The 288358-nt window shown below is 36.7% G+C and overlaps 1 protein-coding gene across 1 annotated transcript; it reads left to right on the plus strand.

Moving 5' to 3' along the window:
• Positions 1 to 20456: 20456 nt before the first annotated feature.
• On the plus strand, positions 20457 to 135228 carry LOC131079542 (glycerol-3-phosphate dehydrogenase SDP6, mitochondrial). Its single transcript, XM_058017519.1, has 6 exons — positions 20457 to 21464; positions 60801 to 61274; positions 86795 to 87126; positions 132657 to 132817; positions 133521 to 133779; positions 134675 to 135228. The coding sequence occupies exons 1-6, from the start codon at positions 21116 to 21118 to the stop codon at positions 135002 to 135004; spliced, it is 1905 nt and encodes a 634-aa protein (XP_057873502.1). The 5' UTR covers positions 20457 to 21115; the 3' UTR covers positions 135005 to 135228.
• The last annotated feature ends 153130 nt before the right edge of the window (positions 135229 to 288358 follow it).

Consider the following 288358-nt stretch of genomic DNA (forward strand, 5'->3'; position numbering starts at 1 on the left):
ATGGCTTTTCCAACACTACCCCTTCAACCAAGAACTTTACAGATCCATCTGCATGAATATTCTTTGCACCTTCTAAGATACCATGATAATATATTTGGTATGCATATTTGGTTCTGGTATTATATATACAACCTTATTATGAGACATCATAGCCAACAAAGTGTAGTTGTTTTTATAAAAGAAAATGCCAAAGACAAGGTCCCAAACTCTTTAGGGGCCCTCTAAAATGAGATGCATCATGTCCCTAATTCCCATCTTGCAAACTGGTTGATGCAATTTGGCACATCACTGTGAATCACATGCTCTTACTGGAATAGATCTTGTGTCCAACTGACTATAATGATCCACTAGCTTGAGGAACCCACACTATTCTTTACTTTGAGCTCAACAAATACCAAATGGCTTGACTTGGACAAATTCTTCCATTCTTCCAATGCTTCTACAACTAAAAGAACAAGAAAATAACTTACTGACAATATCATCCAAAATCTACATATTACATCATTGTATTTACACCTTCTATTCACAGCCATTCTGTGAGGAAGTTATTAAAAATCATTTGCAAGCAAAAGATTATCGATATAGATATGAATGGCAGCATCGTGGATATACTCATTTTCATGGCTTCATTTGGTTTTTCGATGCCCCAAATATGGACACACTTGATTGGGACAACCCACATGAAATAGACAAAACCAGATGCTTTTTTGACAAATATGGTTATGCTTGGAACCCATGCACATACCTTGAAAGATACAATAGAACATGTCATTCTCCTACATATGATCCATGCCTCCTTTCAACCATTGAAATCCTCTCCATTAACCCTTTGTTATATTACCATGAGTTATTGAATACTATCCAAAGACATACAAAATGCACAGAACATGCATGCCTAAAAAAGAAGGGACAAAGCTTACAATGCCATTATAAAGCTCCAAGGGATAAACAATCAATTTCAAGCTTAACTATAGGCATTGAGCAAAATAAATGCTACAAACTAGCAAGGAATGATGACCGTCTAAATATACACAACCCTAAGATGCTTTCAATTTGGCGTGCCAATGTTGATTGCCAGCCAGTCACATCTAGAAAGGTTCTTTTGAATTATATTTCTAAATATGCATCAAAATCAGAAATATAATCTAAGACATATTCTAACATATTGAAAAGGCTTGCAAATATGGAAACATGTCAAGATAAAGTGTTGTTGACATATCAAAAATTTATGATGAATATAGTTTCTATCCGTGACATTGGTGCTCAGGAAACATGCCACATGTTGTAGAAATTGCCGCTTGTGACATGTAGCTCTCCTTTTATCTCCTTGAATGTAGGAAGGGAAATTTTACATCACCCGAAGAAAGACAAAACTGAAAGTAAGCTTATAACTACATACATCCACCACAATATGGAAAGACCTAATGACATGGAGTCTTTATGCCTCTTGAAATTAGCACGACTATACACATATGGTGGTTATCATAAAAAAGATAAATGGCAGCCAAGGAAAATGTCTGTAGTGGTAACTATTTTCCCAATTTTCCAGAATGCACCAACTGAAACAGATGAAAAATTTGAAATATTTTGTTGGTGTGAGTTGTTGTTGTACAAACCTTTTAAGAATATTCAACTTGATATAGGGCTTACAAAAGAAGTAAGAAATTGCAAATTACTAGCTCCTGGTAATTATTGTTCTTCAGATGTTGATAGGATCACCAACATACCTACTCCTGAAGAACAATTTGAAAGTGATGATGACAATACTAATTGTCAATTTCCATTAGATGAATATGAATGGAAAATATTGTCACAATTGGGTGCAAAACATAACTTTAAGATGGATGAGCTTTATTTACTGGGCATATGTGATTTTGATCTTGCTCATTCTTGGAATACACATAATGTGCCACCTGAACTGGACAATATCGTTGTCAATTTTATTTCAACCTGTAAATCACAACATAATAACATTCATCTCCAATATTCATCTATGGATACACCACCTTTTATCTATCTCTAATGCAACACCTTGCCCTTAACATCCTTAAGACCCACCACCAAAACCCATTCCCATAAGAGCCATTATGTATCATTGTCCAAGGCAAAACAGACACAGGCAAATTATGTTTAATAAATTCTATGCGGCAAGAATTACACATCTTAGTTCATTGAAACAAAACACCATTTCTTGCACTTGCACCCACTAATGTTGTTGCTTACAACATCCATGCTACAATAATTCATACTTACCTATGAATCCCTATGAAGGAAATTAATCCTTTAAAGGGACAATCATTAATGATTTTCCAAGAAGAGTTTAAACATATTAAATATATCTTGATAGATGAGATGAGTTTTGTGGGCCCAAAGCTATTGCTCAAGATTAATTCTTAGCTCCGACAGACATACCTAGATAAACATGAACAAATTTTTGGCAGTTCTTCTCTTATCCTCATTTGCAACCTTGGCCAACTTCCTCTAGTTATGGACAAACCTATATATGCATCACACTCTATATCTCTTTCTTTGTGGCACACTTTCACAACTGTTGTTACATTGGATACCATATTTCGTCAACAAGGTGACAACCCTACACAACAAAATTTCTACACTATCCTCAACAATATACGTAATGTTGAACCCTTTGAACATGATTGGAATGCACTCGTGAATCAAACAAATGCAATTTTGACCCCTCAAAAAGACAAAAGTTTGAAACAACCATCCATCTGTTTGCATTGAACAAGCTACCAATAATGCATAATAAAAAAATGTTGAAGCTAGTGAATGTACATATTGTCATTAGCATTGCTCAAATTTCTTGCCAAAGTTCAAGCCATTATGATGATGATGATTAGTTTCCCCTTGATCTCCTCTTATGAATTGGGCAACAAGTTATCCTAACATCAAATCTCTAGGTTCAAAGTGGCCTTGTGAATGGATCGCTCAAAAAAATCAAGTGTATTGTTTATAATGGTGATCTGAGGCCACCTAAACCACCAACCTATGTTATCATGCACTTCAACAATTATATTGGCCATGCATGTGACCTACATAACCCCCAAAACATCCCTTTCATGCCTATAAAATAGGGCAATCGCACATAGCTTCCACTGAAAATGGCATGGGCTATAACAATCCATAAATCACAGGGCCTCACATTGGCAACAAGTACAATTGATATTGGCAATCATGAAATCCAAGGTTTGACATTTACAATGATTTTCAAAGTTAAGGGCATTGATAGGTTGTGCATAGATCCACTATTCACTTTTGAAAGATATTATAGGATGCAAAACAATACTTTTACTATCCTTAGAAAGAAATAGGAAGCTCGGTTGCGGATGCTCTTGCCCACCATTGTCTAGGTGCATGCCTCTACTCTTCTAGCCTTCAAATGATCACTACTTTCATTGTATTTACTTACTATTGTGGTATTCACACAATTTGTCAGGCTCCTATGCTTTACAGTTCATTACCATCAACCTCTACTAGCAATTTTCCTCCTTTCATGTCCTAAAAAATAGGTTCGTTCCTTCCCTTTTCGTAATAATTGTCCTCAAATATGTCAATTTCATGCTCGATAATCTTTCCACCAAAAAAATTTATCTCATGTTTGTATATATATATATATTTGATGTCTTTCACAACTACAACAAATAGTTAATTATTATCTTCTATCAATCCACTCTAAAAAAAGTGGCTTGCTTCTAATTGTAGCTCTAGCAAATAACAAATTCCATCAGAATTACTCACCTTATTTGGATCCTAGGTGTTGTTTCCCAAGCATGTTCTTCGAATACCAGCTCGGTTGATGCTCTTTCTTTATGTATTCAATTCCAGATAATTTTTCTTTGTTATACACTAACTCCTTCTATTGGCAAATTTACCATTTTGTATCTATATTGCAGATCCAACTCTCCAAAAGACCACTTCAGGTAAGCATTGCCATAGAAAGTTCTTTTAATAGATCAATTCCTCTTTTCATTAAAATTTAATTATGCCCCAAGATATATATTTTCTCTATGGATACTCCATACAATCATATTCTAATTATAATTTTATATTGTGACACCTCTAGAATCACAACATCATCAATGATAGAATTTGGTGTGCTTGCCTCTATTCATAGTTGACCCATCACACTAGAAAATCCACTACATCGACAACATACAAAAAAGTTAAAAATTGCAATGTTGCACTGGTCATATTTACTGGACTTTGTGGACATTTCACACATATATCTATTGTAATTATTAATATTGTTTACCACCAACAATTTTTTTTGCACATTTCCATTGTTGTCATCTTTGGTTCTATTATTACGATCGAATCATTCTTGAATGATATAAAAAAAGCAAGTCAACTGTGCACCAATGCCACTTTGGTTAAAGTTTGTTCCTTCCAATTACATATAGCTTCTATGTACAATAATTAATTATTTTTTGGTCAATACTGATACTTGTTTTTTGCATGTTCTTTACTTGTCTCGATAAAAAAACAACATAATCTGCATACAATGGGATGACCATACCAATGCTAATTTTGCTTTGTTCTTCACAAACAAAGAAAATGTAACCCCTTGCCATGCTTCTTCACACACAAAGGTAAAAGCTTGTTTTTTAAAGCCAATGGTATTATTTTTTATTTTCAATTTTAAAATTTATATTCTTCTTCTAACCTATTTTTTTAGCACGTGTTCTATGCAGATGTTCATATCCTGCATATATTATAAACTAATGGATCAAGTATATAACAACATATTGCCTATAGCTAAGGTACAACCACCCCCGTTGATACACTCCTTGAGCATTGTTGCACACCAAATTGTCAACCATAACTTTTATTGCTATTTAAAAAAAAAAAAAAAAGATACAACTTGAACTCTATCATATTGAACTCCCGTCCACTTTTATAAGATCTACCTTACATAAAACTATAAGTTCATTCCCTAGTTGTTGTTTTTCAATTGCTAATATTCCATCTCCCAATATTTAGCACTTTCCACTATACAATGTAGTTTACATTCTCGAACAATAACAAATAATTTTTTTACTTTGTTCAGATGTTACTAGTTACAACTTGAATCTTGAATAGAACTACCAGCCTCTAAATGTGGTTGAATTGTTGTTGCTTTCCATAAGACATAGATCAACCAACATGAACCTCATACAAAGGTAAAATAGTTATTATATCTGCATAGCTTGTTCACATTCTTTTTTTATATGGTTTAAAATTTGACGGGTTCTTTGCTTTCAGGGCACTTGCCCACTACAACCATGCATTGCATTGTTTGAATCTCACATATACAACGTTTGCATTGTATGCTGCCTGCAACCAAGGTATGACAAATTTCAGTCATTACATTCTGCAGAGTCAATTCATTACTAACGTTCACGTATTTTTTATTTTATGTAACTTTTTTTCCAACTAACTGCTTATACAAGTTGTTAATATGTGGTCTTTTTCCTCTACTTTAATGATGTAGGAGTGCTTTTCCACACACTTTACACATCATCTTTCACAACCATTTCACAGTGACCCCACCTATTGTAAGTATTGTGTAATTTAACATTTCTGCAATGTTATTTTTTTTGCTATTACTAATCTACATATACCATCTACATTAATTTATTTTTCTCTTCATTATGTCCATGTGCGGGCAACCAACTGCTTTGGTATAACTACCAACTGTTATCACATTCATTATCTCTTGCACCTTTATTTCTATTTCTTTCAATGGTACACTCTAACTTCACCTCCTATGTTGTACTTAGCCTATTTTCCCTTCTATGTCATCAAAACCAATGCTTCCACTATATTCCTCCAATGGCAGACAACATCGATTTCATGTCTCTCCGAAATAACTCATACATTGCTTGTTTTGGATCACAACAATAAATTGTTTAAATCCAATGTAGCCTCCAGATATTGTGCAACCCTTTCAAATCATTGCATTGTACACATTCACTCACCATTCCAAATTATTCCTTCCCAACAATTTGTTTATACATACCATTTTTATTTCCTTTCCACTCACTGTCTTCTGCGGTTTGATTGTTGACATAGGCTTTTTCGCGAATTACACACAACATTACTTCTCAATCTTCCATGGATTTTCAGCCTTGCTGATGAAACACACAAAAAATTGTGACTTTCTTCGTTCATTAAGTTCTATACTTTTCATTTGTTGCATATTCTATTTCCTTTTATTTCTAACACTCTTTCTAATGTCCATATACATGAAATCAATTGTTGTCTTGTTCCAACCAAATGTTATGGTGATCCTGTTGGAATCCAAGAACACTAAGAAGGGGGGGGGGGTGTGAATCAATGTTATGCCGGAATGTTCAATTTTAACCTTATTATAACATGCATTCACCAACTAGTAAAATATAAAATTGAAAGCAACAAAGCAATCAATGAACCAATCACATAAATGAACACCATAACACACAGAGTTTTACATGGAAAACCACGGTGAGATTTGTGACCCACAATATCAATCCACTGGCCATATGAATAGATGTTACATAATATGGGGGCTTGCACATGCAGGAAGGCTTACCACCTAGAGCACACTGCTCAACACAAGGGAGTCTCACTGACTACAATCACTTTGAATAATGAAACTTACAACTAAACTCATTTAATGCATCTGTTATGCTTGATCAAGTTCTGGTTCAAGCTCTGACTGTTCCAATTTTGAAACCCTAAACCCTTACTGGAATAACCTTCACTCTGTGAGCGCATCCAAAATCATCTACAAATCATTACAAAATATTGATATCTTACACAAATGACCTCATTTACATGATCTTCGCATTACTGGTCTAATATAACAACATCATCTATCAAAATGATCTAATAACTTACCTATATACCCTTACAGTCCTTCATGACTCATGTCATCTTACATAGATAATATAAAATGATTATACATGTCGGCTCATTACATATATACATAAATAACAAAATGAATTTCTGATTGTTGGATCTCCCAATGATGTCGGCCTCCTATACCGGTACCCATAGAATCCTTCCTACCGGTGAAGATACCTGCCGGTGCCGGTGAAGTGTCTGTTGGTGAAATGTCTGTCGGGGAAGTACCAAACCAAAGAATGAAGCCAGAAACATGTTGCCATCAATGACAACATATAAAACTAATAAAATGAGTGTCAATTGCCAATAGATCCACATTTCTTCCACACTTGTTTCTTGCATACTTATTGTAATTACTCTTATTGGTAAGTTCTACTTTCTTAGAATTTGTAAAATCAAAGCTTTTGTTTTCCTCTTTCCAGACAAAATAAATACTTAAATTTTTCCTCTACATACACAGGCAGCAACAATTTTACACCTCTGCTAAAGAGACATTCATCGAGGGTAGCCTGAAGTTCGTTGCAATTGATGTTCTTCAAAACAAAATTCCCATGTCTTATGCAATCGAAAATGACTATAACAGACTATTTCAGTTATATAATTGTACATAAATTGAAAAATAACAGAAAAAACATAACTCTTTTCTAAAGATCTTTACATTTGAAATGTTATTTATGTATCAATTCTATAAATAGATTTCAAAATTCTCATTTTTCCACAAATTCCCTTTCCCTTTTTAGCTTTTTGTCTGTAAAAAAAATCATCCAACAATAATGAATATATATGGATCATTTTCCCATATTGTTGTTCCAATTTTTCTTTGTCATACATTAAATGTATTTTACTTGGACATTTCAAGAGCTGCACTATATACATAGCTTGTTCATATAATGAGCTGAACCATACACAATGTTGTTTCATAACCACAATTGACTGCTTCAATTGTATAAATCACATTTAATCAATTTGATTATACTTCTTTTAATTCACTTATAATTCACAAAAAAAATACTTTGAATGGTACATATTGATGTCTTTATACCATTTATTTAAAATTCAAACAAATTCATCTAACAATTCAAATATTCATTGTACACTCGATTTTCTAACAAACAACACAAATTATCATTCTCTTTACTCACATTATAAGTTCCACACAACTAACTCATACAAACAACACATATTATAATTGATTTCCACACATACAAATAACTCATATTTGTGTTTTATTTGCAAATCTTGCTAATTTTACTTGAAATAAAAATAAATCCAACTAAATAAATTGAAACCCTAAAGGTTCTTCTAATTCACTCCTGACATTGCCTTTGCAAGTGGCAAAATATCAAACATATATCCATGCCTTGTTCCAACAAGCATAACAAATCAAAGTTTGCATACATTCCCAAACCAAACACATCCTTCATTTACTATAACCTCATCATTCATGTGGCCATTTTTCTACGCTACACACATAACTAGCTTATTTTCCATGTCAGATCCTTGGAAACCCCAATAACAAGCAAAATTATGCCTCCTCCTTTTTTGGTTTATACCCTTCCTTCTGTTGGTTAACAGATTTGTCCCTTTCTTCATATTATAATGTTTGCTTTCTTTGAATAATCATATGACTCTTGTACACCCCTTTATGAAAGGAAACAAATAAACCAATAGTTGGATGAATCAATTAAAAATCAATCATCTGCATTAGAGGGTAGCTCCTCGTATGATTTGCAATGAATTTTGTGCAGAAAACTTTGAAATGAAGATACTTTTAACCAGAAAACGTGGAATGGCTTTAGCATTCATCTATCAACACAAATGAATGCTTTTAGAATAAAACGGGAAGAAGATTCTGAAGATCAAATAAGAGCTCACAGACTCTGATTTTCACACATGTTCACATAAATTCATAGCAAAAGCAAATGCATAGCAGTATTAACTCTGATCGATTCTCTCTCATGCCTCACAGGACAAGGGGAATCAACACAACTCAATCCACAATGAATTTACTTACAAATAATGGTAACAATGAATTCAGAAAACATAGGAATAACTGATAACAAAATGATATCCTGCACATTAGCTGATTTCTCAAGAAAGATAACCAATCCTTAAACACACAAATTCAAAGGCTGCACACCATAACATTTCATTACTAAACTAGTCGTTCCAGATTTAAGAAATTCACAGAAAAACAAATATTGTTTGTTCTTAGAAAAATCAAAAAAATTTCGGACCTTAACATAAACTAACTTCCTAGCTCAAATAGCCTCCAGGCTCATAGTTTGTTACATAATCATTAAAACTTTACTTTAACTAGAGGTTAAAGAAACTATTTGCTAAAAACAAGAGAAACTAAAATAATAGCCACAGAAAGGCTGACAGCTCATCCTCTAATTAATCATGACTCCACCATAGCAGGGGAAGCTACTGGTCTATCTTGCTTTGCCGCAGAACTGCTCACACCATGCCACTCTAAATGTGTCACCGAGAAGTTCAGGATGACCTGAAAGTAAGGGAGTCCAATGTGCTAGATTTGTTGCTTCCAAACCTCCTTGTCCATATTCACTTGTGTCACCCTTGTCTTGTGTGCTTCCAGATGATCGGAATAGACCGTGAGCATTGACTTAATCCTGGCTACTTTTGAGAAGTTCTCCATAGTCAAGGACTTTGTCTTTTGAATGAGTTGTATCCTTTCTTGGAAGATTTTTGTCATCTCTGTGGCAGATTCGATTGTCTAGGCATCATCTTTCATAAGCTAGATGTCAATGCATTTGAGATCCTTTTGCATTGTATCAATTAAATCTGTCAATCCTTTTAGCGGTTTAGTGGATTCTTCGTGGCCCTGTTTGATAATTTAATTACGCCACTCCACATTTTTCCTTGACACATATAATACATTATCATCCAGGATTTCCACAGGTTTTTCAGCCAAGAACTTCATCACTCCATATTTTTGTATATCATTCATCTATGCAAGAACTGCCACCCATTTGGCCCTTTCTTTCTCCCAAGCAATGACCTCTAATTCCAATTCTTTGCTCATAGTCACATCATCCTCATATACTTTCACCAAACTGAAAATATAGTCTGAACCTTGCTGAATTATAAGATCCAACCATTTATTGAACATCTTCGCAACCATTCTGTTTCTTTGGACTTGATCCAACATCTTTTGATTTGTTGGAGATTTGGGATCAAATGATACTGCCATCTGTGACAAGGGTTGAGGATTTGGATGATGAATGGCATTGACGTACTCAACCATTTGAGTGATGATTTGCTTCAACTCCCTTTTATCCTTCTCATCCTTCCATGTTCTAGAAATCATTCTCTTTGTGGAAGACTCCAAATGTTTAACATCAACGACTCACAAAGCAACCTCCAGATCAATCTTTTCAACTGTGAATTCATCCTTGGTAGCCTTGTCTGCATCTCTATCTAGAATAGGCTTGGCTATCTTGATCGTCCAATGACCTGTTGCTTGATCCACCTCAAGCATTGTCTGCGTCTTGAGTCTTTTCGGCTTAGATACCTTTCCAAGACACTTGTTGACCATGTCTTCAATATAAATTATAATTGGAACCACACTTCATTTCTTCCCAACAACAACTTCCAACCATCGTGGTGTGTTTGCAGGTTCTTTAGGTGGAGGAGTTGTCTGAGTATCAGGTGAATTGACAATAACCAGAGTATTCATGAGGTCCAATTCACTCTTTGTTTCTTTACCTATGTCCATTTCTTGCACTGCAGGCTCACCTAAATCTTGTTGATCCATTATTGCTTCTACCTCTTCACTAGGATCCAGGTCCACAACAATCTGGCTCAATGTTGGCTTTTTACACTTTTTTCTTGCTCCTTGACTGAGTTACTCGAACTGTTGTAGAACCTAATGGTGCCTTGTTTGATCTCCTAGGTTGGATTTTTTCAACACTTGGCTTTGAACCACCTGCAACATCAACAATTTCATTAGTGGAAGAAATAGGAAGTTGAGTCACAGTATGTGAATCAACTCTTAGTTCATGGGAGAATATGAGCGATCCTTTCTTAAATTTTTTGGTCTCTCAACCACTTCTCATTTCTCCTAACAACATTGAAAGTTTTAGCTTGAACAATATCATTTTCCTTTTTATTCTAATCAATCTAGGGATTGACTTTCCTTGAACTTACTTGTTGAATTCAGGATCCAAAATATCTTCCCCTATTTCCTCCTGAACTCTGAATACATTAATAGGAAGCTTCATGGTGACTATCTACTGCAAAGTAAATCTTGACCACAGTCTCCTTCTTACCTCATATCCATCACTGCAATTCTCCCAATAATCTTCCAACTGGGGCTCATGATGGAAATGGTCATCCACATTTAGATTTTCCATGATGTAACCTCTACTATCAAACCTACGTCTAGCAACATAGGGCTGCAAGTTCATTCTCTTAAATTCCAATTCCAAATTTAAAGCATTAGATACTAACTTATAGCTGTAGTATCCAATTTCAATAGGAAAGGCAACTCCAAATTCGCCTTTTGCCCCCAACCTTTTATCAATATGAGCTAGTTGCCTGCTCACCTCTATAAGTACTGTAGACACCTAAAAATGGTCAACGCTTGCGGAATCATACTTTAACATTTGCGCATTGCCTCATTTTAGGTTTTTGCGTCGCATTAACATTTCTCCTATGTTACGCACTTGGTCTTTATCATTTGTGAGCATCGAGTCCTTCTTCTACATTTTTCAGTTGTCTCGCTTTCGAATTAGGTCTTGTTGATAACCAATTTTCAGTCATGATTTTGGTCGATCCTTATCAACTTGTCAATCTTGTCATTTTGCAATCGATTTGTCATCGATCGTCGTCCTTCTCAATCATGTCAATTTGGATCAATTTGTCATTGTTCCTCGACGCATTTATCAATCAAATCATTTATCAATTCAGAATCATGATCAAATTGAATCGACGTCAATTATCCTTTGTCAAGACCTAATTGTCATTCTTGCATTTTTTAATTCATCTTCTAAGGTTTCATGATTTAATCATTTAACCTTGTTTGTCATTCCTCTCTCTAGGATTAATAAATTATTTATTTATCCTAGGTATTCTTGTCACAATTAAATGTTTGTTTAATTGGCTAATTAATTCCCTATTTATGAATTAATTAATAAATGAAAAATTATTAATTAATTCACTAAATTTCCTATTTTCTATTTTTCTAATTTTCCTAATTTCATCTATTTTTCTATTCCCTCCTATTTCATCTCCTAATTCCATGGGAATGACATTTCAATTTGTCATAATTTGTCATAATTGACAATCAATCAATTTTGACATAGAAGTTTGTCATAATTTGTCATAAATTATCAATCAACAAATTTTGCATAGAAAGTGCATAATTTGTCATAATGTGTCATAATTGACACAATTGATTTGCAATTTCCATTTGAATTGAATCATGCTAATCTTGTCTTTTCTCCAATTTCTCTATAAATTGGATGAATTTCTTCAATCAAACCCCTTGATTCTTGGCCCCTAATCAGATTATCGAATTTCTAATCAATCACATTTTGAGTACTCTTGATCAATAATCTTGTCTACTTGCTTTCAATTATGTGTGTGCACTTGTAGGTGAGATCCACAACCAAACTATTTGAAGAGGAAAGAAGAACAATGGAGCCACATGAAGGAAGCATTTGGATTTACCTCTGGTTTGCATAATCTTTTTGAATGTTTTATCTTTATGTCTCTATTGGATGCAATTAGGATAGGTCATTGCAATTGTGCTTTCGTGATTGAGCTAATGATTAGTATCTTTATCTTGTTTTGTGATGATTTCCTATTTCCTACCTCACAAGTACATAGCTATCGAAGGCATACCTTGGTAGCTTGAATGGTTCGCCCTAGAAACCACCTACCCGAAGATAGGTGAACCTGGGAAATTGAATGAAGAAGTTGTCGTATATACTTATTAACTCCATTGCTTCAACTGACATCCTCTTGTTCACATCACCCTGAAGTTCAAAAGCAAGTCTCCCTACGAAGACACCATTCCATCTGGGAATATGTTCTACATGTCTCTGCTGCTATAACAAAGGGTAGTAATCATACACCTTCATGCCATCCAGCCATGGTTTATTGAACAAACCAGGCCAATATCTGGTACAAGCTAGTATGTAGAAAAGATAAGAGGACGTATAAAAACTAGACATACCCACAAAGTTACTCAAACCTTCATGGAGTCTCTTTGCAATAACCTAGGCCCAATCAAGATATTTATCACCAGATAACAACACCTGAATGTAAAAATACATCCAATCTTCCCAGTAAAAGGAGTGTGAGTTCCCTTTTAGCCTATTTAGTAGTATAACAATGTCTCGCACTTCTGTGATGAAGTGCTCTCTAGTCAGGGGCTTTGGCAGTCGTGACCCTCCTTTTTGAACTCTTAGGAGCTAGTTTCTTGCAATTACACTCCTATACATACTCTTTTTTTCTGAGAAGAAGGCGTATGAGGTCCCAATAGACCAATCCTCATATGATTCCTTGTGTGGGATTCCCATCGTTGCCATTACTATTTCCCTATTGATACCAACTAGCAGCTCACCATTATTGGTTCTTATGCATCTATTCTCTGCATCATACCTATTCATGCAGGCTATCACCAAATCTGGACATAGTGCGGTAGGTGGAAATGCAGCGGCTTCAACGAGACCACTTCTCACTATTTTCTCTATCATTGAACCAGCTTGAGGGTTCTTGGTTCTTTCTAGGAAATCCTCTAGATTGGCGTGAGCCAAGGAAGTATCATCTAGCTCTTGTAATATGCTCACTAAACATGAAGTCTGACCAAGCTTCGATAATACTAGCCTCATACTGCTTATCTATACTTTTAATCAAGCAATTCTAAAACATGGTAGAATTCTACTCCAACAAGCTAATTATTTTCTTCCTATACTGATAAATCCTCAAAACTAAAGAAATACAACATAGGGGAATCGTCTAAACTTACCTGTTACCACCATGAATCTGGAAACCTTCTCAGGAAAGTAGAGTTGTATTTACCTTCGACGCCTCCAATTTGCTCAATTATAGCAGCTACAACCCTTACAAATTATGGAAATGAATTCATATATCCCCTTTAAACAGACGGGAAAATACTAAAAAAACCACACATGCTTCATAATGATTCACTTAAGTGTGTGAAGTAATAGTGAAATGACCGAAAATCCGACACCTTCTTAATTGCCCATCACTTCCGCACAAATAGTTAATGTTCTCAAGATTACTTTCCAAATTTAGAATTTTAAATAGTTAGATGTCGAGAATATTCCTTCTTGCCATGCCACTTTTAGTATTAACAAAGTCTTAGAATCAGCTTGAAGTGAACCTTATGAACCTTGAACCATCTTACAAAGAGTTCAAGGGTTCAAGTTCATCTGAGAATAACAACAATAAACTAGCGGCTCAAAATAATACCAGGAACGAGCAAGAACTTTGAACCTTTGAATCGTTGAACCGAAAAGACAATTGGTTCAATAGGTTCAAGTTCAAAGCCAACTTAAAACATATTGGCACCCTCTCGTTTAGCAACATTACATAGCCAAGACTCACAAAAAGATGTTTTGAACCTTGAACCAAAAAGGTTCACGGTTTCAAACTTCATAATGCATCACAATAATGTGCTTGCTTTAGTGGAGATAAAGGCCACTAAAGACATTTTCCTAAAATGCGCCTTGAACCTTGAACCTATTGAACTGTTTTTAAAAGTTCAACAACTTTGGTTCAAAACGAAAAGGTACAAAAGACCCGAAATAAATAAAGACACCATAAGGCAATCCGCAAGCTTGAACATTCTAAATGAAAAATTGTGGGGGGGGGATAACACCTTCAAATCACTTCGATTAAGTCCAACACTATAGCAAATCAAATATCACAAAATAACACTACAACAAATTTCCAACCAATTCACACTCCACACCAAATACTTTTCTCTAAACATAATGCAATATATAAAAAAACACAACCCAATCAACTTTGTCCCTCTTGACTATCTTCAAATTAAAGTTCCCTTAAAAACAAGCAAACCTTCACTATTTTCATAGGATTCTTCATCAACTTCCAATGCCTTTGAATAATTTCACCATCTACGAATACAACATTGTCCCACATTCTATCTTTACTTATCAACCTTTATTATTGCTTTTTTTATAACTTGCATATAGACATACAATTCTCCTACAAACCACACATTACAAAAAAAAACTACACCTCCTAGATATTGTGAAAAAAAAACTAGAAAAACACTAAATTGTTAAAGCCATTTAATATACCATTTTCAATACAACACAAAAAAAAACCAAAAAATGAATTTGCCCCCCCAAAAAAACAATATCCTGCCATACAGAGTTACCTTCACAAAAAAACATAGATAGGGAAGAGGAGCTATAACATGTGCACCCTAACTTCAGGGATCCATGTATGCCACATCGACCCAGAGACCAACTTTGACCACTGGCCATGTGGACTGTTGAGTTGGCTACCCCAAATCAAAATCTTACGTGTTGACTCGACATAATTCCATGTGTGCTATATTCATTCGTCGGAGTGGTCCAAATTATTCCACTTCAGTGCATCAACCAGAACATGGTTGGGCCCACACCGTTAACCATTTGATTTTTTTGTCAGTTTCGAACGGGGTTATTATGTGGCATTCACGTACATGCCCACCCAATCTACCAAATCCTCAGTCCAAAGTTATTGCTGCCACCTTCAAACTTTCCTTGCAGTGGCATTAACTACACATCACCTCACCTTTCATGCAGCTCGATCCTCCCATGTTTCAACCACAACAACATTCAATATGCTTGGCTCCAAGCATTTCGAGCGAGCCAAAGTTGGTATGTTTGTCGCGCTCTTTCTAGTCCTTGCTCTCATTCGCTCCACATCTTGCTCGTGATGGCATTGAACATATTCAAATGGCATCAGAACGTGCACACCTTCATGCAAGTACACGGAAGCCTTTCTCACTGCATTACCTAGTTTTCTTTTTCTTTTTTGGGGGTTTGGTTTTTGGTTCTTTTGCTTTCTACTTCCATTTTTTGTGGTGTTTGTAGGTATGGTGGGCGAGGACGATGGGATACCATCGACATGGGCCTCGAAGCCATCATCCCCATTCGACCTAGGTGAGGTTTTGTCCTACCAATTCCATTTTGTCTGTTTTTTTGTTTTCCTTTCCTCTTGTACGATTTTTTGACACCATTTTTATGTCCTCCATTCTTTCGTTTGTGTGTCCAACAAAGTTTGTGCAAGTCTTTGTGTTTATGAACACTAAATAATGTGTTCATGAACACAAATACATGTAAATAGGGAATCATAATCCTCTGTTCAAGCTCTACTGTAATTTTAATAGTGACTTCTCAATACAAATTGTTTTCATTTCGTGCATCACTGTTAATATTGGTGGCCTGTTTTTTATTTCGAGCATCACATTGCTAAAAAATGGTTATAAATTTCGATTTCAAGCATCACTGTTATTGGGTTTTAAATTTCACCATTAATGTTTGAGGGTTTGAATGGTTTTAAACCCTCTGAATGGTTGAGGGTTTCAGATTCACTCTGCATATGGTATAATTTTTTTTGTGGATGTGTATGGGTTTCATATTTTGATTTCTTGGTTTACATGTCGACCATCACATTGCTTTAAAGGTTTAAGGGTATTCAATCTCACTTGCATTGTTTGACGATTTAAAGGATTCAATGGTTTCAAACCCTTTCAATGTAACTAGTTGAGGGTTTCTTTTTCGCTCTACCTATAGCTTTTTTACACTGTTGATCTTTAATGGTTTCCACATCCACAATTTATCTGCACACATTGTTTAAATTGGACTGTTCATTTAGGGTTTTCTTGTTCCCATCCTCACATTTAAACATAAACCCCACTACTACTTTTGAGGTTTCAAATTCAATGTATTCTTGTTCCCATACTACTTTCAGGGTTTCAAATTCAATGTTTTTTGTAAATGTATAATGGTTCACAACATTTGCTTCATATTTTGGTTTCTTGATTTCCTTTTCGACTATCACAATGCTTTAATGGTTTAAGGGTATTCAATTTCACCTGCATATTTTGAGGGTTTAAAGGGTTCAATGGTTTCAAACCCTTTCAATGTAACTGGTTGAGGGTTTCTTTTTCACTCTTCCTATAGTTTTTTAACATTGTTCATGTTTAATGGTTTCCATATCCACAATATATCTGCACACATCATTTAAATTGGATTGTTCATTTAGGGCTTTCTTGTTCCCATCCTTGCATTTAAATATAAACCCCACCATGTAGAAGGCTTTCGAGGTTTCAAATGCAAAACATTTTGTAAATGTATAATGGTTCATAATTTCACCCTCCTATTCATACATTCTTCGTTTCCATTTCGAGCATCACATTGCATTTGTAAATTTATAATGGTATTCAATTTCGCTTGCATTGTTTGAGGGTTTAAAGGGTTTAATGGTTTTAAACCCTTTCAATGTAACTTGTTTAGATTCATTGTATGTACTTATTTGTTTCTATGCATAATTTTTATGTCATTATTACAAATGTAGGTGTGTTTTGAATCACGGTTTTATGCACAATTTTCAATTGAAGAGTTTCGGTGTATATACATGTAGGTGTATATATAATACTTGGTTTCATTGTTGAACTTGTTCCTTTCTTTAATGCTTGATTAGATTACAATATTGATTCGGTGTTTGATTACATGTTTCAAATTCCTTGGTGAATGCTTGAAGAATTAGTGTTAGAGGGATCGTGAATTTTAAATTTAAAGGCACTATACAAGTTTATGTGAATTTGTATATACAGATGTGTAAATAAGACATACATTTATGTAAATAAACATATATGTATAAATATATATACCCCAAATACAAATATGTATATACAATTAAATGTAAAGAGAAGTATGTACTTATGTATGCACATACATGTATGTAAATAAGCTCCTATATGTACACATGTTCATATATGTATATTCATACATGTGAGTACACACACACACACACACACACACACACACACACACACACACACACACACACACACACACACACACACACACACACACACACACACACACACACACACACACACACACACGTATGTATTCATACATGTGAGTATGTGTGTGTGTATTTTATATATGCATATAACATATATACACCCAATATTGATATGAGGTAGCCAACTTAGTTGTCTACCTGGCCAACGGTCAAATGTGGTAGCCACGTGGACCCCGAAGGTAGGGTGCGCACGTTCTGGCTCCTCTCCCCTACAGGAATGGAAAGTAGTGTTTTCACATGGGTATTAATTGTGTATGCATGAGAATTGCAAAGGGACACTATTAATTACTTCATTAATGACAAGATCGAGTGATGGAATAATAATCTAATAAATGATAAGTATTACAAAGTACTTTGTAGATTATAATGCGTATGACAATTAATATGCCATCCGGTAGTGGGATGAGGTGGCATTTGGAAAAATGAAATAGGAAGTGTGCATTGAGTTGGAAGAGATACGATATAATTTGGATGCTGCCATATGAGCAAAAGCAATAAAGTTTCCATTAAATAATTGTGTCGGTAGAGTTTAAAGGAGTGAAGAAGGCATTTCATGAATAGTTTTGGCAGGTTTCTTCTTCTATGTAGTGGACGGGTGGCTGTTGGGCAGTTGCAGAAAAAATGGAAGCCACATTCACCCTTTACACAATGAAGCAACCATTGGCTTTTGTGGGCAACATATCCGAGAAAAGGTTGAAATCCATATTCAAGTACAATGATGAGGAATTTGTGATTGCTTTGAAGATGTTTCTTGGGGATTTCTTCATGAAAACATGACACAGGTACCACACAAATGTGGATATCGTTAGCATGGTGTCTACATGGGCGCTGGAGATTGGGAAGAGCTTGGACAAGGTAGACTGGTTGATGAAGGCATGCATGGGGTAGGAATGGCTTGATGACCTATAGGGTTTGCTCCGCACGATAATCCTAGGTATTGGTTTTGATCTTTAGAATGGGGCCAATGACGATAGAGTTAGTACCATCTTCTCCTTTATTAGATGGAAAGTTGGGGAGGATCGACACGCACGGAGGGTGGAAGCAGCCCTGGGGTGGACATTATTGGAGTTGTTTCTGCTTGAGAAAGAGTCAGAGGGAAGTGCAGTTACGGAGGGAGGTGAAGAGCATAGCCCACCCAATCCAACAAACAACATGCGAGACTCCCGGGTGAAGAATAATTGAAGGTTTTATTGATGATTTTTTGGTAAGCTTTGTAATAGTTTTTGTTTTAAAACTAAATGTAACAATTCATACAAAATCAATATAGTCAATGGACAAAATGAGACAGTAAAGGACTGTGAACATGTAGGGTAACAAGAATAATACCCCTGTCTTTTTGTTCAAGCTCCTCTGCTCAGTGTGCCTGTTCGGTCCTCTTCGATGCTTGCCTTGTCTTTCTCTTGTTGTAATGTGCATTGTGTCTTTGTCTGTGACTGCAATGAGATGAGACCTTGTGTTTTTTATACAAACAATTTTTACTTTTCCCCTTTTTAATGTACTGTTTCGAATTTGAAATTTGAATGTCCACTGAATTTGCAAAGGCAATTCATTTAAGCCTGATTTGATTGATTTTCTATGGAATATGGTGGCCTTAAATGATTTTTGCCGTGGTTGCAGGTGGGAGTAGCCGTGACATGACCATTAAGTGCGCGATGAAGAGACCACAAGGTGATTGCTTGAGTTGGATAGATTGGATGGAGGGTTGGTGACTGTGTCAAGGTTGTCACGTTTCATGGCACACACGTGGACATAAACGTTTGTTTAGGTACTATTTGATGGGTCAGTTTTGGGTCCACATGTGCGCCAGTGGCAATATGAAGTTGTTATTTATGTTCATAATGTTAGCGTCGGAGTCTGTAAACCTGACATATTTTCCTTCTTAATGGTTTTATAAAGACACTTATTTTTTGTTATTTGGGGCCACTTTTTGGCACAGTGGCTTGTGGACATGGCCAGACTCGGTGACACATAATAAATCTATATTTAAATATAATGGATACGGTTTGTTACTAGTAATTGTTATGTTTGTATGTGGAAGTTTATTGATTCAATTATGTGTATATTTTCAAGTTGAGATGCGTATGTTTTGGTAGGTTAGGCGGTCAATTGTGGGACCTAGACAACACACAAACTATATCACGTTCTAGACCCCGCGCATATTCTGGCTCCTCTCCCCTATTTTCAAAAAACAAATAAAACACTGCTTATACAAATACAAAAAAAAATCCTCTTACACGACAACATGACCATACAACATCCTCACACATGTACACTAATAGCATTTTACATAGATGCTAACTAAAACTATCAAAACCAAAAAAAATAAAATTACTCCCACCTCATTTTATAACCTTGGCTATCGGCTTTTGTTGCATGCAAACTGCTACTATATATGGTGTTTAATTAAAATATAATATAAAAATGATCCAAAGAAACCCCGTAGCGTGCTGGCATTATAGTATGAGACGTGCTGCTTCCACTGTTCAGTGAAATTTGATGGTCGACCGGGAACCTCCTATTTGACGAATTTTTAAAAAAAATCGGCGATTCTTCTATCCTCAACTTTTGAATTTTTTAATCAGGCACCGCAAAAATTCTGCAGTTTTAGAAAACAAACAAAGTCGTACGACCATCAAATTTAATCCACAAATGCTGCACACACCATAACTCGTACGATAACGACTGACCTTTCGGAAACAAAGGCAAAGTTCTCCGCTAGCATCAGAGATCGGAAAATTCTGAGAGCATGACTCCTGTAAAATTTTCTTAATGGCTATTGCATCATTTGATTCTCATTTTCTTTTCGTGTTCAAACGGAATCTGATGGTATTCAGATAAACCCCGATGGTTCAGGGAAGAGAAGTTAATTATAGATTTATTAAGTCTACAATTTTGATGCACTAATTTATTCATTCTATTTTCAGAGATGGTTTAGAAAAAAAGCAAAACAATACCTGTTGTTTTAGTGCTGCTTTTGAGCTATTTATATACTGGCGAATGCCTTTTCTATCTTTAGAAAATCAAAGGGGGCCCATACAGGCTATTGGGATAGTCTGCTCATATCAGGGGACCGTCATTTGTAAAGAGGCTAGAAAACCCATTATTGTTTTGTCATAGTTTTCCAGCCATGCGTCGTTTCAGCCTGCGGCATGCCGTGGCCATTGCGGCAGCAGGATCAGTGGGCATTATAAGTGTTTACAGTGGTAGCGCATTGGGTAGGGAAAAAGATGGGCTGGAAGGTGTACAGAGGAGAATTCAGCTGAGCGAGGGGATTGTCCCTTGCAGAGAAGTGCAAGAATCTGCGCTAAAAGGAAGCAGTCCCAGCAGCCCTTTGGATGTTCTTGTGATTGGAGGGGGGGCAACTGGCTGTGGTGTGGCTTTGGATGCTGCAACTAGGGGTCTGCGTGTGGGACTCGTTGAAAGAGATGACTTTTCTTCTGGGACTTCGTCCCGCTCTACCAAGCTTGTTCATGGAGGTCAGCATCTTTCTCCTTTTCATTACATGTTTGAAATAAATTGGAAGCATATGCCTTTTCAATTGAAAAATTGAATTGGCATGCCATGTGGTTACAATTCTTTTCTGTAGTTTTTTATGGTGTGTGAGCCTCTTCAGGGAATTATAAAATTAATTTTTTTGCTTGTTGAGTATAAAATTTGGATGAATGTGCGTTTCAGGTATACATTTTGAATTGGTTTTGCCTGTTGATTATAAAATTTAGATGAGTTAAAAGGCGGTTTCTAAAATCTTGACTCAATATTGCCTTTTGAGATTAAAATTTAGGTCACTTCCATCCAAAGGAGAAACCAATTTGCCACTTGGTCTGTAAGGTTCCTCTCGGGGAAGCCCGAAAGGATAATTTCTGTTTATCTTATAATGTTCAAACTTTGTGTTCCTGGGTTTGTACCTCATGACGAAACTCAGTATTGAACTCCAACTTAATAGTCTGCTTACACTTGGAGAATGCGTTGTGGCAATTGTCTGTTTTTGTTACTTATATTAAGAGAAAGTCTGATAATTTTGATAATATTTATGAAGTTTCAAATCATTTGGGTCCAACTATCCAATGTTATGATTATTTTTTGTTTTTTTGTTATTTACGCGAAATTTATATAAGCAAACAAATCAATAATCTCATGGTGTAGAGTTGCCTGCATGCATTGACGTTGCCTTGTTTTTGGGATTAGTTGTCAAAATTAAGAAGGTGATGGAGGCAAATTCTCATGTTGTTTTTAGCTATTTTGTAGGGATTTTTTAAAAAAAATTTTGAGTCCCACACCTTGTACAATTGTGCGCTAAGGACCAACACATCCATTATAGGACTTACAATCCCATACATTATCCAATAAGTATCGACATTTTCACTATGGGACTAGAAACATAGGAATAGCATTCAACTGGACGTTTGTGTGCTTAGATGTCAGTTTGGGGATTCAAACCTGGGTCTCCACAATAGAATCCAATGGCTTAATCTTTTGAGTCCAACCCTTTTCACCATTTGCTAGAGACATTAAAACTTAGTTCTAATTAGTTTTAATTATTGTGGGCAAGTGTCTGGTTTGCCAAATTTTGCTAGGTTTTATTGCTTAGTTTTGGTGATCTTGCAAATTTTTTCCTTGGTAGAAATGGGTCAATGTCAGCTGGGATACATAACTGCCATAAAATGCAAAGATTGTTAGCTCTCATATGTAATGTACTGCATAAAGAAAAAAGAAGAAAGCTACTAACTGGCCGGGCCCCACGGTTCAAGGCTAGCAATATAGGAGGGACAAAAAGCATCTTGATTCCGGAGAGACTTGTCTTGGTGATCAAAGCCTAATACATATTAAACTGAATATTGAAGGTCTGATATTCTTTTGATGAGAATGAGGCTGCCGTTCAATTGCAATTTGTTGTTTTGTCACTTCTCACGAAGGAATTAATATATTTGATTGTGAACAAGGGAGTTAGTAGATTGTTCTTTAATGCTCCATGTCAGCTGATATTTTCAATCTGACTGTTTGTTTTCTTGGACGTGTGGTGTTGAGGTAGCAAGTGCTTTACTTTTCTAGTGATGACATGGAACAGGTGGTCTGATTCTTTTGCCAAGATAGTGCTACTGCTTTTAAGTTACTTTTAAAGTCAAGCCCCTGAAAGCAACTTGGTTGGTGACTTTCGAAGCTAGCTTATTTGCAAGATCTTTTCGATGTTTTGGGAATTTATTGCACACTTTTTTAAGATTCTTAGAAATTAGCCTTTTTTTATGTTGAGACCTCCCAAAGTCAGCTTCAACAAATTTCACTTGGTGGCTTCAGCTTTGGCTAGTTTAAAAATTGTCTTTTTGAAGCATTGGGATATTCTTATGTGACATTTGTTCAATTTTTGCCCATGATCGATAATTTTGGAATTTTGGCCCAAGAGCTATAGGTAGATCTGTGTGATTAGATCCCTTTTGAGTTAGATTTAGAATTTTCAATTCTTTCTTTAGGTGTTAGTAAAATTGCTCAAAAATAGTTAGTTAGTCTTCAATCTCTGAGATTTAGTGTATATTGATTCTTGTATATGCCTATCTGTAAGAACCTTAAAAGGCCCTCAACTGAGACAACTGACATTTAACTGAACCTGTTGCGTTTCAAGTGTGTTCTTTGCAAATTTGTAACAGCAAATATAATTTTGACAATCTTAAGCACAAAAAAACAACTATGGGTATTTGCTGGAAATCAATTTATTACTCAACAATACTGATCAAACCCTTATTACATCTGTTCATCATTTATTAATACTCAATACATAAACAAACAAAGCTAGAGAAGAACTGATAAATACCAGGACATTCTGTTAAAACCCTTATTTCCTTATTGCTGGTCATAGACAGATTTTTATGACAGCAAGCTATAATTTATTCCCAATTGACCCGAAACACTTGCATGTTAGCCCGATGGAGAGACATAGGCAAGGCGTCCCTTCTGCTATTTTTTTAATATTTTTCTGGTTCCTCCAATATGAAAATCGTAGCCCCTCTGGTGTTTGGTGCTACTTCCCAGGCAGCCGTACAGCCACTAATAGAAATCTCCCATGGATGCCTCTGTTTCCCTCTTGCTGCTGCAGCCTGATACTGGAGAAAAGACGGTGCCTCTCTGATTAATAAGCACAAACTTAGCTCCTGAATGAAACCAACTGGAAGAGCAAGATCAGCCGATATTTCACAACTTCTGATGCTGTTGCACAAGAATCCCACGTTTCTTGGTACCGATACCTCTGATCACTGCAAAAGATTTTTCTGCTGAAACCTGTTGACGTGTATTTTATACACAATCATACACAGAATAAAATACCTAAAGGCATCTTATCCTCTCTTGAGAAAATAGTCTCTAACTGCTGAAGATTCGCGTAAAGGATCAGTTAGGTAGACTCCAAGGTTCTTTTAGTGGGGTCTCCACGTGTGGACAAGCTTTTTTAGTGGTATGATGTGATTTGCTGTTTCCTCCAAGGGGTCTTACGCTTTCGAAGCTCGAAGATTTTACTAAACTAAAGGAACTTTCAAAAAAAAGCAAAAGAATAGGGTTTGAGAGGTCTAATCTAGCCTAACCCTATGAATGACTTAGCATGGACGAGATTTGGCAAGACTCAACCAACTTCAATTTTGCCATAAGATAACAACTCAATTGAAATTAGTGCGATCTTCTAAGGTAATATAATGGTATTCAATGCATCAAAGATCAAGGACACTACTACGAAGGTACATATCCAAGACACAATGATAATTGAAGATTAAGGACTCAAAGTGTTCTCCAGTCGACCACTCAAGGCGTTCCTACAATCAGCAAGAAGCTAGTGGTTTGGATTACGAATCCTACCAAATATCAAATCTCACACTTAGTCTTTCAAATTAACAAACTACTTCGATTGAGCACGATTCAAGTGTATCAAACAACCATGAAGATAACTCAAGAAATTTGCAACAAAACACCATAACTTCAATATTTTATTGATTTCCAAGTCATCATGTACAACAATTGCTTGAATTTCTCTCTTCAAGACTCAATCTTGCTACAAAATAAAGTTGCTTCTAACTCTAATCTCTCTTACATCAACTATTGACTATTATCTGACTATTACTCTATTATCTATTACCCAATGAAATGAAAAATGGGGGTATAAATAGCATCCCCAGTTACAATGAAAGGTCCAGATTGAAAATAAATCAACGGACAGGATCATGACACCTAAACCCTAATTAGGGTTTGTTACAAATGACCTCTTTTTTACTGAACAATATTAAATGCATAGCCAAATATTAAATTCGGCACAAAAACCTAGGAGGTATCAACCAATGAGAAATAAGATGTCATGTCATCTGTAAAAACCTTTCATCTAGAATCTTATTCCCTTTCCAATTCTCTTTCTTAGCATATGCAATGAATTTTGTCACGATTCCTTCGATTTCTGTGATTGGAATCTCGGGAAGATTCTTGATACTCTCTTCCAAGTGGATGACCTGATCGAATGCATCTAGAAGAGCTGCGTCCCAAGTAGATTCAAGTTCCTTCGTTCTATCAATCAGGAGCATGGTGGCAAACATCTGATCATACTGGTCATCTGTAACATCTGCGTCCTTGCGAAAGATGATCTTGATTCTATCCTCAAATTCTTGCATATCCACATCTGTCTCGACCTCGACCCTTCTGCCAAGAATGGTACGAAGTACCTCAAATACTCTGTCCTGGATCGGATTGATCACTTCCTCAACTTGACCACATCTAACACTGATGTCCTCGAAGAGAACACTCTTTATATGGAGTAAGGTTGACCACTAGAACAAACTGTGAGAATCACCTTCCAAGATCCTCTCCTGCGCTAAAATTCTTCTGGATGTATGTCTTATTACTTTCAAGACAGGGATGACAACGTCCTTGGTATGGGCAAATGCAGCTACTGTTGCCATCAATCTGTGGATAATCTCAAGAACTTGGATAGCCTGATGAATGATCTTCGTCATCCTTGTAACAAACTCTATGGCCACTGTATGAGATCTATCCATCCAACTACATGTACGCTGGACCAGGTTCCTGAATCTTTCTGCTTCATTGATCGATTGAAGGGGCAATGCCTGCACTGGTGATCTAACTGGATCCTGACGTCCTAAAGGTTCATTGATGTGACTGAAATATGTCCTCCATGCACCGACCTCTCTCTCAAGCTTTCTATTCTTTTCCACCTCTTCTCTAAGCTTGTCCTTCAATGCCTCAAATGTGTCGGTGGCATCCTCTAAAGTCTGCTCTGCTGTGGATGGTCCTAACTCAATAGTCTGTATATCATAATCCTCTGCTAGGATCTCACCCTCGTATTTATCTGCTGCCGGTGTAGCTATCTGCAGTTTTCTAGATCCAGTCTCATCTCGAATCATCTTGGACATCTTTGTAGCCTTCTTCTTCTCTGTTATCACATGTGAACGTCCAACAAGGCTCTCTAAATCAATTGCATTGTCCTCGTCCTCTACTACGATCACCTTGGTCAATCTTTCCTTCAACCAATCTGGAATATTCGATCTTGTCTCTTGAACTTGAATTTCTTTATGTACTATTTCTTCTTGTCTGGGAGGAGATGTTATTTCATTATCTTCTTCTAAATCATAGTCTTGGAGAGATCCATCTGATGAAACATGCTGTGCCTGTCCTTCCTCCTGCCTGTCATTCTGTACCATCGACTCCATGGACTCTTCCACTCAAATTGTTCTATCCTCTGGTCTGGAAGAAGTACCTGGTGTTTGATCTTTGTTGGCACCTTGCTTTTTCTTGGAAGGCTCTTTCTTTTCTGATCTTTCCTTTCTCTTCGAACCTCTCGAATGGAGATTGCCCTCACTGGCACATCGAAGGTTACCTTCACCTGAATTCCTAGGATTAGGATTGCCTTCACTCACGCTTGCTCCACCTTCGGCTGGTTTCTCTTCCAAAGTAAAAGACATAGCTATGCCTTGTTCTCTCAACTTCTGATGCTGAACGTCTACCCATCTGCGAGTACAAGACAAAACTGGTGCCATCAAATCATCTAAATCCACGGCCTCGGGCTCATTCCAATCCAACCTTATTGTTTTGCTTTCTCTATCATAGGAAGACTGGATATGCCTGCCATTGTCCTGAGCTTGGTCGGCCACTCTGTAAATCCTGCATTTCCTGATGAAATCCAAAGGTAATCTAGAATGTATCTTTCGTTTCACTTCGAGATCATCTAGGAGGTTCATCATAAAATCTTCAATTTGGTGCTCATGTTTAAATCTTCTACCGACTGTCTCCTCTAAATGTCCATGTGGATCAAAACTATTTCTCCAAGCAAAAGATGAAAAAGAATACAAGGCTAACTCCTTCTCTGCGTCATCCATGGCTAAGACATTAGGACATACCTCAACTGAATTACCCAAAATAATAGGTACCTGAACTCCATTCTGATGTCTGTGTCTGAATGCCTTCACATACGCTGCCAACTGCCTTGTTACCTCAAGTAACACAATTCTGTCTGTCGGATACCTCGGCAACATGTATGGAGGTAAAGGACATCCATGCACTCTAATGTAAGTGAACTTGGGAAACTGAATGAACCAAGCACCGTACCTCTTGATGAATTCCTGGGCATCCTGAGATAACCTGTTGTGAATCCCTTTTTGCAACGTCCTTGTGATGTTCATCGTGAAGGTATCATTAACTAACTTGTAGTTTTTCCCTGGCGGATGATGCAAGTAGGCATAGGAATCACAAGCTCTGACCTCGCCGGGTCCTCTTCCAATCATTCCTCTGTGAGGTAGTCCCGCGTACTCAACACTCCTGATCAAAGCATAGATGACGTATGAACTCATGTGGAAGGACTTAGTAGCCCTGAGTCTCCTCAACTGTACGTCTAAGCAATGGCTAATTATCCTAGCCCAATGTATCGTACCCTTTCCTTGAACAATCACCTGGATGAAGTAAAACATCCACTTCTCAAAATAGAAGGCATGAGGTGCTCCTGTAACTCTGTTGAGCATAGTAATCAAATCTCTGTACTCCTCCTGGAAATCAATCCTGTGTGGTGTGTTCGGTACCTTGCTTAGACGGGGACGACTCTTAAGTAGCCAGTTCTTATTGATTATGCTTAAGCAAGCATCTGGATCATCATCGTACACTGATCTGGCTCCTTCAATGCTCTTGTATATCATGTCCCTGTGCTCTGGAAGATGGAAAGCTTCACTTATAGCTTCCTCTGAAAGGTACGCCAAAGTGTTTCCCTCATTGGACACAATTGTCCTGGACTGTGGATTGTAGTGACGGGCACACTCGATCATCAACTCGTGGCACTGAATAGCTGGAGGAAAACCGGCCGCCTTAATGATGCCACTCTATTATTCTCCGGGCGACAGGTGATGGCTTGCCAATGTAGGGGACCTCTCGAAACTTCTTCGTGCTAAAGTTCCCCAAGTTTGTATCTCCAATGTTGCTCCACTTCGACACGATCTTGGTCTCCACCTCTTCGGTCTTCTGATCTTCTTTCATGAGAGCTGAGCGGCTGGTGGATGCTCCCGCCTTCGGGGTCGCCATACCTACACAACATTTCAATATAAGGACTAGATTTTGCAATGAATAACGTTGATTAGAGAGAGAATTTTTTTTTAGGAAACGTCATGATAAGTCTCTAGAGTTATCATTTCCTAAAAAGCAACGATTGAGCTTAGAAATTCAAAAATTCAAAATTCCAAAACTTAAAATATGACGATGAATGAATAAAACAATAAAATCAAATCGCCATACCTCAATAGAGAGCTAACTCTAGAATGCAAAAAGGAAAAGATCGCCTAGGCAAAATTGAGGTATAAATAATCTTCAATGTTATCTCCTCAAGAAAATCCACTTCGCCACCCTTGGATTAAACGCGATCCTCAATTGCACCTCTGACAATTCGCTCAAATGGACCTTCAAGTTCGCCCAAACAAATCTTCCAAGTCTCGCCCCTTTGACGTGGTCTTCGATCCTTGGCAAATTCGCTCCAATGAAGTCTTCAAGTATCGCACCACCCTTTGATAGACTAGCGCCACCTTTGGATTAAATTCGCACCACACATGAAATACTTCGCACTATCTTCGCTTCTCCTTAATTCGCATGAAGGATAAAAATAATGATATGACAATAATAGTTCTCACCCTCCATATATAGCGCTTGCATTGCATTCATCCCTTAGGCCGACTTGAGGATATAAAACAATTTTTTAATGATTTTAAATGAAATAACAAGGCCGACCTCCCTTAAATGAGCGCTCCATGCGATTTTTATTAATTAATTAATTAATTATTAAATGCCTTACGTTTTTTAATTTGCAAATTTCGATTCTAATAAAGGCAAAATAATTAATAAATGTTCAACGCCATATTAAATGCCAAATTAAATAGGATTTTCAATTTTTTATCGATTTTAGCATTTAAGGAAATTCGAATTGTCTATTTGGCGCCAAAATTATGAAAATGAAAGGGACGTACCTCATCGCCCTGGTCCCTTGGAGAGGGACAGGAGTGATCCATGATTTGGTCGTGATTTTTGCATTTTTTACGTTCAACTCCTTCATCTCCACGTTCAATATCGATCATTTTAATGGGTCCTCCGAATTAGATCATCTTGCATGCGTTCATGGGTGCCTTTTGGATGTTTATCGCCCTGGTCCCTTGGAGAGGGACAGGAGCGATCTCCATATTTTCACGTTCAATATGCATCTTTGATCTTCGATCTTTGTTGTAGAGTGAATAACATCCTTGCTCGTTCCTTCTAAGCTTGTTCCATTTGTTTTCATGACGTGTTTGGACGTTTAAAGGGATCATCGCCCTTGTCCCTTGGAGAGGGACAGGAGCGATCCATGTTTTCTCCTTGACCTTGGCAACTTCTAACTTCGATCCTTGTTGTGATGTCTTCCAAACGCCGTCCCTTGCCTTGCTTATCCTCGCCTTGCCTCGTTTTGAAGGAACATGAGTGCCTTTGATGAGATCGCCTTGGTCCTTGTCCAAAGGACAGGAGCGATGTGAGTCTTTTAGCCTAACTAGCAACGTTTGGACGTTCAAAACTCTTGCATATTATCTTCAAAGAACGCCTTGGACCTTGTATAACCTTGTGAAGTCTTAACTTAGTTTGAACTTGAAGCAAAATAAAGAGTCCAAAGCAAATCGCCCTGGTCCCTTGGAGAGGGACAGGAGCGATATGGTCTCCATGTTCAAAATGATGATCATTTTACGTTCAAAATCTCTATATACCATCTTCAAAAGGCACCATGGACCTTCTAAGACCCTGCAAAATCTTGTCCTTACGTAAAACTTGCATGAAGTGGCCAATATATCCAACATCGCCCTGGTCCCTTCCTGAGGGACAGGAGCGAAGTTCATCATTATGTGCTTGTTCTTGTTTTTACCAACTTGCAATCATCTTCATTACGTGAAATGATGTCCTTTCGACCCTCTTGGTTGCTCGAAACTTGCTTGCCTTTTGAAATTTACGCCATTATGTAGATATCGCTCTGGTCCCTTCCCAAGGGACAGGAGCGATCTGGGTCTTAGAGTGTAAATCTCTCCATTGTGATGACCCTTAAGTGCTTGTGCTCGATGAAGATGTCTGTGCTCGATGAAGATGTCTTGAAATGTCCTTGCCACCCTTTGTCTTGACTTAGATCGGTTTCAAACTTGAGTGAAAAGCAATATAACCATTGTATCGCCCTGGTCCCTTGGAGAGGGACAGGAGCGATCCTCCTTTTGTGGCTCTTATTTCACTTTGTCAGGTTCTAAATTTATATTCAACGGACTCGTCATGCTCTACTCCATTCGTCCATGCCTTAACATTGCTTGTAACTTAGCCAGAAAATCATTTATACCAAAAATCGCTCTGGTCCCTTCTTGAGGGACAGGAGCGAACTAGGCCTTTTGGGACCCCTGTGGACGTTTTAAAATCTTCAATTTGTATTCAATGAGTTCATCTCATGCTTTCTCTTGCTTTTGAACGTAAACTTGCCTTGGTTTTTGCCTGGATTTTGCCTAATGAAGGACATCGCTCTGGTCTTTGGGAGAGGGACGGGAGCTATAAGATACTTCGCCCTGGTCCCTTCCTGAGGGACAGGAGCGAACTTTGCATTGTGGACCATTCTCCTCCATTTTTGCATCTCAAATTATATTCATTTGGTAAAGCATCTCCCTTTGGACGTCTTCAAATCATCGAGTCGTCGAAATCTCGCAAGGACAAGGCAAAATTTGATTTGTAGCTCCGGTCCTTCACTGAGGGACAGGAGCGATTTTCCTCCTGGAGGCATTTCTGTGCTCATGAAAATCTTCAATTTATATTCAATGGAAAGATCTCGTTGTTCTCCATCACTTCCAACTCGAAACTTGTCTGGACCCTGCAGGAATAATGAGATATTTGAAAACGAGCTCCCGTCCTTCACTGAGGGACAAGAGCGATTTTGCTCCTACAGGCCAAAATAACATGATTTTTCACATTTAAACACTTCACAAGGCAAAAACAAATCATTTCCAATGCCCAGGATCAAAAATCAAAAAGGTCAAAATTTGGTCAAAATATTCAATCGGACAAAAATTCACATTTGGCTCTCAACACTTAGACAAATTTAAGCCCTGCATCAACATTCCAATTGAAAATTAGACCATTCTGGCGAATTCATTGCATTCAAAATTTGCATCCTAGAAAAGGAAGCTCAAAAGATCTCAAAACGACTGGATTTTGGCCTGAAAAGACAAAAATAAAAACCCTAAGGCTTGACCCTGAATCCAGACAACTAACTGACTAACAAAATCCTAAAAACAAAAGCAAAAACGAACGAAAACAAGCGAAAAGAGGGGGTCCCCATTTGCGATGGGGCGATGTGTGAAATGGTCACAACAAAACCCTTGGCCAAAACTCCTCTCAGAGCTCCAAATCAAATTATCAAAACTTAGCATAATGAAAAGAAGACCAAAAATCTTCTCTTATCTCCTCCTCTTAGGGTTTGGCGTGATTTTCAAGAAAGGTACGATTTTGGCATTAAATGAAATTCTTAACTTTTATTATTTATTTTTGACTATTGAAATATAAAATAAAATCACTTTCAATTTAATATAAAAGTTGGCCCCATTTGATGAGAAATAGACCCTCACTTAAGTTATAACTTAAAGTGACTTTTAAAACATTAAAAAATTAAAGTTCACCATTTAATATTTAATTAAAGTAATTAAATATTAATATCTCTCTAAGTATCCATCAGAATTGCCTGCCGTCAGAACTGGAGACTGCCAAACCATACTCTGCCCCTGCCCAACTCACTGGCTATAAATAGCAGGACTGCTAAAAATAGAAAGTATCTCAACTGGAGTCCTGGAGACCCCAAACGAAAGCCAGTCCTGGAGTGCTTACTTTGAAGATGAAGAACAAACTCCGAAGAACCCTCTAACCAACCTCATCAGCCTACGAGGGTCAGTGATAGGCTAATCTACTCAGTTGACAGATGTCAACTAGAAGGGGACATCACACTATCTATAATCCTTTTTGGAAATTGGCCATTGAATTTGGTGGATGGTGATGCTTGGGAAAAATTTCAAATTCGTATTTTCAGTCCTATTGGCTATATCAAGCATAAAATTGATGATCACATATTTCTTTAAGTTTTGAGTCTTAGTGCATTTACCTTTGTTCGACATCTACCAGGCTATCATTCAGCCCATTGGATTCTTCACCGTTCACCTTGTGATGTTGAGCTCTTGAAGTTGAGATCAACATGCAAATTGAAGACCACTTGAGACTTGTCATTCAACAATTGATGTATTCTTCTGTCACTGTGCTTGTTGGGAATGGTTACTTGTGAAAAATGGGGTATATATGACAAATCTATCAATCAACACCAGAATTACACTCATGCTGTTTAATTTAGGCAATCCTGTACTGAAGTCCATGGAGATTTTTTCCATTTCTGATGTGGAAGAGGATAATCATAAAGCTGCAATAGTCCAGACAAATTAACCATCTGAACTAAATTCTGTTGACAGAATAAGATTTCAGCTATAAACTTTTAGATATCTCCTTTTATTCCATCTCAAAGAAATCCTTGACACTTATTGACACTGTGGAAAGCATGGGAGATTTCTGTATGAGTTCTGATTTGTGATGCATTCATTTTCAACAAAGATTTGGTGTTTGAGCTGTAAAGTCTTACATAGCTATTGTTAGTTCTTGTACTATATGGAAGCACCTATATGTTTATATAAGGAAATAGTTTTCAATGTGCTTAGAAATGAGTTGTTTAAGTGCTTCTGAAATAGATGGAGATATTTGTACGCCAGAACTGAAGCAAAGTAAAAACTAAAAAGTAAAACAACACAAAATATAGTACTTAATAGTTAGCACAAGAGGTTTACCTTGGAGGACACAATAAAGGAAGAAACACCAAAAAGCTAAGGCAGTTTTCTTCTCTTGTCATCATATCTACTGCAAATATAAGCTTACTGCATTCAATAAACACCATCACAGCAATTTCCTAATAGCTACAATGCTTTGTGATACACACTTCTCTCTGCATTCAACTCCCTATGCACTAGGCAAATGAACTGACTCAGAAAGATTGCTACATAGTTGTTCTTTTTACAATAACCCTTGCAAGCATTTTTAATGCAATTAGAAAAAAGTTTAGAGTCAAAGAAGCAGCCCAAAGGTCAAGGATGGGAGAGACATCGTTTGAAATCATTACCCTACCTGTTTGCTTTTCCTTGGCAAAACCACCACACAAGACAAGGCTCAGTCACCGTGACACATGTAACTGCTGCCAGTTGCAATTGGTTGTTTCATAGCTGTTACAATTTTATGTAACAAACCCAACTGATCCATTAAATTAAAAAACCATATACTTTGTTTGAACTAGTAACTTGCATAGTTTCTTTTGTATCACTATAAGTAAAAGAGCAGTTTATTCTTTAACATAGAATTCATATGTCTTTGCAAGATAATTTCATTGACCATCTTTACTTATCAAATAAATAGAAGAAATATAATAGATCTCTTTTCAAGTATGAAAAACATGTTAACCTTTTGAGTAATACATCTTCACAATACTTAATTTCAATTACAATCAACTTCTTATATAGATGTGAGGTACAATGTATCAATAATAGTGCAAAATCAAGTGGAAACATAAATGTTGTCTTTGATAAACCAAGTCTCTGGCATCTCAACTGCAAGAGGGAGAGCATTATCTGAGTGCTTTTCCTCCAACCTCCAACCATAGACTGGCGCCCGCCCGCCCGCCCCCCCCAATATATATATATATATATATATTACGTAGAGAGAGAAAATATGTCAGTAACTAATAACAACCATATTAATATGTAAATAAATCACGACAACAATAGTATAAAGTATAAACTTCAATAAAGTAGTGTAACAACAATATAACAGTAGTCCTCCCTAAAAGCCTACAAAGAGAATCCTCTGGGCGATACCGCAATGCACCAAGGTCTTATGGTCCTCATTTATGACCATTTAAAGGCCAATCAAATTAACCGGATGCAACTCTTTGTGGACTCTGAGGAAGATATGTCTGATTCTGCTTTTTCGGAGGAGGAGGAATCCGACAATGACTCCCCGTCTGATAATGAGGATAGCTCTGATGACTTAGAGTATGAGAGTAGTAAGAAGAGGAAATCAAGACCCTCATCTTCTAAGGGCAAAAACTTCAAAGCAAACCCTTGATCAGCATCTCTTCGGAAGAAGAGGATTCAGATTATTCTGAGGAGAAGAAGAACCCTAAGGGGTCGCTGAAGAAGAAAAGTAAAAACCAAGCCCAGACCCGAAAGAAGCATAAGAAAAAAGAGGAGACTGGCAAGGAACCGGAAGCTGACAAGCAAGCTAGGACCCTGGAAGCCGAGCACAGCTTGGACAAGGAGACAATGGAAGAGACTTTCAGGGCTGCCGACACAATCTCCGCCCTCCATATCCCTAAAGATGAACAGGTAACCCTTGGAAAAGTGACTCCCTCTTCTGGCCCTCCTCCCGAGGCCTTGAATGGTTTTATGAAAACGATTGAATGGCTCATTGATGGTTCCAAGAAAGCTGTGGATGAGTATAAAAAACTATGCAACAGAGTCCTGATTCTGGAGACCATTAATATTGGAGAGGGGAATACAATGGTTGACTATATTGAGGACTTGAAAAACACTATTGCTAAAGTGGAAGACATCAGAGATGCTTTTAACCCCAGGTTTGAGAAGATTGAAAAGGAGATGCTGGACAGAAAAAGCCTTGCGGAAACTAGTGAAAAAACACTCTCGGATACAGTCACCAAAGTGGAAAAAATTGAGGAGTGCCTTAAGAATATTGCGGAGCAGAGCCTTAGTATTCTGAAAATCTCGGCCAATAATACTCATACCCTCATCAGTAAGCTTGACGACGACAAGGAAATCCAGGAAATTGATCTGGACGCTGAAGGAACAGGGGAAGCTCAAGTCCCCAGAACCCGCACCAGAGGCAAGAGGAAGGAAAAGAAAGTGAATAAGGATCTGGAAGAGCTGAAAGCTGTTGGGGCGACCTATGATGAGCTAGTGATAAAGGCAGAGGATCTGCTAAAGAAAATTGCTATGTAGTGTCTCCTCGGTTTCTTTGCTGTGTTTTGTTGTTTTGCTGTTCTTTTTGTTCTCTGGTCTTTTGGCCAGTTGCTTTGTATGCGGACTTTAATTCCTTTTGCTGTTCTTTTTCTTTCTATGATGTAATGGTTTCGGGTCCTTAAAACCTGTTTTTTATTCAATCAGAACAATATAACAGTAGTATAAACAACAATAAAATTAATCATGAGATTCATGATAGCATATTAAATTATTAAAGCATTTTGTTGTTCAAATTCTAAAATTAAAGTTAAAGTAACTCAAAGTCTCAAACTTCAAAATACAATAATCTATACCTCATTCAGGCTATCAGTATTGCAGAAACTATTTGTGTCACTATCACTCTTTGATCGAAATAGAATATCCAATAGAAGCTCAACCATTGTATGTTGTTCCTCCTCCTTGTCAACATCTCAATGTGCTGTTGGAGCTTGTTGATACTTAGGAATCTACTAATCCTAAATTCTTAAGGCAGTATGAACTGCAACTAGTTTTTTTGCTTGTTTAGAGGTAAGCTTGTTTCTCCCAATTGAGTGGATGAAGCCATAGGTCGACCATTTCCTCTCTGCAACAGAGGAACTTGCAATTTGTGAGAGTAAATGAATAACAAGTTGTTTCAATTCTAGTGTGTCCTTCCCATGAAATTTCCACCCTCCAATGGATTTTTTTGTGCAGTAGTGGTGCAGGAGCACCTAGGCTACAAGAGGTAAAAGGTTCTATTATGAACAATGTCATTGATATTTGAGCTTTTAAGTCATTTGAATTTATTTCAATGTATTTTGAATCAATATGTAAGGCTACATGAGCCACTTGTATGAGGTTGTTCAAAATGTCTATTAAAGTCCTAATAGGGTCACTTGGGTCAACATTGGTCTATATGGTCAAATTGTGCCAAATAACCCATGGGAGGGTAAATATGATGTAATATGTTCTGTTTAGTCCCTTGTGAAGTGTCAAGAATGTGTATGCAAAGGTTTGAGGTCATTTGGGTTAAAATGCAAAAATTGTCAAAAAGTTGCAAAGAGCAACATTGCAAAAAGTTGCAAAAATTGATGTAAAAGGTTTCCATTTGGTCCTAAAGGGGTAGTTAATCAGTTATAGGGGGAAAGATATTATATATTTCATGTAATGGTCGAATTTGAGTCATGGTGGCAGGTTTGGAGGAAGGGTTTGTAAGGAGAGCAATTATTTGCCTTTAATTGTCACCGAGTCTGCAGGTTGAAGGTGACAGTCATGGCGTTTGGCACCAATTTGAAAGTAATTTCTCAGGGATGGATGAAATGGTGTGCAAGGGAGGAAGTATACACCATAGAGATCAAATATTTGTAATAGTTCTGGAAGAAGTAATGAAGATGTATTATGTTTTGTGTAACCCTCTATCTGTTGTTATGTTGACAGTCACATTACATTGCTGCTTTATGCATATTTTACTTGAAAAATGGATTGGATATTCCCTCTAATAGATTGAAGTGTGTAGAGTAGTGAGTTAGCAAACCTCTGGAACAAATTTGAACATCATCCGTTGAGTATGGTAAAAGATTCACTTGGTTTTATAAAATCTGTTTTAAAACTCTCATTAATGGAGTCTCTGGTAAAGTTTTAATTATATCTCACGTTTCAACCAATGGAAATTTATGTTTCTTGGCTCATTATAAAGTATATTGAGAGAACTTTAACATGAATTTTGTTTGGGATTGAATGGTTTGGTATTCTATGAGAAATTTGATGCCGTAGTAGGCTAATCAATGAAATTTTCTGAGTTGTTTATGACAATAAAAATGGGTCTTGGTACGGGGGGCATAACTTTGAAATTAACCGTTGGATTAGGCTAGATTTTGGATATGTTTTTGTAAACCTAGTTATCTACATCTCCACCGGAGAGATTGAAAAGATAATGTCTTCTCGGAAAGTTATTAGTAACAAAGTTCTGTACTATCAAAAGTTGCAGTTTTGACTGTTTAAACTTAATGAAGGACAGTTTGTTGAATGATTCTTGATGTTTGTGAAAGAATTGTTGATGGACAGCATGGTGACCTCTTGAAGTGTGTGAAAGTAATGGTGAATGATGGCTATTGTAGGCCAATAGGCTTTGAGGCCTAATTCTAGTATTAAACATTGATCTACAAACATGACCTTGAATCAGGAGAATGAGATAGTGCTATGAAGCAAGTTGTTGACTGTATATATGTGTAATGCTTTGATAATAATATTGTTTTGGACTGTAGAATGATGATTATGATCAGATTATGCCTCTAATACAAGTGAAGATGTTGTGTTGAGATTGGAACTCCATGGTTGATTTGGGGTTCTTGAAGGGTTTCCATGATGCTCTGCATCAAATAGTAGCCCTATCTGTCCTAGCCTTTGGCTTGCTGAATGTATGACCCCAAAGATTGAAAAGTTGAAGCCACTGCTCTCAAAGTATGGTTGTCTCCTTGGTGATATACATTTTACAAAGGGCTTCCATAAGCCCCTCCATTACTTCATCATCCTCAAAAGGAACCATTCGGCTAGGTCTAGGTGTATACCACTTCAGATTAAGAGCATAGGCAGCCTTATGAAGAGGAGTGTTCATTGTGTTCCACCTCTTTGTGACAATAGCCCTAATATGCTCCTCATAGAATTGCAATCCAGGATCCTTGTCATGTATTGCTTGCTTCTTTTCATCAAGCATGCTATCAAAAGTCTCATAAATCTCTCCAAGGCTAGGAGTTTTTGTATCCTGTGATGTCCCCTTTTTGTTGACATCAGATATTCAATGGGATTAGCCTATTACTGACCCTCGTAGGCTAATAAGATTGAATAGAGGTTCCTTTGAGGGATGCAGCTTCTCCAGTGGTCAGAGTTTTGTAGGTTTGGCTTTCGTTCGGCTTCATTTGGACTCTGTATGCATTACTTACTATTTATAGTAAGTCAGAGATGTTAAAGATGGACCCCTGCTATTTTTAGTAAAGGGGTATGGTCATATGCAGCTTCATTATGTCAGCGCCCAGTTTAGACGACGTTCAAAAAGGAAGAGTAATAATGGAGATATTAATGTTTATTTAGTTTAAATAAACATTAATGGTTCCGAGCTTATATTATTAAGTTATAATATAAACTTAATATTATAACTTAAGTGAGGGTCGAGATATCATAAGTTGAGACCATTGGAATTAATTAATTAGACTCTCAAATCAAGGTAATTATTAAATGATAAAGTGCATCTAATTTTATTATCATTTAATATCATTTAATGAGCAAAGGAGAAATCGAACTTGTGAGGGAAATATATATATTGTCTTGAAGAACTCAAACCTCATTGTGAATTATGCATTTTGATACTTGAAGAATTTTGGAGAGGAAGAAGCCAAGGGTTTCGAATTTCCACACCATTGGAGAACGTGATACTCTTCAATGTTGCAGCTGCTGTGAAGTGGTGAAATAGCCACTGAATTGTGGCATTCGGGAGAGCTTCATCCAGGAGTTTTATTTGTGCTTAAAGTTGGAGAATTTTATCAAGAGTTTGAAGGGGTTTAAAGATTGATCAATTAGAGACTTGTGGCTTCTACTTGGCAGCCATTAAAGAGCAGATTGCAGGCTTTATCAGCTGCTACAGTACCCGTGAATAGTGATACTATAGTACCCATGAATAGTAAATTGCTACAGTACTAATGCATTTTAGAAGAGTTAATCTACAGAAATTCAAAGGTGTTTGAAGAGCGATTTTCAGATTGTTGGAGGCTACATTTATTGTTGTTAGTACCACTCATTGGCACGTGGGAATTATATGTATGTATGACAAGTGTTTGACAATATTCCTTGAGCATTTAAATCAGAATTTCATTTGAGATATCTTCAATAGTGAGAGAGGTAGAGATAATGAGATATAGATAGATAGGGGAAGGGGAGATAGGGGATAGATATAAAGGGCGCAATAATGAGAGAGAAAGGTGATAGAGACAAGTTATAGAGAGAGGTACAAAGAGAGGCAAAAAGGTGGAAAGGGGAGATATAGTGAAATAGAGACAAGGGGGGAGAGATAATGAGTGTTTGTATATGAGTGAGAGAGAGAGGTAGATAATAATAATAAATAGAGAGGGAGGGAGAGTGAGAGAGAAATAGAGAGAGGAGAGAGAAGTGGAGAGATATAAAAAGAGATTCGTGATACAGATAGTGGGAGAGAGGAAGAGATAGGGATAGAAAGAGGGAGAGAGGGATAGAAAGAAGGAGAGGTAGAGATAGATATAACTTGGGAAAGATAGAGGGGGTGAGAGAGATAAATATATATAGGGAGAGATGGAAGGGAGAGGAAAAAATAGAGATAAAAATAAGGAGAGAATGAGAGGGAAATGAAGAGATAGAAAGATGAAGACATAGGAGTGATATATATATATATAGAGAGAGAGACATATATATGTAGCTGTAAGAGAGTAGGAGAGGTGGAGGTAGAGATGGAGTGAATAAGAGAGAAAGATAGATAATGAGATATAGATAGAGGGAGAGGGAGAGATGGGAAGATAAAGATGAAGGGGGCAAGAGTGAGAGATAAAGGAGGTCATAGAGTCAACTGATAGAGATAGAGGGAAAATAGATAAAGAGATAGATATAGAGATAGGGAGGCAAAAATATGAGCGTGTGTGTGAGAAAGAGAGAGATATAGAGATAGGGAGGCAAAAATATGAGCGTGTGTGTGAGAAAGAGAGAGATATAGAGATAAAGATAGGGATGGAGAGGGATACAGAGATAGAGATATAAATAGATAGACAGGGAGGGAGATGCAGGGAGAGAAATAGAGAGGATAGAGAAGTAGAGAGACATGGAAAAAGATAGTGATAGGGAGAGAGAAAGAGTGGAAATATAAAGGGGGAGAATGCAAAGAGCCATAAAGAGGGGGAAATCTAGAGATAAAACCATATAACAAATATGCTATATATTATATTTAATAATTTTTAGTGTAGAGTATAATATACAGTAATATATAACTATAATATTAATTTTAAAAATAGATCTTACATTATACAAAATACAATATATGATACTATTTCTCTCTTTATCTGTCCATCTATATTTTTTTGTCTATCTCTACTTCTCATCTATTTGCCTCTATATCTCTATCTCTCCATATTTATTCTTCCACCTCTCTCTCTCTCTCTATGTCTCATATTTGTTCAACCTTAATATATTATTAAATATTGTATATAACTGTAAATATAATTATATTATATATAATTAAATTGTACTATCTAAAAATCTCTTAAATAGTCATTATAATAGTTTTATATTTGTATTTAATATACACATGTAATTATATTATATGTAAATTATATGTTATCTTTTAATTATAGATTGTGTTATATTTATATTTTATTATTTGTAATATAAATATGAAAATAAATTAACTATTATATTATTTTGTAATTAAATTTAAATTATGTAAATGCATATCCAAATTTTTTCTCATTAAATATTCTAATATTTATTTTATTTATATTAATTTTATATTTATTATAACATTTAATTAATTAATTTATAAAATCACTAAAAATATAAATTAAAAACTATAAAGTTTTATTTCTTTACAATTATATTTATATTCTTTACGTAAATGCTTCAATACAAATGAAATTATTGGCAGTAATTGGTTTGGAAAGAAAAAGTAATAAAAATATAATGGGACTAATTTGAGCTGACAGAGACTGCAAAGAGCGGACAGTCATGGATGGACATGGGCATCGGATATGTCTGCAAACTTGTCAGAAAAATTACTTTCAGCAATCTGAATTTGCATGTTGTATTTGCAAGTACAGCCAGGCGAGAGGGAAAAAATATCAACGGACGAAACAACTTGAATCGTCTTGCATAGGCTTTTGTGAGGTTTGAACCATTGATTTTGCAGATCAGGTCGTCCCTTTCAAAGAAGAGACGCCTTTGGCGAATAACTGCCAACCAATAGAAATGATTTCAATCTCCACAAATATGAAATATGCAATTTATTTAAAAATTAAACTGCAAATTGTAGTAGCACGGGCCAACACATGATGGTACTTCTGATGATGAAAAATACCAAATTTTCAGAAAATATTGCAGGAAATCACCTAATTTTTTGAAGAGAATATGCTCAATTGATGTTGCCAATATGCTATAGCCGAGGGGATTTTTTTTTGCTGCATCCATGTGATTCGTATAGTATGGACAGGTAGGGAATCTCCGCATGGCAAGGAAAAACCTTGGAGGCTTCCAGGAAAAAGATGTCGAATTTTGATGATTTGGCAATCGTTTCTATTTTTTTTTGGGCCTGTTGGATGCAATGGCGGGGTTGGATTTGGCTGAATTTGCTCCAAAATATCAGCTACCTCCAAGAATTGGCAACTAGCCCAACTTCAAAACCTCACAACTTTGGAAAAAATGGTTGGATTTAGACAAAACAAAATCCAATGCTGAGCTCATAACCTCTCCAATACTAGCCAAACAAGCTGCAATGAAATATTTCTCATCCAGCAATAGCTTAACTCTCCAATACGAGAAGGGTTTTACAAGGCCACAACTCTGATACCATGTTGAAATGCTAATGAACTCATCTTGAAGCTACAAACTTCAAGGATCTATGAAGAAAGATACCTTCTACAAGAGAGTGTTGCAACAAGAGCTTGCTTGAATATTGAAAAATGATCAATTGATATGAAAATGGTAATGAGTTATGTTACAATGTGCAAGCACCTTGAATATATAGGCAAGGTGTGATGAGGTATAATAACTACCCTTGTTTCAAACATTAAATGCTCAACACAAAATGATAAATGCCCAAAGTGAATATTAAATATCTAAATGACTAAAAGTAAATAAGGAGACATGGCCCCATTAAAATTAGCTTCTAGAAATGACAGCTAGGATATAAAAAAAATAACTTAACACCTAAGTAAACTTAATATGTGAATAGGTTCCCACTAATAACTAGATAGGAGATAACCTCATTCACACTAACAATGTGATGTTTACAAACAAACATTTTATGTCTCTATCTTTAGCTACTCTTACCTTTACTCATCTTTTTTGCCAATGTCTTTCAAAGCATTATTCAAAGCATGTACACAACATGTAGTCCAAAAAAATGTGTCTGTTGAAGACTTGGAGGAGATGATTACTAGCTCTCACATGGTGAAGAGTTGGATTAGTAATGCCTTCACCAAGGCAAATGAATTTGTGGGATAGTTAGCACAAATTTGAGAGAGTTTCAGCTATCCTTGATGGCATCCAGGCACTTGTTGCTTCCTATGATTTCTTTAGTCACACCAAAGAGTTAACCATTCCGAGGCTACAAGTATTGATGAATATCCCTAGGCAAACTTTGGCAAATGCTGGAGTGGTGAAGGAGGGGCAGATATGTGACTTCCACAGATGGTATTGCACACATAGAATGAGGAGAGTGATGGAAATATTGTCATTGATGTCAAAGATGCAAGAAGACACATTAGTCATGTCAAATGTGATGGTTAAAGAATTGGATAGCTGTGATTTATATGAAGACATCCACATGAAACCATTGAAGATGATCAGAATTGAAGATATCTCCATGATCAGATTAATTGAAGACATCTTCATGATCAGATTTATGATCAGAATTGAAGATGAACTCCATATACAAGATGGTAAAGATAAATAAGAGCAAGATCAATTATTGAAGGCACATAGACATTGATACAGATGCTGAAAGTAATGAATAGAAGAATGCTAGATGTTAATGTTGCCAATATGATGCACACTATAGATAGAGGCATGTGAATGGTGTAAGCTGTAATGTTGTGTTTGAGTATAAGAAGCGATTCTACTGTTCTTGCTGTTAGATCAAGTGGCTTACCTAAATGAGTGTGATTCAATGAAAGGATAAATCAGCGATCCCTGTACGTAGAATGTCGCAGAAATAAATGACAAAGCAAAAATATGATGTAGGGTATATCCATGTGGTAAACTTAGTAATATTGCTTCGAATATAATGAAGACTTCAGCACAAATATATGAGACCATATTATATTGAGACAACACACAAGATATCATTGTGAGAATCTCGTGAGCTCTTGAAAGTTGATAGAGGACATGGAGAGGCTAACACAAATATATTAATACAAGAAGTGGTAAAGATTATTAGAACGACAATGAAGAAAAAGAAATAATATAAAATTATTAATCGCCAAATTAAGAAAATAAAGACTATCGATTTAGAGGATCGACTATTCTAAAAGTAGGTGACTAAACTAAATATTCCATGGGCAATTTAAATGTTCGAAGGTTTGGAGCAAATTGAAGCTAATGTTCTTGGAGACATGGTGCCGTCTTTCCTTGCAGGTGTGAGCTTTTTCATTGCAACATAAGGATTGATGTGTAATGTAAAAACTTCATTTTTGGTCGCAGGTCACTAATGAATACAGAGGAAAATTCGATTGAAGCGACTGAACCATAATATGGTGCGTTCTGTTTGGAACAAAAGTTAAAACCAGAAGGTGCACAATTTTCTAATGATATTTCCTTGAATCGTGAATTGAACCCAACGAAACCAAGAATAGCCGCATACTATATTTGAAGGCCATATACATTATAAGGAGTCAAGAAATTATTTGGGCTCGATTTAATTGAAGGAGAAGTCTTGAAAATGACATTAATTACTGAAGCTACTACAAGTGGTTTTGAATGAATGTGATGACCCTAAGGTTCGATGTCCTTTGAACACGACAATTCTTACGATCGGGTGAGTTGGACGTGGAAATTCTAAGTCGTGGATTAAGGAGTGATCAATATGTTGACTGATGAAGACAAAAATCAAATGTTGAATGATATGGTAACCAAAAGTGAATTCTCCCAACACCATAATTCTCCCACCATAAATCTACAAAAAACATTTAGAAATATTAGAATTGAGAAAAAAAATGTAACAATCAAGTTTGTAGTTTTTTTCTTGCAGTATTGAACTAAATTTTTTACCTGGTTGTTGTTTTCCTCTCCTATCAATTGCTAGTTGTGAAGAGAAGAGTCTTCCCTTTGTAGTCTTGTAGATCTTGAACAATGAACATTTTCAAATTCATAAATAGATAGTCAAAGTGTCAAACTCAAATTCAATAATGAACATTTCCAAATTCATAAATAAAGATATAGCAAATGTCAAATCTCACCTCCAACTCATCAAGAACCTTGTCTCTCAACTCCGGATCAGGTGGCATCTTATCAATGCATGCAATAACACTTGCCATGACCTCCTCATCAACCCTAAATGAATTAGAGAAGCAGAATTCGGGTTCAAGAAGTAGGCAAAGGCATGTATCGGTTGGTGGAGTTGGTTTGTCCACCTACGATCAATGATGCGCCAAAGGATTTCACATTTTCTTGTATTTCCACAATAGTAATGTGAAATGGCCTCTTTGGCCCTATCGATGGCCTCATAAATGAAACCCATTGGCATGCCCTCTCCATCCACCATATGAAGAACCCTTACCAAAGGTTCTATCACCTAAAAAAAAGAAAACAAATTTTAAACTCGTACAAAATTAACCCCTAAAAAGTAAAATCAGCAAATAGGTTATCTTGTATAAAGTTTACAACTTTACGTTTGTGTTTGTTACTTACCGCACTCAACTCCTCTCCACTTTTGTTGAACCCTTCACCAAAAACAATGCTTACAGTCTTCTTTACTTCAGGTCTTTTGGAGTATGCAAGCTCCAACCAAGCATCAAACACAAACATCTGCTTAAGATGACGAATGGCACCAAGAATGCTCTGCAAAGTGTGATGAAGTGGCTAGCAAATCGTGTCACTCCAAGTCGCACAAGCTCCTTGCCATTTGTGTGTTTTCTCATCAAAGCAAGGACCCAAGTATGGTTGTAGATGAATTTGGTGACACATACTTGCATCTTCAACCACCTTTTTCACCCATCCAATCTTCCCAATGCCAAATGAGCGAAAAAAGTAAAAAAAAAAAACACTTAAACCTTGGCTCGGCATGTTTACTGGGTCGCGCAAGTCCGAGTGAAAGACTCGCGAGTCCTACCAAAAAACTCATGCGAGATCTTTGGGAAGGACTTGCCAAGACTCGGCTTGCGAGTCCTTGGCGAGTCGACTTGGCCCGCCAATGGACTCGCGAGTCTGTGGCAAGTCCACGAGCTTTAAAACTATGGTTGGAATTCTAAATTCAGGGAACATTTTAAAAATTATAAAATCTGTTAAAATTCGTGGCTAGATTTGTACGAAAAAGGGCATTTGTTTTTAATGAACATATATTTTTGAAAAGCATTTTTACTAGGTTTTTCAAGCTCAGTATTTTTCTCGCTCACATTTGGGGCACAACACATTTCTTCAAGGTGTGACAGGGCTAGAGGAGTTGCTTTGCGTGTGGTAGTTGATTTACAAGTTGCTTGAAGTTGCTATGACCCTCCACAAGTAGGCCATTGATAATACATCTAGTAGGCTTGCTTGAAGTCATGATGGCTCTCAAAGCTTGCTCGAAGTCCTCTTTCTTTCTTTGTAATATTTCTCCAACCGTCGTGCCCCTGAATTGATAATCCATAATCGGAAATTACATTTCCATAATTAGCAGATCCAAACGATGAAATTGTCTTACAAAGTAAGACTTCACAATTTCATGGAGATAGTCGTTTGATTAACAACAATTGGACTTCAATGAATTAGAGGCAATAGGACTTTTTGTTTGATCGATTTAAGGCTCTAAGATCGAACTATTTGACTAGCCCTCTTACCATCTAACACTAGCGGGTCTCTCTATAATAATGATTAGTTAGAAGAAGAAATAAAGTATTAAAGGTAATGCAGTTTGCAAGGAAGAGACGTCATGGTTTGCAAGGAAGAGACACCACCACTCCGGTAGCCATGTGTTGATGAAGGGTCATCACTCCCCAACCGATGGAGAGATATAAGAAGAGCCTGCCCAGAATTTAAAGGATCATTGAAGCATCTAACTTGATATTGGATAATGCATAAAACACTCTGCAAATTGATTGAACATTATAGTTTAGGTATGAGTCTCATATGCATAATATAGTCAATACTATACTGATATACATGAACCTCTGCATGCTAATGATTACAATGCCCTGCTGTTATGATTATATATTGTAAGAACCTCAAAAGGCCCTCAACTGAGACAACTAACGTTTTGCTGAACCTGTTGCGTTTCAAGTGTGTTCTTTGCAAATAATGAGATCAAATAGAATTTTGACAATCTTAAGCACAAAAAGCAACTAATGGTATTTGCTGGAAATCAATTTATATTCAACAACACTGATCAAACCCTCATTACATCCGTTCATCATTTATTTAAGTACTCAAATAAAAATAACAAGAAGCTAGAGAAGAACTGATAAATACCAGTATATTCTGTTAAAACCCTTATTTTCCTATTGCTGGTCATGCACAGATTTTATGACAGCAAGCTGCAATTTGTTTTAAACTGACCCGAAATACTCGCATGTTAGCCCGATGGAAAGACATTGGCAAGGTGTCCCTTCTGGCATTTGTTTCAGAATTTTTGGACTCCTCAGCAAAAATCGTACCCTTTCAAGGAAGAAAGGTACGGCAGATCAGCAAGCTGTACGTGCACAAAACCCCCATCTGTCACACACTTATTCCTGCCTCTGTTCTGACTCTGCGGCTGCAACCAATCTTTTGGATAAAAATTAATAAACCCCTTTCCAATCTGTCCAATCTTGGTTTCTGGATAAAACCAACTGAAAGAGCAAGATAAGCTGATATTTCACAACCTCTGATGCTGTTGCACAAGAATCCCACGTTTTCCTGTATCGATACCTCTGATCACTGCAGAAGAATCTTCTGTTGAAACCCTAGGCCAAAACTCCTCTCAGAGCTCCAAACAAAAATATCAAAACTTAGCATAATGAAAGAAGACCTAAAATCTTCTTTAATCATCTCCATTTTAGGGTTGGCGCGATTCCCAAGAAAGGTGCGATTTGGCCTTTAATAATGTTTTAACTTTTATTATTTATTTTTGACTATTGAAGTGTCAAAAAAATAAATCTTTTTTCCATTTAATATAAAACTGGCCCCATCTGATGAGAAATAGACCCTCACTTAAGTTATAACTTAAAGTGACTTTTAAAACATTAAAACATTAAAGTTCGCCATTTAATATTTAATTAAAATAATTAAATATTAATATCTCTCTAAGTATTCATCAGAAATGCTTGCCGTTTGAACTGGAGACTGCTAAACCATAATTTGTCCTTGCCCAACCTACTGGCTATAAATAGTAGGACTGCTAAAAATAGAAAGTATCTCAAACGGAGTCCTGGAGACCTCAAACGAAAACCAGACTTGGAGTGCTCGCTCTGAAGATGGTGAATCAAACTCTGGAGGACCCTCTACCCAACCTCATCAGCCTATGAGGGTCAGTGATAGGCTAATCTACTCAGTTGACAGATGTCAACTAGAAGGGGACATCACATATATTATATCTGATTCATGATTTTTCTGCAGTTTACTGATTATATGTAGAATGTCTGAATAATACCGGATCCTTCTTATGTTCTAAATGTTTCCAACCATGGTAGAGTGAATAAGGTTTGCAAGAGGGATACGATGATTGGGCACTCTCCTAGGTACGTCACCTCAAGGTGGGGACTAGATAGTCCCATAAGGCCAAGGGGGTACAAAGGGTACTGCCTTTGGGCTTAGGAGAGACGGGTTTCTGGGGCACCTTGTTGTAACCTCATCCCCCTATCATGGTGAATCAACACAAGAAGCCCAATCATAGGGAGAGGGAAATGGTTGGCAAGATGAGAGGGAACGGAAAGTGGACACTTCATTGGGTAGACCACCTCATATGGATGGCATGGGCCACATGAGGCCAAGAGGGATGGTATACCCGCTCTTGGGTGTAGGGTAGACGATCCGAGACACCCCATCGAAGTCACTTTCTCCCATGCTCTCATATGGCAGAGCCTTCCATATATATTTAAATGCTTTATGATTGAATTGATAATTTTGCCATGAATTTAATATGCTTAACTATGATAATCTATTTATTGAAATTATTGTTGTAAATGGTTTCTAATCTGTTTGCAGGGTTTCAATCAGGTGAAAGCTATTTTCTAAAAGCTTATTTATTTGGAAATTGAGATATAGGACAAATTTTGGGCATTCCCAATGATATTACACCAACCATCCTACCATTGTCCACAACAAGTTTAGCTTTTATTTTTATTTTAAGCTCTTTTTAAAAATAAAATGTAATCTTTATATTTTGTGTTTTGATTTGTGTTTTAATTTTATTTTTTATTCAATATTAATATTTTAAAATAAAATATTTAAATTAGATTTTTAATTAGAATAAAAAAAAGAAATGGCGAACTCCTTTGCTTTGAAGCCTTTGCAACACTTCCCTAACTCTTCCACATAATGCTCCTACTTTTCCTTTCTTGCTAGGTCGAACGGAGTTGTATGCCACAATGGACACAACTACACAAAGACTTTTCGCAGGTGGCATTGGATGGGCATCACTATTTGGACAAGTTTCAGTTTTAGTGACAAATCATGCACTTGTTGCTATCTTTGATGCATAGGGTTCCATGAGTTGTATGGGCACATTGGATCTGCTTGTAGGCAAGAATAGGCTCTCACTCCCTTCTTTCTCTGGCCTTGCACCTTATCCTACTCATGGATCGATTCCAAATCTTGGTGGCCCAATTTCATTTCGTCGATTTGAAGTAATTCTGGAGGTGCATTTGGGTGGGGGTATTTTTGTCAGGGAAGAATATCTCAAGAATCATGCCCTCATATGCAGATTCACTAAAATTTGGCCAAAATTAAGCAATATGCATGCATGGCTTTCAAAATTCTAGAAGGAGGGTTTGGAGCAAGAAGTCTACATTTACCCTTGTGCTAAGGGTTTTTTAATCCTTGAATTCGATTCACAAAGAAGGTATTGGATATGGGGCCATGGTTTCTCAATGGAGACTTTTGTTGCTCGAAACCTTGGTTCCCATCTTTTGATCCTTGTTTTGAGCCCTTTTAAACAGCCTATCTTTGGGTTCGGCTTCCATATATGTTGTTGCAGTTTTAGGAGCTAGAGAGCCTTCTTGCTATTGGTAATAGTAGCTTGGGTAAGTATATTTTCTTTGTAGACGAAACAATCAATTATGCAAGCTAAACTTGTTTCCGTTTATACATTGAAATGAACCTTTCCAATGGTCTTCCTGTTGAGTTAGATTTGAAAGTCAAGAATGAAATTTGGATGTAGCTTGTAGAATATGAGGATCCCTTTCAGATGCATGAAATGTTTCTCTGTTGATCACACTAACACTACTATGCAATGTAATAAGCCAACTTATGGATGGAGTGAATTGGCCTCAAGAGATAGACCTACTTAGTGGTTTGGGGTGTGTTGTGACCCTTTTCACACATTGCCCCATTGCAAATGGGGACCCCTGTTTTTTGCTTTTTAGGGTTTTGCCTTGGCGTCGCAACTGGTAATCACCCATCTTTTTGCAATAAGGAGTTAGATATTTTGAGAGTCATCCCGGGTCAAATGGAGGAAGCATGCTCAGAATTGTGTTTAGACATCGACAAGGTGCTCAGAAGGCCCGAAGGATGAAGATTGCAATTGCTTAGGGTCAATTCTGACACCTTCCTATTTTTAAGGAATTCTGCTTTTTTGATTTTTGGCACTTTGGGACCAATCTGAGAAGCAACTTTTTTGGCATGCTTTTTGCTTTTTTCTGCTTTTTTGAAAGTAGACCTAGTATTGGGTCCCACAGGTCATGGGGTCGTTGTTCATGTCTTCAAAATAAAAAAATTGTATCTCCAAGTCTAAAAAGCAGGGTAAAATCTCCAGGCTAGAGTTTTGTTCCAGATATTTCAGATAGGTGGCATGGTAGATCAAACATCAACATGGCAAATCAAACTTGCAGATGGGGATGGGAGCAAGTTTGGAGTATGGCAGATCAACTGCCAAGTCCGCCCAAGGGGAGATGTCCGATCAACTGCCTAGTTCGCCCAAGGGGAGCTGTCCGATCAACTGCCAAGTCCGCCTTGGACTGGCAGATCAACTGCCAAGTCCACCTTGGATTGTCTGATCAACTCCAAAGTCTGCCCAAGGGGAGATGTCCAATCAACTGCCAAGTCTGCCTTGGACTGTCCGAAGAGCCTGCCAAAATTCTCGCCCAAGGTTTGGACATGTCTAATTAGCTGTGAAGTTCGCCCAGCCAAGTTGCACACCGTCCGACACAAGTTGAAGTCCGCAAAAAAAAAAAAAAATTCAGAAAATTGTCTAAGTGTTGATACCTTGGGGAGAAAAAAATCAGAAAATTGGCTAAGTGTTGATACCTTGGAGAATAAAATTTCAAAATTTGAAGTGTCAAGGAAATTCCCTAAGCAAGAAGCAAATCCGCCCAAGGAAGATGAAGGAAAATTTGGCTAAAGTGTTGGTGGATTGAAAGAAAAGTTGAAAATGTCTAATCAATGATGAATTTCGCTCAAGAAATGGCCAATCCAAAGTCCGCCCAGCTATGTAAGAAAGTGGCAAGGCATCTGCAAAGTCCACCCCAAGCTTGGCAAAGCTATGATAAAGTCCGCTAAGGAAAGAGTCAAGAAAAATGTCCAAACACTTGTCAAGTCCGCCCCACCCAAGGAGAGAGAGTAAGGTTGGATGGCGAGACAAGCCTAAAGTCCGCCTAGCTAAGGAAGGTGTCCAAATATTCATGAGGTTCGCCTATGGTTGGAAGGCTATGAAGTTTGGCATAGACACAAAGATGATCAAGTTCGCCAAAGAGAAGGAAAAGATGGCTTGAAGAGGTTAAAATCTGCCCAGCACCTAGAGAAGTTGGCCAATCAACCTACACAAGACTAGACATCTACAAAGTTCGCCTAGGGGAAATTGAAGGTAGCAAGGTAAAATAGCACAAAGTTAGTATGTCAAAACATGTGCAAAGTCCGCCATGACTAGAAAATGATGGCAAGATAACCAATTCGGCCTTGCAAGAGACCAAATTCGCCATGAAAGAAGAAAATGGCTAGAGGAACAGACAAATTGGACAAGAAACATGAGATCCACCATTGAAAGATCAATCAAGATTGAAAGGGTTGGAAAATAAAGCTCGACACCTAAAATATATTTTCCAACACTTAGAATTATTTTCAAAGGGAAAATAAATTCAACACTAAGAGAAATTTTCAAAAAAATTCAACACTTGAAAATTTTTGAACACATGAATTTCTAAAGGCTCTTTGCCAACTCATTCACCTACCCAAGGAAGGAAAGGAATTTCCAAAGTCCAACCCAAGTGTTGGAATTTGCCAAGAGAAAAAAATAAATGGCTAACAAAAGAATCAAATTTTGATTGTGTTGGAAAGAAAACAGGAAGAAAGAAGAAGAATAAAGAGGAAAAGTAAAGAGGAAATGAATAAAATCCTTGCCCGAGGGTGGAGTTTGTCCTACTTAGCACAAGCCAAATTAAGAATTGAGGGCAAATCCACAGGCAAAGTTTGTTCGAGCATAGAGATGGGCAAAATCTTGGCTAGGTGTTGGAGGGTTCGCATGAAGGTGTCACAAAATGAAAATGAATAGCCAAAATTTGGCTAAGTATGGGAAATACTTCACAGAGAAAGTTCCAATTTCCTCCATTGTGGCATAGGCACAGGGGAATTCTTCTCCAAATTCAGGGCACATGAAAGAATTTCAAGACATCAAGAAAGGAAAGTCTTCAAACTTGGCAAAAATATAGAAAGAAATTCCAGACTTCTTGGAGGATTTCATTTACAATCCCAGACCTATTGAAGCAATCAGGGCAACTTCTTGAAGGATTTCATCTCCTGAAGAATTAAATACAAGCTCTCAATCAGAATCAGATAGTGGCAAGAAGAGTATTTGAAACAAATTTCCATACTTAGACAATTCTTGGACACAAATTGGAGAATTCAGGAAGGACATTCAACAATTAGATTGTTCCAAGTCAACATGTCCAGGTTCAATGAATCAGACTTATCCAGAAGCTTCTAGAAGGCATATTTCACAATGCAGCAACCTTCTATTTTATTATTGCTTTATATTTAGCAAGAAGGACAAGTGTCCTCAAATGTAATTTGCTCATTGGTCGAGAGCTAGTTAGTTGTAACAAACCCTAAGTAGGGTTTTATTTTGTAATCTCAACCGTTGATTCAAAATCAATCCTGGCCATTGAATTGTAACTGAAGAGCCTATAAATTGAGCTTGCTCCTCATTTGTAAATCATGGGAGCATGTTGCAAAACATGTTAAGATAAGCAAATTGTTTTTTATGACTGCTAAAGTAATAAGTGATGCATTGTTCAAATTGATGGTGATTTCTTCTATTATTTTGGAGTCTACATGGTTCTTATCCCTCATCATAGTTTAGATTTTATTTCATGTATGTTAGACAAATGCAAGATCTGATAAGTATTGATTTATGGTGAATCTTCCGCTCATACTTTTGATGAACAAATGATTTTTGTTCATTATGTAAAGTTAGTTTGAGGTTACTTTTTGGATGCTCAACTTCTGTTTGGATGAATATTGTTCTATTCGATGGTAGTTATTCATGACGTGAAAATCATAAGCACATCCCTTGAAGATTGCACCCACTTTGTGTAGTTGTCCTAGCGTGGCGAAGCAAAGCGTAGTTATTGGTTTCACCGAGTCAATACCGTCTCTTGAATTCTTAGAAATAGATTAAAACTTCTAAACCCTTATCTCCTTTTTAGGTTTCATTAAGTCCATGATCCAAGTCCCCAATGATAGAGCTTCATTGTGAATTGAACAAGCAAAGCGTTAGTCCCCCTTGTATTTCAGCATACATAACCAAGGAAGCTATCCAACATAAAGTCGCCTGTTCGCACATATAAGCCTTGGAGTCGCCGTGTGGTCTTTCTTTGCAATCTTGGCACACGCAGTGATTTTGTTCAAGAGAGGGTAGAGTGGCCTTCACATTTTATTCCAATGTTCGGTGAATGATAAAACGTACACCAACAGGGTGGAGCCCCATCATTACACCTTTGAACCTAAGGCACAAATTGATATTCCAACACCCAATGACATTCCTAAGGCTACAACAAAATCAGATCCCCCTCCCTTCTCTTCGACAGTCTTGCACGAGTTGCCTTCAAGAAAATCTCATGCTAAAGGTATTAATGGGGATGGTGCAGTGGATTCTTCAAATTCGCTTGAGAAAGACAATTCAACAACTATTCCCCTTATTGAACTTTTAACAACATTCCTTGAGCATGCTGTTTTTCTTGGGAGCTTGGGGAATGATGGTTTGAGGCCATGTACTATCTCTATAGGGTTTTTTAAATGATTCACAACCAGCTTAAACTCGAAGAACTAGCAATCACTCTCAAAGAAAGTCAATTTGAGATTGTGAACAAATCTCAAAGGGTACCTGAGAAATTATGTTGTAGACTAGAAAATCTCTGAGTCGAAAGGGTTTCCTTTGATGTTGATTTGGTAAACATCATATATGTATGGGATATCAGAATTTAAGGTCTTATTTAGTTATGATCCTCCCTTGTTGATTGATTGATCTATTGAAGACACACATATGCAAGCAGACTGTGTTTTTTTTGCCAATGTGAAGCAATTAAAGGAGAACTTGAAGGTTCCCAATATAGCATAAAATCTCTTCAAGACTACAGTGAAATGAGAGAGTTTTAGGTAGATGATTGAGTTTTCTGGAAGTTATAACCATGGAAATTGTAGTCTCTTAAAAGAAATGGAATAGGGAAACTTGGTTCTCACTACAGTGGGCCATACAAGATTTTGGCATGCATGGGAAAGGTTGCGTACTGTTGAGCTTCCAGCAGGAACTTGAATGCATAATTTTTTTTGTTGATGTGTTTTTTAGGCACATGCGAACACAAAATAAAATTCCATAAGTATCTTATCCTCTCGTGAACAAAATCTCTTGGATGCTGAAGATTAGCTTAAGGATCATTCGAGACGACTCCAAGGTTCATGAATGTAGGGTCACTACGTGTGGATAAGCTCTGTGGTTTGATGTGATTATGTTGGAATCACAAGGGGACTTACATTTGAATGCCTAAATGTTTGATTTGCTGGAACTTAGATCCTATCTACTCAATTGGAAGATAAAAATGAGCAAAAAGGTAGGGTTTGAGAGAGTCTATGCTAGGACCTAGAAAGTAAGAAGATGAACGAATGAATTTATGGAATCCTACTGGGCAAGGTCTCACCATCAAATAGAACAATTTGACACAAGCTCAGTGCAATCTTCTAAGGATGTTTCAAAGATATTCAAACCAATACCACCAAACATTGACCACCATTCAAGTTAATGCATAAGCAATGAGTTTAGGACGATTTGAGTCTAGGCTCATGTTATTCCAGTTGACCACGCAAAGCACACCTACAGTCAACAAGAGGCTAGTGGTATGGACTAACGGATTCCACGTAAATGCATTCAACAAATTTTTCCATTCAATCTAATTTATTTATCATCTAACATGAGGATCCAACAAGAAACCATGCACATTGTAAAGAAACAACCCACTTCACCATGACTTCAATGAAAATAGAGTTCATTTGGCAACAATTTCTGCCTTCTCTTCCTACTTTACTTTAACTTCTATTCTACTCTCTTAAGACTATCTACTGACTATTAACTACTGCTATTAGCTATTTGCTGACTATTAACCTTTACAAATGAAGAGCTTGAGCCTTTTATAGTGCTCTCAATACAATTTAATGGCTCAGATCAATTTAAGATCAATGGCCAAGATTTTACAATGGAAACCCTAATTGAGGTTTGTTGCAACAAACTTAGTTCGGCCAATAAAATAATTACAGCACTTTGGCATGACCAATAGATGATAAGGGTAGGTGCCTCAAAGTTTGCGCCATCACTGGTGAGTCAGGTACATTGCATCTAGACATGCTGATGTGGAACCCTTGGATTGGTGAAGTAGTGATTGGGATGATGACTAGGATTCCACCTCAACTTGCACTTGTAGGTTTGGAAGATTTGATATTCGACATTACAAGATTGCTCGAAGTAGTGGTGATGGGATATATTGAGGGAGCTGAGTCCTCCTTCCATCCTTGCTTGCTTGCCATGGAGTGATTGTATGACTTCTCCCTAAGATCCTTACTCCAATCTTCTTCATGCCTCCAGGGTGTGGTGAGAATCTTTGATATCTTGAGATCTTCTCCCCTTGATGTTCTTGTATTTGCATGGTGAAGCTCTTTTGAAGGCATCTTCCTTATATCTTGTCCTTGGTGTTGACACTTTCTCCTTGAGGTCTTTACTCCAATCTTCCTCTAATCTGATCTCTTAGATTTCATACCTTGCTTCTTGCAAAACAAACAAATGGGCATCAATCTCACATGATATATAACCTTTACACATTCCCACTTTGACTTAATTCTTATTCTACATTTGCAGGTCTGATATGTGCTTTTTGATAACTGAATTCACTGTCTAAGAGGTAAACTTAATGTCTAAGGGTGAATATAGGCTGTCTAATGATGAAATCTGTCTTCCTTGATCATCAGGTCTGCACCTTCAAAGTCTAATTTCGCCCTTGTATTGGAGCAATTCACTTATATTTTAATGAAATTTGCAATGTGCTGAAAAAATCTGATGTCTAGTTGGAGAAATTCTGTGTCTTGCTGGAGTGATTCGGTGATCTGCTGCTTATAGAGAGGGATTTAACTTGATGTTAAAATGATCTTTCAACCTCTCATATATATGCGACCTAGGGTAGAGGTGTGTCTTTTGGGATGCAAGGCCGACTTGATGTGGTGTAAACAAAACGTAAATTATCCTTCTTGGTGCTGGCCGACTTGGTAAATCATTGTTTTCCCTCCTTAGCAATTTGAAATTTTGAATTTGTGTAGGTGCCAAAATACTTGCCTTGTTGAATTTTGCTTCGGATCGCATGCAAGGTACACGCACTTCACTCTATGTCCTTGCTAGGGACTGGACCTATAACATAGATTTCGCTCTTTGACCTTTGAGAGAACAAGGCATAAATGAAATTTTCGCTCTCTGTCCTTCCCAAGGACAAGACCTATATGTCAAATTTGATTGCTTACCTTTGTAATGCATGTTCTTATCAATTCATTTCATGTTATTTGAGTGATTAAGGTCAAGATAAGCAGCTCGCTCTATGTCCTTTCCAAGGACAGGCCCTATAATGATAAAATTCGTTCCATGACGGGCCTAAGGACAAGACATATAACACATTTCACTTTGTGTCCTTGATGAGGACAAGACCTATAACAAAATTTCGCTTTGCGTGGTCAACTGGAATAACATGAGCTTAACCTCGAATCGTCCTACACTCATTGCTTATGCATTAACTTGAATGGTGATCAATGTTTGGTGGTATTGGTTCGAATATCTTTGAAACGTCCTTAGAAGATTGCACTGAGCTTATGTCAAATTGTTCTATTTGATGGTGAGACCTTGCCCAGTAGGATTCCATAAAGTCATTCATTCATCTTCTTACATTCTAGGTCCTAGCATAGACTCTCTCAAACCCCCTCTTTTGCTCTTCCAATTGAGTAGATAGGGTCTAAGTTCCAACAAATCAAACATTCAGGCATTCGAATGTAAGTCCCCTTGTGATTCCAGCATAATCACATCAAACCACATAGCTTATCCACACGTAGTGACCCTACATTAATGAACCTTGGAGTCGTCTCGAATGATCCTTAAGCTAATCTTCAGCATCCGAGAGATTTTGTTCAAGAGAGGATAATATACTTATGGTATTTTATTCTGTGTTCACATGTGCCTAAAAAATACATCAACATAATTAATCATTAATTCCAAGCCTTAAATTGGAGCAAAATACATTCAACAAATTCCTCCACTCAAGTCAAGTCTAGGAGTCTTGTATTTAGGAGTCTAGGAGCTCTAATTAACTAAGAGTAATTGATTTCATTGAAGTTATGGTGAATTTGATTTGTTACTTCAACAACTCGCATGGTCTTTGCTTCTCAATTTGCTTTCATATAATTAGATTGAGTGGAGGAATTTGTTGAATGTATTTATGTGGAATCCGCCTAATCCATACCACTAGCCTCTTGTTGACTGTAGGTGTGCTTTGCGTGGTCAACTGAAATAACATGAGCTTAACCTCGAATTGTCCTACACTCATTGCTTATGCATTAACTTGAATGGTGATCAATGTTTGGTGGTATTGGTTCAAATATCTTTGAAACGTCCTTGGAAGATTGCATTGAGCTTGTTTCAAATTGTTCTATTTGATGGTGAGACCTTGCCCAATAGGATTCCATAAAGTCATTCATTCATCTTCTTACATTCTAGGTCCTACCATAGACTCTCTCAAACCCTACCTCTTTTGCTATTTTTTATCTTCCAATTGAGTAGATAGGATCTAAGTTCCAGCAAATCAAACATTCAGGCATTCGAATGGAAGTCCCCTTGTGATTCCGGTATAATCACATCAACCAACAGAGTTTATCCGCACGTAGTGAACCTACATACATGAACCTTGGAGTCGTCTTGATTGATCTTTAAGCTAATCTTCAGCATCCGAGAGATTTTGTTCAAGAGAGGATAAGATACTTATGGTATCTTATTTTGTGTTCGCATGTGCCTAAAAAAGTTAAAAACATATCAACACTTTCCATGTCTCACACTTAAAGAAGATAAAGGGCAAAATGTCAAAATCTTTTTGACACTTTGCCTTCATATTTTGATAAGAAACATGTTGTTTTGATTCCATAGTATCTTTTGGCAACTTGAGAAAAGAAACTAAGGACTGAGGTAAAATTAGAATGACTCATTCGATGGAATGTTTATTGTTGAAGGATGTCACAGGTGAGGGGCCCCCAGAAATACTCTACGAATCACTTGAGGGGAAAGCAATTTACGCAGGATTCTGTAACAACACAATGATAATAAGCATTCATACCTTGTTGTTGCAATGAAACTAATTGAATGGGTCCACTTACAAATCTATTCAATTCGTTTTTTTGGATAAGTGGTCCATCTTTATTGGTCCATTTGGATTTTGGTTCATCAGATGTGTACTTTTTGTAAGAAAACTAATTATCTCACATGCAAGAGGATAAAATACTAAAGTGGGAACTAAAATATGACATGTTTTGGAAAGGAAGAAGCATGTGTACACAATTCTGAAGATTGTGTTTGGCTAATTAGCACCCATATTGCTGGAGTCTGAGTTGGCATCTACACCCTTGTAAAAACAAATTCCTTTCTCTTCTATTTTATTTTCTTATATTTCATGTACTGTTGCAACCAATGTTTTAAGTGCTTTTTTCAAGGTTTTGTTTGAATTTTTGTTTTTCTGTAGTTTCATATTATAGTTTCCATTTGTTTCATACTTCACTTATATAAAATAAACTTTAGTCATTAATTCAGATCAGACTTTATAGCTCTGCATTCCTAGATTTCTACAGTTGCATTAGATTTCCTGTGAGTTTCAGGTTTCTGTTTCATTCTAGTTTCCAATTTTGTAAGGTTTGGAGCTCAAGCAGGTTTTTAAGTTGGGTTTGTAACATCATCTCAGAGATAAGTTTGATAACATTAACTGCAAAGTTGGCATAGCTTGATAATGTTTATAGAGAAATTTGTCATCTTACCTCAATTCCAATTTGGATGAATATCTTCTCCATAATGTCCACATTTCACTAGGAAAAGTGGCACACGAAGTTCCTTTTATTTCATATAGGCAACAAGGACAAAAAAAAGTAAGAAAATCATGCATCGATGAACCTTTGCAACTTTACCTTTTTGATTATATAATAAATAACTCATGTTTGCATATAAACTGCAGAAGTGTTTTTTCATCATCAATTATTTGGGTGATATAATCTATTTTTCTGATGTTTTCTGGTACATTGTTCAATGCATGCACATAAAACAGGTACAAAATGCACATATTTTCTTTATATCTTCTGCTTGCAACTCTGCTAAGCAGGGCCACTGTGTAATAAATTGTGCAATTTTAGATGCTCATATCTCCTCAGTGGTTTTAGACTCTCAAGTATCTAATTCTTTGTTAAGAGGATCTTTTGTTACTGTATACACTCAAGTGCCCTTAAGAAATGTGGGATTACTGTTGAAAAATAACATGATGTTCGCCAACGAAGGGCTTTCCTAAGCCATCCATAATGGTAGAACACTAAAATTAGATATGCCAATAAAGAAGATTTTGAATGGTTTTTTTGTGAGTGTTACAGTGCTAGATTTGAATTCATAACAAGGATCTCACATCAAAATCATTTTTCGAATTATCTCTCTTGTTATTTGGGAAGTTGGATCTTCCAACCGAAGCATGTGGAGGAGCAAGTTTACCTTCATCTCTGCTTGTTATCTCTTAGCTAGCAACATTTTTGCTTCATCACCATTGCAAGGATCCACTCCTTTGCCTTGTTTTTTGTCAGATTAAACTTTTTGTAAATTCCCTTTCAAATACATCACATAGTTAGCAAGGAATTTCATTTGTCTTGGATATTTTTCACAACTTTGTCCATTAATTATCTCCATGGTGTACATGGAGAGTGAAGGGTATAGGAGTAACATAGTTTTAAGAAGATGAAACCCTTAGATATCTGAAGAATTCAGGCCATGTATTCCTGACATTTTGGTGTATGGGATGACATCCCTCAATGTAGTCTTTCTCTTTTAAAGCATGGGAAACAAGTGGAGGATTTGCAGCACTAACAACTGCCCTTCCCCTTGAAATGCTTGCCTTGGCAAACAATAGCTCCATCTTAAAAATATTGTGCAATTCTTGAGGCCATTTTAAATTTCAAACATGTCAATGAGCTTTCATGTGCCATCTCTGGGTAAAAGTTTACAGGCACATGCTTTGTACTAAATGCGCTCATTGGAGCATTACATTGAATACGCCGAATTTGCGAAAAGGGGACTTATTTGATTTGTAAAACTAATCTGACTAGGGTTGAAGGGAACTTGTCTTATTTGTTTAACTTATGAAACAAGCAATGGATATTGTATTTATAGTTAGCCTGCAAGGATAGCAATTGTTTGCATCAAAGCAATCCAATGACACATATGGAATGTGGTAAAGTACAAAGTTGATAATTTTGAATTTCCAAATTAGATTTGTGATAATGGGATTTTAGTTTTAATTGATTATCTTTTGTTTCTGTTTTAGTTCCTATGAATGCATAGGTTAGATTAATAGACTATTTTTATGTTTGTTCAAACAGGTGTCCGTTACTTGGAAAAGGCAGTATTTAACTTTGATTATGGACAGTTAAAGTTGGTCTTTCATGCTCTTGAGGAGCGGGATCGAATTATCAAGAATGCACCACATCTTTGCAATGCTTTGCCAACTATGACTCCTTGTTATAATTGGTTTGAAGTCTTATATTTTTGGGCTGGACTAAAGCTGTACGACATAGTTGCAGGAACACGAATGCTGCATGTGTCACGTTACTGTTCAGCACAGGAGTCAGTTGAACTCTTTCCAACTCTTGCAAAAAGGGGACATGATAAAAGTTTGAAGGGAACAGTAGTTTACTATGATGGGCAAATGAATGATGCACGCCTTAATGTTGGCTTGGCTTGTACAGCTGCATTAGCAGGTGCAGCAGTGCTTAATCATGCAGAAGCCATAGCACTTCACAAGGATGAACTTACTGACAAAATCATAGGTGCACGTGTTCGGAATAGTTTGACAGGTAATGTATGGCTTTACTTTAGTAGTATTACTATTCATAGCATCTCATGTGAATTTCTATAGATGGTACCTAGATTGCAAATGAAGTTTAACAATAACTCTATTGATTTTTCATAATTAGTATCAATCAGTAGAGGAATTCCATAATCTTTTGTTGCAGAAATATTCCTCAAATGTTTTTGGGTTGTAGAGAAAAAATGAAAACATGACTACTGACAAGTCATTGTTTGCAAGATGCATGTTAGTTTACAATAATATAAACAGGAAAACAAAGATCCTTGCTTTTGATGCACCTATCAGCCTTTGTTGCTCAACTTCCCAAATTTTCATTCTCATGATTATTTCATCTTTTTCTTAATGTTCTTGAAAAGACAAAGATTTGCGTTCATGGTCCACCATATATATACCTCATATTGCATTCTTAATCAATGAATTATTTGAGTTATTGTTTAGAGACATCTCTTTCAGACATAATTGCATATATCGAAGTTTTGAACAAATCTATTATTTGTGATTGAATGGATGCACAATGGTATAGTCAAAAACTTATATTTTGTTTTCAAAAGTAACCCATTTTACAATATTGCTGTGGTTTGAATCTTCCAAACGGTCACATGACTTATATTATTTGTTAACTTTGCCATCCCTTTATAACTGTTTTTATTGTCAGGGATTTTCTTCCTAATAAATGGAAATGACAACTCAAATTTTTTCATATACACAGCCTGTGCTTGGGAATAGCTTCTATGACTTTTTCAAGATTTTCAAATGATTGGTGCTTTTTGAGCTTTTCAAACTTGTCTTTTCTTGGGTTGGCCTTTTTCAGTTAAACTTATAAGTTATATTCTAAAATATTAATAAGTCAATGTAACTACTTGGAGATTCACTCATTCCAGCAAAACATTGACGAATTTAGGATCAAAGGTTGTCCCATGATATTCACTTATTTCCTCTCGCTACCATGCCACATCCCCCATTCTGAAAAATATTCAAAGATATGAGCTTGTTGTGATGAATTGATCTATCTGGTGTGGGGAAATAAAAGAGAGGTTGGAACATTCTCTTTTGTTTCATTTTTGCCGCTGAAAGCATTTGGAATGGCTCTCTTTTTACTTTTTATGCTTTGGTTCTAATTTTTGTTGTTTCATTTTGTCTTCCTATGGATATAGAACCTAAACGGTCATTGTACAGCCTTTCAATCTTGTAATTATTTTATGCTTTACTTTTACCTCTTTTATATATACCTGTTGACGTGTCTGAAATTGCATTGCTGCAAACTCCATACGGCCAACGCAGAATAGAATAGCCAACTGATTATCCTACTCTCTCTTGAGATAAGGAAGTCTCTAATGCTGTTTTCTAAGTTTGATCAAAGGAGAAAACCTCAAGGTTTCTTTTGTCAGGTCTTGACTGCGGGATCTCTCAGTGGCTTGATGTGTTTATGCTGGAAACACAAGGGGACTTACGATTTGCAACAAGCTAGTCTGCCGTGATTCTCGAATTACGCAATAAAGAGCAAAAGGAAAGGGTTAGGAGATCTAAAACTAACAACACAGGTATGCGGGTAGACGGATTCAACATAACCAATTCCTGCTTGGCCAAAATAGCTCACAACCTTGCAGGAACGGTGCAATCTTCAAAGGGACTTGGAAGATTTTCAGACTGGAGACGCACAGCTAAGCACCCAATTCTGGCACAGCTTAGACGGACATCTGCAATTGAACTAAGCACAATCGAAGGCTCAGGTTAACCACACAAAAGGACACACAATCAGTATATCCTCAGTGGTATGAGCCTGAATCTATCAAATACCTGCACACCCAAAACAGAAAGATCTATCTAAAATACTGAAAGAAACCATGCAAACAGGATGAAAACAAGACAATTAACACCAAATCAATGTCTATATATTGATTTCATCTGCCTATTACAACAATTTCTACAGCATCTCTATGCTACTGCTAAGATCTAACCTATTCTAACTCTAAAATCTAACTATCTAACCATCTAACCCCTTTACAAAAGAAAGGCCCCTGCCTTTTATAGATTTTACAATAATGAATCAAAGGCTAGGATGGACTGCATCCAAGGGCCCTGATCTGCCTTTCAGAAGCTAGCAGCATTAACCCATGCCGAATTAATTCTCAGTTATCCAACCAGCAACTATCTCAACTACCTGCCACCATTTGGCTTTAATTCAGGTCTATCCAATCTTCTTGGTGGTTAGGAATAGTTATCCACAAAAATATTTTGCACGGGACCCATAGGCAGTTTACAATAAAGCCTTTTCAGTTTTAAAACTGAATTTCTGGACTTAAATCCAACTGTGTGCTTTTTCTTGAGAAGGCATAAACTTTGCAGCATTCAGTGTTCTTTGGTCTTTGGTCCCGATGGTGGACTTCATCTTTGTTCAGCGGCACGGTTACCAATGTTTGGTTGCTCTCGCGCTCCTGCAGCATGTTCCCACATCTTTTCTTTTTCGAGTCTTCAGCGCTTGGCCTTGAATTGTGATCCTTCCTTGATTTGCGTTTGAGGCCTTCTCCTGGTTCTTCGATGACGTCCTGCGATCAATCAACCAATTTCACTTCATTAAATTAATTTGAAAAATTAATTAATTAATTTAACAAATATTAAATTTAATTACGACGTCTGGCTTGAGAAGCTCTTTGTGAGATGTATCTTGAAAATGCTTCTCCTTTCTGTTCGAATGTGAAATCTGATCCTTGGTCTTGATGTTTGGGCGATTTACTTCTGCATGATTTTACCTTTGGAGTCTTGGGTGTTTTGAATGGGTTTATGGCGCGATTCTGGAGGTTTGAAGAACCTCTGCAAATTTTAAAATCCTCTAACTCATGCTTTTCTGGTGAATTTCGGAGCATTGGCACTATTCTGCAATTTTCAAAAACTTCGGACCCTTTGCCACTCTCTGCAAACTCTAAGAATTTCGGACCTTTCAAGCGTTTTTGGCAAACTGGGAGTTTTTCGGAGCTAAACACGTTTTGGCAAATTTGATATATATTTTGAAATTTCGGAGCTATTTCACCCTTTGCAAATTGCGGAGTGTTTTGAATGAATTTAAACGCTTTATCATTTTCGGACCTTCTGGCCCGTTTTGCAAATTTCGGAGCATTTAGCCTTTTTTACAAGTCAGAAAAGTTTTCGGACCTAAATGCCCTTCGTAAAACTTCGGATCTATAAATGCGTTTGGTAATTTCGCGATTTTAACCTTCTGGAGCTTTCAGCGTTTTGAAGCATATTTTGCGAACTTAAACAAACTTCGGAGCTCCCAGCGTTTTTTTGTAACCTGTAGAATTTTCGGACCTAAAGCTCGATTTTGCAAAATCGATACACTTTAAAATTTCGGAGCTAGGGTCCGAATTTAAAGGTTTAAGGCGAATTTCGGACCATTGGGGTCTTTTGCAAATTTATAACAAACTTTCAAATTTCGGAGCTAGGGTCCGAAATTGGGCGTTTAAGTGAAATTCGGACCTAAAAGCACTTTTGGCAAGTTAAGTGAATTTCGGACCTCCAGCCAGTTTTGTCAACTTTTTCACTTTTTGCCCTAGGGTCCGAAATTGGACAACTTAAGTGATTTTCGGACCTCTGGGGGCTTTTTGCAAACTTTTTGAAATCTTTAAATTTCGGCCCCAGGGTCCGAAATTGGGTGTCTTAAGTGAAATTCGGACCTCTGGGGCATTTTTGCAACTTTTGAACTTTTTCAAATTTTCGCCCCAGGGTCCGAAATTGGGCAAATTAAGCGTTTTTAAACGTTTTTCTCAAGAAGTGCGAGCTTGGGCACTTGGGCAAGTTTGTCAAGATCTCCCCGGAGGATCATTTTATGGAATATAACATTTAAGTATAAGAAAGAAGAAGGACTTATACTTTAAGTTATATTCCATATATACTTTCAAGATGTTTGAGAGTGGTTTCAGACCTCCAGGAGTTATATTGCAAATTCTAGTTTTTGGAGGATTCCTCAGTTTTCCAGACTTAGTCAAATTTCAGGATCAGGAAATTCCAGACTTAGCCAAATTTCAGGGTCAGGAAATTCTAGACTTAGCCAAATTTCAGGGCATTTGAAGATTAAGATGACATTCTAGACTTCATCACTCACCAACTTGATCCTTCATATCCCATTCCTCTTCCGCAAAGACAGAAAGGCACAAAACCGGGGGGTCCCTGTCCAAGACGGGGATGGGTGTGCGATTCGCACAACAATACCATAACAGGAAATGATTTTGATTTGGTATTAGCAGCATAGGGAATATGGTACAAAATGGCAATTTTCTTGATGTGAATATACATAGATTTGCAATGAATTACATTGGAATCTCCATAGAAATTGGGTTTTATTTTTTCATACAAAATAGTATTGTTAATGTTGTTGCATTTGTTCTTTTAATGTATAGGCAAATTGTGATTTGTAGAACTGTTCATTCTTATATAAATTGCAGTTAACAACTAAATTTCCATCACTGTGTTTATGTCAAGAGTCTTTAGTTTTTGCAGGATAACCAAATAAAAATAATGTATATGAATCCGCAATGTGATAGCATTTTTTGAAAACATGATTCTTATAGTACATCATAGTTAGAAAGAGAGAATTTTAATGTCCTCACATGACTGAAGTAGATCAATGTGACTTGAAATAATAATTATTAAAATAGAGGAAGTACTCAGAAAGAGGGCCCTAATTTATGAAATAAATTAAACAATGAGAGCTAAAGCAAAGAAATAAAATAAGACTGTTAAACAAAAAATAATTAAACCTCGTACCATAAGATCTAAGCACAAGTACAAATAGCCATTTGACAGAAGGTCACCTCAATGAAGCATAAAGCTTATGATGATCAAAATGGGAGACTGTGAATGCAAAGTGGTGCTATAACAATGTTTGCAGCAAGGCCTAGGCCAGAAGAGCTAAGAGCATCAATGTTGACGACCACTGTGGAAGGATCAATGCAAGATCTGACAGAGAACAATAGCTTTAAGCTGGTATCTTCTTGCAACAAGATGCCCAATCGGGACTTTTAATCTGAAGCGTCTTCTCAATCTTTCAATTCCAAATTTCCTTTCCTCTTTTGGATCGTTGCTGTCTTCAACATATAGAGTTGTACTTTGCTATAGTTTGCTTTGAAGTTGAGTAACATCAATCCCCATTTTAACTGCTTAATGATAGCAACCACCTAGACTGCAAATGTGACAGGATATTTGTCCATTTGGAATCTGAATTGCAAATAAGGCCAGTTGGGGGACTTGGCGTGTCATCTCCTCTGGTCCCTTTGACTCCAGGAGTAATTGAGTAGGATGTCCGAAGAAAGTTACTCTGAACTTTCTCATCTACACACATGAGTTTCATGGGCCTCTGCCCATCTTCTGAATAACTCTGCTTGGACATGCCTCTATTTTTGGTGTTTTTGTTTCTTGTTTCAGGTTCAATCATCTACTGTACCAATTTTTGTAATATTTACTTCCATTTATGCACTAGGATCTTTTTCTTGGTGTCATTGCCTTAGGGTTTTTCATCTGTAACTTTGTCTAGTATTCGAAGGCCCTTGTCTTCTGATTATTGGCTTTGACTCACTGCCCAGTTTGTATTCTGCTGGTCCATGCCCTGGTCATACCCTTGACCATAGTTCAAAAACTTGGACTTGGGTAAAACTCAGCATCCCAAAAACTTGACTCAGACTTGAACTTGACAAAGCTTGACATTTAAGATAGATTCTATAAAATACCTTGAGAAGTGCAGTGAATGAATTAAGAAAAATTGTACTGTCTATTTTGATTATCAATCTTTGTTAAATCAATTTGTCTCCAACTTTTTCTGTTCTCTCCTAGTAGTAGCCAGCCTCTGAAGCTAAATCTAAATCCTTTTTAGGAGGGAATGATTCATCGTGTCATCTCATATTACTTTGCTACTGCTTGTCTCTCCATTTTGGCAAGATCTTTGTCATTGAACATGACTTCCTTGCCCTTGGTAATCAAATCTCAAAGATAGATTAATGTCTATTCAGCAAGATCTTTGTCATTAAACATGATATTCTTACCCTAATAAGGATCAATATCATTGAAGTCAATGGAATCATGAAACTTCTTCCCCTTTACTTTTTTGGTGTAGAGATAAAGGTTGTATTTGACAAAGAGAAGGTCATTGAGGCACTCTTGAGTCAACATGTCCCCCATCTTCATCTGAAAGCATTCACAGGCTCTAATTGCACTCACACTCATAAGTGCCATAAGGATAGCATAAAACACAGATGCTAGCCTTTGGAGATTACATGTTCAAGCAACATAATATTCCTGTCACAAGTTTATAAAAAGAAATTAGTAATATTATAAGTATTAAGTTAAATTTGGAAATATCAAAGCTAAATTTGCATTTTATCAAATAACTTAAATAAGTGTATAAATGACTTGATTCATTTTACCTTGCTGTTGGATTGTTCCCTTTAGAATGCATAGGGTTGAAGAAAACCCTCCCTTCACAGCTTTCTAGACCTATAAATTGTCAAGAATGTATCTCTAATGGTTTTGTTGGGTGTCATCCTCTTTGTGCATGCGGTGAGATCTGCTGTAATCTTCTAATTGGCCTTAAAGGAATTGGAGAAGAAAAAAATTGGTTTAAGTAGTATCCAATGGCATGTATTGGCTGGTGTAGTTGGTTGGTCAATTTGTGATCAATTATTCTCCAAATAATTTCACATTTCTCTTATTTCCACCATAATAATATGATAGGGTTTCATTAGCATCCTTCATGACCTCATAGAGATACTCCATTAACATTTTATCCCCATTACAAATATATAACCTTGATGAAGTTCTGTAACCAAAAAATTTGAAATTTTTTTTATTAGAAAGTAAATAGAATTGAAAAAATCAACAAATCAAGAATTCATGATCATAAGTTTTTAAGTTACTTAAAGTATCTCTTTTGTGATTTTTGTCAAACACATTATCAAAGACTGTCCTAACAACCCTCTCTCCTACACCCCTAGTGCAATATTGAGACTCCAATCCTTGATGGTTCACAACCATCTACTTGAGAGAAGGTAGTATATGTGATAAAGCTTGTGGCAAACTGTGCGATCCCTAATCACACAGACTTCTTTCTTTTGGCATGCTTTCTTGTGAAGATAAGCACCTGATTGTGGTTGTAAATAAATTTTGTGATTTTCTTGCATCTTCAATTATATTTTTGTTCCATCCAATCCTCCCATTGTCCTCAAGCATTATATCAATGCACTAAGAAGCACAAGGGCTCTAAATTATGGTAGGGTGCCTCTCTTGTGAGGTCTCCCTATAGCCACATATGTGCCTGTGTTGTTAGTGAGAACTTGAAAGACTTTCTTCACCCCCACCTCTTGCCTTCAACAAATTGAGCAAAGTCTTTGCATTCTTGAATTTGTGGGAGGCATCTATGGACTAAAAGAACACCAATGTGCCAATGGAAAAGCCACTTTCAAGCTATTGAAAGTCTTAATTCTGCTCTCTGTCCACCTATAAAGGATCAAATGCTGCCGCCATTGAAATATTCTCTTTGTGTCTTCTACTATTAAATATGTATTTTTGATGGCTTCCTATAGCAATAGGCCATTGAAATTGTGTAGAGTTTTTGTCATAAACCATGCATTGGTAACAGTCAATGCATTGGGTTGCTTGCCATATTGAATGCTATATTATTAAACTTGCCTATCTATTCAACTTGCAAGTTCTCTCGGAGATTTAGAACTATGCTCTTGGTAACAAGGCCTCTGGTTTTGATGTACTCGTTTCTTCAACTATTATTAATTTTAATGGTGAAAAATATTAGGGTTTCCACAATTAGATGTATGAAAACTGCTAATATTTAGACTTAGGGATCATTACATTGAAGAGGGGTAAACCCAATAGATCTAGCCACAAATTAACAAGGATAGGGCTGAGAATTGTATCGGGTTTACTAGATTTGGATTGATTGCGCTCTTTGAAGTTGAATTGCAAAATGCTGAAATTAGGGTAAATGTGCTGGAATTAAAGTAAAAACACATGAATAACGAGCTATAATCGTCGGATCGAGCCACAAACGTGGATTTGAGGAATGCAAGTCTATTTGGATTTATTCCTAGAAGGAGCTCCTAAAATGTCAGGACCGGTGTGCCTGTCGCACCGGTCCTCTGCACTTTTCTAAAGAGGAATCTGTTAGTCACTGTAAATAAAGCCAATTCTAAAGTTTGCAGCTCCGTACCTGTTCCTGCGCACACTAGAGAGGGGAAATAGGTTGGGGTTTGCCTTAGGTCAAACCCAGGTTTTGGAATTAACCATGAAATAGAAATAAAATGTAATTGAATTGTAATAATGGAAATGTTCTCCTTTTGAGGGAGATGCTGAATAATGACTGAAACACTAATGATATACCTCTTAATGGAGTTTTGTTTGTCTCCACAAGGAATTAGGGTTTCATGAAGTCTTCATATACATAGAACATGGATGTCAACTCCAAAGCTTGAATCTTGACCTTACCTCTGCTCCAATGCTTGAAAGAAGACTGATTACTTGCTCACTTGAATTTGAATGAATGCTTGATTGCTTGATCGAACTCCTAGATTATGTGATTCTTCTAAAATGAGAGGGGTAGACCTCCTTTTATATCTGTTTGTCAAAAAACAACTTAATTTTCCGACATGAGCTAACATGGGATCTAGGTCGCAACTAAATTGATGTGACCGCTAAGGGGCCCAAAAATAGGTCTTGATTGAGAGGACTAGAGCGCCAACGCCCTGGTCTTGACTAATCAGGAACCAAGAAACAAGGGGGAAATGAAGTGCAAGGTGAAAATAATGAAGAATTTGCATGGTGTGAGCAGAATCAAGGCCCCAATCAGGCCTCAAGACACAAACGCCAAGGTGAGGGCCCAAATGAGGACAAAATTGTAAGGGAGTACAATTTAGGATGCTACATATATATATATGTATTTGCTGTTTCAACTATACAAAAATATATGATGAAGATACAATTCAGGTTGATAAGATTCAATAAGAGCACTAAAGCACCTAGTCTTAACTTTCTTTAGATTCAACTATCTTTTCATGCTTTAACATGATGAAGATACTATCTAATGTAATCCGTATCAATATAAGCTTTATAGAGTTGTCTAGGTTTTGGAATTTTTTTTTTCCTTACATAACTGCTTTATCTACAGTAATTTTGATTTTATTCAATGTCTATTTTTGTATTATTTTTGCTATGCTTAATATAATTGTTGTGAATGATTCCTAGGACCTCACAAGAAAAAAGTTTTTATTAGTTTAAATTTTATTCAAAAGTTATAAAACATATCTTCCCACCATGGGCAGGAGATCATGAACATTGACATGAGCATACACATATTGAGCATAGGTTGTCTTTTGATACTATCTACTAAATATCTATGGCACTTTATTCACTCTTAGTCTTGATTGATAATGTTTTATATAACAAGCCGCTTGTCATTTAATAGAGGTGGTCTATATATATGGCTATATTTATATTTCCCCTTAAGGCCTTTCTTACCATAAAAGGACTGATGCCACAACATTAAGGAAAATAATCTTATACATAGGGGACCATAGGTAACTTAGGTCTACCATCAGGGTAATTTGTGCAGAAATTAGTAAGCTTTCATGTGGCCTTTGTCTTCTGAACACTGTGTACATACAAATCTGGCCTTCGTTAAGATGAAGGCTAGTTTGGTAGCATACACATTACATTAACCTAGTCATTGATCCATGAATTAGGATGGATGTTCCATGCACATAGCCATCAACTAATGGATTCTTTGTCAACTCTCGAACACTCCAAAAACATTATTGTTGTTGGGTTAATTAGTAGTTGTTAGTTGTTGTCGAGGGGTCGACGGTTAGCCGATGGTTGCCAACTGTTGGCACTCGTAGCCGGTTGACACCCTTACATATGTCTATGTACTTATCTTCGGGCTATGTTATGTGGGACGAGAAATGCTGTTTTGGAGATATACTGTAATTCTGTTATCAATGAATATATTTGTGAGTTCTCTATACATTGTGCATATATGTACTGTTACATTTTACTTGCATTCTGTTATTTTCTGAACATGTACCCCAAGGGGCAAACATTTGGCAATTCGTCTTTGATTACCAACAATGCACAATTACAGTTTCCTTTTCAGCTGACGCATTCACTTGGGTGTTTGACATTCTGGGACAGGGCCGTGTTGATGTGTTTTTTATGCACATGCGAACACAGAATAAAATACCTAAAGGTACCTTATCCTCTCTTGAACAAAGTTTCTTGACTGCCGAAGATTTTGCCGAAGGATCAATCGAGGCAACTCTAAGGTTCTTGTATGTAGGTTCTCTACATGTGGATAAGCTTCTTGTGGTATGATGTGATTTTGCTGGAATCACAAGGGGACTTACGTTTGACTGCCTAAACGTCTGATTTGCTTTGGATATTGCTGGAACGTGAGATTTTACTGGCCGTTGATTTTGAAAAAAAAGGAAAAAGGAGAAAGGTTGAAACGAGATCTATTTCTAATACTAAGAATGTAAGAGCAATGAATGACCTTTGATGAAATTCTAACTAAGTCTTGCTTTGACATCCTAGGACCATCTCCACAAGGTTAGTGCAATCTTCTGAGGAAAGCTTTATGATGTTCAGATCACCACTACAAGCATGGACACCATCAGGTTGATACATATCAATGAAGAAGCGATAATTGAAGTTAAGCTTAAGCTGAATGATTCCAGTTGACTACGCAAGGCAAGTCTGCAATCAACAAACTGCTAGTAGTATGGATATACATATTTCACCATCGATCATACACATTTCTTCCACTCATCTAATAACATGAAATCAAATTTGAGAAGTATAGAGACCATGCAAATTGTTGAATCGACCCATAGAATTCATCATTTCTTCAATGAAGTTAACAAGTCCTTTACAACATCTTGGCAACAACCTTTGTCTTCTCTTTCTACTCTACTCTAACTATTTCCTATTCTCTGACTATTCACTATTATCTATTCTTTATCAACCAACTATTAACCTTTACAAATGAGGAGCCAAGCCTTATATAGAGAAACCCTTTACAAATAGATGACTCTGATTGATTTAGAATCAATGGCTAGGATTACAAGATAGAAACCCTAATTAGGGTTTGTTACAACAAACTTCCTTAGCCAATTAGAAAATTACACTCCAGGAGTGAGGACCAATAGGAAGCAGGGGTAGGTGCCTCGAAGTTTGTGCCATCCCCGATGAGTCAGATACATTGAATCTGGACACGCTGAGGTGGACCAATCCGACTGGAGGAATGATGACTGGGATGCCACCTTGTTTGACACTTGTAACTTGGTTGATGTTCAATTTGATGAGGTTGAGAAGCTAACTTTGATTAACTCTTCTGAGACTATCTACTTCTTTAACGGACCCTTGCACTGACCTTATTTGATTCTCCTTTGTCTTTGACGTGATGGGTGGGTGGTGTACCTTTCCTTGAAATGCTGGCAACACCTTTCATCGTCATCTTGTGGTTCCTTAGTGTGGCAAAGTGAAGGTTCTGGAGGTAGCTGGCAATTCCTTGGAACACCTTGAGTCTTCCCTTTTGCCTGTGGAATGTCCTTGACGATGATGGACTGGAAGTGGTCGTCCTTGATGATGCTGGACTGAAAGAGGTCATCCTTGATGATGCTGGACTGGAAGAGGTCGTCCTTGCCCTGGTTTTCTCCATCTACAAAATAAACCAAAAGGTGATTAAGTACATATGACATGTTCATTTCAACAAAGCATTTTCCACCTTAAATCATCAACAAGAAGACTTCAAAATAAAGTTCGCTCAAAATCCTTCCCAGGGACAGGCCCTATAAGAATTTCGCCCTGGACCCTTTGGAAGGGTCAGGAGCAAAATTTGCTATTTTGCCCAATTTAGACCTCTTTTCAACATTATCTCACAATTAGCTCTTCGCCTGGCCCAAACAAGGTGAAAAATAGGAGTTTCAAAAGATTTCGCCCTGGATCCTCTGGAAGGGTCAGGAGCAGATTTTGCATTCCAGGATAATTCTATCACTTGTTTACTCCAAAATTCCTCCCAAGGCAAACATATGATAGCTTTCCTTCCTCCAAAGCCTAGGGATCCATGCTTTGACCTTTATCATGAGCAAGTTAGGTGAAATTGAGAATTTCGCCTTGGACCCTTTGGAAGGGTCAGGAGCGAAATTCACTCTTTAGCTCAAAATCCTTACCTCTTGGACTCAAAACCTATTGAAACACATGCCTATGGCCATCTTCAAGTCCAATTCGCCTTGATCACCGTCCTAGCCTATCACAAACTTGAAGGAAAAATGACATTTTGAGAATTTCGCTCTGGACCCTTTGGAAGGGTCATGAGCGAATTTCTTGATCTTGGACAAAACACTCACTTCTTTCACTCACAACCCCCCCAAGGCATGCTTGAGGCAATCTTTTAAGCCTAGTCACCCTCACTAGTGATTTGACCTTACACAATTTTGAAGGAAAAATGAGATTTTGTGAATTTCGTCCTGGACCCTTTGGAAGGGTCAGGAGCAAAATTCAAGTTTTAGGCTTGATCTTACTCTTCCTTTACCTCAATTCACTTTACAAGGCAAGAATACTTCACTCCACCTTCAACCATGCCATAGGCATTAAAGTTTTAGCTTCACTCATGGAGGAAAAGGGTGGTTTGAAGAATTTCGCTCTGGACCCTTTGGAAGGGTCAGGAGTGAATTTATTCCTCTAGCCCAAAACCATCATTTTTGGAGACAACAATCCATTCAAGGGCAATCTCAAGGGCTTCTACCACCTTTGTCTAGGCCTAGCTTGGCACAAATATCAAAGGAATAGGTGGATTTTAGAATTTTGCTTAATTCCTTCAAATTTGATTATCACTGGCAAGTCAAAGTCACACCTAAGGACACGCCCAATCCTAATTCACCTTGAACCACCCTAGACTTGGCATAAAATTGAGGGAAAATAGAGGTTTGGAGAATTTCGCTCTGGACCCTTTGGAAGGGTCAGGAGCGAAAATCTCATTCTAGGCTTGATATTTCATCTTTTATTGCTTTCCATCATTCCTCAAGGCAAGAACATGTCTATCCTTCTTCCAACATGCCTTGGACACTAAGAACTTGGCCTAACAAGGAAGACAATGAGGTCCATGAAGATTTTTGCTCTAGACCCTTTGGAAGGGTTAGGAGCGAAAATCATGTTTTAGGCTTGATTCTTCATTTCTCCAACTCCAAACCACCTCAAGAGGCAAAGACATGCTATGTCACTTCCATCCACGCCATAAAAAGACCAAGGACTTGACCTCCAAGGAAAAATAGGTGTTTCTAAGAATTTCACTCTAGACCCTTTGGAAGGGTCAGGAGCGAAATTCTTGTTTTTGGACAAAATCTCCACATTTTGATGCTTCCATTCACTTCCTAAGGCAAGAACATGTCAAAACACATCCAAACATGCCTTAAAAAACTAAGAACTTTGTCTGGACAAAGAAGAAATTGAGGATTATTAGGATTTTCGCTCTGGACCCTTTGGAAGGGTCAGGAGCGAAATCCTCATTCTTGGCTAGTTTCTCACTTCTTTCATCCCATTCTCCTTCAAACCTGATCAATTCAACTTCCCCCCATCACAAACAAGACAATCCACCATCCAACTAGCACCAGACAAGGTTAAACTAGGTCTTAAGGCCAAAAAGAATGCTAAATGGAGGATTTTGCTTTGGACCCTTTGGAAGGGTCAGGAGCAAAATTCTTCTCCCAGGTTATTTTCATCATTTCAAAGCCTTAAATCTCCTCTCCAAGGCAAACATGCATCCAAGGCCTCCAAACCATGTCTTAGAAGTCACAAATTTGGTCATGCTAAAGAGCAAAATAGAGGAAATATGAATTTCGCTTTGGACCCTTTGGAAGGGTCAGGAGCGAAATTCTCATTTTAGGCTCATTTCTTGATTCCCTTCTCCTTTCCTTGGCTTGGACATAACTTGTTAGGCCTCCTTTGATCTCTATCAAGCTCACCTTGGCATCCATTTGGAGACTTTGTGAAGAAAAATATGGTTTATATGAATTTCGCTCTGGACCCTTTGGAAGGGTCAGGAGCGAAATTCACCTTAGGCTATGATCCTGACTTCATTTTTTCACATTTCTTCATTCAAACAAGTGTTTTTACCTTCATTCAAGCCTAGGAATGGGTTAGCTCATAGTTTGGGTCAAGGTGGAGTGTCTTGTAGAGGAATTCGCTCTGGACCCTTTGGAAGGGTCAGGAGCGAAACTCCTATTTAAGGCTCAATTCACCTCCAAACTGACTTGACTTTGTCTTAGACTTGATCCTAGATCCATTTCCTTCTATATCCTTGCAAATTTGCTCGATCATTCAATGATTTAGGTGAAGAATTTAGGTCCTTTGTGGAATTTCGCTCTAGACCCTTTAGAAGGGTCAGGAGCGAAATTCGCTTTGGACCCTTTGGAAGGGTTAGGGGCGAAATTTGACATTTTGGCCTCTCCGTCAGGATTAAATTATGGAATATAACATTTAAGTATAAGTCTTTCTTATACTTTAAGTTATATTCCATATATACTGTCAGGATGTTTGAGAGTGGTTTTGGACCTCCAGGAGTTATAATGCAAAATCTAGTTTTTGGAGGATTCTTCAATTTTCCAGACTTAGTCAAATTTCAGGATCAGGAAGACATTCCAGACTTAGCCAAATTTCAGGGCATTTGAAGATTAGGATGACATTCCAGACTTCATCACTCACCAACTTGACCTAGCTTAGATCTTCAAGGATGATACTCACTCACCAAGCAAGACACAATTAGCAACAAGAGCAAAACCAGGCCCTAAGGAAGACTCTCAAAGAAACCCTAATTCTGGGGCCCCGTGGACTCACCCTGGCTCAAGCAGAGCCTGCTCTCTTAATAATCCCTCTGGCAACACTCAGCATGCAAAGGCTAACAGACAAAACCCTAAAAGACCTAGAAAAACAAACCCCAGAAAGCAAAATAGTAGGGGTCCCCATTTGCAATGGGGCGATGTGTGAATACGTCACAACAGGCCGGAAGATTGATAAATCAGCCACGAAGATGACTGCCGAGCAGAAGCAGAAAGTCCTGCGTTTGGTCTGTCGAGGTAATTTGACACCTGTCGAGTGGAAGATGGTGAACACACCCAAGGGTTGTAGTCTGAAGAAATCATTTATTGTACCAGGGGAGTGGCAGTGTTTGCTCGACATCATGAAGAGTTGACTGATAGGGGCTAGCCGAGCTTCGGATACCGTAGTGCTGCTGCTTGCTTTGATGAATGGCTAACGCAACGACACAATGTACAATTGGGCGTCCGTGCTATTAGAACTGATTCATGAGTTCATGTCATTACGACATAAAACCTTTTACATGCCCTACCATGCTATTGGGCTTTTCTTGGATGTTGTATGAACATAGGTGCCTCTCGACCAGTATGAGTTGCAGCCACAGAGTCGTGTGGACCCTTCCCGACTGCCCATATTCTACTAGAAACACTTGGACACTTTTACAGGTGGCGGTGATGCTCAGTCCATTAAGAAGCATAGGCGTCAGGTAGTTGCATCAAAGAGTGAGACAAAGACAATTGAGGAGGCCGACAACAGTGGAGAGGAGTCGGGGGATACTTCTTCGAGGGTTAGCAGAGGAAGCTATACAATCCACATGGTGAGATGAGGGGAGGCGAGTAGCGGTACTGTGGGAGATGCATTGGACAACGAGGAGGGAGCCGTGGGTATTGCAGGACTTGCACCATCAGGTGGTGTCACACTCTTGGGTGAACTTGTACCGCATGTTGTCTTTGCTCTAGCCTTGTTACAGGTCTAGGGTGGATTGGCTCCACTTACTACTTTAGGTGTTGGTGAGCCGAGGTGAGGTGAGTAGCGATACTGTGGGATGATGCATTGGGCAACGAGGAGGGAGCCGAGGGTATTGCAAGAGTTGCACCATCAGGTGGTGTCACACTCTCGGGTGAATTTGTACCACGCATTGTCTTTGCTCCAACCTTGCTACAGGTCTAGGGTGGATTGCCTCCACTTACTACTTCAGGTGTGACTGTTGGAGCCATACTTGTGCCAGGGTTTGGGTAGTTGCGGACACCACTCACCCTAACACCTAGTGTGGAGACAGTAGTTGAGGCCATGGGGTAGTCAGCAGGCACACAGGAGATGCCTAGGGAGAAGGCAGTTGAGTCAGAGACCCCAGATGCGAATGTGGATGTGTGGCTGAACCGCTATCTGGTGACTATCATGGCACCCCTTGGACCTCCGCCTCTTTCACCACAGTAGCAACAGGTGTTGCCACAACATGATATTATGGATTTGGACGAGGGGAGTACCCACTAGAAGGAATTGGAGTTGGACCCTCCGCATGACATGGCTGTATTGGGAGGGGAGTCCAGGGCTCCTGGGCGTAGTCAGCAGGTAGTGTTCGAGATTCACGATGAGTTGGGTGCTCTCGAGAAGTTTCTAGTGGATATGGAGCCGGGTGCGTGGAGGATGGTAGCCTCGGTACAGGAACTAGCCCTCGGGCTGACGGATCAGGTGGTGGAGCACTCGCTCTTGTTGGCTATAGGGGGATGCGCTGAGGAGTTTGTGTGATGTTTTGACTCCCCGGGATGGCTTGCTACGAAGACGCCTGCCATGTTGGAGGAATGGAGGTGTCAGGAGCTAGTTGGGGAGAGTAGGACACTCCATGCTCAGGAGGGTTGAGCATGCATTCTGGGATGGGTACTATGAGACAGGCCCGACATGCAGTAGCAGGGGTTGAGGCCGAGCGGGTGGCAGCTATTACAACTCAGGAGGAGTTAGCCACTCGACTCCAAATGGTAGAGGATGAGCTAGTTCAACAGAGGACTCAGATGATAACCTTAGAAGAGCAGTTGGACCACGAGAAGGTTGAGCGGGTAGCAGTGGAGACTCGCCTTACTGCAGCCTTGGAGGAGATAGATGAGAAGCACAAGGAGGTTATGGAGGTAGTATTTATGGTGAAAACCGCTAGGGAAAGACAACTGTTAGCCGAGAGGGATCTATAGCAACGGACTGAGAAAGTCCACCAGTTGAGGGAGCAGCTTGCGACATCTACTCCACCTGCGCCTTCCTCCTCAGGGACGCTCTCTCAGCCCCCAACTCCTTGATTTATTTTGTATAGTTGTATTCCCCATTTTGTTGTGTCGTCCGGAGACGATTTTCTTTTTTTTAGGGGGTGATGTTGTCGGGTTAATTAGTAGTTGGTAGTTGTTATCGAGGGGTCGGTGTTTAGCTGACGGTTGGCACTCTTAGTTGGTCGATACCCTTATATATGTCTATGTACTTATCTTCGGGTTATGTTATGCGAGACGGGAATTGCTGTATTGGAGATATACTGTAATTCTGTGATCAATGAATATATCTGTGTGTTCTCTATACATTGTGCATATGTGTACTGTTACGTTTTACTTGCATTCTGTCATGTTCTGAACATGTACCCCAAGGGGCAAACAATTATAACTACCTCTAATGGGCATTTCTTACAGCTAGAAATGTTCATACAAATTGCTAAGCTTGGAAGAAACTCATGAAGTGGTCAAGCATGCAAAAAGTCACACACACAAGTCACAAGAAGATTGCAACATAATGTTTTACCCTGGATAAACCCTACAATGTGGGCAAACACTAGCAAGAGCAAGCATTGCTTCACATTCCGCTATCAAAACCATGCTACATAGGCATTACAATGCCTCCAAGAATTTTACAGAACTCTATGGTGGTAAGTTGCTAGCTCCAAATACCTGGAACTATGTCTACACCTCCAAAAACCCCACTTTGTCACTTTCTTTCACCAAGATGAACATGGAATGAAGGATCCAACAAGAGTTGACATGTCTAACCCTTCTTATAGTCTTCACATGCTTTCCTATAATCTCCCCCACATTAAAAATGGAACAAGTGTCCAAAAGGCAAGCTCAAATGATGAAAACCTTTCTCATTCTATGTCCTGTTTGTGCAGTGGCAAAATTGCCACTCCTACTAGGAAGAAATTTCGTTTTTTCTTTGGTCATGACTAAATCGCCACTGTAGAGGTGAAATTTCTGTAGCAGATGATGCTATTGCTGCCTGTTGAAATCGGTGAATTCACCAAACTAGGTTCATTATGAGGTCTGCAACTTATTTTTGAAGGTTATCTAAGATATCTTGGACCACCCCTCTCATTTTTATGACTTCATCATAGTTCCCTATGCTTTGTAATACCATTCAATTGGACAAATCACATTTCTAAGGCATTTCAGGTTTCTTCTTGATTTAGGGAGCCTGTTTACAACTTCTGTGATCCAATTTAAAGATTGGTCATACCATCAAAACCCCCTATAAGTTTAAAATGATTAGGAAATATGGATGAGATGCTAACGTATTTAAATTGAGCACAAGAACAAAACTTTCTCTTACCAAACATATTGCAAGACATAAACATGCAATTTATAGTAAAAAATGAGTTTATAGACCAAAGAAAGAGAAAATTTGTTTGGAAAAAAATGTTTGTTTTACAGAGATTAAGTTCTATAAAGTGTAAACATATCTCAAGATGGGAAATATACATAAAGTAGGATAGGCTTGGAGAATAAATCCTCCATACGATGGGAGCAACTTTAAGGAGCTTTGAATATTCTTATCTGAAGCACACTTGTCCTTAGTTTTGAATTTTATGTAAACTGTGTCTGTGAGAAAGCAGGATGAAATAAATTTCTATATGATCTTGAGACAATTTTCTGGTGACTAGATCTGAAAGATCCTGTTCTAGATCTGATCTGCTTATTATGAATTGTTTGGCTTGCTGATTGGTTTAAGAGTTTGTTTGCAAGTGGTTTTGTTTTTGATTTTCCAATACCAAGAAAGGAATGATGTTCGCTGTGAAACTTAAGCAAATAGAATGGAATTTGGACCCAAATAAACAATGAAATAGATAACTGATATAAATTCAGGGTTCTGATTTATTACTTACAACATTTATTTACTTTCAATTAATGAATTCGCTTCAGCAAACTATTAAGGAAACATAGCTGGGAATTGGTGCTGTTCAAATGAAGTTATATTGATGAAGGCAAATGCCGAATACAATAGAAAATGCTCCAGACTGCTACAGGATTATTGACTTGTGATGATGACCACAAATCAATTATTATGAATGCTGTAGACTCTTATTATAACACAGCGATGACTGCACCAGCTGGGTGGTCTTATTTAATGAAAGAATATGAAGACTATCAAGGATCGATGCTTCTCAGTCTGAACCAAACTGTGAGGACTGCAGATCTGTTGTATAACCCTAGTCGATCCCTAACCAAAGAGCTGCCATAATACCAAATTCGCTGTCCCAGTCATAGACCAAGTTGGCGATTATTTCTGTAAGTAGTTCTGAATTCGATTTCCTCAAACCCTTCATCTTCAAGCTTAGAAAATCGCTGGAACCAATTAAAATATTTGCTGAGTTCGAAAATATTAATAATTATGAATCATATGATTCCCAGGTGGCGTCCATATGGGTGAATAATTTTGACTTTACTCCAACAAACCCTAGGCGCCCAAGTCAACAACAAATCTGGAAAATAACAGGCTGAAGAATAACTCCAATTATGCACAAATGAGAACCGAGTGGAGATTCTCCTCAATAATGAATTGGGTTTCCATCCAATTCATAAACGTCCAAGGGATTTTGTCCTCAGAAGGATGTCTGGCATTTTGCAGGAAGAATTAGCTCTCCAAAATCCACCGTACAAGAATGAGCAAATAATAAATGATTGAATGATTAAATAATGGCTGCCTCCAATGTTCTTTATTCTCTCAAATCCCTAATTTGATTTTAGGGTTGCAAGACTTTATTTAAATAAAGTTTATTAAACTTTATTTCATCCTCTTATTAACTTTATTTCATTCCCTTATGTCTCGCTCAAAATGTATGATCCCCTTAGACGCCCTTTATTAAAAGAATTAAGTTGTTTTTAAAAACAACTTAACTCATGTCTCCTAGGCATCATGGCACAAGTGGGGCCCCTTAATTTTAATTTATTATAATATAAAGTGACTTAATTAAATCACTTTAATTTTTATTTAAATCAAACTTTAGACAATAATTTATTTAATCCAGTTTTATTCATAAATCTATCACCTGGACTCTAAACTGAAAACTGTAAACTGTTGATGCCCTCGCCATCCTGGTGATATCTAAAAATTGCAGGTGAACTAGCAATGTCCTAGAAAATAGGGATTCTCCTAAAAGTTAGGAGATTGTCTCCAATCAATTGAAAATGCACGTAAGGGCTCCTGCTCCGCTCCGCTCCCTAGTCCTCCGGGTGCTCAACCAATCAATTGGCAGTCCTCCCTAAAATATATGAGCCCTCCTAAAAATATAGGAGATGGTCTCAAATCATTTAGAATGGTCCATAGACACCCCAAAACCAACTCTCAGTCATTCCCTAAAAATAGGGATCACCCTAAAAAATAGGAACTGCCTTTGAACATCCAAAATTGCTTATAAAGCCCCTGCACAACTCCACAAGCCTCTGAATGGGTTCCCTCTTCGCTCCACTGGCCTATGGAAACCTGACAATAGGCCAATCCCTACTCAATTGCCTGTCACCTAGGAAGTGGACATTACAATCGTCCCTTCCCAAGATTGCTTGCCCTCAAGTGATCACCAAGCAACTTGCTACTCCACTCGTATACATTCTTCTCTTGGAAGAAATAATGATCTTATGCATGATTCTCATTGTTTCCTTGCATTATCTAGCTGTTTGCATAGTTCCTTGACTTCTTGTAGGTGTTTTCTTGTTTTGGCAGCCAGCATCTTTGCCTTCTTAGCTCTTTGTAACCATCCATCACACATTCTTTGTGTCTTCTTTACAAAATCAAAACATTTGTGGCTTGTATCCACAACATAATCTTCATGTTTGACTCCAAAATCTGGAGTGCCATGGTGTGAATTTTCTTCATGTGTAGGGATTTTGTCATCATTGGAATCAACTATCACACTAGAAGATGCATTGTGATCACCTAAAGAATCCATACCATCATTATCCATGCCAATCTCATTCCCTACATCAAGGGAAGCCATGCTTATCTCCCCTATAGAATCCTCTTGTGAATCTTCTCGCAAAGATGATGAAGCCTCATGTGAGTCACTTCCCAATGCTATCATTTTGTCTTCATGAACCGGATTTGCATGTTTATCAAATTCTTCATGTAGATTTTTGCACACTCCATTTGAATAATCTTTCCTCTTACACTGCTGATTTGAACTTATAGATACCAAATCATCATCATCCTCTTCAGGTACACCCATAAATTGTGTGAAGGAAAAGAGGTCACGTATCTTCTTAGGCAGGGAGCAATACTTATGGTAGCTGCTCATAATTGCATCATTTGTTGCCATGGCATGAGGTCTCTTAATTGTCCTTGTAGATGGAGATGAACCATTAGTGTGCATAATTTTCCTTGAAAAGGAATCTTCAACATGCTGCAATTTGCGAATGATCTTGTGTTGTGTTTGTTCAAATTCCTTCCATGCTTGTTTATTGCTAAACAACCCCGCCATGATGAGCTATCACGCTGTCCCAACTGGAAACCAATCCACTAAAGTATACACAACTTGATTTAACTCAACAGGCTGGCAGAATCCAAGCTCTGATACCACTGAAAGATCCCGTTCTAGTTCTGATTTGCTTATTATGAATTGTTTGGCTTGCTGATTGGTTTAAGAGTTTGTTTGCTAGTGGTTTTGTTTTGGATTTTCCAATACCAAGAAAGGAATGATGTTCACTGTGAAACTCATGCAAATAGAATGGAATTTGGACCCAAATAAACAATGATATAGATAACTGATATAAATTCAGGGTCCTAATTTATTACTGACAGCATTTATTTAATTTCAATGAATGAATTTGCTTCAGCAAATTACTAAGGAAACATACCCGGGAATTGGTGCTGTTCAAATGAAGTTTTATTGATGAAGGCAAATGCCAAATACAATAGAAAATACTCAAAGTTACCCCGAGTTTCCGGGACGGGGACGGTAGGGGACGGCAAATTTTTTTGCCAAATTTGGGGACGGCGGGGGACGGCAAAGGGGACGGCTATATAGGAAAATTTCAAAATTCTAAATGTTCATATGAAAACATGGATAAAGCATGCATACATACATTATATTCATATGAAAACAATAAAACATGGATATAGCATGTGTATGATACTATGAAAAGTTGAAAACATTTTAGAACGTAAATTCTGAACATACAACATTGTTAATACTCAATAGACAATATGCAATTATGCATTCATAAATCAGAATTTCAATTCATTCACATTGTCAATATGCATATCAATAGACTCGGAGGTTAAATTTTCCCTACTTCTATCGACGCAGTTTCCCCCCATATTTTTCAACGGGGGTTTGGGAGCAGCGCCCCCAAGGTGGGGTCAAGGGGCAGCGCCCCTTGCGCACTCCCTGTCGCGATACAGGGCGGGGTTGAGGGGCAGCGCCCCGTGAGGCCAAAAAAACTTATTATTTAATAAAGGCGTTGGGTGTTATTTTTCTATTGACTCGCCGAGTTTGGAGATTTTCTAATCTCTGTGTCAAAATGCCCAAAGGCTACACTGCTGCCATATAGTTTCATTGTCAAAATTATGAATTAAATTAATAAATTTAAAATTTAATTAATGTTATCTTTTAATTTTTTTAATTTTTAATAATAATTTAAATTAATAAGGGGCCTCTATTAGAAAATTTAAATAAAAAATTGAAAATACAACTTTTTAAATTTTTTAAATATTTTTTAAGGGCCTTAGAATGGGGGACGTCTGGCCATCCCCGGGACGAATTGGGGATGTCCCAGCCGTCCCCAGCCGTCCTGGGACGTATGGACGTCCCCCCGAGCTAGGGCAGGCGTCCCCCCGTTTCGGGGACGTCCCCTCAAAAAACAGGGCAATTTGGGGAAGGGGGGAAACGTCCCCTGGCTGTCCCCAAGTCCCCGAAACGTCCCCGGGACGGGGACGGGGGTTTTCAGGTCGGGGACGCGTCCCTGGGTAACTCTGAAAATACTCCAAACTGCTACAGGATTATTGACTTGTGATGATGACCACAAATCATTTATTATGAATGCTGTAAACTCTCTTATTATAACACAGTGATAACTGCACCAGCTGGGCAGTCTTATTTAATGAAAGAATATGAAGACTATCAAGGATCGATGCATCTCAGTCTGTTCCAAACTGTGAGGACTGCAGATCTGCTGTATAACCCTAGTCAATCCCTAGCCAAAGAGCTGCCATGATGCCAAATTCGCTATCCCAGTCATAGACCAAGTTGGCGATTATTTCTGTAAGTAGTTCTGAATTTGATTTCCTAAAACCTTTCGCCTTCAAGCTTAGAAAATCGCTGGAACAAATTAAAATTTTTGCTGAGTCTGAAAAGATTAATATTTATGAATCATATGATTCCCAAGTTGCTTCCATATGGGTGAATAATTCTGACTTTGCTCTAACAAACCCTAGGCACCCAATTCAACAACAAATCTGGAAAATAACAGGCTGAAGAATAACTCCAATGATGCACAAATGAGAACCCAGTGCAGATTCTCCTCAATAATGAATTGGGTTTCCGTCCAATTCATAAACCTCCAAGGGAATTGGTCCTCAGAAGGATGCCTGGCATGGTGCAGGAAGAATTGGCTCTCCAAAATCCACCGTACAAGAATGGGCAAATAATAAATGATTGAATGATTAAATAATGGCTGCCTCCAATGTTCTTTATTCTCTCAAATCCCTAATTTGATTTTAGGGTTCAAAGACTTTATTTAAATAAAGTTTAATAGTTTATCAAACTTTATTTCTTCCTCTTATTAATTTTATTTCATTCCCTTATGTCTCCCTCAAAATGTATGATCCCCTTAGACTCCCTTTATTAAAAGAATTAATTTTTTCTTAAAAACAACTTAACTCATGTCTCCTAGGCATTATGGCACAAGGGGGCCCCTTTTATTATAATATAAAGTGACTTAATTAAATCACTTCAATTTTTATTTAAATCAAACTTTAGACATAATTTATTTAATCCAGATTTATTCATAAATCTATCACCTGACTCCAAACTGAAAACTGTTGATGCCCTCGCCATCTTGGTGATATCTAAAAATAGAAGGTGATCTGACAGTGTCCTCCTGGAAAATAGGGATTCTCCTAAAAGTTAGGAGATTGTCTCCAATCAATTGAAAATGCACGTAAGGGCTCCTGCTCCGCTCCCCAGTGCTCCGAGTGGTCAACCAGTCAAAAAATAGGAGCTCTCCCAAAAAAAAGGAGATGATCTCAAATGATTCAGAATGGTCCATAGACACCTCAGAACCAACTCTCATTCATTCCCTAAAAAATAGAGACCCCCTAAAAAATAGGAACTGCCTTTGAACATCCAAAATGGCTTATAAAGTCCCTGCGTAACTCCACAAGCTTCAAAATGGGTTCCCTCTTCGCTCCACTGGCCTATGAAAACCTGACGATAGGCCAATCCTTGCTCAACTGCTTGTCACCTAGGAAGAGGACATTACAACATCATCTTCTAATTATATATCATCCTTAGTATAACACTATAACCATATGTACACTGTAGAGAGTGAAGCCTGGAGAATTGGAAATTGGTTAGACTGGAGGGCTATAACTGGCCATTCAAAATATTTAAATAAAAATTAAGTAGAGTTTTTATGTAGATAAAGTGGGAAAAGATTTAAGTACTCATTTTCCTGCATTGAATTGGCACCCTGCATCTGTCTGTGCTAATTCAAACTAGTATGCCATTTTTTGGAAAAACCTTGTCAAATCTGGTCAATCTCAGAGAAAACTGGGAAAACCTGCAGGTTATTTAATAACCTTCTTTTAAAACATGGGTTATTTAAAAACTTGCAGGTTATTCATACCTTTTTTAAGAAACCCTCAGAATTTTGCTTATAAAATCCTATTTTTCCATTTTTGACTATTTAAGTGTTTTAAATGTGCTGTGTCAATGCCATGTAAATGTAATATCACTACTACTATAGTTGATCGAGGAGGTCCTCAAAGCAGAGTTTTTAATCTCTTTTGCTTGGAATTCTTTCTTTGATTCAAACTTTCTCCATGTGTTTTTTATAAATTGATAAATTAATAGCAGCCCCTCTCGGGACTTCAATTTTTACAGGAGGCTAGTTTTTGACATTTTTCTATTAACATTAAGCTTATTGTGTTGTTAACCAATGTTTGTTAAGGAAAGAAAAATAACATTTTTCAATAAGAAATGCATCAAGAAATGAGAATTCTTTTTATATATTGGTAATTATTAATAGGAACAGCAAGAGGCTGGGCTTATTCTCAGCAGATGTCCAATGCTTGCTCTCATAGTCTGGCATTGTGACATATTGTTTTGACTTTTTATGCATGTATAGCATGTACACTGATAGGTCACTAAGTACTCTTTGTTATTGATGTAATTGTTTGCAACTGCAGGCAAGGAATTTGATATTTATGCAAAAGTGGTAGTGAATGCTGCTGGACCTTTTTGTGATGAAGTGCGAATGATGGCTGACAAAGATGCACAAAAAATGATTTGTCCCAGCAGTGGTGTGCACATTGTTCTTCCTGATTATTATTCTCCAGAGGGCATGGGTTTGATTGTACCAAAAACAAAGGATGGGAGAGTGGTTTTCATGCTACCTTGGCTTGGAAGGACAATTGCAGGAACTACAGATTCCAATACTACTTTGACGATGCTACCAGAACCCCATGAAGAAGAGATTCAATTCATTTTAGATGCCATCAGTGATTACTTAAATGTTAAGGTGCTGTACAAACATCTCAGTTGTCATTTTAAAAATATCATGGTCATATTTATTTAATGATAGACTTCTTAGAAGATGAAAAATATAGAAGTTTTGAAGCTAAATCTAATGTAAAATTGACCAAGGAAATCCAGAAGAGGCTTTTTAGAATATCGGTGAATATTTTCATCACAATGACTGCTATTATAGGCAAACAAACTATTAAGGATATTGGATACAGAATATTGAAAGCATCCTTATAAACCTCAACTGTGTTGATGATAGGCTTTATCTCAAATCTTGCTAGTGCTTCACTTGTTAGATGATATTTCCTTGATCATCAGTTGTTTTTAATTTTGTTGGCCTTATTTCCAATCTCTTTGATCCTTTGCTCACTTAATGTTATTTATTTGATCATCAGTTGCTTTTAATTTAGTTGCTTCTCATGCATTTGATTACTTTTGGCAACAAATAGAATGAAGTTGCTTTATCATTAATTTCATCAATAGATTTATTGAATATATGGAGGCTGGCTAGGGAATGCATTGGATTTAGGCTCAAAACTTTCAGACAAAATATGTTACTTAAGTGAGCCAAAACATCTGGCTGTCCTAACATAGACATTATTGGTAAGATTTTGCTGCGCATTACAGCTTATTTGCATAACGGAAATATCCTCGAAAGATACATTATGATATTATGGTATGTCTTAATATGATAAAAAATTACCCATTTATATAATGTAATCAATGCATAAGATAGACCCCAAATTGTAAATGATGTTCAATTTACATTCAATATGCAAGTTTATATTCTAATTTAATATTTATTTTTTCTATCACTGAATTGTTGTATAAATCTGATTGTCTTCTTTTATGTGGCAGGAGAGGAGGAGCATTTATTAATTTCAATGTCCATTCTCACACATTTCATTTGGTATATGTAGTGGGCTGGGTACAGTCAAGCGACGCCTTGACCGGCCATGTCTTTTGGACATGGCCGATCAAGACATCACTTGATTGTGCCCCCTCACAATAATAATGCATGGCATATTGTTTACCAACCGGTGCATATATTGAAACACCCGATAATTATCGGTGGTGCATAGTTATCTTACCACCCGATATAATTATTGGTGGAGCATGGTTTATATTAACACCCGATATAATTATCGGTGGCGCATGGTAATATTAGCATTATCTTTCACATCCGATATAATCGGTGTATGCCAAGCGGTGTATCCTTAACATCCGATATAATTGGTGTGAACATAGACTAATCTAAACGGTAGTTTAACCGATAATCGTTAAGTCTTATTTGCAAGAATTAACTCGATTTGTCAATCGGTGAATATGAATAGATTAACGAATTTGGATACTAGGATTAATATAAAGGGAATCTTTATCAATTGAATAATCGATATGATAAATGATTGAGTGAGAGACTTCATTTATCTCTCATTCAATCATTTATCTTACCAAAGCTATCTATACATTAACACAAATGACCTAATGATTTGAAAATAAGGGAAAAGATTCAATATTTTATTAATTGAAAAATACATTATCTGCTTGGGCTTATGGTTTTTGATTCCCAAGTTAGAGATTGCTCCATGGGAGTCCAATAGAGAAAGTGAGAAAACATGCAAGTATGTAATGTGACTGTTGTCATTTTTTGACACCCTTGGTCCATTAGTGAGAATCGATCAGAGAAATGTTCCATGGGCCAGCACTGCCCAGTTGATCAAGGAGAAAAGCAGTGAAATCATGGTTTGAAGTGTTGCCTTGTCGGAAGTTCCTTGGCCCTCTCTTTCTCTTCTCTGGAACTCCAGAACCCCGAGGTTCCGAATTTCTTTGCCTTAGCCTCTTTCTTTCTTGCTTCAGAACTCCGGAACTCCAAGTTTTTGAAGTTCCCTTCCTTCCCTTAGCTTTTCTTCTGTTCTACTCCCCCGAAACTCTGGAACCCCCAAGTTCCCAAGTTCCTACCCCGGAACTCCGGAACCCCCAGGTTCCGAAGTTCCTTGTCCAACTACGGTGACCCTGGTCTCTGAAATTCCCCAACTACGGTGACCCCGGTCTCCGAAGTTCCCCAACTTTGGAACCCCCAGGTTCCGAAGTTCCTTGTCCAACTACGGTGACCCCGGTCTCCGAAGTTCCCCAACTACGGTGACCCCGGTCTTCGAAGTTTTCCAAACTACTTCCGACTTGCAACACTTCCGGATGGCGTGATCGACACTAAAAGCTTTAAATGCTTCGACAGTTTTGGTGACTTATGCACTTTTTTTGTGAAGCCACAAGGGTGCATTTAATGTTTTTGGCAGGATTTCCATCAAGGGAGGTACAGGGCCATGCTGGGTGACTTATGTCATGCCTAACTTTGGAAGGTTAGTCAATCTATCTTCCTCAGAATTGTCTTTGGAGGTAAGGCTAGGTTGCTTGCATGTACAAGTCAAGTGCATGCACTTCCCTGCACCTCCAGACTGACATGCAGCGGTCATGATCACCACTGTAACCCATTTTTCTATATAAGGCTGTTAAGCCTCATTGTAAGGGTTCTCTCCCTATTTGCTTGGAGTTTTCTTATGCTCTCCTCTTCTCTTGAAGACTTGTAATCTTTGCATTTCTGCAACTGTAAGATTGGCGTTTGGCCTTATGATTAATTGAAGAACACTATTCTTGCCTTCTTTCAACCTATATATGTTGTGTATGCTTTCTTACCTTCATCATAGGTGTATGTTGTGGCTCTTTCTCTTCATATATGCTGTGTTAACTGGTTTTTTAAGTGTGACTCGTGGGAATTCTTCTCCCCTCTTGGCATTCAGTGGAGTCTAACCTTCATCTATGCATTGGGGTTACTCATATAACTGAAAGTTGTGCATCTTTAGGGTGTTTCAGTTAATTACTTGTGTCATTTCGGTAGGGAGAGGAACTATCTCTTCTTGGTGCATCACCTCCCTTTGTTTTCAAGCAATTTCTCTCTTCTCTTTTCCTTTGCAAGTTGTTAGGGTAGGCTTAGGAATTAGCTTTGAAGTGTTGAGTTGGTTCAACACCTGCACCTAGATAGAGAAGGAAGCCGGCCTTCTTCGGAGATTCAACCCCCTTGCGCAAGGTCCCACACTTCGGGGTTGTTTCCATGTTTCACAAGGTTGCTGAGTTGATAGCTCGGCAAGGGTGCAAGCTTTTGTGATAACAGTGACCTTCTACATAGTTGCTTCAGGAAGACTTGTTAGCCTATTTCATTCCCGTAGGTTATAGTTGAGACTTGTTAACCTATTTCATCCATCAAAAGTAATATTATTTGATTAATTTAATAAAGTTTATAAAATGAGATTTTAAGTGATGCACAATGTCACTTTATAATGTCCCTAAGCCCAAATTTAAATTGACAGATTTTAATTAAAAAGGGAGGGAAAACCTGAAAAGTGTCTAGAAGCTTCTTCGGCAGTTATAAAAGAGCAGCTTGGTCTTCATTTGAGATATGCTTGGTGTTGATGTGTGTTTTATGGCACCTCGAACACAGGATAAAGTATTGAATACTCCATCCTCTCTTAAACAAAGACCTCTCTAGTGCTGAGTGCTAGGATTACTTGAGATAACTCCAAGGTTAATAATGTTAGGTCTTGACGTGTGGATAGCTTCAATGGTTGATGTGTTTGCTGCTCTTCCAAGTGGACTTACGCAATTGTTCTTCTAGGAGATGATATTCTTGATCACAAGGAATGCTATTCTTACGAATGATAATGCAATGTAGTTCTTTTTCTACTATCACTAATGATTGCTTGATGAAAAAATGTAAAAAAGGTTGAGGGTTTAGGAATGCTAGACTAACACTAGGAATGCAAGAATAATGGATGATTTTAAGTTAAACTCAACTAATCTTTCCTTTGACATGCGAAGAACAACTCCACAAAGCTGGTGCGATCTTCTAATGATAGCTAATGGTATTCAAATCACTACCACGGACATAGACACCATCAATACAATGCATATCGATGAAGAAGTAGCAATTGAAGTTAAGCTTGACTGAAATGAGTTCAGTTGACTACGCAAGATACTTCACAATCAATGAAATACTAGTAGTGTGAACGTAGGAGTTTCATCTTCAATCATGGACATAAGTCTTTCATTCATCTAAATACTTAAGCAAATTTGACTCTTATTTTTTTTTTTAGTTTTAAGTTCTCTCTTAAAAGGATGAAGAAACAAGCAAATGCTCCAAACACAATAAGTCACCAACACTTCAATGCCTTTATTATTCCTGGTAGCATCAAAGCAACAATTCTTCAAATTCTTCTAATCAACCCTTTACAAATGAAATGAGTGGAGCTTATATAGTGCTCTCAAATACAATGAATGGCCAAGATTGAATCAAAATCAAGGGCTAAGATCATGCCACTTAAACCCTAATTAGGGTTTTAAAAATCAGCCAATGGGAATATGACATCCATTTGGCACAAACTTCGAGGTAAAATCCTCCAATGAGAAAAATAGACGCCACATGGGATCATAACAAACTTTCTTCTAGAAGCTTGTTCCCCTTATCTCTTTCCTTCGATGCAAATTCAACAAATCTGGACACTATGCATGGAATCTCGCTTATTGGAGCATTAGGCATGACTTTCAATTGATGTTCCATGAAGCTCACTTCGTTTAAGGCAGTAACAAAATTCTTCTCCCATTTCTGTCCGAAATCTTTAGTTTTACCAGCAAGTTGCATGAATGATTGTATTTCCTCCAACTGTCTCTTTGAAGGTGATCCGGCTTGTTGGTGTTGGGAATAAGCCACACCCTGACCGACAATGGACTGGTCTAAGAGGGGCCAGTGGCTCAGTAGTAGAGCACTCTAACAGCGATGGAAGGTCCTAGGTTCGAGTCCTAGCTGGTCCATGTCTCAACATGGTATCAGAGCCAGGTCCAGGCTAGGAGCCCCAAGCACACGAGAGGTGTGGCTTAAGGGGGGGTGTTGGTGTTGGAAATAAGCCACACCCGGACTGATGATGGACTGGTCCAAGAGGGGCCAGTAGCTCAGTGGTAGAGCACTCCAGCAGCGATGGAAGGTCCTAGGTTCGAGTCCTAGCTAGTCCATGTCTCAACACGGCTGTCCCAAAGAAAATGAACCTTACTCTCTCTACTAGTTGATCAACATCTATATGGATTCCTTCATTCATCTCCTTTCCATGTATGATTTCAGTCACTGCCATGATTTTATCGTGTGTCACACTTGTTGCATTTTCCACTTGAGTGCAACCACTGCTGATATCTTCAAACATGATCTTCCTCATTCAGAGCAAGTTATACCAATGCTGGAAGTCATATTATTGCTCTTCTTCAACACTCCTTCGTTCACCAAAGTCTTCTTGGGTAAGCTCATCAATGCTTGCAATCTCGGGATAGTGTAATCTTTGGTGAAAGTGAAAACATCATAAGCAGCCTTGAGGACGGGAGTCCTATCAAGTACGCCTGAAATTTAATCAAATATTCTCACTAGCTCTTTCACAAAAGCATTTACTTTGGTGAAGGACTTATTTATCCAATTCTTCATCACATGAGTTGAAATCCTCATTTCTTCTAAATTATCAACTGAGTCTGGAGGGAGCAGTGGTGGAGGCATGTTTGAAGGATCATTTTGCCTTATCGGTTCTCTGACTTGCTGCATATAGTTTCTCAATGCATTCATCTCCCTCTCAAGCTTCTTGTTTTTCTCTACCTCAACCTTCAACATATCATGAATTGTCTTCACTATGTCATTCAAATCTTCTATTGCCTGCTCAGTGGTGGGAGGACCTAAGTCAATTTTCTCCAAGTCATACTCATTTGCTGTGATCTCATTTTCGGGCTTGTCTACTCTTGGAGTGGCAATTTGTATAACTCGAGATTCCATATTATCTTTTGTAATTTTGGACAACTTGGTGGCTTTCTTCTATTCAACCATTTCTCCAGCTCTATTTAGGAAGTTGTCTAAATCATCTATAGGCTCCTCTTCTACTACAATTACTTCCTTTGCTAATCTTTCCCTAAGCCAAGCTAGGATAGCAGATTCATTCCTCTCCCACTTGCACCTCCTTGAGCTGTTGATCTTCTTGGGGTGGAGAAGTTACCTCATCATCTTCTTTCTTTATTTCTACATATTCATCATCGACTGCTTTGTTGCTAGCTTGTTCTTGTGCTACTGAATTGTTTGGTACTTGGGGTTGCTTCCCTTTATCTACCGTCTCACATCTATTATCTTGAATTGTAGACTCCATGGATTCATTCACACCTTGATCTATGCTTCTTCCCTTGGGTGCTTGACTTTCTTTGGTGGTTGTCTAGTTCATTTCAACTTCATGTATAGATTAGGCATTAGTAGAAGGACAACTTGAACTTGATTTATGCCTTTTGTGTCTTGATTCTTCTTTGTGACTTCCTTTCCTCTTTGAGCCTTTGGAGTGAGTTGACTGGGTGGCACTTTCACTTATGCTCATACTTTTTGTATCTTCACCGGATTAGTTTGAATCTCCCATCAAATCAAATGTCAACTGTGCATTTTGGCTCTTCAACTTTCGAGTTTGAATGTCTACCCATCGTCATGTGTAGGCCAAGATTGGCTTCATCAAGTCTCTCAAATCAGTGATCTCAACATCAATACAATTGAATTCTACTTTTTTCGTCTTCCTCTCGTTCATAAGTAGGCTGGAGGCGCTTTCCACTATCTTGTGCTTGATCTAGAATGTTGAAAACTCCACACATCCTGACGATGTCAATTGGTAGCCTAGAACAAATCTTCTTTCTTATCTCTAAATCATCTTGGGCATTCATCCAATAATCCTCCAATTGTAGCTTATGCTTGTGCTTTTTCCCATTAGCTCTTCTCATGTTGCCATAAGGATTAAAGTTTTCTCTAGAAGAATATGGAATAAGGGAATAAGATCTCAACTCTTCTTCCGACTTCTCAACTACCTGTAGGGATGGACACACTTCTATTGATTCTCCAATTGAGATGGGGAAAGCAATCCTCGTCTTGTGTTTGTTTTTCTGGACCTTGTCATAGGTGATCAACTATCTCACTCTAGCAGTATCATCTTGTTGGTAGGGTAGCATGGTAGCATCTATGGTGGACAAGAGCATCCTTGAACTCTTATATAGGTGAACTTGGGGAATTGGATAAATCAAGCACTGTATTTCTTTACTAACTCCTTTGTCTGCGGGGATAATCTTTGATGAACGTCTCCTTGCAGTGTTCTTGTCAAGTGCATGGTGAAAGCATTGTTCACCCTCTTGAAATGTGTTTGCCAGGGTAATGCAGCTGTGTGTAGGATTCACATGCTCTCATCTCTCCAGCTCCAGTTCCATCTGGGCCTCTATACTTCAATCTTGCATATTCATGGGCTTTGGCAAGTGAATATATAATGTATGAACTCATGTAGAATGTTGTAGCATGCTCAAGCCTCTTCAACTTTAGATCAAGGTTGTTACTTATGATTCTTGCCCAATTGATCTTTTCTCCACCGGTTGACACTACTTCCATGAAGTAGAACATCCAATTCTCTAACTGAGATGCTTGAGAACTTCCCATAACTCAGTTGAGCAAAGTGATCAAATCACCAAACTCTTCCTGAAAATCAATTTTGTGAAGCTTGTTGGGTATCTTGGATATGCCGGCTCTGCTTTTCAACATACAATACTTGTTGATTATGCCAAGGCATTTTGCAGGATCATCTTCAAAGATTGCTTGTTCTCCTTTCTTGCTCTTGTAGACCATGCCTTTATGATTGGGTATTGTTATGACATTTTCACACATCGCCCCATTGCAAATGGGGACCCCTGCTTTTTGCTTTTTAGGGTTTGTTTTCTAGGTTTTTTAGGGTTTTGTCCGTTAGCCTTTGCATTTTGAGTGTCGCCAAGGGGATCACATGGATAGCAAGTCTTGCTTGAGTGATGTCCCGATCTTGAAATTTTGGCTAAGTCTGGAATGTCCTGATCTTGAAATTTTGGCTAAGTCTGGAATGTCCTGATCCTGAAATTTGACTAAGTCTGGAAACTGAAAAAACTCCAAAAACTAGATTTTGCAATACAACTCCTGGAGGTCTGAAACCACTCTCAAACACCCTGAAAGTATATATGGAATATAACTTAAAATATAAGCTATCTTTCTTCTTTCTTATACTTAAATGTTATATTCCATAAAAATTATCCTGATAGAGAGTTCAAAAGTCAAATTTCGCTCCTGTCCTTCACTGAGGATCCAGAGCGAGTTTTGCTCCTGTCCCTCTCCAAGGGTCCAAGGCAAAAGCGCTCCTGTCCCTCACCAAGGGTCCAGGGCGAAAAGGCTTATTTGAGTCATTCCTAACCTTGTTTGGTTAAATTGAGACATCAAAGGCATGGTGGAGGACGAAATGAACGTGATAGAGCATCCAGACTTGATCAAAGACGATGAAATGATGGAGTTTTTGCCTAGAAGGTCAAAAGCGCTCCTGTCCCTCACTGAAGGACCAGAGCGATTTTCTTTATATGCACAATTTTAGACCTTTCTTAGACATTAACTCTTATTCATAGCGTCAAGTAAGATGAAATCTTCCCTAGCAAAGGAATTTCGAGGTGAAAGGTGAGGCAATTTGATCATGGTGACAAAAAGCGCTCCTGTCCCTCATTGAAGGACCGGAGCTTGAATTTCAAATTTGCACTATTTTTGCAAGATTAAAGTGATTTTACGATTTGAAGAGGTCAAGGGAAACATGATTTATCCATTGAATATAATTTAAGTGGTCCACAAAGGAGGAAATGAACCCAAATGACAAAAAGCGCTCCTGTCCCTCACTGAAGGACCATGGCGTTTTTTCAAGTTTCTCTTCTTTGTTTGAGATTTTATGGCAAAACTTGACTTGGATGGGAAGGACGAATGATGTTTTATGCCTTAGACGCGATTAAGGGTTTAAAAGACAAGGAAATATGCCGTGAAGTAAAAGGTGCTCCTGTCCCTCTCCAAGGGTCCAGAGCGATTTTCTAAAAAGTGTAAATTTCTTGCAAAGACAAGGCAAGTGTTGTGATTGAAATGAATGGAAGAAGACATGATTAGCCCATTGAAGATAATTTGGAAGGTTAGCAAAGGACAGACAAACTTGAATTTACAAAAAGCGCTCCTGTCCCTCTCCAAGGGACTAGGGCGAAAAACATATTATCTAGCTCTTCTCTCCAAATTGGGACAAATCCGGGCCAAGGCAAGTTTGAAATGATGTTTAAAAAGCTTCGAGTAGAAATTGAGATGCAAGAGTTGCAAATTTTGATGACAATTGGCAAAAGCGCTCCTGTCCCTCTCCAAGGGACCAGGGCGAAATTTCCAAATGTGCCCATTTACCTTACATTTTGAGATAATATTTTTTGTTTTCAAAACTCCAAAGAGAGTGGAGAATGATGTTCTACGCCTTGAGGATCATTTGAAGTTGAAGGGATTAAGAATTTGTGCAAAAAACCCAAAAGCGCTCCTGTCCCTCACTGAAGGACCAGGGCGATTTTTACAAAACCAATAACCTCCCTCCAAAATTATGCCAAGGCAAGGTTGTGCAAGATGGAAAAAGGTCTTCTAAAGCATGGTGAACAAAGATTTGCCTTCAAAACTTGATGATTCTAGGCCAAATGCAAAAGTCGCTCCTATCCTTCACTGAAGGACCAGGGTGAAATCTTTAAAACACCTATTTTGCCTTGCAAAAAGAAAAGTAAACGTGTATGGAATGGATGAAAGAGATCATTACTTACCCCACAATGGGAGTTGGCAATTAAAGGTGAAGGGTTGAGACCAAAAGTGAAAAAGCGCTCCTGTCCCTCTCCAAGGGACCAGGGTGAAGTTAGTGGCATTCATTATTTTTTACCATATTTGAGCGCTAATATCCTCCAAATCGCATTAGATGCCAAATTGCTAACTTCGAAATACTTGAAAAAATTAAATTAAATTGGCATTTAATAAATTAATTTTGGGCCTCAAAAAATCGAATTTCTATTATAAAGGCATTTAAAATTAATTTTTGTGAAATTAAAAATTAAAAGTTGAGTGCACAAGGCATTATTTTGCCTTTATTTGACAAGTTGGCCTACTCCTTTTGAGGTTTTATTTATTATTTCACCTTTTATTTGCTAGGTCGGCCTCATGGGTAAGTGGAAGGTGAGCGCTCTATAAGAGAGGAGTGTTGTGGACAAATGCAAATCATTCATTCATTGTTTTAAAAAGCAAATTGGAGAGGTGAATTTCTTGCTAGATTGGAGGATAATTTCCAGCTCTTTTGAAGGCCAAAGGAGGCGTACTTTATCCAAGGGAGGGCTATAAATCTTGCCCAACAAAATCCGGTCCTCTTCCTTCATTTTTCAAGGTTTTGTACTTAAATACTCAAAGGAAGGTATGAAGAATTACTTTTTTGAAATTCTTATTCAAGACTTATTGTGATCCCATTGCAATTTTGTAAAGTCTAAGTCTTGAAGATCCAAATTCCATTCATTATTAATTTGAAAATGTGTAATTCTTGATTTAGCATGACTTTTTTTTCAAATTAATATCTTAAAGTTTTACCTTTGAAGGGTCTTAAAATTCATGCATTAAGGTTTGATGCTCAAAAGACTAATTTTAATATTTTGTGTAGGCAACAAATGGAGATCTCGGAGTTGGAAAATCAAGCCAGATCAAGCAAGGAGAAGGGCAACTTCCTCCAGTCTAACATCAACAAGGGCGACCTCTTCCAATCCAGCATTCCAAGGCAAGGTACATCATCATCCTGCACATCAGAGACAAAAGAAGTCAGAGCAAAGGGTTCGTTGAAGAAGCAGATAGTTCTAGATGAATTAATTAAAGCTAGCTTCTCAACAACATCAAGTTGAATATCTACCAAGATACAAGTGTCAGACGAGGTGGCATACTAGTCATCACTTCTCCAGTCGATGTGGTTCACCTCAGCACGTCCAGATTCAATGTACCTAACTCATGGAAGGTGGCACAAACTTCGATGTACCTACCCCAGCTATCCATTGGTTAAATTTTCTAGAGAGGACATGTGTCCAATTAATACAATTTTATCATTGGTCAAGCATTAAATGTTATGTAATGGTTGTAACAAACCCTAATTAGGGTTTTCATTGTAAAATCTTGGCTATTGATCTCGAATTGATCTAAGCCATCGAATTGTATTGAGGGCACTATATAAGCCCCGGCTCTTCATTTGTGAAGGATAATAGAAAGCAGTTAGAAAGGAGTTAGTGAATAGAGAGTAGTTAGAAGGTGATTAGAATAGCAATTAGAGTAGAGTAGAGAGAGAAGGCAAAGATTGTTGCCAAGATGTTGTTGTAAAAGACTTGTAACTTCATTGAAGAAATGGTGAAATTTATGGGTCGATTCGACAATTTGCATGGTCTCTATACTTCTCATATTTGATTTCATGTTATTAGATGAGTGGAAGAAATGTGCTTGATTGATGGTGAAATTCGTATATCCATACTACTAGTAGTTTGTTGATTGCAGACTTGCCTTGCGTAGTCAACTGGAATCATTTAGCTTAAGCTTAACTTCAATTGTCGCTTCTTCATTGATATGCATCAGCCTGATGGTGTCTATGCCTGCAGTGATGATTTGAACATCATAAAGCTTTCCTTTGAAGATCGCACTAACCTTGTGGAGATGGTCCTGGGATGTCAAAACAAGACTTAGAATTTCATCTAAGATCATTCATTGCTCGTACATTCTTAGTATTAGGATTAGATCCTTTCCTCGCCCTCATCTTTTTTCCTTTTTTCAAATCTAAGGTAGTAAAATCCTGTGTTCCAGTAATATTCAAAGCAAATCAGAAGTTCAGTCATCAAGTGTAAGTCCCCTTGTGATTCCAGCAAATCACATCATACCACAGAGAGCTTATCCACACGTAGAGATCCTACATCGAAGAACCTTGAAGTCATCCTGATTGATCCTTTTTGCTATATCTTCAGCATTCAGAGACTTTACTCAAGAGAGGATAAGGTACCCTTGGGTATTTTATTCTGTGTTTGATAGTGTACAAAATACACCTCAACAGGTATGTCGAAGGCTTTGTTGATGGCTGTCTCGGATAAGTAGGCATGTACTTTGCCATCAGGTGCTACTATCTTTATTGTGGTGGCATCATAGTGTCTAGCACACTCAACTATCGACTCATTGCATTGGATAGCTGGAAGGAAGCTTGTTGCTTGCACTATCCTGCTCTTGATCATCTTCTTCGAAAATCCGGAAGGCTTGCTTGTGTAAAGGGGACCTTGGAATTTCTTCATGTTGATCCAGCCTAGGTTGGTGTCTTCTACATTGTTCCACAATGATGTGATCTTTGATTCGGGCATCACTCCTTCCGAGTCCTCCTTGATGAGGGTTTGTCTTGGAACTGCTCTTGCCTTTGGGGCTGCCATGCTCTACCTGCAAGAATTGTCTAAGTTAGGGTTATTAATATGATATCAATGTTTACAAGGGTGAAATTAGCCAACTAGTTTAGCAAATTACTTCCTTTAAGGCTGATAATTCATAAAAATCCTCTCAAATTGCTAAAATCCTAGTCTTTCATCCTATAACCCTAGCTATTAAAATCAGACTATACTTGATCATAATCATCAAATCATTATGAATTTTCCATTAAGGCATGTAAATAATCAAGTGAAGGGGTTTCAAAACATAATGCAAAAGAGTTTTCATAATCGAAACTTTTCAAAACCCTAGCCCATAGCTATATCAGCAACAAATTTAGGTCCTGTCCTTGATAAAAATGACCGCAAAACTCAATGCAGACCTGCAGATGGATATTTATCTCACTGGTAATCACTAATCAGCCCTTAATTTGGCAAAATTATCCTTATTTTCTGCAAATTGACTATGGGTCTGCTGTTCTGATTTGTGAATTCGCTGAATCTTGCTTGTTTTGTTTTGTCAAATTGCTGATTTTGAAGGGGAAATTTGCTGTGCAAATGATGGTTGATCAATGCAATGATCAACCCATCCTTTATATCTATTTGAAAGGATGCATCCTTTGATCCAACTAGGCCAACTTGTTTTACTTATTTAATTTTTTGTTATTTCATTTTCCAATGCATAAGAAGGCCGACTTTGTTTTTTCTCTTAATATTTTGAATTGAAACATTTACCTTTAATTAGGCTCCCCCTTCTCACATTTAGCGCTCAAACTCACGTCTTATCCTTTTCGTGGATTTGGAGGTGAACTAGCTATACATAGGGAGATGACGATTTTTACCTCCAAGTGGAAGTTTGTGGATCTTGGGGGTCACAAGAAGTGATCATAGGGAGGTCGTGATTTTTACCTCCAAGTGGAAGTTCGTCGATTTGGAGGTGAACTTGAAGTTCGCGTATCTTGGGTGGGACTGGAAGTGCTCTTAGGTGATTGGACTTTTCATCCTTCACTGGCAATCTTATAAAGAGGGTCGAGCTTTTGGATAGGCACTGGCAGTGCTTTGTTCGTGTTTATAGTCCTTGAATGGAAGTGAAGGCTTCCAACCTTTGTTGTCTACATCCTTTCAACATCTTTGATTCCTTATTTTATGATTATTTGAAATTGCTCTCTTTCACACATTAGGCTAGACTTTTCAAGGCCAACTGGAAGTGCTATTGCCATGGTTGGGGATTTGGTGTGATTGGGGATTTGGGGGTGCATTGACAGTGATTGTGGTTTTCACTCCTCATTGGAAGTCTCCTCTGAAAGTTGTGGATTTTGCCTTGAACTGGAAATGATATGATGCAATTAGTTTGGGCTTTTTGACTCCAACTGACAGGGTTTATGAGCTGATCGGGGATTTTGGGATCAAGTGGAAGTGACACTAAAGTGTGAGTGCAACTTGCTTACTTAGCATCATGCTTCCGCTTATCCTCTGCAACTTCATCCATCTCAAACATGATAAACTCTAAGGCATTGACTTCAAGAACTGATGATCTTAGCAAATATATGAGTCTTTCAACCTGATTGGACTTTGGACCAGCAACTAGAAAGCACACCAAGCCAGTCGGAGATTTGGCCACCAACTGGCAGTGGTCATAGAGGCAGGTTGGAGATCTAGGTGTCATTGGAAGTGATAGTGAAGCTGGTTGGAGTTTTGAAGGGTCACTAGAAGTGACTTCATCCCTTCCATTTTGTTGTTTCATTGATTTGCGTCATTCATCTCCAGGACTTGACAAGGTTCATTTATCATTGTTTCATGTCCTGACTACCTCTCCTTGAGCATTCCACTTCGTTTGACAACTGTTGTACTTAGACTCAAAATTCTATCTCTGATTTTGAAGGCATATAATGCTGATGATCAAATGAAATGATCATCACAAATCGTTCATTGCTAAGGCCTTGAGAGATAACTGACTCGACTCTACTTGAACTAAAGAATCAGACTGCTACCAAACCTATCTCAGACCTAAGACTGCAAGCAAAAGAGGGGATCTCCATTTCTGATGGGGTGATGTGTGAAATGGTCATAACACTTGGTTATTTTTCTTATTCTGATTTGGAGAGCTTCTTGGAGCTCGTAACCCTAGGATGAAAACCCTAAGGGATAGCTGGTTTTGATAGTGAAACTATTTGCCCTAGCCAGATTTGGAGATATCATTTAGGTATTTCATCATATGCATAATTGGATTCAGGCAAATTTGTGAAGTCTCTTTAGAGACAAATTTCCAGTGGTTCAATTTATATTGTAGCCTTATTTCATGGATGCCTTGCTTGGAGCTTTATGTGGTGATTAAAATATTAAAATCATGAGCTTATTTTTGATGTGGCGGTTTCAGTTTGCTAGCTGCACTATTTCTTTGGGTTGGCACGAGTATCATTGGGCTTGGTGCAACTTATAGCTTGGTGTATTCCTTTTTGTTGTGTGCAAGTCTCTCTTGAGACATATCCCATAATATCGGCAGAGAATATCTTAAGAGTGGCGAATACCTTGTGTTGGATGCGATTCCTGAATTTGCAGCAGGTCTATTTCTTTCGAGGCATAGGTTTAAAGCAAAGAAACGAGTCTCGGACTCGGCAAGGCCGAATCGGACTTGGAGTTAGACTCGGCTTCAAACTCGGTTGGACTCGGGAAAGTGAAAAACTCAAGAAATTTAGAGATTTTTAAAGATTTAAAACTTGTTTCAGGGACCCTTTATTGAATACACCTTAACGACACAATAACATCATCAAACTTGGCTCATTTGATTACATACACAAGTATACATCAATCACATAAGCATAAATGCAAATTGTAGCTGAAGGAAATAACAAACATAGATATATAAATATTGTCAAATGTATACAATATTACAAAACTCATGGAATAAAAAATGCATGTCATCATATGATCATCATCAAATGTTTCATACAAATACCAAAGGTAAATACAACTACAAGCCTATGGCTCAGAGGAGCTAGCATGGCTGCACCCTCCGGCTCCGACCCCCTGCGAAGGTGTCTAAGGTAGGTCCTGGATGATTCGACAGCCATAGTCGCTCCCCGAGACACCATGCCATGCTCACCAACATCAGGAACATCCGTGTCACTATCTGCCTCTGAATCTCCTATCTGTGCTTGTGCTCTTTGCTCCTCCTCTGCCATGGCTATAGTCTTAGGCTCTATATCTACCTGGTCGATCCAATCATTGTCAAACTCGGAGGTTAAATTTTCCCTACTTCTATCAACACAGTTTCCCCCCATATTTTTCGACGGGGGTTTGGGGGCAGCGCCCCTTGCGCGCTCCCTGTCGCGATACAGGGCGGGGTCGAGGCCTTGGGTGTTATTTTTCTATTTGCTGACATGTTGTAACTCTAATTTTTCTCATTCTCAAGCGGAGGTTGTAGTGAACAAAGACGGGACCATTCATTGTAAAAAGTTTTTTTAAAATGTTTTTTTTTGTCATTTTACGTAACCCAGCTAGTAGCCGAGTTTCAGGCATTGGACTCGCCGAACTCGCCAGCTCGGCGAGTCTAGCGAGTTTGCTCGCCAGACTCGGACGAGTCCGAGTCCCAGAGACTCGGCAAGCATGTCTCGGACTCGGACTCGCAGAGTCTGGCGATTTTCTGGCGATTTTCGTTTCTCTGGTTTAAAGTAATGCGTGGGGACTTATTTCTTCTTGGTGCAGCCTCTTTTCCTTGTAGCAAGCTGCTGATATTGAAATGTAGGAGTCTCTTTGGATTGTGAATATCTTATGGTTATTGTTGTGCCTTGTGCCTTCAAACGCAGGCACACTTTCACTCCTTTCTGCTATCAATTTTAATCTGATTTTCTTCATATATTTGTTGTAAATACAAAAGGTCAGGGTGATTTCATTTCTATGGTGTTGTGCTTGGTATTGATTAAATTGCAAAACAATCATATGTACTGTTTTATTGTTTAAATGAATGAAATGATAAGGCAATACTGATGGTAAATGCATCCAGTTGGTAAACATGATACACCTGCAAATTTGAAAACCAAATAAACTTAAACAACAATATTGAACTGATTTACAAGCAACAAAACAGTAGTTTGTGGGCAAAATTCAGGGTAATCATAGAAGGGCTTTTTACAATGGTATCATAGCTGGTTTTCCTACCAGCTTGTGTCTATGAGTGAAAGTGAACGGAGATATTATAGCAGAGAACCAAGGAGACCATAGTGGCAGCCCTCTCAAGTTCTTGAAGGTGAAACTGCTTCTGACATACTTGGGTCGCATTAAGCTACTTATCTGATTTATATGCAACAAGTACAATGAGTTGGAGAATGGAGAATATTTCATAATGGTGGGATAAATAGAAATTGATTATTAAAACAAAATAAGGAAATAGGATATTTGCTCTTGGTGTTTTTGGAATCTAAGACTAAAAATGGGTTGAATAGACCTAGGAGAAGCTTTCTAGTGAATCTGGGCATTGTTAGGTGACTTTTCTAGAACTTGACAAATGTAGTTGTGTATTAGGTGCACTGTAGTGGTGTAGTATTAGCGTAGCAACAATGTAATATGGGTAACAAAAATTGCAGGAGGCTCAACCTATATGCTTTGAAATGAGTGCTCCTTGGTTTGGTCGGGAATCCCTTGCTATAGTAGAATTCTTGTAGAATGGAGGATCCTTCTCCATGCTTGTCAAGTCCTTGTTCCCACATGGTTCTTTGTTGGCATTGGAAGGTGGATTGGTTATGGAAAAGCTTGGATTTAATGGTAATCGAGGCCCTAAATGTGGGAAGATTTTCTCAAATCACTTATGCCTGTTAAGTTTTATGATCAGATTAGATAGGCAACAAATCAAACACAATTGCACCAATATTATCCTGGGAAAACCTTCCTCTTGAAGGTGAAAAACCCAGCAATAATGTTCCTTATTGTATTTATCAATATAGTAGATGCCTTTACAATAAATTGGCTTCACTCTTGAAGCTATATAGGAATGATAACAATCCACAATACAGAATCTACGATCTGCGTAAGACTCGGTCTTCCTTGGTGAATTCACTAACTGCTGTAGATGAATATCAATGGATGGCAGAATGAATGATGTGAACTGCTGTAGAATGTATGCACTCCGATCTGCAAGAGAAGGAACACGATCTGCTGAAGATAGAGGAAAGTCGGACTGCTGTAATGTTGATTCGATTGCCTTGGAAGAGAAGGGGAACACAAATATACCCACGTATTGGTGATGCCAAACAACACGATCCTTCAAGAGTCGGCTTCTAGTTAACAATTATGCCTCTTCATTAGTGATCGGATATATCTTAACCAACACGTCTTTTTGTTAGAGAAAGATTACATTATAATTACACGTCTTCCAAGGTGGTTGATCCAACGGTTTCAATATGAAAATCGGACACATATAAATCGAACATATTTAAATGTGTAAGGCTGAAAAGGCCCTTCACACATTTTGATGGTATAGTCGGCCCTGTAGAATCCGATCGAAGCTATCCATCAACACTCCCTCTTAGCTAGGGAGGAATCCTTCTCGATATCTGAGTCACATAGTGACATCCACCATGGCTACTTCCAGAGGGTGAATAAGCACAAATGCCAAGGAAAGTTGTTGGGCCATATTGTTTGTAAAGCTGGATTAAAAATTGACCCGGATAAGGTACGGGTAATTGTGGAGATGGAGTCGTCCATTGATGTAATGGGAGTAAAGTCCTTCTTGGGACATATAGGATACTACAGGAAGTTCATTAAGAACTTTGCTCAACTTTCATTCCCATTGGACAAACTGACACGGAAGGGCGAACCATACATATGGGGACCGACATAGGGGGAAGCATTTGAGGAACTCAAGAGGAGACTAGTGGTCGCACCCATTCTGGCCTGTCGAAACTGGGATCAAGAATTCCACGTACACGTGGATGCCTCGAACTATGCCATTGGGGCTATGCTAGCATAGGAAGGGGGACATGGGCTGGACCATCCCATCTATTTTGCGAGTCGCTTGTTGTCGAAAGCTAAGAAGGATTATAGTACTGTCGAGAGAGAAGCCATCGGAATGGTCTATGCCGTACAAAAATTTCGGCACTACTTGCTGGCAACACCTTTCACTTTCTATGTGGATCACTAGGCATTGATGTACCTAGTTAATAAACCCATCATCCAAGGCAGAATAAGCAAATGGCTACTACTCCTTCAAGAGTTTACATTCACAATAATTGTACGGCCAGGCAAGAGCCATGTGATCGCTGATTAGTTGTCCCGGATTAAGTCAGGAGAGCCGCCGGAGGGAGTCAATGATGACTTTCCTGACGAACATCTGTTCCAAATTGCGGCACTACCTTCGTGGTATGCAAACATTGGGGAATACTTGTCCACCTCTCGGTTCCCAGCCGAGATGTTATCGAGTGAGAGAAGGAAGTTGGTCTTGAGAAGCAGGACATTCTAGCTAATTAATGGGTTGCTGTACAAAATGGGACCCGACCAAATCCTCAGAAGGTGTGTGATGGAAGAAGAGATTCTAGGAGTGCTCCGGGAAGCACATGAAGGGCCCGCAGGAGGCCACATGGGTCCAGACACCATCGCATGCAAAGTATTGCTAGCCTGACTATGGTGGCCCACCTTGTATAATGATGCACGGGAATGGGTGGTGGGCTGTGATACTTGCTAGAGGGCTGGAAAACCATTGAAGTAGGACTTTATGCCCCTCAATCCATCCCATGCCCAGGAGTTGTTTGAACACTGGGGTTTGGATTTCATTGGACCCTTGAAGGCCAGCAAAACACGGAGATGTCATTACATTGTGGTGGCGACAAAATACCTTACCAAGTGGGTTGAGGCACGAGCACTGCTGGATAACTCAACTTTGAGTATAGCCAAGTTCATTTATGAGTAGATCATCACAAGGTACAACATCCCAATCCAACTGATGAGTGATCGTGGTGGGCACTTTGTGAACCATGTAGTCAAGCTGCTTACGATGGAATTCAAGATTTTTCATTCCTTGTCAAGCTCGTACTACTCGAGGGCCAATGGGAAGGCCGAGGCCACTAATAAAATAATGGTGTCTGTGATCTATAAGTCCTGCGGAGTTGAACAGGAAGATTTGGAAGAGAAGTTGCCATCCGTACTATGGGCATATAGGACCACCTACAAAGTCACGACAAGCCAGACACCTTTTCAGTTAATGTACGACCAAGAGGCCATTGTCCCAACAAAGTTCATGGTCTTGATTCTAAGGATCGCAATTGAGAACTGGCTAGGAGATATGGAGAGCTTGCGGGAGTGACTGTACGCATTGGGCAAGTTTGACGAACAAAGGATGATGGCCCAATGGGCCATCGAAGCCGCTCAAAAGCGATGAAAATTTTGGCATGATAAGCACATCCGACGCATGGAGTTCCGTCCAGGTCAGTGGGTGCTGAAGTATAATGGGCAGAATGAGATCAAACTTGGAAAGTTCAAGGTCAGATGTCTGGGGCCATATAAAATCTGTGAAGTAGCTGAGAATGGAGCAATTAAGTTGTCCACATTGGACGACCAACCAATGAAGGAGACAGTAAATGGGTCGAAATTAAAAGTCTACCACCGCAGGCAGCAGCGGAAAGGACCTAGTTTGCCCAGAGGTGCAGGACAATTCAAGAAGGTAATCATTTTTTTTTTAGTCCAAAAAAAAACAAAACAAAAAAAAAACCTAAATTAAATTAAATTAAAAAAAACAGAAAAAAAGATAGAAAACGCACCATACGGTCAAGTATTGCAACCATACTAATGAAAGGACAGAAACCGTACGGTCAACCCATCCAAGCAGAGAAGGATAAAATCTGTACAAGAGTGCAATCACAAATCCGTGCAAACCGTACAGTGGTGGCAAGTCGAGGCATATATTCTGTACGACCATGTTGAAGTGACCGAAGGTTAATCCGTACGGACAACGGTGATGGTGAAAGTTGATCCATACGGTGACAGGATCACAATCCATATGGACGAAGGGGTACGACGAAAACCATACGAAGCAACAGTTTATCGAGCTGTACATCGCGTTAGTGGTGCATTGAAGAATTTTGTACATGCGAACAACAATTCCATAGGCAAGTGTAAAATTCGTACATGCACAGGTGATCAGAAGAAGGCGTATGGTCAAAGTGGAGAAGGAAATACGTACGGTCACATAGACAGGGAAATTGGTACGGTCAAGGGGAACACAAGAAATCCGTACAGTAGTTGGAGGAGAGGAGTCCGTACAATCATTCAAAATCCATACATTGCCAGGAGGTTTCGTACGGTTGCCGGAAACAAAATTCCGTACGGTAGGATTGTGAGCATTTTTTAGTACATTTTGAAGGGTACAATCCGTACACCAGCGAATCATAAAGCAAGTAGACCGTACATAGTGCGTGGGAGGTTGTATGATGTGCAATACAGAGTAGAGAGCAGCAGAGATAAATTGCCGTACAAGGTAGGAAATAATGGTATTTGAAAATATTTAAGTGTTGGTCTTGGCAGTTAAAACAAATTGATGGAATTAGGAAAACCAAGATTGGGGAAGCTGGACTAGCGAAAACTGTTGCAGCAGTTAGACCAACCGTCTAAGTCAAGGAAAATGGCAGAAGAAAGCACGACAGGCAGGGACAAGGGCAAGCGAGTATTTGTAGTTTGGAGTGAAAATTGCAGGATCAACAGATACAGGAAAGGGCAAAAAGAAGCCAATGCCAGTAAAAATCACACCTGACAATGTTACATTTGAAGGATTAAGTGGAAGTGTATGCAAAACTTGGTGGGTGGAGACCCCAAATAGTAATGTGATTAAGGAATCTCTTAGGAAAGCACGGGTACATTGGGCAATTTAAATGCCCATCTTTGTGATTAGGGATTTCGAATCATGTCTGTGAATGATGGTAGCCACATATGATAGCGCGATGAGGGCATCGACATTCTCTTACCAGCAAAGCATTGTGATCGTCTCATTTGCACCCGACGATTTTGCGAGGGTCTTTGGCATACCAGATGAGAGAAAGAAAGTGGACAAGAATGCCACTAACATGTCGCCAGAAAGGAAGGAACAACTTCTACAACTGATGTGTCGAAGTGATCTTTCAGACCAGGAATGGGTAGCGATTAAGGCACCAAAGGGGAGAGGATTAAAAAAATCATATGTGCCAGGTGAATGGCAGTGTTTGCTAGATGTTATGAAAAGAAGACTTACTGGAGCCAGTAGGGCATCAGACACAGCGGTACCCATGATTGCACTTATGAATGGAATGAGGAATGGGATGGCGTACAACTGGGCTGCAGTCTTGTCTGACAGAATTCATGAATTTTTGATCCTGTGACACAATGCTTTTTACACGCCGTTTCACGCCATAGGGTTGTTCCTCGACGCTGTACACACACAGGTATCACCGAAGAAGCATGTTTGGAAACCTCATATAAATCTTCCAAGTTTTTGAACATATCTCTCGCAGTTGTCATCTTGGAGATGAGATGCACCAAGTGATCCCTCACGAAGTTGATTAATATCTTCTTTGCTTTGATGTTAGTTTTCTTGAACTGAAGCTTCTCCTCATGATCTTTAGGTTCGGATAAATCCTTTTCCTCCACGAATTGAAGATCATTTTCTTCAAGTGCAATGAGCGCTCTAAACTTCCATGAGGTGAAGTTAGATTCGCCTTTAAGCCTATCTTCGGCTTTAAGACTGTTCACCATTTTCGAGACTTAGAGATACTACTCGACGGAGAGAGAGAGGACAGAATACTTAGAAGTTGTAGAGAATCTGATCACGATCTTCTTTCACCGGGGCTCTAATACCATGTTAAGTTTTATGATCAGATTAGATAGGCAATGAATCAAACACAAATGCATCGATATTATCTTGGGAAAACCTTCCTCTTGAAGGTGAAAAACCCAGCAATAATGTTCCTTAGTGTATTTATCAATATAATAGATGTCTTTACAATAAATTGGCTTCACTCTTGAAGCTATATAGGAATGATAACAATCCACAACACAGAATCTACGATCTGCTGTAAGACTCGGTCTTCCTTGGTGAATTCACTAGCTGCTGTAGATGAATATCAATGGACAGCAGAATGGATGATGTGAACTGCTGTAGAATGTATGCACTCCGATCTGCAAGAGAAGGAACACGATCTGCTGAAGATAGAGGAAAGTTGGACTGCTGTAATGTTGATTCGATTGCCTTGGAAGAGAAGGGGAACACAAACTATATACCCACGTATTGGTGATGCCAAACAACACGATCCTTCAAGAGTCAACTTCTAGTTAACAATTATGCCTCTTCATTAGTGATCGAATATATCTTAACCAACACGTCTTTTTGTTAGAGAAAGATTACATTATAATTACACGTCTTCCAAGGTGGTTGATCCAACGGTTTCAATATGAAAATCGGACACATATAAATCGAACATATTGAAATGTGGAAGGCCAAAAAGGCCCTTCACACATTTTGATGGTATAGCTGGCCCTGTACGATCCGACCGAAGCTATCCATCTCAACAATGCCCTCCTCAACCATTAGATTGATAGATTGTTCTTTAGAATGGATAGAGCTTTGGTTCGGATGTTTTTTGGCATTCTTTAAATATTGGCATGGTTTGTCGATAGTTATCCAACAAGTGAAAATAAAAGGAAATGTGGATGTGAGTGCCCTTTCCAAAGGGTTGTTTCTCTTTTCATTTTCCTTGAAACATTATTGTACTAGGATCTTGGTTAGAGATCCTTGGTTTATGGGGAAAACTAACCTTTCATTTTGCATGTGGAAACTATGCTTTGATTTGGATGTTGACCTATGCTCTTTGGCCTCCGCTTGGACGCTCCTCCATGATCTGCCTTTGGAGTATTGGGATGAGGAACATATTGCAGGCATAGCTAAATTGTTTGGGCAGTTTCTATCTTTGACACCACCAATTATAGAATTAGATTGGTTTTTACTTGGTGTTGCATGAATGTTGCTATAGATATGATGCTCCCTATTTCCATCACATTGGAACCAAAGGTGGGTTGCTAGAATTAATGTATATAGTATGAAAACTCTTCTCTTTTGTTAGAAATTATCAACGTTTAGGCACATGATAAACTCGTACCCATTTGTGGTGAAAGAGAAAAATAACAATATTTATCCAGAGCATTAGTTGAAGGGAATAGGTTCTTAATATAGAGATTGAGGACTCTTTTAAAGGATTGGATAAGATTTTTATTAATTTCTCTTTAGTTGATGAAAGACTAGTAGCAGGTTAAATTGTTCCCCAATTGGAGGACCACACAGATCCCAAGGTTGGTTTGTGGGGGAAAAAGTCATTCATGCCCCTTCCAAATGGGAATGGGGACTCTTTGACCTGTGTTGTGGATAGGGCTATTCCGTTGCTCCTTATAGTTGTTGAGGTCGCGGAAAGTTGTGATTTGTAGAACATGGAGACTAATAGGATGAATAAGGTTTGATTTTGAATCGAGCTCTTTCTGTAATTTCCCTTGTTGAAATGTTGTCATTGATGTCATAATGATTTGATTACGGCAAGGTTTGATGTCAGAGATGATTGAAGACAAGATTATGCTAAGCTAATTTTATTGGTGCCCAAGACAAAAGTTATAAAGGCCAATCATGTTAGAAGAATTCATACAAGGTGGTCGGCTTTCTCAAGATTACACAGCAATTTAAAGTTACAAGCAATGTAATGTAATTGAATGCAGCGATCTCCTTATTAATATAATATACAGCGATCAAAAGAAAATCATATAAGACAAAGTCATAGAAGCCAAGGTTAAAAGCACATGGGAATAAGACAAAATAAGAATGAGACAAAAAGAAAAAGGAATCTTTATTCTTTAAAAGGTACATCTGATTATGAACAAAGTGATGAGTAAAGAAGGTGCAACTCATTATAAGAAAGGACAATGATTCATTATGAGAAGGCAGCGATATTTATTAATAATAAACTAAGACAAAATACAAGGTAGTGTATGATTAAAAGCTGGGATCAAAACAAAGGTAGCGATTCATTTTAGGCAGCAATCATTATGTTATGAATTAAAATCATTGTGTTATGCTTATATTTTAAAAGGCGTCGATCATGTTTTTAGAAGCAGCAATTAAGATTAATGAGTAAAAGGGTATATGGCAGAATTTGAGGATAAATAAAAGTGTTCAAAGGCAGGGATCAGCATTATAGATTGGTAACAAAAAGTCATGTTCTTATAAAAGGTTCTCTCTTTCAAAGAGGTGCCTCTCTTCATTGAGGCATAAGGATATATAAAAGAAATAAGAATATATATATATATATATATATATATATGCACACACACACCAGATTTAGAGAGGACTATAAATGAGAAAATTATTTTTGAATTGGCGAGAAGATTATGAGGATTTTGTAGCAGATTTTAGAAAGGACATTGTGATCAGTTTTGTGGTAGTTTGATGATCAACATATAGCAGAATTTATTGGTAAAGTTGGTGCTTCATATTGGTGAGGTTGGTGCTTCATATTGGTGAAGTTGGTGCTTCATATTGATGAGGTTGGTGCCTCATATTGGTGAAGTTGGTGCTTCATATTGATGAGGTTGTTGCCGGAGTTTCTTAGGGTTGGTGCCTGCAAACTAGAGAAATTGGAGTTTCTTAGGGGTTTGTGCCTCTAGTAGGTTGGTTTCTACAAAGTCTGTATAAATAAGATTAATATAAGCAATATTTTGCAATGGTTTTCTCCCTCTAGGGTTTCCATGTAAATCTTTTGTTCTTTTGTGTTCATACTTGCTAGATCTTCAATGTGTGGTTGATTAATCTTTATAAAATATTTCTATTGTATCTAATCAAGTTCTAAAAAGTAAGATTTGTTGATATACTGATTCCCCCCCCCTTTAGTATATTTTTGTGCTCTTCATCCCCTATGCCTAAAGGTAAAGAGAAAGGTTGTCAAAACACTAAAGGAGAAAATAATTGACATTGATACATGTTTGATAGGTAACAAAACCCAAGTCTCATGTTTAAAATTTGCAATTTAAATGAGATTTGTGTTGAGTATATCTAAGGAGTGTGCTACTAGACTTGCTATTATTGGAGTCACTCCATAGTTTGAAAACACAGAATCGGAATTGACTCGATAGCCCAAAATTTTTACCCAGATTCGGGACTCACCCAAAAACTTGGCTCAAACTAAGCAAAGAAAAACCTCACAACTATACAAAAAAAAAGAAATTTATGCATTTAGACAACATAAAAGTCTAATTTGACTATCAATTTGTCATAATTCAGACATTACACATGTTAGATGATCCTCAAATTCTCAAAATTTGAAATTGCAGTCACAATGTTTGTTATATTCAAGCAGTATAAGAGTCTAAGCCCAAGACTCGGGTGTCTTGAGGCAAGACTCAACCGAATGCTCTCCAAGACTCAACCAAACTTGGTGTGGGAGTCTGGTCAACTTGGCTTTGCCAGGTCAAAGACTTGGGAATTTGGTGAGTTCTATAGAGTACCCGCAGAGTCTTCAAACTATGGGTGCCTCCTTTTGGTCATTTGCCTACACAAATTGCTTTGCATCGTAGATTAACTATTCAATAAATAATTGCGAATTTTTTTTGATCCCCAATTTTTTCTAACTTTAACTTGAGTTTGCAAAAAATTGAGATTTTAGGGAGTTTTACACTTTGACTTGGGTGAGTACTTGTGATTCCAAGTGGAAAACTTGTGCCATGCAAAGAGGCACTAAAAAAATGCAAAAAAACATGTAGGAGAAACACAATTTGGGTGTTGCAAATACACATTTTTTGGCCCTTTTAAGTTTGCCCAAAAGAAAGATCACACTAACATTTGAGCATTCTTGAGCAAATTGGAGTTTATAGTGGATTTGAAGAGGAATTCATACTAGTTATTAGATGGCTATTGTATTTTAATGATCATGGGATTTTGTACTCTATTTTTATTCAAATCTGATCGAAAACACTTTCTTAACATCCTATGGTCTCATTTGCTACATTTTGTAACTATATTTTGCATAAAATTAATATTTTTGAAGAAACTTAGGTACTTTCTTTTTGTTGCCGAATTTATGCCAAATCAATTTTTTTTGGTTTGTAAAATTTGAGTATGTGAAATATATGCTTTGTACAATCAGTTAAAAAGACATTAAAAGAAGGTACATAAATTTGCAACTTTTAGTCCATGGCAAGATTATGATTCTAACGCTAAAGATGAATTGTAGAATTAAAGACCTTGAAATTGACTATTATTGTTGAGACATGGACCAACTAGGAATCGAACCTAAGACCTTTCATACGTTGCTGGAGTGCTCTACCACTGAGCTACTGGCCCCTCTTGGACCAGTCCATCGTTGGTTTGGGTGTGGCTTATTCCCAACACCAACACCCCTCCTTAAGCCACACCTCTCGTGTGCTTGGGGCTCCTAGCCTGGACCTGGCGCTGATACTATGTTGAAACATGGACCAGCTAGGACTCGAACCTAGGACCTTCCATATGCTGCTGGAGTGCTCTCCCACTGAGCTACTGGCCCCTCTTGGACCAATCCATCGTCGGTCCGGGTGTGGCTTATTTCCAACACCAACAATTATGATCTATGGAAAGGTCTATGACATTAAATAAAAGTGAGCAAATATTGTGGTAATTCAATTTTCTTCCAAATATGGTAATAAATAAATGTTTAAAAAGTTTAACATTGGGAAAGTTTATATGCTACTATTTACATGGTGTTTTTCAATGTAAAATCTATCTTAATTTAGCCACACACACACGCACATGTATATATATACATGTATATACTCACACACACACACACACACACACACACACATATATCAAAGAAATGGGACTCGGACTCGGGAGCCAAAACTCGGCTAGACTCGGCAAAGTGAAAAACTCAAGAAATCTAGAGATTTTTAAAGATTTAAAACTTTTTTCATGCCCTTTATTAAATACACCTTAAAGACACAATAATCTCATCAAATAGAAGCTAATTTGATTACATACACAAGTATACATCAATCACATAAGCATAAACGCAAATTGTAGCTGAAGGAAATAACATAGATATATAAATATTGTCAAACGTATACAATATTACAAAACGCATGGAATAAAAAATCCATGTCATCATATGATCAAATGAGATGCAAACTCTTCCTTTCCAACTCTTGATGTACCAAATGAAAGTATATGTTGTTATATGGAATTGGAGCCTAATCAAAGTCAGAGGTTAAAATTTCCCTACTTTTATCGACGCAATTTCCCCCCGAAGTTTACGATGGGGGTTTGGGGGCTGCGCCCTGTTGTGACGTTTTCACACATCGCTCCATTGCAAATGGGGACCCCCACTTTTTGCTTTCTGGGGTTAGCCCTTTTGGTTTTGTTGTTGGTCGTTTTAGTGTCTTAGCCTTTGCATTGAAGGGATTGAGTCAGGTGGATCTCCTCAAGAGGCCAGGTAGGGGTTATTTAGATCATTCCTAGGGTGTTTTTTGTGTACTATTCGGTCGCACTTCAAGTTGCTAAATCAAACCTTGGTTGAATGCATAATGTCCTCCTAGGTCCCATCCCTTACATCAAGGACATAGCGAATTCGCCTTAAGGAGTCTGGAATGTCATCTTGATCCTCAAGTGTCCTGAAATTTGGCTAAGTCTGGAATGTCATCCTGATCTTGAAATTTGATTAAGTTTGGAAAATTGAAGAATCCTCCAAAAATTAGATTTTGCATTATAACTTCTGGAGGTCCGAAACCACTCTCAAACATCCTGACAATATATATGGAATATAACTTATACTTGAATGTCCTCACTTTTTGCTTTCTGGGGTTAGCCCTTTTGGTTTTGTTGTTGGTCGTTTTAGTGTCTTAGCCTTTGCATTGAAGGGATTGAGTCAGGTGGATCTCCTCAAGAGGCCAGGTCAATTGAGTGATTAGGGGTTATTTAGATCATTCCTAGGGTGTTTTTTGTGTACTATCCGGTCGCACTTCAAGTTGCTAAATCAAACCTTGGTTGAATGCATGATGTCCTCCTAGGTCCCATCCCTTACATCAAGGACAGAGTGAATTCACCTTAAGGAGTCTGGAATGTCATCCTGATCCTCAAATGTCCTAAAATTTGGCTAAGTCTGGAATGTCATCCTGATCCTCAAATGTCCTGAAATTTGGCTAAGTCTGGAATGTCATCCTGATCCTGAAATTTGACTGTCTGGAAAATTGAAGAATCCTCCAAAAATTAGATTTTGCATTGTAACTCCTGGAGGTCCGAAACCACTCTCAAACATCCTGACAATATATATGGAATATAACTTATACTTGAATGTTATATTCCATATATGAATCCTGACAGAGAGACTAACATGTCAATTTTCGCTCCTGACCCTTCCAAAGGGTTCACAACGAATTTCCTTATATCTCCCTTCTTGGTCCTAATTTGCCTCATAAAACTTATCCCCATGGCATGGTTGAGAGAGTATTGATGTGTGAAACAAAGTGAAGTGATGAAAAGTGAAGGATTTGAGCATAATTGCAAATTTCGCTCCTGACCATTCCAAAGGGTCCAGAGCGAAATTTTCCTAAGCTCTTGACCCTTCCAAAGGGCCCAAAGCGAAATTCCCCAAAAGACCTATTTCTTCACTAAGGACATCAAACAATGGACATACATGGCAAGGAAAGGATTCAAAAGACAAGTCTAAAGCAAAGATGAGTGAAAAAGGATGAGAATTGAGCCTAATTGAGCAAATTCGCTCCTGACCCTTCCAAAGGGTCCAGAGCGAATTTCTTCATAAAACATTATATCTTGCTCAAACCTACAAACTAACTCATTCCCAAGCAATTTTGAAGGCAAAAGACTTGTTTTTGATGATTAGAGGATGAGAAATGGAGTTTTGTGAAGGAAGATCAAGCAAAATGTAAATTTCGCTCCTGACCCTTCCAAAGGGTCCAGAGCGAAATTCCTAGCAAGACTCTCTATTTTGCCTAATGCACTAGAAGGACCTTGTTTTAAGCTAAATAGATGGCGAATTGACTTGATTATGGTAAGAGGAGATTTGATAAGTCAAGTTTGAGGTGAGTTGAGAGGAAAAAAAGTGTGAATTGAGCCTAAAGACAAATTTCGCTCCTGACCCTTCTAAAGGGTCCAGAGCGAAATTTCTTAAACACCTATTTTCTCCTTATTTGAGGTCAAAAGACAAAATTCGCTCCTGACCCTTCCAAAGGGTACAGAGTGAAATTTTTTCCAAGCTCTTGACACTTCCAAAGGGTCCAGAGCGAATTCCTTAGGACTCCTTATGTCATCTAATGCACCCAAAAAGATCTTGTTTTATGCCAAATTGAGGGCAAATTCATTTGATGATGATAGAGGAAGATTTGAAAAGAAGAAGAATGGTGTCAAAATACAAATTTCGCTCCTGACCCTTCCAAAGGGTCCAGAGCGAAATTTTTTCCGAGCTCCTGACCCTTCCAAAGGGTCCAGAGCGAAATTTCCTAAAAAACTATATTTTGCTCCTTGTTGAGATCAAGATCTTGATTCCTAAGGCATTGTAGGCATTGTTGGGAGAGAATTGTTAAGTCTTGCCTTGAGAAGTGATTTGGAGCAAAGTAAATGGTAGAATTGAGGCTAAATCACAAATTTCGCTCTTGACCCTTCCAAAGGGTCCAGAGCAAATTTTCTTGAAACCTCTTTTGCTCCCAATTTTGTGTCAAGCCTAGCGTTGATTGAGGTGGATTGAACGTAGAAACATCCTTAGGCATGCATTTGAGTGAGTTGTGGTAACAAAATGTGAAGAATTTATCCAAAAATGCAAAATTCACTCTTGACCCTTCCTGAGGGTCCAGAGCGAATTTCATTATAGGTCCTGTCCTTGGCCAAGGTCCAAAGCAAAATCCTTCCTTTAGGACTTTTTGGGGGTCAAATCAATGATGTCTTCAGGAGAGAGGGATTGAAAGGTCAAGTCTAAGACAAGGCTAAGTGAAAAGGAGTATGAATTGAGCTTAGAGGATCAAATTCGCTCCTGACCCTTCCAAAGGTACAGGAGCGAATTCTTTCAAAATCTACATCTCACCTCTAGTTTGGGTAGAATCCTTGGTTCAAGAACTTTGCATAAGGAAGAATGACCTCATCCAAGCCTTAAGGACCTATAATCATGGTTTGAGCTAGTAGAAATGAGTAAACTTGATGAATTTGAACACAAATGTCATATTCGCTCTTGACCCTCTCTAAGGCACATAAGCAAATTTCTTCTAAAAAGTGTCTTTTCCTCCTAGCTTCAAGGGAAATTGATTCAAATGCCGCCTTATTGATGATTTAAGGTAAGAAATGCCATGTCAGGATAAATATATTATGTATACTCAATCATCTTTTTGTTTGTTTTGCAGATCAACAAAATCAAGATGGAGGAAGATCAGGCTAGGACAAGGAGGACCTATTCAAGTTCCATCATCATCAAGGACACTCTAAACGTGCGAGGGAAGACTCAAGGTGCTTCCAAGTTGGAGGACTTCAAGTGTTCAAAGAGTTGCACGTAATAGACCAAGATATCCTCAAGGACCTCATTCTACCACATGGAGAAGACACAGGATGTCAAAAGAAGGATCTTATAAAAGAAGGATCTTACAAACACTTCAAGACAAAGTGAGCTATTAAAGAAGGTGACTTGACCATGACTTCCTATCACCATAATGCAAAATCAAGAAGGAGGCTTCATCAAATACATGAGTCAAGGAGAGGTGCATCATTCATCAAGTACATCAAGGACATAGGAGGATCAACCAAGGTCAGTGCAAGGGTACGTTGAAGAAGCAGATAGTTTCAGAAGAGTTAATCAAAGTTAGCTTCTTAGCATCACCAAATTGAGTATCAAAAGAGATATGAGCAGGTACCAGACAAGGTGGCGTCCCAGTCACTATTTCTTCAGTCAGATAGCTCCACCTCAGCATGTCCAGATTCAATGTACCTGACTCACCAGTGATGACACAAACTTCGAGGCACCTACCCCTGACATCTATTGGTCCATTCTCATGAAATGTAATTTTATCATTGGCTAAAGGAGTTTGTTATAACAAACCCTAATTAGGGTTTTCATCCTGAAATCCTAGCCATTCATTGTAAATCAATCAGAGCCATTGAAGTGTAAAGAGCTCTCTATATAAAGCTCTGGCTCTTCATTTGTAAAAGGTTAATAGTTAGCTAATAGAGAATAGTGAATAGTTAGAAATTAGTCAATAGTGAATAGTCAGTAAAATAGAATAGCAACTAGAGTAGAATAGGAGAAAAAGGCAAGAAATTGTTGCCTAAATTGTAAATGAACTCCATTTTCATTGAAGTTATGGTGAAATGTGTCATTTCTTTGCAATATGCATGGTCTCTTGTTGAATCTTCATTTTAGATGATGGTTAATTAGATTGAATGAAAGAAGTTACAGAATGCACTTGCGTGGAATCTGCCTAGTCCAAACCACTAGCCTCTTGCTGATTGTAAGTGCGCCCTGTGTGGTCAACTGGCAAAGAATGAGCTTAATCTCAAGTCGTTACGTGTCTATTGTTCATGCATTAACTTGAATGATGATCAGTGTTTGACAATAATGATTTGAACATATTCGAAGCATCCCTTAGAAGATCGCACTGAGCTGGTGTTGAATCGTTTCGTTTGATGGTGAGGCCTAGCCCAGTAGGAGTCCAATTCATCCATCTTCTCGCATGCTAGATCTTAGAGTAGACTTTATGAGCTCTGTACCTTTTTCTATTTCTTTATTCTTTCAGCCATTAGATAAGATTTAAGTTCCAGCAAATCAGACGCTCAGGCATTCAAGTGTAAGTCCCCTCGTGATTCCAGCATAATCACATCAGACCAAATTGAGCTTATCCACACGGAGAGACCCTACATATAAGAACCTTGGAGTTATTTCGATTGATCCTTAGGCAAATCTTCAGCATTCAGATAACTTTGTTCAAGAGAGGATAAGATACCTTGGTATTTTATTCTGTGTTCGCATGTGCATGAAAAACACATCAACACGCCCCCAAGTTGGGGTCAAGGGGCAACGTCCCTTGCGAGGTCGAGGGGCAGCGCCCCGCGAGGCCAAAAGACTTTTATTATTTTGTACAGGCGACGGGTGTTATTTTTCTATTGTTTCTCCTCACAACTCACCTTTCTCCTCCTATTTTGCCAAATGAATAAATGAAGTTCACTTTTAGGCTCAAAGCATAATATAAACCAAAAAAATCAATTCAAAACATATGAGAAGTAGTGTTTTTTTTTTAACTTAAAGTTACATGCCACTGACCGATTTTGGGAGTTGGGACTCGCCAAACTCAGCGATTTTGGGCGATTTTTTGACCCAAACTCGTCCGAGTCCGAGTCCAAGCCCACTGGACTCATCGAGCATGACTTGACTCAAAATCGCCCAAACTCGACGATTTTGGGCGATTCCTGTTTCTCTGATATATATACATATATGTATACATTGACCTATATATACATGTATATATACACATGTATATTATATATATACATGTATATAATATATATATATACACACACACACATTGCCGCCCCTTGGCATACCCAAAAAATGGCCCCTAGATTGTTATCCCAAAATGTGTCCCTTGTTGACTTGCACTCTGTGTCTCCGAAATGCCACTTAACATAGATACTAACTTTTCCAATTGGACATTAAAATACCCTACTTTTTTAGAGGAATGACCATTAAAAAAATATTAAGAATTAGGCATGAATGGGAGTGAACTTATACTTTTTCAAATACGGGTCATAGGCATTACTGTCCTCGTGAGTGCTAGTGACCTTGAGAGTTCTACACATGAAAGCTTATGGAGTGTCTAGGCATGGTTTCTTATGGTCTATGGAGTATGCAGAATCTTTCTATGATCATCAAGATGGCTAAGAACATGTATGGAATTAAAATATACTAGGGAAATAAGCACTAAAATGAGCGCAAAAACATAAGTTGGAGATAGCAAATAAAGCAATTTCCAACTTTACAAAATGAGACCTTGGAACATTACCATTGATTTGATAATGTCTAAGGTGGCTTTGATGGGGTCAATTTTACAAAAGCAAATATTATGGCTCTTTGTTCTCCAAATGGAAGTTATTATACTTGGCTTTCTTTTTGATCTCACAAGCTCTGTATTTCCTAAAGGAATTGAAGCACTCATGGTTCTTTCTTTCCATAAGGAGAGATATCTTGGAGTTAGAAAAGAAAAACATATTTTTTTCATGTATAAATCTTCACCATATGACCATTTTGCAAAGGACAAGTTGAATGTTTATGCCCTACAATTAACTTTTTCTTCATTAGGGTTTGGAAGCATGAGTAAGGATGTTTCTAGAGAAGATTTTGATTGAGTTGATTGTGGGAGGTGCTTCAATTGATTTTTTTGTGAATGGATACTTTTGGTACCCTCAACGTGCCCTTAACCTAAATAATATTGAGCTAGGTGTTATAAATAAGGAGCAAACAACTAGGGCTATCGGCCTTTGGATCTTTCCTTGACTCAATTTTAGTAATCTAAACTTTTGACACCATCTTTTTATTTTTAACAATTTATGACTGCTATATTCAGTTGTGGTCATAAAATTGATCAAGCAATTTATATCTATGATGATTTCTCATTTTAATATTTTATGTTATAAAATTTGAGTCATTACTTATTAGCTATGTTCAATGGAGTCTTGGAGCAAGGGGATGTGCAGATGGGGATAGGGGACCAATGGCCTAGATTTGGGGATGGCAACAAGATGGTAGTGGGTGGGGATAGAGTTCTCAAAAGGGTCAAGGGTTAGTGCCCCTTGCAGGTGTTTGGGGTTGGAACCCCTAGCAAGGTCAGTGCCCCCAACAAAGTTGAGGGGCAATGCCATTGACGTGATTTTATCACTATTTTGCAAAACCAAGTCCTTACTATTTCCAATCAAATCTTCATCCTCAGAAAATTAATAGTCAAGCTAAAGAGTCTAACCAATGTAAACGATGAGGGCTACATAGTTTTTTAGCGTTCCACGAAGAATTGACACTTTCGTTTCCTCTTGATCTTGCTTTCACTCTTCCTAATGCTTGCTCTTAACACACATACATATACCCATATAAGGCATGCTTGTCGAGTACTTGCTGGGTCAAACACGTGACGAGTTTTTGAAACATTTACTTGCCAAGACTCTCACTGATTTTTTGGCGAGTATTTGTTAGATACTTGGTGAGACTGTGGCAAAAACTCACTTGCACCAGTTAAAAAGGCCCACGGGGGAACGAACCCATTTCCTCACACCCTCTCAATGTTGGGTGTGTCAAATTTAATGATCAGATTATAAAATTCAGATGTAAGATAATTCAGACACAATTGCTCAGCATATACCTTGGGAAAACCTTCCAACTTGAAGGTGAAAAACCCAACAACAAATGTCTTTTATTATATTAGACAAGATAGCAAGATGTCTTTACAAAATCGCTTCACACTTTGAAGCTATATGATTAAATCGATTCACCCTAGATTGCAGTGTATGCAATTCAAACTGCTGTAGGTTATGTGAACTGCCAAAGTATGGTATATAATCTCCAGTCTGACTTATATATATGTTCGATCTACTGATATGTGAATACGATCTGCTGAAGGAGGAATATTATCTGCTGAAGGAATGAATCGGTCTGCTGAAGGATGTCTGACTGTTGAAGGATGTCTGACTGTTGAAGGATGTCGATCTGCTGTATGTATATTGGTTTGATGCCAAGAGAGGAAGGTTTGTTCTTCCTTTATATCTATCGGAGGTGCCCCTCACCAAGGAACGACACAGTCCCAAAACAATTCAATCTAAACCAAGGGGTGGCGGACTTCCAAGTCTACTCCAATAATTAAATGATTATTAACATAAGCAAATCGAATTTGCTTAGTCGACATTTTAATTTTATCTTTTATATTTAATAAATTGGTATATATAAATGTCTAAGGCTGATAGGCCAATTAAACATTTATGTAGTCTATGTCGGCCTGAAGGAATCCGACCATAGCTATATTATCATTAACACTCCCTCTTAGCTAGGGAGGAATCCTTCTTGATCTCTGTAGTGATATCCACCATGGCTACTCCCAGAGTGTGGGTCCATCATGGCTACTCCAATGAATGGAAATGCAAATGAACACAAGTGCTCATCGCGAAGTTACTCAATGTGATGTCGTCATCTCATCATGACATTCACCATGGCTACTGCTAGAGGGTGAATAAACACAAGTGGTAAGTCATGGAGTCTCTCAACATGACATCCACCATGGCTACTCCCAAAGGGTGGAACAAGGGCTTTCACCTCAAAGTTCTCTCTCACAGAGAAGGATGCATTAACAAGGGCTTGCACCTCAAACTTCTCTCTCACAAAGAAGAATGCATTATAGTACATCTCAAGAAATTACTGATGTTGAGACTACCTCTCAGCTAGGGCTTCATTCTCTACAACTCCAAGCTTGTCTCGAAAATGCACAAACTTCACTCTGGCAAGAGGCTTGGTGAGAATATCGCCCGTCTGATTATTAGTGCTAATGTACCTCAACTGAATAGCATTTCTTTGCACCATATCTCTAATATAGTGATATTTGATCTCCACATGCTTGGTTTTGTCATGAAACATAGGATTGACAGAAAGCTTTACACAACCTTGGTTATCACAATGAATAACTGTAGGCTCCAACGATTGTCCAAACAATCCTGCAAGGAGCTTTTGAAGCCATAGCTTCGTGAGCTGCCACACATGCTGCAATGTATTTCTGCCTTTGCGGTGCTCAATGCCACTGAAGATTGCTTCCTGCTACACCAAGAAATCGTGGTAGATCCCAAACCTGAAGTAACAACTAGAGGTGCTCTTCCGATCAGTAACACTCCTTGCCCAATTAGAATCAAATTAGCCTTGTAGATTTAGGTCCACACTAGAAGAGTATTTCAAGCCATATCCAATTGTGCCACGCAAGTTTTTCAAGATATGCTTGGCTTCAACTAGATGTATCTGTCTTGGTTCACACATGAACTGACTAAGTGCACTCATTGCATAGCAAATATCCGGTCTAGTGTTAACTAGATACATCAAGGATCCAATCAACTGTCTATACATAGTAGGATCCACAAGATCTGAACTAGCCGCAGATTCACTCAACTTCTTCAAGTTAGTTTCCATAAGTGTAGACATAGACTTGCAATCTAACATTCCAAATCTCTTCAAGATGTCAATGGTGTATTTTCCTTGACTCAAGATGATTTTATTAGGCCTTTGCCATACTTCCAAACCTAGAAAGAAATGCATGAGTCCTATTGAAATGTAGCTAGTTCGTATCCCTTGATTGGGCTGACCTAGCTTGGTAAATGTTTAATGGGCCTACTTATGTGATTATATTATGTAGCTTGTGAATGTTAAAGGGCATGCCCTATTTGGGCACTCAACTTGTGTAACTTGTAATTTGGTCTGGCCCTAAATGGGCATTGTAACTTGTGATTCATGCTGGGCCCTAAATGGGTGATATAATTTATAATATGTAAAATGTAACTTGTTGATGTGATAGGGCTGACCCTATAATATGTAACTTGTAATTATTATGGGTCAGGCCCTAGTTTGGGCGCCAACTTTAGATGCCTTATAAATTTATTGTAAAGGCCGGCCTAAGTAAAATAAGATGTAAAAGCTCATATATATTCAAGGCAATGCAAGCATCAATATAACATATTCACACTTAGCGAATTACCTCTGCAAGGTTAGCGAACTTCTATTGTATGTGATCTGCAATTTCCTTCAGCAAATCTGGAGCTGCACTCTAGGGCAATGAATGCTTATCTGAAGTAGTGAATACAATGCGAAAATCATCAAGGCAATGAACTAAAGTAGATTCATCCCTCTACCTTATGCAAATTGTCTACAACAGCGAATTTCATCGAATTGTGCTTATGAGTCAGCGATTTGTCTACTAGGTTGGGTGAAGATCTTCTGGGCTGCCGAATTTGCCTTAGGTCTGCTGGAGCATGTCAAGGCTGCCCAAAGGCTGTCTAAGTTTGACAGCGATCTGCACATCACCTTGACTTCTAGATTAAGATAAGTTTTGCTATAGTTGATTTATGCCTTAGAAGGGTAAACTTGTAAGCTGCTTAATCAAATCAGATCTGAGATCTTTGTTGCTAGGTTTTTCCTCCAAGAGAGAGGTTTTCCCAGGGTATCATTGTGTTTTGTGTGCATTTGTGTTTTCTTGTTCTTTACTGTCAATTTGATTGGTAAGTTTAACATAAAACTAACACTAGGTCCTTCATCTCAAATTCTGAAGTCAACTCCTTGCATCTAAAGATGAGATGTTCTTCCGTGGTAAGAAATAAGTCATCAACATATAGGACCAAGATTAAAACTTCACCATTGAATATCTTGAAGTAAAGATTCAGATCAACATCATTCTTATAGAAACCCAAACTCACCAAGTATCTGTCAATTCTTTCATACCATGCATGAGGAGCTTGCTTAAGACCATATAATGCTTTCTTCAATTTGCATATATGAGACTCTTTCCCATGAATCGTGAAGCCTTCAGGTTGCTCAATGTAGACCTCTTCTTCAATTACACCATTGAGAAAACTTGTATTCACATCCATTTGATGTAGCTTCCATCCCTTAGTTGCTGCAATAGCAATGATGGTCCTGATGGAAGTATACCAAGCAACTGGAGCAAATGTTTCTTCATAGTCTATTCCTTCTTTCTGAGAGAAACCACGTGCCACAAATCTAGCCTTGTACTTCTCAATGCTTCCATTAGCTACATGCTTAATCTTGAATAGCCACTTGGAAGATACAACTGACTTTCCTTTAGGTCTAGGTATAATATCCCAAACATCATTCTTAAGAATTGATTGATATTCTTCATCCATAGCATCTTTCCATACTTGTTGATTTGAGGCTTCCTCAACACTGGAAGGTTCAGTCTCAATAATATTACACATCAATGCAACATAGCTAGAGAATTTTTGTAGTCTTTTACTTTCTCTGAATGTGTCTCTAGGAGTTGCCAATTTATCTGCCTCCTACATAGTGTTCCTTGCCCACGGAGGTCTCTTTCGATTCACAATAATATCTCTAGGCCCATCAGTAGGATCCAAAGGCTCAACTGGATCATCATTTACTTCAGGTTCTGAAGACTCCCTCTGAATCTCAGCAGTATGATCAACGCCCACGTTTTGAGGAGTCTCTTGATCTTCATCATCTATCTCCATGCATGAACCTTTAGATTTTCTGAATGCAACATACATTGGACAACCAAAGATCCTCAAGCGACTGACATCAGGCTTAATCCCTGAAAAGGCTTCTTTTGGAGTCATATTTTGCAATATCCAATGAGGACATCCATTCTAAACATACACTATTGTTCTAGAAGCTTCTGCCCAAAGAAAGGTTTGAAGGTTTTGATCATGGATCATGGCTTTTGCAACTTCAACAATGGATCTTTTCTTTCTTTCTGCAACCCCATTTTGCTGTGGGTTGTAAGGGACACAAAACTCCCTCTTGATATCTACCTCAATACATAAATCACGAAAGCTACCAGAGGTGTATTCACCTCCATTATCAGACCTTAAAACTTTAATTCTCTTTCCAGATAAGTTTTCTACTTGAGCCATAAACTCTTTAAATCTACCTAGGACTTCATCAGACTCTTTAGACCTTAAGAAATAAATCCAAGTCTTCCTAGAGTATTCATCTATGAAAGCTACATAATACAAAAATCCACTTAGGGATGCCATTGACATTGGACCACATAAATCAGAATGTACAAGATCTAAAATTTCTTGACCTACTTTCACTATTATGAAATGGACTCTTAGTGTTTTTACCCATAGCACAACCTTTACAAGTACCATCATGTATATGACTAAGTTTAGGAATACCTTTAACCATCTTCTCTAATGATGGAAGAGCCCTGAAATGTAGATGCCCAAGTCTTCTATGCCATAGTTCGCTGGAATTTGAAGAGTCATGTAGAAGAGCTTGAACTGGACGAGTGGAAAACTTGTACAAACTCTCATGTCGATTCTCGATCACACGAGCAATCTTGACGCTGGAGTTCTTTGACCATGCAAGAACTCTCCCTTCTGAAAATGCTACTTGATATCTCTTGTCCTCTAGGCTGAAATAGATACAAGATTCCTCTTGATTCCTGGCACGAATAAAACATCACTTAGATGAAGCGAAATTCCAGATTCTAGGTTGAGTGATGTAGCACCAAATCCTTTCACTGAATAGCGCATATCATCTCCAATGATCACTTGAAGATTAGACTCCTTTTCCACCAAATCCAAAAGATGTTCTCGATAGCTTGTGATGTGTCGGGAAGCTCCACTATCAATTAGCTAGGTGTCACTATCCGTGGGAACATTATTTGATAAGGTAGATATGAAGAGGAATCCATTAGAGTTGTCTTCTGCTTCCTTTTGAGTTGAGACTTCATTAATGTTTGCCACTTGTTGCTTAGGCCTTGTCAAACAATCTCTTGCATAGTGACCAAACTTGTCACATCTAAAGCACTGAATGTGGGAGAGATCTTTCTTCTTTTTATTTGAATTAGGTGCAAAGTCTGACCTTTGATCTCTATTTCTCTTGAAGTTGCCTTTCTTCCAATTTCTTCCTTTCTTCTTAGTAGATTGGGTGGCAAGGACATGCGTGTCTTCATTTTGAGAACTTTTGACAATTCCCCTTGTAGCCAACCTAGATTCTTCTTGGATGCAATCAACATGAAGATGATCAAACTTAGGAAATTTGGATCTCCCACTTATACTTTGAATAAATGGCTCCCAAGAATGAGGAAAGCCATTCAATGCTAACCTGACAAGATCTTTATCCACAACTTCATCTTCAATGGCGCTTAGTTGATCCCTCAGCTCTGAGATCTTCATGAAAAATGATATGACTGATTCTCCTTTTGCCATCTTGACTTGATGAAGTTGTTGCCTCAGTGCAAGAGCCCTACTTGTGTTATTGATCTCATATAGACCTTCCAAGGTTTTGAACATGTCTCTTGCATTTGTCATTTTCGAAATGAGAGGCACTAAGTTATCCTTCACGGAGTCAATCGAGATCTTTTTCGCTTTGACGACATTCTTCTTGAATTGAAGTTTCTCCTCTTGATCTTCTGGCTCAGGTAAGTCTTTTCCCTCCACAAATTGAAGATCATTTTCTTCAAGTGCAACAAGAATTCTAAACTTCCACGAAGTGAAGTTTGAAGCACCTGCAAGTCTATCTTCGACCTTAAGACCGTACACCATTTTCGAGGCTTTGATATTGCTTCTTGAAGGTGAAAGATGAAACATAACTTTGCTGTTTAAGGAAATCTGATCACGATCCTCTCAAACCCGTTCTGATACCATGTTAAATTTAATAATCAGATTATAAAATTCAGATGTAAGATTATTCAAACACAATTGCTTAGCATATACAATTGCTTAGCATATACCCAACAACAGATGTTTTTTATTATATTAGACAAAATTGCAAGATGTCTTTACAAAATCGCTTCACACTTTGAAACTATATGATTAAATCGATTCACCCTAGATTGCAGTGTATGCAGTTCGAACTGCTGTAGATTATCTGAACATATTTGAATATGATCTGCTGAAGGAGGAATATTGTCTGCTGAAGGAATGAATTGGTCTACTGAAAGATTTTTGACTGCTGAAGGATGTCGATCTGCTGTATGTATGTTGGTTCGATGCCAAGAGAGGAAGGTTTGTTCTTCCTTTATATCTATCGGAGGTGCCCCTTCACCAAGGGACGACACACTCCCAAAACAATGTGATCTAAACCAAGGGGTGGCTAATTTCCAAGTCGGCCCCAATAATTAAATGATTATTAACATAAGCAAATCGAATTTTCTTAGTTGGCATTTTAATTGTATCTTTTATATTTAATAAATCGGTATATATAAATGTCTAAGGCCGATAGGCCAATTAGACATTTATGTAGTCTATGTCGGCCTGAAGGAATCCGACTATAGCTATATTATCATTAATAGAGTGTTCCTTGCATCTAACACCTTGTGCAACTTGTCATCATTTCCCCTCAAACCCATTTGGGTCTCCACTTCCAAACCCCCACTGGTTATTGGGATCTTTTGTCATAGAAGCAATTTGGTTCCAATGAGGGGGTTTGGGAGTGGGGACCAAAATCGAGAACTTAGACAACTAATTTTATCACTACTATAATATCATTGATCAATGATGAAGTATCATACTATCAGTATCAAAGATTCAAATGTGATTACTAGAACCTCTCCCCAAATTTTCACTAGAATAGAGAAGAGGAAGATGTAAAATGTGTTAATATGCAATTTATGGATTATGATGAATCATGATGACATTCAAAGGCAATCATCATAAATTCATAATATTTGTCAACTAACTATTATATCAGGATTCCGCATGAGGATGCGATTTTGTACTCAATTTGCATTCAAATCAATCAAATTTAATAGAAAACACTTTTGTACTCATTAGATACATCTTGTCATTGAATTTTTCAAAAAAAAAGTTTTTCTAATGATATTTAAGCAATTGTTTAAGTTGCCCAGTTTTTGCCGAGTAGAGTTTTTTGGGTCTGGAAAGTTTTTGCCGACTCTGAGTTTTCCAACTATGCATCTACCTACTCAAATGCATATTATATGCCCTAGTAAAATGTATTTTTCTATGTTTGTTACTGAATAGAAAATTAATACGTATTTTTACCATAGTAATAGACTCAATCTAAATGTTAAGCATGTGATATTATTCTCTGAAAAAACAGTTTTTTTTTTTAATTTAATTGTTGCCAACAGAAGGCAACATGCTCTTTCCCTTTTTAATTAATGTTTATCAACATTCTAGTGAATTCACTATCCAAATTGAGAATGTATCTGTGTAATTCTGTAACACAGCAATTGGTTGTGATTCTTAAACCAAAAGGTGTTAAGGCTTTGTTGTTGTGTGATAATCGATACTGCATTCATGGTAAAATGGTTTCGGTAAAGCGGGAAGATGAACTAGCTAAGATTGCACATCCTTAGGTTTCTCATTCTTCTAGTCATCCCCTTTTAAATTCAATTCTATTTTGACGAGTTAAACATCAGTAAGGAACCTTTAACTGCGTAACTAAATAGTAAATACACAAAACAATGCCTTGCCCCAAAGTAAATGCAAGGCTAGAAAGTAGTACCATTGTACCAGCTTAAACAAATTATTTTAACCCGTTAAGTGAGATACATATGTCTATCTATGAGGCAAGGGAAGGGGCAAATGTGGCTGCTAACCTGCCATACCCTTCCCTATTCTATACAAAAATAAAAGCTAACATGATTTGAAAATTAATTAAACATAGGGCCAAGGTCCTGATTGCTGCATCAATTTGTACTTGTGTTTGATTTCTCCTTGCTTGAGACCATCTGGGGGAGCTTGGTCTTCCAAAGGTACTTCTGCCATTACTGTTTTCAGGTTGCTGACAACAGCTACTGCCACCTCATAAGGTTTCTGATCAGCATGCAGCCTCTCACAAATATCCTTTGGCATCTCACTCTCAGCCATAGTCTCATAGGTAACTGAATTTTGGGCTTTCCACATATCCAAATGTATTTTTAATTTATTAGCCCAGTCTTCATAGATTGGATTTTTTGTGCAAAGCTAGGTTATTGGTAGAAACAAATTATGTGAGCCACCTTAGTGTTTTCAATCATGTCGTTGATCTACTAGATTCTCTCATGGCCTGCCATATTGCATCTACTATGCTATTTTCTCCCAAGTGAGCTGTCAGGCTTTGTTTAAACAGATTCAAATTTTCCCAGTTGATTACTTTCTCATTCTTGTATCTTCAACAAGAGAAAACTTTTATCTCCAAAGTTTATGTGTAGTAACTCTGCCAGGTTCGTCCATCATGGGACCACCGTCAAGCTGCCAAAGCTTGAAGCCCTCAGCAAAGCCAACATATGATCTGTTAACATCCTGCACATCATAAACATTATATTTATCATCTTGTTCTCCCACAATAGCTTCTAGGAACCTCCTGGATTTGACCTGTTTGGAAGATGGGGGACCCTTTCTGCAATCTTGTTTTGTCTTACTGCTGACTAGCCATCATTAGAGCTGCACAAAGATGAGATGAATGTATTAGTAAGGGTATGAACAGTCCATCCAACACCCCTTTTCCATTTTAGAAATAGCACAATCAGTCCAACACAAGATAAAAATGAGGGAAGCAAGTAGTCTATAGGATGCCAAATCCTGCATTCTCCTCATTACCATCCATTCATTACAAAGTTATCATTCAAAAGGAAAATGATTTTCAGGGGTTTGTAGTAAACCAAAGTGGTGGCTATACACAGTTTATTGCCTTTAGAAAATACTGGGCGCCGAGAAAACTTCAATATTCCTCCCTTATCTAACTTTTTTCATACCTGGGCTTGACTTTTAGGTGCAAGTTAAATGTTTTTAGATTTTGGATTAAAAAACTAGAGGGAGAAACCTGCTTCGTTTCCTTTTCACATTGTACACTAGTTCTGCATTCCACAAGTCTCACCAAAGCCTTTTACAAAGGATATTTTTCTTTGTGTGAAGAAGAGGATATCTTCCTTTTGCCCAAAACACAATTCCCTTTTTTCAAAACTCACAGAAAGTGTCCAACTAGAGAAAACAAAAAAATAAAAAAATAAAATTCTTTCACAAGATTATTATTGTCACAAAACTTCATTTCTAAATTGCCGAGTGACACAAAATGCCAAAAAAAAAAGACAGTTTAGTCAAAGCAAAGTGCCAGATTACACAGGTGCAGAAGCAAGGTCTAACCCAGATGGCTAGCAGGAAGGAAGATGAGTGGTTGGAAGTGTTGGAATTGTTTGCCGTTGCACCAAAAGCTCGAACTATCAATGCCTAATGCAAATGCCAGATTTAACCCAACCCACAGGAGGCAGTTAAGCCATTTCATGAGTCTCCAAGGAGGTGCTGACCACCAAGTCAACAATCTCCCCCTCAGCACCGACTGAGCCTTCAGCACCCACTGAAGGGAGTCTTGAATCCGTGAACCAAGGCTCTGATACCAATTGTTGGAATCGTTTGCCGTTGTGCCAAAAGCTGGAACTATCAACGCTCGATACAAATGCCAAATTTAACCCAACCCACGGGAGGTGGTTAAGCCATGTCACGAGTCTCCAAGGAGGTGCTGACCACCAAGTCAACAGAAAGAACATACCTTAGAAGAATTTGCTGGCTAGCTATATGAATTCACTAAGCTGCCATCATTCAAATGAAGGTTCTGCAAGGAAAAGACCCATTAAAAGTTTGTCATTTGGGAATGTAAGCCAGTTTTCTCAAGGGTATTTAAAAATTTAATTGCCTTTTACTTGCAATGTGCAACCCACTTTAATCGTTATGGAGAGATGATAAGTGCTTCAAATCTTTGCTTGCCAAATACATAATGATTGGCTCCCCTAAAAGGAATAAGAATAATTAATCTGCTTCCTTTATAGTTTATGCTGAGGTTTGCAATATAATCAGCCATTTCTTTCTCAATCCTCTTAATATAATTGTTAACTTTTCCTGCTAATTCTGAGAACAATCTCTTACTGTCAGCAATAAGCTTTTCGAGTTACTAGTCTTTACTTTTGGATTTTTCCATGGCATTGATCATGATCTCCAAGTCTCCACAAACTGACATTTCCTCCAACTTTATCTTGCACAATCTGAAGGCATTTTCTTAAAGCCTTAGCCTTGGCCATGCTATTAGTTACAATCCCATCAGCTTCATGATAATTGAGAATAATCTTGCCTCTCTGATTCCTCCCTATGCTTTCTGCACCAGCCAAATTGGGATTGCTTATAGCAGTCCCATTAAAATTTATTTTGAGAGTTGCACTTTGCTGTGGGGACCAAATTTCCAGTTTCATTATGTCAATTTTTTTCCAAATACCCTTATCATGAATTTTAGATTCAATATCGTTGATCATATTAATGTGATAATATTTGATGCGGAGGCCTTGATCAAGCCTAGGATGTCATACACATTTCTGATTGTAATCTAGGCCTTACTAATTATGCATGACAACAAGTATATATTTTAGATTTAGTGGACTCCCACATAATTTTATTCTTGAACCTTTGTAGATTGTGGAATATAAATAATTTGATCTAGTGATTTTCTTCAGGTACGCCGCTCAGATGTGCTCTCTGCTTGGAGTGGGATTCGTCCATTAGCAACAGATCCCTCAGCTAATGATACTGCCAGCATTTCTAGAGATCATGTAGTGTCCACAGATATTGACGGTCTGGTAACTATTACTGGTGGGAAGTGGACCACATATAGAAGGTAATATTCTAACTGTTAGCTCAAAGGATATTGTTGTGTATGGAGCAGTACAGTTATAACTTTGTTTATAAGTTTGCAGTACTTCATGCTTGGGAAATTTATAATCATTTATTTCAGAGCAAAACAAAACAACTGAAAGGTATACCTGATGTAATTTTAGTTGCTTCTTGTTTTAGTATATTCTTATTGATGTAACAGATTTTTCTTTTCAAGGCTAATGGTAACAGCCTATGAGGGCCATAGGTAGTCAACAGTGGCTTGAAGGATATGCATACTGCAGTTGTCTAAGCGATGGGCAAGTTTACTATGGACAAGTCTGCCTAAGTGCCACTTACTTATCTATCCATGAATCCTATATGCTGAAGGCAGTTAGAAGTTTTAACTTTGTTGGGAAGAACAAGACACTCACTAAAACTTAACTCTGTAGGCTACAGTCTTTCTCAATTAAGTTGTGATAGAATCTCTGAAGAAATGTAGGATCCTGGGGAAGGATTTTTGATGAATAGTTTTTGATTGCTAATGCTCAAAATTATATTTGAGTTCTATTTATCTGGTTGCTGGCTTTTTTAACTGGGGATTTTAGATTAAGAATCTTCTCTTTCCACTGATTTCTTTGTCATTCATATAATGGATAGAAGTAATTACATGATCATCTGGTTTTTGCTGATACCACAAGGCTAATTCAATCAAATCTTCGTTACAGCATGGCAGAGGATGCAGTTAATGCAGCTATCAAAGCTGGCAAATTGAAGCCGTCAAATAACTGTCTGACAGCCTATCTTCATGTTATTGGAGGAGAAAATTGGGACCCGGCATCATTTACCAAACTTGCACAACAGTATGTTCGTATGAAAAAGACATATTCAGGGAAGGTAGTTCCTGGTGCAATGGACACTGCTGTTGCAAAGCATTTGGCACATGCATATGGTAGCATGGCAGAAAGAGTTGCCTTAATAGCACAGGTTTTCAATCACCCCATTATCCATCTTTCCTTTTATTATAAGACATAGATTTGTTGGATATGGAATGTCTTTTTCCAGTGTATTTTCATATTCATTTCAAGGCAGACTATATTGCCTGTTTTGTGTGTCAACTAGTTTTTGGCTTCTATAAAGTTGTTATGATATAAAAAAAACAAATGCAGTTATAACTTTTAGTTCAAACAAGCAAGGCCACACACGTTTTACTGTCTTCCTACACATTCTGTGTCCATCATTAATTAAGTTGCACTTCCAACATGTTGGTATTACTTCAATTCTCTAATTTAGTGATCAAATTCACTAAGTTTAAGAAAGCACAAATCAAGGGATATAGAGATAACTGCCGTGATCAGCTTTTTTCTCTAATATTCTGATGTAAAGCTTAGCATCATGATGTAAATATAATCAATATTTAATAGTGAATATCAAAAGGATCTGAAGAGAAGCAATTTGGTTTCCTCACATGGTTCTCATTTGTTAAAATTTCCTGAGTTTCTATCAAATGGCCAGATTACCATGAGGTCGAAATCTTCTGTTGCTACTATGTCACATTTAGTTCCAAAAATATCTCTAGATTAATATTGAAATATTCGATAAGGTCAAAAGCTTTGCTTGTGGAAGTCAGCACTATCACGTCTTTTATTAAGGAGAATATATAAAATAAAAAAACATCAATTGTTTTTCTTTATGCATATTCGTATATCAAATTTGAACCTAAGCTAATTTGACCTTTGATCAAGAAATGCTGAGGCATGCTTTAATTGATAAGAAGAAAGAATTATTGACTTGGTTGTGAAATTTGAATGTGCTTTGTTTATGATCATCTTATAAGAATTTGGCTTTCTTTCTGAATTGAAATTCTGCTTGTGGATTGTAGAATGAAAATCTTGGCAAAAGGCTAGCACATGGATATTCGTTTTTGGAGGCAGAGGTTGCTTACTGTGCACGTAACGAGTACTGTGAGACAGCAGTTGATTTCATTGCCAGGCGATCAAGGCTTGCCTTTCTTGACACAGATGCAGCTAGAAAATCCTTGCCTCGTGTTATAGAGGTACTTGCTGCAGAACATGGCTGGGACAAAGCAAGGAAGAAAGCAGAGATGACAAATGCGATAGCCTTCTTAGAAACATTCAAATCTTCTCAAAATGCACAATTTGATGATGGCAAACACACCTCAAATAAGTCATTCTTCTTCCTAAAGACATGATTGCGTTCCTCGTGTACATAGCAATATTGCTTGCTGTACTTGAGGAAATGTACCCTCTTTCAGCATTGCATGTCATTTGTTCAAAAATAAAATTTGATAGCCTTGCCTCCATGTTTGTTGTTCTCATGGAAAATTTCACTTGTTCAAAGCAGGTTTTTTCGCTAGATTGAATATATAATGAACGCAATAATAATTGAATTTGGAAATTATATATCATTTTTTTATTTGTGCCAGAAATTATGCTAAAATTTTATTGTCAAGGGTACAATTTCTTCTAGGCTGTTAAATAAATGTGGCAATATTTTGTGTTTATTAAAACTTGTAACAAAGTAGAGTGTGAAGGTGCACATGCTTTGAAGTTATTTAAATCAATGCTTTATAAGTAAATAATAACCAGAAGTGATCTGCCGGCAATATTATACCAAGATAATTTTAGATTATCTCATAATTCACAACTGTTTGCATATAACTCCGTTTAATAACACTTTTGGATTTTATATTCATGATAATTTTTCCATATACAAACAGTAGTTTGTAAGAGACGGATTCCTTTGTAATTAGACTTGGAAGGTCTTCTTTGAGACTGTTGAGGATGCATGTTGAGATGGGTGCAGTCTGCAAGGCTATATCTTTTTGAAAGCCACAATAAATTTTAAAATAAAAAAATTGTCAAATCTTTATTATAAAAATCATTACTACCACTCACTATTGAAATTTACCTAGCTTGGGCTTAACATAGGTTTGGATGTCAAATTGAATATGTTGGTATTGAGATCAATTTTGAGTAGGTTAATAATTATAATATACTTATTGTGGTGAAGCGGGTCAGGGATTTGAAACATAAAAGTTAGCTTTTGCATTGTGGAATCACTACAAGATGTCCATTTGAAGTAGCAGCTACCAGAAGTTAGAGAGGACGTATATTGTAAATTGTGTTTTGTTAGGATTTACTGAAGTATAAAATGATTAATTAATCAACTGTAAGTTGTAACTATTTGCCTTTATCATGGCATTTGTGAGTCCCAATGAAAGCAGACTATCTGTCACGGCTTTTCAACATGGTAAGTTGACAGTTCGTCATTTGCTATAAATACATAGATCTGATCATCGTGTGAATTTTGCCTCTATGGGTATGTGTTGACTAGGAGCTTATATAAATTCAATTACAATATCTTCCAATATTACTTTCAAAGATTGCATTTGATTTGTGTTGAAACCATGTTAAACAAACTTATGTAAGAGACATTTCTACAGTACTTAGGATGCCATGAAGCAAAATATGATAAACCATGTTGCTTATTAGAAAAATCTACTGTTGCATAGTATTAAATATAAAAATAATTAATAATATTATGAAGAGAGTTGTTTTTCAATGTATTACAATATGTTTTTATCTTTATGTAACTAGAAAATCGGGAAAACATCAAAGCAATATAAATTAGCCAACCACGAAAGCTAAATTACAATGAAAAATATCCTAATACATTCAATAAAGGAAATGAAGATAAGATTCAAAAGAAATGCAAACCAAAATGTTGGATTCTCCTTCAGTACTCCTCCATTGTTCTTCTTTCTCCTTCAAATTTGATGTTTGTGGATCTCACCTACAAAGTGTTAGTTATAAACAAGTAGAGAAAAGATAATTGAATGAAACCAAAACAGACATAAGCACATAACAATACATAACATGATAGGTTAACGCGGTTCACCAATAAATGGCCACATCCACTAGAAAGCAAGGAACACGTATATTAATCAATATCTCCAATACTACATCATACATGACTGCACATACAAACATTTATAGAATCATATTTAGTTGTGGAACGAAAAGTTGGGAGAAGGCAAAAGGTCATCTGACCGTTGGGCTTCACATCCCAACAATCTCCCCCGTGAAGGCCAACCGGTACAACCATGCACAAAAATCATCCCTTGCTCTCTATTTCGATTTTTATAGAACTAGGCCCATAGAAGATTTTAACTTGGCTAAACTTTGCACATGAAAACTTTAAATGAGCCTTCTCCAACTCAAACCAGAGTCAAAAACATTTTCCGACACAAATTCACCTATTATGCCAAAATTAGAAACATCAATGTATAATATGAAACCTTCATCTAGAAATGAATCTTTTAATAAATTTTGAACTTCTGAATCACAAACCTTATAATCTAGGTCTCTAGTCTCTTCACACATTTCCTTAATAAGTGCATCCTGGCGGTTAATGATAGCAACAAGAACCCTCCTTGCCTTCACAGGTGTAGCCAATTATGGGAAAAAGTTGTTTAACGATCTTCCCAGCACCATCATTGCCGCAAACATGTTCTTCTTATTCCCCTCAACCTTTGCAAGGATTTCAAGAAAGTACCACACGCATTGCCCATCATCTTTTTTGTCGTTGTGTCCATGGCCATCATCCACCTGCAGTGCACTGTCCTTGTCGTGCAACCTCACAAGGGTGGGAAGGAAATCGGCTGGGGAGAAACAATTCTCACCCTGCATCATCATGCATAGTCGCACTAAATGAGTGTGACTGCGGAGGGCATTCAACAATCCCGTCGAACTCCCACTATTTTGAGCTTTAGCCTCCTCCGTCATCTCTTCATTGTTTCTCAAAACCCAAAAATGGTACCTCATGGCTTGATTATGATAACTCAATGATGAACAGATAGTACCAAACTGGTACTGAGAGGGGGGGGAGGGTGAATTAGTACAGACAAAAACACAATCCTAAACCGGTTTGTCAGCAGACACAGTGCTTTGGCAGACAAACAGTAACACCAGTCTTAAACAAAGTACAACCTGCAAAACCCCGAATAACTAAGACAAGCATAAACCGGTTGACACTTATCTTTTCATAGAATCTAATGCTTTATTTCCATTTCACCCTAGTGCATGAACATGTAATCTAACATCAAAGATATATAAACAACTAGATCAACATGATTTACCTTCAGACACAAATCACTTAAATCATCACATGAATAACATCACACATGACACATAGATTTTTTCACGTGGAAACCCAACTGGGAAAAACCACGGTGGGGATAAATACCAACAAGCTGTTTTTGAATTCTTTAGTAGTCCGCTTTGTTAGGAGCCTTGTCTGGTTAGAGACTGATACAATAGGTTCTGTTAGAAACCGATCCTATTAGGGATCACCCGGTTAAGGGATGGCTAGAATACCCTGTTAAGGGTTAAACCCCGTTAAAGGTTACCTTGTTAGAGGATTTCAAGAACTTAACGGTTTTGAGTCACCCTATTAAAGGATTTACAGTAAGCCGATTAAAGCTACCCTGTTAAGGGAATTCCCAACTGTTGAAGTGGTTAGAGATCAACAGGTATTACAATGATATGGTAACAACACTCAATGCTAATGCAGATCCACTTAAGCTCCTCTTCACCTTCTGCACTTACACTCTGCAGGTATCACTTCTCTCCTTTGGTCTGGCAAGAATCACGTATCTCTTCACTTGGATACACACACACACACAACTTTTGCCAACAAACTCAGAAAGAAACACAACATCGACCTTATAGGAAACAGATAGGTCAGTAGCATAAACCCTAAACCCTAACCTTGTTAGGTTAAGCAATTCAAACGGTTCAATCCTGACCATTGAGCATATTGCATTAAATGCAACAGTCTTGAACCGATCTCAAGACGTTCTCCATCGTTCGTTTTCCACTGCTTTCATGGCGGTTGATAACCCATCATGCATTTTCACCGTTTATAGACTTTGCACATTCTTGAGATAGATAGGAACAATCTCCTTCACGTGCACAAGGTTGATGTGACAACACGATCTGTTCTTCATTATACTGCTAACTCATCACACAAAGTCGCCGATTGAGTCACACAGGATTGAAGCACTTCAACCGGAAACCTTGAAGTGAAGACTACCAATCGATAGTCATACAAAGCTTCCATGTACCGGTTCCCATAACCACATGCCGGTTCACCTTGAACAAACACACCGCTTCACTTTGACACATATACCGGTTCACAATGTTATACCGGCTCTCACATATATCGGCTCTTGGTATCATAACGGTTCTCTCTTCTTCAACATATTGACATCAATAGCATATTGACATCAATGACAACATACAATGTCATCATGTCCTCATACCGGTTCACACAATGCCAACAATCTCCCCCTTTGGCATTGATGGCAATATACAAAGATCTCTCTCCGCTTCACATCTTCTCCCCCAATTTTTGTAGATATCTTCTCTGCTTCACTTCTTCTCCCCCTTTGACAACAATGCCAAAGTGGAGGCACAAACTTCCTTGTTCCATTATGCTGCTCCCCCTGAGGAGTAGCATCTTTCAACACATCAATCCTGAATTTTTTTTTTGACTATGCAATACCTGATTGATGTAGAGCATATACCTTTAGTTCACCTCATGAAGGGGCAACACTCCTAATTCACCTCTTAAGTAGATAAATGTAGCCTTTGGGAGAGGCTTGGTGAATATGTCTGCTAACTGCTCCTTACTAGAAACATATTCCAGTGCAATCTCTTTGTTCTGAACCTTTTCCCTCAAGAAATGATACTTAAGCTCAAAGTGCTTGGTTCTAGAATGTAAAACCGGATTCTTGGAGATGTTGATTGCTCTAGTATTGTCACAAAATATACTTACCAGTTCAGATACAGGAACTTTGAAGCCATTTAATACATGCTTCATCCAAATTGTCTGAGTGCAGTTCATGAAAGCTGCAACATACTCTGCTTCCGTTGTAGACTGAGAGATACAACTCTGCTTCTTACTCATCCATGAGACCAGTCTACCACTGAGAAAGAAAGCACCACCGGTTGTGCTCTTTCGGTCGTCCACATTACCTGCCTAATCAGCATCTGTGAATACTTTCAAGTTGAAATCCTTGCTATATGGATAACACAATCCATAATCAATAGTTCCCTTTAGATACCTAAGAATCCGCTTGACTGCAACCAAGTGGGATTCTCTTGGACTTTTCTAGAACCTTGTAGTAATTCCAACTGCATGTGCAATATTTGGTCTGCTATGCACTACATAATGCAACTTACCAATCATTGATCGGTATTCCTTCTCATTAACCAATGCTAAGTCATCTTCTTTGGATAGTTTACAACCGGTCACCATTGGTGTACTAACCGGTTTGCTATCTTCCATGCCAAAGGTCTTCAACACCTCTTTGACATACTTGGACTGAGTAATAAAGATTCCATCTTTCATCTACTGAATCTGTAGTCCAATGAAGAACTTAATCTCCCCTATGAGTGACATCTCAAACTTTTTCTTCATCTCATCTGCAAACTCATGATTCAACTTGTCATCTCCACCAAAGATAATGTCATCAACAAATACCTCACAGATCAAGATCTGATCTCCTTCAGATTTCAAGTAGATATTGCTATCTTCGCTTGTTCTCTCAAATCCAATCTTCACAAGATGGGAGTGCAGGCGTTCATACCATGCTATAGGTGCCTGCTTTAGACCATATAAGGCTTTATGTAGCCTACACACCATGTCACTGTCTTCAGATAGGGCAAACCCATCTGGTTGCTCTATATACACCTCCTCTTCAAGTACACCATTTAGGAATGCAGATTTTACATCCATTTGATATACTTTGAATCTTTTAAAAGCTGCATATGCAAGAAACATACAAACTCCTTCCAATCTGGCTATAGGAGCAAAGGTTTCTCCATAGTCTTCTCCTTCTTCTTGGGCATATCCTTTACACACTAGCCCGACTTTGTTTATAATCACTGTGCCATCCTCATTCAGCTTATTTCTGAAAACCCATTTGGTACCTATGACATTTTTATGCTCCGGTCTGGGTACCAAAGACCATGTACCATTTCTCTCTATCTGGTCAAGTTCCTCTTCCATTGCCTTGATCTAGTCTTCGTCTTTATGTTCCTCTTTGAATGATTTAGGCTCAAATTCAGAGATCATACATGAGTTTTCTCTGACCTTTCTTCTTGTAAGGATTCCTGCATCCTTATCTCCTATGATCTGCTTAGGATCATGATTCAACTTGACATACCGAGGAATGGTCTTAACAGATTCCTCTTGCTTTTCTTCTTCATCCTCATCTCCATCAGTATCATCATCTACATCTACTGGTGTAGGAACACTGTTACTGGTACTTGGTTGACTGGCAACTGGTTCCCAGAAGGTTACAACCGGTTCATTTACCGCTTGCTTACTGCTGATTTCCTCAATTTTCTCATAGTTTTCATCAACTCTAACATTGATGCTTTCCATAATTCTCCGAGTCCTATTATTGAAGCACTTGAGAGCTTTGCTCTTGGTGGAATACCCTAGGAATATTCCCTCATCACATTTTGCATCAAATTTGCTCTGATGTTTTCTCCTCTTGATGTAACATTTGCTACCAAACACTCTAAAATAGCTAACCACAGGTGTCTTACCGGTCCAATATTCATAAAGAGTTTTATCCTTACCTTTCTTGATGAGTACCCGGTTCATTGTGTAGACTGTAGTGCTCACCGCTTCTCTCCAAAAGGTGTGAGCAACCTTTCCTTGAATCAACATTGTTCTTGCTGTTTCAACCATAGTCTGGTTATTCCTCTCTACTAGTCCATTCTGCTGTGGAGTCCAAGGGGTAGACAGTTGCCTCTTGATGCCATGTTCTTCACAGTACTTGTTGAATTCACCGGAAGTGAATTCCCCTCCTTGATCAGTTCTAAGACACTTGATCCTTTTGCCGCTTTCCTTCTCCACTAATGCTCTGAAAGCTTTGAACTTTCCAAAAGCTTTAGACTTATCCTTCAAGAATGTGACCCACATCATTCTCGAGTAGTCATCAACGAGAATCATGAAATACCTATCACCTTGCACACTCCTAGTTTTCATAGGAGCACACAAATCAATATGCACAAGATCAAGTAAATTGTCAGCAGTGAAAGGTTTACCTTTAAAGGTTGAGGAAGACATTTTCTCCAGTTGACACTCTCTGCACAAGGTATTTTCCGGTTTGCTCAGCACCGACAACCCTCTAACTGCCTTGATCTTACTGGCCTTCACAATGTTATCAAAGTTTACATGGCAGAGTCTCCTATGCCATATCCAACTGTCATCAAACTTGGCCATAAGACATGTACTGATATTTGCATTTAGCTGAAACAGGTTACCTTTGGTCTGCATGCCAATGGCCACCAATTTACCATTCTTTCCTTTGATTCTACATACTCCATTCTTGAATTCTAGAGTGAGACCACTATTATTCAGTTGGGCAACACTCAGAAGGTTGTGTCTGAGACCATCAACCCAATACACATTGTCAACACTACTCTTTCCATTCAGAGAGATGGACCCTCTGCCTTTGACCATACATGGTGCATCATTACCAAAGCTCACCACACCACCATCATACTCTTCCAAGGATAGAAACTTGCTCCAGTCACCAGTCATATGGTGAGAACAACCACTATCAATAATCCACTCATTGGAATTATCAAAGCGGGAGATAAGAGCCTTCTTGTCTGACACATCTTCCTTTACAACAACAAACACAATATCTTCATTTTCTTCATCTTCTGATTCCTCATCCGTGACACCTTCATCAACTGCCACAAAACAGTTTCTCCAGTTTCCTTATTTGAATTTCTTGAACCTTTCCGGTTTGTCCTTGTTGTCACCATTAGGACAATTTACATCAATATGTCCTATCCGGTTACAAGAAAAGCATTTCAAAGGGAGCTTACCTCGGTATTTATCGGTTCCTTTAGGAAGTTTCCTGGCGAGAAGAGCTTCAAATTCCATCAGAATCTCCTCATCATCCATTTCTCTGCTCTGTCTTGGTTCACCGCTGGTGCTTGCTTCTTTTCCTTTTCTGGATGGTACAACAAAAGCTTTAAAAGTTGATTCAGTCTTTTGAACATTGCCATCAAAACTATTTAGCTCATAGGCTGTCAACTTTGCAATAATGGAGTCTAGGGATATCTTAGTCTTGTCTATTGATCTCAACTCCTGAATAGCAGCAACCCTTATTGCATAGACTGGTAATAAGGATCTCAGAACTTTGCTTACCACAGTGGAATCTTCCATTTTACCACCTGCACTCTTGATATCTCCGACAACAGTTTTGATTCTTATTCCATACTGTTGAATGGTCTCACCTTCAACCATCCGCATGTCTTCAAACTTCCCTCTAAGACTTTCTTCCTTAGCTTGTTTTACATGCTCATCACCGCCATAGATATTTTCAAGAGTATTCCATACTTCTTTGGGATTTACTTTATCTTGGACATCAATAAACTCAATGTCAGATAAACTACTAATTAGGGCTTCCATGACTTGCCCATTCTCCTACATCTCTCTCTTTTGGTCATCGGTGAGAGTACCGGTAGGGGCAATATAAACATTCTCAACATAGCTCCAGTGTTGAGCACCCATGCTTCTAATGTATATCCTCATTTTGTCTTTCCATATACTGAAATTATCTCTGTTGAACTTTGGACCTTCCCTCTTCATCATTAGACTGGGATCTTTTCCTCAAGCGGTTAAGCTTATAACATAGAGGACCTGGAGGACGCTCTTATACCAATTGATAACTCAATGATGAACAGATAGTACCAAACCGGTACTGAGAGGGGGGGGGTGAATCAGTACAGACAAAAACACAATCCTAAACCAGTTTGTCAACAGACACAGTGCTTTGGCAGACAAACAGTAACACCCGTCTTAAACAGAGTACAACCGACAAAACCTCGAATAACTAAGACACGCATAAACCGGTTGACACTTATCTTTTCATACAATCTAATGCTTTATTTCCATTTCACCCTAGTGCATGAACAAGTAATCTAATGTCAAAGATATATAAACAACCAGATCAACATGATTTACCTTCACACACAAATCACTTAAATCATCACATGAATAACATCACACATGGCACACAGATTTTTTCACGTGGAAACTCAATTGGGGAAAACCACGGTGGGGATGAATACCCACAAGATGTTTTTGAACTCTTTAGTAGTCCGCTTTGTTAGGAGCCTTGTCCAGTTAGAGATTGATACAGTAGGTTCTGTTAGAAACCGATCCTATTAGGGATCACCCGGTTAAGGGATGTCTAGAATACCTTGTTAAGGGTTAAACCCTGTTAAAGGTTACCTTGCTAGAGGATTTCAAGAACTCAATGGTTTTGAGTCACCCTGTTAAAAGATTTACAGTAAGCCAGTTAAAGCTACCCTGTTAAGGGATTTCCCAACTATTGAAGTGGTTAGAGATCAATAGGTATTACAATGATATGGTAACAACACTCAATGCCAATGCAGATCTGCTTAAGCTCCTCTTCACCTTCTGCACTTACATTCTACAGGTATCACTTCTCTCCTTTGGTGTGGCAAGAATCACATATCTCTTCACTTGGATACACACACACACAACTTTTGCCAACAAACTCAGAAAGAAACACAACATCGACCTTATAGGAAACAGATAGGTCGGTAGCATAAACCCTAAACCCTAACCTTGTTAGGTTAAGCAATTCAAACGGTTCAATCCTGACCATTGAGCATATTGCATTAAATGCAACAGTCTTGAACCAATCTCAAAACGTTCTCCATCGTTCGTTTTCCACCGCTTTCATGGCGGTTGATAACCCATCATGCATTTTCACCGTTTACAGACTTTCACATTTCTGAGGTAGATAGGAACAATATCCTTCATGCAAGATCCTTCACGTGCATAAGGCTGACGTGGCAACACAATCTGTTCTTCGTTATACTGCTAACTCATCACACAAAGTCACCGATTGAGTCACACAGGCTTGAAGCACTTCAACCGGAAACCATGAAGTTAAGACTACCAACCGGTAGTCATACAAAGCTTCCATGTACCGGTTCCCATAACCACATGCCCGTTCACCTTGAACAAACACACTGCTTCACTTTGGCACATATACCGGTTCACAATGTTATACTGGTTCTCACATATACCGGTTCTTGGTATCATACTGGTTCTCTCTTCTTCAGCATATTGACATCAATGACAACATACAATGTCATCATGTCCTCATAACGGTTCACATAATGCCAACAGATCAAACGTTTGAAATTGTTCGCTATTAGAAAAATTTCCAATAGCAATAGGCGAGGAAGTTGAGAGGTCATCATTCCTCTGAAGCGACCCCCTCTCACATGAGCTATACTTTGGACTGCTCTCCCACTATAGCTTTTCTTTCTACTTAATTTCTTCTGCTAACTCCATCTTCATTGTGTCTTTTTCCTTTGACATGCAAGACTCTATTCGGGAGAAACTGCCAATCCCGTCAGGACGAAGCTCAAAAATGCCCACTGGAATGTCCAGTCGATATCCTTTGAACGAAATGCCCTCCAGACTAGGCACAACTAGGTTCTGCAAAAATGGTGTCTTTTCCATGCCCAACCTGCCAAACTCTGCAGTAGTTCCAAACAACAACGGATTGGTTTTAGCCTCCAAAATCGTGGGCTTTGACTGCATACAGGATGCCACTGCCAAGGGAGATGTACTCCTCCCTAAAACTGAAACATTTATACTTGTTGACACTACACTCAACCTCTTCCCATAAGATAAAATTCCACTCGACTACAGTCCTAATCTGGGCAAACATGGCATCGATTTGGGGTGAAGGGTCGCAGGGTTTTCATTCAACGTCTTTTGTTCCCAATCTACAATGGCCTTGGTTACGATTTCACCAAACACCATGTCTTGGCTGTCAAAAATAGACGACTCTTCTTCCTTGTCTTCACTAGAAGAAACATACTCCCACGGTTCTACCTCTTCCTTCTCATTATGCTTCTCTTGCATGAAAGGTTGCTTCCTTAGAGCATCTTCATTATTCAGGGGAATAGGGTCATCATAACCCTCCAAACTTTTGTTTCCCTCGTTCATATGTTCACCATAGCTATTCACTCTCATCACATAGGCAACAACATCCCTAGCAACAACCATAACTGCCCAATGACCATTAATTGTAGCACCATCTTGGTACTCGTCCTCCTCTTCATTTGAATGATCTATTATTTTCTTATAATTCCAACAATTCTTTTTGATGTGGCCTCTCTTGCCACAATACCAACAACTACCATGTCTAGGCTGGTAGTTTGACCTTCTTTGTGACTTCTCATGATCTCTTTTGTTCATCCCTCTTTCTTCATCATCATATTCCTGGATCTTGTCCACAAACTTGACATCTTTTTCTTCATCTTTCCAGCCATCCCACCAATGTACATGGTGAATTATTTTAACTTTCTCTTGCACAACTTCACTCCCTTTCTAGTCTAAATTACTGAGAAATTCTTTGATGACAAAATTAGCTTCATCCATCTCTGCTCAAACCAACCACTGCTATGATACCAATTGTTAGTTATAAACAACCAGAGAAAAGGTAATTGAATGAAACCAAAACAGACATAAGCACATAACAATGCATAACACGATAGGTTAACGTGGTTAACCAATAAATGGCTACATCCACTAGAAAGAAAGGAAAACATATATTAATCAATATCTCCAATACTACATCATACATGATCACACATACATGCATTTATAGAATCATATTTAGTTGTGGAACGAAAAGTTGGGAGAAGGCAAAAGGTCATTTGACTGTTGGGCTTCACATCCCAACACAAAGCAAGTGTGTTTCAAGCAAAATGATAGCAAGATTTATTTAAACAACGTAAGGATACTAGAAGTGTGGTTGTTGAAAATGAGCAAAAGACACAATTTATAGAAAAAATGAGATTGATTGGATGACTAAGATTGAAAATATTTTTTTGGTTAGATGGACAAGCTTGATTGAGTGCACAACAAAGATGCCATTCGAGGAAGGATGGAGATAGAAGAAAGCAAATGGGAAGATATTATGAGAATACATATAAAATATTTAATTATCTTCTCATAAATACCAAATTAGCAAGTTGAAAATATCAGAAAGATTTTAATAATTAAAATTTATTAAATATCTTCATTCGAAAAGATAATTAGAAGAATTGAAATAAAATAAAATATCCTCTCACAAAAGCATATTTTTGAAGATGCATATCTCATTTTTGAATTTAAAAATTAAGATTAATGAGATTTTGTCAAAAAGATTGATTTTTGAAAATCAAGGAAAGATATTAGTTTCCAAATTTGAAAATTAGGAGGATTTTATGAAAAGATTTAATAATTAAAAATTATTAAATATCTCTACATAAGAGGATAAAATGAAAGAACAAAAAAATAAGAAAAGAGGAAATATCATGAGAGGATAAATAGAGATAATTAATATTAATTACCTCCTCACAAAAAGTAGTTAAAGATAAATTAATTAATAAAATTAATTAATTTTTTTTTTAATTTTGGAGGAAGATAAATGTGATAAATTAATAAAAATGATTTATTAATTTATTGCTCATATTTGTGAATTAGTTAATTAAATAAAATGAATTTATTTAATTAATGGACAAAGGGAACAAATAAATAAATTATTAAATTTATGACTTAGAAGAATTGTTAGTAAAAGGGGATTTAATTAATTAATTAATTAAACCTAAGAGGCACTATGCACATGACATGTTAAAAAAAATAGGAGACACAAGTGTTGATCATTTTCTAGTGTCTACACTTTAAAACCTCTCCATCATAATTTTCGAGCAACCAATTCAAAGGAATGTAATTAATTATTTTATAATAAAAACAAACAACTCACTAAGGTGACTTTATTAAGGTAAACCTTAGTATTCCAACACCTTCTCTAAGGTGCACATTCCCCGCAAAAAATATGTTGACACAAATAAATACATATATTTTAGAAGTTTTTAATTCAAAAAAAACATTTTGAATGAAATAGAACTACATGCCTTGTGAACCCTGGAAAAGTATAGCTACCAAACTGAATTCTTGAGTTCTTGGATCACCATCTCCTAGAACTCTGAAATTATAGATCTCCCAAATTATTGGATAACAATGTTAGAATATTTAATCTTTACTTAGCTTAGGTTTATTTGTATTTAGTTTAGGATATTCCTTTGGAATTCCTACATGTAATTTGTCCTCTAGTACATGGGTGAGGACAAGTCATTTCTTTTATTTTCCTTTATTAAGGAATATTAGATTTCCTCCATAAGAGGATGTGGACACATGGCACACACATTTTATGAATGGTGGCATTCATAGATTTGGGAGTTACTTTGTAACTCCTCTCCTCATCTCTATTTAAGAGATGTCTCCTCTCTCATTTCTTCTTAATGACAATATTGTAAAGAGCTTCTTGCTCTCTCTCTCTCTCTCATTTTAGGCATTGCCTCATTCATAATATCACAAGGGGTTTTTCTTTGCTTTTCCCCTTTCAAAAGTTCTTGTGCCTCCTTCTTCACATTTGGGTGATGCTCTAAGGTTTTTTCTTTTCTCTTGGTAACAATTACTTCATCATAAACTTTCTTGGATTTTATTTTCCTTTCCTTGCTCCTGTATTTCCTTTCATGGTATCAGAGCAGGTTTCTAATCCTTGTTTTAAGTTGACATTGATGAAGGTTACCATTCTGTGGAGTTCACCTTGTTGGAGACATTCTTGAGAGGAGAAGAAGTTCTTTTTCTAATATTTTCTATTGTGCAGGTTTTGGTTTCAGATTTTAACTTTTTTTTCAAACTTGTTAACAAGTTTGCCTGCAGGTTTAATCTTCTATTCTAGTTTTTTTTTTATTAAAAAAAAGGGCTTTGGAAGGCTTGCCGCCAAAGTTTCTGGTTTTTTTTAAGTGTGCATAGTTTGGAAGGTTTACCGCCAAACTCAGTCTCCTTAATCTATTTGGTCGGCTTGCTGCCAAATCTGATTTATTATTACATTGCATTAGTTCGCATAATTTGTTTCTTTGAGAGGAAAAATTTAAGTTTTTAATAGTTGTTCTTATCAGAATAACCATCATCTTTAGCTTTGATATCTGTGTATTCTTATATCTCTATTATATTTTGCCTCTTTTGTTTATATTTCAAATCTAATCTGTAACTTTCTGTTTATATTTTTTTAGAGATACTTTATCTAAAACTTCTACGTCTCTTCACCAAAAGGATAAACTTTATCCCGTGGCTGTGAATAATATCTTCTGCCCTTTAAATCTCCGCTCCATTTATAACCCAGTATAAATTATCGATTTGGTGTGGTGGTGTCTCTTATTCAGCTGCTTTGAATCGATTGGTTTTGGCTTTGGGCGAAAGTTTGGTTAGAGGTCTTGTTCGTCTTCTTTACAGCAAGAGTTCTGAGGAAATTTGTTTTTATCTATTGGAAGATTTGAAGTTTCGAGAAAAAAAAAAACCACTAGCATTTCCTCCATTAAACTGAGCTTTCGCTCAATTGGGACATCCATAGTTTTAATTTTTGACTCAAACTTTATACTACTCTTTATTTCAACTGAAGTAATGGTACCTCAAACATAAAATATTTCTGATACACTCAAGTCATACACCATTCAATACATATATTATTTCTTAGCATTCTTATTCCCAACATCTTTCGCTCCAACTTCTGCCGCTGCCTTTTTTGCAGTTTTTTCTTGAAGCGCTTTAGCATCTCTTTCCCTACGCTGCTCAGGTGTGAGGCCATCATCCTTATTCTTCCTAGCTTTGGCACCCCGGGCAGCAGCTCTCTCTCTGTCACAGTCTCTTTGGTTTCCTCGAGTCATGGTGAAGAAAGATTGAAATCTGGCTTCTGGATATCCTGAGGTGTTATTGTCCACTAGCCCAAAAGGGCTTTCTTGTCTGCCCTCAATCTATTCTGTTTTTCAACTCCAAATGCGTGAAAACGTTCAGATTGTTAGCTTCCAGATTGTTAGTTTTAAGCTGCGTTATTGTATGAGGTGAAAACGTTCAACTTCCAACCTGCGTTAAGGTGCTCAAAGCTTGCAATCTGTTATTTTCTGTAAACCAACCTAGATTAGATTCTTCAGTTACACCCATTGAGTTTCTGCTCCTTTCTGTCACCTGTGTAGTAACGTCTCTGTTCTCTTCTACCGAATTCAAAATCAGACTGTAGAACACAGTGCATAACTGTTTCTTTCCTTTTCATTATCATTCATAGGAATCTTAAAACGTTTTTTTATCAAGATTTGTCTATATTATAACATTTAAATAGTAGTAAAGTTTATAAAGTTTTAATATATATGACAAATTTAAAAGTTTTTTTTAAAACTTATTTTATTTAAATAAAGTTTATCCTTTCTTTAAATTCTTTTGTATTTTAGTTTATTTTCAATAAAATTTAAAATAAAGTTTAGTTTAATATTAAATTTTATTAAACTTTTGTTATTTCTTTAAAAAAAAGTTTTTTATTTAAATAGTTTTATTTTGTTATCATTACGATTTAAAGTTTTTTATATAAAGTTTGCTTAAATAAATTTAATTTTACTATTAAGGATTTGAAAATAATACTTTTTGTTAAATAGTTTTTTAAATTGTTATTTTTTAAAAACAAAAAAATTATTATTGAATTTTAGTTCAATTTTTTAATCAAGGAGGTTAAATTTTTTTTTTTTTCATTTTTATCCAAGAGGGCATTTTTTTTCCAATATTAAGCATAATTTGTTCATTATTTTGCTATCATGTCTACATTAATTCCGGAAATTAAATTAAATAGTTCCAATTATCATTTATGGAAAACACATATCTCGTTTATTTTTCGTTTCAAACACCTTTTGGATGTTGCGACTGATAAAACCTTTGAACCCGCTACAACTGCTCCTCAAGCCGACCTAGATAGATGGAAGGCTCAAAATGAGGAAGCACTTGGTTTAATTGGTATTTCAATGGTTCCTGATTTGTATGTTTTAATTGGAAATTGTACAAAAGCGCATGAAGCTTGGGAAATTTTAAAAACAACTTATGATAGCTCAAATGAATCCCAAAAAATTCAACTTCAAGATCAACTTGAAGATCTAAGGTATATGGATTTTAAAACTATGGATGAATTCTTATTAAAGTTTGATTCTGTTAATAGTCAATTAACTGGTTTAGGAGTTACTCTAGCTGATTTACGTTTAATTCATCTTATTCTTAAAAAATGTCTTCCTCGCCAATTTCAACAATTTATTACAAATATTCATGCTCAACTTGCTATTCCTAGCTTAGCTACTCAATTAACATGTGATATTTTTCGTAATTTATTGCGTCAAGAGGAAGCTAAATTAATTCAATTTGGTACTCTTAAAAGTAGTGAACATGCTTTTATGTCTAAAAATCAAAATCATAATAATACTTTTAGATCCAATAATAATAAACATAATCATAATCATAATAATAATCATAATAATAATCACAAATCTTCTAATTATCAATCTCATTCTAAATCCTATCATAACAATTCTCATAATAATACGTACAATAATCAAAGGAATAATTCTCAAACAAGACCCCATTGCACATATTGTGGGAAAGATGGACATATTACTAATAATTGTTTTAAGAAACAAAATGGTAAAAAGCCCATGAATCAAAATAATCAAAATAATCAACATAAACCTCATTATAAGAAAGGTAATAATAATGGTAATTCATCTCGTCACGCATTTACATGTACTTATAATGTTTCTCAACCACTTGAGTGGATTATTGATTCTGGTGCATCTCAACATGTTACTTCTCATAAAGAATGTTTTGAATCTTTGCATCCCGATACTTCTAATATTCCTGTTCAATTAGCTAATAATCATAGTTGTAAAGTTGAAGCTATTGGTGATGTGAATGTTCCTAATGGGAAATTACATGATGTTCTTTATGTTCTTGAATTAAAATCAAATTTGATTTCAGTTCCTAAACTTTGTCAAGATTATAAGATTAACTTTTATAGGGGCATATGTTATATCATTGATCCAAACACTAATCATGTTATTGCTACTGCTAAAATGGATAGTGATAACTTATTCAAGTTCTATGAATTTGCTCCTCCAAAGTATTCTTTGCTTACTACTGTTGATTTTACTATATGGCATGAAAGACTTGGCCATCTCAATTCTGATTATATTTCATTGATGCAAAAAGCAAATATGGTTGATGGATTGCCTAGTATTGTTCCTTCTCAAATTGTTTGCAATGGTTGCATGAGTGGTAAGATGCATAGGGAACCCTTTCCTCATGGTCAATCTTGGAGGGCATACACTAAATTGCATCTAGTTCATAGTGATCTCTTGGGTCCCATGGAGAATCCCTCCATCCAAGGTTCAAGGTATGCACTTACCTTTGTTGATGATTTTTCAAGGAGAACATGGATATATTTCCTTCATAGTAAGGATCAAGTGCTTGATGTGTTTATTGAATTTCATATGTTTGTAGAAAGGCAATCTGGTTCTAAAATTAAGATTCTTCGTACTAACAATGGAAGAGAATATGTCAATAATGCATTTAATGCTTATTTGAAATCTTTTGGAATTAAACATGAGCTTACCATTCCTTATACACCACAACAAAATGGTGTGGCAGAACGGAAGCATAGGACAATTGTTGAAATGGCTAGATGTTTATTGCATGCTAAAAATATGGATTACAAGTTTTGGGCTGAAGCTATGGCTTGTGCAACATATTTAATTAATAGAACACCTACCAAAGCCTTAAAGGATAAAACTCCTGAAGAAGCTTGGTCTGGTAGAAAGCCTAATTTGCAGAATTTAAGAATTTTTGGTTCCATAGCTTATGTTCACGAACCTAAGGAGAAAAGAAAAAAATTAGATGCTAAATCTTCTCCTTTTATTTTTGTTGGTTATGATGAAAATACTAAAGGTTATAGAGTTTACAATCCTATTACTAACAAGGTAAAAGTTGCAAGAGATGTTTGTATTGCAGAAAAAGGCATTCATGATTGTTCTAAAGTGGAGGATGATGAACTTGGTCAAACCAAAGTTGTGCTTGTGGAGGACCAACCTCCTTCTCTTAACCCTACTCCTAATGCATCTCTTTCTATTCCTTCTAGTGATAGTGATGATGATAATAATAACTCTACTCCTCATGACTCTTCTTCTAGTGATGAATCCATTACTTCTAAAAGAAGACCTAAATGGTTTAAATCTTTAATTCAAGATAGTGATGAATACTTAGCTAGAATGGATAAACTTCAAGCTAGGAGAGTTAATTATTGTAATTATGCTTTAATGACTACTATTATGAATTCTAATGATCCTAAAACATTTGATCAAGCTAAAAATCAACCGCATTGGCAAAAAGCAATGAAGGAAGAATATGATACTTTTACTTCTAACCAAACTTGGGATTTAGTTCCCTTGCCTCATGGTAAAAATCTTGTTTCTTGCAAGTGGCTTTATAAAACTAAATTGAATGCTAATAATCAAGTTAGTAAATTTAAAGCTAGATTAGTTGCTAGAGGTTTTTCTCAAATTGAAGGCTTAGATTATACAGAAACTTTTGCTCCTGTTGCTAAAATGCCTACAATTAAACTTGTGCTTGCTTTAGCTTCTAGAATGAATTGGCCTATTCACCAAATGGATGTTAAAAGTGCTTTTCTTAATGGTGATTTACATGAGGAAATTTATATGTCTCAACCTCCTGGTTTTATTAAAGAAGGTAATGCACACTTAGTTTGTAAATTAAAGAAATCAATTTATGGATTAAAGCAATCTCCTAGGGAGTGGTATTCAAAGATTAATGAATTCTTTCTTTCTCAAGGCTTTATTAGAAGTAAAAATGATCCTAACTTGTATATTAAACATAGTGAAGATGATATTATAATTATTATCTTGTATGTAGATGATTTGATTCTTACTTCAAGTTCCAATACTTTGATTTCTGATATTAAGTTTCAACTTAATCAAAAATTTCAAATGACTGATCTAGGTCTTCTACATTATTTCTTAGGAATGCAAATTTGGCAAACCTCTAAAGGAATTTTCTTATCTCAAAGTAAATATGCTCAAGATCTCATAGATAAGTTTAAAATGAATGATGCTCATCATGTTTCAATTCCTATTGAATTAGGCACTAAGTTAATGCTTGATATGCAAACTCCTCTTGTTGATCCTACTTTGTATAGACAATTAGTTGGAAGTTTAAATTATTTAACTCTTACTAGGCCAGATATTGCTTATAGTGTTGGTTTGGTTTCAAGATTCATGTCTAAACCTCAACAAACACACTTTAAAGTTGCTAAAAGAATTTTAAGATTTATTAAAGGGACTATTAATGTAGGTTTGTTTTATGATACAAATTCTGATTTTACTTTAAAAGGTTTTACTGATTCCGATCTAGGTGGAGATCCCAATGATGGGAAATCTACTTGTGGTTATTGTTTTTTTGTTGGTTCAGGAGCAATTTCTTGGAATAGTAAAAAGCAACAATCTACCTCTCTTGGATCCACTGAAGCTGAGTACAAAGGATGCACTAATGCTTCCAAAGAAGTCTTGTGGCTTAGAAGACTACTTGAAGATTTGGGTCTACCTCAACACGAACCAACTCCATTGTATTGTGACAACCAAAGTGCCATTGCCTTGGCTAAAAATCCATTTTTCCATGCAAGGACAAAACACATTGCTCTCCAACACCACTTTATTAGAGAACAAATTGAAGACAAGCAAGTTTCACTCCTCTATTGCAAGGGGGAAGACCAAGTTGCAGATATTTTGACCAAGCCACTTTGTAAAGAAAAGTTCCAATTTCATTGTAAAAATCTTGGATTACAACCCATTGAAGGGTTTGATGTAAGCTCCCCAAGTAAAGCTTAAGGGGGGGTGTTAGAATATTTAATCTTTAGTTAGCTTAGGTTTATTTGTATTTAGTTTAGGATATTCCTTTGGAATTCCTACATGTAATTTGTCCTCTAGTACATGTGTGAGGACAAGTCATTTCTTTTATTTTCCTTTATTAAGGAATATTAGATTTCCTCCATAAGAGGATGTGGACACATGGCACACACATTTTATGAATGGTGGCATTCATAGATTTGGGAGTTACTTTGTAACTCCTCTCCTCATCTCTATTTAAGAGATGTCTCCTCTCTCATTTCTTCTTAATGACAATATTGTAAAGAGCTTCTTGCTCTCTCTCTCTCTCTCATTTTAGGCATTGCCTCATTCATAATATCACAAGGGGTTTTTCTTTTCTTTTCCCCTTTCAAAAGTTCTTGTGCCTCCTTCTTCACATTTGGGTGATGCTCCAAGGTTTTTGCTTTTCTCTTGGTAACAATTACTTCATCATAAACTTTCTTGGATTTTATTTTCCTTTCCTTGCTCCTGTATTGTTCTATCAAGTTATCTCATGACCCTCAGATGGGTATAATCCTCCATATTTACAACTTCATATTGAGTTCATCAAAACCTTTACCTGTCTTTGAAAAACAAACTTCACAATGTATGCATTATTCAATTGTGTTAGCATATAAAATGAAAAGCAAAAATAATATATGCTTCTCATAGAAAAGACCATCTCTAAGTGAGAAGTTGAATTGAAATAATGAAAAACCTCTGACCTTTAGTGCCACTAGCCTCTAATACGGTCCTATTACACTTTTTATCCATTCATTGTCTTAAATGAGTCTTTCAAGGCTATTAGCTTCTAATACGATTGTATTACACTCTTTATCCATTAGTTGTCTTAAATGAGTCTTTGGAGGCCTTGTCAGGTGTAGCAAAGATAGCCTTGAAAGTCCAACCATAAAATAACATGATAAAAACTCATTTCAATAGAAAATGCATCCATATATAAAACTTTCTTATAACTACAATTTTAAAATAAACTCTTTCTCTCCAACCTTACTACACACCCTCAAGTAACATTAATAATCTTCATACTTCAACCAAAACATTAATAATCTTAATACTTTCTTAAAAATAAATTTTAATTTTTTAAATAATTTTTTATGTTATATTTTCAAAAAATACTTCATACAAATACTGACCTTAAATAAATAAATAAAAAAAAATAAAAATAAAATTTTGGTTTCCATTTTATTAAAAAAATGCTCAAACCATATTGTGTACCAACAACTTTAGAATGAACAAAATATAGATTTTGATATTGGTTTTCTTTTCTTTGGCTGCATTTGATTCCAAAGATTGCTATGGAAGTTTTTTTCAAAAAATAATTTAAGAAATCTAATATCAACCTTATCACCCCAAAACAACAACAAAAAGACAATTTTAAAAATAATTTATAAAACACAGGGTTCACCCCATAGTGCAATGGTTAAGTTGATGGTGTCAACAAGGCTCAAACCCTTGTTGGGCCATTGTGATTGTGGGCTTGTGCCCTCATTGATCTAATGTGCTTTCAAGTTTGACCCATAGCATTGATGCTTCTGGTGTTCATGCTAGGTGACTTAGGAGACATTCATGCATGTGTTCCTTACCTTTGTTGTTTGGTTTCTCACGGGATTTATGTCTTTACTCGTCTATCGTGCTCATGGGTTTGGACTATTTTGCATTCATGCTGAGGATGAGGTCCCTCAATTGTGACCTCACTTGGTCTGGACAAGGCTAAAAATCCTAGAATAAAACCCAAAATTCCGTTCTCACCATTTTGTGCTCCCTAATTTAAAATATCGAAAACTTAATATTATTCTGTCTAAGAAATAAGTCCCTCATGCAGTGTAGTCTTCCCTCAAATTTTTCTTGCAAATTGTTCCTTTTGACCAGAAAACAACATTACAATATTTATTTGTTTAATAGTAGATGGTTCATTGCAACAACACATAAGAAAGCAATGCAAGAAGAACAATCAAAATTCTCATGTTTATTCCTCTTGTGCTATGATACCATATCGATAAAATCAACATTAGTAGAATATTAAATAAAAAATAATAATATTAAGAGAGTTGATTCTCAATGTATTACAATATGGCTTTTATAAAGCCTCTCCATCATAACTTTGAACAACCAACTTGCAAAGAATGTACCTAATTATTTTATAATAAAACTAAACAAGTTAATAAGGTATATTTATTAAGATAAACCTTAATATTCCAACATTGGTAACACTCAAAAAATACATATTTATCTATTTGTCAATTTGGACAACAATGGCTACTAGATGAAATCTCTTAAATAATATTTAGTCATTACAAGGACCTCGATAAATTGCCAGTTTTATTCCAACAACTATATATAAACAATTGAGATATAAGGACAACCTTATGTGTAGTGTTAGGAATAAGGTGTCTCAACCTTTGATTTCTTCACATTGATTATTTAATTATTAGTTGATAATGTGTCTATGTTATTAAATTAGATATGCACTTAATGATGCCATTTGTGAGAGTGATACTTTATTTTCTTATTGTAGCATTGTGAATTGTATACCTTTAATTAGGATGTCCACTTCCATGATTTTCCAACACTCACTTTAGTATGCCATTTTATTATGCATTACAAGATCCTCATATGCATTTAATTAGTAATTAATTCAAGAATATGGGTCATATCTCAATTTAAATCTCATCACTCTTATTTGGGCCCTTAATTTTAGGTGTGCTCTTTATCTTTCATCATTTTAATTAATTTTAAGTCCTAACCTATTTAAAATTTCAAAATAAAATTACCCCCACATAAATATCACAAATTTTCATGAAACTTTTTTTTTTGGAAATAAGATCCCATACTCTTGGGATCCTAAAAAATTGGGCCTGTTTTGTCAAGACAGGGTCATTCAAGGCAACATTGTTTGATGCTTTTTGGCTAAGATTTTGGGAGATTAAAGAGTCGGTCTACCCTTTCCAAAACTATCCCTAATGTGAAAAAATAATATTTCTAAGCTGGCCATTTATCAAACAAAAGTTAGGGTCTCATATCTAAGTAAGTTTCCTTCCTCGTTTGTGATATCAATCAATGTAGCATCAATTGAAGGTGTAATGTCATGATATCCTCATGAAGTGAAGATTCGACCTTATGTGAAGTACCAGACTTACAAATTCAAGAAGAAATCAACAAGCATTAAGTCTACTACATTCAAATTCATTCATCATGACGGAAGCTTCAATAGATGTTGGAGGGTGATAGGGAATCACCAACTGATGATTGACATGTACCTCTCCCTAAAGGGTTACTTAAGATTTCATGTTGTTGTCATATTTCTATAATTAAGCTTCACATTCGAGACTTATCATTTCAACTTATGCGTTTCATGCATTTTTAATTTAGTTACAATTTACATTTCAATCATATCATTTAGGGTTTTTCTCTAACACATTTGAGTAGGACTCATTTACATTTTATGCACTTTAGCTCATAGCAATCTTAGATACAATTAAGATTCAAGAGCACACACATAATTCCAATTCTAATATCGACTATTTGTGGAGGTGAAATCACCAAAATAAGGGTTTAACTAAGGCAAAACCCTAGATAGCCACAACCATACCCTCTTTAATCTCATAGGTGCAACTACAAATTTTCAACGAAGATGAAAAGATCAAAAGACACTAAGGACACAAAGACAAGTCATCACTACAAATTTGAGTAGGAAAACCCTAGACAAGGGTGTGTGGGGTGATTCTATCCAGGACAAGGGTGTTCTAGGCGTCATTGTCCTCACAAAACTTCAGATTTGCCAGATTCATAGTGTAGGGTTTCAGAAGTTCAGATCCAGATTTCATGAGAAGACAAAGTTATTATAGATGACCTTGTCCAATCAACTTCTGATTAGATTCTAGTTATAGTTACACCCCTAAATTTCCTTTCCATTATTGTGCATGCTCTGAAGATTATGTTCCTATATCAAATGATTTTAGAAGTTCTAGTGTTCATTCATAATTGCTTAGATTATAGTCACTTTGCATTTAAAAGTCAAATCAAGTCAACTTTGAAAGAAGCAAAGAATAGGAACCCTAAGGTATTGCTTGACCCTCTTTAGCAAGAGTTGGTCAAGCATATTTCCACCTTTTGTAGTTCCATATTCCAATGTTTAGGTGAATGAGGATTTTAGGGCTTCATCTTTCTCTCTCTCTCTCTCTCTCATCCTTTTTCACCACCAAACATTTTGGTGAACATGACATTCTTGATTTGTATGTTCATTTTCATTTCATTTCAAAACATTAAAAAAGAAAAGAAAATAATCTTCTTTTCCTTGCATTGTTATGATTGCCTTATGAGTGTTTAGATTACATTTACATGCTTTGTTACATCAAATTGCTTCATTTCATTGCAATAGTTAGATCAAATATTTATTTTCATTAATTAGAAAACACAAACAAAAATAAATCCCTCCCTTAGAGAAAGTGATTCAACCATGTTGGATCTCTTTCTACAAGACTTTCATGCCTTCGATGAGCCCTTTAGTAGTGCTAACTTTGATATGTTGGATGAAGCCCTTGATGGCTTCATTTCTGTTAGGTCTTCCTCTACGATTTTTAAACTATCCTTTTGTCAAAAATTGATAAACATGATACACATGAATGGTTATAAACTTGAACTTGAACATCCTAAGATTGTTGTGCATCTTTGTTTAGACATTCCTCAAACTCCTAACAAACTAGTGATCACTGTTAAAGACGCTAGTAGTCCAAAGAGTCCTTTCAATTATGCAAAAACAAATCAATCAAGAAAGTTATACAACATAGTTTCTCACAAATATAACACAAGAAACAATAGACAATCTACTCCAGTTATTTCTTGTTCTCTTCCTACTTCTCAATTAGTGCTTCCTCTTGCACCTCGTCTTCCTCAACATGTTGGAAAGGAATATGATCTTGTAGAACAACTTCTTTCTACTCTTGCCAAGATAACTCTTTGGAAACTAATCCGAACTTCATCTACATACCATGGAATGTTCCAAGAAAATTTAAAGAAGATTGACATCCAATATTTTGCAAGATCCAAAGATATGACTTCTTTGTTAGAATGTACGCATGCAACTAAAGTTAATATCGTCTCCTTTCAAAATGAGTTGCCTCTTGTAAAAGTCCATAATCAATATGTTCATCTTATGATTGTTGTCCTTATTAATGGTAATGTTATAAGGCGAACTTTAGTGGACAATGGATTTGGTCTTAATGTTTGTAGCATTGATTTATTGCGTAGAATCAAAATTGATTCTTCTCTTATTCAACCCAATTCTCTTTCTATTTGTGGCAAATTTGTTTACAAGCTGAATTTGGTTCTCAACCTCCTTTAAATTCTTCAATCCCTTCTTCAATTCAAATAGAAACACCATCTCCTCCTAAAGTATCCCTTCTCTCGAATAGGTTCTTTTAGAAGATGATTGGGGGTCATTAGATTTTACACCTTCCTTTGTAGGAGAATATAAAATCCCTTGAATAGAACCTAAGACCAAGGAGGATGACATGGTGCAAGCCACAAAAGACTTTCACCGACTTCATACCAATTTTGTGTCTACTTCAAAAAATTATTACACTTCTTCAACCACTCCTAATTCATCAAATTATGAAATTGAGACACAAGAGGCTCCAACATCTCTTTCAGAAATGTAATCTATTTACAGTTGTGGTTTCCACATCTTAGCTAAGAGTGGATATAGAGGAAATGGTTGCGATGCAAACGAACAAGGAATCAAATTTCCTATGGAAAATCATACACAAGAGACCACATTTGGACTTGGATATAATCCTTAAAATCCCACCAAAGCATCCCATAGATCATCTCTCAATGTGAATGTTTTGGATTAAGGAAAAACCAAGTTTTGAAGGGGCCCTGAAATCCTTAACAAAGAAGATTCTAAAAGGTTTATAATAAAAAATTTAAACAAAAATCCAAGGCGAAACATGCTAAAAAAGATGGAACAATACATATGGCAGCCAAAGAACCAACAAAAACCCAGACAGGTAACAATCCAAACATCCACGAATAGGGACCCTCAAGATTTTTCTTTAGTATTGCCCTTGTGGGAACGAAGAGTCATGTCAAAAGAGGGCATAGACTTCTTAGATTTCTTTCCCTTAACAGTAATCCAACCCTCTTCCACCTTAGCAGCCTCATCAAACCAATCTGACGAACCCAACACTGATCCATCAAGATTCTGAGAAAGAGCACCAGCAACACCCTCCTCAGAAGCACAGTAAGTCCCAACAAGCAAAGCATCAACTCGAACAATTCCAGAATTAGCAACCACATCACAATCAATCTCTCAATGTGAATGTTATCGTTTCATCTTGCAATCTCTTCCTCTTATGAATCCTCATTCAATTGATGTTGATTTTGATTCTAGTACACTTTCATTTGACCTTAGCTGAGTTCTTAGGGGTTTATGACAATCTTCCTCGATATCATCATAATTGTGGATTTCCCTATTATTTAAATGTTAAAGCTTACTTTGGGAAAAATACTGAATTACCAAATGATATCGTAGAGATGACTCAATAATTCTCTCAACTAATGGGTATTCCTCAACAAAATAACCTCCTTGTAGGAGACACCATTGATGTCAAAATGGACCCTTATAATGATGAAAAAGTTATTAAAATTGGAACAATGCCTAAAAGGTAATGAACGATATGATCCTTTTTCTCTCTTACATGAATTTCATAAACTCTTTTCTTGGACTTATTTAGACATGATTGACATTGATCCTAAGATTGTGACCCATAACATTGTCTTGCTTCCTGATGCTAAGCCTGTTAAGCAAAATATTAGTAAGATGGATCCTTAGATAGATTTGCTTGCTAAAACTGAAATTGAAAAACTCTTAGAAGATAGGTTTATTCATCCTATTGATTATTATCCTTGGATTTCAAACATTGTTTCCATTGCTAAACCTAATAATAAGATCAAAATATGTATCAATTTTTGATATCTCAACAAAGCTTCTTTGAAAGATGATTTTCCCCTTTTGAATATGGATATGATAGTGGATTCTACAGTTGGTAATTCTTTATTATTTTTATGGATGGATTTTTGAGATATAACCAAATATTTATCAATCCTCAAGGTCAATATAAAATAGCCCCCACAACACCTTGGGGTACATTTTGTTGGGTTGTCATGATTTTTGGATTAAAGAATGTTGGTGAAACTTATCAATGTGCTATGACTCTTATCTTTCACGGTTACATGCATACAACCTTGGAGGATTATGTCGATGATATCTTAGCCAAATATATTTCATGCCAAAATCATGTCAAAATCTTTCGTCAAATGTTTGAATGTATTTGCAAATATAACATGTACTTGAATCCACAAAAATGTGTTCTTGGTGTGTGGAAAAATTAATACATTCATTTTTTTGCATCATGGCATAGAGGTGGATACAAAGAAAATAGATGCTATTTTCAACATGTCACCTCCCTAAAATATTTCTCAACTTCATAGATTACAAGGAAAAGTTCAAGATATTTATTGATTTGTTTCACAACTTGTGGATCATACTCTTCCTTTCACCCAATTTCTCAAAAAGGATAATGCTTGTTAAGTGGAATGGGGATTGTCAAAAAGCTTTTGATGACTTGATATGTTACCTAGCTAATTTTCATGTCTTACAACTTGCTATACCTAATTGTCCTTTTCTTCTTTACACTGTTGCTTCTTGTAAGACTCTTGCAATGTTATTGGTACAACATGATAATGATGGTAAAGAGCATCTTGTGTACTATATAAGTCATACTTTACTCGATTATAAAGTTTATTATACTGTAATAGGAAAACAATGTCTTTTTCTTGTTTTTGTAACTCAGAAGTTAAGACATTATCTCCTCAATGCTGAAACACATGTTATCATTAAGTTTGATATGTTGAAGCATCTCTTCTCTAAAATCGATCTTTCAAGATGCTTAACAAAATGGGGTATTTTATTTATTGGATTTGATCTTAAATTTGTCTCTCAAAAACAAATTAAAGGCCAAGATTTAACTGATCATCTTGTTGATGCTCCTTCCCCTTTCACTTATCCTAATCAAGATTCATTTCCTAATGAGCTTGTCCTTCCTTTGGATGTGGACAATACTTGGGATTTATTCTTTGATGGACTAGATGCCGAACTAGCTTCGATGCTAGTGTGATATTAGTACCTCATTCAAGAAAGCCTATTCCTCTATCTTATCATCTTAATTTCTTATGCACCAATAAAATTGCTAAGTATGAAGCCCTTATCATCAGATTGAAAGCAACTTTATCCTTTCAAATTCAACACTTGTGTATCTTTGGTGATTCACAATTGATCATAAGACATGTTATGGGAACATATAATTCTAAACAAGCTAAACTCTCCCAATACTGTGACTTAGTCTTATAAATGTTAAATAAATTTTCTTCCTACACCAAAGATCCTATCCGATGAAAGATAATCAACATGCAAATGCAATGACAAGTGCTGCTTCCCTTATATCCCTCAGTGACCCTTTTGTGGATTACAAATTTATTATTCATAATCTTACCTCTCTTTTATTTTTTTATAATTCTAGTGAGATTTATTGTTGTTAAACATGGATTCCGATGAGTGGTACTCCCATATTACTGAGTATTTGTGTGATGGTACTTTTATTGATCCCACAAGTAAGAATACTAGAACTTGAATATGTAAACTTGTAGTATGATACAACATTCTCTCCAATGTACTTTATAGGTGAGGCTATAATGGTCTCCTTCAATCTCTCAACAAATCAGAGATCCCTATTGCCCTAGAGGAAGCTCATTCAAGTGCTTGTGGGGGTCATTTTGGTGGTAAATCTCTAGTCAAAAAGTTGTTTTGAATGGGATATATTGGAAAATCATGGAGAAAGAATCCTTTGCTTTTGTCAAAAACTATCAACTTAGCGCCAACAACAATAATAATTTGATTCATGCTCCCGCCCACAAACATAGAGCCCAAGTTGATCCTTGGCCATTTTCATTATATGTGGTTTGGATATTAGTGGAAATATTTCACCTCCTTCTCAAGGACATACTTTCATAATCACAACTAGAAATTACTTTATGAAATGGGTTGAAGTCATTCCTCTTCGGTCTACAACTGCTTAAGTAATTTGTTAGATCATATTATATAATATCATTTCTTGATTTGGTATACCTTCCACTTTGATTTTTGATAATGACACCTCATTTTAGAACAAATATGTGATGAAGTTTCTTTAAAAATACGAGATCGAGGTTCGATTTTGTACTCCATACTATCCTCAATACAATGGTCAAGATAAAGATTCTAATGAGATAATTGAGCAAAGCCTTCATAAAACTGTTAACAAAAATGTCAAGCATTGACACACCTAGTTAACTTATGCTTTATGGGATTATTGAACTAGTGTCCTTACAGCTGTGGGAACCACTCCTTATAATCTTGATTAAAATGTTGATGTGATTATGCCTTTAGAGTTAGAGATTCCTTCATTTCAGATTTCTCTTAAGAGTATGCTTGATGAGAATTATTATAGAGAACAACATCTTCAACAACTTTAAATGCTTGATGAATAGTGTATAAATGCTCTCAAACACATTTGAGCTTATCAAAAGACTTTGCAACAAAGCTATAATGATAAGTTCATTGAACACTCTTTCTCGATTGGTGACTTGGTGTTCTATGAGAACCAATGCAACATAAATTCTTTACCAGGCAAAAAAGGAAAGTTCAATCTAAATTGGCTTGGACCATACATCATCACTGAGGTCTATGGATTAGGTGCTTACAAGATAGTATATGTGGAAGGTACGCCTCTCAAGGATGCCATTAATGCTATGCACCTCTATAGATATTAATCTTAATTTGTTCCCTTCTTTCTTTCATATTGAAGGGCATGATAGCATTTTTTTTCACTAAAGTATGTTATATTAGATAGTTTGATTGTCTTTCTATTTAGTGTATATTGCTTCGTTCTTGAAATTTTTTTCTTAGTTTGTCTTGATTTTTTTTTTTTTTTTTTTTTGTAATTTCTTATTCATAGGAAATTACATTTCTTAATGTTAGCATAGTAATTCAATATCTTGTGTGCCTATGTTAGTTAGTTCATGATGTTTTTAGTTAGACAACATTTTTAGCTAGATCATATAAATGTGTGGCTTAACATAAGTACACTACATCATCAATTATTGCATTTAGTTAAACACTTATTAAGTAGTTTAACTAAATCACACATGTATCAATTTAAAAATTGTACCATGAATTGAAACAATCTACATTGGTTGTTCAATTAATCACACACACATTAATCAATACATACATGTACATCATCATATTTGTTACTTTTGATCAAGGAAATATAATTAAAGGACAAATATGAGAAACATCACACACACACACACATATTTATATATATCACCATTAAGATAGAATGTGGTGTCCAATCATATACATCTCATCATGGATGATGGCTATTAGAGCCCTCAAGTCCTGGTCATGGTGGTGACATAGAGGATCATTTATGAGATGTCATGAATTGAGAGTGAGATATTGAAGCACTCCTCCGCTCCATACCCTCGACAACTCCTCTATGTATCAATGCCTCTGATCTAGCCTCAACAAGCTCTTTTAGTAGATGCTCCTCCTCCCAACAAATATCTATCTATACTCTTATGAAACTAAAGATATTTGCATGCCTCCCCACACTCTATTGAGACCTAGGAATGGTATATGATGATTGAGGGATGTGCATATATATGACCACATCTAAGCGAACAATTTCCAAAAAATCATGCCATCCTCGTGTACCTACTACAAAAGAGTAGATAAATCAATATTATCAACATCATCATGTATGTTGAAACCAATTATCTAACATAACCAAATATCATAAATAAATCACATCTCCTTACCTAAATCTTCCTCTTGCCACTCGAGGTCAATTGTAGTAGGAGTATGGAATATTGTGGTTTGCATTGTGCTTAGGGGCATAGGTATACTAATCTCTCCTTTCTCATAAGACTAGGTATCTTGACATGGATGACAAGTCATGATGCTCTACGTTCTCAAGAGGTAGGTCTCTGTAGTGGAACATCATCCTTCTCCATATCCTCTACTCCCTTCCTTCTATCCTCTGCATGTGGTGGGTCAAGATTTGATATCTCAAAATCCTTATGATTCGAGCCATAGTCCTCTCCTTGATCCTGCTCATCATCTCCATCAAGATCATTTTCTCTTTCCACCTCATGTTGTCTCTCTACCTCATCCACATATACTGCTATAACCCACAACCTTGGGTCTCCCATAGGATGAACCTTAGGAAAGACGAGAACACTTGTAGCCTCCTAGTACCTGGTGTATGCTTGCTGAACACATCATCAATTTTATATGGATCTTGTACATCATATCTATCATCCTCCCCTAAATTGATAATCTCCACATCTAGTGCTATCGATCTAGGCTATGCTCTAGGTATCATAGCAGTTCGAGATGATTGAAGGCATACTGGTACTCTAGTGGGAACACCCTGTATTTGGACACATTGTTGTATCACTCAATAATAGTAGAATGACATTGTGGTGTGTCTATGGTGACCCTCCAAAACATGGTCTTGCGACATCGTCCTCAACTATCTATGTTGGTTTGTCCACTACATCATATGCCTATAAGGCGTCAAAGTGATATCTTTGGATTTTAGATCAAGTACAACTCTCCAATATAGTAAATCCCCTCTCTACCAAGGTATCCCACAAGGGTATGCATTTTCCCGTGGCTCGTCAAAGGTGAGATCCATAGGAAATTTCATTGGTCTAGTACATACTATGAGTTTAGGCGTCCAAACATGAAGGAGAGTGCATGCCATCAAACTCTTCACCTCACAATACACATATTTACTTATCTCATGATAAAGATGTGCTAACATACTCTATCCCCGATAATAAATAGTCCTTCTCTCCTCCATCTCTCAGATAGTATGAATAAGGCCTATTGGAAGGTTAGTGCCTCATCCATTAGGTGCAAAAAACAAGATCTATGGTAGTGATTATTATCCTCCAGAGTAGAGGAATGTCTCTGGTAGTATGCATAAACCATCATATGAAATATGATCTCTAGAATCCCTAGGTGTGGTGTGCCCAATACAGTACATCTGATCCTCCATCATCATAGCATGAGAGAATCACACATTCAGTCTCACGGTCTGACCTCATATAGGAAGCCACATAATGTGATACACATAATCTAGTGTGAGGATCATATCTCCCATTGAAAGATGGAATGTAGATGTATCTATGTCCCATCACTCCATCAAAACCATCAACATTGTATCTTTTTTACTACATGGTAGGCATACAATATACCCAGAATAGTCCTACATCCTGTAGTAGTCTCACTTACTCCCTCTCGATCTCTCCAACATAACTTCAAAGATACATATAAATAGGGCCACCTATATTCTCTCGCATAAAAGGAAGTGCCTACACACACAATAATCAACAATTTTAATTAGGATCTCTTTTGATTATCATGACCATAATTAATGTGTGCCTCATGGTTCCCATCTTGGGACCATGGAGCCCATATGGGACCATGGAGCCCATATGGGACCATGGAGCCCTTATGGGACCGTGTTGCCCATGTGGGACCATGTTGCCCATGTGGGAACATGACATCTAGTCTAGGTGGGTCCATGTGATAGCCTAGGGTTAAGTGTAAAAGCCAAATCTTGAAATCAACAAAACCACATGCAGGGAAAACTTAGATGTCCTACCTTGTGTGTTTGGATTACCATCCTCGACTACTTGCCTTAGGAATTCCATCCTTGAGGGTTGATATGTGCATCATCTCAATATATTGAACCTGGTAGATCACTCTACATAAAGACAATAAGCTAAATAAGACAAATGAATAGTGGATTTTTCACTATTTAAAGGTAAGTTTCTTTCATAAACCCTAATTTTTCTTAGTTCACTAATTAATTCATATCTTCAGCTAGATGACTTCTATTTGTGTGTCGTCTATTACGTTGGAATTGTGATTCAATATTATATCTTTCCAATGATTAATAGGTCATTTTAGATTCCCTTAGAACCTCATTAAAATAATTTTGGATTCATTTAGAATCTTATTGAAAACATTTTTCATCACCCTTCATTCACAATTCGAAGTGGTAAACATGGTATCCTATTTCTACATCCCTATTAACAATAATAAATAGGGGACATATAGCTACCCTCAGATTTCATTTCTCTTAGTAATAATTCTAGGTGATTTTGTTTTTGACTATCAAAATGCACTTGCTAATGTTGAATTGCAGGTATTGCTACATTAGGGGATTCGTTTAACACCTTTAGGAATATCCTTTTTTGTGAATGTTTACTAATATATACTTTATCTTTCATATGCAGGCAATGCCAAATGACCATTGAAGTGGGGGTGAATGTGGTGTCATAAATTGTACACCTTTAATTAGGGTGTCCAATTCTAATCTTTTCTAGCACTCACTTTAGTATTTCTCATTTTATTATGCGTTATAGGACCCTTCTATGCATTTAATTAATAATTGATTCAAGAATATTAGTCCCATCTTAACTTAAATCTCATCACACTCTTATTTGGGCCCTTAATTTTAGGTTTATCCTTTATCTTTCATCATTTTAATTAATTTTAAGTCCTACCCTATTTCAAATTTTAAAATAACATTTCCCCCACTCAAATATCATAATTTTTCATGAAACTTTCCTTTTTGGAAATACGATCCTATAATATCATGATCATAAAAGTTTGGTCCTATTTTTTTGGGACAGGGTAGTTCGAGGCAACATTGTCTGATGCTTTTCGGGATTAAAGAGTTGGTTTTACCCTTTCCAAAACTATCCCCAATGTGAAAAAATAATATTTCTAACTTAACCATTTATCAAATAAAAGTTAGGGGACCTCATACATTAGTAAGTTTCCTTCCTCATTTGTGATATCAATCAATCTAGCATCAATTGAAGGTGCACTGCCATGATATCCTCATGAAGTGAAGATTCAACCTTATGAGAAGTATCAAACCTGCATATACAAGAAGAAATTAGCAAGCATCAAGTCTACATTCAAATTCATTAATCATGATGGAAGCTTTAACAAATGTTGGAGGATGATAGGGAATTACCAACTGATGATTGGATTGTACCTCTCCCTAAGGGGTTGGGTATGATTTCATACTATTTTCATATTTATATAATTAAGCTTTAAATTTGAGACATTATTTCAAGTTATGTGATTCATGCATTCTTTATTTAGTTACAATTTACATTTCAATCTTATCATTTAGGGTTTTTCTCTAACACATTTGAGTAGCACTGTAGTTTACATTTTATGCACTTTAGATCATAGAAATCTTAGACATTTAAGATTCAAGAGCACACACATTATTCCAATTCAATATTGATTATTTGTGGAGGTGAAAATTACCAAAATACAGGTTTAATTAAGGAAAAACCCTAGATAGACACAACCATACCCTCTTTTATCTTGCAGGTGCAACTACAGATTTTCAATAGATATTGAAAGATCACAAGACACTTAGGACACAAAGACAAGTCATCACTCTAAATTTATGTAGGAAAACCCTAGACAAGGGTGTATGGGACATTTTTGTCCAAGACAAGGGCATTCTAGGTGCCACTGTCCTCGTAGAACAACTTGTTGGATTCTTATTGGATAACATATATGACTTGTCCATTGATTATCATATTATGATTAATATTAGGTATTAATCATAGAGAAGTAGGTGTTTCTAATTGAGGATGTTGCAGTCATTTCATATGTTATATTTACTTACAATTAACATTGCCCAATTGATAGGCACTGATCAAATTCCTTGTGCTATTAACCTTGACATCTCTTTAAAAAATAAAAAAAATAATCTTTTCTTGTTTGTTTTTATTTTAAGTTTTTAGGTTTAGTATTAGGACTATTATTTCTAACGGTTTTTTAGAGTTTACTAGTCAGGGATATAGCCATACCCATTCAAATCATATAGTCTCTGATTATCTAAAAAATTGGGAACACAACTATTGCAGTACTTAAACAAAATGAACTATAATTAAATGGTATTGTTATGATGTTCACCCACGTAGGTATTTTGTTGGAGTTTCAAACTAATGTGCCCAAGTATCCTCTATGAGTTACCAAATTCAATCTACAAGGACTTGGATCAGAGGCCAACTAATAGGATGATGATTAGGGATAAGGAGCTAACCATAATCCTCTACACTTTAGGCTCTATGAAACCTAGGTGGGTGAACCTTAGAACAATACCTTTTAATTCTAGCTCATTTTATTTAGGTATTGCAACAAATATGTTCCCAATTATTTGGATAATTAGAGAGTATATGATTTAAATGGGTATGGTTGTATCTCTGACTAGTAAACTTTGAAAAACTTGAGAACATATAGCTCTAATACTAAAACTGAAAACTCAAAATAAAAACAAACAAGAAAAGATAATTTATTTGATTTTTTAAAGAGATGTCATGGTTAATAACACAAGGAACTTGATCTAGTGCCTATCCATTGGGCAAGATTAACTATAAGTATAATATAACATACGAAACAACTACATCATCCTCAATTAGAAATGCCTTCTTCTCTATGATTAGTACCTAATATTAATCATAATATGATAATGAATCAACAAGTCATACTTGCTATCCAATACAAATCCAACAAAATCTCTATATCTGATTTAAGCATATTAATCTTCTACTTTAGAAGAAGCAGAAATCAAACACACATCAATGACACAATCTAGAGACAATAAAAATACGCTCGATCATTGATTTCATAAGATTTTAGAACACAAATATTGGAGAAAAGTTAAGAATCTTTAAAATTGATTCCCAGATGTTTCTAAAAAATTATACAAGCTTCATATACCAACTATATTCATAGAGAAAAACTATAGAAGCACATAAAGACAGAGCAAGTCACTATTTTACAGGCCTATGGAAAAAATATACATCACAACTTTGGTGAAGTTCTTTGAAATAACTATGAGACTCAAGACTTTAAAAATTCCAAGAGAGTCAAATAAGTCCTTGATTATCTTTTTATAAGATTATTGATCATGCAACAAGCTTCGTTCCTTTTATAAAATCTTTATGACAATAGGTAACCACTTGACACAGAAGAAGACAATTTTGTTTTTAAGTTGCTGACAAAAGACATACATTCCTTTTATCATCCGTAGGTGGTAGTTGTTGTAGATGATATAGAGTCCTCCTTTCTTCATGCAAGCCCACTTATCAAGCTAGAAGATTCAATAACCCTGCAGACCTATTAAAGTCACCATGATAGAGAGCATCTTACTGCACCTTTTAAGAGATATACATTTATTGCTCAAATATTCTAAGCAAAATATTTCTTACAAGATTGCAAAGTGATCGCCTAACAAGATTAAATCTATTTCTTATCTTCACTTCACTAAAGAGATGAGAAAATACAAAATTTCAAAACTAGTTGGAAACTAACGACTAGTTTTTGGTTGAAAAATTAAAAAATTTAAAACAATAAAAATAGAGAGAGCAAGAAAACTAGAAAACTCCCAATCTATTTTTCTTGATTTTCTGGAGTAGTGTGAGATGTCCCTCATAATCTTCATAATCAAGGATAGTCCTTGCAACCTCCACCCTTGTCATCCCATGTTCCAACTTTGACAATGAGTCTAATAGGTGCCAAGCTTCTTCATGATCTGTGTAGCATCTGCAAAAATGTCCACCAACATAGGTTCCAACACTATTTTAATACCAGCCTTCCGATTTGAGTTTTATCTTAATAACTTCCTTCGTTTTGAATCCCCTACTTCATTGTCAAACAGAGAGGGCATGTGGCAAGTCACCAAACACTGAAAAGTTGAGAGTTCAGACTTGATATTCCTTGTATATGTTTGATGATTAATGAAGACATGAATCAACATTTTAAACTTACTCCTCATGCTAGATACTAACTCATATAAACATAGAGGCACTGACTTGACAAAACTAATCTCAAGGGCACTGATCATTTTCTGTAGGAATGAGAGAGAACAATCAATGAATCTCTACCATTTCAAATGGGATTGGTAGAACTCCAACAACTCCTTATGTTCATCCCAGACAACATCAACATGATCCATAACAACATCAAAATTTGATTCTAATAAAGCTTCTGGCATATTTGTAATTTCCTTCTCTGTTCTTGCTGTATCAAATCTTATTGATCAATCTCATTTTTCCTTCTTGAGATTTCAATTCTATCTAGGGCTTGATCATCCCTTATTCCCATGGTGTTTTTAGAAGAGAGTTGTTGTAAAGCTGGAGACTGATAGGTTGGTCTTGAATATAGTCATTATTTAAATTATGTCATTATTTCTAACTTTATGAAGATATATTATTATGTCATAAAGTCATTCTTTTATTTTTTTTATACCTTGTTTGAATTTCTAATGTTTTGAAGATAATTATTATGTTGTGACTCATATTGTTTCCCAATTTTGAATAATGCGAGGATTAAATTATAATAATGTAATGTTAAATACTATTACTTTTAACTTGAATAGACACTAACAAACAAAATAATTCTTTATTGAAAATGAATAACGAAGAATAGTACAACCATTTATTGTATTACTAATGAATTACAATGTTACATGGTACACCCCTTTTTAAAGATGTGTAGAGAATGCAAGGTCATGCATAGATGATATATCACTTTTACATTTGACATAATTAATACCAATTTGGTAGTGGTATTATAAATTTTGTTTCTTTTTGTTACAAAGGTGATGAAGCATTGCAATAGAGATTTTGAGTTGTAGCAATATCTTGGTCCTTGTAGATGTGGGTAGAAGAGTTAGTTTAGATCCACCAATTTCATCATCAACACACACATACCAGCTTGAGGTCCTGACAGTGAAGCTAGGAGCTTGTAGGGATCCATAGACAACTCAAAATATACCATCTAGAGGTATTAAAAAGTATTTTTAGTGATAGAAAAATTGTTGCCATTACCTTTATGTAGGACCAAGTCACCGAGAAAGAAAATGATGACATTGATTATCCATAGTTATTATTCAAGGGCCATGACATAACACATTCCCACTAGAATTGATCACTAATGACAACATGCTTTGGTTGTCATTAGTGACTGATTGGTATAGGTGATGTTGAGTTTTCTGTACAATTGTGCTTAGAGATTTTCTCCACATATCTTTTATGTTGTACATTTATTCATGAAATTTGGATATGTTGTTAAGATATGTTTAGAGATTATATATTATAGTTTTGGTACCCCATATTTTTGTGACAAGAAATTTGTGTTTACCAACAGTATGTTTGACAGTGTTTGGCAATGTTTCTGAATGAAATGCATGCTCCACATTTCTTTGTATTATGGTTTATAGTGTTGTGGTTTTGAAGTTAAGTTAATAATGTCCTTAGCTTAATTATATTTAGTTGGCACATGTTAATGGGATTCAAAAGCATGGTTTCAAGTTCTATTGTGTTTACTCTAGGTTTTGCCGACCTCAAGTGTTTATACTTCATATTGTTGCTCCAATGATTATGGATTTTTGTATAATGTGTTTGATGATTATTTTGGTTCTAGTTAAGATATTTTGTGGTCCACTTTACATTATTTTCCACTACTATAATGTTTGGTTCTGACCTAATTTTAATTGTGTTCAGTTAAGTTGCTTAGCCGGCCTTGGGAGACTTTGCATATGTGAGGATGATATGTAATGGCACTATGTGGTTATTGTGTATGGGTGTGTGTGTGTGTGAAATAAAGTTAAATGTGATGAAGGTGTGTGAAAGGGGATCCATCTTATTGACTATTTAATGATTGATGTTGATTTGGTGTGAAGTGTTGAGTCATGTGAGCTTTCATGTGCTAGCTATTAGAAGCAGTGAACAAAAGGTATCTATAAATATTATAATTGTAGAAGTGCATTGGTGGTGGACTATTTCACTTTTATTCTTCTTCATTATAGTAGTGAGCCCTCCAACAGTGAGCCTCTCTTTTTTTTCTCTCGGGCAATGAGCCTTTCTTTGTAAAAATCACCTTAACTGGTGTCACCCTAACATGTGTTCATATATTAAGAATAGATTCTTCATGGTTTTTCCCCTAATAGGGTTTTCCATGTAAAATTTGGTGTCTCATTGTGTATGGTGTGCTTTGGTATTTTATTTTCATATCTTTATGTGGATTATGTGTTAAATTTAGGTTGTTGCAGATCTAGTTTAAGAAATAGATTTAAATTTTTTCATACAACTGATTCACCCCCCCTCTTAGTTGTCTTGTGTGTTAGAATATTCAACAATTGGTATCAGAGGTTTGGCACGGGGTCTTCACTGGATAGGCAATATTATATCATGTGCATTCATATTGGGGGATTTAATATCCCAAAAATGAGGGTGCAATATATTGCCTATCGGTGAAAATAGGGGGGATTTAAATTCTGGCTATGAAAAAATACAATATTTGGTGAAAATAGGGGTGCTTTTAATTTGGGTTGTGTATTGGGAGTGGGTGACAAAAATGGAGTTTAGGTCATATTTTTTGAAAATAGGGGGATTCTTTAGTATTGCATGAACACACGTGCTATAACCCAACTTCACTAAGTGAAGCCCCCATGAGCTTTGGTTAATTGGAGAAGAGCTTAACTACTTGAGGAGATCTTGATGGCATACAAATTGACAATCCTTATGTTTGATGGATCTGACTATGCTTTTTGGAAAGTTAAGATGCAAGGTTACCTAATTTCTCTTGGCTATGAACTATGATAGTCTGTTATAAAGAATTACACTAAATCGCAGACTTGGGTGAACACTCTGGATGAGATCAAGTATTTTGAAGACAATGAAAAGGCAAGGTTTTCTATCTTTAGTGCTCTTTCTAAGACTAAATTGACAATGTTGTATCTTTGGAATCTGCTTATGAAGTTTGGGATAAAGGATGAATAGAACAATTCAAGAAGCTACTAGAACAATGCTGAATGAATCAAATTTACTAGAAATCTACTGGGAAGCTGCAATACACACTACAATATACACTCTTAACAAAGTATAGATTAGAAGGAATCATGGGAAGACATCTTATGAACCTTGGTATGGAAGTACACCGTCTGTGAAATATTTCAGTGTATTTGGAAGTAAATGCTATATTAGGAGAGATGAAGAAATTTAGGGACGTTTGACACAAGAGCTAATGAAGGTATTTTTCTTGGATACTCTACTAAAATTAAAGCTTATAGATGTTATAACAAAAGATTGAGAAGAATTATTAAAAGCACAAATGTGAAGGTTGATGAAGACACTTCAAATAATATAGTCGTAGAAAAGGGATATGAATTTGATGATTCTGCCGGAAAAACAAATGAATAAAAGGCTGAAGAAATAAAGGTATATGATGATAAGGAAGATGCTCCAAAAATTGCTCCTAATACTTTGAGATATGTGTAGAAGAATCATTTAGAGAAATAAATTATTGGAGACAAGAATAGATGTTTTATCACAAGAAGTAAAGGTATTGAAGAACATGTGAAATTATTCATAATTTTAGAAACAAAACCAAAAATAGTGAAGGATGCTTGCAGTGATCAACATTGGATGAAAGATATGCAAGAAGAATTGAAACACATTGAGATGAATCAGACTTGAGAACTTGTACTAGGACTGGCTGACAAGAATATGATAGGAACTAAATGGGTATTTTAGAAAAGCCTGGATGAGGATGGTCACATAGTGAGAACAAGGTAAGACTTATATGTAAAGGCTACTCACAGGTAGAGGGAATATATTTTGAGGAGACTTATTCTCATGCAGGAAGAATAAAAGCTATCAAAATGTTTTTGGCTTTTGTGGTACACAAGGATTTCAAGGTCTATCAGATGGATGTGAAGTCTACATTCTTAAATGGAATACTAAAAGAGGAAGTATATAGAACAACTATAAGGATTCAATCTATCAAACACTCCAAATATAGTCTACAAAATGAAGATGGACTGAAGCAAGCTCCATGAGATTGATATGAAAGGCTTGACAGGTAATTTCTAAAGAAAGGATTTCAAAAAGGTACTATTGACATTAATATCTATTTTAAGGTTGTAGAAAATGACATCTTTGATGGTATGAAGAAAGAATAAGTATCCAGTAGATTACTAAGAGCGGGGGGGGGTGAATCAATATAAACTGAAAAACTGATACAAACTTTCCCAAATTTAATTTCAATCTCTCAAAGTAAACTTATCAATGAAATACCACTTGTCAAGATAAAAACTCATAAGATAAATTGGTTAACTGTTATAACAATTTAACACTAAACAACTTCTTCATTTCACAATACTTCTGGTTATCATGACTTATCAAAAATAGTTAGGTAGTTAATCAAATCAACCATAAGATCGTAACCACAAAAACATTCACCACTTGACACCAATATTTTTTGACGTGGAAACCCAAATAGGTAAAACCACGGTGAGATGAGACTCACAAGATAACTATTTGAACTCTTCTAAAGTTTGCCCTATTAGGAGCCAAGCTTGTTAAAGCTTTACAAAAGTCCTGTTAAGAACTGATCTTGTTAAGAACCACCTGGTTAAGGGATTGACTACAAATGCCTTGTTAGAAGAAATACCCTATAAGGAGTAACCTCGGTAAAGGCGGTAGAGGATTTGAAAACCCAAACTAATGGGTTACCTTGTTAGAGGATTTAAATAGCACCAAGCTTATTAGAGCTTACCCAGTTAAGGGATTTCAATTATGTTGTAATTGTTAGAAAAAAACAAGAGTTTGCTGATCTGTCTGAATAATACTACACTTGCTTGATCAGATCCTTTTTATGCTCCTATTTGCCTATACTCAAACCACAGATACATCATCCGGTTCGGCAACTACACACTCAACTGATATTTTGCCAACTCTTAAACTAAACAAATTCATCGACCTTATAAACAAATCAATTAGGTTAGCTACACAACAAAAATCTAATTCTCATAGAGATTATAAACAAATCGGTTCAAGTATGACCGTTAGATCACATAGCAATCTCTGCACATTAATCAAGAAAACCTTGACCTCTCATTGATCACCGCTTCATTGATCTCAGTAACTCATCATGCGCTTTGCCTTAGATACAATACACTTTTCTCATTCCCTAGACAAATATCGTTACAACAACACACCAAAAAACATTTGAAATTGTCTTCATACACTAATCATATGTGTCACCATCATCACCGCTCATCATCAGACCATAAACCAACATAACCAGTTCAACAACCTTAATCGGTTAGGGTTTAACAAAAAACAACTGGTATGATTTAGCAATTACATCAATAGATAAGGTTTACACTCGTTATCGGTTCAACTCACAAACTCTTCCTACTAGTTACAGTAACAATATTAACAACAATATCAACAACATCAACAATATCATTAATATCATTACCGTTTAATTGACATCAATGACAACAAAACATATCATTAATTCAATCTTCATGCAAATGCCAACAATCTCCCCCTTTGGCATTGGTGGCAATACAAATATCAATACAACTGATTGCTGCATGATTGTGAATAGGAATCCTAGTTTACATTACCAAGTATTCACCGTGCTCTCCATGTCTTCAGCTTGTCATTGCTTCTCCTCCTCATAATCACATAATTCTTCTCCCCCTTTGACATTAATGCCAAATTGAAAGTAGAACATGTAATTGTAGCATCGTAAATTGTACGCACTTGCTAAGGTGGTACAATTTCACACCTAGTTTAGCACCCGCCTTGGCGCATTTTTCATTTTGCATTGCATTTCCCCTTTAGCTCTTAATTAATCAAATTAATTAGGTCTAAGGTCTTATTTCATCATCTTCCACATCATAAAGTTGGGCCCTTTCATTAAGGTGTGCCCCTTTCATTTTATTCTTCCAATACATCATTTAATCAAAAACCCTAATTAGGTCCTATTTTGAACTTGGGGGCTTGATTTCGGGGGTCAAAACATCTCGAAATCAACTGTAACTTCGGGATTCTCTCTAAAATCATCATATCCGATGGCCCTGAAAATTTGGTGAAAAGTTGTTGGGACCATGGTGCCCGGAGTGCACACGGTCCCGGACATTTTTTCCAAAATTTTAGGAGCACGATCCAATCATAAAATAAAGCTTAACCCCAAGAGATTGGCGGGAGATTCAATCTCTAGGTCGGCCAAAAGTTGAAATTAAGACCTAGGGTTTCATATATAAGAGCTCTCTTTCTTCATTTGAAAGGATCCGAATTTTTGGTTTCAGGGACCTTATATGCAGCGAAAGAGCAGATCTTTGAAGACTTCAACAACATTCAACATCCATCCATCAAGCATTCATCAATTTCATTCATCCATTTAGGGCTTTGAAGGCATTGAAGAGCAATAAGGGATCACCGACTGAAGATTGGCTTGTACCCCTCCCTTGGGGGTTGGGTATGATTTCATGTTGTTTTCATGTCTTTGCATAAGCCTCATTACATCATTTGTATTCATTCTTTAGATCACTTTGCATCTTGATTTGGAGCATTTACATTATCATTTACAAGCAATTAGGGTTTACTTTCTAGGTTGCTCTAGTTTGCTTACTTGCATTTTAGGATCTTGCACACACACACAAGGTCTGCACACACATTACTTTTACAATACAACTTGGCTATTCGTGGAGGTGGAAATCACTGAAGCGGGGGTTTGACTAAGGCAAAACCCTATATAGCCGCCCAAAACACCTTTTCAGATATAAGTGCAGATTTCGGGATTCAGACGACGCCGCAAGTTGCAGATCCGGAAGAAGTAGACGGAGACCAAACAACACACCAAATTTCAGAGCAAAAGACCAGGACAGGGGCGTGGGGTGCTCTGGTCCTGCCAGGACAGGGGCGCTGGGCGCCCTGGTCCTTCTATCAGACAACAATTTTCAGCATTTTTGACAGCTTTTCAGGTTACAAAACAACAGTTTCAGGAGCAGTTTCAGGGGCAGAATCAGGACGGTGGAGCCCGCGCCCCCATCCTGAACATTTTCACTCATATTTTAACACCGGGTACGCATTTACATTCTTTTCTTGTCCTTGTGTTTACAACTTTCCATTGTTTAAGTTCAATTCTGCAATCTTGTTATTAGTTCATACTTGCACTTTGGGGTTAGGGATTGAACTTACATCATTTTATCTTTCAATTGCAACAAAGGAATAGAAATCCTAATAGGTAGCCCATGGCTCTCTCTTCCACAAAAAGAAGTAGCCAATTGTGTGATACCTCTAGGCTCTTTCGTATTCCACAAGTGTGTGGTTGAAAGTGAGATTAGGGCATGTTTGCTTAGTGTCACTTTTTCTCCTACACATTTTGGTGAACCCGACGTGAATTCCAATCTTCTCTAATTCTGATTTATGTTTTCAAATTTGAGTGCCTATGCTATTTCAAATTCAAATTTGTATTTACAAGTTTTAATTTCTTGCAAGATTCAAAAATTTAGAGGAAATTTTTGCTAAAACCCTAATTTTGTTGAACTTGTGGATAGCTTAATTGGGATCAATAATTTCAAATCTGATTTAGGAACTCATTTGAATCATAAATTTCATTTTCTAAATCTACATTCTAAGTGCTTTCATTGGTTAAAATTAAACATTTCCTTCTATTTTGCATGTGTTATCATTTGAAAGAGGAAAATTGTTGTCATGATGCATTCATTTCATAGATGTGATAATGGGTTAGCTTCCCTTGTTTCAATTTTTCCTTCTCCTAAAGAACCTCCCCTTATCTATAACAACATTTTAGTGCCTAAAAGAGTTGCTACCAATCCCTTTGAGACTCTCCCATGCTCTAAGGATGAAGACTTTAAGAGTGATCTTGGCAATTCTCCTAAAAGGTGCCCTTCCTATTTAGCTATCCTAGAGGAAGAGAATGATATCATAAACACCTTTCTTAATGTTACTTCACCTTCCCTACATGAAAAGGTATTGATGGACATTGACTTATTTTCTCCTAAAGTTGGTCCTTCCAATGGGGGCATGTTAGTGCAACAAGAGGTTATGAGCACTTCTTTCAAAGATCTCCTTCCTAAGCAAGAATCTTTGGAGAAATATGTTCATGTTCCTCCTAAAAAACACTCCCTTCATGAGGATCCTTTTGTGCAAGAAGATGACATTATACCTACATTTCTTAGTGTTGGCATTTCCTTTTCCAACAAAATTCCCACTAGAGATGATGAATTAATGATAAATGCTTACCCTTCTCCTAAAGTTTGTCTTACCCCTAAGCATTCCTTAGAGAAAGAAGATGAAATAATAAGCAATTTCCTTAATTCTCTCTCCCCTAAAGATCATATTGAACATATTTTGAGGAAAGAGGATGAGTTTAACACATCTATTGATGCTCTCCCTCCTAAGGATGAGGAATTAATAAACAATGTTATCTCCTCTCCTGAAATTGACAATACTTCAAACATTCCTTTCAACAACTTCACTATTTGGGATGAACCATTAGAAGAAGGTGTAGATTATTCTCTACCCTATGAGAGAACCCTAGCCAAAGGGGATGAAATCAAGATTAAAAACTCCCTTGATAGTTTCTCACCTTCCTTGAATCTCAATTATTCTCTCTCTAAAAATAAAGCATCTCCCTCTCCTCAACTTGGTTCTACTCATAAGGAAACCCTAGCTCAAAGCAAGATGGTTAACATCTCTTTTAAAGATCTCCCTCTCAAAAGTGAGACTTTAGAGAGTAATGTTGATTCTTCTGCTAGAGAGTTTATTCCCCATGTAGATCCTTTGATGATAGAGGATGATATGACCTTTCCTAGTATTACTTTTCCTACTAGAACATCAATGCCTACCCCTGGTCTCTCTCCTAAAATTGATTTAATCCGTGATAAGATTTTAGTGCAAGAGAAGACTATCAATAATTTTTCCAATACTTTTGTTCATTCCTCTAAACCATCCTTAATCAATTTGATACATGTGAATGAAACACCTAAAAAACCTCTCTTCACTGTCCAAGGTGCTTGTCCTTCTCAAAATTCTCAACCTTTAAATAAGCCTATCTTAGTGGTTCAAGGCGGTTATGCTAATGATTCTTTTTGCACTCCTAAGAAACCTATTATTACTGTGCAAGGAGGTTATTCTACTAAGAGCCCTTATGAGTATGCTAAGAAACTAACTAGAGAGAGTTATCATGTGGTTGCCCATACTTATAATACTAGAAATAATAGGCAGCCTAATCTTCCTCCTGTTATTCCAGTGTCTCTTCCTAATCCTCAACCAATTCTTCCGCAAGCTCCACGTATTTCACAAGTTCTCGGTAAGGAATATGATCTCATAGAACAACTTAAAGCTACCCCTGCTAAGATATCCCTTTGGGATTTGATCCAAACTTCTTCCGCTCATCATGGAATGTTACAAGATGCCTTGAAAGATTTGAATGTTCCTCCACCTAATACATCTAGTAATATAGTGTCTTTGGTTAACTCTGTGATGAATCCTAAAACTCAAATTGTGTTTACTCAAGATGAGTTGCCTACTAGTGAAATTCAACATCAATATGATCCCTTGATGATTGTGGTTATCATAAATGACACTGCTATAAGATGAACACTGGTAGATAATGGTTCTGGCCTTAATGTGTGTAGCATTAATCTATTGCATAAGATGAATGTGGATACATCCCTTATTGAGCCTGACTCTCGTCCCATTTGAGGCTTTGATAATGTGGCTAAGTCTTCATTAGGTATTATCACCTTACCCATCACAGTGGGACCTATTACTTTGCCTACTCCTATCCATGTTATGTCAGGAAATCTAACATACAACTTGTTATTAGGGAGACCATGGATTCACAGTATGCAAGCTGTCCCCTCTACATTGCATAGACAAGTTAAATTTATTTATAATAATAAGACATATACCTTGATAGGTGATACTAATTTTCAAGCTTGTTTGCAAACATCTACTTCCAAAGGGAGTTCTTCTAAGCCTTCCTCTTCTAGTGATGACTCGTTAAACAAGATACCTATGGATGAATCATTACCCTCTGATAATCAAAATTCTTTGGATGAGTCAGTTCCTGAAGAAGATTCTTCTCAATTTGAATCTACACATGAAAAGGCTTTTGATCCTGAGAAGGTTCTCGCAGAAGACGATTGGGGATCTCTTGATTTCAATCCCACCTTTGTAGGTGAGTATAGGGTTCCTCCTAGAGAGCTTAAAGTTAAAAAGAAGGAAGAAACTAGAGATCAATCAGTCTTACCTGAACCTATGAGCAATAATTTTGTGGCTGCTTCTCAAACTTCTTCTCCTCACACCTCTAATTCTGAAGAATTTGATTCTTTGTCTTATGAAAAACCACCTTTTCTTTCTGAAATGGCTAATCGTTATGGTCCTGGTTTTCATATTTTGGCTAAGAGTGGCTATAGTGGAAATGGTTGTGGCGCAAATGAACAAGGAATTAAAGTTCCTTTAGAACATAACATGCATGAATATTCATTTGGACTTGGATGTAATCTTTCTAAGCCCACCAAAGCATCTAAAAGACCATCTCTCAATGTGAATGCTATATTTAGTAGTGATGATGATCTCGCTTCAACTAAATCATCTTCTACTTCTATCAACTCTCATTCCCCTCATAAGGAAATCTTGGCGATGAACAAATCTCTTTATGACTCCCCTCAAATTTCTAAATCCACTTATGAATCTTTATCTCCTATTCATCATAAAGTCCTTTCCTCCAAGGATAAGGCTCTAATAGATTACACTCATCCCTCTTCTAAGATTTCTTGTGACTTTTCTTCTTCAATTTTTATCATTTTATACATGTTTTTGATCTCACTTATAGTTGAGTATTTAGCATGTCATATTCAAATACCTCATTCAATCTATCATGTCTTTAAATAACATTAATGGCTATTATGTTGCTCATCATTATGTGACATTGGTAGCTCATTTACTGGGGGCTCATTGTCATTCATGATGGTACAATTTCAAGTGCAATCATATTTTTGAAGCAACATAATAGCCTAATTTTTCTATGTTATCTCTTGTTCCTATGGGGTAATAGTGTGGAAATATTGATCATCTTTGCTTTAGAATTCTCTTTTCCTAGATATGGGAGAAGATGTGTATTCTCTTTCTTATCCTACCCACTTCTTGTGAGGAGTATTTTACATACACTAATGTCTTGCTTGCATGAACTCATGTGAGTATGTAGTACATTTTGCTTATGTCTAAATCTCTCCCTAGAAGATTGTGTAAGTCCTTCTCATTGTCCTTATCCTTGGGAGGCAATGATCTTTCCTTATTTTTATCTAAGGATCCACTTTTTCCTATTTCGTGGATGGTGTGAACTTTATTACTTGATGTTATTCCTTGTATGCATTTGTTGTTGTTTGTTCAAGGATTCTCTCTTACAAGAGGTGTAAGTCCTTGACTACAACCTCTTTTGCACTTGGTAAAATACATCCATAATGAATTCACTCTCCCAATTGGGTTAAAGAGAGCGTCATCCTTCATTAAGAATCACTTTCACCTCATAAAAGAAGGAAGTATTGCATTCTTATTCTCTTCTTTGTCTTATTCTAGAAGATGTTATATTTGTCTTAGACAATTCCTCTCGGGGATAGGTGTCTTTTGTACAAAGATCTCTTCTCCTCTAAGGATCTCCTTTACGCATACTACAAGATATCCCTTTTCAACTACCTTATCCTTGCTTAAAGAGTGCAAAACTCTCTTGCTTGGATCTATGACATTGTTGCATTTTTGGGGTATCTTCTTTTGTGATGAAGGTAGGTATCCTTGTTCTACTTTGCTTATGACATAAACATTACACTTTTTTAGCAATGGGTCATTCTCGGAACCAGAGCACAGACTCTTAGAGCGAGAAGTCATGCTTTTGTACTATACATATACAGGTTGTAGCATACTTAGGCATAGACTCCTATGAGGTGCTTCTAACCTCACTTACACACACATGCACGAGGTTGAGTGGAACTAGCGGCATAAGGCTAGACTTTCTCACTCTCCTACCTTACATGGATCACCTAGACAGACTCTAGGGGCTAGTTTTCCATGTCCTTTTCCCATGGATCACCTAGACAAGATCTAGGGGTGAGAAGTCCATGTTTTCTCTCTCACTATTCTTCTCATGGATCACCAATGTGTGTATTCATGCTTTTTTCCTTTCTTTTCTCCTCTTTGCATTTTGTTTCCATTTACATCCTTCATCTTGTGTTAGAGAACTCTCAAATCCTCACACTCTTTGTTGTGTTGGAATTGAGATTTAGTCCTCTTTCTTACCAAATGATTCTCCATTAATTTTTGATCTCATATCAAATCTTCTTGTGAGCATTTGTCATCAATATTCTTTAACAATTCGAAGTGGTAAACATGATACCCTATTTCAACTCACTAAAATTAGCAAGCCGAAACAGGGGGGGGCATATAGCTACCCTCGAATTTTCATCACCTTCCTTAGTAAGCATTAGGTGATTTTGTGATCTAACGTGTGTTTTGTAGGGTGCGGTTCCTAATTGTGTACTGCAGATACCGCTGGGGGCTTCGTTCGACAGACTTATGGATATATCATTTTTCAAATAATGTTTACGTTTCTGTACTTTAGCTTGCATATGCACATAGTGTTCATATGACCGCTAAAGTGGGGGCTAAATGTAGCGTCGTAAATTGTACGCACTTGCTAAGGTGGTACAATTTCACACCTAGTTTAGCACCCGCCTTGGCGCATTTTTCATTTTGCATTGCATTTCCCCTTTAGCACTTAATTAATCAAATTAATTAGGTCTAAGGTCTTATTTCATCATCTTCCACATCATAAAGTTGGGCCCTTTCATTAAAGTGTGCCCCTTTCATTTTATTCTTCCAATACATCATTTAATCAAAAACCCTAATTAGGTCCTATTTTGAACTTGGGGGCTTGATTTCGGGGGTCAAAACATCTCGAAATCAACTGTAACTTCGGGATTCTCTCTAAAATCATCATATCCGATGGCCCTGAAAATTTGGTGAAAAGTTGTCGGGACCATGGTGCCCGGAGTGCACACGGTCCCGGACATTTTTCTCAAAATTTTAGGAGCACGATCCAATCATAAAATAAAGCTTAACCCCAAGAGATTGGCAGGAGATTCAATCTCTAGGTCGGCCAAAAGTTGAAATTAAGACCTAGGGTTTCATATATAAGAGCTCTCTTTCTTCATTTGAAAGGATCCAAATTTTTGGTTTTAGGGACCTTATATGCAGCGAAAGAGCAGATCTTTGAAGACTTCAACAACATTCAACATCCATCCATCAAGCATTCATCAATTTCATTCATCCATTTAGGGCTTTGAAGGCATTGAAGAGCAATAAGGGATCACCGACTGAAGATTGGCTTGTACCCCTCCCTTGGGGGTTGGGTATGATTTCATGTTGTTTTCATGTCTTTGCATAAGCCTCATTACATCATTTGTATTCATGCTTTAGATCACTTTGCATCTTGATTTGGAGCATTTACATTATCATTTACAAGCAATTAGGGTTTACTTTCTAGGTTGCTCTAGTTTGCTTACTTGCATTTTAGGATCTTGCACACACACACAAGGTCTGCACACACATTACTTTTACAATACAACTTGGCTATTCGTGGAGGTGGAAATCACTGAAGCGGGGGTTTGACTAAGGCAAAACCCTATATAGCCGCCCAAAACACCTTTTCAGATATAAGTGCAGATTTCGGGATTCAGACGACGCCGCAAGTTGCAGATCCGGAAGAAGTAGACGGAGACCAAACAACACACCAAATTTCAGAGCAAAAGACCAGGACAGGGGCGTGGGGCGCTCTGGTCCTGCCAGGACAGGGGCGCTGGGCGCCCTGGTCCTTCTATCAGACAACAATTTTCAGCATTTTTGACAGCTTTTCAGGTTACAAAACAACAGTTTCAGGAGCAGTTTCAGGGGTAGAATCAGGACGGTGGTGCCCGCGCCCCCATCCCGAACATTTTCACTCATATTTTAACACTGGGTACGCATTTACATTCTTGTCTTGTCCTTGTGTTTATAGCTTTCCATTGTTTAAGTTCAATTCTGCAATCTTGTTATTAGTTCATACTTGCACTTTGGGGTTAGGGATTGAACTTGCATCATTTTATCTTTCAATTGCAACAAAGGAATAGAAATCCTAATAGGTAGCCCATGGCTCTCTCTTCCACAAAAAGAAGTAGCCAATTGTGTGATACCTCTAGGCTCTTTCGTATTCCACAAGTGTGTGGTTGAAAGTGAGATTAGGGCATGTTTGCTTAGTGTCACTTTTTCTCCTACACAGTAATGTCAAATTTCATTGTGCAACAACAACGACAATCTGCAACTTAAGGCTCCCCTTGTGGAATAAATTCCACTTCTACACCAATCCTTCTGTAAAATTCTATAGGTAGCTCAGGGACTGATGTAATCTACATCATGCTCAACTAACCTCATGAAGGGGTACAACCCCTAATTGACTTCTAAGATACTTAAATATAGTCTTAGGTAGAGGTTTAGTAAAAATATCTACAAGCTACTCCTTGGTAGAAACATGCTCTAAGATAACATCTCTTCTTTGCACTTTTTCCCTCAATAAATGATACTTCAATTCAATATGTTTGGTTCATGTGTGCAAAACATGATTCTTGGAAATATTTATGGAACTTGTATTAGCACATAGAATCTTTATGGGTTTTGAAATCTTCATCTTAAAAGCTTTGAAAAATGTGCCTCATCCAAATAGCCTATGTGCAATTCATGTAAGCTAAAACATACTCAAATTCAGTAGTAGACTATGAAGTACAACTCTTCTTCTTACTACTCCATGAAACAAGTCTTCCTCCAAGAAAGAATGCTCCACTGATTGTGCTTTTCTGGTCATCAACATTTCCTACCCAATCTGCATCTGTGTACACCTTCAAGTCAAAATTTCCTCCATATGGATACCATAACCCATAATCAATAATACCTTTCAAGTACCTAAAAATCCTCTTGGTTTCTATCAAATGTGTTTCTTCAGGATTCTTCTAGAATCTAGAAACTATGCCTACTGCATGAGCTATGTCTGGTTTGCTGTGAACAATATAGTGCAATTTTCCAATCATTGGCCTGTATTCCTTCTTATGAACATACTTAGATTCATCTTCCTTAGACAACTTACAACCTATAACCATTGGTGTCCCAACTGGTTTATAGTCACTCATGCCAAATGTCTTCAAGACCTCTTTCACATACTTAGACCGTGTGATGAAAATACCATTCTTCATTTTCTATATTTGCAAGCCTATGAAAATTCTTATTTCCCCTACTAAAGACATTTCAAATTCACGTTTCATTTCATCTGCAAAACTGTTGCTCATTTCATCATTACCTCCAAATATGGTATCATCAACAAATACTTCGTTGCCCAGTATTTCATCTCCTTCAAATTTGAGATATATGTTACTATCATCACTATTTCTCAAAAAGCCTATCTTCATCATATGTGTATGAAGCCTTTCATACCATGCTTAGGGTGCCTTCTTTAATCCATATAAAGCCTTATGCAATTTGCATAACATGTATTTCTCATCAGTCAAAGCATAACCATCTAGTTGCTCAATATAAAATTCTTCTTCCAGTATTCCATTAAAAAATGCAGACTTAAAATCCATCTGGTATACCTTGAATTTTTTATGGGCTGCAAATGCAAGTAAAGTTCTGACACCTTCCAGTCTTGCCACTGGTGCACAAGTCTCACTATAGTCTTCTCCTTCTTGTTGCACATAAAATTTGCAAACCAACCTAGCTTTGTTGCGAACTACAACACCATTTTCATTCAACTTGTTCCTGAATACCCATTTAGTACCTATTACATTTTTATTTACTGGTCATGGTACTAGGGTCCAAGTATTGTTTTTCTCAATTTGATCCAATTCCTCCTCCATAGCTTTAAACCAATTATCTTCACCAAATGCTTCCTTAACAGTTCTTGGTTCAATGGTGGAGATCATGCAAGAGTTCTCTCTTACTCTTCTTCTAGCTATTACTCCAACATCCTTATCCACAATTATCTATTCAGAATTGTGATTCAATCTCACATATCTTGGAATAACATGATTATTATCTTCAGATTCAAGTTCTTCATTATCATCATCTGAAGAATTTATCTATTCCGGTTGAATTAGTGTATCGGAATTTGTTTTGCCAGTTTCAGATTTGACAGTTTCTGGTTCCAAAAACAAAATGCAAGGATCTTAATCCTTCTTCTCCAAACTGGTTTCCTTTGAGACTATAGGATATTCATCCTCTCAAACATCAACACTCTTAATAATTCTTTGTGTTCGGTTGTTAAAACACTTGTAGGCCTTACTCTTGGTGGAATAACCAAGAAATATACCTTCATCACTTTTAGCCTCAAATTTGCTAATATAATCACCTCTCTTTATGAAATTTTTTCTTCCAAATATATTGAAATAACTAACATCAGGTGATCTTTCATACCAGTACTCATAAGGAGTCTTCTCCTTTCTTCTTTTTACGAGAACTCGTTTCATAGTTTAGACAACTATGCTGACAACTTCTCTCTAGAAAGTTTTCGCTACACCTGCTTGTATCAACATTGTCCTAGCATCTTCAAGAACTAACCAGTTATTTCTCTTTGCTATACCATTCTCTTGTGGTGTCATTGGTGCAGAAAGCTGCCATTTGATACCATTCTCTTCACAATACCTAGTGAATTCCTCAGAAGTAAATTCACCGCCTTGATTTGTCCTCAGACATTTTATCTTCTTACTGCTCTCCTTCTCTGCTAAGGTCTTGAATTCCTTGAACCTACCAAAAGATTTAGTCTTATCCTTCAAGAATGTGATGTACATCATCCTTGAACAATCATAAGTGAGGATCATGAAATATCTATCACCTTGAATGGTTTTTGTTCTTATTGGTCCAGCAAGATCTGTATGAACCAAATCTAACAAATGCTCTGTTGAAAAAGATTTTCTCTTGAAAGTTGAGGATGTCATCTTTCCTAACTGAAATTCTTTGCAAATAACATTAACCGGTTTGTCCAACCAAGGCAAACCTCTCAATATCTTGGATTTACTCACTTTAACAATGTTATCAAAGTTTATATGACAAAATCTCCTATGCCAAAGCCAACTATCATCTATTTTTGCAATTAAATAGTTGCTAACTTTAGGATTAAGGTGAAACAAGTTATCTTTAGTTTGCTTCCCTATTACTACTTATCAAGTTGCCATTAGTTTTATATTCAAAGTCATACTATATATTCTAGTCGGTTAGCACTACCGAATCACGCAGTCGGTACACATAGAGAAGTCGGTATGCACAGTCTAGTCGATTACAGAAGAAAGCAGTCACAGAATGCAGTATACATTGAGCTGTCTACCAAGTATCTTTTTGAGACTACCAAGCAATAAAGATGAAACACCGAGTTGAAATACACTGAGTGAAATGTGTTACCAGATACATTGAACCTGGACATGCATATGAAAACATGTTAGAAGATCGAGGCACATCTAACCATTATTACATTGGAAATTGCACCAGAAGATTGTGTATGATTACAAGGACAATCTAACCAATGAAATATTTTGTTTAGCTATTCATTCGAAGAATCTTGTTTGTAAGATCGAAGCAATGAATTGGATCACCATTTTAAGAGATCTATTTACACAACATTAGTGAAGTGTATGTATGCATGAAGAAGACTGTTACAGAGACGCAAAGGTCACCGAGAAGATTTTCAGAGAACAGTCGAAGAACAGAGTAAATAGAAGGGTTTACCAAGTTACTATATGGGTTACCGAGATATGCTATAAGCAAGGTAATCTTATTCTGAGCACATAGAATCTTCTATAACATTTCAGATGTAAAGTTGCAGATATTTGTAATGATTTTATTGTAATATTGTGAAGATTTAAAGAGAAACCTTTAACTGGGTAAAAGACTCTAATCAAGTCTATAAATTGTAAAGCCTCTAACCAGGTGCAACATTCAGAATAAATTTTGTATTATCCTTTAGCAAGGTAGATCTAACAGATCTTGTTACTCCTAACAGGGTAAGCTATCAGAAATAGCTAAATGTAGCTCTAACCGAGCATTCTTTATTATTGTAGTAGTGAAGTTGTGGGTGCCATCCCCACCGTAGTTTTTCTCTCTAACCAAGAGTTTTTGCGTAACCAAAATATATGTGTTATGGAGTGAATCATGTATGATTGTTATCTATTTGTTTTAACTTTATTTTATGTTACTGCACTATTCTGTTTATGCATAACAGTAAGGTTATTATTGAAGAAAAGTTTTGGAGTACTGATTTACCCCTCCCCTCTCAGTACATTAGCTTTCCATATTGGGCCTAACAATTGGTATCAGAGCTTGAATCTTGGAAAAGGGTTTAACTACCTAAAGAGAAAGATCTTATCAATGGAAGGCTATAAACAATCTCGGAGGATTGTATATCTGCAAGAAGAGTTGGATCATGCAAATCAAGTGATTGCAGACATGCAAAGGCAAATGCAAAAATCTCTGAAAGTAAGAAGAAGATTATCTGATGACTTGCAGGATTCTCAAGAGTTAGTGGAACAAATTGAGACATCATCTGAGAACAGTATATTTGAAGAAACTGAAGAAATGATTGGAGTGTTGAAAGAAAAAAACAAAGCATTGGCTGATCAACTAAAAGCAATGAAAAGAGAACATGAACATTTCAGTACACAGATGACTGAAAATCTAGATGCATTGAGGACAACAGAGGATAAAGCAAGTGATCTACATAGAGAGAAACAACAACTTGAAGTCTTAGTATCTGATAAGAATGATGAAATCATAAGGTTAACTGAGATTCAACAAAATATGACAAATCAACTAGGATATGCACATCATGAAGCAATTCTGAAGAATGATGAGAATCAAGCATTGAGACTTGAAGTATCAAGGTTGACCAATGAACTTGAAATAGAGAAGAAATCCAAAGAAATATTGAAGAAGATTTATGAAACATCAAAGATGTTGGATGAGCAACTGAATATAAGAAGACCCAAGAAAGATGCAGGACTCGGTTACAAAGGAAAAGACTCTACCGAGAAAGGAATTCATACTACCGAGAGAGGAGAATCATCAAAGCAGGCTGGAAATAGGAATAACATCAAAAGAAAGAAGCCTATTTGCTACTACTGTGGAAATCAAGGTCACACTGCCAACATATGCCAAATCAAAAAAGGTAAGCAACCAAATATCTCTAAGTCCAATGGTTATTGTTACAATTGCAATAAATATGGTCACACATCTAATCAATGTAGGAAAAAGTCTGTTAACAACTATCAGAAGGCAAAACTCAAAGGGTTTTGTTAAAACTGCAATAGATATGGACATAGTACCGAGAAGTGCTGGTTTAAGCAAAAGAACTACATGTGGTCTGCACACTGAGCAAACACTAGAGGTTACCGAACTCACACAAATCCTTACCGATAATATGCAGTAGTACCATGGGATTACAACACAAGGATATGGTGTGAATGTTGTGGAAGATATGGACATATAAGTGCCAACTGTTTTATAAGGTTTGGAATGAACAACTGAAGATCATGGAGAAATCCCGGTATGGCATGTTTTCATTGTCACAAAGTTGGACATTTAGCTGGAGATTGCAAAGATCAACCTAGAAGAGACACTGAAGAGATAAAAGAAAAATTTAGGATGATTTGGAAAAAGAAGGAAATCATGTCAGATGAAGAAAGCACCTTACCTACCGAGTTAGGTGCACCTATTCCAAATTAATCAGCAAAGGTATGAAGGGACTGCATTCTCTAAAGGTTAAAATCATAACAGTTCCTATTCTATTATGTACTAAATCCAAAATCTGCATAGTTAAGATGCATTAGTAAGTTTGAAATTCTATCAAAAGTACTTTACAGGAAACCTGTTAAGTCGGTCAATACAGGAAGCTTGTCAAGTCGGTAAATGAAGGAAATTTGGTTATTCGATTAAAACGAAAAAAGGGAGTAAATCGGTTGAAGATAAACCAAGTGCATTTAATGTTTTGACCTAATCCATGTGGAGCCTGATAAGGTATTTTGTGTACTTAAAGTTATTTTCGCGGTCATTTACATTCACCAAGTTTTCAAGAGAGCAGAGCAGAGCGAATCAAGGCGATCAAACCTCATTCAAAGCGAATCCAAGGTATTTACATCAAATCTCATCACACTGTTAAGCTGGTTTTCCGATCTTGTCAAATTGCTATTATCTACCGAGTGTGAAGCGTCTGTCATTTGTAAACCGTCAAACCCTAAGGATAGTTTGCTAGTTTTATCTGAAATTTACAAATGGCACCCAAGATCCAAGATCCTGTAGTTGTCAAGAATGTCGAGAAGCCCTCACTGAAATACACTTTGGCTCCTAAAGTCGCCTCTGAACTGGATGACAAAACTGCCTTTTCACTCATCCCGGATCGAGTCTTGTTAGTCGAAGATGTTAGATTCTTCACCAAATGCTGTGTTGAAGAACTCGGTCATGTTGAGATTAGTGACACATATGATGAGCTATGTATGCATGTTTTTCTACTTTGAGAAATTCTTTCCATCAGTCGGTAAAGTAGTTTGGGAGCTACACCGACCAATCACCCATCAAATTAATGATTTTATCAAGAAGTTGGGAGATAATTTTAATGATATCATGGATGACTACTTCAACAAATTTCAAGAGAAGATGCACAACAAGTACCGGATTCTGCCACAACTGGTAGAGAAATATAAGGATGATATATGTTTTGAGGTAGACACCGATTACTGTTATGTGAATGCTGTGGAACCAATGACTCAATCTTTGCCACCAATGGGTTACAAGATTGACTTTGATATCACACAACAGCAAATCGATGCATATCTCACATTACCAAGGCATGCTACCGAGCTAAGGTATGGAACTTATGAAGAAGTTAAAGAAAAAGTTAAAATGAGCATTGTAGTACCTAAAGCTACAAGAAAGGCTACAAAGATGATAAAGGTTTTATTTGAGAAATTCGGAGAAGAATCCTCCTCTACACCTATCAAAGGCACTCTTACCATTACCGAAGAGGAATCTGAATCTCAAGAGGCAGCAATAACATTGAGCACCGAATTGCCTAAAGGTAAAGTTTTGAAAAGAAAGAAACATGATATTCCAAAGGTCCTACTGACTCCTCCAACAAAGAGACCTAACATTAGAGCATCAACTGCATCACTGAGTAAGAAATAAAAGAGTGCTACTGTTCCCAAGGTAACCAAGACTTACAAGAAATATACTCGGAGACTCATTTTGGCAAAAGAGTCTAGTGATATAGAATCTGAGGATGCCAACAAATTCCAGATTGTAAAGAGCAAAAAGGTAAATATTCATAGTGTTGAAAACTTTTGTGCCAATCTTAAAGAATATGGTGGATTTGCAGGATTTAGATATGTCAAGTATGAGACTAGGAATAATGATGAGAAGTGACAAATTGAAGAAGCTGTCATTTGCACACTTCTAAAGTTTTGGCTAGCTCCATTAGAACTAGTAAAATCACTTCCGAGTGAATTATACTTACATATTGATAACAGGTGGAAATATGCAATGGACTCAGAAAAACAAATTAGAGAAAGAAGTCTAGTCCATCTATTTCCTGATATGTTTGTAGCAGAAATAAAGGAGCATTTGACAACCCACAATTCTAAATTTCTTGTCAAACAAAGAACCTTAAAATTGATGAATGGGCTATATATTGATGTAGAAAATAAGAAAAAAGCCAAGTGGCAAGAAATATTCAAACTAAAAGATATCGGTGAACAATCTCAAGTTGAAATTGTTGATGTCACCGAACAAGATCCTGATGTCACCGAGCAAGGTCCTAACACTACCGAGCAAGACCCGACTGACACTATTCCAATTGATGAAGATGTCATGGATGCAGAAGAACAAGAGTAGGAGATGATCGAAGGCACTACATATGCAAAACTTGTATCTAGTGAATCTGTGATAGTACAAGTTCAGCCTTATCCGTCGATCACTCAACCTATCACTACTGAAGCACCTAAGGATACAACACAAGGCACCGAAGGTCACAAGTCTGAAGCAACATAAGGTACAACTCAAGAAAAGAACTCTCAAGCACCATCAAGCACTGAAAATGTAACAGCTAAGACCCCCAGTACCGAGACACCCAAGGACACCACAACGGCTACAAGAACCAACCAAAGTGTTGCATCTACCGAGAAACCTCCTGAGGGTCAGCAAGCCTCACAAGCTATTGTCTTGGTACAATCAACCAAAGGTAAAGAGAAGAAGGTGAAAAAGCATAGTTTTAAAGTTGATTTATCTAAACCGATAGTGTTGCCCAATGTGGATATCTCAAAATTAAAGGGGCAAACACTTATTGATTTCGGTGAACTATGCAAAGCAAAGGCCAAACAAGAAAAATAACTGGCCATTCAAAAGAAGAATAAAGTACTATAGAAGGTAAAGACATTGCTGGCATATATGCTAACTTCAACAACAGTGTCAACCGATGCAGCCATCCACATTCAACTGGATGAACTCCTTACTCAAATAGAAACATCTGGAGTTGATGCATTTGAGTACTTGGGCAAGCTAAAAGACAAAGAGCTTACTGCAAAAATGATAGAAGAGGTACAAAAAGCTCTAGCTATAGGAAAAGTCAAGCTTGTCAAATTCATTGCTGAGTTGTCCCCTCAACTCAAGCATATTCTTTATTTATTTCAGAAAATTTGTACATTTTCCTTATTCATTAAAGATATCAAGAATAAAACTGATGCAATTGAGAAAGAGATCATTGATCTCTCAAATAAGTTGACCACAGAGCCCAATTCTATTCAGAATTTTTATACCAAGCTTCAACAGCTCATGGCTCAATAGTTAGAACTCAGAAATGAAGAACATAAGATCAGGATGGATATAATGACTCTCCAGACATTATTCCTTCCTCATCTCTCATCAGTTCAGGAATAGATTAACAAAGCTACATGCCTATCTACTACACAAGAGGGAAGCACTCTTGATGGCTTAATATCACTATTGGCTGATATTCAAGCACAAAATTCTTTAATGGAAAGTGTAAAGGATGCACTCTCAGTCGCACTCACCGATGCTCGGAAGAAGTATAAATCTATTTTTGCTCAGTTACCGCCCCCAGATGGAAATTAAGTTTTTGATGTTTGTCAAAAAAAGGGGAGTAATACTACATAAGGGGAGTAATATACTATATCTAGGGAGAGATACAATTTTGATAATACAATTTTGAGTATTGTATACAGGGGAGTATACCGAGTAGAGTATACAGAGTAGGCAGAGCAAGCAGCACACAAGCATAGAACCGAGCATGCAAAATCAGAGTTATGTACAAAATAATGATAAGGGGAGTATATCTGAATATACTATTTCATTGACTATTGTATATATTGTCAAGTATAGTCATTTTGCAAATATATAGATTTTTGAGTTATGACTTTGAAAGTAGTTTTTGTCAAACATCTCAACTAATGTCAAAAGGGGAGATTGTTACTACTTATCAAGTTGCCATTAGTTTTATATTCAAAGTCATACTATATATTCTAGTTGGTTAGCACTACCAAATCATGCAGTCGGTACACATAGAGAAGTCGGTATGCATAGTCTAGTCGGTTACAAAAGAAAGCAGTCACAAAACACAATATACACCGAGCTGTCTACCGAGTATCTTTTTGAGACTACCGAGTAGTAAAGATGACACACCAAGTTGACATACAGTGAGTGAAACGTGTTACCAGATACATTGAACTTGGACAGGCATATGAAAACATGTTGCAAGATCGAGGCACATCTAACCGTTATTACATTGGAAATTGCACCAGAAGATAGTGTATGATTACAAGGACAATCTAACCAATGAAATATTTTGTTTAGCTATTCATTCGAAGAATCTTGTTTGTAAGATCAAAGCAATGAATTGGATCATCGTTTTAAAGATCTATTTATACAGCATCAGTGAAGTGTATGTATGCATGAAGGAAGATTGTTACAGAGACACAGAGGTCACCGAGAAGGTTTTCAGAGAACAGTCGAAGAACAGAGTAAGCATAAGGGTTTACCGAGTTACTATATGGGTTACCGAGGTATGCTATAAGCAAGGTAATCTTATTCTGAGCACATAGAATTTGCTATAACATTTCAGATGTAAAGTTGTAGATATTTGTAATGATTTTATTGTAATATTGTGAAGATTGAAAGAGAAACCTTTAACTGGGTAAAAGACTCTAATCAAGTCTAAAAATTGTAAAGCCTCTAACCAGGTGCAACATTCAGAATAAATGTTGTAAAATCCTTTAGCAAGGTAGATCTAACAGATCTTGTTACTCCTAACAGGGTAAGCTATCAGAAATAGCTAAATGTAGCTCTAACCGAGCATTCTTTATTATTGCAGTAGTGAAGTTGTGGGTGCCATCCCCACCACAGTTTTTCTCTCTAACCAAGAGTTTCTACGTAACCAAAATATATGTGTTATGGAGTGAATCATGTATAATTGTTATCTATTTGTTTTAACTTTATTTTATGTTACTGTACTATTCTGTTTATGCATAACAGTAAGGTTATTATTGAAGAAAAGTTTTGGAGTACCGATTCACCCCTCCCCTCTCAATACATTAGCTTTCCATATTGGGCCCAACATTCCCAGTTACAATCAGTTCACCTTTATTGTCAAATATTTTGCACATACCATTTTTAAACTCCAATGCGTACCCTCTGTCATTGAGTTGTGCCACACTCAAAAGATTGTCATTTAGACCTTCAACCTAGTAGACATCTACTATACTGCTCTTCCCATTAAGATAAATAATTCCCTTACCTTTAACCATGCAAGGTGAGTCATTACGAAATCTTACAACTCCGCCATCAAATTCCTTCAAAGAAAGAAATTTTCTCCAATCACCGGTCATATGATGTGAACAACCACTATCAATGATCCAATCATCAGAGTTTTCCATCTTGGATACTAATGTCTTCTGGTCTGATATCTCTTGTTTAATGGCTACACAAACTATATCTTCATTAGAATCACCATCAGATTCTTCATCAGTGATACCACCATCAACAACAATAAGACAATCTCTTTTGCCTTTACCCTTATACTTCTTGAATTTCTTTCGCTTGCATTCATTTTCACCATTAGGACAATTAGCAACAATGTGTCCAATCTTGTTGCATGCAAAACATTTCAAAGTTAATTTATCTATATCTCTAGGAAATTGCTTGGCCAATAATGCTTCAAGCTCCACTAAACTGTGTTCATCATCAGCTTCTCTGCTAGATCTGGATTCATAACTGTGACTGGCATCTCCAAATTTTCTCACAGATGGGTTAGAAATAGAAGCTCTAAACATAGACTCAAATTTTTGTACACTACCATCATAACCGTTCAATTCAAAAGCAATAAGTTTGCCAATGAAGGAGTCAAGAATTACCTTAGTTTTGTCAATGGACTTCAGTTCCTGAATAGCTACAACTCAGATAGCGTAGACTGGTAGTAGGGTTCTTAGTACCTTACTGATCACTATGGAATCTTCCACTTTACCTCCTGCACTCTTAATTTCACCGACTATCTCTTTTATCCTTTGACCATACTGTTGGATATTCTCACCTTTAGCCATCCACATGTCATCAAACTTTCCTCTTAGACTCTCATCTTTAGCAATATTAACATGTTCATCACCGCTACAAATTTCTTCAAGTTTTTTCCATACCTCATGTGCAGTCTCTAGACCATGAATATCTACATATTCAACATTAGACAGGGAACTGCTAATGGCCTCTAATGCTTGATGATTTTCTTGTTGCTCTTTCTTGTGTTCATCAGTTAACATCCCAATGGGTGCAACATATTTAGTATTGACATGTTCCCAATACTGAATTTCCAGACTCTTGATGTAAATTTTCATTTTGTTGCTCCATATCCTAGTTCTCTCTATTAAAATTCGGACCTTCCTTCTTCATCATGATCTGCAAGATCTTTACCTCAAGCTGTTAGGCTAAGTCCTTAGAGGACCTGATAAGCTCTGATACCAATTGATGGTATGAAGAAAGAATATGTATCCGATAGAATACTGAGAGGGGGGGGGGGGCGCGTGAATCAGTAAACTGATACAAACTTTCCCAAACTCAATTTCAATCTCTCAAAGTAAACTTATCAATGAAATACCACTTGTCAAGATAAAAACTCATAAGATAAACAGGTTAAATTTTACAATAATTTAACAATAAACAACTTCTTCATTTCTCAATACTTCCAGTTATCATGACATATCAAAAATAGTTAAGTAGTTAATCAAATCAACCATAAGGCCATAATTAGAAAAACATTCACCACTTGACACAAATATTTTTTGATGTGGAAACCCAAATAGGTAAAAACCACGGTGAGATGAGACTCACAAGATAACTATTTGAACTCTTTTGAAGTTTGCCCTGTTAGGAGCCAAGCCTGTTAAAGCTTTACAAAAGTCCTGTTAAGAACCACCCGGTTAAGGGATTGACTACAAATGCCTTGTTAGAAGCAATACCCTATAAGGAGTAACCTCAGTAGAGGATTTGAAAACCCAAACTAATGGATAACCTTGTTAGAGGATTTAAATAGCACCAAGCTTGTTAGAGCTTACCCAATTAAGGGATTTCAATTCTACTATAATTGTTAGAAAACTACAGGAGTTTGCTGATCTATCTGAATAGCACTACACTTGCTTGATCAGATCCTTTTTATGCTCCTATCTGCCTTTACTCAAACTGGAGATACATCACCTGGTTCGGAAACCACACACTCAATTGATCTTTTGCCAACTCTTAAACTAAACAAATTCACCGACCTTATAAACAAATCAATTAGGTCGGTAACACAACAAAAATCTAATTCTCATAATGATTACAAACAAATCAGTTCAAGTATGACCATTAGGTCACATAGCAATCTCTGCACATTTATCAAGAAAACCTTGATCGCTCCTTGATCACTGCTTCATTGATCTCAGTAACTCATCACTCACTTTGCATTAGATGCAATACACTTTTTTTCATTCCATAGACAAAAATCGTTACAACAACGCACCAAAAAACACTTGAAATTGTCTTCATACAATAATTATACATGTCACCATCATTACCGCTCATCATCACATCATAAACCAACATAACCAATTCAACAACCTTAATCGATTAGGATTTAATAAAAAACAAAAGGTAGGGTTTACCGGTTACATCAATAGATAAGGTTTACACCGGTTACCGATTCATCTCCCAAACTCTTCCTACCGGTTACAGTAACAATATTAACAACAATATCAACAACATCAACAATATCATTAATATCATTACCGGTTAATTTACATCAATGACAACATAACATATCATTAATGCAATCTTCATGCAAATGCCAACAATCTTGATTGTAGTTGTTTATGTGGATGATATAATCTTTGGAGGAAATGATGGTATGTGCAAGAAGTTTTCAGATGAAATGCAAGAAGAGTTTGAAATTTCTATGATTGGGAAGATGAATTTCTTTCTTGGTTTACAAGTTAATTAGAAGGATGATGGTAAATTTATTTCACAATATATGTTTGTTAAAGAAATGTTGAAGATGTTTGGAATGGAGAATTATACCCCTATATGTACTCCTATGGCTACTAGTTGTAAGTTGAGCAAAGATGTTGAATCATCCAAGACTGATCAATAGATAGATCAAGAATTGGAGGATTATTGCACCTAACTACTACTACATCAGATATCATGCATGTTGTTTGTCTTGTGGATATATTTCAACAAGATCCTAGAGAAACACATGTTGTTGCTATGATTTTTTTTAGATATATGAAAGGAACAGAAGACTATGGTATATGATACCCTAAAAGATCTAATATCACTCTAATTGCCTATACCGATGCAGATTGGGCTGGTTGTGTAGATGATAGGAAAAGTACTAGTGAGGATACATTTTTCCTTAGACCAAGTTGGTTTCTTGGTCAAGTAAGAAATAGGATTCAGTATCTCTATGTATTGTTGAAGATAAGTATATTGTTGCTACTACTTGTTGTACTAAGCTATTATGGATGAAACAAACTTTGAAGGATATTAGAATATTATTTGATGAACCTATTTCTATCCTTTGTGACAATACTAATGCAATAAACATTTCTAAGAATTTGGTACTGCATTCAAGAACAAAACACATCTCAATTCAGTTTCACTTCTTGAGGGAGAAAGTTTTGGAGAATGAAGTGAAGCTTGATTAGATGCCTTCAAAGGAATAGATTGGTGGTATATTTACTAAAGCACTTTCTAAAGAATCTTTTGAATATCTCCGGGATAAATTGGGGGTTATTGCCCCTCCTTTTTTTAATTAAATGCATATAGAGATGCATTAGTCTAGTGAACATCAAGGATACTATTATTTTGGACTAATGACTTGGTGATACCTTTTAAGGGGAGCTAGGTGTAGTTGTAAGTTTACGAAGAGTTGAACAAAATGAGCTAGCAATTTCTATATCTAAGCCTTTGTCCTTGATGGTAAAGGGGGAGAGAATGTGAAATGGACTAGTTTCTTGAATTCTAGTATGAGAGCTATTGTTATTGTCGTTGATGTGTGTCCATCAATGAAAAAGGAGGAGATTGTTGTAAGATTAATTATAGTGAGTAGTTCTTGTGTTATAATTGATGTTAACAATCTTTGGTTGTCATTAGTGACTGATTGGTATAAGTGATGTTGAGTTTTTTGTGCAACTATTCTTAGAGATTTTCTCCACATATCTTCTATGTTGCACATCTATTCATGTAGTTTGGATAAGTTGTCTAGCTATGTTTAGAGATGATATATTCTATATTTTGTGCTCCAGATTCCTATGACAAGGAAGTTGTGTTTATTAGTATGTTTGACAGTGTTTGGCAATGTTTTTGTATGAAATGCATGCTCCACATTTCTCCATGTTATGGTTTCTAGTGTTGTGATTTTTGAGTTATGTTAATAATGTCCTTAGCTTCATTCTATTTAGTTGGAACGTGTTTGCGGGCTTCAGAAAAATGGTTTCAAGTTCGATGATGCTTACTCTACGTTTGGCCAACTTTGGGTGCTTAAACTTCATATTGTTGCTCCGATGACTATGGATTGTTGTATAACATGTTTGATGATTATTCTGGTCCTAGTTAAGATATTTTGTGGTTCACTTTACATTCTTTTCCACTACCAGAATGTTTAGTGTCGACCTAATTTGAATTGTGTTCGGTTAAATTGCTTAGCCAACCTTGGGAGACTTTTCATATATGAGGATGATATATAATGGTGTGTGGTTGTTGTGTATGGGTGTGTGTGAAATAAAGTGAAATGTAATGAAGGTGTGTGAAAGAGGATCTATCTTCCTAACTATTTGATGACTGATGTTGAGTTGGTGAGAAGTGTTGAGTTGTGTGAGCTTTCATGTGTTAGCTACTAGAAGCAGTGAGCCAAAGGTATCTACAAATCTTGCAGTTATAGAAGTGCATTAGTGGTGGATTCTCTCTCTTTTATTCTTCTTCATTTTGGTAGTGATCCCTCCAACAATGAGCCTCTCTTTCTTTCTCTTAGGTAATTAGCCCTCTAGTAGTGAGCCTTTCTTTGTAAAAATCACCTTAACTGGTGTCACCCTAATAGGTGTTCATATATTGATAATAACTTCTCTGTGTTTTCCCCCCAAACAGGGGTTTCCATGTAAAATTTGGTGTCTCATTGTGTATGGTGTGCTATAGTATTTCACGTTCATATCTTTCTGTGGATTATTTGTTCAAGTTGTTGTAGATCTAATTTAAGAAATAGATTTAAAGTTTTTATACAACTGATTCACCCCCCCCTCTTAGTTATCTTGTGCATTAGAACATTCAATTTATGATGTCATCCTTATTAACCTAACAAATCACTTATTAGAACTGAGTAGTGAGAACACTACACTCAAAACTATTTTATGGACTTAAGAGTGGCTTCAAAGATGAACTCAATATCCCTCAAGTTATATAAAGTTTTTGTAGTTAAATAAATACCCTATGATAAATTAAATATGACCATTACATATCAAAATTATAGCCAAGTTGACTTATTATAGATCCTTTAAAATTGGAAATGATAACACTTGTTGAACACTATATTTGAAATATAAAAAAAAAATATTTCCATAAGCGTGAAAGACTAAAAGATTTTCGGCCAAGAAATTGTATCGAGCATTTCAAAAGGAGTTTCATCGAAAGAGTGCTTTCATCGAAATAGAGCATGACGTGTAAAGCACTATGCAAAAGGTCTTCGGCGGAATATCACTTTCGGTAAATAAAGGAAGCCACTCATCGATGCCCAAGTTTCATCAAAAAGTGAAAAGCAAAATGCAAAAAGTGGTTTCGAGGAGAAACAATTGCCGAAGAAAATCATAAAGCATTCATCGAAATGCAGATCTCATCGACAGCATTATATCGAACAAAAACTGAAGTGTTTCATCGATAAAGGGAATATCGAAGGAATGAGACTTTCGAAGAGCTTGCACAAGCTTTCACCAAAGAACGAAACTCATCGAAATATGATTTCGATGAAACTTGCGAGTAACTTATCGACAGAAAGTTTATCGATGAAAAGATGATTTCGATGAGTCTTGAAGATGGCTTCTCGACACGGGTTACTCACCGAAAAGGTAATATCAAGGAGAATGGGCTTTCGATAAAAGATCAAAACGCTCGGCCGAAGACAGGGGTTTCATCGAAAAATTGAGTTACAATCATTTTGGTCGAACTGTACTTCCCGTGAAAGAATTAAAGGCCCAAGTGAAGAATGTCACATCTGCAATTAAGTTTAAACACTTGAGTAGCCGTTGTAGACGCAGAGACATTAACTATGCACAAGTTGCCCATACGATTACAGCTGAACTGATCGAATTTTCAGAGGAGCCAGATTGATGCCAAGAGACTGAAAATTGTGAAGAACTTGCAAAGATTCGTGAATGACAATCTGAAGAGCTAGACATTTTTCCAAGTAAGTGTTGTCTCTCGTATTTGCTGAAATCATGGAACCTTCTTCTTCTTCTTCTAAAAAGAGTAGGAAAGGAAAAGAGCTAAACCCTGAGGAGAAGCCCAAAAGACAGAAGAAGGAAGGGAGAGCTCTGACTCAGGATTTGCTAGACCAATGTCCCACATCTAGCGTAAGGTCTAAAAAGATCAAAAGTGAGGAAGAAGGATTGGAGGATAGATTTGAAAATCTGGGAGACATCTGGACTGAAATCAGGGGACATGAATTGTTCCTATTTAGCTACAAAAGAAGGGATGCTCCTGAGCCCATAAGTAATCTATGGAAGAAGAACTTAGGGAAACTGGTAGTCCCAAACGTGTTTGTGGATGTTGAACTAATGAAAGCTCTGGCAGATTGTTATAAGCCGAGAACCAAAACCATATGCGATTACCGAGGGAATCCCTTAGTGGTGATTAACAAACAAACTATTGATATGGTATTTGATCTTGAATGGGAAGTAGAGGATAGAATCGATATGCAGAAACTGTCACAAGAATTCTTTAGCATGGAAAACATCTACAGGACATGGAGACTACCTATTCACCGGCCGAAAGTGGGTGGGTCCTTTGTTCCGTTCAGCAAAAATGACAAGGTGCCGTTTGATGTCAACCACTTCCATCCATATTTTAAGTATACATATTATGCTGCAGCCCAAGTATTAGGCTTAGAGGCTCATCCTCTCATGGATATTGGGGTCATGGTTCTGTGTGCTGACTTACAATCAAAAGATCCTAGGTCATTTGATTATGCCACTTATGTTGCAGATGCCTTAAATCACGGGTTGGAGAAGTTAAAAGGAGACCTTGTGAATGTCCATTTTTCATTGTACTCTTTGTTAATGCATATTATTCTTTATTGTGGACAAGAAATCAATTTCTGGTCAGATGATTTCTGCATCAGAGCTTATGATAAGAATGGTTTGAAGAAACCAGTTCAGTTGTGGGTTTCTGCATGGGATCAGAGATTCATGAACAACCAATACTGGCACTTTCAGGAATATTTTGTGAAACCCCTTAGTGCGGCCTTTGGGCAACATAGGGATTATACTCTGTCCCCTGAAATTAAAAGATTCCTCAGGCCAAAAGACTTCTCTCTGGAGTCCCAGATTGAGCACAATTGGGGTGATTGGTATTGCTACGATAATCATACAGAAATTAGGATATTTGGGTATGAAGGAAAGCCACATATGCTTCCAATTACAGTGCCAAACAAGGTGGCTAGCTTGGAGATTGTGAGACAATTATCTACTGTCAGTGCCAAACACCTTACAGATTTCGGTAAACAGTCCATCATTCCAGGTTTATTGGTTTTTTCCGATTTCATTGTTAAGAGTTCAAAGAGTTACCATTTACTTCAAAATAAATTAGACTACTATGGCATGACCCTGGGTGAACCTAGAGAGAACTTTGATCCTGAGGGATATATAAGAGCTGCCAGAGCGTCACAAAAACTAAAAGCTGGAATTCATGTGGCCAAAATGCCAGAGGACTTGATCAAGAACCTTGAAAGAGAGGAGGCCAAGGTTTTGAGAGAAAGAAGTGAGATGACTTGGGAGGCCTTCAAATGGAAAAGGGCAAGGGGGATGATAGATGGAGATCTACTTGGAAACTTCCAAGATCCTCTGGAAATAGCCAAAAAGCTACTTCAACATGAAGTAGAAATCATGCATAGAGTGCCCCCACAATTCCTTCATTTTATCAACACTGAGAAGGATAGTCAACCATTGGCTCACATGTCACCAAATTCAACTGCTAGTAGTATCCCTGCTGATTCCCCTAGAGAAGATTATCCTCCTGGTTTTGAAGCAGAGATGAATGTGGACACTGGTGAGATTAACATTAAAGATGTAGTTGATATCAGGATGACAGAGCATGAAGATTTTGTTGCTGATGACGGATTTGCCTCTTCAAGGGAATTCCTTTCATTTTTATACCAGTATAAAGGGGCTCATGTGAAACGAAGCATGGCTGGAAGGCCAGAAGAAGAACAGATGAAGAGACTGCAGGATGAAATCGATATCCTCATGAAAGATATGACCCCTGAGAAAGGGAGAAAATTATTAAAAGAGGCCGGTGTAATCATCTTTTCTGGTTGGGATATAAATTCAGCACTTCTGTTTGACGAATTCTTGAAAAAGCAAGACTTGAATCAACAGGTGTTGCCTTAGGAAATAGACAAATTATTCCTAGGCTCCGGATATGATCCTGATAAGAAGGCTCTCCTCCAATGGGCGTTATATCCAAAGGGAAAGAGGCCTATTATTGTAGATATTGAAGAAACCTTTGGACATCTCATGGTTCATCAGGTTGGAGAGACTGACCCTAGGGTCACTGCCAAATTAAACTTGGATGTTGCCAGATTAAATCTGGACCAAACAGATTTTTTGGTCAGAGAGAACATCACCTATAAGGGGTTGTATGAAAAATCTAAAGAGGAGAATCAAAAGTTGCAAGCAAAAATATTGCAACTTGAGACAGGGACTCCCATAAGCGAATACACCTCATACCCCACAGGACGTAGCTTGGATGATGTTTCTGATGCCCTGTATTGGAAATATCAAGTAGATAAGGCTACCAAACGGGCAAATAGTATCCAACAAAAGATGGACAAATTGGTCAATGATATCATTGGACATCGATTCAACACCATGCTTTCGCATGTTGAACCATATTGGAAGGTGTACAATGGAACTATAAAGGCATTAATAGAGCATGAGAGATTAAAAGCACGATTGCACGAAGTACTAAATAGTGCTGATACAATGACGCCAGAGGAGAAGACTGAAGGGATAGCGTACATGGAGAATCATGTTAAACTCGAAGCTACGCTAAGGAGAGATCTTAAGGAATTGGATGATGGGAGACCTATTGGAATGCCCTCGGTCTTTAAAGAAGGAGATGTAATATCCCTGGAGGATTTGCGGAATGAGCTTATCAGCGTCAAAGATTGGGCTTTGTCAGAAATGGATTGAAGTAAAGACATGGCCCCTACCGTCAACCAGATGATGTTCAAATATCTGTCGCAAGGAGAAGAATTGAAGAAACAGAGTGCTAAAATCAAAACCTTTAAAGATGATGATTATATTCATCATTTAGGAATTCTTAATCTCTTTTTGCTTAAGTTTGTTAGAAACGTTTAAACTAATGATTAGCATTTCAAAAAGACGTGTCTTTTCATGAATAGCTTTTGTTCCCATATATATATGAGAATGGTTTTTGTAATATGGGATAAGACAAAAATACACAATAAGAAGATGGCGATGTATGATAGCCTGTAAGTTTTACAAACTTCGATGGAATACATGCTATGAACTGTTGTTTTTCTTTGCGTATGTGTTGTGGATTATTTCACTTTGTTTTGGCAATCGTCTGTGATATTATCTAAAGTGATAAGGTTATTCATATTCTTGAAATCAAATTTGTGCTTCATGTTATAAGGTTGAAACAAAAGTTTTGCTTGCGAATTGTAAGTGTTCCTCGCAGTACTTCATTGATTGGTCCCTTAAAGGTAGGGTTAAATTCATTCAATCAACGTATGATATAAGCATTCAAATTGATCTCAAAAGAAATAATAACCGATAGGTCCATAAAAGGGTGGATTAAAAAACTGTCTCACAGGCTCGCATGATAAGTCCTGAAGAAAGTATAATGACTCTGTAGCCCAAACAGCAAGGAAAGCACTGGTTAAATTCAGATTACACTTATCACCATATTCATCATATGTTATTTTAAAGCAATAGAAGTAATTAGGAAACATAGATCGAATAGCTTCTACAACAACAATCTTGAACTCATCTGCTATATCTCCATTCTAGGAACCTATGCCATTCTGCAACTAGGAGATATCAGATTAAGAAACTAAATCTGCTATAAAAAGCATTAGTTGAAGGAACAACTAGTGAGTAGGTATACCCGCCTAGGTCCTGCAGAGCCTAAAGTGAGAGAGTTAGTAACCAAATAGGTTCACTCTATAAGTTGGCCAAGTCAATTGGAGGGTTTGATCATAGGAGTTGGCATTTCCTTAGAATCTATCCAATCTGTTGATTTGAGACCCAACAACACTCACATAAAAATATTTCACAAAGCTTAGCTAAGTCATGTACAATCAACATCATTAATTATCTTTAATGAGAATGGAGGAGAACAACCAAGCCCAATACATAAATATGACATATGTGATCATAATACATTAGCACATTCTTCATTTGCACAAATATCATGAAACAATATTGTAGAGAGGTACTGTATAGAAACGAGAAACTACTAGCTAGTATATGGTGGCCCCATGAGTGAAGATATCAACACAAATCATCAAGAAATTAGACATTATCTAAATTCTAAATTGGTGACACAACTTATAAAACTGAATAATTTTAATATTGTGTAGTGCACTTAAATAACTAATTTAAAACTATAATAAACCGACTTTAACAAGTTATTTTTTTAATATAAATAAATTTAATATATAAAAGATCTTTTTATATGTAAGTTATAGCTTTAGGCTGCTATATATCGATCAAAATAAAAATTACATGTTTTACAAAAGTAGGACATTTGTGCCTATGAAATCCATGGCTTTATCCCTACTACAATGACTAATATGTAAAATTATAATAATTTTTTCTATTAGTAAACTATAATCTATTTACTATCTTTCTATCATCATTCCATATTCAACCACTAGCCTCTCCATGAATCGGGTCTATTAACTCATGCATCATGTTGACATCATAATTTGGCTCTATGTTTTGTTATTTTTTGGAGGAATGAGAAACCCTTTTTCACCTTTCTCTTCTGCTACATAAGGGTGTTGGTGGTGAAATTAAACAGTCAAAGGGTTCCACTAGATATCTACCCAAAACTCTAGGAACCTCAAAATTTCCCTTGGGTCAAGAACACCAACACCAATTCTTGCTACCACTACTTTGTACTCAATCCCCCTTAGGAAGGTCATCTTAATTAGACTTCATGCTAGGGCCAAAACCACTATTTTTGGCTCCCCCTAGTCCAATAAAGAATCTATGAACCTAAAATACACATTGATGTTCACTTGATACCAATCATGTGCAACTAAGAAATCCTCCCACAACACTATTTTGATTGCTTCCGCCATCAATTTATTTGGAGAAAGAAAAACTATCTTCAATCAACAATTTGAAAACAGTCTCATAAGAGCCATATATTGTTGAGAGAAAACCAATCTAATAGGGGTGTCAACAACCTTTCCCACCATCTCAATTGATAGACAATTTTGTTGGTTCTCATGACTGGGTTGTTCGTCCTTTAAAGGCCTTTTCCTCCCCATTTTCCATGACCAAAAGATTAATGACTTACTGATCTATTAAGAGAAAATATTTAAATATTGTCATCTTCAAGAAATTTTATTCGCTTTTGATCAAAACAAGAGATTATTGTTACATTTCTTAAAGATTAAATTAAAAAGGCAATTTATTAATGTCATGTTTAAATAGTGCACATGATTCCTCAACAATCCCATAAAGATGTGTCAAGACCTTGCTTAATCAGATTTTGGAGGTGGGGTCATCTTGGTGAGCATGCAGTGGCTTTGAGCAATGTGATCTAATAAAAAATGCCACGTATACTCTATATAAGTGACACTTAGAAGAGACACTTGGTGTAATTTTAAATCATCACAACTTTGAAATTGGTCCCATAGTTTGAACATGTGGTGCATGGGAGGGAGACAAATCATTAGATTGGCTGTTGTGCATCAACATCATGTACACTTGTATTTTGGAGCCAGGCCTTACCATATGAAGCTATGATAAAGGAACAATGTACAATGCAATAGGAATCCTCCATATTGGTGCTAACTAGAGGATGGATGGGGTTTCTCCTTTAAGTCAAAGAACACAGAGATACCTAAGCTCTCTTTTGATGATAGTGACACTTGTCACCATTTTGTGAGCTTGTAACTTTAAACATTTTGACAAGGAAAAGTGCAATATACTAAAGGGATGCAATGCAATAGCATATTGAAACATGGACATGATGATGCATGCTTACATCATTGAATAGTAAAGGGGAAAGGGCTCGACAAGCACATGGCCCACTATAAAGTTTTTTACATAGCACAATTAAGATCATCAAGATGGCAAGTAGCAACATTAATACACAAGCGTTCAACATTTAATTCACCACAACTCAATAAAGTTGTTGATAGTGGACACTTATTTCTATTCTAGAGACTTTATGTAGGAATTTCATTGTGTCACAATTTGCCCCAAAATTGAACTTATGTTATTGATCTTCAATAATCCATTGATGCATATTACATATGAAAATTACTAGTAACTATTATTTATTTTCTAACTCCAAATTACATGTACACTGTACTTCCTTGATACTTGTTGACACTTGTCTCAGTTTTGGATATTTTATGTAGCAAATTGATTGTCAGAGATTTATCTTGGAATAAAACCTATTATGTTGATATTAGATCATTTTATAGTGCATATGTAATTAGAAATATTAATTATTATTTATTTACTAGCTCAATTTTTTTAAGAAAGAGCCACATGTTGAGTCCTTATTGCATCACATGTCATTAGTGTGAGAACTTTGGCCTAGATTAGAACCTATGTTGTTGATATGTGATCATCCAATAATGTTTGTGTAAATCTAGATTTAAAGTTATAAATTCACCAAGTTACTTAAATATAATTGTTTAGCATTTAATATTTTCACCACAAAAATTATAAGTTTTCAAATACTTACCAAACACATTCTCCAACTAATTAAAATTTTAGTTTTGAATATTTGTTTAATTCATCCATAAACTTATTTTATTTGTTTTAAATCAATCATAATTCACCAACAAAAATAATTCTTTTCTTTTCAACACAAGCATGATTCACCCAAAAAATTATTTTATTTGTTTGAATATAAGAATAATTTGCCAGCAATATCATTTTATTTTTTAAGGAAGAAGAATATTTGCTAAGATTTTCTACCAATTTCAACCAATTTTGAACAAATTGCCAATGGAACTAATATTTTTTTTCAAACAAATTGAAAACTTTGCCTATACAATTAATTCTTTTTTATGAATAATGAAAAATTTGCTATGATTTAATATCTTTTTTGAGGGGGTGGGGGGTTTCTTAAAGTTTTCCCTTGACATTCTAGGAAGGTGAATCTTTAAATTTCAAAATATTAAAATTCCATCATGAAGCTACAAACTATAAGGGATTGACTTTGAAAAAAAACAACCACAAGAGAATGTTGCAACATGAGAAAGAATGAACACTAAAGATCAAAATGAATTGATTGAGATAAATTGATATGAAACAATGCACAAATGAGCCTTACTTATATAGTCAAGTGATGATGAGGTTGTTACAAGTACCCATGATACAAAATTAAATATATGATGCATTATGAAATAAATATTAAATAATGAGCTATATATAATCTCTATGTAGAATGACACCTAAGATTAAAAAACATGAACAGTATTAAATGAGAGTTCCATGTGACAACTAAGCTATCCTAAGTAAATTTAACATGTGCGAATAGGTGCCAACTAAGAGCTAGTTAGGATATATCGTTATTCATATCAACATCCCTCCATAAGTGTAACTTAGGGAGATAAATTATTATGCAAATAATGCAAGGCTGCAACGAAGATGAAATACATGGGTCCCGACAACTAGGCCATGTTAGATGTTAGATACCCATGCACAACTAATCATGCAAGCGATCTCTTACAAATGGAGAAAATGAGATAAACTCATGAGACAAAACCACTCTCCAAAAAAGAGATGAAAATCATGTACAAGTGAGGAATGAAGTGATGTATGGAGGTCTCAATGTTAATATACCCCAAGAACTACATCCATCAATCCAAACAATAGCCTTTCATAGAAGGGAAAGAGAGAGACTATCTAACCCCCTAATAATGAATAATCACTTGCAAGAATGGTAAGTGTTTGAAGGCAAAACATGATCCAATGCTTACAAACTACTTGTCTCCCCTTAGGAAGAAACAAAACCATGTATAGATGAAGGCATGCTTCCTAGACAGGATATGATGGGAAATATGGAAGCATGAAGAATGAAGATGATGTCTCTGAAAACTGCATGTCTCTCCTTGTCCAAGTGATATAATGATGTCACAATCCAATCAAGAACATGCTCAATCAAAGAAGAAAGTGACAAATTGAAACTATTCCAACCAAATGTGAAAGACAATGATTATCCTCTAAAGAAACCTGGACTGTAGTGTCAAAAATCTCCAAAGGGTCACAATCATGGGGTATCTTCGTTGAAGAATGAAGGGGCACATCAAAATCATCAAGGAATGGATGAGTAGTAGCATCTCCATATAACTCCCAAAATTTAGTCCAAAGAGCACGAGGAAACTCAAAATCAACAATAGACTCCAAAATATCATCATCAACATGCATAGAAATGACTTTGAAGATAAGATTCCTATTGCATTTCCAAGGAATTTTCTGACGAGGTGTGTTAGGTAGGGTAATAAGATTATACAAATATGACAATAAATGAAGCTCACTAAGATGAGTAATGATGCAATCACTCCATTTCCTATAGTTCAAGATGATCGAATAAGAATGAATTGACAGTTTGATTGCATACTATGATATTCTTCAAAATCTCAAAAGATAGAACCAAAATATCAATGTGAAATTAAAAAATTATCACACAAAAAAAAAGCCAATGAGGTAAAAAATGGCAACCTAATCTGGTGATAGTGTCTAGGAAGCGGGTTTCGCAAGTGAGGTTGATTTCGATTGACCGACGTTGTAAGTTTTTCGTTACCAAGTCTCTCCACCTTTAGGATATTGTTGCAAGCACTCCACCATGAATTTGCAGCTGTGGAGATGATATTAGCTAATGTAGAGGCAATTTTGTTGATAAGTGAGAAAGTGGCGGTTTCAGAGGAAGAGGTAGAGGCAGATTTGGTAAGAGAAATGTTCAATGTTACCATTGTAATAGGTATGGCCACTTTGAAAGAGAATGTAGATTAAAAGAAGGTATAAAGAGTATTCATGATATTTATTATACTCCACAATTGAAGCACAATTTGTTAAGTGTTGGGCAGCTATGTGAGAAAAATTATAAAGTAGTCTTTGAGAATAAGACTTGTACTATCTATGATAAGAATAAGGATAATAGGGTGATCACTGTTGTTCCTATGACAAGAAATAGGATGTTCCCCTTGAGGTTTGGTGAACATAACAACAATTTGGCAAATATGGCTTATGAGGATTCAAGTTGGTTATGGCATCTCAGGTATGGGCATTTAAATTTTCATAGTTTGAAGTTTCTAACCTCACATGCATTAGTTTCTGGTTTGCCCAAGGTTGAGGAACACAAGGAGGTTTGTGAAGGTTGTGCTAAAGGAAAGCATGCAAGAGAAAAGTTTCCAAAGGGCAATGCATGGAGGGCTCATCACCCACTTCAGCTTGTTCATTCAGATATATGTGGTCCTATGCAGACTAAGAGTTTGGGTAAGTCACCATATTTCATCACTTTTATTGATGATTACTCACGAAATTGTTGGGTATATTTTTTGAAGGCCAAAGATGAAGCCTTGGATACATTCAAGAAGTTTAAAGCCCTTGTGGAAAATGAGAAAGGGTGCAAGATCAAATGTTTAAGGACTGATCGTGGAGGAGAATTTTGCTCAAAGGCTTTCCAAAATTATTGTGATTTTAATGGCATCAAGAGGCAACTTACTACTGCATACACACCTCAACAGAATGGAGTAGCTGAAAGGAAGAATCGTACTGTGGTTGAAATGGCAAGGTGCATGTTACAAACCAAGGGATTGAGCAATTCTTATTGGGGAGATGGAGTTGCTACAGCGGTGTACATCCTCAACCGTAGCCCCACCAGTACACTAGAAAAGATGACTCCTTATGAAGCTTGGTATGGTAAAAGGCCTAATGTTAATCATTTCAAAGTTTTTGGTTGTTTGGCTTATGTGCATGTACCGGATCAGAATAGACAGAAGTTAGATGCAAAGAGTGAGTCATGTATTTTTATTGGGTATAGTGAGAAAAACAAGGCTTATAGATTGTATAATCTCCTCACTAACAAGCTTATTGTCTCAAGAGATGTGATTTTTGATGAAGGGGGAGTTTATGGTCATAAAAAAGGCCATGTTGAGAAGCCAAAATCTATTTTGAATGATGATATAATTGCTGATATTGATCATGAGCAGCCAACTAATGTTTCTATATCCAGTGGTTTAACTCCACCAAGCAACCCTTCATCAAGTTCTTTAGTACCAAGTTCAAGTCCAGCTTCTTCTCCAAATTCTACAAATTTGTAGCTAACACGCAGTATACTCACAACCAATGAAGTATCTGATGAAGAGCCCTGATAAATGGTAGATCTCAACCAGGAGGAGTAGTTGTGATATCATAGCAAAATAAAGGGAAGCAAGAACAACTGGTGCAAGACCAATTTTGGGCGACTAAGGCAAGTGCTTTTTGAGTAGTTGATCCATTTTGGTACAAAATAATCCTTTGGTTCATCTGAAAGTAACAAATAAAAAGTATATTTTGGATTTATACATACATTTATCTTTCTTCGTTACCATCATTTTGTTTGAGACTGTGAGCACTTGTTGAATGGAAATCGTCTTGGAGGTTCTGTTATATTTATTATTTTATTTTCTTTACAATTTTTTTTTGTAATGTCAGGTGATTTTGTTAGAAGAAAATATATACATTTATCTTTTAGACTGTAAGCACTTAGTGTTGGAGCACCCGAGCAGACAAGCTATCAACACCACCCAAAAATATTTCCAGTTAGTTTGTTTCAGTTTTGGTTTGATTGGTTTCTCTCTATTAGTTGCAGAAGCACCTACTGGCGATTTTAGGATGTCCCATTTTATGTTAAGCACAGCATGGAACCAAGGCAGTTCAAGCTCACAAATATTGATGTGGATGGATTAGATCGATGATTGCAGCCTGGTGGTTATGTATGAAAATATGGAAATAAATGTAAGACCTGTGAGTATTTGAATAAGGGCCTAATCAAAATTTGGTCGCATTGATTGAAGCATATGTACAACATGAACGACTTGAGACGTTTTCAAGCAAGTGAACTTGGCAGATTCAGCACTTTCCCTACACCTGCGTGGTCTTAAGCAGGGTACGGACATATTACAAAGCATTCTCAAATCAGGCCTTGTGAACTATTTGATCGAATGCCTCTCATGATAAAATTGGATCTGTTGAAGACAACTGAATCAAGCAAATGTAAGGACAGATTTTGCAACCTCCCCTGAAAGATTATGATAATTTTGAAAACACTCACAAGCTAAAAGAGATTAACACAATCTCATAATTGAGTAGAAAAAATCAGAATTGAAAAACTACGCAAACTGTATTTTAAAACTGATATTGAAAAACTTGAATGAAAAATAATCACATAGTCTCTGTTTTATAGATGGCTGATCTTCAACACCGATCAGAATAAAGCAATGCTAAAAAACTTAAAAAAATAACTGCCTTACTGCGTAGACAGCAGTGTTAACAAGAATTAAAACTAGAAAACAAAAAAACTAAAACTATGTTAATCCTAGCAGTTTCTAAACTGCTGTTTTTAAAAAATAAAAATAAAAACAAATCTCCAGCGACTTGTTTTGAACGGGCTAAGACATCCATCAAGTCAAATAGGATTTTAGAGTTTTGTCAGATGTTGTAGTTGCAATTAAATGAGCAGACACGTATGCAAAAAGTAGAAACACCGATAGGATAGTGAACTGTTTGATGGAATGCCGGACGTTTTCTTGACGCCAGAGGTTGGAATAAGTACGCGTAGAATTCATGCTCATGGACCTGTTGGAGCTGAAGGGCTTTTGAAAATCCGATGGTTATTGAGAGGTATTAGACAAGTAGTTAATGGTGATCTCATGGGATTACATAAAGGAAGCTTCAAGGGGCTTGGATGTTGCTAATGGTGATAGTGCGGAAGTACCTATTTCCCATACAGATCTTGCTAGTAGTTGTAACTTGAAAACTTGATATTCATCCTTAGCTTAAACCAATGCCTCAAATCTTATGGGAATTAGAACCGTTCAAACTCTCGATGAATGGACAACAATCGATGCACATTCAATTACGTTTCAAGTCAAAATCTAGAAAGCCAATGGTCAAAGGAAGATGAATGTAAGTCGACAAGGATAAGGGAAGATAAAACCTGCGCTATAAAAGATGGCTTCAATAGTGAAATAGGGGCTTAGTGTGTGGGTTTGTAGTCTTAGAGCAATGTGAATGAAGAGGCCCCAAGGAGAGGAATCAACTCGATATAAGAGTGTGAGGAATAAGCCAAGCCTGTAAAAACCGAGTGTGAGAAGGAAATAACAGAGTGTAAGAGGCCATGGAAAAGGCCTGGAATGTACTTTCATGTTTGCAAATTTGATGAGATTATAAGTTTGTTTATTGTTGCAGTCTGAATGTTTGTGTTAAAAAGAGAGTCTCTATTTTACTTTTGTGTTTTAAATTTTGAGTTTCTGGGCAACGTGTTTTTTTCTTCTTCTTGCATCAGCACTTGTTAAAAGAGAATATATTTTGGATTTATACATACATGTATCTTTCTTTGTTATCATAATTTTGTGTGGCTTTACATTCATTATTTTATTTTCTTTACAATTTTTTTAAGTAATGTTAGGTGATTTTGTTAGAAGAAATTTTTTTTTTTTTTTTTCAGATTATGATTAGAACAATGGAAAGTATTAATAAGCTAAGATGGCAAGTGAGAGTGGCGGTGGAGGAGGTGTTAGGGTTTTAGAGGATGGGGAAGGTGTAGGAGAAGATGATGATGACGGATTTGCTTGGTCGTGTGCGTCTTGGGGTGTGGAGTGTGCAACTTATTGGTTCCCCTCTGGTTGGGAGGCTCTGTGTAAAGGGGGTTTGTCTCTTTTCCTTCTGGTTTGACCCTTGACTACATGGGTTTTGTCATTTCTGGGTCCTTTGACCTCTTTGCTTGGGCCCATGAGCTCCTTGTTGTGGGGTTTGGTGCCCGTTCTTTGGAGATTGTGGTTGTTGGCTTGTCTCTTGATTTCCCCTTGGGAGGCTATTCTGCATGATCTTACAAAGGTGGGGTGTGTCCGTGTGTGGGGTACTTTGTTGTTGCTCCCTCCTCCTTCTATATTCTTCCAAATCACTCCCGTCTTCATTTTCTTTGGCTTTGGGGAGTTTGGTGGTGGGTGAATGTGTTCTGGAAGGGTATTTTCAAAAGGGGCTTGGTTCATTCCATTCCCCTCTCACTATTTGGTGCCAGACTAGTACATTGGTGCTAGGGTTGTGCCAGGTGTGTGCGACAATATGATGAATGGTGTCGTGTGGGCTGCGTGTTGTAAATTTGTGTGTCCCTGGTGTGGATTCACTAGTGTAAGGGTTTGTACTCTATGGCCCACTCTTTGGGTTGTCATGTTACCCAGTGCTTGGTTTCTCTACAATGTTGGTGGGGTTTTGTTTCCTCCCTTGTTTTCTCTACTCAAAATCCTTCTGTTATGGAGTTTATTTCTCTATTTTTGGATTTTGGTTCTATGAGCTTGAGACCCTTCTAGGTTGTTGTCCCTTGTTATCTTGTGGCCTTCAAGTTGCTTGTTGTGGAGGTCAAGGCTTATGGAGTTGTTGTAGTTGGCTTTGTGTCTATGAATAACATGCCTATTGAGGTGGCCCTTTTGTTTATAGGGGCTGTTGTGGTTCACAACACTCCAGCTAGAGGGCCTATGGAGGTGGTCCTCTTATGTGCTTGGTTTGCTTCTAGTAGAAGGGTTTGGGTTTTGATTTGGTTTTTGGACTCTTATGCCCCCTTCGCCTTTGGTGGGGTCCCTTGTGCTGCTACCAACCCTCTTGTTGGAGACTCCTATGAGGTGGAGTTTGTTTGTTTGGGGGTCGGCTATGGTTTGGGGTGTGGTGGGATCTAAGTATTTCCTACTTGAAGATGGATTTTGCATTGTAGTTGAACATTGGCTATTAGTGGTGGGTTAGAAGTAGTTGAGTGCTGGGGGATAAATATTCTATGGGCCTTTAATCAAAGAGGGATCTTCTCCCTTCTTATTGGCCTCTGTGGTGGATTTCAACTTCTTGTGGTAGATGTTGTTTTCTTTGTGGGTTGATGCTTTTAAGCTCGCTTCCCCCCATCCTCCTGTGCATCATTTTGAGGGATGGCTCAACTGTCTTAATTTGATGGAGCTTTTCCTTCATGATGATCCTCTATCAAAAGGTTGTAGAAAGTCTTTCAAAATCTGTTGATTATTTTTTGTTTCCTTGGCCACTTTGGTCATACTTTAAGGTGTTTTTTCAAGGTTATGGTTTGGGGTTCTTTCCTAAACCCCTTTATTATGATAATGTGATTTGTTTGTTGGGATCCTGTTCCCACCAATTTGAGGCCCTAGTCAAAGTCTCTTTTCAAAAAAGGGTCTTTCCTTTTTCGGTTTTTGTGGGTTTGGTGGTCTCATTGCTTGTGAGTTCCTCCCTTTGTGTGTTTGTGTGGTGGTTATGTAAAGGTTCAGTCCTATCCTACTTTAATTAATTAGAAAAATGAAAAATATTAACAACGTTCATTAGGGTTCACACTTCAGGCACCAACAAATAATAATGGAAGAGTAAGACTACAAGAATGATATTGGCTAAATCATGATGAAATTTGGCTGCAATGCCTTGTTCACTATACATAAGAAAGACAACTTTCCTATTCACAATTGATTGGTTTCATTGCACATAATTATTAGTCATATAGATTCTCTGGTGCCAGTTTCAATAGTACTTTAGTGGAATCATTTTTATTTTTGCAAAACTTACATTTACAATTTTTAATTTTCAACCATATCGACTAATGGAAACTCATATTAAACTTAATCTTCATTTCTTGTGTAATAAGTTATGTACTTGTAAATGAAAAATCCACTAGAAATGCTGTTGTTTAAAAACGAAATCCTAAGTGTTATGTAGAGGCGAATGCTTCTGTAGAATTGCCTTATGAAGTCTTGGAATTTTTTTCATGATTTGTAATTAACTTGGATATTGCAATTTGTAATTCTTCAACATTGATTTGGTGGCCTTTATTGGAGCACTCATAAAGCCTCTATCTTAGGCTTCTTGAAAGCCAGTTGCTTAGCCATGCTTTATCATTGGTTCTCTTTTATTCTATTATACATTCTCTACCTTTGTTTTCCCATAGAACAATTAAAACAACGCACAATGTGACAATCTAAATCCCCAAAACCCTGGCAAACAGTTACAACAAAGGATAAGTTGTAAAAAAATTTAGCAAGAAATTATGAAACTTTCAAAATACAATGACTCTGTGAAGAAGAAATAAAGATGTTAAAATTCTATACAGAAAAATGTTTAGATGTTCAATAAGTGGCTAAATTAACAGGAATTAGGATTCCATGAGTAGCAAAACCCTCAAATGTCTTAGAGAATAAAAAATAAAAGACATACAAAGCTCCATAATGGAAAGTTCTTAGAGTTTTTGAGACTACATGAGTGTGTAGTATTTTTTACTTACATTTGAGCCACCCATTTGAGGAACAAAGAATGAGGGGATGATAATAGTGGTACCCAACATAATTAGATAGTGTTAAAAACCAAGCAGAATGGCCTTTGCTGCAATAACCAAGACAAAAATTAGCTTCATGCTATGTCCAACCTTGAAACAAATTGATCAAGACATTGATATGGAAATCATAGATGAAGTTCTTTAAGGGTTTTAAGCAACCTCTTAAACTGAAAAATTCAATCAAACAGGTGACCCTTGATGGGGCTTTTGCGTCACTTGATATACAACACGAATTAGTTGCCAAATTGAATCTATATATCTGAAACAGTAGTTTGGTCTGGTTGAATAATAAAAGAAAAATTACATTAAGGGTGATTGCCCAAAAAAAAATTAGAGCAACAAAGTGTACATGTGTCATAGGCAAAGTATACTAAAAAAATTGAGATTCAACTATGGATTACATATAAACAAATGCCTAAAAATAGTTTTAAAGCAAGATATTCATATCAGTTGTCTAAAGGGTTCTAGAATAGGATGTGGAGATGGTTTTCGACCAAAAATGCCTAGAGTAAGTTATATCTAAATCATAAGTGAATGTCTTGAAAACAATCTTTTATCTGGGTTACCAATAGAACCATTACCATTAATATGAGCAAAATAGTCAAACATTTGAACAAGATTTTTGAGCAAATCATGCAATTTAATTAGTACTGTTAAACACATATATGCGAGTTTTTAGAGGAACAAATACACAAGGACAATTTTGGATTCTAGAGATAGCACGTTTGAAGCATTTTATGCATAGAATGTTAAAAAATGCTCTAGGCACTTTTAGCCTAAGATTTGCATTTGTTTTATTGACTGAAGGCTCAATTTTTTTTTACAAAATGAAATATGCATTTAAATCATAGGCAAAGATATTAGGCCATACAGAAAATGTAATAGACACTATTCTGAAAACATAGTAAATTTGGAACTATTAGACACAAAAATGCAAAACCCTATAATGAAAGATAAACAAAAAAAAACATCTTCCTTATTAACCAACTATTGCATGTACTGGTGATGAAATTCAATATTCTTGATTTAACATGATAAACCAAGTTCTTCACTAGCTTGATCACACTTGATTGTAATAGAAAGTGAAGTTAGGGCTTTTTGGTCAATATGAGATCAATATCCTCAACAACCACGTAATTCGGGCAGCTGTTTTTCACATTTTCCATGAAAGCCGACTACCATTCGGAGGTAGGATGTTGTATTCGGGACTGCTATCATAGGTGTCCCCTTGATATTTAATACATCATCTCTATAAGCCAGATGGGCATACCCTAAGCTAAAAATCACCGCTTTAATCAATTGTTACATCAGTCTTATTATTAATTGTCGTATCTTGTGTGTTCTCTTGCATGGGAACTCACAATTTTTTCTCTAACATTCTACATTTGTGAATAGAAGCCAATAATAGGCCACAGAGTTTCTCCCGAGTTAATCTCTGAGCATGTTTCAATCTAAAATCTTCACAATATAAATAGCTCACTAATTGAAACTGTTGCCGGATTTGCTAGAGAGAAAAGCTTCAATCACTAGATAAACTTAGAACCTCTGCTATAGTTCCGTGCATGGTAGAAACTAATAATAACGACTCTCAAATAATCAGCTAGGTCTTATTATGATGCCAATACGATATTTACCACCAATCAATAATATGTATCAGTTTCTTATATATTTATCACAGTCTTAAATATTGTTGCTATTGATTACATTGCTTTAGTGCTACCAACAGATATTGACCCAATCAAATTGGATGGCTTACATCACACACATTAAGGTTTGACTTCTAGGTTTAAAAGTGTTAAACACTCAGAGTTGACTGATATTCTCTAGGTTTAATATGTTGCTTAGTGTGTGGGATTTAAGATTGACCCAATCAAACAGAAAAGATGACGAAACAAATAACTACTACTATAAACCGATCCACAAAACGTCAAGCTAGCCACTTTAGGTAATAGGATAATAGATATTCACGCCAATAATATGCTTCCGAAGATAGATTGTTGTCACTATGTTGGTCACCACTCTCTATATATCGCTCCAATGTACCATGAACCAATAATGTAGAATCACTACCAACTATTTAAGACTGTAACATTGGTCCAAAAATAATGAATCACTGCCAATGTTGTTGGCCTTAGGAATAAGGAAGACGCCACACAATATGATGTCACTGCTAATAAAGTCGGCTTACACCAATATTAAATATCGGCTTCTCAACAATATACACCTCCAATATAATGCTAGCTTGGATGATAGAGAGATGTTACACAAATGTATATCAACCACTTCTACCAATATATAATGACATCGATGTTCAATGATAGCAAATCTAATTACAAATGTAGGTATATTTGTTGTTACTACACAATGATGCCTTCGTAGAACAACTTCCGCCACAAATAGACTAAAAGGAAAAATCGAATAATGACACCATAGACAGATACAACAACATTTCAAATTAAGATAATTTCTAAAACATTGAAGGAATTTTCAACGCTGAAATGATGTTGGGTTTGCAGACTAGCTTGTAGGAGGGGAAAAATAATGAATCTCTATCAAAAGCTTAATTCTCTAGAACGGGGAGGAAATTTTCTTGGGCAAAGTTCTGATATCATGTTGGAAAGATTAAGATCCCATCTTGAAGCTCTAGACTTCAAGGGATTGGCCAAGAAACAAACCAATCACAAGAGAATGTTGCAACATGAACAAGAATGAACAATGGAGATTGAAATGAAATGATTGAGATATATTGATATGATACCATGTACACATGAACCTTGCTTATATAGACAAGAGATGATGAGGTAGTTACAACTACTCTTATTACAAAATTAAATGCATGATGCATTATGAAACTAATATTAAACAATGAGTTGTTACTCATCTCTATCTAGAATGACACTTAAGATAACTAATATGAACAATATTAAATGAGATTTCTATGTGACAACTAAGTTATCCTAAGTAAACTTAACATGTGTGAATAGGTGCTAACTAAGAGCTATCTAGGATATGTCCTTATTCACACAAACAAAATACCAGGATTGGAGAATTTAAGGAAACCCACACTAATGTAAGGAAAGTTCCAAAATCCAAAAAGTAGGGAAATGTGATACTTAAGGATCTTAAGGAAAGATATGTTGAGAAAGAAAATCTTGAAACCCTAATATAAAGGAAATTAAGGGAATTGTAGGATTTGGGGATATAAATGGAGGATTAGATTACAAAAGGAATCCTTGTAAATAGATAGATCTGTTGGGTCTAAAAACTTGAGAGATAGGATGGTGACAAGGTAAGATTTAAACTAATAATCATTCATAATTAGGAGTGGAGTTAACTTTCTCTAACTAACATGATGGGTGGAGTATAACTCAACCTAACTAGGCAAGTGCTAATTAGATGCATAAGTAATGGGAACATAATTGTTTGACACAACTCCCTAAGTGTACTTAAAAGGAGAGTATTATTTCACCCTAGTTGAATATGCGAAACTAGACCAGTGACATTATTTTATTATTTGAACAACAACCATATCGTCAAGGTTCGACTTTGATATAGTGTTAATAATTCCATATAAATTAGTTGTCCCATGATTTTGGTAAAGAATATAGTAGTGTGATGTACTCGTCTTTCTCATCCATCTTCACACCCATATATTTTATCCATCTCACCATAATATTAGAGGCATTTAGGTTCTTTATCATAAAATCACCATAATTCATCCTAAAAAAAGCTTATTTATAATTGACTTTGATACAAATTACCTAACTTGATATAGACATATTAGTGTGGTTTTGTTTGATATATTTGGGAAATTTCATTAAAATGAAAAATGCTAACAAGCTTCTTACCTTCCTATCAACTATTGCATAGTTTTTTAGACATTCTAGAGGGTTTTTACTAGACTCTATAAAATGAATCTCTATATCTTTAAGTAAATTCTCTACTAGACTATACAAACAATGGATCTCTATATCTTTAAGTAAATTCTCCCTCTTGAGCTTATAAAGCTCAAAGTTAGTGCTGTAAAAATTCTTGATCTACATTCTAGCTATTCCATCCATTCACACCCCTAAAAATAAATATAAACTACATAAATATCATAATCAAGAAAGGGTTAATTTAATAGCAACTAATCCTCCCATGGATCATACAATTTGTGCAACTTGATTGAGATTTGGTACCAAATGAAAATTAATCCTAGCTCCCTCCACATTACCATTATAAATAAAAACTACACACATAGATACATAGATACATAGATACATATAAAGTAATTTTAATAGAATAATGAAATTGATCAAGCTAGCTTCACATTATCATTATGAAGAAAAACTACAAACACAAACACAAATTAATTTTAGTAGAATAATGAAAGTAGAGACAGTATATAATTTCATAAAATAGGTGAAGGAAAAGACCCAACACCCAACACGAAAGCACACTTAATGCATTAATATTTTTTAAAAATAATTATAATACAATCTCAAAGTTGTATTTATTTAATTTAAATAAAACTTGAAGTAAAAAATAGATTATACTATGAAAATTTATCGAAGATTAAACATGTTCAAAAATAAAAATATATAATAACTTAAAATAAATTAAAAAATAATGAGTTGAAAACTATGAAGGAAACCTTGGTCCAACTAGTCAAAATTGGATTCATTTTCCAAGCAACTCATACAAAAAGTTAAATGTAACTCCAAATTTGGTTGTTTGAACCTTAGGAACACGAGAATCACGTGTAACCTCACAACTCTATATTTTGATTTCATTAATTTGCTAACATGCCTCATAAATGACTAAAAATAATGGGTCAAATATGCCACTCATTGTTTAATTTGTAATCCCCTCTTTAATGATATTATAATTACCATTAGACAAATAATATATGACAATAAACATCAATAAATAATTCTCAAAATTTATTTAACACTTCAATAATTATAATATTTAATAATATTAAATAATTACAACATTAAGACTTAGAAAATCTACAACACCTAATTTGCACATTTTAACTAAGCTTCTATTCCTCTACATAATAGAATAACTAAATGAATAAAATTAGGACCTTGGTATGAACATATTAAAATAATTAATAACAATAAATTACAACATTTAAGACTTTAATCAAAATGTACGTTTAAAGAAATTAGAATGATTAATTAATTTTTTTATGTTGCTTAAAACAATTTATTTCGTATTTTTTTTTATAAGTTATAGTCACAAATAAATAATTTACTTTCTTGACATTATAGTATGAATGGGTAGAGAATTCAAATTTTAATACAAATATATGATTTTGATTATTAAATATAATTATAAATAAATTTGAAATTAAATTAAAATATTAAAGTTGTCTTATATATTATTTTTATATTATATTAATTTTTATAAAAATAATGTTGAACTATTAAGTTGTTTTGTATAAGATTTTTATTTTAATATTTTTTTATATGATATTCTTAGAAGGAATTTTTTGAATTTTTTTTTTTTTGTATTTTAAATAATATATACAACTATCATTTTAATTCTTTCATTTTATTTATTTATTTTATTTAGTAATTTTAAAAAAATATTTGTTAATTTGGGGTGACTTATGTAATTTACCACCAAGGTTCAAATTTCCATTGGGTAGCTATGCTCATAGGCTTTGTGCTTCCATTAGGCTAGTGGACTCACAGATTTGAGCAACAATAGTATCTGGGATCTTAAAAGGTGCCCCTTACCAATAAAAAATAAATTAAATATTTTTGTTAATTCGTCATCTATTCTTGTTTTATTATTATAAATCTAAGACCAATTCAATTACAATTCATTTATATATTTATGTCAAATAATCAAATAAATATTTTTTAAAGAGTATTAATAAGTTTTTTATTTTTTTGATAAAACACAATAGAATAAATATATTAATATAATAGGAATTTTAGTACAATATAAAACTTAAAATAGATATATGAAGAAAACTAAAAGAGCAACAAATAGGGGAGAAGATCTCAACCCCAATAATACAAAAATATAACACTTGAGCAATGCTCAAACAAGCTAACTATACCCATATGAACAAGGCATCTAACAAAGGAACAAAGGGGGAAATTACAAAAATTGGCATCATCTAGTACTACCACCTCTAACTCTACATCATTCTTGACATCACATTCTTTACATCCCCTTCTAGCAAACAACACCCTTTATTTGTTAAAATGTTTGCAATCTTGTTGGCTTCTCTAAAGTAGTGGGTAACTTGAAAATGATCAAGATTTGTAGCCAACTCCATGCCTCCTGAAGGATATACTTTACCTTCTAGTTTGGTGTTTCAAATTTTTTAAATGCAGAGTTAATGTTCATTGAATCACCTCTAATGGCAAGATTCTTAGCCCCAATTTTGCATGCTAATCTAAGCCCAAATAGCAAAGTTGATGCTTTTGCTACATTTTTAGTCCCATTTGGGATTCTAGCTACCCCTACAATAGGGAATTTACCTCTATAATCTCTTAAAACACACCCTACTCCTCGAATCCTTGGATTAGCCTTAGCCTCACCATCAAAACTTAACTTAATGAAATCCTTCTGTGGAGGTTTCCATTTGATTTATTTTCTATCCACCTTCTTAATGGAATTGTTAATGAGGCTCCCTTTAAATGGAAATCTGATGTCTTTCCATATGAACATAACAAAACTATCCCAAGATGTGAAGCAAGAATCTATTCTTTTATACTTAATGGTATGAGCTAAAACTAATTAAAAAATTTCTTTCTCAATGTTGCTGATGACATCTTCTACCTTACTACATTCATTTATGAAAATCGTCCCATTCCTTTCCCACCATATGTTCTAGATTAAAATGGTAGGGCAACCTCCCAAAGAGCTGAAAAAAATACTTTTGATACAATTTAGGTCATGATTCAAACACCTTAATCAATTTAGAATGAAGGGGAGTAGACCAATGCAATTTCTTAAGGATCCAAGTCCAACATGTATTTACAAAATCATAATTAAGGAGAAGATGATCCTTTGTTTCCACTTCTTTTCCACATAACACAATTAAAAAATTGGAGCAATACCCAGGGAGGCCAATCTATTGCTAGTAAGAATCCTTCCTTTAAGAGAAAGCCAAGCAAATGACCCAACTTTCGCTAGACTTGCTGCTATCCAACAAAAGGAAAAGAATCTCAACTTTTGAACATGATGTTGGTCACTAAGAACATGGTACTCTTGCTTCATTGCATAGTTACTAGATTGAGAGGGGGTCCAAATAAGTCTATCGCAAATGTTTTTATTATAAATTACTTTGTTCTTTAGCTCTTGTTGAAGAAAATGATTTTAAATATTTTTTATAATATCTTAATGACAATTTAAAAATTACATTAAAAAAATACTCAAATCCTTAAAAGCATTTAAACTTTTTTTAATATTTTTTTCAAAAGTATTTAATTTTTCTCAATTTATTTTCTTCTTAAATTAATTTTTTATATAATTATTTAAAAATAATAAAATCTTTATGATTTTGATCTTTTCACCTTTTAACATTTTTCAATTAGTAAATCTTTTAAAGTATGCAATGACTCATAAATCACTCTTGTTTTGACATCATTATTATCTTAATTATATTTTTAAATACTTATTCTATATAATTCATATATACATGAATAATTTCACTTTTGGAAAAGGCGAACTTCCCTTCTTTTCTGCCTTCTATTATTTTTTTGGTCGACGGTATGCCGGATGGTGATCCGCCGGCGGGTCTAGCTAGCACCCTAATTGCGGAGAATGGTAATATGGCGGCAGTCGAAGGTAATACGGGTGGCAAGGTGGTGAACTCTAGCAACTGCCTTAATGGCAATCTGGACAGAAACAGGTGTGATCTGACCTCATTAAATGCTAATTCCTCTCCTGCATTTAAGTTTTCTGCTGGCCTTGTGCCGAATAACACACTCGTTTCTGCAAACATAAATAATGGTGTGGGAAATAGTAGTAGCCATGCTTCCAGGTCTAACATCGATGCAGGTGGTAAGCCGCGGTCTTTCCTGGAGGCAGTCGCTAAATCCTCCCCGACGATTGTTTCTGGAGCCCGTTTTACTTCACCTTCGCGCGATGAGATCTCAACAGGAGGTAAGCAATCTGAGGACAATTCTTCATTTCATGTTACCCCGAACCAAGAAATGTTAGTGGAGATTATTAGGGAAAAAGAAAGATTGAGGAACACTGCCATTTTCTTCTCTGCGGTAGAAATTGACAAGGTTCCTGCAAGAAAGTTTTTAGATGATTGGTTTTATAATTACTGGAATTTGAAGCTTGGTTTTCAAATTTCGTTTTGTAGACAGATACAAAAGGGGTTATTTATGATTTTCTTTAATAACAATGATTCTTAGGTAGCGGTTTTAAAAAAGGAATACTGGTTTGTTGGTAACACAACGTTTAGAGCCCTGGCATGGAATGCTGAAGCTAACCTAGATGAGATAGTTGCCCTTTTAGCCCCCAGATGGGTTCTCATTAAGAATATACCCCCTTTTTTATGGCGATTTATTCCTTACCTGGTTGAACCCCTTGGCAAATTTCTTCGAATGGACGATTCAGCTAGGTTGGTTCCCCATCTCGATGCTAGGGTTCTTATTGCTTTAAAACCTGGTCATGATTTACCCAAAGAACTTTTCATTGAGATTGATAAAGAAAAGATATCCTGCCCTGTCGAAACCCTAGGGGGTTTAAATGCATGCTTCTTGTGCAGGAAAGAGGGGCATTTGAGAAAAGACTGCCCTATCATCAAAAACAAAACCCCAAAAAACCCATCTTCGTCAAACAGCCCTTCCATATTGATCCCCTCTTCCTCTGTTAAGCCTAGCCCTTCGCCTCCCCCTATCAATTCCTCCCAGTCTCTTTCCTCCTCTTTGCTGTTACCTACTTTTAGTAATGCGGTTGTTACTGGCATTGTGGATGCTGATGGATTTCAAGAAGTTACAAAAAAGAGAAAAAATAGATCTAACAGAAATAATGCGGCTTAAAAAATACTCCCGCCTCCTTCATCAGTAAAATTGATGGATAAGGTTCAGGACTCTACAAAGTCCTCTATCCCTCTGGATGATAAAAATGGGCAGGGAATTTCTATGTTTTCTACCCCTCTGTTAGATATGGGCACGCAAGAAACCACTAAGGTTTCTCAAAATGTTTTAAAAACCCCTAATCCTAAGGTCCCTGTTAAAGATTTTAAGGAAATCTCTAATGATTTCTTCTTTGAGGTCATTCCAGCATTGTCTGTCGCCAATCAGTCTGTGGAACAAGAATTGGCTTCTCCTTCGCTCTTGGATAATGAGGATATCCTCATGGCAGAGAGGAAAGGAAGACCGCTTGGTTCAAAAAATAAACCTAAGAATAATAAAAAGAAAAATCAAGCTAACCCTAATGATGCCTCTCCTATGGAGGATGTAGTTGTTTCTGATGCATCCAATCCTAAAATTCTGTTCCAATGAAGTGTATTTCATGGAATATCTGAGGACTTGAATGTCCTGATAGAAAATTTGTGGTTAAAAACTTTCTCAGTACTATGAATAATTTAGATATTATGATGTTGCAAGAAATCAAATCTACTGGATTCACTCTTGAATCCAATTTAAACTATATCTTGAAAGATGCTCTCAAATTCTGCACTAACCACCCTCAGGGGAAAGGAGGAGTTGCGATTTTGGTTAGCCCTAAATGGGGACCTAAAATTAAGGGCTTTGGCTTTTCCCCCTGTAACAGAGCTATTTGGTTAATTTTTAAACATAATGATATGGAATTTGGTATTTGCTCTATTTATGCTGCCAATGATTATAATGAAAGATCCAATTTTTGGTCTTGGCTATGTTTACTTCCAGATATTCCTTGGATGTTTGGTGGTGATTTTAATATGATTGAAAGTTAAGAAGATAAGATGGGGGGTCTCCCCTTCTCCTGGAAAGAGCAGGAAAGACTTGCTTGGAATAATTTTAAATGTTCTAAATCTCTGTTTGATCCGTTATCTGGGAATAAGAACAATAATCCTGGGCTCTAGTTTACTTGGTGCAATTATCAGAAAGGTCAAGCTAGAATCTATTCTAGATTGGACCGTTTCTATCTTAATCATATTTTCTTCTCTGTGATCCCGGATAAACTTAATAATATTGTTTTGGTCTCTCCTACTACTCTTTTGGATCATCACCCGATCTGTATTTCTATCAATCTTGGTCGCTCCCCTTCGTGTGGTAATAAGGCTAATAATAAATTCATTCTCAATACTAGCTTGTTGAAAGATGAAGACATTCTTGCTGCTATTTCAATTATTAGATTTATTAATGAATCTCAGTACCCCTCATTATGCTTTATCGATAGGTGGAACTTGGACATTCCTGCATGGCAGAATTTGTCAAGAACGGTTGGCCAAAAGAAGGCCAAGGATTACAGACATAAGGAGTCCTGGCTTAACAATAACTTATACAATGCTGAGATGGCTATCCAAAGTAATCATGATGATCCCTATCTCTGCCATCAACTGGCTTATGCTAAAAATGAGCTGAGAAAACATCAACATCAGAAAGCTTTAGGAGCCAGAATTCGCTCTAGAGCCCACTGGCTTCAATTTGGTGATAGAGGTAGTAAATTCTTTTTCAATCTCATTAAACAGAAACAGGCTAAAGATACAATTGATAAATTACTTATTAATAATCATATGGTTTCTAATATTGATGATAATAAAAAAGAATTTGCTCTTTTTTATGAAGAGCTCTTCACCTCTGAAGATTCTCAGGAAGCTAGGACTCTTAGAGATCAGTGTAAGAACCTTATCCCCAAAAGAATTTTGGATAATGATGCCTCTGTTCTTGAATAGCCTATATCTTTGGAGGAAATTGAAAAATCTATCAATTCTCTTAGCAATGATAAAGCTCCGGGACCCGATGGGCTCCCTGTGGAGTTTTATAAAGCCAATATTAAGTGGATCTGCAAAGACCTTCTTAACATCTATAACGAAGCTATTGATGTCGGTACTTTGGGTAGGGAGATTAATTCTGGGATCATCAAGCTCATCCCTAAAGAAGGTGATAAAGCTCTTTTAAAAAATTGGAGACCTATAACTCTTTTAAATGTTTCTTACAAGATTCTTGCCAAAATCATGTCTTGAAGGTTGGAAACTGTTATTCCTAAATTTGTTTGCCCTACCCAAACTAGTTTTGTTAAAGGAAGATATATTCTTGAGAACTTGATTACTAGTTGGGAAGCCCTCAATTGGGCTAAGCATACTAATCAGAATGTTGCTATGGTTTTACTAGACTTTGAAAAAGCTTATGATAGAATTGAATGGGGCTTTATTAGTATGATGCTTGATGCTTTTGGCTTCCCTTCCTTCTTCTGTGACATTGTTAAAATGCTTCTTAGAGATGCTCATGCCCAAATTGATATTAATGGTTCTTGTAGACACCCAAAATTGTCATGTCTAATTAAATAAATATTTTATTTATTTAATTATCTAAGCCTAATTCTTCTATTAATTAAATAAATCTTTATTTATTTAATTAATTCATTTATCCTCTTCTAGCCTTATTTCTCATTTAAATAAATACATTTATTTATTTAAATTATTCCTTTCCTAAATTAAATAAATATTTTATTTATTTAATTGTCCTATTTCTTCTATTAATTAAATAAATCTTTATTTATTTAATTAGTTCATTATCTTTTTCTACACATGACACATGTCATTCATCTCTTAATTCATACACTACCTACCCCTTTCATTATTTTGGTATTTCTTATACCTACCCTTTAATCCTAGCCGACCTCCTTTTTACAGCTCTCAATCTTAACCCTCCATTTCTTATTGTGTCTTCTATTTAAGGAGATGCTTTCTTCATTGTCAAACACTAATGCCCTAATCAAGCACCCTAACTACTTGATCAATTGACTACACTACAATTCTACTTGCAACCACATTCCGTTCTTTGTTGAGCTCTTGTGCATACAAAAATCCGAGAGCAAGCATATCAAACAAGATCAATGGAGATAGGAAGAATGGAGATCAAAACCCTAGTGGACATGTGATGGTATAATCTTTGTGATTTTGAGTTATTTGCATTGTCTTAGGTTATCTTCATATGTTATGGTGGATCTTTGTTCATTGTTAGGCTAGGGTTTGGTGGTTGAATCCATTTTAGTCTTTCAATATTGCTGTTATTTGTTATCCATTTTCACCATATATAGTTCTTTATCAGCCCCTTTTCCATTAGGTAGATCTATTAGACAAGGCTGTCCGCTTGCCCTTGCCCTTTTTGTTATTGCTTCTGAAGCTCTGTTCTATATTCTTAGGGATAACACCTTATCCCCTGCTGTCAAAGGCATCACTCTTCCTGATAACAAGGAGCTTATTAATTGCCAGTTTGCTGATGATACTTCTCTCTTTCATGAGGTTTCTGAAGATAACTTTGTTGCTATGACTCATAAACTCAATTTTTTCTGTAAGATTTCTGGAGCTAAGTTATCCCAGTCCAAGTCTATTTGTCTTGGATGGAATAACCATCCTCCTGATTGGTTCAGTAAGTTTGAATTTCAGTGGGGTGGTCCCTCAAATATTGTTAGATACTTGGGTATTCCCTTTTTTGTCGATCCTTCTTTGAAAGATATGTGGAGTTGGGTTAAAGATAAGATTCATAATAAGTTGAATAAGTGGCATAACAGGTCTCTGTCTTTTGCGGGTAGAGTGCAAGTTTGTCAAAAGATTCTCTCTTCTTACAATATTTACTATGCTTTAGCTTGGATGTTTAATGATTACCAAGTTATGGAAATTCAAAAGGCTATTAGGAAGTATCTTTGGTTGGATGGGAAAGGAAATAACAAGGCTCACTCTATTAAATGGAGTTGGTGTCATGTGGATAAACTCTTTGGGGGCTTGGGGCTTAAAGACCTAAGACTGAGTGGTCTTGCTTTGGCCTCCAAATGGATCTTTCATGCCTTGGAGGGGGATGACCCTTGGAGAGTTCTTATTCGTAACAATATTGAAAGGGGTTATCCTAAGAACGCTAAATTTTGGAAAAATCTCCCTCTTACTGATCTTATTTGTAGTGAATTCCCTATCATTGTTCAAGACTTGGCTATGTTCAAGTCTATCTGGAAAGCCTGGAACCATGTTAGGCAATTCATTAAGAATAAGGATTTTTTTATGATAAGACCCTCCATGGTGAGAGGTCCATTTGGTGGAACCTTAAGCTTGGCAATAAGCCCCTTGCCCTTACCCAAGGTTGTTCTGCCAAATGCTGGGCTAACCTTGGGATCAAGCAACTTATTGATATTTTTGAAAATGACAGGCTTATTCATTGGGATGAGCTTAAAAGTAAATTTAATCTCTCAGATTCTCATAAGAGAACGTATAATATGATTGTCAGGGTCAGCAGGAGTATTCCTAATGTTTGCCATGTTGATTCTAATAGTTATTAGAAAATCAAATGGCCTGGTGGTATTATCATTTCCGGGCTTAAATCTAAAAACATTTACTCCATCATTAACAACAATAATGACATTATCAAGCACATTAATGATACTTGGTATGTTAATTTGGATGTTCATTCTTGGAATAAGATTTTTGACAATCTCTGGAAAAGTTCTATAGATCCTAAAATCAAATTCTTTAAATGGTTACTTATTCTTAATAAACTTCCTATTAGGAATTACTTCTCTGAGACTAACATGTGCAGCATTTGCAGAACCCCGGAAACGGGAAGACATATATTCTTTGAGTGCTCTTTTGCTAAAGAGGTTTGGTTGATGTTTGGTATTTCTATCCCTGCTTCCTTCAATATTCTTGAAGTTATTACTAGCTTTATTTTTAATATTAAAAAAGATGTTAATATGTTCTGGGATATTCTCTCAGCTAACATTTTGTGGCAAATTTGGAAGTGCAGAAATGAAGAAAGATTTCAAAATGTCCCCAGATTGCTTATTGAGTCTTTTCGAAGTCTCACTTATTTCAAATTTTTTTTGCAGATTCAAATTACTATGACGGTTAACAAAGCTAAGTTCAAAAGGTTGCTTAGGGATGGACATGCTACGTTCTTTACTAACGAAGTTAAGAATGGATACTTCTGGAGGCTGCACCTGGACAATATCTGCAATTTCAACCTTACTTTTGATCGCATCTGCAAGGAAATTAAAAGAAACCCTCAGTGTACTACTGGAGAGATGTTATACATGCGGAAGCAAATCCAAGATCAAAAGAACCTGGTTTGGATGGAAGGTTCTTTGGGGTGGACTGCGTGGGTGGACTCTTTTGAAGATGTGTTGCATTAGATGTTGTTTTATGCTCTAGTCCAGTTTTTGTATCAGTCTAGTTGTGCATAGGATTCGTCTTTTTTGTTGTGTGAGGCTTGTCCTCTGATACTTTGATTCTCGGTGGTATTTGTTGACTTTGTGATCTCCTTATTCTTAATAAAAAAAAAAAAAATTCACTTTTGTAGATAAAATATTAATAGTTCATCAATAAAATATTTGATTACATAATTGTTGATTCTCTTAAATTATTATTATTTAGATATTTTCAAATATTGACTAAAATTTTTAATTATTATTTTTCTTATGTTTTCAATTATTCAATAAAACAATAAAAATATATTAAAGAAATATTTAATAAGTCTATAATTTTTTTGATAGATTTAAAAGATATATATTTGAAAAAAAATTATTAGAAGGTATTTTTTGAATATAATTTAAATTTATTTTGAATATTATTAAAGAGAAAATTTCATATAAAATTTATTTTGAAATGACTTTCCTCTTTACTAATATCCTTTTGCATTCTACTCCTAGTTTACCGTGTTCTATTGCAAGTTCATCATTGGTTCGCTGCTTGTTAGTTTGCTACTTGCAAATGATGGTATCCCTATTGAGACTTATTTCCCACCTTTAGGTTTTGTTTTGATGTGTGTGTATGCTCCTACTTCTTCCTCAATGCATCTTTTCTATGCTAAGGTGGTTGGTTCTTCTAGTGGTAAAATCCTTCTACTCTTGTTCATCCCTCTGATAGGGGTAACCCTTGTGTTCTTTTTCTTCTGCCCATATTATTATTTGTGGATAGGATGTGTTGGAGAAAGAAGAATACTTCTCCCATGCTTCTCTTATTTGTAGGTTCAATGGTTTATGGAATTCACTTCCAAATCTAAGAAAATGGGTTTTGGAGTCTTGGAGGCCCATTATTAAGGATAGGATTGAACTTTAGGGTATGTGCACCAAGTTGTGGTACCAAAAAGGGGTCTTAAGATGCCATTTTTAATTTTGAAATCAGAAAAGTCTGAACTTTGACGATAAATTGAACATAGTTACACTCCAAATTTGAAGATGCAGCAAGAACAAGAATCAAAGTGCTTAGAGTCTACTTTCTAAACTACTAATTTTTTAAAAAAATAGTGGAGATTAAGGGTTTCAAAAAGGGGGGCCACAAAAGGTGGTCTTGTTTTGATGCAAAAAAATAACATAGTGTCTGTTGTGGCCCCCTAAAACAATAATTTTTTTATAGAATTTTTAAAACCGTTTTGGTGAGAAATTAGCGAACACCTTGTAGTTTATGTTGGATTTTTCAGCTTATTTTTTTAATTATTATATGATTTTCTACTAATTTTTGAACTCGACACATCCTGAAAAAAGGAAACTTGAGTGTGCTCCCCCCTAAAATCATTGAGAACTAATAAAAAATTTAAACTTTTTTTTTCAAAGTGTGCAAAATGGAGTCTAGTTTCTAAAAATGTATATTGTTTCAAAATATGATGAATGTATAAACAATTATACCCAAAATAGTACATGTTGGTTTTTGACCAAAAGTGAACACACAAACAAAAGAAATTAAAGATGAAAGCCTTAACATAATCAAAATGTGAAACAAATTACATGGTTGGATAAATAAGAGAGATCTTAAGATTGATATGGTGTTTTTTTAAATTTACATTGAAATGCGTGCAAACTTGATGGATAACATAGCCAAAAATATTTGAAATTTTTTAATCTTATGATAAAACATGTCTCAGGCTTGGATGCCCAAGTACAATCCAACCCAAAGGGTTGGTGTTTTTCAATGAAAACCATTTGGCCGGTGCCAAATATGGCACTCGCCTTATTTGGCACTCACCAAATTCAAGAAATTCACTTCTCACATTTGGCGAGTACCAAATGTGAAAAGTGTAGTTTTTGCATTTGGTGAGCACCAAATTTGGCGCTCGCCAAATATTATGCATTGTCAAATTGTAAATTTCATGAATGGGAAAATGTTCTATGTAATATTTCAATATGTCTTTTTCCTTTCTTATACTTTAAGTTATATTTCATGTATATAAATTGGCAGGATGTTTGAGAGTAGTTTCAACTCTATAGGAGTTATAATGTAAATTCTAAGTTTTAGAGGATCATATTAGTCAAAATCTAGTAATAAATATGCTCCTATTAGCATTCTTTAGCTCTATATATCACTCTCTTTATCTTCCCCAAACTCTATTCCTCTCTCTCTCTCTCTCATCTCTCTCACTCTGTCTCTCTCTCCTCTCTAGGTATATCCCACCCTCTCTACCTTTCATTCCCTCCTTCCCCTATTTTTATCCTTGAATCCCTCCCTCTCTCTTCTTCCCTCTCACGATCTTATTGTTTCTCTCCCCCCTTCCATTCTCTTGATAACTACCTATCCCTTCCATCCTCTCTATCCCCATATCTAGGTCTCTCACTTTCTCCCTCTTTACCTCACTACCACTCCCTCCCAATATCATTACCCACCTCTCTCTCCACCTTTATCTTTCTCACCTATCTATTTGTCCACTCTCTAGTTCTCTCCCTCCCTCTCTACCTTTCTCTCCCTCCCCCTTACCCCTATCCATTTATGAACTCTCTCTCTCTCTCTCTCTCTCCAAACCTATTTATATCCTCATTCCCTAGGTATCTCACTCCCTCCATGCCTGCCTCTCCATCCATACCATCTTACTCCTCTCTTTGTTATTATATCTCTTATCTTTTCTCTCCCTTTCTTCCTCTTTCCTCTCTATCTCCCTCCCCAATGCTCTCTTATTATGTCTTCCTCTCTTATTATCTCTCTCCATTCTCTAGGTCATCACCTCTCCATCCCACTCCCTCTCTTCTCTCTCTAGTTTTCTCCCTCCCTTCCTCTCCACCTATCTACATATACATATAGGTCTCATTACCCACCTCTCTCTACTCCCCTCTATCTATCTTACTTCTCTCTTGCTATCTAGATCTCTCACCTCTCTTTACCCCTATAGGTCTCTCACCTATCTATATCTCTCCTTTATAGTCCTCTCCCTCCCTCTCCACCTCTCTCTCCTTCCCCCTTAACCCTAACCCTTTATGAACTCCCTCCTTATCTTCCCTCTCTCCCCTAACCACTTTATCTCCTTCTTCCATAGGTTTCTCACCCCCTTCATGTATACCTCTCCATCTATCCCCTTTTACTCCACACACTTTGTTATTTTATCTCTCCTCTTCTACCTCCCTCCCCTCTCTAGGTATCTCCCTCCCTTTCTTCCCCTCTCTCTCTCTATCTCCTCATCCATACCTACCCCAATATCTATCTCTCTCTCCCACTCTTTGTTATTCTCTCTTCCTCTTGTATTCTCTCTCTCTCTCTCTCTCTCTCTCTCTCTCTCTCTCTCACATCTAGGTCATCACCTTTCTCTCCCCTCTCCACCTATCTACCTCTACATACATGTCTCATTACCGACCTATTTCTACCCCTCTCTATATATCTCAATCCTCTTTCTCCATCTAGGTCTCTTATCTCTCTCTTTCCTCCTCTAGTTATCTCACCTATCTATATGTCCCCTCTCTAGTTCTCTCCCTCTCTTTCCCAATCTATCTCTCTCTCCCTTTACTCCTATCTATTTTTAACTTTCTCCTTCTCTCTCTCCCTTCACATATCTATCTCATCCTTCCCTAGGTCTTTCACTCTCTCCATGTCTACCTCTCCTTAAATCCCCTCTTACTCTTCTCTCTCTTTATTTTTCATCTCTCCTCTTATCCTTTCCTCCCTCCCTCCCTATCTAGGTATCTCAACCCCCCCCTCTCTCTCTCTCCCTATCTAGGTATCTCACCTCTCTCTCCCCCTCTAGGTATCTTATATCTCTATCTAACCCCTCTCTAGTTATCTCCCTCCCTCTCTACCTCTCTCTATCTCATATCTCATATCTCTATTAAGGCTTAGAGTTTAGAGTTTATGATTGATGATGTATAGTGGAGGTTTTACCTTTCACTTCCTCATTGCCTCCTTTCCTCTCTATCTTTCCTTTCCTCCTAATTACACACACTTTCTCTATCCCCCTCTACAAGTCTCTCCATCCCTTCCTCTTTACCTCTCTACCTCTCCATCCCTATCTACTTACCCACCTCTCTCTCACCAATCTCTAGGTCTCTCAGCTCTACATCTCTCTCCTCTCTAGTTATTTCTCTCTCTCTCTCCACCTTTCTTCCTACCTCCTCACCCCCTCTCTCTCTCGCTCTCTCTTCTTGGACTTCTCTTTCTCCCTCACCTATCTACCTCTCTCCTCTCTAGGTAACTCACTCCATGTATACCTCTCCCTCCCTCCCTCCTTAGCCCTTTCTTTCTATTTTTTATCTCTCCCTCCTCTTCTCTCTCATTCTCCTAAGTCATCAAATCTCCTCTTCTATCCCCCTTTATTTATCTCACCCCTCTCTTCCCATATAGGTCTCTAACCTCTCTCTCCCCCTCTAGGTCTCTAATCTCTCTATATGTACCCTCTATATTTATCTCCCTCCCCCCTTACCACTCTCCCTTTATATACCCTCTTATTCTCTTCTCTTTCTTCCCTCACCTCTCTATCTCCTTCAATAGGTCTATCATTTCTTCCACCCTATTCCGTAATGAATATATCCTAAATCCTATACTAGATAGATAGATAGATAGATAGATAGATCGATAGAGAGAGAGAAGGGATGAAGGGAGATGAAGACATGGAAGGAGTGAGGGACCTAGGGAAGAAGGAGATATATAAGTTAAGGGAGAGACAGAGAGGGAGAGTTCATAAAGGGAGATGGGTAAGGGGGGATGAGTTAGATAACTATAGGGGGAGAGAGAGGTGAGAGATATAGATAGGGAGAGAGAGTAGTGAGATAGATATAACGGGATAGAGAGAGAAGGATAATGATAAAATGATGGAGAAATAGATAGGTAGAGAGGGAGGAAGGGAGAAATCTAAAGAGTAGAGAGAGAGAGAGGTTGGGAGGGAGATGTGATGAGCTAGATAATGGAGAGAGAGAATAAGAAAGAGTGGGGCAGGGATATTGTTAGATAGTTCAAATAACTGGAAGAAAACTGAGAGAGGGGGGTGAATCAGTTGTCACCAGATTACCTAAACCTTAAGTAGTTAAAACTTTAATACTGGAACACATAAGATCAATACCGGAATACATAAACCAATTATCAAAACAGTAGATATATCAATTAAGCACAAGCAACAATTAGAGAATAAATACCATCCACATGACACCAAGATTTGTATGTGGAAAACCTAGTAAAGAGAAAAACCATGGTGGGAAGCCTACCCACAGTCAGATAATACTTTTGCAGTAAGTATGTGATTATAAATTGAGGGGCATTCACTTGCAGGAAGGCCAACAACCTAGAGCACACTGCTCATTACAAAAGGAGTCTCACTGACTACATAAAAATCTAGACTACAATCTGGAAGGAAGAATGAACTGCAATGATAGCATCTCCTATGCCTGAATACAATTCTAGTTAAGCTCAATACCGGAGGACTTAATATTCTTACATAAAACCAACTCGATCAATAATGATTGACCAAATCCTCTACATGAATTATTATTACATTATTCACTCCTATATCATCTTTTTCATCCCTTACATTCCATACATGATCTACAATGAAATCTTACATCACATATATACAAATCCTCAACCATAAACAATAAGGTCGGCCACCAGACAATAAAGCAATTACATAATTACAAAACATATCGGCCCAAGACCAAACAAATAATATCCAACCTATAAGTCATCCCTGAAACATATCATGAAGACCAATCAACACATTACATTAAGCCGACCAATAACCTAGATAGAACCTGACCCAATTTAGGTCCACATACACTAAAGCAATGATCCCAATCAGCCAAGTCTCAAACACGATCAACATTAGCATCCCAAATTACTACTAGAAGCCACACCAACACCACTTATGCATAACATCAAAAGATCTTCATCAAAGCTCTATCGGTGAAACCCTCACCGAATCAACAAACTAGGCTTACCAGCATACAGGATAGCATCCGATCACCAAATCAACCAACTGAATAAACATGAATATGAGTAGAATGAATAGCATATCTAAGCCAATTACATAAGCGAGAACATACCAGAGTATACCAGATCATCATGATCTAAACCAACCAGAAACCAAACAACCTACCAGGACCAGAAGGATACCGGTAAAGCAGCCAAAACAACTAGTGTTGACATCAATGATAAAACATCAATGTAACACATAACCAATTCCTCCAAATAGCCAATAGATATAGATATGAGGGTAAACAGGGAGGGGGGATGGAGAGGGAGAGAGGAAGAAAGGGAGGGAAAGACCTAGAGAGGGGAGAGAGAAGAGAGAGAAGAAGATGGAAATATAGAAGGAAGTATCAATATGACCGGTACCCTCAACTCTATGTACCCTAAATTATGTTCCATAAATCTTGTACCCTATACCCTAAACCTTATATCTTACAACCTATTATCTAAATCCTATAAAAGGGAGGGAGATGTGATGACCTAGAGAGGGGAGGGAGAGACAATATGAGAGAGAGAAGAATAAAGAGAAAGATAGAGCTAAGGAGAGAGGGAGAGGTGGGCAAGGAGTGATTGAGAGACCTACAAAGGGAAGAGGTGCAGAGGTGAGGGGGATAGAGAAGAAAATAAGAGAGATAAGTTCACAAAGAGAGAAATAGCAGTAAGGAGTTAGAGAGGAAAGAATTAGAGAGGAGAGATATATAGAGATGTGAGATCTAGAGACTAGCAAGAGAGAGGTGAGAGCCCTAGGGTGGAGAGAAAAAGGTTAGGGAGGTAGAGGGGGAGAGAGAGGTGGGTAATGAAACAAAAATGGAGAGGTAGCAATCAAGAGAATGGAGAGAGAATGGAGAGAAATAATAAGAGAAGAGAGATATAGGGAGGGAAGGATAGATATCGAGATAATGAGGGAAGGTGAGAGAGAGAGGGAGAGAGGAGAAATTGAGAGAAGAGAGGGAGAGTAATAGGTCTAGAGTTTATGGGAATAGAGAGGTGAGAGGAGAGAGAAGCGGAGGAGATATTTCATAAAGGGAGAAGGGTAAGGGGTGATAGAGAGAGATGTGGAGAGGGAGGGAGATAACTAGAGAGGGAATAAACTAAGAGGCTAGATATATAGAGGTGAGAGAGAGGCTAGATACCTCAATGGGAGAGAGAGGAGAGATAGATAGAGGGACATAATGAGAGGTTCCTAATGAGACATGGATGAAGAGGTATAGAGGTGGAGAGGGAAAGAGGGAGAAACCTAAAAAGGGGAGAGATGGAGAGAGAGAGGGTAGGAGGGAGAGGTGTAAATATAGACAATGGAGTGAAGGAATAAAAAGGGAGATAGTATAAGAGAGAGTAGGGGAGGGAGATATATATGAGGGTAATAAGGAAGGGGGAGATAGAGAGGGAGAGAGAGACCTAGAGAGGGGAGAGGTGAGAGAGAAGAGAGAGAGGAAAGTATCAATATGGGAAATACCCTCAAACCTATGTACCTTAAACCCTATACTAATACCCACAACCCTAAACTCTATGTCCTCAACCCTATACCTAAACCCTATATCATACTCTCTATTCCCTAACCCTATACAAGGAAGGGTAATATTATGACTGAGAGAGGGGAGGGAGAGAGAAAATGAGAGTGATGCGAACAAAGATAAGATAAAGTATGGGATAAGGTGGGAGGGAGGGAGAGAGAGGTAGATAGGGAGTGATTGAGGGACCTAGAGAGGGGAGAGATATAAAGGTGAGAGATAGAGAATTTTACAAAGAGATAAATAGAGGTAAGGAGGAAAGTAGAGAGGTAGAGATGGAGGTAAAGAACTGGAGAGCAGATAGATATAATTCCTAGAGCCTAGGGAGAGAGGGTGAGAGACTTAGGGGGAGAGAGTGAGATAGATATGGGAGGAGAGAGGTTGATAATGATATAGGGAGGGAGATGTAGTGATTGAGAGAATAGAGAAAGAGGGAAGAGAAAAAATAAGAGAGGGAGAGAGAATAAGAGAGAGGGAGAGAGAATAAGAGAGAGGGAGAGAGGGAGGGATCTAGATATGGGGGTAAGGAGGGAAGGTGAGGTAGAGAAAGGTAGAAAGGGGACAAAGAAAAAGTGATAGAGAGATCTATAGGTCTAGAGTTTGGGGGAGATAAAGAGAGTGAGAAAAAGGTGATAGGAGCATGTTGATTACTAAAATTTGACAATCTAAAAATTGTATGACCTTCTAAAACCTAGAATCTACATTAAAACTCCTAGAGATCTAAAACAACTCTAAAAAATCTTGCTAATATATATGTGAAACATATGTACTTAAATTTTTTGTTTCATGTATATTCTTATTCGGGGATTGGGTATAACTTGTGTCCAAATTAGAATATTTTCCCATTCACAAAATCTACCATTTGCCAATGTAGAACATTTGGCAAGCACCAAATTCTTTGGTGCTCCTCAAATACAAAAAATTCACTTTTCACAATTAGCGAGCAAAATTTGCTGATTGCCAAATAGGGCGAGTGCTATATTTTATGCTTGCCAAATGTTTTACATTAGAAAACACCAAACCTTTGGGTTGGATTTTCCTTGGGAATCAAACCCAAAGGTTTGGATGACCATTTCATGCCAATGACGTGTTTTTATGAAAAGATAAGAAGTAGCACCTTTTTGGTACCACATCTTGGTGCACTTACCCTTTATCCTTCTACTAGAGGCTTTTTTCTGGCTTCTTTTCAATCTATAGACAACAAGGCTCAGGTAATGGAAGGTGGTATTTGGTTTTGGGGTAGAAATCACTTTTTCCAAGGCCTTGGTTCCCTTCACCAATCCTCTTTTTAAATATATTAGTGCTTTTACTACTTATTTCATACTTCCCAATCCGCCTCTTCATTTTTGGGATAATTGCAATTGCTATGAATGTATTGGAATTATGTTGGAAGGTTTGTTATGGTTAATATTTTTTTCTAGTCTATAATCATCCTACTTTCACCCACATTCTTATAGATAGCAAGATACCTCAAAAGATCTACCTAGAGAGGTCGTATTGATGGTTGAGGATAGACCACATGGTCTCAGGTTCTTGATTATGAGGGTGTTTGTTTTCATTGCAGGAGATGTTTTTCTATTGGTAACTTGGCTGCAAATTGTTAGAAATCACATTGTAGTGATGTGACATTGTGAAATAATTCTCTTCGTGATCATCTTATTGTGGGAGAGTTTTATAATTTTGGGGATGTAAAATTGGTTTCAAAATCTATTGCTAGTTCTATGATTCTTGATGGTCTTATTGATCAACGAATGTGTTTAATGTTTTCTGCAAAGCCTATTGTGGCCAACAAGCATGTATATTTAGCTATTACTGTTGCCTTGGTCTCTCTACCTTCTAAGCCCTTGGAAATATTTCCTCATGCCTCCACTTTATCTATATCTTTAGAGGATGATCTTTCTTGGATGGATGGGCAAATAAGGAATAGATGTTTTCCTAATAATAACCATGCCTCTCAATCCTTTGTCAAGGGTGTTCATGGTAGTAAAAATGATCCAAGGGTGGTATAGTTTCCTTCTCTTTGGTTTATCCTTTAGTTGTTTGTAAAGGATTTCAGGTGCCCTTTAAAACCTTCTTGTTTCTTTTGGCTTGTTGTTGATTGGATGTTGTTTTGTTGTGTTTTATCTTTTAGCAAGTTTTTGTAAGTGTATTTTAGATCTAAAAAAAATCATCTATACAGGGTTTTGGGTCCCTTTAAAACTTGTTTTACCTTTAATAAAAAATATTTATTATAAAAGTATTCTATTTAGTTATTTTTAATTTATAATTTTATAGTATTTGATAATTCATAAATTGCTCTTATTTTGTGATCATTATCAATCTAAGATCAAGTCAATTACAATTTATCTATATATTTATATTTATTAATTGAAAAATATTTTTATGACTATTACCCATTATAGTTATTAATTTTTAATCTATATAATTTGATTATTTTAAAAATAAAATATTAATAATATATAAAAGAATACTTAAATATATAATTATTAACCGTAAAGCTATTTTTCACTAAGATTGCAGTCAATAGATAAGATTATTTAGTTTTGATGTTAAAAATTAAGATCCAATTCTCCCCAAAACATCTTAGCATGAAAACAACATGCTACAATGATATCATTGCCTTCTTTATATAGTATACAATATGGAATATGGGCTTCATGAACAAACCTTCACAATTTTAAGAGGAGGTGTCTCATGAAAACACTTACTACTCAATTTAGAAAAATGACATTTTTCACACTTATTTAGCTAGAGAAAGTTGTATTTTAACTTCACTCAATATTTTTTTTTAACTTCACTAAGTATTTAGCTATGGAAACCACATTGTACTATAATCATTTATTGGAAAGAATTGGCCTTGTTAAATCTAGTGAAAGCTATGCTTTTAGAAATACTGCCTTTTTCTGTGTCTTTCCCAAAGTCATTTTTCACTATCCCTTTATGAGTCCTTTCCTTGGCCTTACTGTGCATACCATGGGTGGGTACCTTATCCAGATAGAGCCAGATAATTGCGACAAGTTTAAACAAAATGGGATTCTTTGGAATAAGGTGGTGGGAGGTAATCTAGAAACTTATGTTGAGGGTATGAAGGGTTATAAACCTAATTTTTTTGAGCAATTCATCCAATCTTGGGATGAAGGTGAAGTTCAAGTGGGTGGGGTAAAATTCACTATCTATGAAAACCATTATGAAGCTTCAATGGGTTGGGTGAACCCACAATAGTGGGTTACACTTTTTTGCCAACTTTGACACTACAATATTCATTTTAGAAAAAACTTCACATTCGGACACCTATTACTACTAAACCGTAATGAACTTGTAGATGATGTGAATTAGTAATTTGTGTCATTTTGTGTGTATATTCTAAAAATCATTTTTTGAAATTTTTTGGAATCAATTTGCTTCCATTTTTATATCTCCCTGGTAAACTATTTTTTTACAAAAAACAACATTTTTAAAAAGTGATACTCACTTGGTTGGGCATAATTTTTTTTTTTTCTAAAATAGATATGAATGTGATTCTTTCGAATTTAGTTTTGTAACATCCATATCTAATGTTTTCAATTGGTTTCATAACACTGTCTTCAATATTTCATATTTTATTAAGTTTTGAAGTTGAGTTAACTGTAATTTTGACATATGTCCATTTGGTCATTCATAACTTGTTGTGTATGTAAGAAAATTCATTTTTTTTGTTGGAAAGAGGACTTCAATACCTAGTGCGTAGATATTTTTCAGAATTTTTTTTCACTCATTTACTATTTTTCCATAGCGTTGAACTCAGAAGTTGATGTTTGGTGTGAAACCTATGTTTAGTTAACCTAAAAAAAAATCTTGATAAATTTAATATATATTAAAATAATAATCATTGGAAATCTCGGTTCGAGGACTACCATAATGCATTTGGGTTTGTCAAAATTCATCCATTTGAGCACCCAATTTGAGCTTCGAAGGCCAAAATATTGTTCTAACGTGTCAGTGCAAGATGTTCATGAACCCTCGACATGCATAATGGGTTCTTCCACTTTGGTGCAATCCGATCCACTTCAAGATCTCATTATTTCTCTCATATCATATCCACCTCATAATGGACTCGCATCTTCTTCCCAAAGAAAAGAGTATCCTACAAGTCAAGATATTCATAAAGGCAAAGGAGTAGACCTTCATGAGAAAGAATCCCTCCATATCAAAGAAGATCTTAAGGGTCATGTCTACACAACTCACTCTCAAGACATTGGTATCCCTCCATCACAATCCAAACATATCCCCTCCCCATCATCCCTTCCATCCATCTTAGGTCCTTATATCCCTTCATCCTCTATGCAAGGTCAGCAAAGGCACACATCCTTGAGTAAATTTCATCAATCCAAAAGAAGTCCATTTCATTCATATCCATCCATGCATTCCTTTCTCCCTCCAAGAAATTTGGATGCCAAGTATAAAAGTCATAAGTCTAGAAATCCACATGTATTCAAGGATCAACATGTCCAATATAATCGACATGTCAAAACAAAGAACAATATGATCTATAAAGAAAAAGAAACATTCAAAAGGCGAAAAAGGCCCACTGAGCAAAATCAAGCAAAGTCAAAATATATATGGGTTCCTAAATCCCTTGTGCAAGCAATGCACTCCAAGGAACCACAAAAGCATGAAAAATAAAAAACCATGTGGATCCCTAAGCGGCTCCTTGAAGCACAAAAGCCTAAAGAAACATCCAACTTGGCATCCAAAATTGTTATTCCTCTATCCAAACCTTCCAAGTCTATTCCTCCACCACCTTCTTCATCCATTTTGGGCCCTTATGTCCCAAAATCCATAGCCTTTCTTTTGTCAAAATCTCAATATCCAAATCTCACAATCTGAGATCCATTTTTCCTCCATCAATCCACCACCCGTCAAGGTGTGTGCCAATGTCGATCTTGCCAACATTTTCGTCCACTAAAGCCCAATTCTTCTGATACCCTATCCATTATCCAATACATATTTTCCATCCTTCGATCCCTTTGGTCCAATCCTTTGCATAAATCCTTGCCTTAATTTCTTCTCTTTTTCCATGTCCTTATCCTACCAACGTCTTTGAGCATACTTTTAAAGGTCATGGTCCATTTTTTTCAAGGCTACTATCCAAACAAAAAGAGATGCTTGAGTCCTTCTTCCATCCCCTATCATTTGTCCATCTTCTATTGAAAAAGTCAAAAGGCCCAAAAAAAAAAATAGTGAAAAAAAAGACAAAAGAAAAAAAAAAGTAAAGCAAAAATAATTTGTCCATTGGTGAAAACCTAGCAAACAGGCGCCTTGGGCAAGTACCGTGATGAAAACCTGGCAAACATGCATCATGCATAATCTATGAACTTCTTGCATACCGTACTTGGGGGCAGGTTTCCTCCTTCATATCCTTTTGCCCTTCATTATCCTATCGAACCCCTGTCATTACCCTCTATTATCCTATTGTCCCTCCTATCCATTTCCTCTTTCCACCTTTGATCTTGACAAGGCTGAGGATCTTCATGAGCATCATGCATCCTATTCATAGCTTTTGGTCTTTATCCATTTGCTTATTACAACCTTTCATCCATATTCCCTAGCTTATTGCAACTTTCTGCCACTATCCCGTATCCAATCCCGACCTTCAGTCCATGTCCCTTATCCATTCTTGGTCTTGCTTATCCTATCCATATCTTATCACTATCCATACACTCTTTTTCATTTCTTGATCATGATCTGACATAAGGACGCCAAATTTAAACATGGATTCAAAAACCTCTTGACATGTCCCTCATGCCATGTCACTGCTTTACATTGTCATATCCAATCTTTTGTCCCATCACGCAATAGCCCTTGAAAATTGCATCCGTATTGTCTCCATAATAACAGGCCTTTGTCTTCCCTCTATCCACCAACATTTCAGAAAGCTTATTTATTCACCTGTCATATTCCTTGCCTTGCTAGACACTGGGGGCAAAATCCAAAAAAATAAAAAAAATAAAAAAAAATAAAAAAATTCAAAAAAGCAAAAAAAGCAAAAAAGCAAAAAAAATACAAAAAAAAGTGAAAAACAAAGGAAAAGAACAAAAAAAAAAAAATGGAGTAAAGAAAAATGATTCGCCCTCTAGTGAAAACCTGGCAAACAGGCGCTTTGGGCAAGTACCTTGGTGAAAACCTGGCAAATAGGCGCCATGTGTAAAAACGATCATTGCTCTGTCATCTATCATGACCTCTAGCTATGCTTTCTCTCTAAAGATTTATCGTGTCTATCCTTGTCCTGACCCAATGTTCTGTTTCAGGCCTGTAGTTGGTCAGCATCATTGTCTTGCATACTTCATTTCTTGTGCATATATTTCAGTCCTGACCTCTATATATGTCTTTCAAATGTGCATTGGGTGCGTTCCCCTTGTTCTGATCAATCACTGGAACTTTTAAATTTAAAATGTCCTGAAATAAATCCAAAAAAAAATGAAAAATGTCCTGAAATAAATCCAAAAAAATTGAAAAATGTCCTGAAATAAATCCAAAAAAATTGAAAAATGTCTTGAAATAAATCATAAAAAATTGAAAAATGTCCTGAAAAAATCATAAAAAATTGAAAAATGTCCTGAAAAAATCATAAAAAATTGAAAAATGTCCTGAAATAAATCCAAAAAAAATTGAAAAATGTCCTGAAATAATCCCTAAAAAGTCAAATAAAGTCCTGAAAAAAATGAACAAAAAAAAAATTGTAGCAACTCGAAAAGCAAAAAACAAAACAATATCCCCTTTGTGCATAGATAGATCACTAAGCATCCCTCCAACGACACACAATCAATCAAACATTGTACTTTCTTGAAATCACGCATTAATAGATGAACTTTTTCAATCAAACCAGACATTCAAACTGATCAAAATTGTCTTATCAATCGAACATCAACATTAATATCGTTCATCCTTGGCACATTATCATGGGTCTTATACAGGGTGTGGTATACTCGAAACCAGACTATGTCCTGTCTTAGACAGGGTACCGCATGTCCTGAAACTAGACAACATGATCGTCCTATCAACACTTTCAACTTTTGACAATGAAGATCAAGATGTTTGTTTGACTGGTTGGAATTAGCAAGTCTTATCATTTATTGATTTATCTTCGATCATGTTCCTATGTTGCTCGATGATGTCACTAAGTGATTTAGAGTGACCGGGATGGTTCATGGTCCCTTTCTTTTTTGTTGTGATTGTTGTTTGTCTGTGATGTGTCTGTCTTTTGCAAAAAGGGTTGCATTTCAGCTCTGGCCTTCAATGCCATGATGCTACGCATCCATTTTGTTACATTAAATAAAGGTTCTCACCTACAAAGTGCATTAGTGAAAGCAAGTTTTTCTTCGCCTCTAATTGTCCTCTGTCTCATTTCTTCTTACTAACATTTCTTCCGTTAGTTCGGTCTAGTGCTCCGATTTCCCCAAACACATATGCTGCATCCTGCATCCATTTGGTTAGTACATTTACATTACATCAAGCATCACATCAAGCATTTTATCCATTTCATATTATAAATGCATCAAAAAACACATCAAAATGTATCCATACATGTTCCACAATAAACAGTGCATACGCCATCCATACATCGAAAATAACCATAAGCCATAACACATTGCATCCCATCATAGCGCTGTATATCATATCATATACCAAAATAATATCGGAGTACAAAATTGGATTGTCTGTCCTAAGTATGGCCCGCAGGCTGACTACAAAAATGTCAAACTACATATGTCTCTGTCGTAAGGAGCACGTGCCTCTGTCATTGGGTGCTCCCTCTGTCCTCCTCATCCTTGCCATGTCTCAAGGATGATGTCCCTCCTGCCCCAGGTCCTGGCTGTGGTGGTCTCATAGGTCCACTCACCCCCATGCTGCTCACTGACCTCCGAGAGCGTGCCCTGCTCTCTATCCTCGATTGTGCCCGATATGATGCTGCTCTCTACTTTGGTGGAACTGCACTCTCATATAGTGTCCTCCAATGATGTATCTCCTCTTCGGTCTCTACCAACATCTATGCCATCTCCCGTGCATTGGCATCCCTAATCGACCCAATGTACTCAGTGACTCTCTGTTCTTCTCGCTGTGCCTGAGCTATTGCTGTATCTCAAGCCGCTGTAAGTCTGGCTATTTCTGCTCTGAACTGCTCATGCTCTGTCCTCAAGATAGCATTCTGTCTCTCTAATGTCGCAATATGATCATGCTGACTCACTATGGTAGCCCTGCACATCTCCATCTCCTCTATCCTAGCTATCTCCGGCTTTATGGGTATATCCTGCAATGACTCCTGATCGGCTGAATCTGGCTCATAATCGTCATCCCCCTCATCATCTCTGTCCTCATCATCCCCCTCATCCTCATCACCACCCTCATCCTCCTCATCCTCATCATCTCCCTCCTCCTCTCCTGCGAGTGGGAAGTCCTCCTGTCTCCTCGGTACCGGAATATCAGGATCTGTCAATGGCACTGGCTGTTGTCGTGCAAACCATCTCTCATACTCCTCTATCATCCTGATCTCCACCACATCTGATCTCCAATCCCACTGTCTCTATTGTAGCTGTGTGAAGTTAGCATATGCTATGTGTGGCTGAATCATTCTCCCCCACTGACTCGTCTCTCTGTGAGATTAGGCAAAGTGTGCAGTCCCTCTAGGTACATCCTGCCTCTCTCCAAACTGTCGTCTGACTCTCTCTGGCAGGTACATCTCAATCACTCTCTGGCGATTCACTGGTCACCCAATCAGGTATCTCTCCTGTCTACAATATGATAGTTCATCACTATCATCTGACCATCCAGGGCAATCAAGATATTGTCTCCATGTGAACTCTCTCAATCTGTCTAGCTCATGTCGCCAATACAATATGTATCCAAAAGGACCCTGTCTCAGTGCTCCCCCATAACAGTACATGTATGGTCGGTGTGGTAATACCTATCTCTCTGCGATCAGTCGACATATGGCAATGTGCTCAAATGCCCATACCTGTAGTAGTGTGATTCCACAGCTCAGAGTCTGAACTCCCTGATATGCTATCTGATGCAACTGAAAATATAGCATAGCAAGTACACATGGTCCCCATGCATACACTATCCCCTCTATCACCATCCACTCTAGCACTCTTCCCCATCCAATAGGGAATCCATGTCCTCGTCTGTCCCCTGCTAATAGGCATGCTATCACCACTACTATCACCACATATCGCTGATCATACTCTGATGCCATGGTCTCCCAGCCAATCTCCCTTTCTACGATGTCCAAATCATCTACGTCACACTCAAATAATCTGCACAAAGCATCTCTCCTTGTCACTGGGTCATGCTCTATCATCTCCCCATGAATCGGAATGCGGAGGATACGCCATACATCCTCCAGTGTCACAATCACCTCTCCAGTCGCCAGATGGAATGAGGAAGTCTCTGAATGCCATCGCTCTGCCAATGCGGTTAGTAGTCCTGTGTTTTCCCTAATCTCAGGCATGAATGTGATATAGTATATCCCAAGTCCTGCAAATGTATCTCTGTCCGTGCTCCTGAGTCTATGTCGTAGCATGAAGCAGTGTGGTCAGTTCTCCCGCGTGATCAAGGGATACTGTCGACTCTGCATCACAATCGGGGCACATTTTGTCAATTTTAGGGTTTCCTTCTATGGGCTGCATTTCCTTGTTTCATGTCCAAATTAGGGTGTTTCTCATCTATTTTGACCTATCCTATTCTTATTCCCCCTTTTCGGATCATTCGCATGCTATTTTTGACCAAAATTGAGTTCCCAGTGCACAACTGCGCCTGTGTGCTGTATCCTGCACCTGTGTAGCAACAACTTGCACTTGTGTACCCTACACAAGCGCATGATACCCTACACAAGTGCAGGACACGCTCACACAGGCGTAGAAGTCAGTTTCTGCATTCCCTGTGGGCCCTGCAATGTCCCGTAAGCGATCAAAATTCATAAAATTGACAATATGGGTTTTTGAGATACATACCGCTGCTCCCACGTCATCTGGTCGTCTGGAGGTGCGTACATGTTCTCCGAGGTGATCTGCCATTGGAATGTTCACCATCTCTTTGCAAGTGTCCTTTACCAGAGCAACAAATTCTCCTCTTTGGCTAGTGCAAATGAGCAATTTTCACTCTCTTTATCTCATTTATAGATCTTTGTCAGTGCATAGATGGACGTGCACCCTCTCCATCTTATGTTGGTTGCGGTCTTTTGCATCTTTAATTGCTTTTCCTTCGTGCATCCAGTCTCCGATTGTCAGTCTATTTGCTTCTATCATGTTCTATCATTCTTATTGATCAATTGGCCTCTTTTCTGGATGTTTCTGGCCAATTCCTCGAGGGGGCATCCATATGTCATTGTCATTGTCTGGGGCATTTTCATTATTGTTCTTTGAAACAACACTTAAAATCGCATTGTCTCAAAGAGGGGCAAAATGTAGACGTCTAAAACTGGTCAATGCTTGCAGAATCATACTTTAACATTTGCGCATTGCCTTATTTTAGGGTTTTTGCGTCGCATTAACATTTCTCCTATGATTCGCACTTGGTCTTTATCATTTGCGAGCATCAAGTCTTTCTTCCGCATTCTTCATTTGCCTCGCTTTCGATTTTGGTCTTGTCGATAACAATCTTCAGTCATGATTTTGATCGATCTTATCCTGTCCCATCAATGTGCGTGTTAATTTGTCATCATTTTGGACATCGTCAATCCTAATTGGGGTTTTGTCCTCTTTTCAATCTTGTCATCTTGCGATTGATTCATCATCAATCCTTGTCCTTCGATCAAATTGTCATCAATCTTGTCATCTTGCAATCGATTTGTCATCGATCGTTGTCATTTTCAATCTTGTCATCATGCGATTGATTTGTCATCGATCGTTGTCGTTTTCAATCTTGTCATCATGCGATCGATTTGTCATCGATCATTGTCATTTTCAATCTTGTCATCATGTGATCGATTTGCCATCGATCGAGGTCATTTTCAATCTTGTCGTTTTGCAATCTATTTTGTCATCGATCGTCGTCCTTGTCAATCTCGTCAATTTTGCGATTGATTTGTCATCGATCGTCGTCTTTCTCAATCATGTCAATTTGGATCAATTGGTCATTGTTCCTCGTCAATTGGCGCATTTATTAATCAAATCATTTATCAAGTCAGAATCATGATCAAATCAAATCGATATCAATTATCCTTTGTCAAGACCTAATTGTCATTCTTGCATTTTCTAATTCATCTTCTAGGGTTTCATGATTTATTCATTTAACCTTGTTTGTCATTTGTCCCTCTAGGATAAATAATTTATTTATCTATCCTAAGTCTTCGTGTCACAATTAAATGTTTATTTAATTGGCTAACTAATTCCTCCCTTTTTGTGAATTAATTAATAAATGAAAAATTGTTAATTAATTCACTTAATTCCTAATTTCCTAATTTTCTAAATTCCTAATTTCCTCATTTTTAATTTCCTAACTTCTAATTCATCTAATTTCAATTTTCTCCTATATTTCTCCTAATTTCATGGGAACGACATTTCAATTTGTGATAATTTGTCATAATTGACAATCAATCAATTTTGACATAGAAATTTGTCATAATTTTGTCAAAATTATCAATTAATCAATTTTGCATAGAAAGTGCAAATTTGTCATAATTTGTCATAATTGTCATTCTTGATTTGCAATTTCCATTCGAATCTCTTCATGCTAATCTTGTCATTTCTCCAATTTATCTATAAATTGGATGAATTTCTTCAATCAAGGTCCCTGGTCGAATCAATCATGCTTCTAGTACCCTTATGCTGTCATCTTGTCTTGACAATCTTGCTTTCACATTATGCTTATGCACTTGAAGGTGAGATCCACAAAACAAAAGCAATTTGAAGGAGAAAGAAGGACAATGGAGCCACATGAAGGAGACATCTGCATTTGGTTTTCTTAGATTTCATATTGAATGTCTTGTTTTCATGTTTTCATTGAATGTTTTTTAGGATTGTTATCACTGCATTTTAGTTTTCATGATTGAACTAGGCTAATGTTTATATTTTCTTTGATGATTTCTAGATTCCTATCTACAGAAACCATGAGAGGTTTGGGGGGAGAAAAAACTCAAGGACTTTCAATAGAACATATGTTCAATAGAAAGGGGTTCAATCGGGTGTTTGATTGAACCCCCTTTCTATCGAACTATCTTGTATTCAATTTTGTTATTGTTGTCACAGGGATTTGCACCCATAAGCTAAGATAAAAGCTCAACAATCCCATGAAACACTCAGGTTGTGGATATCCTATAATGAGAGTGAACCTCTAGATTATGGGTTGGCTCCCCTTTAGATGAACTTAAAAACTAACTTGACAAGGTAAAGGGATAGAAGAAATCTTGAAAAAATGAAATGCTTAAACTACTAAGGTGATATACCGCTGATTAAATGTTTTCTGCAACACTTGATTATGCTCACAAAATCAGAAATAAGAAGGCAATAAGATTCACAACACACTATGTATGCTTGCATCAATGATTTCCTAAGAGGTTTTTCTTGTATCAACAAAGGAGAATTTTTTTTATTCTCACAGTCTTGACCTTCAAAAAATCACTACGCAATTAGGAACCTGCACCTTAGCACACTAATTCCATGCTTAAACATGAAAGGAAAATAATAGAAGAAAGGACTTCAAATTGAAACCACAAACTCCTACATAATCTCACAATGAACAATTTGAGAAAAAAATAGAAAAAATAGTGAAGGAATCAACCTTCTATTCAAAATAGAGGAGCAATCTGTATTATAGAAAGGATGTGCTCAATCTGAGTTACAAAGTATAGCACATACCAAAACTAAGAACTCTCCCAGAACCCTGAACTAAGTGTGAAGATCCACACTTATACAAAAAATTTCTCCAAAATTCAAAATTCAAAAACTTGAATTTTGGCTCTCTCTCCTCAAGCCTCTCGACAAAAAGTGGGGCTAACTCATGGACAAACTCCACAAAATCTGCAATAAGAACTGCCAAAAGCTCATTCCAGGATGTAACAAAAACTCCCAAGAAATTACGGATGAAACTCATGAAAATTGCACTCTGAGCTCCTCAAAATATCCCAAAGTGATATGACAATCAGTTAGACTCCCTAGTTGAAGTCAAAGGAGTGATTAGGTGCTCCAAATCACCTAATTTGTCTCAAAACTAAGACTGCTCATAAAAAATCAATGCTTGACTAAAGCAAAGACTCAACTCAACTAGGATTACACTTAGACCACTAACTTCTTCAACTTGCATTTCAAAAATATATTTATGAGGTGGGAAATAATCAACCACTCTTCATAAATATTTACAAAAATAATGCAAGCTGCACAGGAGATTACAAGATTTATAGGATTCAATGAGTATACATGCCTAAGAAAAACAATAAGTGTTAAAAACACTTAATAATACATGAGGTATATGCATGTATTTTTCATAAAATACACTTAAGTGTTTTGAGCACTTAACACTTAAAGTGCATTTAAAAAAAAAAAAAATGGCCTTCAGCTAGGCCATGAGCTCCTACATGCTTCTTGAAAAGGAATATTCTGAAGATCTTAGGGTAGAACCCTAAGAGATGCAAAAGAAAAGAAAAGAAGACAAAAAGTCTTCATTCTTCAAATTCATTCAACCATTCAAGGGTAGCCGACATCTCTGGTTTTTGCATCACATAATTTTCAAGATAGTTGTAGATGCAAAACTATTAGATAAAACCCAGCCATGAGAATATTGGTGCACAGGTAAAGAAGTAATCTTTGTTGTACAATTTTCACCATTATGAGTTTGCAGCATGAGATCTTGACAAAGATTCAGAGGTATGTAGCTTTCCCTCAGATCTGGTCTTGAATAAATACCCATGGGTTTTGTATCTGAATCTTATTCATTGTTCTTATCTTGTATAAAACTCCATCTATTCATATTTTTTGTCTTACAATTGGGCTTCGTTCGGGCTTAGATTCCTGTGATTGCATGGTCTTTTGCAGATTTTGAAGACAATGTAGTTCTCAGACTAGTGAACTTTCTGCAAAATCCATGAATTGGGTTTGCATGAAATTTAATGAGTTTTTAATAATTGATGCCTTCAAAATTCTGTGAAAAAATTAGCCAATCTAGCATCTGAGTTTTTGAGAAATGATCAAAACACGTGACTGTATTAACATGGTTTTTTTTAGCTGTAGATTCTTGTGTCATTTGATAATTCTATGATTTATTTTGTGAAAATACTACTGGTTGAACTCACTGGTCTCAAGAAAAAACCTTACTCAACTTTTACATGCCTAGATTACTCTCTGCCTTTTGCTAAAAAAAAAAGATCTACATGGAGTTTGCAGAATAAACACATAGAAGCATGCCTTGAAGTTATGAGTTTCTTTTTGTTGTTCTTTACCATTCCTTCATGGTGGGTCTCTCTGAGTACTACTCCATTCATGTAACATATGCATCATTGTGGAATGGACTGCACTTAATTAAGATTCACATTGTTTCATACTATCTATTGTCATGGCTACACCATTATGAATGCTCATTGTTCTTATTCTTGTATTACTGAACTCTTGCTTTCATGATTCCTCAATCTTCCATTGCTCATAGCATTATACTAGCCATCATTGCACAAATATTATGTTAAATGCACTATATCTTGTTTTGAAAGTGTTGACCTATAGGCTCCTTGACATTTCCTACATGATATTTGCTTAGCATTTTTTCAATGCATAATAAGTTTCTTCATGCATATGATTGTCCTTCCTTTTTTATCTTATCAATATGGTTGGCTTTCTGAGTGGATTAACTCTGTCAATTGTACTCATTGATTGATCTCCATATATGCTTGCAATCATGTTGATTGAAGCTGACCATGTTCACTTATTTTGCAGCTCCTATTGGTTACAGTAAGTATCTCATACTAGTACTGAGGAAAGTCCAAGAAACCCTTATGGCATGGGGTTTTCTGAACTTTCTTCAGTATTAGTATAAAAATATTGAAGAAAAGTTTCACACATCTATTATACAAGCATAAATTGATTCACTTGTATTTGCTGATTTTATTTGGTGTAACAAAAGGTTTCATGAAAGGTACATCTCCCTTTAATGTCTCATTATGCTTGATATTTGAATGATCTCAACAATATTTCACCTTCTTACTCTGATTGCATTCTACAATTATCTTATGAGCTAGGCTCAACCCTTTTTGGAGCCTCAAATACTCCCACTCATACATAAAAAATATAACTATCACACAATTCTTTTCTTGTTCCTACACATGAAGCAAACAAGTTAGATAAAAACATATGTTTCTTTCCATACTCAACATTTGTTCCTCATATTGAGGCATCTTGATCTGATATCCCCTGTATCTTTCTCCCATGAAACTGATTATACATATCTGATATATGCTAGCTTAGAATTTGTATGCATGCATCAATGTACATGATATGAATGTAATCAACCATTTCTTAGAACTAAAAGATCTAACTCATTGTATATTTCTATGAAGGTACAAAGGATGGGATAGCCAAAAGACAAGACAACAACAAAGGACAAGACAACCACAAACACTCCAGGACTTCACCAAGCTCACCAGTCATTCAGGCAATGATTGGTTTCATCCATATCATGCTTCTTCTTCGACATTCATGGATACATGTACATGATATGTTTTCATATGTTAGCTATATATTGCCAGTCTCACGACCCTTGTATGAGACAAAAGTGTTTGAATTTAATAAAATACTTCTTTTCCACAAAGATTTTCCTTCTTTTCTGTACTTTTGACTCTTATGAAGTAAAATTTTGAAATATACACATTCAGAAATCTCTTCTTCAAACACATAAGTAACACAAATAGGCTAATGATGTACCTCATTTAAAACTTAACCACCAAAGCTCTACCTGATCGAGCTTGTAAGCAAAAATGGGTAACATTTATAATGACCACTTTCTATCGACCTTTTGTAACTGCCGACGTTCAATAGAAACCCCTGTCAGCCAATTTTAATTTTTTTTGTCTATGAACGATTCCATATAAATATTGATGTTTTTTTTTTTTTCATTTTTTACATATCAAATTTGAAGGTTAATTTGCATTTTTCACAAAGAAGACATTTTAAAGTGAATTTTATTATTGTGGAATTTTCAAAAAGCATTTTTTCAAAGGAAGGAGATTGGAAATAAAAGGACAAGGGTAAACAAGAGTGCATGAAAGTATTCACCTGAAAGGGAACAAAAAACGTTGTGAACAAGAATATTCAAGATATCATAGGAAGAAAAGAGGTATGCATCTCTACAATTTATCTTTCACAAACCCACTTATATTATTGAAATAATAAAATATAATAGAAATAGAAGGTGATTAAAAATCTCTCTCTCTCTCTCTCTCTCTCTCTCTCTCTTGTTGGCATATGCACACTCCAATGAGACATTGTATGTGATTGAAGGTTTTGTCATTGATGGCAACCTTGCAATCTTATGGCACCGGCAAAGACATTATACCGGCATCAACAGATCACATTCTACACCGACACCGTCACAAAAGAAAAGAAGTATACCGACACAGAGGTTGACAGGATTTTTGTTATACAATATTTTGTTTATTATTGTAAGCCGACTTGGGAAATTGTAAAATGACTCTTATATATAAAGGAGATCATTGTAGACATTTGAGATAGTGATGTAGTGAAAAAATAAAATAAAATTAGGTAGACCTAATGTGCTAAATATAGGTCAAGGGGTATATGTAAAGAACAGAGCAGGAACCGGTACTAAATCTGGCATTGAAGATGCTATTGTAAAGTAGCACAAGTTATTGGATTTGTATAATCCTTATTGTAAGTTAGTCTGACTTCCCATTGAGCAGTGAGCTCTAGGCAGTTGGCCTTCCTGCATGTGCAGGTCCCTATTGTAAGTAATACTCTCTTATTGGCCAGTGAGTGAATATTGTGGGTCACAAATCCCACCGAGGTTTTTCCCACACCGGGTTTCCTCATTAAAATCTTGTGTTATGGTGTGCTTTTCATGTGGATGTTCTTGATTCTGTTTATTGCATTATTTCTTGCATACCGGTACACTGTTATATTATGTGCTGCATGTTTTAAGTTAAGAAATTCTAAATACCGGTTAGATATTGATTCACCCCCCCCTCTCAGTATCTATGGGACCCCTAACAATTGGTATCCGAGCCTGGTCCTCTATTTTGAGAAGCCTAATAGCTTGAGGAAGATCTTGACACCGGTAAAAATGGAAAATCTGATGAAGCAACTTGAAGGAGCTCTTACAGACTATGATGCAGAGAAATTGAAAAATGTCAAGCTAGAAGATGATTTAAGAGCAGCTCAGGATATCATTCAGGCACTTCAAGAAAATTTTACTGTTGTAAGAAATAAGAGAAGAGAACTTTGTGGAAAATTGCAAAATGAGAATGATGAAAAGGAATCACTTAATGATATAATAAGCAAGTTGAAACAAGAGAACATGACAACAAAAAATGAAATGCAGGATATGACTATGAGATTTTGCAAAGAGATTGAGGACAGGAAGAAGAATGAAGAAGAATTGACCAGAAGACTAAGTGATGTAGCAAATGAGAATACAAGACTTAGCTATGAAAATGACATGTTGAAGACAGATCTGATGCATACTCAGAATGACTCAAATGAACTGATGAGACAAAAAGAAATCTTGGAAAGAGAACTGGAAACTGCAAATCAACACAAAGAAAAATTCAAGAAAAGCTCAGAGGAATTGGCACCTTGCTGAAGAATCAAAAACCTAAAGGTGACACTTCTGGAATTGGTTTTGAAGTTGGCAAAAGCTCTAGTACTGCAAATACTCAGGATCACAACAAACTGGTAAGACAACCTAATGCTTATAAATTCAATGGTAAATGCTTTAACTGTAATAAGTATGGTCATAGAGCAAATGAATGTAGATCTAGAAATTATCAGAATATCAACACACCCACCGGTCAATGTTCTAAATGCAACAAAGTTGGTCACAACTCTGAAAACTGCAGAATGAATGTGAGATGTTATGTTTGTGGAAGATTTGGACATTTATCTAATCAATGCAGGACACAAACCAGCATAGTTTATGGGAAAGCTATTCAGAAGTGTAAGGCCTTCCCCAAACCAAGCTTTGATTTACTTAGTTGACCCTATTTGACCTATTAATAAATGCTTTATAATTCAATAGAATGGACTGTGTTAGGCAGATAGGTTTTTGAGAAAGATAATTGAACCAAGTTATAGAGTTATCGCACCTAGTGGTGTACTTTTGATGTGTTATGAAGTTGAAATCCTAAAAGACCCATTGATTGGATAATCTTGATTTAACGTATGTCAGCTATGTCTGGATGAAGAACTTGTATGATTCTGTGATTGGGTAACATTTATGAATGTGGATGCTTCATTTATATGCTTTATAGATACATAACTCTAGATGATCCTAGAATAGGATAAATTTGAGAGGAGGTATGCCATTATTGAAATTGTAGGACTTTACTATGAATATAGAATTATGATGTATGGTTAAGTTATGTGAATTGGGATGAAATTGCTTATGTGAATTTGCTTGATAAAAGATGTATTTAATCTGTGCAGATGAAAGTTGTATGCAAGTGATGATGTGTATTGTTATTCCTTTGAATTACATTATATGTGGATATTTGAAAGTACTAATGTGTAAATTGAGATGCGCAGGAAATTTACCATGTGACCATGGAAATTACGGAGAATCAAACCTAGACTTATGTATGTTCGTAAGCCAGGGTTTGTCTATTTGGAGAGACAACACCCCGTTTGTGTTGTATTTTATTCGTAACAGTATATGCTGCATGAGTGTTAAGTGTTATTTAATTTTATTGTGTAAAAAACCACAAGAGACAATTTCATGTTTCATTTTTGTAAAAGTGTTTTATTTGTGTCACTTGACACATGTGTGGATTTAAATTTAAATGTTTTATTTTGTCTCTTGGTGGGAAAGTGTTTAATTTTAGTTTTCTTAAATAAAATAAAGTGTTGTCATAAATACTTTGGGAATATAATATTTGGGGTGGTCAACTTATGTTTGACCCGAAAATAAACTTCAGAGGGGTTTAAAATGGGTTAAATGAACACCTAGGGGTAGTTTAATAGGGTTTCCTAAAGCCCATAAGGTATACCTAGGGGTTAGGGGTAATTTTAGGCAAGTTTCTACTTTATAATGATCTTTTTAACGCTTTAAAAATTGGCTTTTTTGAGTTGAGCGAATATTGAAAATTAGAAGTTAAATCTAATCAAGATTTTTCCTTTTGGAATGAGAGTCTTTTTGCATTTTTGCTTTCTTTCCTTTTCGGTTTTTAGAAACCTGTGAGAACTTTGAGAGTGAGCTTCTTAAGCAAGATTTTTGAGAATTGAAGGGTTATCACCCACTCTCCATTTTTGGAGACAGAAGAAAATTTGAAAAGAAAATAATGCTATGGAATAGAAAAATTGATTAAGGGTAGAAGGAAAAAGATTTGTGGATTGGGCAGCTCTTCATCAAATATCAAAATACCTTTGGGCAGATTAAGGTTGGTTTCAGTTATTCCTTTTAATGTCTCCTTCTTGTTTATGTCTGGAAGTTGTGGTGTAAGAAATCTGTGTTCTTGAAAGTTTGTGTTAGAAAATCTTTTGGTATTTTTGCTTTATGAATTGTTGTGTTTTGGGAGTTTTCTCAAGATCTCTTACTCTTGGGAGAGAAGAGGATCTTGAGGGTGGTAGCAGTGACAACCCTCGAGTGAGAGACTCTCTTTGAGAGCGATCACAAGGGATCTTTGTGTGACCCTTGCTGCATGGCCTGTTTGTGCAATGGGGGTCATAAGGAGGGATATAAGGCTAGAATGCCTTTGGGGGGCATAAGGAATAAGGGGTTGAGATTCTTGATATTATTATTGTGCCATGAGGTGGCTTCTTGTTTAATTCATACTTGCAGTTCTCCTCAGGGAATTGGTCCACTACCACCCTTTGAAAATGTTCATCACCAAAGTGTGGTGCTGTGAAAGCCAAGTTGGGAATGTGTCTGGAAAATCTGTATGCAATGCTTTCTATGTGTTTGCCTGTTTGTTACCCGTCTAGGATTTGGTTCTCCGAGCTCAGGGGTGGCTACCAGTTAGCCTAGGCTGGGAGGTGAGCACTCCGTGGTCATTTTTGTGTTTTTCTATCATGCAGGAAAGTCAGGAGAAAGAGAATAGGAAACATGAAAAGATACAGAAGATTATTGTTGAAGATACTTTATTTCATTTGCAAATAATTGTTTAAAGTTATTATAGAAGCAAGCCCTCATTCTTAGAAATGAGAGGCAAGATGTAATTCTTGAAATTTGACTTGGGGTTATTGTTGTGGTTAAACAAAGAAACATCCAGTACAATTTGCAGAATATCTTAGAGTTGTAAGAAGAAAAGCTTGTTTTATTTCTACTTCTGATTTGTAGTAAAAGAAAAGTTATTTTGAGTTGCATGCAAAAGCTTCTTTGTATTATGGAGAAAAAGAATAGATTTCATTTAAATTTTATCTATATTTTACTTGTGGCAAAATACGAATTTATTTTACTGAAAAATCTTATGTATTTAAAAAAAAAGAATGCTTTAAGTTATTGCTTAATTAGTTGAAAAATCAATGAATATATTTATTAAGGAGAAGTATATTGTTTTTCCTGAAAAGTTTTTCTAGATTGTATTTCTAATTAGTGTTGGTTAAAAAGCTTAACAATTGAATTTGCTTCATTCCTCTCAGCAATTAGAAACAAATAATTAAAAAGGGAAACTTAAGTCTATATAAATATATATATATATATATATTTTTGAATTAACATATATTGCTTTTCCTTTGTATATTAGTTTAAGATTGTTGCATGTAAATCTTTTTAAAAAAAAATGTATTTATTGGAATAATTTCACCCTTTTTAAACTATGATTATAAATTTTATATAAATATATATATATATATATATATATAAATATATATACATATATATAAATATATATATATATATATATATATATATATATATATATATATATATTTATATATAATATATTTTAAAAAAAAAATAATAATATTAAATTTTTTTAAAAAATGGGGGAATGTTTTTGGGTCCACGCGGACCCCACTGTGTGTACGCACAGTGAGGGCCACGCGGCGCCCACTGAGTGCACACACAGTGGAGCCGCTTCGGCTCCCACTGTGTAGACACACAGTGGACGGCCGCGGCCGCCACTGTGTGGCCACACAGTGGGGAGCCGCTAGCGGCGCCCACTGTGTGGACACACAGTGGTGTCGCGGCGCCCACTGTGCGCCCACACAGTGGCGCCACGGCTCTCCCCGCCTCCAACATCCGAAACCTGCACAATAAAATAAACATGGCCGCCTTGGGGTCTTTGGCCCAGCATAAAATTTTTCGTTAAAAAAGATATGGGTTAAACCCTAGCTCGGGTGGGGCTAGGGCAAATGGATTTTAAAAATAATATGATAATTAGGTTTGATATTATAATATGAGAAAATAGAACCCTAATTAGGGTTGGGGAAATATGGATTAATATTTAGAAAGTTAATGTGCTTTTGAATTAGAATCAAAATATTTAAAATATATGTATCTATATATATATATATATATATAGATAAATTCTAGTCATAATTTGGATGAAGTATTTAATTATAAATATATATATATATATATATAATTCTGGTTATAATTTGAAGCAAGTAATAAAGAGAAATAAAAAAAATGGTTGATTAGACTTTATGGTCATATTGGAGATTAAATTAATTTTTCTCTCTCCTATTCCTTTAGCTTGATTGAATTAATAAACCCAAGGACTAGGTATCTCGTGGAGATAATATTAACCAGTTAGTTTTCCGCAAATAATATTTAACAATCTATCGATGCTTGGTTCACCTCAGGACTAGCTCGAATTTAATTATGGAAATTTCTATAACGCTTGTCGTGTGAGTGGACTTGTTAATTAATTAGTATGTTTTAGAAAAAAAATTTGTTCCGTTTTTGCCCTAAATTTTGGGCATGACAAGAAGAATAATGTAACTTGTTATGCATGTAACAAGATTGGGCATATTGCTAAATTTTGTAGAAGTAAAGGAACACCGGTAGACAACAAAAGTTCTAGCTTGAAAGGTAAAGAAAAAGTTGAAGAGGTTAAGCAAGAATTCTCAAAACAATGGATTAGAAAAGATGATCTAAATATTGGGAATACTCCTCCACCGGTAGAACAAACCAATGCTTCACCGGTAGGACAGAGTGATGCTTCACTGGAAGGACAGAGAAGTGCTCCACCGGCAGGAAGTTCTTCATCCAATTGAAGAAAATTTCCTTAAGGGTTTGGCAATCTATTGATACATGTGCTATTATTTCCTCGGTTAGAGATAAGAAGTTGAAAATTACTTATTGTCGGCAAACAATGTTAAGTGAATACTTAACTGGCATGCAATTAATGTGGTAGATGGCGAAAAGACACTATAAAGTTAAGGTTTTGGCTCCATTTCATTTCACCGAGGTTTCAAATTTTCAAAGAGCACGGAGACTCTGAGCTAAGGCATTTCGAGCAAGAAGCAAGCACACTCCAAACAATCATCCATCCAAGGCAGTAAAAGGTATTTAATCATGGCATCCACCTCTGCAATTGAATACATAGCAAACCCTACTATTGTTGAAGTAATAAAAAGACCTAGGCTTGTATTTCAGTTAGTTCCCGAGATAGCAAAGAAGGATGATACCTTAGGTGCTTTTTCTCAAATTCCTAAGGGAGTTGTTTATGCTGAAGACCCCCAAATGTACATCCACTGTAACATTGAAGAGTTAGGAGATGAGGAAATAAAAACCATGTATAAAACCGTGATATGTGATAATACCGGCAATGTAAAGGATGAACACAATATCATTGAGACCCTAGGATTTACAGAAATCCTTAGCATTCCTGAATTTCCAAAGGATGTTATTAGGATAGTTTTAAGCAGGGTACATGGAGAATTTTTTTGGTTAGATGCAATCAATAAGATCACTAAGGAAGTTGTGAAAGCTATCACAGGGTTACCGACCACTGGTAAGAAACCAGATAAAACCAAGAAGGTTTCCAATGACCTAGTTATAAACCTAACTGGTGCAACATTTGACAAGAGGTCTCTAAGGGTTAATGATGTAAAAGATATCAATGTGAGATTCATCAGCATGATATTAGGGTATAAAGCTACTCATGCTAATAGACTTAATTCAGTTTCAAGTTTATGCATTAAGAGTGCTTATGACATGGTCACAGACAATGCAAAAATTGACATATGTGAATGGTTAAAGGATAAACTAATTGACAACCTTGGAAAGATAAAAAAGGACAAGAAAGGAACTTTCAGATTTGGAAATCTATTAGTATGTCTAATGCTACACATAACAAAACAAGTTCTCGGTATAGGTTACAAAGAACTTGGATATGACATACCGGTAGGAAAACAATTGACTGAACTATTCAATAACATGGGTGAGAACAAGGAAAACAATATTAATGACTTTTTCCAAGCATCAAAGACCAAAATGAAGAAAAGAGTAAGGTTATCTCAAAAGATTGTAGATAAATACAAAGATGATATATGCTTTGTCATCAAGAAAGATGAAATCTGGATGGAAGCGATCATCCCAAGGACAGTCTGGGTAACCGAGATGGGATATGAAACAGATGATCACATAGTTGAAACATATGCCAAAGCACTTCTGGAAGCCCCCAGAGAACTAAAAGAAGAAATATTTGGTAGTGCTGAAACCATCGAAAACCAAATTCAATCAAAGAAAAGAGTGAAAAAGGTTGAGGCAGTTGTAAGGAAAGGGTCTAGACAAGCAAAAGCCATTAAGGAAGATGTATTGAAGAAAACCAGCATAACAGAGGATGAGTTAGCAGCTCCACATCCTGAAACTCACCTATCACCAATAGGTACTTCTTCAGGAAGCGACATGCCTGCAACTTTTAAAAGAGTTGTAAGGAAAAGAGATCCTTCACCGACAACCACACCTTCACCTAAGAGGACAAGACAAAAGCAACAAGCAGTGAGATCTCTGGTTAGAAAGGCCACACCGAAGAAGAAACTAACACCTAAGAAGAAGAAAAGGACAAACAAAGACTTGGTCCCTCTTGATATACTACTGAATGAAATCACAGAGGAAGGTAAACTAAAGAACATAGAGAAAATATATGACACTCTAACAGCTGATGAAAAAGAGCAAGTTGAGAACAGTGTTATATTACATATGGATATGTACAAGAAATTTTTGATGGAAGTAGTAAATGAAATTCCTGATGAATTATTCAAAAATTTGAGGCAAGAAGACAGGTAGTGATAGAATTGGATAAGAAAATAAAAATTGAGAAGTTACTTACTGTATATCCGGTAAACTCTCCACAAGAAATTGATGATCTGATTGCAAAGGCAAACCGGTCAGTATTCTCTATTGCACACCGACATATTTCGCTAATGGTAGGAAGAGTTAATGAAGTGACAGAGGAAACAAAAGATGGATGGGATATATTCCTGGTTGAGAAAGAAAAACAAGAAGAGTACAGGAACCCTAAACCTATAAAGGTATATCAGAAAGACAAAGACAAGGGGAAAGGTAAAGTTGGTGGACCACCAAGCATCAAAGTTAAAGACAACTTACCCCCACCTTCTTTAAATACTCCACCGGTAAAAACAAAAACTACTAAAGATCAATTAGCAGCCGAAAGTATGGATGTAGAGGATAATAATCCTAATTCTAAAGTCCTATATACTGTGGATGTTGATAGTCAGAAGATCAACATAGTAGTAGACAAAGATACAACTGAAAAGTTAGATATGGCTAGTGATCCTCTGGTAGTAGGGGAAATTGATAAACTGGTAGATGATAAAGAGAAAAAGGTAGAGATTGAGTCACAGACTGAGGAAATGAAACCTATAGAGAAACAAATAGAGAAAAAGGCTCCAGATCAACAACAACCAAAATAGGTACATAAGGAAACAGTGCCACCAGCAACCAGTGAAGGAGGAAAACCAATGCTTAAAGAAATGCAGACACAAACTGACCTACTAGAGGTCAATACAAGCTTGGTAACTTCCACCGGTACTTAGATTGTTGGATCATCATTAGCATACAAATCAACAAATGTGACTGAGGTATTACTAGATTCTATCAAGAAAATAACTGACTGCAGCTCACAAGCTTACCAAGCAATTGATGATACCATACCAATTTTGAAGGTAATTACACCTAATTGTAATATAGATAACAAATATTCTTTAGGACAATTGGACACACTGTGTAAATATATCTCAGAGAACATTGAGAAAATAAAGGAAGATTCAGTAAAGGATAAAGTAGAAGTTGAAAAACAGAAATTCTTTGATGAACAAATAAAGAAGTGTAATAGAGATTTTGACACACTTCTACCAGAATTATGTAGTTTGTTGAAAGAGTACAAAAAATTGTACAAAGATACCTGTAAAACAAACTTTTTGACTGTAGATATTGACAAGAAAATGAGCAAGGTACAGGATGAGATCAATAAACTTGCAGATAGCTTTGTCAACTCAGCTGATACACTATCAATTTTTGAGGAGAAGATAACAAATTTTGAGGAAGAACTACTCAAATTGGAAAGGGAGAAAGAAAGAATAATAAATAAGGCAAAACATTTGAGATCTAAACTAAGTCCAAGATTGGGCTATCTAGCATCTCTGCAAAAGGAAATTTTTGAGGCATTAATACAGGGAAGCAAAACACCGGCAGGACATTTGCAGCATCTCACCGGTACAGTGAAGAGAACTGAGACAGAAATAAAGGATAGTAAGAAGTTTATGGATAGTATAAACTTGATTTTGGGAGATCTTTTTCAGATTATAACTACCCGGCTACAAGGTTGAGTTTATGAATAGTTGAAACTACAAACTCTACTGACATCTTGACAACCTTTGTCATTGATGCCAAAGGGGGAGTAGTGGGATGAGAAAGTTCAAAACATAGGAATCATATGCTCAGGGGGAGCTCTCACATTTTTGGTAACATTTTTTTGGACTGCACACTTTTGAACACTTTTTTTGAAATTTCTCATGAGTGTTGCCATCAATGCCAAAGGGGGAGATTGTTGGCATATGCACACTCCAATGAGACATTGTATGTGATTGAAGGTTTTTTCATTGATGCCAACCTTGCAATCTTATGGCACCGACAAAGACATTATACCGGCATCAGCAGATCACACTCTACACCGGCAATGACACAGAAGAAAAGAAGTATACTGGCACAGAAGAAAAGAAGTATATCGGCACAGAGGCCGACAAGATTTTTGTTATACAATATTTTGTTTATTATTGTAAGCCGACTTGGCAAATTGTAAAATGACTCTTATATATAAAGGAGATCATTGTAGACATTTGAGATAGTGATGTAGTGAAAAAAAAGAAAATATTAGGCAGACCTAATGTGTGAAATATAGGTCAAGGGGTATATGTAAAGAACAGAGCAAGAACCGGTACTGAATCTGGCATTGAAGATGCTATTGTAAAGCAGTACAAGTTATTGGATTTGTATAATCCTTATTGTAAGTTAGTGTGACTTCCCATTGAGCAGTGAGCTCTAGGCAGTTGGCCTTCCTGCATGTGCAGGCCCCTATTGTAAGTAATATTCTCTTATTGGCCAATGAATATTGTGGGTCACAAATCCCACTAAGGTTTTTCCCACACCGGGTTTCCTCATTAAAATCTTGTGTTATGGTGTTCTTTTCATGTGGATGTTCTTGATTATGTTTATTGCATTATTTCTTGCATACTGGTACATTGTTATATTATGTGCTGCATGTTTTAAGTTAAGAAATTCTAAATACCGGTTAGATACTGATTCACCCCCCCTCTCAGTATCTGTGGGACCCCTAACATCTCTCTCCCCTTAGGACCCCATATGACCCCTTAGGACATCATATCAACCCTTAGGACCTCATATGAACCCTTAGGACTATATGATTTCCTAATGGGTCATATGGTGTTGTAATGGGTGGTCATATGGTGTTCTAACACATGTGTGGCCCCTTAGGGTCCCATATGACCCCTTAGGACATCATATCAACCCTTAGGACAACGTATGAAACCTTAAGAGCATATGATGTCCCAATGGCTCATATGTTGTCATAACACATGTGTGGCCTCTTAGGACCCCATATGACCCCTTAGGACATCATATGAACCCTTAGGACAATATGAAGTCCTAATGGGTCATATGGTGTCCTAAGGGTTCATATGGTGTTTAACACCATGTGTGGCCCCTTAGGACCCCATATGAATATTTAGGACATCATATGAACCCTTAGGACATCATATGATATCATATGAACCCTTAAGACATCATATGAACCCTTAGGAAATCATATGATGTCCTAATGGGTCATATGGTGTTATAACACATGTGTGGCCCCTTAGGACCCCATATGACCCTTTAGGACACCATATGAACCCTTAGGACATCACATGCCACCATATCAACCCTTAGGACATCATATGACATCACATGACTCCTTAGGACATCATATAAACCCTTAGGACATCATATGAACCCTTAGGACCATATGATGTCCTAGTGGGTCATATGGTGTCCTAAGGGGTCATATGGCGTTCTAACACATGTGTGACCTCTTAGGACCCCATATGATCCTTTAGGAAATCATATCAACCCTTAGGATATCATATCAATCCTTAGGACATCATATGAAATCATATGAACCCTTAGGACATCACATGAACCCTTACAACATCATATGCACCCTTAGGAAATCATATGGTGTCCTAGTGGGTCATATGGTGCTGTAATGTACATGTGTGCATCTTTAGAACCCCATATGACCCCTAACAATACCATATGACCCCTTAGGACACCATATGACCCATTAGGACATCATGTGGTCCTAATGGGTCATATGGTGTCCTAAGGGGTCATATGGTGTTGTAACACGTGTGGCCTCTTAGGACCCTATATAACCCCTTAGGACAATATATGAACCCTTAGGACCATATGATATCCTAATGGGTTATATGGTGTCCTAAGGGGTCATATGGTGTTCTAGCACGTGTGTGGCCTCTTAGGACCCCATATGACCCCTTATGACATGATATCGACCCTTAGGACATCTTATGACATCACATGAACCCTTAGGATATCATATGGTGTCCTAGTGGGTTATATGGTGTTGTAATGTAAATGTGTGACACTTTAGGACCCCATATGATCCCTAATAATACCATATGACCCCTTAGGACACCATATGACCCATTAGGACATCATGTGGTCCTAATGGGTAATATGGTGTTGTAACACATGTGTGGCCCCTTATGTCCCCATATGACCCATTAGGAAATCTTAGGAACCCTTATGATTATATGATGTCCTAATGGGTCATATGGTGTCCTAAGGGGTCATATGGTTTTCTAACACATGTATGGCCCCTTAGGACCCCATATGACCCTTTAGGACATCATATCAACCCTTAGGAAATCATATCAACCCTTAAAACATCATATGAAATCATATGAACCCTTAGGACATCATATGAACTCTTAGGATATCATATGAACCATTTGGACCATATTATATCCTAATGGGTTATATGGTGTCCTAAGGGGTCATATGATGCCCTAATGCTTGTCATGGTGTTCTAACACGTGTGGTCCCTTAGGATACCATATGACTCATTAGGACACCATATGACCCCTTAGGACATCATATCAACCTTAGGATATCAAATGAACCCTTAGGACCATATGATGTCCTAATGGGTCATATGGTGTCCTAAGGGGTCATATGGTTTTCTAACACATGTATGGCCCCTTAGGACCCCATATGACCCTTTAGGACATCATATCAACCCTTAGGAAATCATATCAACCCTTAACATCATATGAAATCATATGAACCCTTAGGACATCATATGAACTCTTAGGATATCATATGAACCATTTGGACCATATTATATCCTAATGGGTTATATGGTGTCCTAAGGGGTCATATGATGCCCTAATGCTTGTCATGGTGTTCTAACACGTGTCATCCCTTAGGATACCATATGACTCATTAGGACACCATATGACCCCTTAGGACATCATATCAACCTTAGGATATCAAATGAACCCTTAGAACCATATGATGTCCTAATGGGTCATATGGTGTCCTAAGGGGTCATATGGTGTTCTAACACATGGGTGGCCCCTTAGGACACCATATGACCCCTTAGGAAACCATATCGACCCTTAGGACATCATATGAACCCTTAGGACATCATATGAACCCTTAGGACCATATGATATCCTAATGGGTCATATAGTGTCCTAGTGGGTCATATGGTGTTGTAGTGTACACGTGTGGCTCTTTAGGACCTTATATGACCTGTAACAATACCATATGACCCCTTAGGACACCATATGACCCATTAGGATATCATGTGATCCTAATGGGTCATATGATGTCCTAAGGGGTCATATGGTGTTGTAACACGTGTGACCCCTTAGGACCCCACATGACTCCTTAGGACATCGTATGCACCCTTAGGAGATCATATGAACCCTTAGGACCATATGATGTTCTAGTGGGTCATATGGTGTCCTAAGGGGTCATATGGTGTTGTAACACATGTGTGGCCCCTTAGGACCCCATATGACCCCTTAGGACATCATATCAACCCTTAGGACATCATATAAACCCTTAGGGCCATATGATGTCCTAATGGGTCATATGGTGTCCTAAGGGGTTATATGGTGTTGTAACACATGTGTGACCCCTTAGGAAACTATATGACCCCTTAGGACACCATATCAACCCTTAGGACATCATATGACATCATATGAACCCTTAGGACTATATGATGTCCTAATGGGTCATATGGTGTCCTAAGGGATCATATGGTGTTGTAACATATGTGTGGCCCCTTAGGAGCCATATGACCCCTTAGGAGATCATATCAACCCTTAGGACCATATCATGTCCTAATGGGTCATATGTTATTCTAAGGGGTCATATGGTGTTCTAACACATGTGTGGCCCCTTAGGGTCCCATATGACCCCTTAGGACATCATATTAACTCTTAGGACCATATGATGTTGTAATGGGTCATATGGCATTATAAGGGGTCATATGGCATTCTAAGGGGTCATATGGTGTCCTAAAACATGTGTGGCCCCTTAAGACACCATATGAACCCTTAGGACACCATATCAACCCTTAGGACATCAAATGAACCCTTAGGACATCATATGATCCTTTAGGACCATATGATGTTCTAATGGGTCATATGGTGTCCTAAGGAGTCATATGGTGTTGTAACACATGTGGGGCCCCTTAGGACCCCATATGATCCCTTAGGACATCTTATCAACCCTTAGGACATCTTATGAACCCTTAGGACCATATGATGTGCTAATGGGTCATATGGTGTCCTAAGGGGTCCTATGGTGTTGTAACACATGTGTGGCCTCTTAAGACGTCATATGAACCCTTAGGACCATATGATGTCCTAATGGGTCATATGGTGTCCTAAGGGGTCATATGCTGTGGTAACACGTGTTGCCCCTTAGGACCCTATATGAACCCTTAAGACACCATATGAACCCTTATGACCATATGATGTCCTAATGGGTCATATGGTGTTATAACACATGTGTGGCCCCTTAGGACCCCATATGACCCCTTAGGACATCATATCAACCATTAGGACATCATATGAACCCTTAGGGCAAGTATTATTAGGTGATTAAATCTCTCTCTCTCTCTCTCTCTCTCTCCCCCCTTTTACTCTTATTTAAACAATTTTAAAGATTTTTATGATCTCTCTCTCTTTAGATCCTTTTAGTAGGATTCTTTAAAGATGATTAATTATGTTTATTCTCTCTCTCTCTCTCTCTCTCTCTCTCTCTTTGTCATACTCTCTTTATAGGTGAAGCACAAGATCAAGTATAAGCTCATGCTACAAAAGTTGGAGAAGGGTCAGCCCAAGCTCAAACAAGTATGCACATCTTTACTTCTCTCTATTGAGCTCTCTTTTTTGTTTGAACGTAAGGGTAATTAAAGATTTTTACGATCTTTCTCTTTCTCTAGATCCTTTTACTCTTCTTAGGTGATTAAATTTGTTTAGTCTCCTTGTCTCTTTCTCTCATACTCGATCTTTATAGGTCAAGTAGAAGATCAAGTAGAAGATCAAGCTCCAGATGTTGGAGAAGTGTCAACCCAAGCTCAAATGTAAGTATGCACATCTTTACTTCTTGAGTTCTCTCTCTCTAGATCTATATATCTCTCTCTCTCCATCTTTCCCCTCTAGTCATTATAACTAAACTTATGCTATATCTAGATTAATTTTTTTGTTTTTTTTTTTTGTGTGTAGCTTGTGCTCAACATGAAGAAGCTCAAGATAATGTTGGACAAGGGGCAGCCCAACTTCAAGCAATGAAAGTTGGAGAAGGACTGTCAATATTGCTTCCTTCTATTGATATGAATGAGAATATGGATCTAGCTCAATGTGTAAAGAGAAAAATTATTTATAGAAACTTAGATCATTTAATTGAAATGGATGTGGAGAAATTGAGATATTATGTTGAGCAACCTACACATACTAATAAGAGGACACTAAATAAAAATTCAAATAAAATAATTCCTGAGTTTGAGAATCTTGATACACTTGAGAAGGCCCAACTATTATCAATTCAACTTCTTAATAATGAGTTAAAAGAGCCATTCAAACTGTTGGGTGTAGATAAAACATTGAAAAGGAGGAAATTTTCCAACCTACAAAAAGATATTGTTGAAAATGTTAAGGTTGGTTTGGGTTCAATCGGGAAACAATCTAGATCTATGGATAAGGCCATTTTAAGAAGAGTGATATTGACATCTATTACAAATAAAAACATGTCCCAAAAATGACAAATCTCCTCACTTTCATCTGAGATTGGATATAGTAGGAAGATAATATCACATTATGTGAAAAGGAGATTGAATTTGGATGATAGTACATTGGAAGGCAATTGGGCGATAATGTGTAGAGCTCCTCGTTTGGATAGGATTGAAGATGGAGTTAGGAACCTGATCACTACATTTTGGAATGATCGTACTCGTCCTTTATCAAATACTAGAGATGTCATCAAACATAGAATTGGGTCTAATGAATATGTGCTACATATAAAGCATTGGTTGGATAGAACACAACATGAATTGTATCTTTCATTTTATAATTCAAATCCAACCATAAATATTGTACAAACAATGTTTGAAATATTAAAGCCATATTATGTGAAGATAAACAAAGCTTTTGAAACTTGTTGTTGTCATTATCATATTGAATTTGATCTCTACTATCAAGTGTTTTGAAAGATGACATAAGATAGTGTTGGTTTTCAAAATGCTCCCCCTAAACGACCAAATCAATTCATAGCATCAATTTCATATGACAAATCAGATGATAATGCAACATGTCATATAGATTGCATAAATGGAAAATTCAAAACTTGTGGTAATTTGACTAAATTTACTTTGAGAAATGAAGATACCGACATGACAAGGATGGTAAAATGTAAGAGTTACAAGTACATAAAGTCTAAAATAATGTTTGGGAAAGAATCCACAAGGTTAGAATATGTTGAAGAGGAGAAACTCGTTGGAACCTTTATGGATAAATTTCACAAATTGATTCCACCCTATATACACCATTTTTTTTTCTAAGTGGCAAGCACAACAGTTCCAAACACTGAGAGACACTTTACCACCTTGAACAATTTTATCAGTTGTCGACTTTGCAGAAGATTACTCTTTTGTTCATCAAAAACAAATTCAATCACAATACTAATTGTAGTCACATAAATCTGTCCAGTTTAATTAAATGAATATTCGTATTTATTTGATTAAAAATCCACTAGCCATCAATTAATTAAATTAATATTTAATTAATTCATCCCCAAACATTATTCTATTAATTAAATAAATTATTCAATTTATTTTAATTAATTCATTAAATCAAATTCCAATCAATTAAATAAATAAAATCTATTTATTTAATTAAATCCCCCTATTCCTCTTTTAAATAAATTAAATAAAAACATTTATTTAAATCATTATCCCCCCCCACTTGCATTTTCCTACAAATGCAACTTGCACTCATTTATTGAAATAAACTAATTTTATTTTAAATAAAAATCCTATTTTCCCTCACCCACCAAATCCAATTGCAAAATCTAATCCCCTTCTAGATTCTTCTAACCCCTTCCTAATTAGCCTAATCCATTCCCTAATTATTGTCACATTCCTAGGCAAAATGGAGTCACTTCTCAAAGACTTCAAAAGTCTTTGAAAAGCATTTAATGCTTTGTGTGTTCAACAAATTAACCCCCACAGTCTTCAAAAACCACTAATGGCTCTTACATGACCATTTATGGCTCTTACATAACCATTTATGGTTATTTCAGACTTGTTCCCCCAAGCATTTATTGCTTTGACCATATTTATCCTTCTTGCCTTTGCACAAGAGTTTATCCATTGGATAAAAGCTTTATTCTTTGAATAAAGAGTTTATTCATTCAATTAACCTTGACTTTAACTCCCAAAGTCATGTCAAGCATTTAATGCTTATTCCCTCTCCTCTCAACCTATCTCACATTGACACTTGTCATCCTAGGATTGGGTTGAAAGCCCTCACATGGATTTGAAATCATTCAATCCTGACCCTTGTTGAGATTGCTCAATCTCAACCATCCATTGCTCCATTTTCCCTATAAATAGAGTCCATTTCTTCATAATCCAGATCCTGAAAACTTGTATGCATTTAACCTATAGGCATTTTAGAGAGCATTTAGCATAGTAAACTAAAATCTTGTTATTTTGGTTAAAATCAATCATTTCAATAGCATCTAGTATTTTAGCTTTTCATTTTACATTTGGAGCAAAATACCCAAATCTCAATCCTCCATAAGCATCCATAGTGCAAAAAGCTGCTGAGAGCTACACTATTTTGGAACTTGGAGAGGAGAGGAACAAGGGAGAAGGAGCTAAGAGCATGTTAGGAGGTATTTGGAGATGCCTCATCATATTTTCTTCTTTAGTTAAATATGCTTTCATGTTTTTAGTATCTCTTTTGATATGCCTGTTTAGATTAGTTTTTGATTGACTAACACTAACGATTTTCTTGTGTCTTGTGTTGTTTGTCATTTGCTAACCTTGTCCATCTAGCAGAGCATCACTAATTTTTAGAGCAGATCACTATTATGGTCCATATGTGTTATAAACATGCACAATTAAATGTGGATGGTTTTGAAAGAACATTTGAAGCACAGGTCATCAAGAAATAATATCACTTTTATGTTGGTGATGATAAAGAGCATGATAAACATTTTGTCGAATATTATTTTAAGAAGTTTTTTGGGTATTTGGAAAATAAGGGCATACAAATTGAGAAGCATTTTTTCTGGTTAGATGGATGTGTGGCACAATTCAAATCATCAAGACCAATTTATGCACTATGTAGATATCATCAAAACCAAAAGATACCATATTTGGAGTTTCTTCAAGAGTGAACATGGAAAGGGTGAGCATGACGGTGCAAGAGCTTGCATTAAACATGCTTTATGAAAGTATCAAATGAATTATCAGGGAGTTTGAATAAAAGATGCACATGATGTTGTTGAATGGTGCAAGATGCACTTTTCAGCAAATGAGGCTAGTACATCATAAGGATCTGATCGTTTCGTACCATACAAAGTGTTGTGGGAGATATCGGATAAACTAACTTTCAAAATTTGATTTTATTTGAAGTTTTCATTTAATTATTATTAGATTTTTAAACTTACAAGTAATATATATAATTTAATTAAATATTTATGTGTAATTTTTTTTTTTTTTTCTGTTTTGAAGATGTGGATAGAAGATCAATGCATGGATGCAAGACGATAGAGAAAACAAGATCCTTGCATTTTGTCATGAGTACAAATAGTCACATGTGGTCATTGTACACAAGGGATTACTCATGCTTTTGTTTTGACTACATCTATGGAAACTCTAATGAATTCATGAACCAAGAATGTGGATATGTCAATGCATGGAAATTGGTGCCACTGGAAGTTACTAATACAAATGATGGAGATGAGGATGAAAGCTTCAATGAAATTCCTTTGATTTTTATCGATTATGATCATATTTCAGGATTGATCAAAATTGGTACGTGTATAAATAATTTACAATTTTTTTTCAATTTAAGTTCATGATTCAATATATTTAATAGTTAAATTTATTGATTTAATTTATATGTACATATACAAATTTGACCAAGAAATTTATTGCAAGACATGTTCTTGCAGTCATAGCAGCGCTTGAAAAATGTAGAAGGTGTTAGTTACTATTAATTACGTTGCACATAGGAGAGGAAGAAGTTAACAAAACAAGAAATAAGTGATGAAATGTTGTTTCCCATAGGTTTAATGCACTTTAAATCTTATATTGACATCTTAGAGTTGTATCTTGCATTCACATTGATCTCTAGCTATCTGATACATTGTTTGAAATCTAAATTTTTGAAATCTAATTTGAAATGTTCTTTCTCGTGTGTAGGTTCAGTTGTTGTGCAAGGAACATATTTGAAGAAAATCACATTAGTTAAACATGGGATTCACTTTATTGATTATCAACGTGACAAAAAGGTCTATCAATATAGCCACCTTGTAATTGGTAGCTCCCTATCTCTTCATCCAGTTGTAGGATGTGGCATTTGTAAGTGGAGACTAGATACTGATGATCATGAGAGAACATTATAATTTATCCAAGAGCGAGGTGAACCACTTGATGTATCCTAGAGAGCGAGAGAGAATACATACCGAACAATTGATTTGATGGTCTAACTTAAACTCTTATTCACTGCATGTATACACATGATATTGTTTAAGGTTTTATGAATTTTCTTTGTTGAACTTTAAATGGTTTAAGTCTTGAGTAAGGGGATGTCATTAACTAGATAAATGATTTTTAGATGTCTTAAGGGGATGATTTAAATTGCTACTAGAATATGGCTTAAGGGGATGATTTATTTTCATTGTGTGCAATTTAATTTAATATGTTGTTGACTGAATTAGATTTCATTTTATTTTATCAAGTGTAGATCTAGGACATGTAATTACTAGGATATGGCTTAAGGGGATGATTTAAATTCTTATGCATGTACTATCATGTTAAAAATGAAGTTTTATGATTTATTTTCATTATGTGCAATTTAATTTAATATGATGTGGATTGAATTAGATTTCATTTTATTATATAATCTTGGGAATTTAATTACCTAGACATGATTTTTAAATGGCTTAAGGGGATGTTTAATTAGGAAATGGCAGGGGATGATTTAAATTTATATAATCATATTGTTAAAACTAAAGTTTGATGAAATTTAATCATCATTTAATCTAGAACATATAACATTATATAATCTATGTAAATATATACACATGTATAGAGGTATGTGGTTAGAATATATAAATTTGTAAATGCATGCATGTACACATACACATGTATATATGTATAAATTACATATTTGATTTATCATCTTTCAATTTGTATGTAGTTTTAACATGAAACATACAAATTAGATCATCTTGAATGTATATTGATCATCAAAACATGTCAAGCATATATAAATTAGATCATCAAATGTACATGTATATAATGTACCTAAAAAACGTGTGTCAAACATATAAAACATACCACCATTTAATGCATATATCTAGATCATCAAACATGTCAAATGTATATAAACTAGATCATGTAAAACATACAAATTAGATCATCTTTCAAATGTATATAAATCATATCATCAAATGTACATGAATATATCACCTGAACAACATGTCAAACATATAAAGAAAATAATCATTTAATGCATATATCTAGATCATCAAACACACATGTCAAATGTATATATAAACTAGATCAGGTCAAATGTATGTAACATCAAACAACACATGCCAAATACATATAAAGTCTATCCATCATCAAATGTATAGATATATATGATATCAAACAAAATATCAACAATGTGTATAAAATCTAGATCATGAAATGTCTATCTAGATGACCTGGCACCTTGGTCATCACGACGACTCCTAGTGGAGCGATCCTCTGAATGACTATCTTGCTCTGAAGGATGAACCGATCCCTACAAATAAAGCAATATTTATATATACACATGTTAAATAAGATATACATTATATGCATAAATTATAATCATTTAAGATTTAATGTGCATGCATGTATGTACATGTAAAAATTTAAAACTCACATGTCCACTAGTGGTCGCATCATCAAGTGAGTCTCGCCAATGTACATGATCAGACCTCAAGGCAGGAGTAACAAGAGGCATCTCCATATACAAATATATATATATGAAATCAAATTTGAATTTAGTTAAAACTTATTTAAATTATAAATTGGAAATTCGCAGTTAATGAGCACGATCTTTTAAATAAAATTTTCTTGTATAGAAGGTGGCATTTTATAGTACCGAGACTCTATCCATGATCGTGTCTACTAAAATATTAAGATGTTTCTCGGTCTCATCGAGACTCAAATGTATATCTGCATCATGAGAGGTCGTCACATGTCCCAATAATGATGAATACAAGGGACTGTGCAACCGGGATGACATCGACGACGACTCTGAATGTGTCAACAAATCCATATAACTTGTCATCATCATGTTGAAGTCAACATCTTCCAAGCCAATATAAGATATATGATTCTCTACACTCCCCAAAGGATCTTTACCCTGTTCCTCTCCCTCTGTGCTAGGAACAGAATGATCCGTAGGTGGATCCTAATGTGTGCTAATACCGAGGCCACCTGGTTGATAAGAATGGTCATGAGACCCTAAATGTGGCTCATGAAAGATGGATCCCATGCGACCTTTGATGTCTGCTATGGGGATATAAATGCATATGCATCCAAAAGATCCTCAACTAAACTCATCAGAGTAACAAGTGCCATGCCTCATGTCAGACCCTCTAGGTTAGCGAGCGAAGGGATGCCCACTGCAACATAAGGATCATCTGAGATACTACCAGGGTGTGCTACACTATATGAAGATCTAGATAATCGTCGACTCATCAAATATTGGCCTACTCAATCACTAGATATCGAAGTAGTCATAGTTGCAATGTCACCATCTCTATGAATGTCCTCCCAGAGCTGGGTACTATGAACAACCTCATCTGCCTCAAGACCTAACAAAGGTGCAATAGCTGGTGCCCTCTAACCAACAATGGACCTATGCGATAGAATCTGCAGATCTACTCGACGATAAGGGTCCCTGTCAGCAAGCCTACCACGACCCTGACCTAGAAATGGTGGCAAATCAGTTTAGTTCACATTTTGATTCAAGTGAGCCTCAACATACAATTGATGTGCAAAATAGAGTGGAATTTGGTCATCATTTGGATAATGACCATGCATAGCAAGGAAATGTGGGTACATCACAACAACCATGTCCTCATCCTCACATCTGGTGACCTAATATCCCTTTACCACATTTTTCCCCAAGTATGATGGGAAACAACGCTCTTTCAGAGTTTTCTTAGCCACTAAAATTTGAACTTCAGTAAGGGTCAAACCATGATAAACCTCTTGACGCTTCCTAGCAAGAACAACCTGTATAGCATCAATAGAATAGGCACTAGTGCCCTAAATGGCATCCTTGATTTTCACATGGCTATCAAGAATTTTCTGACAAGAGTTTTTATAAACACTTGTGTTACTACTACTGTTTATGGATGCTCTCAATCTTTCAATCTCAATGTTTGTCTGCAAGAATAGTTCCTAAGGGGGGATTGCATCATCTACCATGATCAATGTGATGATAATATATAGATCTGGTACAACAAAAAGATAATTCAATGTCACATGAACATTGCCTTAGACAAAATTACTGGATGTGTATTCAAACTAATTCTAATATGATCTAATATTTAAATTTGTGAGGATTAAAATGAATAATTTAATTTCATTCTAAATTAAATCTATCTAGTAAGTTTAAAAAATAATCAAGAGTACATTGAGTGTACATGAGAACATGGCATACATGCATCAATATGTAAATGTGCATGTGTGTGCATCAAACTTAAATATTCATCAATCATATATTTTAAACATGCATGACGTGAGTACTAAATGTATGCACATGAGAGAGAGAGAGAGAGAGAGAGAGAGAGAGAGAGAGAGAGAGAGAGAGAGAGAGAGAGAGAGAGAGAGAGAGAGAGAGAGAGAGAGAGAGAGAGAGTCTTAAGGGGAGGGAGAAATAAAAATAAAGAGAGAGAGAGAGAGAGAGAGAGAGAGAGAGAGAGAGAGAGAGAGAGAGAGAGAGAGAGAGAGTCCACCTTGAGGGGAGGGATAAAGAGAGATCTAAAAGTGAGTCTTACTTGGAGAGAGAGAGAGAGAGACTTAAGGGGACCTGGAGATAGAGAGAGAAATAGTCTTACTTGGGGGGAGAGAGAGAGGGGGGGGGGGAAGACCTGTGAGTTGAGAAATTTAAGGAAAAGATTCAAAACATAAGTTTTTAAGGAGATCTTTAATTCTCAAGTGGTAAATCAAGACTAATATGATGAGAATATACAAATTTAAAGAGGTCAAATTTTAACAAAGACATGTCTGGTTAATTGGTAGTTCTTTCATTGGTAAGTTCTCTATATTTCATGTTTTGATAATTACAAAATAATTATTGAAGGTTCTAGTTAATTGAAAAAGTTTAAGTCTCTTAAATAAATATATATTTTATGTTGAATGTTTTATGTCTCATTTGATTTAGTTTAAAGAGATTAAATTAATATTTTATTTTTGATTTAAAATAACTAATAATTTCAACTTTTTCTAAGCACATAACATTTTTTAAATCAAACATAAAACATCAACTATAATGTATACATGTAAATACAATTTTTTCTAACACGGAACATAAAACATAAAACATAAAACATAAAACATTAACATGTGTGTGTGTGTGTGTGTGTGTGCGCGCGCGCGTGCGCGTGCGCATGTGTTTATGCACATATATGTATATACACATTTTCTATATATATATATATATATGCATATGTACATATACATATATATATACATATGTACATATACATACATACATACATATATATATATATATATATATATATATGCATATGTACATATACATATATATACATATGTACATATACATATATATGTATATATGCACACACACATATATGTAGTTATGTGTGTGTATATATTTATATATATACATCTATATATGTACATATATATATGTGTGTGTGTGTGTATACATGTATATATATAAATACACACACACATAACTACATGTATATATACACATATATCTGATATACATATATATAAATGTATATATATACATACCTGTATATACATCTATATACATATATACCTGTATATACATGTATTTATATATACATGTATATATACATATATTTCCTATATATTTTATATATATATGTGTGTGTGTGTGTGTGTGTGTGTGTGTGTGTGTGTGTGTGTGTGCGTGTGTGTGTGTGTATACATGTATATATATAAATATACACACATAACTACATGTATATATACACATATATCTGATATACCTGTATATACATCTATATACATATATACCTATATATATACACACACACACACATGTATATATATACACACATGTATATATATATGTATATATACATGTATATAGATGTATATATACATGTATTTCCTATATATACATATATACCTGTATATATATGTATATACACCTAAAAATTTCATTAAAATCTGGCAGAGAACAAAAATTTACATAAAAAATAACAAAAATCCCCCAACCTGGTTCGGAGGTTCATTGGTGGGGTTTGGCGGCATCACTATTGAGCTATACAACAAAAATTTTGTTCGATACACTTTCGATTGAAACTTATATTCGATCGAAAGTTTGTCATAAATACTTTCGATCAAAAGTGACTTTTGATAGAACATGGGTAAAAATCGATTTTGGACAAAAGAGTGAAATTCTCTCGTCCAGAAAAGTGTAACCCACTATTGTGGGCTCACTTGGTTATGAGGTGGAAGGCATAACCTTCCCCAAGAAATCAAAGGGAAATTACAAAAAGGATTTTAGAAGGTTCTTAAAGTTGAGGGAAAGGGTGGCCCGTCTATAGAGTGGTTTCAATAGGAATGATTTACTCGGGATTTGGAAAGAGATGACATTACATCTCATGAAGGTCATCCCCTTAGACGAGAGGTTCAAACGTTTCCACTTATAAATTTTCCCCATGCTCAACCATTTAAGGTTTAGGTTGAAGATGAATTTGGGTAAGTGCACAAAGATGGTGGTCAAAAAGGGGGGTATAAGTGGACACTTTTTTTCTGAAATCAGGTGAACCTGAACTTGGAGGCAAAATTTGAAAGTCATCCACTCAAGATATGAAGATAATCAAAGAACAAATATTGTATTACTTTGAATCTAGTTTCCAAACTAATAAACTTTTTCAAAATTGGATAAGATTAAGGGGATCAAATCCTTCGCACACGAAAAACTGACCCTAATTTTTTTTTCTTCTGAAAACATAACATAGTGTTTGATGTGCACATCAAAAAAGTCATAGTTAGATTTAGTATTTTGACAAATCCTTTGGCAGAAAGATAGTTAAGAGTGAGAACTAGAAGATGTGTATTTTTTTGTAATTTTTTGTTGAGTATCGTTTTTTTTTATGATTTTTCCAATCGAGCACATCCTGAAAATTAGGTACTTGTTCATGTGCGAAGCATAAGTTGCACTAAACAAATCGAAAATACAATTTTTTTTTTTAATTGTAAAGAATCAAGTACACTACAATAATATATAATTTTTTAAAAATTTGGATAAGTATATAAAAATTTATTCAAAAAGTGGTGCACCTATGTCTGTGAGAACTATGGAGACATTGGTAAGAGAAATTCAATAATAATGTTATTGTTGTTCAAATTGAAAAAAAATTATACGGTTAGAAATCTCAAAAGATGGGTGAAAATATGGTGGCAATTTTAGAAATACCTACTTGATGAATTGTAAACCTAATGATGACAAAGTCAATAAACCAAGTTGATAAAATAAAACACGTCAAAAATGAGAGAAATGGAGGGAAATCAAACTTCCAAACCGTAGCTTTGTCATCCAGGCCTATTTCCAAGCCTAAACAGTCAAAAGTGCATACGGGGGTACTTATGGTGTAAGTAGTGCATACACACCCTTTTTACTATAAATAGTGCGTACGCGCTCGTAAAAAGAACGTGTATGTGCTACTTTTACTATAAACAGCGCGTACGCGCTATTGTATAATATGATATTGTATATATAATATGTGTATATACATATAATATATGTAATATATAGTATGTGTATAATATGATATTGTATATATAATATTTTTATATACATATAATATATAATATTTATATATATATGTATATAATAATATATAATATATTAAGTATATATATACACATGTAAGTGTATTGTCTCCCCCTCTCAAACGCATACAAGATGTCTCTCTCTCTCTCTCTCTCTCTCTCTCTCTCTCTCTCTCTCTCTCTCTCTCCCCTTCTCCCTTCCTCCATACCCCATCCCTCTCTCTCTCCCTCCCTCTCTCCCCTTCTCCCTTCCTCCATACCCAATCCTTCCCTCTCTCCCCTTATCCCTTCCTCCATACCCAATCCCTCCCTCTCTCCCCTTATCCCTTCCTCCATACCCCATCCCTCTCTCTCTTGCTCTCTCCCCTTCTCCCTTCCTCCATACCCCAACCCTCTTTCTCTTCTTCTCTCCCTCCCTCCCTCCATACCCCACTACAACTGTGTCTGCACTTCTATAGAAGTAAGTGAATTTATTTCTTATCTGCAACTTCCTCTTTGATTTTTATCATGTATGCTCTCCTAAGAAAATTGACTGATGGATTTGTGTGTGTATATTGAATAGGAGGAATATGGTTTGAAATTGAACCATGGGTGTATTACCGTGACAAACAAGGAAACCTACAACAATATTCTTCTCGAATGTGTTTTAATGAGCAGAGAAGATGTGGAAAATAGTGCCAACAAAGTAACATGATGAGTCAGAGTACCTGCAATATGTTTTTCAGAAGGAGACAACCGGTAGGAAGAGAAAGAGGGAGAGTAACACATATGATGTCTTGGAGAATGATAGTGGTGGGTATGCGAGAGTTCCCATTTTGTTACACAACGCCTGTCACCTAAATAAATTAAAGTTTGTTGTATGCATGGTAGTGGTAGTATATGATGATCATCACTTGTCAAATGGCTTGGAATGGTACATACCCATGAAAGAAATCAAGTGTGTAATTCCTATAGTCACAATCGAGATCAGTCCTACAACCTTGTAAATTTAATAGCATCATATGTTTTAGAACTTAGGCAATACTCTTAGGGTTAGGTCAAGCTCTTACACTTTCTTTTTAGTGAAGCCTCGTTGTTTGTTTGCTTGGAGTCTCATTGTATGATGTTCTATTCATAACTTTAAATTTAATATATCATTTTATTAGTCCACCATATGACCCCTTAGGTGTCATTAGAGGTCGTATTGTTTCCTAAGAGGCCATATGGTGTCCTGTGACCCCTTAGGACACCATATGATCCCTTAAGACACTATACGGCCCATAACAACACCATATGGTGTCCTAAGGGGTCATAGGATGCCATATGACTCCTCAGAACACCAATGACCCATAACAACACCATATGGTGTTCTATGACCCCTTAGGACACTATTTGGTGTCATTATAGGTCCTATGGTGTGCTAAGGGATAATATAGTGTCATATGACCCCTTAGGACACCCTATGACCCCTTAGATGTTGTTAGGCGTCATATTGTGTTCTAAGGGTCATATTGTGTCCTGGATTCGATATCTCTTCCTCTCCCTCCCCCTCCTCTCCCTCTCTCCCTCTCCCTCTCCCTCTCTCTCTCTCTCTCTCTCTCTCTCTCTCTCTCTCTCTCTCTCTCTCCCCTTCTCCCTTCCTCCATACCCCATCCCTCTCTCTCTCGCTCTCTCCCCTTCTCCCTTCTTCCATACCCCATCCCTCTTTCTCTTCTTCTCTCCCTCCCTCTTTCTCTTCTTCTGTAATTCCTATAGTCACAATCAAGATCAGTCCTATAACCTTGTAAATTTAATAGCATCATATGTTTTGGAACTTAGGTAGTACTCTTAGGGTTAGGTCAAGCTCTTACAATTGCTTTTTAGCGAAGCCTTGTTGTTTGTTCGCTAGGAGTCTCTCTTATGCTGACAATGGTATAACTTAGCTTTATCAAAACTAAACTACTGAAGTTCTATTGTATGATATTTTATTCTTAACTTTAAATTTAATATATCAATTTATTAACCCACTATATGACCCCTTAGGTGTCATTAGAGGTCGTATTGTTTCCTAAGAGGTCATATGGTGTCTTGTGACCCCTTAGGACACCATATGATCCCTTAAGACAACATATGACCCATAACAACACCATATGGTGTCCTAAGGGGTCATAGGATTCCATATGACCCCTCGGGACACCAATGACCCATAACAACACCATATGGTGTTCTATGACCCCTTAGGACACTATTTGGTGTCGTTATAGGTCCTATGGTGTGATAAGGGATAATATAGTGTCATATGACCCCTTAGGACACCCTATGACCCCTTAGATGTTGTTAGGCGTCATATTGTGTCCTGGATTCGATATCTCTTCCTCTCCCTCCCCCTCCTTCTCTCTCTCTCTCTCTCTCTCTCTCTCTCTCTCTCTCTCTCTCTCTCTCTCCCTTCCTCCATACCCCACCCCTTTCTCTCTCACTCTCTCCCCTTCTCCCTTCTTCCATACCCCATCACTCTTTCTCTTCTTCTCTCCCTCCCTCTTTCTCTTCTTCTATAATTCCTATAGTCACAATCAAGATCAGTCCTATAACCTTGTAAATTTAATAGCATCATATGTTTTAGAACTTAGGCAGTATGCTTAGGGTTAGGTCAAGCTCTTACACTTGCTTTTTAGAGAAGCCTCGTTGTTTGTTCGCTAGGAGTCTCTCTTATGCTGACAATGGTCTAACTTAGCTTTATCAAAACTAAACTACTGAAGTTCTATTGTATGATGTTTTATTCTTAACTTTAAATTTAATATATCAATTTATTAACCCACTATATGACCCCTTAGGTGTCATTAGAGGTTGTATTGATTCCTAAGAGGTCATATGGTGTCCTGTGACCCCTTAGGATACCATATGACCCCTTAAGACATCATATGACCCATAACAACACCATATGGTGTCTTAAGGGGTCATAGGATGCCATATGACCCCTCGGGACACCAATGACCCATAAAAACACTATAGGACACTATTTGGTGTCGTTATAGGTCCTATGGTGTGCTAAGGGATAATATAGTGTCATATGACCCCTTAGGACACCCTATGACCCCTTAGATATTGTTAGGGTTCATATTGTGTTCTAAGGGTCATATTATGTCCTGGATTCAATATCTCTTCCTCTCCCTCCTCCCTCCTTCTTCTCTCTCTCTCTCTCTCTCTCTCTCTCTCTCTCTCTCTCTCTCTCTCCCCTTTGCCCTTCCTCCATACCCCATCCCTCTTTCTCTTCTTCTCTCCGTCCCTCTTTCTCTTCTTCTGTAATTCCTATAGTCACAATCGAGATCACTCCTATAACCTTGTAAATTTAATAGCATCATATGTTTTAGAACTTAGGCAGTACTCTTAGGGTTAGGTCAAGCTCTTACACTTGCTTTTTAGCGAAGCCTCATTGTTTGTTCACTAGGAGTCTCTCTTATGCTGGCAATGGTCTAACTTAGCTTTATCAAAACTAAACTACTGAAGTTGTATTGTATGATGTTCTATTCACAACTTTAAATTTAATATATCATTTTATTAGCCCATAATATGACCCCTTAGGTGTCATTAGAGGTTGTATTGTTTCCTAAGAGGTCATATGGTGTCCTGTGACCCCTTAGGACACCATATGACCCCTTAAGACACCATACGACCCATAACAACACCATATGGTGTCCTAAGGGGTCATAGGATGCTATATGACCCCTCAGGACACCAATGACCCATAACAACACCATATGGTGTTCTAAAGGGTCATATTGTGTTCTATGACCCCTTAGGACACTATTTGGTTTTTTTATAGGTCCTATGGTGTGCTAAGGGATAATATAGTGTCATATGACCCCTTAAGACACCCTATGATCCCTTAGATGTTGTTAGGGGTCATATTGTGTCTTGGATTCAATATCTCTTCCTCTCCCTCCCCCCTCCTTCTTCTCTCGCTCTCTCCCCCCGCTCTCTCTCTCTCTCTCTCTCCCTTCCTCCATACCCCATTCCTCTCTCTCTCTCACTCTCTCCCCTTCTCCCTTCCTCCATACCCCTTAGGACACCATATGACCCCTTAAGACACCATAAGACACATAACAACACCAGATGGTGTCCTAAGGGGTCATAGGATGCCATATGATCCCTTAAGACACTATTTGGTGTTGATATAGGTCCCATGGTGCGCTATTTGGTGTCATTATAGGTCCCTCCCTCCCCCCTTTTCTCTCCCTCCCTCCCCCCCGCGCCTCTCTCTCTCTCTCTCTCTCTACCTCTCCCTCCCTCCCCCCCTCTCTCTCTTAATCTCTCCCTCTCCCTCCTTCCATCCTTCTCTCTCCCTCCACCCTACTCTCTCTCTCCCTTCCTCCATACCCCTTCTTCTCTCCCACCCTACCCCCTCTTCTATCCCTCTCTCCCTCCCTCTACCTCTCTCCCTCTCTCTACCTTCCCTCCCCCCTCTCTCTCTCTTCCCTCTCCTCTCTCTCTCTCTCTCTCTCTCTCTCTCTCTCCCTCCTTCCCTCTCTCTCTTTCTCTCCCAACTCCCCTCCTTTCTCTCTCCCTCTCCCTCCTTCCCTCTCTCTCTCTCTCTTCCTCCCCCTTCCCCTCCCTCCCCCCTCTCCTCTCCCTCTCTCCCCCCTACTCTCCCTCTCCCTTCCTCCATACCCCTTCTTCTCTCTCACCCTCCCCCTTCTTCTCTCCCTCTCTCCCCCCTCCTTCCCTTCCACCCCCCCTCCTCTCTCCCTCCCCCTACTATCCCCCCCCCCCCCTCTCTCTCTCTCTCTCTCTCTCTCTCTCTCTCTCTCTCTCTCTCTCTCCTCCGTTTTCATTCACATTTTTTCTACTACCAATAGCACGTGTGGGGTACTAAAACTATTAATTTACAGCCCTGCCATAACTTTTTTAAGGCGTAGGAGCGCGTATGTGGTACTTATTACTTGTAAGCACATACGGGTTATTGAGCCCATTATTCACTACCCTGCGATAACATTTTTTAGGCTAAGGAGAGCGTACGCGCTACTTATTAGTACATAATGGGAAAAAAAATACCGTTGGGCTTGCCAACATTTTATGGACTAACAACTCGTACACGATTATTAATGTAGCACGTAAGCGGTACATAGATATATTTTTAGTTGCCCAAGAGCCTCAACAACCTCAAAATAAGTTTTTGAGGTCGTTGAAAGCTCCACTGGAATTGTGTTTGCGCTTCTATCACTGTTTTATACATAGAAGTAAGTGAATTTTTTGTTTTTGCATGATTTCAAATAATTGAATTGTTGTTCTTATTAGTTTTGTCAATAGTATTGTGATTGTTTAATAGTTTGATTCCAAAAAATAATGATAAGATGCATATTTATGGTTATTTGTTTGTTTATGAACTTTTGTTTACATATATATGTAATATGATTCTATTTAGGACAACTGATATCAACCATGGGAAAGAACAAGCGAGGAACAATGGAACAACGAGAGGTTGAAAAGGAAAGACAAAGGCAGCGTATGAAGAAATTACGTGACATAAGAACAATGGGAGAAGAAGGTATGTTATCCTCAACATCTCAATTCGATTTACCAAATGAACATAATGCACCTAATGCAATTGAAGAAGAGACATTTGATTTAACGTATGAACCTAATACAATTGAAGAAGATACCA

Source organism: Cryptomeria japonica, chromosome 8, assembly GCF_030272615.1.
Source record: "Cryptomeria japonica chromosome 8, Sugi_1.0, whole genome shotgun sequence".
Classification (NCBI taxonomy): domain Eukaryota; kingdom Viridiplantae; phylum Streptophyta; class Pinopsida; order Cupressales; family Cupressaceae; genus Cryptomeria; species Cryptomeria japonica.

What these genes read in the sequence shown, in the direction of transcription:
- LOC131079542 (XM_058017519.1), top strand. Translation starts at nt 21,116, where the DNA reads ATGCGTCGTTTCAGCCTGCGGCATGCCGTGGCCATTGCGGCAGCAGGA. An exon ending in TGTTCGGAATAGTTTGACAG is followed by an intron (nt 61,275 to 86,794) that starts GTAATGTATGGC and finishes TTGCAACTGCAG; the next exon opens with GCAAGGAATTTGATATTTAT. An exon ending in GAGTTGCCTTAATAGCACAG is followed by an intron (nt 133,780 to 134,674) that starts GTTTTCAATCAC and finishes TGTGGATTGTAG; the next exon opens with AATGAAAATCTTGGCAAAAG.